Genomic DNA, 281,054 nt, shown 5'->3' with positions numbered 1-281,054 from the left:
TACTAAAACTCTCAAAGTGGTTCCCAGAAGTCGCAAATCTCTAATAGCAAATCGTGTTGTGAAGAAACTGCATTAGTAAGTCAAATATTTACAAAGTTTCTTGTACTTTATTGTAATGCATAATTCTGATACTTAAATAAATTCGTATGATTCTGATATGCCTTCAAGTGAATATTTTAACATATCTTTATAAATACGGTTTCATATAATAGGCCATTGCTTTGTCGATGTTGCAATCTTGTAGTTCATAATTGGGGAGTACATTTTGATCTAGGTGGTACAGAAAGAAGAATTTCTTTTTTGATTTTCAATACTTGCGTACCTCTGTCTTGTTGTTCACAGTAATCGAGTTCGATATTATAGCTTACGATTTTCACATGTGTCTCTTTTAACTACCGGGAGTCTTTATAAATTGAAATACCATCCGTACTCATTTTCAACAACTACATTCACACCATAAATGCTCAATAGTCACATGGCTATGGGGGAAGGTAAAATGGTCCACTTTCAGATTTAGTACTTAACTTCCATTCTAAAAGGAAGGAGGAAGGGAGTTTCTCTTCGCGGGTATAGGTTCAGGTGAAGCACGGCATGCACAAATACATGACGACAACAACATGAATTTATGTCTCACCCTACAGACTTCATGGACTGCGGCTTGCAAACAATTTTAGAATCACGTCCTTGGATAGGAGTAATGCCACAAACATTCAAATGGATTATCTAAATGCATGCGAGGAACATTTATCATCTTTCCTGTAACGAAGGCGCTTTTTTAACATTCCAGTTGACACAGACTAGATACAAACACTGGCCAAGGGAACAAAGTCAACTGTTGACATGGCGCCTGAAGCAGGTTCGAACCAATAAAATCTTTGCATCAAACGTTAATTAAAGATTGCTTATCCTAAGGCTGAGTTTACTTAATACGCACAGATTTTGTATTACTGTACAAGGTTTGACACACACTCAATTATCAGTAGTTTGCACTTCTGCCTCACAACACTGGGGACCTGGGTTCGATTCCAGCCTCGTGCGACTGCCCGGTGTGGAGTTTGCACATTCTCCCCGTGTCTGCGTGGGTTTCCTCCGGGTGCTCCGACAGTCCAAAGATGTGCAGGTTAGATGAATTGATCATGCTAAATTGCCCATAGAGTTAGGCGCATTAGTCAAGGTTAATATGGGGAATGGGTCTGGGTGGATTACTCTTCGGAGGGTCGGTATGGACTAGTTGGGCCGTAGGGCCTGTTTCCGCACTGTAGGGAATCTAATCTAATTCCTCGCCAGTCATATCACCGTGAACACAAAAGACCCGTTACATAATAAATCTGACATTATGTCCGACTTCCGACCTAACAGTTTCCTCCACGTGCTACTAATGTTTCTCCTCCCCTTTCTCGTTAGTCGTGAATAGAAATGTCCTTACAATCTGAAAGGGTACCTGTTGGTGTATGATTTTCACCCAAATACAGTCCAGTGTCTATACATAAGAAACTGCAGCTGAAAATTGGAAATCGGGTCAAACTACACATTTCTATATTAACGACGTATTCTTGAATATAAATGAACACCTGGAGGAACTCCAGCATAATGAATCATGCTTGGCACATTTGGGGAATGCAGATGTTATTGGACGCTTTGAGAAAGATGTACATTATTGAATCAACAACTTGGTAATGGTTGATCCAAATAGCATGCCGTTTCACAATGTTGCCTAAACAAACAGGTATGATTCCAATTGTTTGACTACTGAATAAGGAGGTTCTGTTTATTTTTATATAAGGCTACATTGACTGGAAAAGGGCACTGAAAAAGTAGTTAATGAGTTGAATTCCAAAGAAGTGTCATTGGACTCGAAATATTAACTCCCGTTTCTTCCCACACTGATGCTGCCAGAGCTGCAGAATTTCTCTAGCAATCTCTGTTTTTATTTCAAATCTCTAGCATTTCCACTACATTGCTTTTACATGATTTGTGGCTCACTGAAATTCTGTAAATCAAGTTTTATGAGAAGCTAGAAGTTATTTTTATACATTAAATTGTCGTACTGTTCAGATTAATCTTTGCAATAATAATATTATTATATGAAGTGCCAACAACATGAGCATTTCTTACTAAGGTAAACATTTGGATATGAAACATTCTGGGATGGAATGAGTTAGTGAAAGCTTCAATTTCCTCTTGTCGTACTGTTCAGTCTTCCTTTTACCTAGAAGAAAACCTCATAATCTGAGGCTAGTGGTTACAAAATCCATTCCAGTCACAACCTGTGATATGTTTCATAACATACGAAATTCCACAATCAGTCCTAAAGTCTGAACAGTAGATGATATTTCCACAATGACATTTTCAGGTTTTCAGATGACTAATGGATTCCACGGAGAAATTATGATCAATATATGTCGAGCATCCATACATATTCTATTTTGAGTGAAGGAGTCGAGGGGAAAGTAGAGTTTGCCATGGGAGTTTGGCTCATCCCCTTCTCCGCCCCCTCCCCGAGTGGTCGTGGCTGTAGTGACTAGGGTTGCAAAATTTATGTTTTGAAAGGTGTTGATTTTGAGGAATAGATATATTAAATGACCTATACTCCAGTTGAATTTTACTATATATTAACACAGTATTGCATAATTGTTCTGAAGATGTATTTAACTTCAAATGTTAACTGTTTACCTCTCCAGAAACGGTGCCAAACTTGCTGAATATGTCCAACATTTTTTTGTTCTTATTTCAGACTTCCGGCATCCGCTGTATTTGCTTTATCACAATATAACAATTTATGACAAAGTATACGCAGAATTATTCTCATTGTTATTACATAATGTGGCCTTGTTTTGCAAGTTTTTTGTTTATAAAGCTGTAAGAACAAAAGGAACACGTGAATTTTGCTCCGTTTTGACATTTTACAGCAATTATTGCAGAAATATGGTAACAGCACTTAGACAAAACAATTTCACCAAATAACCATGTGTTGAATATATCCTGCTTAGCCACATGATACTTCCTCAGTCAAAGAGGTTCACGATTAGCGCATATTAATTAAAAAGAGGTTGCAGGTATCGTGGCAGATCTACAACTTCATAAAAAGAAATGAAGTATATCATGCTTAATGAAAAAGTCTTCCATTAAGTTACACCTTTCACGACCTTAGGATCTCACAGTGGACCATTGAAGTAAAGTTACTATTGTAATGTGGAAAATGGAGCAAACAATTCCGCACAACTAGCTCTCAGAAACTGCAGCGTGATAATTACCAAATTATTTGTTTTTGTAATGTTGATTGAAATTGGCAATAAAATCTGGATAATACCGCCAACAAAGGAAATAGCGTTCTGTGATCTTTTATGCTGTTTTAGGGCGCGGAGGGATTTCGGTATGGGGTGGCATCCAAAACAAGCAAGTAGACCAGAGCATCACTTCCTCACTGCTTCACTGGAAGATCAGCCTTGGTGTTTGTGGAGTTGGAAATATTGTGCAAATTATGACCTTATGAGTCAGGACCAACCGAGCTACAACAGCTGACACTGTCATGACACGTACCATACAACACGGAGTATAGTATTGGAACACAATATAACACTTCAGGCGAGACTACATTGACAAAAAATTGGAGATGCTTATATGGTAATATTTTAAATTTGCTGCGCTGTGCCAATCACCTGGTATTGAAGTAAAGTCCCTCCCATAGCACTCTGACGCAGCGAGACTGTTCAAGGGTTTTTTCGGCAATTCCAGCCTCAAGCTTTGTGTGTGTGTGAGTGCATGGAGAGGCGGTGCAACATTTTCCATTAATACACATTATTAAATTATTTGCCCTCTCAATCTCTTCGTCGAGCGACCCCTGTCCTCTCCACGATCCACACAGAGTAAAAACAAAATTGTTTTTGTCCTCTTCAAGGGGTGCAATAATTTCGAAGCAGCAGATAGTTTGGTAGTGAGTGAAGAAGGAGGGAGTAGAGTTTGCCAGTGGAAGCTTGGCTCATCCCCTTCTCCGCCCCCCTCCCCGAGTGGCTGTGGCTGTGGCTGTTAGTGACCGGGGGTTTGCAAACAGCGCGCGGCTCTAAGTTTACATCCGAGACTCTGACTCTGAGCCTGAGCCTCAGTGTGTGTGTGTGTATATGTGTGTGAGAGTGAGTGTGTACTGGGGAGGGGAGAGCGCGCTGCACTGCGCATGAGTGTCACCCACGGTGACTGCTAATTGTCCGTTTTTTTTTCTTTTTATTTTTTTTAAAGAGGCCCGAGCGCTTGAAGATGGTGAGTGTTTCTGCGATGGTTCTTTTTTTTCTCTCTCTCTGTAATCGCGTTTGGGGGAGATCGAGGCCGAGGCATCTCTCGGCGGTGCCCGGGGCCGGTGTGATGGTGGCGGGCCCGCCGCCCGGTTTGCTCCAGCCCGAGCCGGCCCGGCCCGGCCCGGCGTCTGGTGCCTCCACCTCCTCACCGACACATTCCCCATTGAACAGCCATCCCCCGACCCCCAGCTCCCCGGTGAGGTTTACCAAAGGGAGGGAGGGAGAGAGAGAGAGAGAAAGGGCGGAGGGGGGAAACCTTGGATGGGGCCAACCCCGAGTGACAGGCCTCTGGCTGCGGGGGGGGGGGGGGGGGGGGGGGGGGGGCTGTTCACCCTGAGCTGGCGGGCGCCCCACAGGAAAGAGGCCGGCGCCGTCATCACGCGAGGCCCGCTGCTTCCCGGGGCCTATACCAGACGGATGTGTGTTGGGGCTTCCTTTAATTCATCACTAACCTACACCCCCGTGGTTTATTTTTAAATTGAAATGCAGACGAGTTTGTGTAGCGGTGACCGAGGGCCGGTTTCATGGGTTGCCCTTCATACTCTGTGATACCCTCTTCCCTTGCTTGGGTATAAACCCCCCTGGCTTAGGTTTTTTTGGTCATTAAACATGTTCTGTTCCCTTTTTCCCATCTCCATTCTTGTCTGAACTACGCCACTGCAGAGTGTTTCTTCAGTTTTGCTCCGTTAATGTTTATTTGACAAATAGGAATAGCAACTAATTTCCTAATGAGGCTAATATTAATGTGTCATTCATGCCAACGCTTGTAACAATTACTAGCAAATGTTAGTCTTTATTGATGCTGTTTTAGATTCAGCAGTAAGGTCGAGTTTTTTCTAACTTTACCAGAAGTTAAAATGATTGTATTAGATACATTTTTATTTATGTAGCTCTCACAAAACCAGTTTGCTGCTATTCCGTGATTCTTTTCATGTATGATTCAGCTACCAGGACTTTATCGTACTTGAGCATTGTTAATTTTTATGGCAAATTTGAGTTAGGTGAATCTCGTAGTTTGCAAAGTAAAATGTTTTTGAAAATGGCTTCATAAGTAGGTTTAAAAGTAATTAATGCACTCACTTGTGCATTGTTTCTCCAATATGGGGAAAAATGGCTACTTGAGTGAAGAGCTAAGTAGTGTAATCAAAGGTTTCAAATTCTGATGACCCTCAAGACTACACTGTCAAAAGGCACTTAACCATTTGATTTGAACTATGGCCCCAAAACAAAAAAAAAAGAAATATTGAAGAAGTCTTGAACTCTTTTTGACACATTTAAGATAGAATAAAACCATGTAATGTTCCAAGAATTTTTGCCTTTGACTTCTGCCATTTGGAACAATATCGATTCTTTACAAGGTTAGTGTGATTTAAATACTGAACATTCCTTTCCTATTCCTTTTTCTACAGTGATGGGGATGTTGATGTATATTTGCTGTAGAACTTCTAAGTAATTATGTTTCCAAATGCTGTCATTTCAGTAGTTATAGTCTGATCATCCAATCCTTGTCTTAATATCACAGTGTGTTTGGAAAATGGAATATGATGATGATTGGTGTCTTCATAACTAAATTATTACACTCCATTGTAATATACTCCAATTCACTTGATCTGCACCCCATAAGACCATAAAATATAGGAGTGGAAGTAAGGCCATTCGGCCCATCGAGTCCACTCCGCCATTTAATTATGGCTGATGGGCATTTCAACTCCACTTACCCGCATTCTCCCCGTAGCCCTTAATTCCTTGTGACGTCAAGAGTTTATCAATCCCGGCCTTGAAGACATTTAGCATCCCGGCCTCCACTGCACTCTGCGGCAATGAATTCCATAGGCCCACCACTCTCTGGCTGAAGAAATGTCTCCGCATTTCTGTTCTGAATTTACCCCCTCTAATTCTAAGGCTGTGTCCACGGGTCCTAGTCTCCTCACCTATCGGAAACAATTTCTTAGCGTCCACCCTTTCCAAGCCATGTATTATCTTGTAAGTTTCTATTAGATCTCCCCTTAATCTTCTAAACTTCAATGAATACAATCCCAGGATCCTCAGCTGTTCCTCGGATGTTGGACCTGCCATTCCAGGAATCATCCGTGTGAATCTCTGCTGGACACGCTCCAGTGCCAGTATATCCCTCCTGAGGTGTGGGGCCCAAAACTGGACACAGTACTCCAATGGGGCCTAACCAGAGCTTTATAAAGTCCCAGTAGCACATCGCTGCTTTTATATTCCAACCCTCTTGAGATAAATGACAACATTGTATTCACTTTCTTAATCACGGATTCAACCTGCATGTTTCCCTTTAGAGAATCCTCGACTAGCACTCCCAGATCCCTTTGTACTTTGGCTTTATGAATTTTGTCACTGTTTAGAGAGTAGTCCGTGCTTGTATTCTTTTTTCTAAAGTGCAAGACCTCACATTTGCTCACGTTGAATTTCATCAGCCATTACCTGGACCACTCTCCCAAACTGTCTAGGTCCTTCTGCAGTCTCCCCACTTCCTCAGTACTACCTGCCTATCCACCTAACTTCGTATCATTGGCAAACTTCGCTAGAATGTCCCCGGTCCCTTCATCCAGATCATTAATATATAACGCGAACAGCTGCGGCCCCAACACTGAACCCTGCGGGACACCACTTGTCACCGGCTGCCGTTCCGAAAAAGAACCTTTTATCCCAACTCTCTACCTTCTGTCAGACAGCCAATCCTCAATCCATGCCAGTAGCTCACCTCGAACACCATGGGCCCTCACCTTACTCAGCAGCCTCCCATATGGCACCTTATCAAAGGCCTTTTGGAAGTCTAGATAGACCACATCCTCTGGGTTTCACTGGTCTAACCTACTTGTCACCTCTTCAAAGAATTCTAACAGGTTTGTCAGGCATGACCTCCCCTTACTAAATCCATGTTGACTTGTTCTAATCCTACCCTGCTCTTCCAAGAATTTAGAAACATCATCCTTAACGATGGATTCTAGAATTTTACCAACAACAGAGGTTAGGCTAATTGGCCTATAATTTTCCATCTTTTGTCTTGATCCTTTCTTGAACAAGGGGGTTACAACAGCGATCTTCCAATCATCCGTGACTTTCCCTGACTCAAGTGACTTTTGAAAGATCTCAACCAATGCCTCCGCTATTTCCTCAGCCACCTCCCTCAGAACTCTAGAATGTAGCCCATTGGGGCCAGGCGATTTGTCAATTTTAAGACCTTTTGGCTTTTCTAGCACTATCTCTTTTGTAATGGCAACCATACTCAACTCAGCCCCCTGACTCCCTTTAATTGATGGGATATTATTCATGTCTTCCACTGTGAAGACTGACGCAAAGTACTTATTAAGTTCTCCAGCCATTTCCTTATCTCCCATCACTAGCCTTCCAGCATCAGTTTGAAGTGGCCCAATGTCTACTTTTGCCTGTTGTTTGTTTCTTATGTATTGAAAGAAACTTTTACTATCATTTCTAATATTACTGGCCAGCCTACCTTCATATTTGATCCTCTCCTTCCTTATTTCTCTCTTTGTTATCCTGTGTTTGTTTTTGTAGCCTTCCCAATCTTCTGATTTCCCATTGCTCTTGGCCACTTTATAGGATCTGTCTTTTTCTTTGATACATTTCCTGACTTCCTTTGTCAGCCATGGCTGTCTAATCCCTCCCTGGATAATCTTTCTTTTGTTGGGGATGAACCTCTGTACAGTGTCCTTAATTATACCTACAAACTCCTGCCATTTTTCCTCTACTGTCTTCCCTGCTAGGCTCTGCTTCCAGTCGATTTTCGTCAGTTCCTCTCTCATGCCCTCGTAATTACCTTTATTAATCTGTAACACCATTACATCCGATTTTGCCTTCTCTCTTTCAAACTGCAGACTGAACTCTACCATATTATGATCGCTGCTTCCTAAGGGTTCCCTTACTTTAAGATCTTTTATCAAGTCTGGTTCATTACATAGCACTAGGTTCAGAATAGCCTGCTCCCTTGTGGGCTCCATGACAAGCTGTTCCAAAAAGCCATCCTGTAAGCATTCCATGAATTCCTTTTCTTTGGATCCACTGGCTACATTATTTACCCAGTCCACCTGCATATTGAAGTCCCCCATGATCCCCGTGACCTTGCCTTTCTGACATGCCTTTTCAATTTCCCAGTACATGTTGCACCCCTGGTTCTGACCCCTGTTAGGAGGTCTGTACATAACTCCCATTATGGTTTTTTTGCCTTTGTGGTTCCTCAATTCCACCCACACAGACTCCACATCATCCGACCCCATCTGACAGATGAAATATCTGCTTCCTTCAAATGTATTATAACTTCTCATCTGGAAGAAGGGAAACAAATTCATGGGAACAGCAATCACCTCCATTATCTGCTCCCAGTTACACAATATCCATACTGGGATATATGTTGCTTCTATTTCCTGGGCCAAAAACTTAGAACTCATCTGAAAGCAGTGTCGGAGCACAGATACCATAAGGATTGCAGTGGTTCAAAAAGGAACATTTCCTTAAAGGCAATTAGAGACTGGACAATAAATGCCTGTAATCCCTATATCCTTAGAGTGAAACATAATAAAGGTTACATTGAAACTCAACAAAAATTGAGAACCTGTGTGATATGAGCATGTGTGTTAGTTTTTTTTTATTGTTTAGATCTGATAACTATGGGAAAATACTGGATTAACATTTTCACACTTGTCTTTGTACTACACACCTTTTGCATATTTCCATTTTGTTTCACTGAGCTGTTACTTTTCATTTTGTGGCAGACATTTGATCAGAATTTCCAGACATTTAAAAATGTTTGTGCTAATATGAAAAAGTCTGCTTGTTTCATCAGATCAGATTTGCTTACATTACGTTCACGATATCAGATCGTTAACATTTCAAAAATGATTGTGCTTTGATTTTGGATCATTTGGCTTTTGCTGATGAGTAGTCAGAGCTGTACAATGTAGAAAAATGGACTGTGGCCCATCAAGTCTGTGCTGGTCAAAAAAACCCACTAAACTCTTTGAATCCAATTTTTCAGCACTTAGCCCATAACCTCGTATGCCTTGGCATCACAAGTGTATATCTAAATAATTCTTATGTCCACCTATACCACCCTTATGGACAGTGTGTTTCAGGTTCCCACCACCCTCTAAGTGAAACATTTGCTCACAATCTCTCTCCATAGCTAAAAGAATCCATCCAGGCAGCATCCTGGTAAATCTCCTCTGGGCACTCATTGGTGCAATTGCGTCCCTTCTATTATGTGGATTCCAGAATTGCATACAATACTCTGTGGCCTAACCAACTTTTCATACAGTTCCAGCATAACCTCGCTGCTCTTAAACTCTGTGCCTCAGCTAATAAAGAGACAAAGAAACTGCAGATGCTGGAATCCAAGGTAGACAAGCAGGAGGCTGGAAGAACACAGCAAGCCAGGCAGCATTAGGAGGGGGAGGAGTCGACCTTTTGGGTGTAACTGTTCTTCAAGATGAGGGTGGGTGTAAGAGGAGCTGCAAATATGTGCAGCTCCCTTATACCCACCGCCAGTCTTGGAGAAGGGTTACATCCAAAACATGACTTCTCCACCTTTTGATGCTGCTCGGCCAATAAAGGCAAGAATCTTCTGTGCCTTCTTAATAATTTACGGGACTGGTGGACATGCACACTAAGGTTCTTCATTCTTGGTATTTTACAGGGTCCTGCAGTTTATCATGTATTCCCTTGCGTTGTTTCTCTTGCCCAAGTGCATCACCTCACACTTATCCAGATTGAATTTTGCCACTGATCAGCTCATTTAACCAGCCAGTTTATCTCTTCCTATAATCTAAGACACTCTCTGTCATATTTAGCAATTTTTGAATCATCCATGAACTTACTGATCAGCCCTCCTACATTCAGGTCTAAATTGTTTATATAAATCACAAACTGCAAGGCCCCAACACTGATCACTTTGGAACCCCACCAGACATGGGCTTTAGTCACAAAACCACCCTTGACCATCACCCTCTGCTTTTTGCTACTCAGCTAATTCAGGATCTAATTTGTGAAATTTCATTGGATCCCATTGGCTTTTACCCTCACTATCGGAGTTTAAGCTTAATTTTAATTGTGTATGCAAGCATCCTTGATTTATACCATATTGATTTTTTTCTAGGCAGATCCTAGGTTTTATTCTAGTCTGAGTGCATTGATCTCAGCCAAGTTGTAATTTGGGATTCTACATTTGTTTTGAGATGATGAGTTAGTAAGAGGAAAAACAACCTTTGGGTTCCTACTACTGTGTGCTCTTAGCAACCTAACCTTGAAGTCCATTTGTGGGGACTTTTCGGTAAGGATTTTGAGTCCTAGTGGTGCTGGAAAAGCGCAGCAGGTTGATGTCGATTTTCCTGCTCCTCGGATGCTGCCTGACCTGCTGTGCTTTTCCAGCAACACTCTGACCTAAACTCTGGTTTCCAGCATTTGCTGAACTCGGTAAGGATGTCTGGATTGATTTCAGCTGAGATGCTCGCAAAGATTTAGTGGTGTGCTGAATTACCTTATAGACAAGCCATCCACAGACATCTCGGACTTGTGAAACTGTACGTTGACAAGTCATTGATGTTATAAGGAGGGAAATGTGTTTCTGAAACAAGTAAATTCCATCTTTTATTCTGACAGTATTAAGTTTGACAAAAAACTGTTTCTAGTTTAGTGTATTTTTTGAATTCAGTGCTTAGGGATGTTGGTCAACCAGGGCAGATTTTGTTACTCAATTTCAATATGCATTAATGCATATATTTTCTTAATGTGCTGAATTGGAAAGAAAAGCATTAATATTTAATTCTAGGAAGTATTTTGTTGTAAGAGACTTACTTTGTAAAGCTAGATTTTGCATTCACGTGTAGAACATTTCGATGTATTTCATAAAGTTGTAATTTTCTTAATACTTTGAATGAGAAAACTGAAGGATGCTACTAATTCTGTGACCTTTTCCTATTAGGAATCCTGTTTCTTGACATAATTGTAGAGCTGCAATATTATTGTCTTCATACTGATTCAGTATATTATAGAAGAGAGTTTTTTAAAAATAGGAATCTTTTACAGATTATGGCAATTTTTCATTGTGTAGAATTTAAAACATCCACATCATTATACCTGTAATTGACAGCATTGAATATGCTGAGCAATCCGGTTAACTGTACTCAAGCTAATGAACTTATGGTGTGTAATATTTGAATGGAAAATTCTGATCTATGCTTGAGGGATTGCCTAATTTTGTTTAAATCTCAGCATGGTGATAACTACTTACTTTTGAAGATGAGTTCTAATTGATATCAAATTTTTCTTTTCCTTTATCGTGGCTGGTTATCTCAATGGTACAATGAATTAGATTTTAAAGTTGGCTTTTAATCTTTGAATTTGCTTTTTGCAAATTGCTGTCATAAAATCTTAACTAATTTTAGAAATTTTAAGTTTTAGCTTTATCTGTCTTGTATAACTCAGGTCTGAATCTTTTAAACATTGCAAGTTATTTCTATAGTTTCTTATCTCTTAGCAATGAAATACTTGATAATTAAATGTGGTGGTTTCAGATTTTGTAACATTTAAAAAAGTACATGTGAATTCTGAACCTCAACATGAGATCTAATTCATTTGCCAGATACACTACATCTTAGGTTTCAGTTCTGAAATACATGTTGTAATGTCATTGGGATGTGCCAGATCAATCCCGTCTTTGGCATTAGAGAGCTATTTTTAGTTTTTCAGAGGGAGGGCCAAACATTTGATGTCTTTGCTAACATTTTGTTACAGCATTCATTTTGGGGTAGAGACAGTAAAGCCGTCTTAAGTATACGTTTGATTTGACTGTGTATGAGTAGAATTGGGCAACTAATATGTGAGTGGAGATTTTATTTTACTTGGTCTTAGATCACCTAGGCCTTACTTTGTTCCAATACTTGCTACCTCAGAAAATTAACATATCATTAAAATATAATTTTAGTCATATCCAAAGTCAAGTATGTTTAAAAATTTGAGATATTTTATTTGAATACCAAAAGAATATTCTACAAAATAGTTATTGCAAGCTCTGAAAAATGTTACTGAACAAAGGATATGACTTTTCAGCTTCATTTTGCTGCAGATAGATTTTTCATCTGAACTTAATCTCAGATCTCTGTTTTTCTGTGTTCTGCCTTACTTTGCAAGTACTGTATACTGAGACTGTATTCAGTGGAGTCCTCTGGGTCTATTCTGCTACCTAGTAGCTCTCTTGTAGGTTCTTTTCAGCAACCCCTGAGACTTCACAATTTTTTTTGATTAGATTGGATCTGTTTCTGCTGATTTCCATTCCATTCTGGATGGTATTCCCATTTGCTCAATTGTCTTTGCTCGTTGTTTTTGCTGTTGCACTTCTAGTTGTTCACCAATTTGCTTGACCTGATGGAGCTGAATCCTTAAGCTCTTGTCTTCAATGTAGCTGCTCTGTAGATCTACTCCTTCATCCACACTGATCTGATGGCTTCTTGGCCTTTGCGATATTCTTCACTTGATGGTCTCTGGATAAATTATGGCACCATTTGTAATCTTTCTAACAGGGACTAACCTCACAAATGCTTTTAAATTTCACTTGCCCTCACTGATGTCTCTTTGGACACTTGTGGATTAAGGATCACTGCACTAACACTTAATGTTTTTGTCTCGAATGTCTTGTTCACTCATTTAACAGTTGTCTTATGGTTGAATCATATGTGGATCATCCTGGCTTTGAAAGAAAGTTAGTTCTTTCCCTTTGGTCTCGCCTTTGTAGATGTCATGTCTTGGAGTAAGACCTTCTCTTCCATTGCATGTCCTTGCTGACCTATATTGACTTATTTTCTCCTGATGACTCGTATTTAAAATGCATCCCTTAAAGAGGGCTTGTCATTCCTTACGTTCTAACTACCTCTAGGGCTATAATCCCTCTCTAAACTATTTACCTATTTAGCTTTCTCTGGCTCAGTTGAGGCTGGTCTGAACTGAAAATTTCCCCTTGTTCTTCTGTGATATGATATGATTTGAGTAGACTACTTTAGTTGACTGGTTCTTCAACTTCTAATGACCCACATTTAAACAGTGTTTTGTTTAACACTGATTCAAGCCACAAGCCTAATGAACCCAGTTCTGGAAGTGAGTTAATCAGCAGCCTTTGAACTTTTACTTTTTGCTCTTCTAGAAAATTAAATCCATAAATAGTTGTACAGTGTAGCATCCTTTTTATATATGTGGTTATATTTTAAATGCTTAGTGTTATGTGAAACAATTGACTAACACTAGACAAATGCTAAATATAATGAATGTAAGAAGTTGTTAACCATATGCAATGCATCAATTATGTAAATTATTACAATGGGTATCTGTTGTTAAAAGGCTTAAACTTTTTTTTTAAAGTTGAATTTTTTAATATTGGCTGGATCAGCTTTTTCTTGCAGTGGTGTTTGCTGTATGTTCTGGGATCTGATTGTGTGTCTTCAGCATCTCCAAGTAAACAATGCATAAACTAAAGTACTAACAACTTGTTCCTTTATCCTATGCAGAACAAGCTGAAGTCCTCACAGAAGGATAAAGTGCGTCAGTTTATGGTCTTCACACAGTCCAGTGAGAAAACTGCAGTATGTTGTTTATCGCAAAATGACTGGAAATTAGATGTTGCTACAGACAATTTTTTTCAAAATCCAGAACTTTATGTTCGTGAAAGTCTGAAAGGTTCATTGGATAGAAAGAGATTAGAACAGTTATACCATAGATATAGAGGTAAGTGAAGCCTTTGTATTTATGAAGTATAAAGATTGCTCATTGAAGTGTGGAACTTCTTTCTAAACTTCAGTCATCAGCTTTGACCTATTAACCTTTAGCGTCTTTTGACAATATTTTAGCCATTTTACAGCTATTGTAGTATTTGAGTACACTCTTAAAGGTTCAATATTTTGCCAAAGAAAGAACTAATTAAAACTAATTGTTTGAGGTACTCCCCGTGCCATGGTACAACGGACTGATCTCATTGATGTTATATCTCATAGGTAATGTGTATGTTTCACCAAAAATTTGAAAGCAAATCAATGCATGCACACTCTTAGTAACTGGTTGAAAGGGCATTGATGTTGAAGAGTGGTGACTTAGGTTTTGATCCTGTATGCAGAAGTACCAGCATACAATCATCCATCTTGTGAAAAGAGCTCCCAATCTTTGTTTTCTTAATATGTAAATAGAATAGTAACCATTGTATTTTGAAGCATAAAAAATCTTGGTGATTTGAGAGCTTTTGGGAAGGATGGGGCCAGGGCAAGAAATGGAAAAGAGATGGAAAGGAAACATCTATCTTGTTCTATAAGAGATTGTATTACCAGTGATACTGACTTGCATAAAGATAATTGACTTGTTTTTCATTAAGGCTGATGATATCTTGCTGCAAGTAGCATCAAAGGTAGACAGTGTAGGAAAAGCTATTTGGCATGCTTGCCTTCATAGGTCAGAGCATTGAGTTCAGGAGTTGGGATGTAATATTGCAGCTGAACTGGATGTTAGCAAGGCCACTTTTGGAGTACTGCATACAGTTCTAGTCGGTCTACTCCAGGAAGGGTGTTATTGAATCACAAAGGGAATGCAGCAAAGATTTGAGTTATAAGGAGAGTCTGGATACCTTGGGAGTTCTATCCTCTGTAGCATCGGAGATTGAGGGGTGAACTTAGAGGTTTATTAAATCATGAGGAGCAAAGATAATGTGAATAGCAAAGGTCTTTTTCCAGGGGAGGGGAGTTCAAAACTAGAGGGCATATGTTTAAGGTGAGAGGGGAAAGATTTAAAAGGGACCTGAGGCAACTTTTTATACACAGACCACCCTGTGTGGATGTGGAATGAACTGTCAGGCAATGTGATAGATGTAGATACAGTTACAATATTTAAGATGCATTTGGATAGGTACATGAATAGGGAATGTTTAGAAGGATATGGGCCAAATGCAAGCAAATGGGACAACTTTAATTTGGAAAACCTGGTTGGTGTGGACTAGCTGGACCAAATGATCTGTTTCTGTGCTTTATGATTCTGACTCTGACTCAACAGGTTTGATGCCTGAAAGGTGTTTCCCTGGAGTGGCGAAATGTCTAAAATTAGGAGCATTGTCTTAGTTTTAAACCAGTTAAGACTGAATGTGGGGCTTTCTTTTAAATTTTGAAATGGTGAATCTTTGGAACGCTTCACTTCAGAGAGTGGTGATGGCTTATTCATTGAGTATATTCGGGAAGGAACTGATTGATTTCTAGATAAAAGATATCCAGAGGTAAGGAGATAAAGGTGGAAGATCAGTCATTTTTTAGTGTGCAAGCTATCTATTCTGAAGCGTGGCTCACAATCCACTATATAGTACATGATTAGACTTACAGGATCGTTCATCACAAATTATTTCTATCTGCAGTTACCAATTGTTTTTTAAAATAATTTGAAAGTTTTATCTAAACTCTTTATAAGGTGGCGACCGAGTAGACTGTGGTTTATAAGTAGAACAAGACCTCTGGTCCTTACACAAAAATGGCCATTCTTCATGTGAACATGGAAAGTAAATATAGACATACTGCTCATTTCCTAGAATAGTTGATATATTGCTTTCACTATTTATCTGAATTCTAAATTTGTATTCTAGCAAGGGTAGCTACTTGATAACAATCAGTGAGAAGATGGTGGAATAGTGGTAATGTGACTGGACAATTAATCCACACCCTTAAGCTAACTAACATATTGGGGATATGGCTTCACATCCACTTATTCTGAAATATAAAGCTAGTCTTGCAATCACAATTGATAGTTGTAAAAACCCATCTGGTTCATTAATATCCTTTTGGGTAGGAGATCTGCCATCCTTACCCTAAATGTGACTCTAGACCTACAGCAATGTCGGTCGACTTGTAACTTCCAGGTGGGCATTTACAGTTTGTAAATGCTAACATAGCCAGTAACACAAACATCACATGAGTGAATAAACAACGGGTCTTGATTATTAATGGATTCTGGATTAGTGGTGCTGGAAGAGCACAGCAGTTCAGGCAGCATCCAAGAAGCAGCGAAATCGATGTTTTGGGCAAAAGCCCTTCATCTGGAATAAAGGCAGAGAGCCTGAAGCGTGGAGCGATAAGCTAGAGGAGGGTGGGGGTGGGGAGAAAGTAGCATAGAGTGGGGGAGGGGATGAAGGTGATAGGTCAGGGAGGAGAGGGTGGAGTGGAGAGGTGGAAAAGGAGATAGGCAGGTCGGACAAGTCCAGACAAGTCATGGGGACAGTGCTGAGCTGGAAGTTTGAAACTAGGGTGAGGTGGGGGAAGGGGAAATGAGGAAACTGTTGAAGTCCACATTGATGCCCTGGGGTTAAAGTGTTACGAGGCGGAAGATGAGGCGCTCTTCCTCCAGACGTCTTCAACCTCAGGGCATTAATGTGGACTTCAGAGGTTGAAGACGTCTGGAGGAAGAGCGCCTCATCTTCCGCCTCGTAACACTTTAATCCCAGGGCATCAATATGGACTTCAACAGTTTCCTCATTTCCCCTTCCCCACATAATCTAGTTCCAAACTTCCAGCTCAGCACTGTCCCCATGACTTGTCCGGACTTCTCCTACCTGCCTATCTCCTTTTCCACCTCTCTACTCCACCCTCTCCTCCCTGACCTATCACCTTCATCCCCTCTCCCACTCACCTTTTGTACTCTGTTACTTTCTCCCCACCCCCACCCTCCTTTAGCTTATCTCTCCACGCTTCAGGCTCTCTGCCTTTATTCCTGATGAAGGACTTTTGTTCGAAACATCGATTTCGCTGCTCCTTGGATGCTACCTGAACTGCTGTGCTCTTCCAGCGCCACTAATCCAGAATCTGGTTTCCAGCATCTGCAGTTTTTACCTCCTTGATTATTAATGGTCCCACGCCATTCAGTTGCGTTGTAATGTCCTCTTTGCTTATCTTGATGCGGTTGCCTGATCAATCAACCGTGGAGAATTGCAAGACCAGTATAATTGAATCTTACTGCATGGTGCATTAACTCAGTGTTCAATTGGGAATGGGAACACCTACTTTGAGGAAAAAACTGAGCTTATACAGCACTTTCAAGTTAATGAAATGTCTCCATGCTTCACAGAAGCATTATAGAACAAACTATGAAACTAAATCCCAGGAGAAATTAGGTTGGATAACCAACACCTGATCAAAGTGAAAGTATTTAAGGACTGTCTTAAAGGAGAAAGTGAGGTTGAGAAGGGGAGAGGAATAGGGTTGGTGTTCCAGAGCTAGGGATCATGTCAGTTTTCTGTCATTTTGTGGAGGATGTTTACTGTTGTTGCCATGAATCATCTTGTGACAAAGGCCAGTTTCCAGCCAACAGATCTTTGGGTGCATGGACCAGAATACCTTACAAGGTAGTGGGATCCAGAATGCAGAACTTCTTCCCTGCTACTCTGCATCTGTCATGAAGACCTTGTGACTTGAATTGTGATATAACTTGATAGATAACTTATTGTTATTGTGAATGTTTGGTCGCTCATGAGAATGTTCTATTTTGAGTTGTAAAGTTTTAAGTTGTGTTTCTTTTACTGCAAAGATGGTGACCCTGCAGTGTCCTACTATTATTAGGGCATGCTTTGTAGTCTTCCCCTCTGTCTTGGCTGAGTAGAGGTTATCCTGAAGAGGACTGCTCAGTCACATGCTGTGCCCAATTAGAATTTTGCATTTTGTTCTTTTCCCAAGTCATTTTCAGCATCTTTTGTGATTTTTCCTTTTTGAAATAACTTGCAGTGTATCTTCCACTTATTTTCTTGTGAAGGATGTTTGTTTTATTACAATCTAATCCATTGCTTCGGTTGGGAAGAAAGAGGAAGACTTTTACTGCAATATTGGACTAGCACCGAAAGCTCAGTATAATACTGGAAATGCCAAAGCACTTTATAATCTTTGAAGTACTTTTGAAATTATCTAACTGTTATACTCTTGGTATTAATTGCTTTTATCAGTAATGGACGTGCTCAAAAGTTTCCTCTGATCACTTGGATTGGAAAATTAAAAGAATTTGTCTGGCATATTAAAGCAAAAATGATTGATTTACAGATAATTGCTGAGATTCATGTTTCCTGTCACATTTCATGTAAATGCAAGGTAAATTGCATTTTAACCAGTAATTATGATAGGTTGCTTCAGTATTCCATTTATCTCTGGTTTTGATCAAAATGGCTGAGTTCACTTTAAACAAAATATCACATTTTTCAATTTCACTATTTCTCTCTGTTTTGTTTTTATCTCAACTTTTAATATTTGAGTGATGGAAATTTTTATTTTTTCAAAATGTGAACATTTGTTGGTAAAATTGTGTTTTTTTTTCTATACTTCTATTTCCCTTCCGTAATTTTTCTCCCCGTTCCTTTCACAAAGACAGTAACTAGAAATCTGGAATCCAGCAACAGGCATTAGTTGGTCCGTGGTACAAAAAACTCTGTGACACAATTAAAATTCCCTATTGTGAGAACACCAGGAACCACTGGATATTCAAAATTTATTTTGCTGGTGATTTTGAGCTTCTTTCCAATCAGAAAGTGTGAAAATAAATAAATAGGAATCTGTATCGGGAAACTGCGTTGTGCTAGTCCCACTCCCTTGTTTTTGTTTTGCTTCATTGACCTGCTATGTTTTCCTGTTCAAATATGTATTCAGTTTTCATTTTGAAAGCTACTACTGAGTCTATTTCCACCACTTTCAAGCAGTGAATTTTATGTTATAATTTGTTGTAGATATAAATTCAGTTCATCACTCCTGGTGGCTTTGCCAATTATGCCCACCTGCCTACCATTGGTAACGGATAGTTTGATTATTTATTATCAAAAATCCTCATCATTTTAAACAACTCTTAAGTTCTCCCTCCATCATATTCTGCTCCAAAGAAGAAAATATCAGCTTCACATACTGAAAACCCTAAACCATAGTTTAATTCTGGTAGATCTTCTCTGTATTCCCTTCAAGGCTTTGACTGCCTTCCTAAAGTAGTGCCCATAATTAGATGAAATGCTTTAGCTGAGAGGTGACTAGTTATTTATAAAAGGTTGAACATAACTTTCTTGCACTCTGTCTCTATTTTTAAAGTGTTTCCCAGATGCTCTTTTAATAGCTTTATATACTTAGCCTGACATCACCCGGGGTACAGTAGCATAGCAGTTATGATACTAGACTGGTAATTCAGAGGCCTGGTCTCACGATCTAGAGAAGACTTTAAATCATAATCACAACCATTGGGCAATTTAAGGTGAATGAAGAAAATCTGGAGTAAAAAGCTGACATCTGTAATGATGACCATGAAACTACTTTTTTTTTGTTATTGAAAAAGAATCAAGTACACTCAATTACTATTAAGAAAGACATTTTCCCATTCTTACCTGATTTAATTCGTATATGACTCCACAATCACATTTGAATAACTTTTAATAGATATTCCCAGTGACAGCCGGATATCTTGAATTAATTTTTAAAAATGTGTATGTAAAGCCTTGAGTCTCTATTCCCACTTTATAATTGTAACACTTGGTATATATTGCCACTGCCTATACTTCCTTCCAAGTAGCAACTATTACACATTCAAAAGTATTATAAACTCTGTCCTGTTTTCACCAATGCAATTCATCCTGAGCTCTTAAAAGAAGTAACTAACAGGGATGTGGACACATTCATGTTAATTTTGGAAATTTCCTAGATTCAGGAAAGGTTCATACAAACTGGAAAGAAGAGCAGAAGGCAGGAAATTGTGAGCCAGTCTGCTTGACATGTTCAAATGGATCATTTTAGGGTATATAGCTGCACAATTAAGATATCTCATTGTAATCGAGAAGAGGCAATATATTTTCCTGAAAGGGTAATCATGTTTAATTTATTAGGGTTCTTTAAAAGATGATATACTGTGGTTAAAGAGGATCGTGTAGACGTGCTATACTTGGATTTCTGGAAGGCATTTGATAAGATATTGTAGGTAGTAGTAGAATGGGTAGGAGTTTGGCTGGCAGAAAACAGGGTATGCATATATGAATCCTTGTCTGATTGGCAGGATGTGCCTCATCGAGTCCCACAAGGATTTGGTCTGAAGCTTCAACTTGTTCCAATTTACATCAACGGCTTGGATGATAGAAGCAAAGGCATGGTAGCTAAATTTGCAAATGACACTTCGATAAGTAGAAAAGTATATCATGTAGAAGACATGATATTGCTGGTGGTTGTAGATAAGTTAAATGAGATGACAAAAGTACTATAATGTGAGAAAACTGTAATGCTGTTCATTTTTCCTGTCAAAATGAAAAAGCAGCATATTACTTCAACTGAGAATGAACGTGGAGAGCAATTTAGGTGTGCTAGTAACAGAGTCACAAAAATCTAGGATGGAAATAAGGCACATAATCACGAAGGCTGATTGAATTCTATCCTTTATTATTAAAAACAATTTAATAAAAAAGTAAGGATGTTAATTCCGTGCTGTACATCTCTATGACTCTATAATACTTTAATTATATTATACAGGGCAAAGGTGACACCACATCTCAATTGCTGTATGCAGATTTATTCTTACTTAAGAATAGATGTAAGAACATTAGCGGCAGTTCAGAAGATGTTTGTTATATTGATAACTGGAATGAGTGGGGTGTTGTGAGGATTGTTAGATAGACTAGGCTTGTTTCTGTTGGAGTGTGGAAGTGTGAGGGGTGACTTGATTGAAATGTATAAGATCATAAATGGTCTTGACAAGGTGGAAATAGAAAGGATGTTTCATGTCAGATGTACTTTGGAAATAGAACCAGTCTGACTCAAGATTGCAATACATACAAACTCTAACCTCTCACACCTTTAATCCATTATCTGAGTTGAGATGTCACCTTTTTTTTGTAAAACCTGGGATTTACATATTAATGAATCAAAACCTGCAACCCATTCTAAAAAATGAAAGGCTTAACAGCAATCTAAGTTTGTTCAATATATTGCATCAGTGTACGAGACTACGATCTTTTGCTACAAATTCTGTGTCCTATGATCCTACTCCACTCGCCACCTGATGAAGGAGCAGCGCTCGGAGAGCTTATATTTTGAAATAAACCTGTTGGACTATAATCTGGTGTGGTGTGATTTTTAACTTTACCTTTTAAATGACACAGATCTCCTGGAAGTTCTAAATTTGACCTGTTGCAGGCTATGTTAACTCTCCAATTCTCTATTCAAAAAATGAAAGAGTTACAGGGTGCATTTTAGGGCTGAAGGACATTAGTATCCAAATAGGTTGATCTGTTGACTGTATGGTGCTTAATCATGAAGCTACTTTTTCATGTACAGTTTGTAGCTAAATAACTGTGATACCATTTTGTGGATTGAGTAAATAGTTTGCTCCTCCAAGTATAATAACATTTATTTGAGAATAAAAATACTTCTGTGGACTTTAAAAAAAATGCAAATGTTAAGTTATAATTGCATGACTGAATTTTGACATCTTGTTCTGCTACATGTAAGCTGTCGATCTGCATCAGATCTACATATTGCTGAGGTCACTTAATTATTTTTTTCTCCATGTTAAAGGAATTATTTAACAATGCTTTTGATTAAACAGTGGCATCTGAATTAAAATAACATATCCAAACGATTGTTGGGGATTTGAATTTTGAGGTACTAATTTCCAGTTTGGCCTATTTGTTACTCACTGCTCATTTCTGTTTGTTTAACTCGACACAAAGCTTGGAAACCAAACTATTATAGTAGTTGAATTGAAAATAAAATTTTGTAGAATGTAAAGTATAATTGTGTTTATCCTGAAATTTCCCTCTAAAAACTATCTAAACTGTGTATTCAATTATTATGACATGAGCAAAATTAGCCTTGAGGGCGCATCCTCTGAAGTGTCAATTTTAGTATGTGCTAATAGAAATAGGTGAGTTTAACTAGAATTCCTTTCTTATCTATATATTTTGCCATGTACCTGATGTTTGTTCTGTGTCCACCACCTTCCAGTATGGTTCTGTGTGTGCATGCTATTTGATGCATGGGAGTTAAATATGATGTGACTTTCCTGATCCATTTGTAATATTATTGCTAAACCTATCTTATATGCGCATGAGTTTAGATGAATACTCAGTAGTTTTAAAAAATCCAATAATGTTTCATTTTAATACTTCATCTGTTATGCTGTTGTGAGTTAACTGAAAATACTACCTTGATGACAAGTTTTCCCAAGCTCTTTCACCCTTGACAATTATCCACTTCTTGTAATCTGCACTGAGTTCCTATTCCTTGCATGACAAGGATGCATACCATTATTCAGAATATCATGTTCTAATTCCTTATTTTAAATGTCTTGTTCTTTTTTAATATAAACCCCTCAAATGCCCAGCTGCCAATATCTTTGAATGTCATCCATTCGCTGTTGTTTCTTTCCTTAAAAAATAACAATAAACTCACAGATTATTGTTTTGGTAAACCCAATAATCTGTTCTGCTTCTCCTTTTGAAGTATGGTTTTCATGTACAAAAACAAAAATTGCTGGAGAAACTCAGTGGGTCTGGCAGCATTTGGTTTTGATGAAAGATCAATGGAGTTGGAACATTGACTCTGCTTTCTTTCGACAGTTACTACCAGACCAGCTGAGTTTCTCCAGAAATTTCTGCTTTTGTTTCAGATTTCCAGCATTCACAATTCTTAGTTTTATTTTTGGGCTTTTATATATCTATTTATACTTTGGCCAAAAACCTAAACTTTAAAAAAAAACTTGTTTTGAAAGAAATAGTTAGAACCTGAAGCTGAGTGGGCTTTTCTTTAAGCTTGTGCAATGATTTTGCCAGGTCATTGAGAAATTAACTTCTTTTTGCAAATGTGGCCCACCGATATCAGTGAAATCCATTGCAAGTTAGTGAAAAGGAATAAACATTTGTAACAAAGTTTTTGTGATGGGGTGCACAATTGGAACATGTAACCTGTTTCTTAAAGAGGTAAACCTGAAATTACATAGTGCCTTTCATGATATTGGATGTTCCAAAGTGCTCCACAGCTAATAAAGCACTTTTGACTTGTCAGTTACAACTTTAATGTAGAAAATGTAGCAGCCAATTTTGCATGTAATTATTTTTACAGATATGGGCATCTGGCACTGTTAAGCTAATAATGAACAATTAAACTGAACTGACAGGGTGTTAGTTACATTTTCGATATTTCTGAATCCCCATTATCAGCTTTGCTCGAAGTCTGCTTTCTGGGTTACAGGTACATAGCTTGCCTTCAGCTTGCCAACAATCTTATCGTGTTGTTAGTCATCATGGTCTGTCTCTAAATTACTGTTCCCTCCAAGTTTCCATTTCGGTAATGGTTCTACCATAAAATAAAGACTTGTATTGAAAGAATAATTTGTAAAATTTTACCTGAGTTTAGATTTTGCTATTGATCATTTTAAGTGGACCAAAACGGAGAGTTTCATTTGTTTAAACTATACTATAACCTGAAGATTACGTATGTGAAGGGCGAAGGAAAGATGGTTGCCTTTGTTATGGCCTTCCAGAGTGTTTGATAGGAGTACTTTTCCCAAATGCATTTCTTAATCCAATTCTCCTCTTCAGTTGTTTAGAATAATTAAATTGTTGAGTAGATTTTAAAAGTTTTAGCCTACACTGCATTTGTACACATCTGAGGAGCCATCTGTAGGCTCACTTTTTTAACATAGTGTGGATGCTGAAAGGTTGCATCAGTTACCATGTTTTCAAAACCTGAATCTCCTGAGGGAAATGTTTGGTTGTGACATTTTTCTAGCCAAATGGTGGGCCTACGCTAGAAGTATTTAGATGACTAATTACATTCGAAAAATGTAAAAACCATTTTCAAACTAAGTAGTCTTCTCACTATGGTTTAGATCATTTTAAAAAAAAAATTGTTTGTATTAGGTTGCCTTCTTGAGATTCTAACTCGCTTGATGCAACTGCAATATGCCAACTTTTGTGAACAGAAACCGTATGTGATTAGACTATTCCTTAAAATGGTGTGTGATTAAGTTGTTCCTTAAAAGTAAAGCATTTACAGAGTATGATTAGATTGTCACATTCTGCCTGCAAGAAAGAACCCCCCCCGACATCCAATTTCTGACATGTAAGCAGAACAAAATAACCCTTTAGCATCGCATTTTCTCCTTTTATCATTCAATGATAACCAACTAATGGGGCTGAAAAAGGCGCTACCACCTTATTCATAACAATCTGACAGCCAGTATTTAAGCAAGTTATTGACACAACATACAATGATGATAGAAACAAGAATTGCTAGTCTATGCATTAGATAGAAACTGCAGGATCCTCTCAAGTGGAGGGAAAAAAAACGTGTTCACCAGTAAAGTTCTTAAATCCGCAGTCTTTAGTGATCACTCCACCCCGTCCAAGTTGAGTGGAAACGAGCCAGTGATCCAAAATCTCCTTCAGTAAAGTCCAAGTCACTCCATAGAGAAATCTGAATTCTTCGATAAGGGCAGTTAAATACTTAACAAAATTGACAAGACTTTCATCCTTGTGGAGATGCTTCAAATGGAGGTTACCAGTGCATCTGAGCGTGAAATGCTACAGTAGCAGAAGGCAGCAGGGTAGGTGGATGCAGTATGTGGAATGGCAGGGGTCACTTCTGTTGTGTATAGTGGGTAGGGAGCCCCAAGGTCTCTGGAGATGCAGGGATCAATGTCATAGGGGTCCCATGCAATGAAGTGTGCTCCCAAGGCAGGGTGCATGTTTGTGGGATTGGGTGTAGCCATCAGTTTGCTTTTGGCCATTTTCGTGTTCACCTTTGCAAATTCCAACTGGAGAGTCTGAGGATTTTCGGGATCAAATTGAATGCTGTTTAATGCATTCTTTCCTGCTTCGGTCAAATGTAACAAAACTAACTGGCTGTTTTAATGTTAGCTTGATCAGTGAACCTTCATACCCCTTAAATGGTCGAAAGCAAAGGTAGTGTTTTGATATCAAGTGGTTTAATATCCATAGGAAGGCCACTGACCAAAAGCGTATGGACCTCCTCTTCGTCGTTGTTAGCTTCATCACTATTTTTCTGCTCATAACTGGGGAGCTGATTGCATCTGTTGTGTCCCCCTACTCCAGGCAGGCAGTGCTGGTGCTGGGAGTGCAGGAAGGGTCGCCAGAATGGTGCAATATATGCTGGGGTCAGTTGTCTATCATAAGCACTGAGCAAAGTTCCTAGGAATGTGACCTGGTGTGGAGTGTGCAATGGCTAACATTTCCAGGGGACTGGGTAAGTGGAGTGGGACTTGGATCAGGTGGAGGGGCGGGTGGTGGTCCTAAGGTGTGCTTTACCTGTGAATGGAGAAACTTTAGAGATGATGTTAGCTGCTGAAAGTATCTTTGCATTTCCTCTCTCATTTCCACCTTGCGAAGGTGGGTATCAGTATGAAGACAGTCAATAATCATCGGTAACAAAGCATCAGGGTATACACGCTTGGCGAACCGAAGTGATCCAGAGGCCTTTTGACGCAGAGTGCAAACACCCACCCATCTACCATATTTGTTGTACTGGGTCAGGGTGTTCCCCCGGTAAATGCTGCACAGTGACAATGTCTGGTATGCCCGTTGTTTTTGAGGTAGATGATCGATTTAGTGCCTGCCGGTTCGTAGAGGACACAATAGAATTGCAAGCTGTTGCTGCATTTTTTTGGCAACTCGATGGTTTCTGACATTGCCATTGCTGATGTCCGTATTGTCCATTATGTAGGCAGTAGTGCTTGGGGAGGAGGATGGCTTTGAGGAGATTTTGGACATACAGTGAATTCTGAATAGGCCTCCCTGAGGAGGTCAGAAATCTGCATTGTGACCAGAGACGGTCATCAGTGTCATTATTTTGAAACATTATGGGTAGACCAGACATGTCATGAGGTACCTCCATTTTATTCCCACTTGATAGTCCAGTGTTTCAACCCTGATTCTTTACTTTGCCTCTCCTTTCTCAATTTTTCCTGTTTTTCTCTACTCATATCATAATCCTCACACTGACTCTTCAGCATCTCCCAAGACTTAGGGTTTCCCTCGTGATCGCATACTCTAATCCCTCTTTGACATGTGTTATTCTCCCAGCTGGCCTGTTTTGATTTATTTTTTATTTCCTCAGCAGTCTTTCTCCATGCGGATATTAAAGTTTTCCATTTAGTCCCCGTATTACATTTATCTATGTCCCAAGTTCCTCCCATCGGCCAAGTTTCATTTCCCAATTTTTCTACTTGCTCCTGAGATCTAGGCAATTGTGATGTAAATGTACTGGAGACCATGAGGGTTTGGCAGAATCGGAGTTGGATGATGGAATCTCGGTGCATTGAAAGTAGACTTGGGGTTACTTCTGCCTTTGCTTGGTGGATGATGGAGTGTCGGAGAATGGAAGCTATTAGTTTTTCATCCATCTTTCCACTCTGTCTTGGAAGTTTTGAAAAATTCGACTTGTAAGAACTAGGTTTTAAAAGCATGCAGCTCTCTTATTTACAACATTTGGTCTACATGTAATGTTTTCTGATTGTCTTAGCTTCAACAAATTAAGGGATTGTTTCAAGCAGAAAAGCTGTTGCTGACCGTTCTTAACTCCTAGAAATCTCAAGGTTTCAAATTGAGCACCCCTTTGTTGTTGAAGCACTTACTAAAGTTAAGAAAAGAGCAAATTAACCGTTTTGAAGAACATAAAACTGGTGATCAATGTATTATGTTGGAGATGGGAGTGACTAGTGTGATCATTGGCTCATGAGTTGTACTAGGAGTAGTCAGTTCCTGACTAGGCTAATCTTCACAATGAAGAACAGTGCCACTTGCAGTTGAAAGATGCAACTCAAAGGTTCAAAGTTGGAGTGAACTGTGCAGAGACTGAACCAAAGATGATTTTAATTTTTTTAAAATAGAGTTGTGTGACTTTTACAGGAAGTGCATGTAATGTAGAAGTATTAATATAATACATTGTGGTAATAGATCTCCGTGATGGACTCAGTAGTTTAGTCAGGCTATGTTGAATTGTATGGCAAAGGATAAATTGTGTGGTTTAGAAAATATAGGAAATAAGTGTGATAGGGTGCAGGTTATTTCCAGAAAATATCACACACTCAATGTTTTTAATGTATTGTAAATAATTCTAAAGAAAGATTTGGGTACTCTTAAACTTGCATTTGATTTTGGCAGTTATTTAGAAAAATAAAACTACCACACTTGAGAGAAAGATGTGACAGATCCCTTAGTGTATCATTATGATATTCATCAGATTTTTTGAGATTGGTGAATTTATGTGATATGGTAACTAATAAACAATACAATTAAGAATTGGGATCAACAATTAAAAATCATTATTCTTGGCATGGAGCCTTTTAGTATTCATGCTAGTTCATATTCTGAAAAGCGCAAGTTTAAACTGACATAAAAAAACACAAGACCACAAGTAAACAAACTGCAGTAGTGATCCATGTGCATTTATTCTTGCATGAAATTCCCACCAAAATCTGTTGGTTCTTATTTTAAGAAACACTAAATTACTTCTAGGCATTGTTTAGACTTTTACACAATTAATCATATTTCTTGACAAATAGTGATCAATTTCCATTTTAAGGCAGTTGGTTCAGAATTATGTATTTTCTCTGGGAATTGGCAGCAGTTGTCTGTCATGTTTGGTGGTGGGATGACATCAAAATATGGCTTTATGCCCATTGTTGAAGTGAAACCAATTCCTTATTTCAATTTTCCTTTTGTTTTATTGATATGTCTTCTCTGCTGAAAATGAGATGCTTTTTTTTTCATGGTTTGTGATCATCCATTTCTAAAACTTAATAATTTTCTTGTGGTTGCCCAACCAAAACTGCAACATATTTCAGAGTTGGCCTTAGCTTTGGTCACACATTGTTGTTGCAATTTGTGCTGTTTGTAACCCATATCAACTCTGTACTTCATTTTAACTTATTGATAGTTATCTCCTACTGACCAGATCATTTCGTTATGTGATCATTGACTTTCAGATTTGTCCCTTGAGTTACCAAGTTGGAATTCTAGAATACCGAGTACATTTTATTATCACTTGTTTCGATTTACAATGTAATATAGTGAGTTAAAAAATGTAAGACATCTTTATTTTGGCTGTTCTACATAATTTGGTACAAATTCTTTTGAAGGCAAGTGTTTCTTTTTGGATTTGGAGAAGTAATAGCAGTGGAAGATAGTAATCCTTGCATAAGCTGTTTGTATAAGTAAATTGCCTAGTCTCACTGCTTTAAAAGCTCATTCAATGATATCTGTGGAGTTTGCAATGGTTTAAATAACATTAGATTTGTCAAAGGAAGTAGAGAGGGAACTAAATAACATAAGGATACTTTTACTGATAGGATGTAAGTTTCTACCATGCCATTGTACAAGAATAGCTGTAACTGTAGATTCTAATTCTTGAATTATGCTTATCAATATTTAAAATCTTATTCAATATTTTCTAACCTGGTCTGTTGCATCCAATTATCTCTACATCGGAGAGACCAAGTGCAGACTTGGGGACCAGTTCACAGACCATCTGGGCTTTGTGCGCTCTAATCAACACCACCTTCAGGTTGCTAGCCACTTCACCTTTCCCCTCCCACTCCCTTGGTGACATGTCCATCTTGGGCCTCTTCCACTGTCAAAATGAGGCCACAAACTGAAGGAACAACACCTTTTCCGCCTTGGGACCTTACAGCCCAGTGACCTGAATATAGAATTCACTAGCTTCAAAATCTCTCCACTCCCAGCCTCATCCCATGTCTAACCCTCCCTCCCCTCCCTGCCTCCTTGACTTGACCTAACCTGTCCACCTTCTTTCTCACCTATCTGCTCCACCCTTCCCACTGACCAATCACAATAACTTCCTAACTGCATCCAAATATCACCATCCGATCTACCTTTCCCAAAGCCCTAACCCCCTCTCTCTTTATTTTTGAGCTTCCTTCTCCCTCCCCAGTACGGGTGAAAGGATCCTAACATGAAACTTTCCTGCTCCTCCAATGCTGTCTGACCTGCTGTGCTCTTCCAGCTCCACATTTTTTCAACTCTGATTTCGAGCACCTGCAGTCCTTACTCCCTTTTAAAATAGGTTTGCTTGTTTTGATTCCTTCCTGTGCTTATCCTTAGTCTTCCCATAGTCTCATCTATTTTCTCATTATTCAATTTGACTTAAATGCACCCCATTTCCTTTTCCTGAATCCTGTTTCTTTCTTCACTCTTCTTATAGTTGAGATAGACCCAAAAAGCTGTAATTGACTGCGATCCTGCAATCTCTTATTGGTTCATATATTCAGCTACAATGTTGCAAAAAGTATTAGATCAAAGTGCTTCAGGGAAAATAGCCCTTATACGGAGCTGCAAGTGACCCTTCCAAGGTCCAAGCATGCTGTCTTTAAAACTGTGTCATCTTAGGAAAATAGAATTTGGGAGCAGGAGTAAACAATTTGATCTCTTAAACTCTGCTCTACCTGTAAGAGTTTGAGTTTACATTAATTTTTAAATTATAGAGAGAGGTGAAATAGAATAGGGATGTTTTCCCTGGACCATCAGAGGCTAACGATTGACCTTATGGAGGTTTATAAAATCATGCGGGGCATGGATAGGGTAAATAGACAAGGTCTTTTCCATGGGGTGGGGAGTCCAGAACTAGAGGGCACAAGTTTAGGGTGAGAGGGGAAAGATTTAAAAGGGACCTAAGGGGCAACTTTTTAATGTGTGTATGGAATGAGCTGCGAGAGGAAATTTGGAAGCTGGTACAGTTGCACCATTTAAAAGGCATCTGGATGGGTAAATGAATAGGAAGGGTTTAGAGGGATATGGGCCACATGCTGGTAAATGGGACTAGATTAGGTTAGGTTTATCTGGTCGGCATTGACGAGTTGAACCAAAGGGTCTGTTTCCTTGCTGTGTGCATCTCTATGACTCCATAATTCTAAGACTTAAGTCATTTATGGTTATAGGTGTTTTTAATTATCCAATACAGACATGCTAAGTTGTTCACTTAATGGGGTCCTGTGGTATAATTTTATAGCTCTGTTTAAATTGGATGCAGGCCTTCTGTGCAAGAGCCCGCACTTGTTCCATGCCTTTGTCTTGCTTGGATATTTAAAGATTTTTTAAAAATATGACTGCTAATATTCTATCTCCCAGGCAAAGCATTACTTTGTGTCGATACCAACCTCAATGCAAAACTCAAAACTTTTTAATGTCAAAAATATGAATTAGTGGCCACAGGTATAGTGTTGGAATCTGTCCTGAAGCCATTACCATTTATGCAAAATCTTTAATTTGTATGCATGTGATTATGTAGAAAACAAGAGTCTTCATGGCATACCAATTAGATGGGAAAACTAAAGATCTAGTACATTGACAGATGCATAGAAGAATTCTGTACTGATCAGTATAATGTAGTGCAGGGGCATAACCCCAACAGATGGCGTTGGCAAGAAAGATTGAGAGTAAATAATTAATTGCAGTTAAACGGCTGCGAAAGGAAGAATAATCATAGAAAATGTGCAGCCCCAAGATGGCAGAAAAATTCAGAACATTTACCGGTTCATGTTGGTGGTGAGGGTTGTAATTTTTCCAGCTTTGTTTACATTGCATCCCCAAATTCTGTGAGGGTGCTGAAGAAATTCATAAATGTCTCTTTATTGGGAATTCTTTAGCATTCTTTGTTTATTTCTACCTGGACCCAAAATCAGTTCAAGCACGATGAGAAATCAGATTCTTTACACACTTTGGTGTAAATTGTGTGATTTATTTATATATAATTAATAACATTTATTTTAGGGTTTGGATTTTGAGCACATGGCATGTGGGTTTTGCTCTTGGCTTTCTCTCTGAGGGAGGTTAGTGATTAACCTGTTAGTATTTCTGGAACCATGGACTTTTGTGGAACCAGTATGAAAGAGAGAGATTTGCTGGTGTGCCAATGGGAATTTGTTTGCATTGGGAGAATTTTGTAATCTGACAAAGTAAGTAATGAAAAACATGAGTCTCCCTCCATTCTGAAAGACAGTGATTCCTAGGGAAAGTAGTTTATACCTGGATTTGATGATAATGGTTTCAAACTTCATAAAAATTTATGAGCATCCAGAAGGTGATGTTAAAAGACTTGTTTTCAGTTTAGAATCAGCAATTGACTTTTTTCTTGCTTGGGGGAGAAGCCCATGGATTGAAGTTCACAGAAGTCCAGGTGGAAGTTACAAGCAAGGAACACACTTCTCCTGGAACAAAGAGTTAGTTCAGAAAAGTGGAGTTTGAAAGTTCCAGATCAAAAGTATTTGGTGAGATCTCTGAAAGGCTTATTTCAAGCTGAGAAAGCCAAAATTGGTTGTATAAATATTCAAGGAAGAGGCTAGCAGACTTTCAAGCTCAGGAATCAAAAGCAATAATTAGGTCAAACCTATAGACATGATAGAGTCCCTGGCACTGCAACGCAGTAGTGCTAGCTACTGAGCCACCTTGCCAATTCAGGAACTAGGGAAATAAGTTTGCATTAGAACTGAAAATAATGTCTTTAAGCTTAAAAATACTTAATTGGAACAAATTTATGTTCATCCAGAAGACTCTGTTAGAACGGTCAACCACATGCTCAATGTAAGGAAATTTAAGCAATGCCTTCAAGGAAAAGGAGAGGAAATCAGTTTTAGGACATGGTTAGAGAGTTTAGGATCTGGGTAGAAGAAGGTATCATTGAATGCATTTGGAAAAAAAGTGAAGTTTTTTTTTAAGATGATGGAGATACATTATTGGACTAATCCATGACCCATCCCTTTCCGTTTGGCAGCAGGTTGAGGCTGAACCTGTCAGCACATAACCTTGGTGTCATTCATAAATTGCGCCCACATATATGTGCCATCATGTAAAATTCCCTTTTGTACTTCAGTAACATCATTGAGTTCATTCCATCTTTGTTAGTTTGCTGCTAAAACCCCATCGCTTTGTCTTTATTAACCTTGGACAGGAATTTTCCATTCCTACACTGTATGGACAGCTATCTTCTAAGAAGGCAGTACACCATAACCTTCTCAAGGACAATTGGGGATGGGCAGTAAGTAGTGGGCTAATCATTTAGGATTCCCAAGTTCCACAAATAAATAAGTATATAAATTTCACTCATGGTTGGTCTCCCATATTCTACCCCCTCTAAACATGACATTGTCTAAAACCCTGCTGCATTCCAAGTAATGTTCGCATTGAACCACTATCGAGCAATGTCTTTATTTTGAATTCCTTGTCCTTATTTTTATGTCATTCCATGGCATCACCCCTTCCTAGCTGTAATCTCCTCCAGCCTTATAACACTCATATCTATGCATTTGTTTTTGGCTTCCAGTACATACTGTTTGAACCACTGCACAATTGGTGACAATGCGTTTTGTAGCCTTGGCCCTTACCTCTCTATTTCCTTCTCTTATCTCAGACTCAATCTTTCTTGATCTCATTAAACCTACTTCTTTCCACAACCTTTTGGTTATCTAATTTAATATCTCCTCTTGTGGCTGGCTGTCCCATTTTGTTTAATCTTGATTTGATTTGATTTATTATTGTCACATGTACCTATGTACAGTAAAAAGTTTTGTTTTGCATACAGCAAGGGCAGAACATAATATACAAAAATCTTGTGCTTGAACAGAGCAAGGAATGCAAAGTTACGGCTGCAAAGAAGGCGAACAGATTTAGATTTGAGGTTTAAAAGTACAGAACAATTGTAAGTAATATGAGAATAAAATCTGCTGTAGGGAGCTTGCAAAGAGTCACCCTGTGTCAGCGCCATCTTGAATCCTACAGAGCAGTTGTGATCATTGTATTACTTTAAGGCATGATATAAATAGAACTCCTGTAAGTGCAAGTCACTTGTGTTGGCCATAGTGGCTTGAGGGTAAAAATGTTGGCTAGGATACTGGGAGACTAATTTTCTTCTTGTATGCCAGCAAAACAATTCAATTTTAAAGTTCACTTCAATCCCATGACAGGTCAACAGGTCGCTAATTTGACATCTAACTTGAAGGATGGTGTTTCAAAATTTGATGGCCATGATGTGGAGGAAGTGGTGTTAGATAGGGGTGGCCAAAGTTGAAAATCAAGCATTCAGAGCAAAGGAGCAGCATTCCGAAAACTAGTGCTTCCAAATAAATCTGTTGGACTACAACCTGGTGTCGTGTGATTTTTAACTTTCAAAATTTAAGCATCCCTGATGACACACCAATATGCCAGCCTACATTAAGTTCGAAGTGTAGCTTAAATTCTCAAACTTCAGTCTCAACTGTATATGTGTCCAGTTAACAGTTGGGCATGTTCTTGAAGCTTTAGCATATTCTGAGTTAATTTTTTTTTACTTTTCTTCACTTTTAGATCCGCAAGATGAAAACAAAATAGGGATAGACGGTATTCAACAGTTCTGCGATGATTTAGGATTGGATCCAGCCAGTATCAGTGTACTGGTTGTTGCGTGGAAATTTCGAGCAGCCACACAGTGTGAATTCTCAAAACAAGAATTCATAGATGGTATGACAGAATTAGGGTAAGTAAAATGTAGGTGTACGTGTCTGAAACTAGAAATTCATGTTTGATAAGCTTCTGATGATTTTTCACTGTGAAATTTTTTGTTCCAGTATTTTGGATTTTAGTAACTATTTCATTGTACTAGTTTTAAAGAATTAATTCTACACGTCCAAATCTTGGACTTGCTCATAATGAAGCACATCAGAAAAAAACACAAAATTGAAAGTATATAGTCAAGCGGTATTCACTCATATTGCCATCTTGTTTTAGACAGGATTTGACATTTTACTCTCGTACTGTTAGTGCAGTTGTTGAGGAAGGGCTGTAGAGTGAACGACTGGTAACATTGCTTATATCCTGTTTGGTATGGGGTTATTTCAGGCACTTGTATTAGTTCCCTGTTTTATGACCTCTGTCTTTGATTTTAGCAAGGTTTCTGTTTATTGTGAATACAGAATTCTGATTAGTACCTCTTTTTGGAAAATAGATCGGTTGTACCTGTTGTCTTTAAAATTATAATTTTGTTTTGCTAATGTGGAAAGTTTCTTGTTGATGTTAACACTTCAATTTGATGCTTTTCAAACTGTCTTTGCAATATCACTCACCAGGTACTGTAGTGATTGTCTTGAATTTTTCATTTAGAATTTTGGAATCTTTTTTAACAGACACATTTAAAAACTGTAATAAACAATACTGTTTATTTAAACACTTCTTGCCTTCAGTGTTGCTTTAAATCTTTTTAAGTAAAAGTCTTAAATAATCTCAAACAGGAGTCCATTTTTCCTTCTAATATTTCTCAACCTTGTGGTTGACCATAAATTAATATAGGTAAAAACAATGACTGCAGATGCTGGAAACCAGATTCTGGATTAGTGGTGCTGGAAGAGCAGGCAGCATCCGAGGAGCAGTAAAATCAACGTTTCGGGCAAAAGGGCTTTTGCCCGAAACGTCGATTTTACTGCTCCTCGAATGCTGCCTCAACTGCTCTGCTCTTCCAGCACCACTAATCCATAAATTAATATACTCCATCGCTTCTTTTTCATTTGTTGGGTTGGGTCAGACAGTGTTGTTTTTGGCAGGGGTTGAGGGTGCATGGGAGGTATGCATGGTAGTCGCGGGTTAGGACTGGGTTAGGTCAGGTCTGATGGAGCAGGATATGCTGCATCTGGGGGAGGGTGGTGTTGTTTGCTTGAGTGTGAGGTAAGTATGAGGTCAATTTAATCAGGAATTAGACTATGTATTCAATAGTCTATTCCAGAATTCCAGGAGTATAGAAATTGTCCAGATAAAAATTCAAAATCCTTAACAATTCCTTTGGGGTATGCGATCATTGGGGTTCTGCAGGTTCTTCATGTGCAATTCTGATCTCTGCTGGCATAACGACTGTCTGGCCAATGGAAAATATGACCCTATATCTTTGTGTGATAACTACATGCTGAAAAGAAATAAAAGCACTTGTTACAACTGACAGCAAAAAGAGGAAAGCTGATTCCTGCCTCTTCACCTAGTTGTAACACTGTTGTAATTAATTATTGTAGCCATAGCATTCTGTCAGTGGGTTATTTTTGCATTGCTGCATCCTCAGCTTCCAAGATCTATCCCTGCTGTCTCCTCTTCCCTTTTGCTATATCAGCTGAAGACATGGGGCCAACTTGCAACACACTAGTCATTATCTTTGGCTCCAGAACCAGAACTGAATATTTAAATTTATAAATCATTCCAAAGTACATCGCAGGAGCATTATACCACAAAATGTAACACCCAGCCACATCAGACATTTAATCAGTTATAGTCTTAGAGTCATAGAGATGTACAGCCCGGAAACAGACCCTTTGGTCCAACTCGTCCATGTCTAACAGATATCCAAACCTAATCTGATTCATTTGCCAGCACATAGCCTATATCCCTCCAAACCCTTCCTATTCATATACTCAGCCAAATGCCTTTTAAATGTTGCAATTGTGCCAGCCTCCATCACTTCCTTTGGCAACTCATTCTGTACACTCACCACGCTCTATCCTATGGGTCCCTTGTAAATCTTTTCCCCCTCACCCTAAACCTATATCCTCTACTTCTGGACTCCCCCACCCCAGGAAAAGACCTTGTTTATTTACCCTATCCATGCCTCCCATGACTTTATAAACCTCTATAAGGTCACTGCTCAGCCTCTGATGCTCCAGAGAAAACAGCCCCAGCCTATTCAGCCTCTCTCTGTAGCTCAAATACTCCAACCCTGGCAACAACCTTGTAAATCTTTTCTGAACCCTTTCAAGTTTCACAATGTCCAATAGGAGGGAGATCAGAATTTCAAACAATATTCCAAAAGTGGCCTAACCAATGTCCTGTACAGTTGCAACATTATCTCCCAACTCCTATACTCATTGCTCTCTCCAATAAAAGAAAGCATACTAAATGTCTCCTTTACTATCCTATCTACCTGCAACTCCAAGGTCTGTTTGTTCAGCAACACTCCCCAGACCCTTAACGTGAAGTGTATAAATCCTTCTCTGATTTGCCTTTCCAAAATGCAGCACCTCAGATGGCCAAAAATTTTGTCAAGTTAGAAATGTCTTTAGATTTGGGCAAGAAAATAAATCAAGAAACAGAGCCATGTAAGAAAGACACTATTACAATATTCGTGAGGGACTTCCATATGCAGGTGACCTTTGGAAAGTCAGGTTGTCAGCAGATCTCAAGAAAAGGAATTTGTGGAATGTCTGCGATTTGTTATTTAGAGCAGCTTGTGATGGAGTTCACTGTGGAGCAGGCAATCATGGACTTGGTAATGTGTAATGAGGCAGGTTTGATTAGGATGCTTAAGGTGGAGGAACTCCCAGGGACAGTGATCCTAATATGATAGAATTCAACCTATAGTTTGAGAGAGAGAGATGCTGGAATCAGATGTAATGGTGTTACAATTGAATAACGCTAACTACAAAGACACAAAGGAGGAATAGCCAGAGTTGACTGGAAAGTGACCCTAGCAGGGAAGATAATGGAGTAATTCGGGAGGCAGAGCAGAAATCCATCCCAAGGAAGAAGCAGCATACTAAGGGAACGATGAGGCAACGGTGACTGACAAGGGCAGTAAGGGGCAACATAAAAGCAAAAGGAAAAAGCATACAATGTGGTGAAGATTAATGGGAAGCCAGAGGATTGGGAAGCCTTTAAAAACCAGTAGAGGATAACTAAAAAAAAATGAAAAAGGGTGGAGAAGATGAAATGAGTGTAGGCTATCTAGTACTATTTAAAAAAAGAATAAGTATTTGTTTTAGCAATCTAAAAGGTAAGATAGAGGCAAGATAGAGGCAAAATAGGCATTGGAACATTGGAAAATGAGGCTGAAGTAGTAGTATTGGGGAACAAATAAATGGCGGAGGAACTGAATGGGTACTTTGCATCAGTTTTCATGGTCGAAGACACCAGCAGCAAACCAGAACTTCAAGAGAAACTGGAGAGAGGTGAGCACAGTGACCAGTTCATCCAAGGTGTTTGTTTATTTGCAGATACATTCTATTCTGTTCAAAAAACACACCACTTGCAGTCACAGTCAGTCAGTGTGGCATTTTACAAATTCCTGCCTCCAAAACAAGACCAACCTGATTTAAAACTCAGAGACAGATTCTGAAACGAGGCTTTACACCTACAATTCACTGCCTGACATGAGATGTCACTTTTTGTATCGCTGCCTGATTGAAATTGGGAAAATTAGGCAGACACTGGTGAAGCCTTTAATTATCTTGGGTCAGTGACTTGAAATAGATTCTGAATTTGCATCTTAATCAATCAAAACTTGCATCTCCTTTCTAATGGTTCTCCATCACTATTTTAGGTTTGTTCAATCCACTTAGACCAATTGTATGATCCTTTGATCTCACTGCCTAGAAACTCTGTGTAAGTGTGCCCTGTCTCACTGCATCTGACAAAGGAGTGATGTTTCAAAAGCTTGTGATTGGACTGTAACCTGATGTCATGTGATTTTTGCCTTTGTCCACTCCAGTCCAACACCAGCACCTTCACATTCTGGAGAAGAAAACACTCGAAATAGCAGGGCTCAAAATACATGAAGGTGGAAGGCATTTATCTCCTCACAGTGAAAATCATTTCTGCAAAAGGAAAAGCAGGCCTGCAGGAGTTAAGAATTATTTGGATTGGCTCCTAGAGAATGAAGTGTCTACTTACGAGACATTGCAAAATACTGATGCTATGTGGGATTTTTGAACATGTGAAGAGTTAAATGGGGGAAGTTATTTTCTGCAGTTTGTCATCTACAAAAAACCGGTTTAGTTAATATTGCTGTTGTTAAGTTTGTTACAGTAGCTGCTTTAAAACCTAAATCTTGTCATATATTCCTTTTAGTCAGTCACCTGAAGTTCAAATTTCTTTTAAAAGTTGTTGGTCTGGATGTAGGTTTGCTCGCTGAGCTGGAAGGTTCATTTCCTGACGTTTTGTCACCCTACTAGGTAATATCTTCAGTGGGCCTCGTGCAAAACACTGTACATGATTCCTACTTTCTATTTATATGTTTGGGTTTCTTTGGGTTGATGATGTCATTTCCTGTTCTTTTTGGTGAGATACCAGTGAGAGAGGGTCATGTTGCTTTGTGGCTAGTTAGTGTTTATGTATCCTGGTGCCTGTTTGTCCAATGTAGTGTTTGTTACAGTTTTTACACAGTATTTTTTTGCTATTGGACAACCAGAAAAAAAACTAGCCACCAGGATACATGAACACCAACTAAACACAAAACGACATGACCCCCTCTATCACTCGTGTCCTTACATACAGATAAGGAAGGACACCACTTCAACTGGGACAACATCCTAGGACAAGCCAAACAGAGACATGCACTAAAATTCCTAGAAGCATGGCATTCCAACCGGAACTCTATCAACAAACACATCAAGTTAGACCCCATCTACCATCCACTGAGAAAAAGAACAGGAAAAATGACATTACCACAGGAAATTACATCACCAGTCCAAAGAAACCCAAACGCATAAATAGAAAGCAGGAATAATGTGCTTCGCACGAGGCCCACTGAAGATGTTACTTAGGATGACGAAATGTCTGGAAATGAACCTTCCGGCTCAGCAAGTAAACCTACATCCGGAACCTCAACCTCAGCTACAAACCTTCTCAAAACTTGCTAAGTTGTTGGTCTCTGCAGGAATCATAAAAATCCTTTCATTAAGGAAATAACCACTCTAGTTTTCAACAGCATTGACATGTTCCTTTGTGTTTTGTCATACATCATGCAATGGGCTCTAAATTCCTCTACCCTGTATGAATTTTCATTTGTTGAGCACTTGGCCAATATCCCTTATATGCACACATTACAACGAAATCTATTTTTTTGGACTGGGCCCTTGTATGTTTTCAATGTTCTGTGATTACAGTAAGCAAAATGTTAGTAGAGGTATGCAATAAGCCATAACAGAATTGGATGAGTTGAAAATAAATATAGTCTTCCAAACTAGGCAAATTTGTGTGTCCAAATGTTCTATGACCAATAGCATTCTCCTCTTCCCATCAATCTTGAGTACTAGTTAACCTTCACAATCACTTACAATTGCCATTTGGGCATTCTGCACTTCAGTCAGCTATGCTTACTGGTTAACTACTAAAGAAAACCTTCTATTTAATTAAACTAGAGAGGGTTCAGAAAAGATTTAGCAGAATGTTGTCAGGAATGGAGGGTTTGAGATATAAAAATAGACTGGACGACTGGGACCTTTTTCACTGGAACATGGGAGGTTGAGCGGTGACCTCGCTGAGGTTTATAAAATCATAAAGGACATAGATAAGGTGATTAACAAGGGTCTTTTCCCTAGGGTGGGGGAGTTCAAAACTAGGGGCCATATTTTTAAGGTGAGAAGAGAAATGATTTAAAAAGGACAAGTGGGGCAACTTATTTTTATATAGAGTAATTCCTGTGTGGAATGAACTGTCATCAAAAATGTTGGATGTGGGTACAGTTACAAGGTTTAAAAGACATTTGCAGAAGTTCATGAATAGAAAAAATATGGAGGGATATGGACCAAAAACAAAAAGATGGGACTAGTTTAATTTGGGAACATAGTCGGCATGGAGGGTCTTTTTCCATGCTGGCTGACTATGACTCTGAAACCTAAAGAGATAAGAACTGGTGAAAGCTGAAAATATGAAGAAACCTTATTTGACCACCAGCTGTGAAGAAACAAAGTTAATGTTTCAGATTGAGCTTTCATCAGTTCAAATAAAAGACATCCACTTGGATTGTTAATTGTTTTTCTTTCCACAGTTGCTGCGTAACATTCAAGTATTTCAAGGATTGTATTTTTATTCCAGATTTCCAGCATCTGTAATATTTTGCTTATGACAAGAGATGGCCAGACACCATTTGCACTTGCTGCAATATTTGACTAGATCATGGTCGCTCAGTTCCTCTCCTGGACATTTCCACCTTTACTCTATACGTATCCCTTGATACCCTTACATAATAAAAGTAATGTTTCAGTCTTGAAATTCCTAGTCTTTGAAATTTGTACTAACCTTTGAGAAAAAAGGTGCTTTCTCATTTTTTTCAATTCAATGGTCTTGACCTTTTTTAAGCTCAAGAAGGACCATACTAAAGAGAGGACAAGGCAACCATGGCTGACAAGGAAGTCATGGACAGTATAAAAGCAAAAGTAAAAGCATAAAATGTGAAGATTAGTGGGAAGCCTTTAAAAACCAACAGAGGATAATTACAAAGGCAGTAAGAGGGTAGAAGATGAAACATGAGTGTAAGCTAGTTAGTAATATAAAATATGATTGTGAGCAGTTTTTTAGGTACATGTAAGAGAGAGGCAAGAGTGGACATTGGACTGCTAGAAAATGAGGTTGGACCAATAGTAATGGGGAGCAAAGAAATGGAGGAACTGAATAGGTACTTTGCGTCAGTCTCCATGGTGGAAGATATCGGCAGCATACCAGAACTTCATGAGAATCTGGGCGCAGGGGTAAATGCAGTGGCCATCACTAAGGAGATGCCAGGGGAGCTGAAAGTTCTGAAGTGCATACATCATCTGGATCAGATGGACTACTCCCCAGAGTTCGTAAGAAGATAATTGAGGAGACTGTAGAGGCATTGGTGGTGATCATTCAGCAATCATTGGAGTCAGGGAGAGTCCCAGAGGAGTGAAAAATGGTTAATGTAAAACGCTTGTTTAAAAAGGGAGGAAGGTAGAAGATAAGAAACTATAGGTCACTTAGCCTGACCTTGGTCATAGGTAGGATTGTAGAGTCAATTATTAAGGATGAGATTGTGGAATATTTGCAAGTGTATTCTAAAATAGAACTGAATCAGCACAGCATCATCAAGGATAGGCCATACCTGACAAATCCGTTAGAATTCCTTGAGGAAGTAACAAGCATGTTGGACAAAGGAGAGTCGAAAAAGTTGCTGGAAAAGCGCAGCAGGTCAGGTAGCATCCAAGGAGCAGGAGAATCGACGTTTCGGGCACGAGCCCTTCTTCAGGAATGAGGAAACTGTGCCAAGCAGGCTAAGATAAAAGGTAGGGAGGAGGGACTTGGGGGAAGGGAGTTGGAAATGCGATAGGTGGAAGGAGGTTAAGGTGAGGATGATAGGCTGGACTGGGGGTGGGGGCGGAGAGGTCAGGAAGAAGATTGCAGGTTCGGAAGGTGGTGCTGAGTTCGAGGGTTGGGACTGAGACAAGGTGGGGGGAGGGGAAATGAGGAAACTGGAGAAATCTGAGTTCATCCCTTGTGGTTGGAGGGTTCCTGAAGGAGAGTCAGTGACCATGATCTGTTCAGGTCTTCAGAAGGCTTTGGACAAGGTGCCACAAAGGAATCTGCTAAATATTATAACAGTCCATGGTGTAGAGGGCAAGGCAGTGGCACAGATAAAGGATTGTCTGGCAGATGGCAGAGTGTAAATAGGTCATTTTCATAATGGTAGCTGGTGACTCGTGGAGTTCTGCAGGGGTCAATGTTGGTACCACACCTATTCACATTATATGTAAACAATCCGGATGAAGAAACTGTTAAATTTGCAGATGACACAAAACTAAGTGGAGTAGCAGATGGTGTTGGAGGAGTAGGGAGGCTGCTGAAGGACTTGGACAAGCTAGGAAAGTGGGCAAAGTAGTGACAGATGGAATGCAATGTGGGAAAATGTGAGGTTATGCACTTTGGTAGGAAGAATAGAGGTATAGACTGTTCTCTAAATGGGGAAAGCCTTTGGAAATCTGAATACAAAGTGACTTAAAACAATCCTGAACTAGGGCTCCTATGATTAATGTGCATGTTCAGTTGGCAGTTAGAAAGGCAAATGGAATGTTAGCATTCATTTCAAGATGGTGGGAATAAAAGAGCAGTGATGTACTACTGAGGCTGTATGCAATTCTAGAATTAGGAATATTAAGAGCTGTTTTGGGCCCTTAATCTAAGGAAGGATGTGCTGGCATTGGAGGGGGACCATAGGAGGTTTACAAGAATGATCCTGGGGATGAAGGGCTTGTCAAATGAATGGCAGTTGAGGACTAGGGGTGTATACTTGATGGGGTTTAGAATGATGATGAGGGATCTGATTGAAACTTACAGAATACTGGATAAAATGGAGAAGATGTTTCAACTAGTCGGTGAGACTAGGACCTGAGTGCAGAGCCTTAATGAAGGGGATGACTCTTGAGAGTTGAGATGAAAAGTTTCTTCAGCAGGAGGTGGCTGATCTATGGTACCCATTCCTGCAGAAGACTCTGGAGGCCAAGTCATTGAGCGTACTTAAGACAGAGGTTCTTATCGATCAAGGGTTTCGGGTAGAAGTCAGGAGAATGGGGTTGAGAAACATGTCAGCCATGATTGAACAGTGGAGCAGTCTTAATGGCTGAATTTTGCTCATCTGTGTTACGGTCATGTCCCGTTTCCTTCAGTGATTCCACCATAAGAAATATCTCTTTCCTTTGACCCAATCAAATTCTTTAAAAAAATTAAATAGCCCAATCATTTGCCCTGAAATGTATAAACCAGGAATAGGAATGAAACCATAGAGAAGTTAGTAATTGAATTGGGCCTTATTGTGGCATCCAGAAGAGTTCCAAAGCTTGCCAGTTTTATAATCAATCTGTGTTATTTGTATCTTTTATACAAATATGTTGGCATTTTTGAATCACTGAATTTGAATCATCCTTTAAATGCGTGATTGCTAAGCTTGCAAAGCTTTTAAGCTTTAAAACAACTTGCTTAACTTGTAAATTGATGCCCTTGTTTAACCTGTTTCTCGTTGTAAAGTAATGAACCAAAAACGTTTTAAATTAGGTCTTATTGAGACCTAGTTTAAAAAGAAAACAACTTTGCAATTGGAAGGAGGGGGAGGATGAAGAAATTTTAATGATTTTATGAGAAAAAAGGATGTGAATATAAAAATATGTGGTTTGTTGACATTTCTTTGATAAAATATTTTTCTTGCTACCCAAGGTGTGACAGCATAGAAAAACTGAAAATCCTTCTGCCAAAGTTGGAACTAGAATTAAAAGACCAAGCAAAGTTTAAAGACTTTTACCAATTTACATTCAACTTCGCAAAGAATCCAGGCCAGAAGGGTTTAGGTAAGTGCAGAAAAAGATCTGTTGATTTTCAGAATGCTTCACAGCATAACTAAAAAGAACAGCATTCTGATGAATTTTATGTAGTGGAGTTGTTTCAGAGTAATGCAACCTGTAACGAATAGACTTTTCATTGAATGTGTTGAGGAAATGCATAGCAGAAGAGTACAAAAGTTTTAATGTGTCCTTGTCTTTTTGTTTGTCATAATCTTTTAAAATTGGATTTAGTGGGGGCTGTTTAATAGAGTAGAAAATGCCATTCCTGTAACTGGCTGCTCATTGTTTCACACAAATTAGAGTTGGTGTGTTAGTTCTGATTGACCCTAGATAGATTTAAGGAAAAGTAAAGTGATTTAATTTGTTGATTATGTTTACTTTTTAAAACTTTTACTGTATGTACCATTCCAATTGGAATAGTATATCAAAACGTTTTAAACTTTATTTTTGGCCCTAGTCTCTTGCTTTCGCATTTTAGGCCATCATTTTTCCAAGACATTACCAATGATTTGTTTTTTTTGTCTGTGCATAGTAAGTTTGGATAACATTGCATGTGTGTCTATCAGAAATGCGGATTGATATATATGTAGGTCCATGGAGTTACAAAAAAGGTTTTTCCCTGTCATTGTTGCACATTGATACATTTTTGTCAATACTTGGTGTATTATTTAATAAAAATTGAATTCTTAAACAGCAAATGATAAACATAAACACAGTTTATCTGAACCACTTAACTCGCCAAGTGGAGGAGGAATCAGCTTTCCAAGTGGTGCTGCAGTTGGAGACACATTCAGGATATCGCCTTCCAACAGAATGTGTGGTTATGCTGCAATCACAAAAACACTCCTGTGAACCCAGAAGTTCAATATTCCCTTCCTATTTTCCAGTCAGGAATTTCATTATCCTTAGTACCCTTCTTCCAGAAGAGATGCTTCAAAAACATGATCTTACATATATAGTTTTCTTTCCATGCTGCACGTTGTTATGCTGCATGAAGTTGTCAGCAAGTAGAGTCAAAAAGTTGACAAAAGGCTGTTTTAGAGTTAGATATCTCAGACAGGACTTAGCGGTAGCTAGCAGTTTCAATTCTTCTGACATCAAGTAATTGACTCCAGCACAAATCAACCCATCTGAACTATTTTCCCACATTCTGGAAAATCTCCACAAATATATCTGCGCCATATTTATCTCCATGTCTGCAGACAACACAGAAAATCTAAAGGAGGCTTGGGAACAAGACCTAGGCTGCCAGATAACGAGGAATAGGGAGAAGTGTGGAGGCAGACCTGCAGGACCTTCACATGCAACAGAATACAAGAGGGGCAGAACTAATTTTTCAAAGGTATAAACATAGATTAATGTTAGCAAAATGTTTAAAGGATATAATGATTGCCATTCATGGCTTTACAAAATTGCCACAAAATAATTAAAATCATTTGTGGTCTTTACACATTGAAATGCAAAGTTAATCAGACAGCACTAATAAGTTATAATGTTGGAAACACTCAGAAGATTGTTCATCTGGAAAGAAAAATAGCAAGCCAAAATTTTGCATACAGAGGTCCTGCGTCAGAACTAATTGAAATACATATGTGAATTTTCAAATGAAAACTGCTTTAGAATTGATGGTTTGTTTCTTCCACTCAAAATGCTAATTCTGTAGATTATGGATGTTACCATGTGTTGTTCTCTGGTGCATGTCTACAGATGGTTAGCTAACAAAGATTCTTGATCTTTTTGGTCTAGTTGTGATTTTGCCATGTTTAAATGCAATCGTCATGATTTCTGGCAAAATAAATATTTTTATCTCCAGGTATACTGGCTAATCTTATTGCTACAGTACAAATACGTGAAAATAAAAGTTCATAGTTTGAACAGTTTATTTTGATTATTTTACATTTAGGTCTTTGGAGGTGTGAGCCACACAGATTTAAATGAACTGGTAGCTAAGTATGAATGGAAAAATGTAACTTATTTAAGAAAACCCAAATTTAGGAAATATCACCTTAAAAAATGGTACAGGTAGAGGTAAAGTTGGTATAATCCCTGAAGACCATAGGGCTTGCTCTCATTAGAGAGGGGCAACTGGTGGTGGTTTAACTTAATAGTTACCACACCACTGGCAAGAGGAGAGGTTGAGAAGGAGAGTCCTTTAAGGTAACCACAACCGATATCCAGACGCACATATAATGATGATTTTCATTCCTAAAGCAGTATGCTTTGTATTGTGGGATCAGAAAGAGAAAAATAAGATGATTGTATCCAAATTCCAGACCTCATTACAGCCTTGGTCTAAACATGGCCAAAAGAGCTGAATTTCAGAGGTGAGGTGAGAGTAACAGCTCTTTTCATCAAGGCTGCATTCGACTGAGTGTGGTATCAAGGAGCCCTAGCAAAACTAGAATTGGTGGGTATCAGGGCAAACTTTCCACTGGTTGGAATCAGAGTTGACACATTGGAAGATTGTCGTGATTGTTGGAGGTCAGTTATCTCAGCTCCAGGACATCTCTACAGGAGTTTCTCAGGGTAGTGTCCTCCGTCTAATCATCATAAGATTCTTCGTCAGTGACCTTCGCTCCATCATAAGACCTCCATCAAAGATAAGATCGCCGATGATTGTGCAATGTTCAGCACCATTTGTAACTGCCAGATACTGAAGCAGTCCATGCTCAAATGCAACAAGATCTGGACAATATCCAGGCTTAGGCTGACAAATGGCAAGTAATATTTGGGCCACACAAATGCCAGGCTATGAATATTTCCAAAAAAGAGACAATTTAACCACTGCCCCTTGACATTCAACAGTGTTACTATCACTGAATCCCCCACTATCAACACCCTGGGGGGTTGTCATTGACCAGAAACTCAACTGGACTCACCACATAAACAGTGGCTACAAAAGCAGATCAAAAGCTAGGAATACTGTGGCGAGCAACTTGCCTGCTGACTCCTCAAAGTCTTTGCACCATTTACAAGGCACAAGTCAGGAGTGTGATGGAATCCTCCCGACTTGCCTGGGTGAGTGTAGCCCCAACAACACTCAAGGAAAATACAGCTCCTTGATTGGCACTACATCCACAAGCATCCACTCCTTCCACCACTGACACTCAATAGCAGCACTCTGTACCATCTATAAGATGCACTTCAGAAATTCACCCAAGATCCTCAGACAACACATGGCAAATCCACGACCATTTCCATCTAGAAGGACAAAGGCAGCAGTTACATGGGAACACTACCCTCTTCAAGTTCCCCTCCAAGTCACTCGCCATCCTGACTTGGAAATACATCAATGCTCCTTCACTGTCGCTGGGTCAAAAATCTTGGAATTCCCTCCTTAATGGCATTGAGGGTCAGTGGACCACAGCAGTTCAAGAAGGCAGCTCACTACCAGTGTCTCAAGGGCAACTAGGGTTGGGCAATAAATGACACCCACATCCCACAATGTAAATAAATAATAAAAAGTTTTTTTTTCCTCAAAAGTCAAGCAGGATGTGGAGTATGGATTTGTTGACCTACTCATGGAAGAAGTTAAAAATCACACAACACCAGGTTATAGTCCAATAGGTTTATTTGGAAGTACTAACTTTCAGAGCACTGCTCCTTCATCAGGTGGGGCAGGATCATAAGATACAGAATTTATAGCAAAAGATCACAGTGTCATGTGAACAAACCTAGATTGCTGTTAAGTTTTTCATCTTTTGGAATGGGGTTGTAGGTTTTGATACTGATGGAAGGTTTACTTGACGAGGCCTTCGTAAATCTGTCTTAATCTTTGTGAATCTCTCACTTTATCTTTCTACATTTGAACCTTACCTTTTCTTGCTGAAATTTATTTTGCCTGTAAAATTAACTTGATAGTGAATGGAAATGCCAATATTTTATACAGCTTGCGTTTTTAAAATCTATTTCATGCCTCTAATGCACCTAGCAATATGATAATTTTCTGAAAGTTTCTATCTCACCTCCGTAATGTGGTCAAGCCCTTTTGAGTGAAATACGAATGCATTTTTATTGCAGTGGTTTACAAAGATGCTTATATGTTATGGCCCTTTTTATTCATGCAAATTTACATGTAAATTTGAAAAAGTGGAAGTGAAAAGCCTTATGCTATCTTTATATACTTCAAAGCATTCCATTTAACTTGGTTGGCATTTTGTGCAAGATAAAAAGGACTTTTGAATGTTGGTTGTTTCACTCTACTATTCTGTTAAGCTGGTTCTAAAATATGATGTCATGTTCAAGGTTTTGCAATCAGGTCAATTAATGGCAGCTGGCAAAATCGTAAAGAAGAGTTAAAGTTCACCCATAATTTAAGACCAAATTTAATGACCTGTTCAATGAAAAATAAATATAATTGGCTATTTAATTTCTGGTCAACAAAATACAGCTCTTGGCATCTGTGCTGAAGTGCAAAATAAACTGCAAATTGGTGCTCAGGTAGCCTGTGAATGGCTGTCATCTGATATCTCCTGAGTTCCGAAGGAGAATCCTATTGGACTTGAACATTAACTCTGGTGCCAGACCTGAGTTTCTCCAATATTTTCTGGTTTTTCTATATGAAATATCCAATTTGGCACAGTATTGTAATAGTGGCAGCTGTAGCTAGATTCTACACTAAATATTGTACCTAAGCTGAGAAAGCTGTTTGGTGCAAAAGTTAGAAATCTGTATTAAAATGCGATTTTACCACAAAATTGATGTCAATAGCACCAGGGATGTGCTTCAATCATTGTTGATGCTTCCAAGTGAAACCCACTTCGATGTTGAGGAGAAGTTGCCTACAAATGAAAATTAAAATGTGTACTGAATTCAAAATCTCCATTTCCTAATATTAGAAACATGTTGCTTCTATGACTCATGTGTTCATTTGTGAAAAAGCCATTCTTGTTTGATTTTAAGAGGACAGATCAGTTGATACTTGGCTAATTTGCCCTTGCTCATGTATGCTTGCTGTAGCTGGCATGTTGTGTATAATCAAAGTTTTAGAAGCTAAAATTTAGATTATACTGAATTGTCCTCTATCTTTATTGTGAAGGGTATTTGAAGCTGGTAAATATAGCAGCATTTCCCTTTTATGGCATAGCAATTAACTGAGCTATTAATTCAGGTGCAGTTCAGCTGTTAACACATAGTTCAGTCAACTATTTTATGAGAATAGGAATATATTTGGCTATTGGGGTTTGAACATTTACAGTAATTTTATAAACTACCTACTGATGTATTTATAGCAAACTTAATCTCTAGACATTTCCTATTGATCAGGTGCTGACAAAGGGGTTTTAAATTATTTAATAATATTACATAATTTTTTTTCTTTGGTTAAGCATTTGTTGCAGCAACCATGCAAAATAGAGGAAAATATGTGTAAAGTTAATGCTTAGAATTATTTGATATATACAGCACTATTCTTGATGCATGATGTAGGCATTTTTCTTGAAGATGTACAAAATGTTTTATTTTGCAGATTTAGAAATGGCAATTGCATACTGGAATTTAGTACTTGCTGGGCGATTCAAATTCTTAGATATATGGAATAAGTTTTTATTGGTGAGTATAAATTTGAACGTTTCCAATTAATCTAATTTTTTCCTTGTTTCAAAATTAAGTGTTTACATTGGGTATTCTGTAAAGAAATTATTTTTGTTTAATGCAGGCATCAGGTTATAATCAGGACTTTGTGTTACAGATCATTTGGCTCATTGCACCTTTGGATAGCTCTTCTAGAGCCAGCAATTATTTCCAGTTCAATTCTTTTTAGTTTTTTGCTTCAGATATTTATCCACTTTGTTTTAATAAATTCTGCTTCGCCATGATTTCTGATTACCTATTCTCTTTCCTTAAAAAAAAAACTTGTATATATTTCTCATAGCCCTCCCTTTCATTTGGGCATGCTCTTCTGTTTATTTCCTTCAGCTGTAACCAGTGCAAACAATTTTTCTCAGCAAAATGTCTCAGTTTTAAAAGCCACTTTATTTAGAGGCTTAATCATCTTTATTGTAAGAGACATAACTTAGAGAGTCAGAGGTATTCAGCACGGAAACAAACCCTTCGGTCCAACTTGTCCATGCCGACCAGATATCCCAACCTAATCTAGTCCCATTTGACAGCAGTTGGCCCATATCCCTTTAAACCATTCCTATTCATTTTATCCATCCAGATGCTTTCTAAGTGTTGTAATTGTACCAGCCTCCACCACTTCCTCTGGCAACTCATTCCATACATGCACCACCCTCTGTGTGAAAAAGTTGCCCTTAGGTCCCTTTAAAATGTTTCCCCCTCACCCTAATCCTATGCCTTCTAGACTACCCCACCCCAGAATCCACATCCTATCCATGCCCTTCATGATCTTATAAGCCTCTGTAAGGTTCACCACTCAGCCTCCAATGCTCCAGGGAAAACAGCCCCAGCTTTTTCAGTCTTTCCCTATAGCTCCAATCCTGGCAATATCCTTGTAAATCTTTTCTGAACCCTTTCAAGTTTCACAAAATCCTTCTGATAGGGAGGCGACCAGAATTTACATGCAATATTCCAAAAGTGCATTAACCAATATCCAGCAGCAACGTGACCTCCCAACTCCTATACCCAATGCTCTGACAAATAAAGAAAAACATACCAAACGCCTTTTCCACTATCCTATCTACCTGTGACTCCACTTTCAAGGAACTATGAACCTGCACTCCAAGGTCTGTCTGTTCACGCAGCGCATGGTGTGTGTATGGAATGAGTTGCCAGAGGAAGTGGTGGAGCCTGGTACAATTCCAACATTTAAAAGGCATCTGGATGGGTATATGAATAGGAACAGTTTAGATGGATATGGGCTAGGTGCTGGCAAATGAGATTAGATTAAGATATCATATTGGCATAGACAATTTGGACCAAACAGTCTCTTTCCACACTGTACATCTCTAGGACTGTGTGATCCCAAGCTAAATGGTGAAAAATTTGCAAGTCTGAAGAGACTTGAGGATCCAGGTGCAAAGCTTGATGAAATACGATTAACCGAGACAGAAAATGGTTTTCTAAAAGCTGATGGAATATACAAACATACAAGTTAGGAGCAGATGAATGCCCTTTTGCCCATTGAGCCTGCCTCCAAATATTCCACCAGTGCCATGAATAACTGAAGCATAACCTCCCACTTTTGCATTCAAAGCTCATTGCAATATACTATAACATTGTTGACAATTAGCTTTCTTAGTTACTGACTATTCCTGCATACTATGGTTTTGCAAATTTACCAGCAAGGATTGGTGTGTGTATGGACTGAGCTGCCAGAGGAAGTGAAGGACGTTGGTACAATTACAACATTTAAAAGGCATCTTCCTATATGAATAGGAAGGTTTTAGAAGGATATGGGCCAAGTGCTGGCAAATGGGACGAGATTAGGTTAGGATATCTGGTCAGCATGAACAAGTTGGACTGAAGGGTCTGTTTCCATGCTGTACATCTCTACAACTCTATGACTCATCCAGAGTTGAGAGTGTGGTGCTGGAAAACACAGGTCAGGCAGCATCTGAGGAGCAGGAGAATCGACGTTTCAGACTTAAGCCTTTCAGGAGCTTATGCCCGAAACATCGATTCTCCTGCTCCTCAGATGCTGCCTGACCTGCTGTGCTTTTGACTCTGATCTCCAGCATCTGCAGTCCTTTTTCCTCTGTGACCCGTCCAGTTCTCTCTCCATCTCAAACTGTTGAGTCTCTTACCATGTAGGTAATATGCTTCTCTATTCTGCCAGAATCAAAACTTTAATCTTCAATACTTCAGTTGACAAGTTTTTGCCCACTGTCAACCTATCTGGATCACTTAGATCAACTTTTCAGTCGAGTGAATTTTATGATTTCCTCTTCTATCAAGATCATTGTTTTTCCTCATTACAACGTACTTTTCTTGTATCCTTGTGTAATCAGCAAATTTAATAATCATATCATTAGTCTCTTCAGCTGTGTCACTTATTTAAATTACAAACTATTATGGCAGCAGCATTTATCTTTGTGACATACCACCTTTGCCAACTTCAAAAAGCCGATTGCTGCCTACTGATTCCTCTTCGCTTTTCAATCTTCAATCCATGCCAAAATGTTACCTCCTTTATTTTTTGCAATAACCTTTGTGGAATCTTATGCAATACTTTCAGGAAATCTAAGTTCAGTACATCCACTGATTCTCCTTTTAACCACAGCACTCAGTAAATTGGTTAAACATGATTTCCTTCCACAAGAACATGTTGACTGTGCCAGGTCACTTTGAACTTTTCAAAGTACCTTGGTATAGTGTCTCATAACTGCTTCTAGCATTTCCCCACGCCGGATTTGAGCTAACTGGCCAGTAATTTTCTGTTTTCCATTTTGTATAATACATTTAATATCTTACAATCTAATGGAACCTTCTAGGGAAGTCTGGAAGATTTTGGCCTTTGTCCCAAGAGGTCTGAATATTAGGTGGTAGAAGTGAGCTAGCAGCTATACAAAATTCTAGTTAGGTCACAACTTGAGTATTGAGGATAGTCCTGAGCACTACAATTTAGGAAGGACATACTGACTTTTGTGGGAGTGAACTGTAGATTTATCAGCATTACACCTTGACTTCCAATACAGAAGAGGTTACACAATTTAGAATTGTATTTCCTGAAATTTAGAACGTTATAGGACAGTTTGCTCAAAACTTTTCAAGGTAGTCAAAGGAAGAGACAGGTTAGATTGAATCCCCAGCAGCAGAAATTGTTTGTAGGGCAACGGCCGTAGTGTTTTTAAAAAAAAAATTAAATCCAGACCTGTCAGGACAGAAATTTGGAAATATTTCTAAACACATAGGAAGGTAGGTATTTGGTAGATAGTTCTGCAAACCCTGATGGATAACAGGTCAGAAAATCCTTGTTAACCAAGAGTATCGAGGGATATAGGGCAAAGGCAAATTTTTGGAGTAAACTTGTGTGTAAGTCATGGTTTCGTTCATCGGTAGACTTTTCTTCCCATAAGTATGCTAACTATAATGGAACCCAATATCAGTATTTTAGCACTTTATGCTCTATGCTCAGGCTAACCGAGAAAATCATAAAACTCGCCCAACTGAAAAGTCTGGAAAACTTCAAACAAGACAAGAATTAGACTTTGGTTTTCTGGTTGAGACTGACAACGAACAAAGAACAAAAAGGAGTACAGCACAGGAACAGCCCTTGAATCCTCCAAGCCTGTACCGATTATCGTGCTCTAGCTAAACTAAAAAACCGTCTGTCCTTATTCAATCTGTATTCCTCTATTCCCTCCCTAGTCACATAACCATCCAGATGAATCTTAAGTGTTGCCAATATGCCTGCTTCCACCACATCATCTGGCAGTGCATTCTAGGCTCCTACCACACTCTGTGTGAAAACCTTGCCTCGCATATCTCCATTAAACTTTCTCCCTCCCACCTTGTAATTAAACTTCAACCCTGCGAAAAGACCTCTGACCATCCATTCTATCTATGCCTCTCCTAATTTTGTAGACCTCTATTGGGTTTCCTCCCAGCTGCCGTCTTTTCAGTGAAAACAATCCTAGTCTTTTTAAACTTGCCCTTGAGATCCTGGTGAAGCTTCTCTGCGCACACGGTCCAAAGCTTCCACATCCTTTTGGTAGTGTGCCGACCAAAGCTGCACATAATACTCCAAATGCAGCCTAACAAGGGTTTTATAAAGCTGCATCATAGTTTGCCAACTCTTGTAATCCATGTCCAAGCTGATCAAGGCAAGTGTGCCATATACCTTAATCACCTTGGCCACCTGCATTACCACTTCTGGGAACTGTAGACCTGTACGCCCAGATCTGTCTATATGTTAATATTCCCAGGATTCTGTCACATACAGCAAACTTCAAACCTAAATTTGATCCTTCAAATGCATCACGTCATATTTGTCTGGATTAAACTCCACCTGCGTTTTCTGTGCCCACATCGATATCCTGTTGTATCCTTTCACAATCACCAGCACTATCAGTAATTCCACCAATCTTCGTGTCATCTGCAAACTTACTAAACAGGCCATCCACAATTTCCTCCAGATCATTTATATATACTACAAGCAACAGACTGATTCCTGTGGGACGCCATTAGTTACTGATCTCCATTCTGAAAAACACCTTTCCGCCGCAAGCCAGTTTTGTAGCCATCTAGCCAGCCCATCCTGCATCCCATGTGATTTTAGTTTTTGTACCAATCAGCCATGTGGGACTTGGCAGATTGACATTCTAGCAATGTCGCTTAGGACCTGCCTTATATCAAAGTGCAATAAGTTGCTGGCTGGCAGAGAAAGGAAATTTATTAATAGTCAATGTTATTGTTGCAGAAATATAATCCTTTCTGAAGTATAGATGAGAGCTGCAGAGAATCCCCTTTGTAGCAAACTCCGGAGGAGCTGCCTGGAAGATGGAAAGTTCTGCTGGGCAGTTCTCCATTTCTGGAATCCTCTGGAAGTATAATTGGAACATTTAGCGGATTCCACTGCAGTTAATTAAAATAGTTATTCAGGCGAAGTTAGATTATTGAATGCATAGTCTAACTCCTGAGTAGCTATACAACTAATCCCTCCAAGTTAACTCTCATGCTAAACTACACTCCCCCAACATCCCCTAGAATCTAACCTCACAGCCCCTTATGTACTTAACCTGTCACAGGAGCTGTCATTGTGACTGACTGTAATTTTCAGAATAAGACATTGGACTGCTGTGAGAGTATATTTTGCACCGAATAACCTATCCAAATGGAAGTATGACTCTGGCTTTCTGAAGGAGCCCTGAGCGGAATCTTCCGTCAACAATAAGTTCTTTCATTTGGTGAGAAAAGGAGTTGTGGAGTGGCAATCTCTCATCGCCACTCTTCAGAAAATCTGGCCACTTGTTGTGTTTTGCTTTAGGTCAGGTGTATACTAAGAATATTGATTGGGAGTAAGTAGATTGAAAAACAAATCTCATCTTTTGTTATTAATTGAACTTCTTTGACTTCCAAAAGTCAACGTTTATAAAACATTTGATATCCCGACAAATTCTGCCTAAGACGTTATATTCACTTAATTTTACTGAGAAAGTAGTCATGCATTTTCAATGGATGTAGGGTAAATACAGCTGACCTCCTTGATCTTGTTTGGACTTTTAGTTTTACTTCAGGTCAGTGTTAGATTACAACAGGATGTGAGTATGAGAGTAATTTCAGAAACAGGTTTTAGGTTCTGTGCAGTAAAGCTTACTTCATTGTTTCACAGTACATTCATGTTGCAATTTATAATTGTGATTTCTTAAGTTGCATATTTGCCTTTAGGAACATCATAAAAGATCAATACCTAAAGACACCTGGAATCTTTTATTAGACTTCAGCTGTATGATTGCTGATGACATGTCCAATTATGATGAAGAAGGTATGTTATCTAAAGTAACTGTCCAAAGATTACTCTGAAGTTGCTTTAGCTTCCATAATTATTATTCAGTTGCTAAACTGTTTTAATTACTTTGGAATCAGTCTTTGAGATTTTTGCTTAATGATTTAGCAGTGAGAGTTACTTTAGAGGTAAATCTGCACTTTACCAAACGTCATTTTGAGTTCTATGACTTTAGATATCAAAATGAGACAGTTAAAATGGGGCAAATAGACTGGTGAATACATCAGAAAAATGTAGGTGACAGGAAATCAATTTGATGTTCAATAATTTCATTGGTAAAAAAGGCATATCAGTTACTGTAGGCACATTAAAAATTACTGTTACATTAAGTGGGGTATTGCTCATCGCATCTGGATTGAGTTGGAATGGGTTAACCATGACACTACATCTCAGTCTAAGGTAACCTGAATTTCGACTTGCTGGGGATGAATCAAAAAAACTAAAGCACTGGAACTGTCCTGAATTGCCCTCAAAATCAACACTCACTCAAAAATATTACATTTATGCAAGAGTAGAGAACTTTAGAGTTTTAATTTGTATTTAACCTTTGCAGTATTTGATCTGGAAGTGCTTTTTGTTGAGGATTGGTTAAAGTTCAGTTTTTCAGTTTTATACTCCTCTTCTGAATAATATTAAATAATAAAGAAAGAATGTCCGGAATTAAATTTTTAAAAAAAGTTTACCTGTGCAACTTTGATGTTTTTTAGGAGCATGGCCAGTGCTTATTGATGACTTTGTGGAATTTGCACGACCGCAAATCACTGGGACAAAAAGTACAACAGTGTAGCATTTGGGAAGCTTTGTCGCAAAATGTACATGGTGTGTACAGAATGAAAAATACAGCAAATAATGCACAGTCATTTCACAATTAGTTAATAAAATTCAGATCAATGGATTGAAGTGAAGATCAATCCTTTTATTCTATCCAGAGGGTTGTTAACACCAAAAAGGACTTTTCTTCAATCATATCGTATTCATTTAATGGTGGTTTGGGCTTCTGTCTTAGTCAGGACCTCTTTATGTAATTTCATCAACACTGAATGCGAGTTCCGTCTGTATATTCTTTGGAATCCTGTTTGGAGGACTTTTCTGAAAGGATAATTTTATAGTGCTTTTTGACATCAAGCACTTTGCTGCCTTCAGTTAGGAGCTGAACAGCATTCTTGGACTCCGGAAATCTGTGTTTGAAATGGAAACCTCGATTTGATCAAAGTACTTTTTAAATTATGTAAACAGGCAGTTAGACCATCACAGAATCTTACTTTAGCTAATATTTCAGCTGTTTCTTGTTCTATGGCAGATTACTTGACATTAAGTCTTACTTTCCTATGAAGACTGGATCATACCATGCCTATGCACGAAATTCAGTCCCGCTCCATAATGAAAGTGGCGATAGAATGGTGAAATTCTACAATTGAGATCTGTGGTATTTACTGTTTGTTTTTCTTTTTGACAAGAATAAAGTTTCCCCACCCAATCACCATCTGATATTAAAATATTACTAAACATATTTAGGTCTGGTATAATATAAGAGGCACCTTGTCACCATTCTGATCCTGGATTTTGCATCTTAGCCTTGGATATTTGCAATATGCAGCACCTTGGAAGGTATTTCAGGTTTCCTTTCTAACTGCAGTATGCTGTAGCTAAGAGTACTGAATTAGGTTTTATGCTGTTGACTCAGTAACTGAAATTCATTCACTTGTTCAACTTGACCACACAACATAAAACAGACTTTCCTTTTTGTTAATCTATCCAAGAAAATTTATGGTAAGTGGACTAGAAATACCTCTGTCTTTTCATTGGGGTTTATAGTCATTCATTTTGTTGAGTTTAAAATAGTCTGTCCGCTAAAGAAAGTACTAAAGGCAAATATTTTACACCTGTTTTGATCTTGCACCCTGGCTGATAATTCATTTATGTGCAAAATTGAATGCTTAAGTTGACTTGGCAACCATCGCTGACATTGGGGTTGGGAAAAAGAGTTGAACATTTGTATTTGTGAGAGATAAATTTTCACACTTCTGTGCTCAGCAGTTTTACCTGTAGTTTCCCTAATAACTTTCTCACAGGTTGCCATGTCTATTGATCATTTCCTCTATATATATCAATACGTTTGTAGAGGATAATGAAGTTTCAAAAACTAATTTCTCAGGTCAGTGTTCCATTGAGTTTTAAGATGAGCCTTTTTTAACATAGAGACAGGAGTTTAAAATATGCAGAAAATCATTTAAGTAGTTTTCAAATCATATTCTTGCTGTAAATGCCTCCCATGTTGGTCTAATGATGCATTTTTCAGGTACAGCTGGAAGTGACTGTAGTCATCAGGATGTTTGGTTTTTTTATTACATATCCTTGATCTGGATTTCATACTCTGGTCTTCAGTAAAAACAGCCTGTATGTTATGCCCTGTGCTAATTTCAAATGCATTTTAAAATTGTTTAATAAACTTTAATTTATAGGTGTTTTGATGTTACACTGCCATCGAATGCAGTTGACTTTCAATCAGTTTTCACTTACCTATGTTTTGAATGCTGAAACTGTTACATGGTTCCTTTCATTTATTTGTGATATACAGCCGATGCAGAGGCATGTCAATTAGGTTCCACAGTTTGTTACATACTCCAGTAATATTTTGTTTTCAACCATTTTATTAATTCAAGTGAAACTTGTTAATCAATATTAATGAAGCGAATACACCTAAAGAGTAAAACAAGCCTGCTCATCTTGCTTAGAATACTGGAATTCAAAATGCAGACCTTATTTGAGCAGAATTCTGTTTTTGTCAAAAGTTAATGGCCTGGTAATTTGAGCTTTGCCACAGTTTTGAAACTGAAGAGTTTCTGATATACTTTAATTCAATATTATTGGATAATTTAAAATGTTTTAATTATGTTCTGGTTTCTAATTCCACTATGTCATAAAAAATTAAAGACATTTATCAAGTCGTACAACATGGAAACAGACCCTTTGGTCCAAATCGTCCATGCCAGCCGTTCAAATGATCATAGAAGGCTAAACCCGTTGTAGAAAATCTGCTTCCTAATTTTAATTTGGGAATTATACTTGTTTGTTTTTTTTTGAAGATGCATGGTACATTTTAAAGTGCAGTTCTACTGTTTTTATTTTGGTGACACTAAGTTGCAGACTTGAGTCAACCCTAATTAAAATAAGTAAATGGAAAATACAGCTTTGTGCAGATTTTCTCTAAATTGCATTTTATACTGTGCAAACATGATGTACTTGAGTACTGTATGAACTATGGAGTCAGCTAGGACTCCACTATCATTTGCACATGAGATTAGAAGATTCCTAAGAAGGCTTAGCTGTTAAAATAAGGTTACATGAACATTATAAACAAAAAAATTTAAAGCTAACGTTAAACAATGATTTTTGGATATGGCTTGAATTTAGGTACTTCTGATGCCAATATAGACTTTTAAATCAAGATATGAAAGATAAATCTATTTAAAATGGTAGATTGATTTGTTGCTCACCACTGCAATCTCTTTGCCTGCTTCTGTAGAAATTGAGTTTACTAATGCAGTAAATAATTTTATATAAAATATGCAAGAACTCAATGCACAAGTCTTTTTATGGACTGAGCAGAGCTGGAAATGGACCTCACCAGGTCTGTTAATGTCTGCACATTATTTTTGTTGTGTCCTTTTATATTGGTCTTGAAGCTTCTTTCCTTTGTTTTTATAAAATCACAGTTGCAGTGAAAAATTTCTCCTTCACCAAGCCATTTATTAAGCAAGATTCTAATGCAAATACTTTTCAGTTGGACATGCAAACCTTAAATGGATGTGAACGTTTTTGTGTCTAAGCGCGCACAGCTGGAATTTCATCACGATGAAATCTTCACCCCTCTTGAGTAATCAAATGTGTATGAAGGAGAAATATCACAGTTTTTTTAGTTTGTGTTAACTTGAAAATACATCAACATGCACAGAGAGGAGCAAGCAAGATGGCGAATTGTTGGTGAGTAACTAATTGTGCAGTTTTGAGCAGGATTTAAGTTCCACCTTCAAAATGAGGCTGCTGTCTTATTCCGTGCTTTCCATAGGAATGGCCTGAACATTACCTTGCTATATCTTTGGATTATTCTCCAGCTTTCAAACATGATGGAAAATCTTTGTTAACTGAATGTTCTCACTTGTCCCTTGTGGGAGAATTCTCTGTTTTCTTGACTGGTGGGAATGTGTTTCAAATGAGAAAGGTACTTATCCATATGTTTGTGCATGCCAGGCCTGTTTGTTGTAGAAAATGCACTTACTCTTTTTTGGTGTGTTTTAAGAAAAACATCAGAATATTTGATTTTGATCCTTGGAAATATTTATAGACTTAAAAGAATTAAATGCAGCACTATCAATTTTTTTTTGAATTGTTGATGGTCTTGGGAAATTTGATATCCAGTTAGTCGTCTTTGTATTTCTATTTGGTTTACCCATCATTTAGTTCTTCCATGTCACAGCAATTTCTAACTAGGGATAGACAAAGACCTACTTTCAAAGCTTTTTATCAATTTTTAAGCTTACCATTAGTTTGTTAAGTCAGCCTAACAGCTTTTCTCATGAAGAAACTGCTTGTATTTAGGACCCAAACTCAACATACCTGCTACAGTTATACATTGGAGCTTGCATCTTGTAATTTAGTCATGTTGTGTTCCCAAAATGCTCATTAATTGGAAATGTTTTCATGAAAGTTAGTAGTGTTTCTGTATTCATGAACAATGCTGGTGTAACTAACTATTGCACTGAGCTACTCATAGCGATTTCAGATTGCACCAAAACTGTTCACTGACAGATTTTGTACCAGACACAAACTTTTATTGGCCCCTTCAGAAGCTTGAACCTTCTTGTTTTCTACTGCAGTGTTATAAACTTCGTCTGCACATTTTTTCTGTACATTTAAACAAAAATATGATTGCAGTTATGGCATGATGCACATTTTAATATCAAAGCTGACTTAAGTAACACAACTACCATAGTTATTTAAGGTGCTTACTCACTTGAAGGGATGAGTGGTTTCTTTAAAATTGCCATTGGATTAAGGAATGCTAATCATAAAAAATGGGAAAGTGGGGCATTTAGAATGGTAAATTATCCTGTGTTTTAAAAAACAGAAACGTGTAACTCCCTTTTAAAATTTCCTTAATGAATGCTCAAACTTTCTTTAAACACTACATGAAAAGCAGAGATCTTGTTTTCAAGGGCAATATAGACACTTATCTGTTGACCCATTACAGAATCATCTGCAATTTTTATGTAGTGTGCCAAAACAATGGTCTGTCTTCACTTGTCATAGAATAAACCAACATGTTTCAGTGTATTTTTGTCCTGTTTGGCCACATCCTTGAATATGACTTGAAAAGGGTACTTCTGTTCCTTTGGTGGTATTTTAAGGATAATGGAGAATTGAGCATTTGTTCGAATTGAACAATTGTTAACTGTGAAGTCTTCATCCTCTGGTCTGGGACAGGGAAACAGTATTGTAATTCAGGCCTAATATAGTGCTTTGTACGTATTGCAATTCTGTACACTTGTAGGTAGTACATTTTAGAGTATTGAAAGCTTATTTAGAAAGAGCTTGTTTAAATGGATGTCTTGTAAATTATGTAAAATTTTTATCTCATTATGGGCAAATGTATTGTAAATTGACACAATGAAAATCTACAGGGTCCACTGAGAAATGCCAATAAAAGGGTTGTAAAAATATCAATTTATAAGAATCTCATTGCCTGTTTGCTAAGCATTGAACAAATCAAGAAACATGTTCTGAAATTGAGGTGTAATAAATCCTGTGGATCAAAAGTCGGACGCTCGTGTTAAATGTCCAAAATAAATGTGTGGGTGACTGCCTTTTTTCAAGAATGCAAGTGTTGATTTTACTCTTTTTCCTAATCACTTCCTCAATTCATTATGTGCAGGTTTTCTTAATCTTGGATATGTTTTTTAAAAATAAAAATTAGGTAGAAGTTCCTTTCCAAAACTTGCAGGAATATGAAGAGAATTAAACTCAATCCTGCTTCTGATTTAAAAAGAACAAATCTCATGAACAGATCTCATTGCAGCCCTTAACATTTCAACAAATTTGTTTTAATCTTGAACACTGCCCTTAATAACTTTCTTTAGTAACTCGTTCCAGCTTGCTCATTTACCCTCAAGGGAAAGTGTTTCAGTTGACTGACCCTGTTGCCTGAATATTTGAATTTCTAATTTACAATTCATCATACTAACATATAAATTGCTCACTATAGGACATTTACCTGAAACAGTTTGGTTTATTTCTCTGTAACCTTAAAGTCCAGTTAAATCACCTTAATCAAAGAAAGCAAACTCCATAGCAACTTTTCACCAAAGTGAGTTTTCTTTTTGCTTACAATATCTCAAAGACAGTAAATTGCTGACCAGGCCACATAAGGGTATCTAACTAAAACTTAAGACAGTGGCATTGTATTTTACTTCTTTCGCTGATTAAATACTATACTTAATTTGTTTTATCTAGCTGTAGCCCACAGATGTCTTTTGTAGTACTATATGAAACACTAATGTTTAGCTCCTAGTCGTATAATTTTCCATGTACCACCATTGTCTACTATTCACTGGAATGTTATTTTAATACCAAACAAAAACTTTCATTTAATGTAGTCAATTTTTAATAATCTGAATTACCTTTCATTTCCACCTCCCAGTATTTCCTTTGCTATAATGGAATGTCACAGATATTTCCTACTTCAAAAACAAACACTGCCTCCTTTTGTCTTGATCCTATGGCTGCAATAATTGATAATAGGCACACATTTTGCTAGCTTTGTGAATGAGTCAAGTTTCTAGTCAGTCATTTTCATTATCATGTAAAAGCTTTCTCAATGAGTGTAAATAAATATTTTTCATTGCATTAAAATAATTGATTTTATTAATAAATATGAAGATGGGCTTATCTGAAATATTTTCAAAAGAATAGTCTATTTCTCCACTTTTAGATAATCTGCTTTTAAATAATTGAAATTGATCTGGAAAGGATGTACATGTTTCATTGGTGTGTACTAGTCAATTCTTAAATATTTGACTTTAAAAGTAAACTTACCCAATTTGAGGAGTCCAATTTGGCATCAACTGGCTTGCTTTTTTGTTTGACATTAAAGCCAGTTTTGTGGACAGGGCTAATATTTAAACCAGATTAAGATGGCAGAAACCTAACGTGCTCAAGATATAAAATTTGTTGATCATTTTCCAAAATATCACTGCTGTCCATTGCCATGTTGCAATATAACACCTCAGGAATATAACTGGGAAGCTTGTTGATCAGCTTCCCAATGTACATTTACGTTTTCATTGTTTGGAAGATGATTAGTGTCCTTTGCAGCGTCTGGCCAATACCAAGATGTAGATGAGCCAAAAATGCAGCTTGATCTGAGCAAAACCAAAGATTCATTTCTTGTCCATGCCCCAAAAATGTTACAGAAGTCAATGTCAAGATGATTAACTTTCCCATCTCATATTAATTACTGTTTGATTTTGAACAACATTTTCTCTGCTGTGTTCATTCCATTTGCACACCTTCTTTTCATTTATACAAAATTCCCAGCCTCAGCCTTTTATTGCTACCAGCCCTGCTCGAATTCTAACTGAGTTTTCAAATGCTGTTCTCCCCCTCCCTCCACAAATGATTTTCTGAATGTCAAGAGCCCACATGCACACATTTCTCATGTCTTATAATTGACTTGTAACCTCATCCTCATTTTCAGATCTCACTATGCCTTTAATTTAGTGATCTCTTTCAGACACTGCCCTCTGATACAATTCCCCATACTAAATACTTTTCTCCCAAACTTTACTTACCTACCCTTCAGAACTCCTTTCTGATAAATCCTTAACCTTGAAATACTGCTCCCTCTCAAAAAAACTTTAATGGTCATTCCGGTGGGTTAGCTTTGTGGCTAGGTTTTGAACATGCCACAAAGTTGCATTCCTACAACAGTCTGGCCCATGAGTACCTTATTTTAACCATATAATTTCTTGCCTAAAGCTTGACTCTGTTTGAGTATTTGATACATGCTGACAACCCTCAGCACTGCAATCTTAAAAGTACCATGCCCCTTCACATGGCACAATTTGTAATAAATTCACACCAAATCAAAAAAGTGTTGGGACAGGATCAAGACAGGTTCAATTAAGTAGCTTGTACAGAACCTAAAACAAAAGTAGATGTCATAATCTCGCAGCCTGCTTGACATCTAATAGAGTCATGGTTGCTTTTCTGCTTCTATTCACTTTCCAACCAACTCTGCATAATCCAGGATTTCTTTTAAAAGAGACCAAAAGTATGTCTTAACTAACTTTTAAATATAAAGCACCCATATAAACTTCGTGGCTGGACACTTTCAAAGATTTACAACCCTCTAGTAAAATTATCCTATGAGGTTGTCTACACTACCCAATAGTCTTCACAATCATATATATTTTGCCAATATCACATCTATTTTCGAAACTGGAAGTGAAGGTTCAATTTACTCAGCTTTGGCCAATACATTCCTCCCAGAAACACATTTATGAACATTTACAATATCTTCTCCAAAATAAGTTGACAACCACCTGATGAAGGAGCAGAGTTCTGAAAGCTAGTGCTTCTAATTAAACCTGTTGTACTATAACCTGGTGTTGTGTGATTTTTAACTGTACACCCTAGTCCAACACTGGCATCTCCAAATCATATTCTATCATGTACTCTAACCACCTTGCAATAAAGGCCAAAAGCTATTTGCCTTCCTGATTATTTATTGTATCTGATCTGTTTTCTTCTTGGAAATAGTAAGAACTGCAGTTGCTGGAAGTCAGAGTTGATAAAAAGTGGAGCAGGTCAGGCAGCATCTGAGGATCAAGAAAGTCGATGTTTCAGGTTGGGATCCTTCATCAGATAACTGATCTTCTCTCTCCCTTTATTGAATAGAGCTGTTATATTTTCTAACTTCTAGTCCACATGAATCATTTCACAATCAGGGAAACTTTGGAAAATTATATACTGTACGTCCAATTTCTCTACAGCCATTTCTTTCATAATCCTAGAACACGATGCTGAAGATTTGTCAACTGTAAGCTCTTGAGCTTCTCCAATACTTTTTCTTTTAGCAACAGGAATAGGCCATTTGGCTCTCGTCTGTTCCACCATTCAATGATCTAATGCTGATCTGTGCCCAAACTTCATATACCTACCTTTGGCCCATATCTCTCAATTGTTTTGTTATTGAATTTTGAGAAGATTTGTAGCTCCGGTGGAGGTTCTGGATGTAGGTTTGCTCGCTGAGCTGGAAGGTTCGTTTTCAAACATTTCGTCACCATCCGGGTTTAGCACTGGTGGCATGGCCCGCTGTCTACTCATGTATTTAGGTTCCTTAGGTTGGTGATGTCATTTCCTGTTCTTTTTCTCAGGGGGTGGTAAATGGTAATTGATTTAATATTAACTGCTGTTTGTGGGAGAACATTCCAAACTTTTACCATATTTTGTACGTAGACGAGTGTCCTAACATTTCAGCCTGACCTGCTTTGCTTTACCAGCACCCCACTTTGACTCACCCTTAACCTTCTAAATTCTAGAGAAAATAGGCATAATTTGTATAATCTATCCTTAGACTTAACCCCTGAAGTCCAGGTATAACTTTTATAAAACTTGCATTGTACTTCCCCTAAGGCCAGGATATCCTTCATCAGCTATGGTACCCAGATCAACTCTCAGTACTCCAAGTGAGGTCGAACCCGGGTTTTGCAATAACTGCAGCATAATTTTCCTGTCCTTATACTCCAGTCCTCTAGATATAAATGCCAGCATTTCCATTAGACCTCTTGACTATTTTCTGCATCTATTAGTGGCATTTTAAAGATCTATGCGGTTGAAATCTCTTTGGACGTCCACTGTTCTTAAACTCCTACCATCTGTGTTGATCTGAAAGTGCCCTGGTCCGACTTTTTTTTGGGTCCAAAACAGATAACCTTACACTTGCTTACATTGAAACCAATCTGCCAATTTTACCAATTCACCTAGATATGAATAATCCTTTGAAATTTTAAGCTATCACCTACGTAGTCTATATGCTGCCCAACTTTGTCATCAGCAAATTCGGATGTAGGACTATGACATTATCTAAGTCATTGTTGATGTGAATAACTGAGGCCCTAACACAGATCTGTGGTACATCACTGGTCACATCCTGCCAATTTGAATCCATCATCCCTACTGTCCATCACTTGACACTCAAGGAATTTCCTAGCCTTGTGAGTAATTTGCCCTTAATTCCATGGGATTCTACCTTGGTGAGAGTCCCTTATATGGAACTTTATATGGATTCCCAGAAGGTATCTGCATGGTGGCACAGTGGTTAGCACTGCTGCCTCATCGCACCAGAGACCAGGGTTCAATTCCCACCTCAGGTAACTGGCTGTATGGAGTTTGCACATTCTCCCCGTGTCTGTGTGGGTTTCCTCCCACAGTCCAAAAATGTGCAGGTTAGGTGAATTAGCTATGCTAAATGGCCCATAGAGTTAACTGAAGGGGTAAATCTAGAGGAATGGGTCTGGGTTGGTTGCTTTTTGGAGAGTGGGTGTGGACTTGTTAGGCCAAAGGGTCTGTTTCCACACTAAGTAATCTAATCCAATAAACAACAACCAGTGCATTCCCCTGTCACCTTTGTCACCTTTCTTAAAAAAAAAATTAGTTTTTCAGGTATGGCCTGTTATGAATCCATGCAGACCTTTCCTGATTAATTGCTATTATTACTAAGACTCTCTGCAAATATTAATTGCTTCAAGTCATTCCCTTAGTAGCCTTTGGGTTTATTCTAAAAGGGATGATTTATATTATCAGAAATAATTTGAAGATCAATAATTGTTTCACATCATTTTGCTTACTCCCTATTAATATTTCTTCTGTCTGTATGGGACTAATTTTTCTATTTCAGCTACTCTCCCTTTTTTATAACATTGGAACTTTTTTTAAGCTGTTTTTGATAGAGCAAATGAGCCAAAAAAACTTCTGTTTTGATCCCCTTTGCTGTTTTTTAAAATTTGTCCAGTCCTAATCTAATTGCTATTTTATGCAATTTAATTCCAATGGATGTATAGGCTTCTTAATCTTTTAAATGTATTTCTGTTGAACATTGAAACATTTCTTTAAATGTCTCCCATGGCTTATTTACCCTCCTGCCTTTTAAGTCTATTTAAATTTAGCCAGGTTCCTCCATAAATATGTAATTGGCTTTAAGTTTATAATTCTTATCTAGGACTAGAGAATATTTCAATTAAACATGACAGAATTGTTATTTTATGATCACAGGATCTTTTGTGACAAGGTCACTAATTAATCTTGCTGTTGCTCAATAAGTACAAGTTGTTCGACTATAACATGCATTTTGTTAACACTGATTTACTGGAACATGATTGATGAATTGCAGACACTTTCTAAAGTGCAAACTTTTAAAATGTGCATTGGCTGTAATGTGATTAGATCACCAAGACTAAGCACTGATTCTAAATCACTATTTTTCTATAAGGCAGGGTTGCACAAGGACATGACCATTGTGTTAAAGAACTATCTATAATCAAAAATAGCTCAGCTGCAAGTTGATACAGCAATGTACTATTCCCCAAATCATAAAGTACTCTGCAATCTCATCTTCTGGACTAGATTTGCTTTTGAAATTTTTCAGTCTATGTATGAAAATGAAATCTTCATCTTACCCCATGTTTGTCCATTTAAAAATGCTACATATATTTATTGTTTAGTACACTGTGTTGAAGGGGTGTTGTGGGGAGGGGAGAGTTTATCAACTCTGAACTTTATGACCCTTGATATTCTTAACCTCTTCCTGAATCTACTTCCTAAGGCTCTATCATAAAATCATTAATCTCTATTGCACATTATCCTACTCATCTTATTGTTTTGATTTTTTAAGATTTCTAAATTTTCCCCTCACCTGATCCACCAAACTCTCCCACTGCCCAAACCTTGCTTTTTAAGTTTAAAGTCATATCCACAGCCTGAAGTTGTTATTCACCAGGGTACTGATATTAGCCTAGTTTATATGAAGTCCACCTGTAGATCAGAGTGGAGCTGGAAAAAGAACAGCAGGTCAAACAATAGGAGAAGGGGAGTCCCCTTCTCCTATTGTTTGACCTGCTGTTCATCAGGACTCATCCCATTACTACTAAGGAATGAGCTCACTGCATCAAAATGCCTTCCCACATTACTATTCAAACTTTACATTTAATTCCCTAATCTACTGGGTTTATGCTAATTTGCACATTGTTCTGCATACAAGCAAGAGAATATAATCTTTTGTAGTTCTGCATACTATTGTAAACTTCAGAAATTCTCTCAGCAGAACATCTATCCAGTTCCCATCGCAACACTAGACAAGCAGCCCAATCTTCAGAACTTCTGGTTGGCACTGGAGAAAGTATTGTGCAGCTGCCTATCTTGATCATATTCCCTTCCATTTTTCTCACTTGAATAGCTTCCAGTGCCATCTTCAGTTTGTCCACCCATACTGCAACCTCATTTTCATTCACCTGAGTAACAATTAGCTTAAATCTAAATAAAAATTGTTTTTGATTTACAGCATCTGCAGTCCTTTCAAAGTTGCTGGAAAATCTCAGAAGGACTGGCAGCATCTGTGAAGAGAAATCAGAGGTAACATTATTGCAGACATAGGTACTGCAGATGCTGGAGTTTAGAATCAAGATTAGAATGGTACTGGAAAAGCAGAGCTGATCAGGCAGCTTCTGAGGAGCAGGAAAATAGATTTGAAGACATTAAAATCACATATTTTAATAATCAGTGTTAGATAACCACATATATCTCCAAGACTTATGGGAATGGAAGAAATGATAGAAGTAGGAGGGACAGAGAAATAAAGTAGCATCTCTGCCATTTTGCTGCTGAGGAGATTGTGAACAACTTATCAGTGAACACAGTACTAAACAGGGTGCTGAAAACTTGGGAATTTGGTGCAAGTAGAACCATTCCAGTAAGTAGTTCTCATGCTGTGATTGAGCAAAGTTCTAAATATTGAACTCAATCAGCAAACGAAATGGCAAATTATACAACTTGCCTGTAAGTAGCAAGACTAATCAGTTGAAAGTAGTTGCCTGAATAAGTGTTAGTTATTGTAGCAAGAAACTGACTTACCACTCTCACCAAGTTAAATTGTTTTCTCTAGAAGTTGACAGTGTTTGCTATCACAAGAATGTACATGGCAAGAAGTGGTCAGAATTCAACATTCTGACCATGTTCTGGCAATAATACTGAAGATTGCTCCAGAACTTGCCACCCCTAGCCAAGCTGTTCTAGTACGGTTACAATACTGGTGTCTACCCGAATGTGGAAAGTTGTCCTGGATATCCTTACACAAAGAAGCAAGACAAATCCAACTCGGCCAATTACCACCCCAACCTTGGTTTAAACAGTGGACAGAAGAGCTGAATGCTCATGAGGTGAAAATGACAGCCCTGGACATCAAGGATGCATTCTACTGATTGTGGCATTAAGGAGCACTAATAAACTTGGAAATCAATAGGTATTGGGGCCAAACTCGGCTGGGTTAGTCAGTCACCCAAGCTCCAGGACACATCTGCAGGAGGTCTTCAGGATAGTGTCCCAGGCCCAACCATCTTCAGCTGCTTCATCAATGCATGACCTTTCCTCTATCATAAAAGTCAGAAATGGGGACTTCTGCTGATGATGGTGCTGAACATTGCACAATCTGCAACTCCACAGATATCTGTTCAAATGCAACAAGATCTGGAAAATATCCAGGCTTGGGTTGACATTTGTTAAGTGCTGCTTGTGCCACACAAATTCAGAGTAATGACCACTTTCAATTAAAGGCAATCTAACCACCACCACCCCTTGATGTTGTTACCATTGACCAGAAGCTCAATTGGACTTGCCATATAAGCAATAGTTACAGAAGAACATCAGAGGCTATGAGTACTGCAGCGAATAACTCCTCACTCTCCAAAGCCTGCCCACTATCTGCCAGACTTCTGCAAAACGCAAGTCAGGAATGCGATAGAATACTCCCCACTTGCCTGGTGAGGGTAACTCAAAGAACACTTGACATCATTCAGGACAAAGCAGCCCACTTGGTTGGCACCACATCCACTCCCCTCCACCACCGATGTAGTAGTACACCCTGCTGCTACTTTGCAAAGATGCACTGTAGAAATGCATCAAAGATTTTTAAACAATACCTTCTAAATTCACAACCACTTCCATCTAGAAGAAGGGCAGTAGATACATGAGAACACCACCACCTTTAAGTTCTCCCTCTAAGTCACTCACCATCCTGACTTGGAAATATATTGCCGTTCCTTTGTTGTCACTGGGTCAAATTCTGGAATTCCTTCCCTAATGGCATTGTGGTCAACTTATAGCAGATGGACTGCAGCGGTTCAAGGCGGCAGCTCACCTTTGCCACTTCAAGAGCAACTAGGGTGGGCAATAAATGCCAGCTAGCAATGCCCACATTCCATGAATGAATATAAAAAGAAACTATATTTCAACAGCTAAATTTTCAGCAGTTGAGCAGAGAAAGAACATGGTTTGAGAACAGCAAAGACTGAAAGGCCAACCTTGGTTCCTAATATTTGAAGGTATGCCTGGGTGAAAATCTAAATTGGAAATACCATCCACAACTCTCAAGGAATATTTTGCATCATCTGTGGTGTAAATAGGCAACTTCTAATTTTTAAGCAGAGGCAAGATCTGCTTGTACTTGCCCAGTAAACAGCAGCAAGAGACTATTTTGAAATGGAACAGATTTAAAAGGCATGCCAGAACCACCACAACAGAATTTAAAGCCTTACTGAAACCTGTAATACTGCACTTTTGCAATAGAGCTTAGTCAAACTGGCAAACAAGGAACTTGCTCCAACATTGCCAAAGTAGAGTCCAGCAAAATTGACAGCAACATAATTTAAAATAGTATTAAACTTATAGAATAGCAGATTGCAAGCAGTATTGAAATGCTAGAATTAAGACAGCTTTTTAATAAGAATTCAAAAGCTGATTGGACATTTGGTAAAGGGATGGCTGGAAAATGGGAAGCCTTCAGAAATGAGATAACAGGAATATACTGTCTCTGGATTCTCGTTAAGGTGAAAGGAGAGGCTGGTAGATGTAGGGAATGCTGGATGATTCGAGAAATTGAGGGTTTGGTTAAGAAAAATAAAGAAGCACATGTCAGGTGTAGACAGGATAGATAGATTGAGTGAATCCTCAGGAGTATAAAGGAGGGGAGATTCAAGATGGCGGCAGTCTGAATAGTCTGCTGAGTTGGGCTCTGTGCCATATGCTAGGAAAGGTGGTCTCCCTATCACCCCCCCCCCCCCCCCCCCACCATTAGTCAGGCTGAGGAAAGTCTTGTAGTTTAAAATAAATTGAATACCTAGAGCCCCTTTACATCAGAATTTAGAAGATCTGGAGCTGATATGAAGACATCAAAAGGGAAAAGGAGCTAGAGGAGTACAGCAGGCAGGGCACTCCCCTACTATGTCGGGTACACCACCTGTGGCGGCACTCTTGAGCTCAATGGAGCAGATGCAGTTACTAATGGAGTTTACAAAACTCCGCGAAAAGATTGAGGGAGCACTGGAACCAATCACTGCCATGCTGGCAAAGCATGAGCAGGAAATCCGGACCTTGGATCAGCACGTAGAAGCTGTGGTACAGAGGACTGTGACCTTGGAAGCAGAGAGCTCCAAGGGGTGGGTCCGAATCTTGGAAGGTCAGTTTCAGCCCTGCAGGAACAAGTAGACGACCCAAAAAATCAAGTTCAGAGAAAAAAAAAATCTACTGATCTTGGGCTTACCTGAGCGTGAAGGTGGTAAAACATCACTGACTTCGAGGGATGGCTTCCGGAGTTGGTAGGTGTGGAGATCGAGTCAGGGCGGGTGAGTGTGGAGTGGGCCTTCTGGATCGCAATGCGCAGGCCGGGCGCAGCATCCCCGCCTGGTCCTACTGACTCTCCAGCATTATAAGGAAAAGCACGTTATAATAGAAACAGACAGAAGACTGGGAAAAGATTCACAGGCTTTGGATTATAACCGCTCAAATAATATTTTTCCATGACTTTTCTGGGGATATAATTAAGAAAAAGAAGGCCTTTGGTGTAAAGAAAAATGAGAGATTTAAACATTCATACTGAGGTACCCAGGCAGTGCTACGTTTCAGTTCGGTGGAGTTGAAGTGCCCAGCAGCCATGATTGAATGGCGGAGTGGACTCGATGGGCTGAATGGCCTTACTTCCACTCCTATGTCTTATGGTCTTATAGTTATGGGGGAACTGTCTACAACTTAGACTCGGCAGAAAAAGTAAAAGAATTTTCGGATTTGCTGAAATGATAGACTTTGGCTAAGAAGGAAAAAAGAAAAGAGACGTATGGATAATGGCATAATATAACTTTTTATCTCTATCTTCTTTCTCTTTACTCTTTTCCCTTTTGGGGTTTTGGGCTTTATAGGCTTGATTTTGCTCAAGTGTAAAATCCAGTATGTTTTATATTAAATCTGTTTTGAGGTTATTAGTTATGCTATTGCTCTGTTTTGCTGGGTGAGGGGTGGTTACTCCTTTGATGTGAAGATGTGGGGCTGAGATGAGGATGACTGGGGGGAGGGGTGGACATCCATTGTTAAGTGGTGGGAGTGTAAATAATAATATTTTTAGCAAGTTTTGAGAAGATTGTCATTTGTAAATGTAAATGTAATGTCATTTACAAAATACCGTGCAAGAACTGTAACAAACGTTACATTGGACAAACAGGTAGAAAACTAGCCACCAGGATACATGAACATCAACTAGCCACAAAACAACATGACCCTCTATCACTAGTATCCTTACATACAGATAAGGAAGGGCACCACTTCGACTGGGACAACACATCCACCTTAGGAGAAGCCAAACAGAGACACGCACGAGAATTCCTAGAAGCATGGCATTCCAACCGGAACACTCAACAAACACATTGACCTGGACTCCATTTACCGCTCCCTGAGAAAAAGATCAGGAAATGACATCACCAACCCAAAGAAACCCAAACATATAAACAGAAAGCAGCAATCATCAGCAGTGCTTCGGCTGGAGGCTCACTGAAGATGTTACCTAGTATGGTGATGAAACTGCTGAAAATGAACCTTCCAGCTCAATGGGCAAACCTACATCCAGAATAATGTATTTTTTCTTCCTTGGGTTTGGGGCATGACCTTAACTGGAAAGTGCTAGGATGGTTATGAGATTGGGAGTGAATGCCCCCAGGGAGTTGGGGGAAGATCTCGGAAATTTGTGTTAATTTGTTTAAGTTATGGGTAGAGATCTTTTTAGTTTTGGTAGTTCTGGTATGTTTGTAGGAATAGTCTTCAGATTTGATAAAGTCTGTTTTTTCTCCACTCATCGCATATTGTTGAGCTTCTCCTTCGCGGGGGACTGCGAGCTGTAGTGTGCAGTCATGTTCAAATGGTGCACTTGGAACATAAAGGAGACACTCCCCCATTAGAAAGAAAAATGTGCTTTCAAATCTTGAGGAAAGGGTTGCTATTACACTGTAGCAAGAGACACATTTGACTGATTGGGAACACCTGAAGTTACAGCAGGGGGGATACGATAGGGTAGTCTTTTCCTCCTTTAACTCCAAAAGCAGAGGGGTGGCCATATTGCTATGAAAGAATCTCAGATGACAGATTAAATCAAGGGTGAGTATAGACAGTTCATCATTCTCAAAGCACTAATACATGGAGAAGAGTTTGGCATCCTGAATGTTTACTGTCCCCTGGTGCACCCTCTCAAATTTCTAGTTGGAGCAATTTCTAAATTAATGGCTCTTGGAGTGTGCTGTACTATTATAGGAGACTTTAATTATCTCATGGACCCTGGGGTAGACAGGATGCCAAGGAGTTCAGGGTTTTTTGGGATATCAATCGGGATACGGCCAGCAATCCATTAGTGCTCTGGGAGACCACTAAAGCATTCTTAAGGGGTATGATCGTTTCATATTCGGCAACAGAGAGGAGAGCAGCAGCATATGCTTGAGGCCCCGTTGAAGGCAGCAAAATTGGCATATTAAACCAGACCATCTGTGGCCAAATTGCAATGGGTCACAACTCTCTAGGCTGCTCTGGACTCGCTCACATGAGGTGAAGAGAGGGGTCTCCTTTGCAAAGCAAAGGCTGTTTGAATATGGGGATAAACCAGTAAGATACTTGGCTTACCTGACTAGGAAGAAAAGTGCTCCAAAGTCCATTGTGTTTATCAGGGAGAGAACTGGCAATGTCCCTCGTGAACTGAGGAAGATCAATGCCAGATTCCAGGAGTTTTATACAGAATTATACCAATCGGAGGGATGTGGGGATGGAAACGTGGGGATGGAAATGTGAGAATGAAATCCTTTTTGGGAAACATGGATCTCCCTGTTATAAATGCAGATCAGGTCTCCCTTTTAAATGTACCTCTAACAGTACAGGAGGTGGTAAGGCACTCGGTCCAGACTGATTCCAGAGTGAATTTTACAAGGTGTTCATACACATGTTGGCTGATCCACTGCTGGGGATGTGTAATCACTCATATAACCAGGATTGTCTTTTCTTAGGGAGGCTAATATCTCCCTTATCTTAAAGAAAAGGAAAGACCCTGAGGCTTGCACATCATATAGACCCATCTTATTGTTGAATGTGTATGTTAAAATTTTATTGAAGGTGCTGCCCATTATTATAAAGGAGGACCAGACAGGTTTTATCAAGGCCTGCAGCTTCTCCAATAATATTAGACGGGTGTGGAATATAGTGCAAATAAGTCAACAGAGCGCGATTCCGAGCTGGTGGTCTCCCTGGCTGCAGAAAAGGCTTTTGATTGGGTGGAATGGCGGTGTCTCTTTTGCTGTTCTCGATCGTTTTGGGAAGGGCCTTCCCCAAGTGGGTGGCGGTGTTATTCAAATAACTAAGGCATCAGTTATTACAAATGGGGATAACTCGAGCAATTTTGATTTGGAGAGGGGTAGCCGACAGGGATATCCCTTGTTGCTGCTACCATTCACCTTGCTACTTGAAACACTGGTAGAGGCTATCCAAAACAACTCAAATAATGGCACCGGACATGGGAGTTGAGGAACACAAAATCACATTCCATGTGGACGACGTACTATTGTGGATGTTGCTTAGATACAGTCATAGAGATGAACAGCATGGAAACGAACCAGTTAGTCTAATTCGTCCATGCCAACCAGATATCCCAACCCAATCTAGACCCACCTGCCAGCACCCGGCCCATGTCCCTCCAAACGCTTCCTATTCATATACCCATCCAAATGCCTTTTAAATGTTGCAATTGTACGAGCCGCTAGCCCTTCCTCTGGCAGCTCATTCCATACACATACCACTCGCTGCGTGAAAAAGTTGCCCCTGAGGTCTCTTTTAAATCTTGCCCCTCGCACCCTAAACCTATGCCCTCTAGTTCTGGACTTCCCCCACCCCAGGGAAGAGACTTTGTCTATTTATCCTATCCATGTCCCTAATGATTTAGAGATGCAGTGTTGGACTGGACTGCACAAAGTTAAAAATCTCACAACCAGCTTATAGACCAACAGGTTTATTTGGAAGCATTAGCTTTCAGAGTGCTACTCCTTCATCAGGTGGTTGTGGAGTATAAGATCTGAAGACACAAGTTATAGCACAATTTTATAATATGATATACCATTTCTAATTACCATTTATAACGGCTGCAGAAAGGAAGTTTGAGGGGGATCTGCCTCTGGAGGTAGTATGGGCTGAAGTCAGAAATAGGAAAGGTGCAGTCACCTTGTTGGGTGTTTACTATAGGCCCCCCAATAGCAGCAGAGATGTGGAGAAACAGATTGGGAAACAGATTTTGGAAAGGTGCAGAAGCCACAGGGTCATAGTCATGGGCGACTTCAACTTCCCAAATATTGATTGGAAGCTCTTTAGATCAAGTAGATTGGATGGGGCGGTGTTTGTACAGTGTGTCCAGGAAGCTTTTCTAACGCAGTATGTAGATTGTCCAACCAGAGGGGAGGCCATATTGGATTTGGTACTCGGTAATGAACCGGGACAAGTGGTGGGCTTGTTAGTGGGTGAACATTTTGGTGATGGCGACCACAATTCTGTGACTTTCACCTTGGTTATGGAGAGAGATAGGTGCGCACAACAAGGTAGATTTTACAATTGGGGGAAGGGAAATTACGATGCTGTAAGACAGGATTTGAGGAGCATACATTGGGAGCATAGGCTGTCAGGGAAGGATGTGGTGGAAATGTGGAACTTTTTCAAAGAGCAGATACGACTTGTCCATGATATGTACGTACCTATCAGGCAGGAAAGAAATGGTCGTGTGAGGGAGCCTTGGTTGACTAGGGAGGTTGAATGTCTAGTAAAGAGGAAGAAGGAGGCTTACATAAGGTTGAGGAAACAGGGTTCAGACAGAGCAGTGGAGGGATACAGGATAGCCAGAAGGGACCTGAAGAAAGGGATTAGGAGAGCTAAGAGAGGGCATGAAAAATCCTTGGCGGATAGGATCAAGGATAACCCCAAGGCATTTTATGTGTATGTGAGAAACCTGAGAATGACGAGAACGAGGGTAGGTCCGATCAAGGACAGTAGTGGGAGACTGTGTATTGAGTCGGAAGAGATAGGAGAGGTCTTGAACAAGTACTTCTCTTCAGTATTTACGAATGAGAGGGACTGTATTGTTGAAGAGGAGAGTGTGAAACGGACTGTTAAGCTAGAAGAGATACCTGTTAGGAAGGAAGATGTGTTGGACATTTTGAACAACTTGAGGATAGACAAGTCCCCCGGGCCTGACGGGATATATCCTAGGATTATGTGGGAAGCAAGAGAGGAAATTGCAGTACCGTTGGCAATGATCTTCTCGTCTTCACTGGCAACGGGGGTGGTACCAGGGGACTGGAGAGTAGCGAATGTTGTGCCCCTGTTCAAAAAAGGGAATAGGGATAACCCCGGGAATTACAGGCCAGTTAGTCTTACTTCTGTGGTAGGCAAAGTAATGGAAAGGGTACTGAGGGATAGGATTTACGAGTATCTGGAAAGACACTGCTTGATTAGGGACAGCCAGCACGGATTTGTGAAGGGTAGGTCTTGCCTTACAAGTCTTATTGAATTCTTTGAGGAGGTGACCAAGCATGTGGATGAGGGTAGAGCAGTGGATGTAGTGTACATGGATTTTAGTAAGGCATTTGATAAGGTTCCCCATGGTAGGCTTATGCGGAAAGTCAGGAGGCATGGGATAGAGGGAAATTTGGCTAATTGGATAGAAAACTGGCTAACCGGTCGAAGGCAGAGAGTGGTGGTAGATGGTAAATATTCAGCCTGGAGCCCAGTTACAAGTGGAGTTCTGTAGGGATCAGTTCTGGGTCCTCTGCTGTTTGTAATTTTTATTAATGACTTAGATGAGGGAGTCGAAGGATGGGTCAGTAAATTTGCAGATGATACGAAGATAGGTGGAGTTGTGGAGAGTGAGGAGGGCTGTTGTCGGCTGCAGAGGGACTTAGATATGATGCAGAGCTGGGCTGAGGAGTGGCAGATGGAGTTCAACCCTGCCAAGTGTGAGGTTGTCCATTTTGGAAGAACAAATAAGAATGCGGAATACAGGGTTAATGGTAGGGTTCTTAGTCAGGTGGAGGAACAGAGGGATCTTGGGGTCTATGTACATAGATCTTTGATGGTTGCCACTCAGGTGGATAGAGTTTGTAAGAAGGCCTATGGAGTATTATCGTTCATTAGCAGAGGGATTAAATTCAAGAGTCGTGAAGTGATGTTGCAGCTGTACAGGACGTTGGTTAGGCCACAGTTGGAGTACTGTGTGCAGTGTTCTGGTCGCCTCACTTTAGGAAAGATGTGGAAACTTTGGAGAGGGTGCAGAGAAGATTTACCAGGATGTTGCCTGGAATGGAGAGTAGGTCGTACGAGGATAGGTTGAGAGTTCTTGGCCTTTTCTCGTTGGAACGGCGAAGGATGAGGGGTGACTTGATAGAGGTTTATAAGATGATCAGAGGAATAGATAGAGTAGACAGTCAGAAACTTTTTCCCCGGGTACAACAGAGTGTTACAAGGGGACATAAATTTAAGGTGAAGGGTGGAAGGTATAGGGGAGATGTCAGGGGTGGGTTCTTTACCCAGAGAGTGGTGGGGGCATGGAATGCACTGCCCGTGGGAGTGGTAGAGTCAGAATCATTGGCGACCTTTAAGCGGCATTTGGATAGGTACATGGATGGGTGCTTAATCTAGGTTAGAAGTTCGGCACAACATCGTGGGCCGAAGGGCCTGTTCTGTGCTGTATTGTTCTATGTTCTATGTTCTATGACTGAAATTAATATATTATGTAAAAACCTGGATTGTTTGTTCAGTCTCATCTTTTAGAATGAACATGTTGGTTTCAGTTCTTCCATATGTAAATCACAGAACATTTAAAGTAACATTCGCAAATGAACTTTAACAATTGGTGTCACGTCAGCCCAGATAATGCATTTAAGGTGTGAGCTATCCGGTGTGAGACTGTCTGTGCCATAATGGTTAGACTGATTCTAATGTAGAAAATAGATATACAGAATCTTCCATGGATTCATGCAGTTTTTGAGCAAAGTAAAATCTAATTCCACAGGCACAAATTCACCCCACAAATGAGAGCGAGTGAAAAAAAAGCGCGCGAAAAAAAGAGGGAGCGCGAAAAAAAGGGGTCTGTATATAGTGCAATGGGGTCACCTGTAGTGTGACATGAATCCAGGGTCCCAGTTGAGGCCATCCCCCTGGGTACCAAACTTGGCCATCAGCCTCTGCTCGGCCACTCTTTGTTGTTGCCTGTCCCGAAGTCCGCCTTGGAGGATGGTTACTCGAAGATCTGAGGTCGAATGTCCTGGACCGCTGAAGTGTTCTCTGAATGAAAGGGAAAATTTCTGTCTGTTGATTGTTGTGCGGTGTCCATTCATTGCCATAGCCTCTGCTTGGTCTTGCCAACATACCATGCCTGCAGCATATAAGATAGACAATGTTGGCTGAGTCATTGACTATCTGTAACAAACATGGTGGTATCCACGTTGACACTCTGACAAGTCTTGCAATGCCTACTGAGACAGGGTTGTATGGTGCTGTCCTGAAAACCAGGCAGTTTTCTACACCAATGATCTGTTTGAGGTTAGGTGGTTGTTTAAAGGCAAGCAGTGGAAGTGTGGAGAAGTTCTTGGCGAGGTGCTCATCCTCATTGATAATGTGTTGCTGGCTGCCAAGAACGTGGCATAGCCTTTTGGCTCCTGGGAAGTACTGGACAACGAAGGGTACCCTGTCGGTTACGGCTCATGTCTGTCTCCTGAGGAGGTCATTACGGTTCCTCGCTGTGACACGTCAGAACTGGCAGTCGATGAGTTGAGCATCATACCCAGTTCTTATGAGGGCATCCTTGTGTACTTCTAAGTGCGTGTCATGTTCCTCCTCATCAGAACAGATACTGTGTAAGCATAGTGCTTGTCCATAGGGGATGGCTGTTCTTATGTGTTTCGGGTAGAAGCTGGAGAAGTGCCCCTCATGATTTTATAAACCTCTATAAGGTCACCCCTCAGCATCTGATACTCCAGGGAAAACAGCCCCAACCTCTCCCTATAGCTCAAATCCTCCGGCCCTGGCAACATCCTTGCAAATCTTTTCTGAACCTTTTCATGTTTCACAACATCCTTCTGATAGGAAGACGACCAGAATTGCATGCAATATTCCAAAAGTTGCCTAACCAATGTCCTGTACAGCCGCAACATGACCTCCAACTCCCGTACTCAATACTCTGACCAATAAAGGAAAGCATACAAAATGCCTTGTTCACTATCCTATCTACCTGCGACTCCACTTTCAAGAAGTTATGAAACCTGCACTCCAAGGTCTCTTCGTTCAGCAACACTTCACTGTCTACTGAACGGATATAGTGATTTATTAGCGAACTTCTATAACATGGTTTTCTGCCTCACAGCGCCAGAGACCCGGGTTCAATTCCCGCCTCAGACGACTGACTGTGTGGAGTTTGCACGTTCTCCCCGTGTCTGCGTGGGTTTCCTCCGGGTGCTCCGGTTTCCTCCCACAGTCCAAAAGATGTGCAGGTCAGGTGAATTGGCCATGCTAAATTGGCCGTAGTGTTAGGTAAGGGGTAGATATAGATGTAGGGGTATGGGTGGGTTACGCTTTGGCGGGGCGGTGTGGACTTGTTGGGCCGAAGGGCCTGTTTCCACACTGTAATGTAATGTAATCTAATCTAATCTCATCAGTTTTCCATGGCATGAGGTTGCAGAAGAACACAACTGTTGCATTATAGCAGAATGACCTGTATTTGCCTTCCATAATGGACATTTGTAAAATTAAATATTCCCTGGATATTATGAGACACTGCTTGACTTAAAGAGTTCTTCTGCAGAACAGAATTCAGGAGATTAAAGGTCTGTCTATTACGAACAATATCCTCCAAAGACAGTATGTAAGGCATAACGATGCTTCAGCAGAGAAATTACTCTGATTGCTATCAAGCCCAAGCAAAAGACCTGCCATTCCTCAAAGTCTGATGAGTGTGCATTCTGGGAAGAGTGTGATCTGTTCATATTATAATTGAAATTAGAAACGTGTAGTTGGGGATGGGGTGTAGAAGAGATGGGATGGTGGCAAATATAATATGGTTTAGGCTGACTGGGGAGAAAGCTTGCAGGGAGTTGCTTACAAGATAAATATTCTGAAGGAGTTCATGTTATATTGAACTCTAATGTTTTGTTGTTTGAGGTGGACTCAGCAGAATTCTGCTATCAGTACTTGAAGGGAGCAGATGTGCTCTGTAAAGTTCTCCAGAGTCCAATGTAAACTGTATATACGGATTGATCCCAGAGATGAAGGGTTTGATGTATGAAGAGAGATTGAAGAGTTTAGACCGATACTCTCTTGCATTTAGAAGAATGAGGGGAGATCAAATTGAGGTATTCTAGATGATAAAAAGGTATGGATTAAAAAGACATGGAGTGGATACTTCCTTTTGTGGTGCATTCTAGGATGAGAGGTAGCAAATTTAAAACAGAGTTGAGGAGAAACTATTTCTTCCAAAGGGCTGTGAATCTATGCAAGCACCACCCCAAAGTGCAGTGGATGCAGGGACAGTGAGTACATTTGAGGTGTTAGACAGATTTTTAATTGGTAATGGGTTGAAGGGATATGGGGAGAAGGCAGGAAAATGGGGGTGAGGAGCATATCAGTCATGATCGAATGATGCAGCAGATTCAATGGGCTGAATGGCCTAATTCTGCTCCTATACTTTATGAACTTGTTGATATTGTACAATAAGCTACCTTAATTACCCAAGACAAGTACCTCTACTGTTGAGATTCATTGGTGTATCCTCTACCACTAATAGGTTGACAGGACTAGAGCATAGAGAAAAGGAGTTGGCAGTGATCTACCCAAACCAAAATACATGCTGATAGCAGCAGTGGCATCTGAAAACACAACAGTGCCAAATCAAGGAGTTGTTTTGTCCAGGATGTGTCAAGCTTTGAGTAATGTTGGAGCAGCACACTGCCAGGCAAATGATATACAGCAAACTTTGTTTTAATTGCCATCTTATGAACCCGCACTCGATAAACTGGCAAAAATTAAATACCTCAAATACCAATGTTTATTGTCTTATTCTCTTCAATTATAGTTTTAATTTATATACTTCAATGTAAACATATTTGTTACTTAATTGAATGCCTATATGAAATATCAAATAGATTCAGCTGAATCAATTTTTTTCTCAAATATCACAGTCTACTGTGATATCCAGTAGTCAGTTGAGGGTGCATGTGAGAAGACTCCCTGCCAGTCACAGAGTTATAGAAATGTACAGCATGGAAACAGATCCTTCGGTCCAACCTGTCCATGGCGACCAGATATCCCAACCCAATCTAGTCCCACCTGTCAGCACCCGGCCCATCTCTCTCCAAACTCTTCCTATTTATATACCCATCCAAATGACTTTTAAATAGTGCAATTGTACCAGCCTCCACCACATCCTCTGGCAGCTCATTCCATACACATACCACCCTCTGCATGAAAAAGTTGCACCTTAGGTCTCTTTTATATCTTTCTCCTCTCATCCTAAACCTATGCCCTCTAGTTGTGGACTCCCCAATCCCAAGGAAAAGTCTTTGCCTATTTATCCTATCCATGATTCTCATAATTTTGTAAACCTCTATAAGGTGACTCCTCAGCCTCCGACGCTCCAGGGAAAACAGCCCCAGCTTGTTCAATCTCTCCCCATAGCTCAGATCCTCCAACCCTGGCAACATCCTTGTAAATCTTTTCTGAACCCTTTCAAGTTTCACAACATCTTTCTGATAGGAAGGAGACCAGAATTATAGTTATAGAATTATAGAATTATAGACCAGAATACTAACTGTACCTCTTCTGTTCGCATCCAAATCATTTATGTAAATGACAAAAAGTAGAGGACCTAGCACTGATCCTTGTGGCACCCCACTGGTCACAGGCCTCCAGTCTGAAAAATAACCCCCCACCACAACCCTGTCTTCTACCTTTGAGCCAGTTCTGTATCTAAATGGCTAGTTCTCCCTGTATCCAGTGAGATCGAACCTTGCTAATCAATCTCCCATGGGGAACCATGTCGAACGCCTTACTGAAGTCAATGTAGATCACACCTACTGCTCAGCCCTCACCAATCCGCTTTGTTACTTCTTCAAAAAACTCAATCCAGTTTGTGAGACATTATTTCCCATGCACAAAACCATGTTGACTATCCCGAATCAGTCTTTGCCTTTCCAAATACATGGACATCCTGTCCCTCAGGATTGCCTCCAACAACTTGCCCACCACCGTCAGGCTCACTGGTCTATAGTTCTTTGGCTTGTCCTTACTACCCTTCTTAAACAGTGGCACCACGTTAGCCAAACTCCAGTCTTCCAGCACCTCACCTGTGACTATCGATGATACAAATATCTCAGCAAGAGGCCCAACAATCACTTCTCTAGCTTCCCAGAGTTCTAGGGTACACCTGATCAGGTCTTGGGGATTTATCCACCTTTATGCGTTTCAAGACATCCAGCACTTCCTCCTCTGTAAGCTGAACATTTTGCAAGGTGTCACCATCTATTGCCCTACAGTCTATATCTTCCATATCCTTTTCCACAGTAAATACTGATGCAAAATATTCATTTAGTACCTCCCACATTTTCTGCGGCTCCACACAAAGGCAGTCTTGCTGATCTTTGAGGGGCCCTATTCTCTCTCTAGTTACCCTTTTGCCGTTAATGTATTTGTAAAAACCCTTTGGATTCTCCTTTTCTATTTGCCAACACTATCTAATGTCCCCTTTTTGCCCTCCTGATTTCCCTCTTAAGTATACTTCTACTGCCTTTATACTGTAAGGATTCACTCGATCTATCCTGTCTATACCTTACATATGCTTCCTTCTTTTTCTTAACCAAACCCTCAATTTCTTTAGTCATCCAGCATTCCCTTATACCTACCAGCCTTTCCTTTCACGCTGACAGGAATACACTTTCTCTGGATTCTCATTATCTCATTTCTGAAGGCTTCCCATTTTCCAGCCATCCCTTTACCTGCAAACATCTGCCCCCAATCAGCTTTTGAACGTTCTTGCCTAATACCATCAAAATTGGTCTTTCTCCAATTTAGAACTTCAACTTTTAGATCTGGTCTATCCTTTTCCATCACTATTTTAAATCTAATAGAATTATGGTCACTGGCCCCAAAGTGCTCCCCACTGACACCTCAGTCACCTGCCCTGCCTTATTTCCCAAGAGTAGGTCAAGTTTTGCACCTTCTCTAGTGTATGGTATATCCACACACTGAATCAGAAACATTTCTTGTACATTCCTCTCCATCTAAACCCTTAACACTATGGCAGTCCCAGTCTATGTTTGGAAAGTTAAAATCCCTTACCATAATCACCCTATTATTCTTACAAATAGCGAAGATCTCCTGACAAGTTTGTTTCTCAATTTCCCTCTGACTATTATGGGTCTATAATACAATCCCAATAAGGTGATCATCCCTTTCTTATTTCTCAGCTCCACCCAAATAACTTCCCTGGATGTATTTCCAGGAATATCCTCCCTCAGCACAGCTGTAATGCTATCTCTTATCAAAGACACCACTCCCCCTCCTCTGTTGCCTCCCTTTCTATCCTTCCTGTAGCATTTGTATCTGGAACATTAAGCTGCCAGTCCTGTCCATCCCTTGAGCCAAGTTTCTATAATTGCCATGATATCCCAGTCCCATGTTCCTAACTATGCCCTGAGTTCATCTGCCTTCCGTTAGGCCCCTTGCATCGAAATAAATACACTTTAATTAATTAGTCCTACCTTGTCTCTGCCTGCCCTGACTGTTTGACTTGCTTCTGCTCTCAACTGCACCAGTCTCAGATTGATCTCTTTCCTCACTATATCCTTGGGTCACCAACCCCCCACCTTACTATTTTAAAGCTTCCTGAGCAGCTCTAGCAAATTTCCCTGCCAGTATATTCATTCCCTTCAAATTTAGGTGCAATCCGTCCTTCTTGTACAGGTCACTTCTACACCAAAAGAGATTCCAATGATCCAAAAATGTGAATCCTTCTCCCATACACTAGCTCCTCAGTTATGCATTCATCTGCTCTATTGTCGTTTTCCTGCCCTCACTAGTTTGCAGCACCAGGAATAATCCAGATATTACTACTCTGGAGGACCTCCTTTTTAAATTCCTGCCTAATCTGTAATTTCCCTTCAGATTCTCAACCTTTCCTATTCCTTTGTCGTTGGTTGCAATGTGTACAATGACCTCTTGCCGGCCCTTCTCTCCCTTGAGAACATCCTGCACCCTCTCAGAGAACATCCTTGATTCTGGCACCAAGGAAGCGACACACCATTCTGACTTTTTGTTGCTGGTCACAGAAACGTCTGTCTGTACCTCTGACTAGAGAATCCCCTAACACAATTGATCTCTTGGAACCGACATACCCCTCGTTGGATTAGAGCCAGTCTCAACACCAGAAATCTGGCTGTTCATGCTCTGTGCCCCTGAGAATCCATCACCCCTTACATTTTCCAAAATAGCATACTTGCTTGAAAAGGGTACAGCCACAGAAGACACTGCACTCTTGGAGTTAACTCATCTGTGTGACTGTATCTGAGACGTTCCCCCCTTCCTATAACTGCCATCCATCACTTACTGTTGAAAATTCCTCATTGCTTCTAACTGTCTCTCCAACCGATCCATTCGGACTGATAAGATTCGCAACCAACAGCATTTATTGCAGATATAATCTGCAGTAACTCAAACTCTCTCATCTTACAAGAAGCAAATATCACTCTACTAAAGGGCATTTTTGTTCCTTCACAATCTACAGACGCAGAAAATAACACCGTCATATTCCTCTACAAAACACTGCCCCAGGTTAAATTAATAGCTACGGCTTATATTTTAAGTTTAATCAAGAGACATATCTCCAAAAACATATCAAGAAAAAACCCACTCTACTCACTACTGCAGACTTTCTGTAGGCCACACTTAAAACAACAATTCACGTATCTGATTCTGTGCTGTGAACTTCACCCAACAGTTCCTCCAAGATCAGTTATGAATTGCATGGTTTGTTAATTTTCCCAGACGCACTCCGATGTCCAGTGATACATGAATTTAAATAGCAAAAGGTAGTAACTGTGCAGGTACACTGTGGTGTCAGTTTCTTTTTCTCTCTCTCCTGCACTTCCTTTGTCTGTTCTTCTCCCTTTTAAAACTGTTGTTTTGACTTTTTTCCCCCCAAAGTTCCAAAACAATGCAACAGCATATGAAACAGTAATTGCTGCTCCTTGAATTCGAGGAAACCACCTCCAGCACCTAAAATACCTCAAAAAAAGAGCAACTGGTGCAGCCAGAAATCTTTCCCGTCCTCCATCTTTTATTTAATGCAAAGCTGCATTATTTAAGTGATTTATGCTGTAATTAAAATATAGCAGTGATGGGTATACCCCATGTATTATGTTTCTATTGCTTAGTATTTTTACATTGATTATGTCGACCTCTTGATTACCTGGAATATTTGATCAACTGGCACACTCCTGATCTCATAGATGCCAGATAATAAAATGTTTACTACATATATCAGCTTATAAGGCATTCTGAAACAACTAACTATAAGTTACATTCCATTGTGCACCAAACAAGATTTTTTTAAAATCAATTCAAAACACAAGGGCACTAGATGGTAGGAGACTGCTTATTTTGCATAGAGCTGTGTACGTATTTAACTATATGCATGACAGGTTATGCTTAGTCACAATCCTGAAGCGAAGGTTTGTGTAACATTTACTCACCATTAGCAAGACTCCTATTTGGCATAAAATAATTTTAATAAAAGGCTACGTGCATATAAAAATGTAAGAGTTTATTAGGAGGAACAGCAAACAGTTCGCATTACCTTTTTGAAAAGAATGACAAAGTTTCACTTTTCTTCTTCCTTGGTTCAACGTTCTTAGATCAGCAATTCATGAGCTGTCCCGATTATCTAATGTAGGTATGATGAGCTGAATTGTGGAAGATATGCAGTATAAGACACGTCTGATCAGCTGACAAAACATTGCCAGTGAAAGATTGGGGAGCTTTAAAATTGGATCCCCATTATCAGTAGAATAAGTTCAACCACTAGATGGCAACAAGTGGAAGAATACAGTACCTGTACTTGCTGTAATAGTGAATACAAAAAGAACTTAAAGCTATATAAACAAGCCTTTACATTTAGAATACAGATTCTCTACCACACAATCTTAAAACAGAGCCTCTAGATTCTTTTTAAAACCAAGTTAAATAATTGTTTGAAAAAAAAGAGAAATATTAAAAGATGTCAGCAGTCACCAGGGGCTTAACCATTACAACGAAACCACAAAAATACTATTTTTTTAAATTAATTTTTGCAAAATGACTGGTCATGGATGATTTTCTTTGAAATGTATGTCACTTCCTATATGTTCTCCATGTTAAATGTTAATCCAGTAGCTGTGCACATTCTCCATGGTGCAAGTAGATTCCCGTTCCATAGTGCCTCACCAATATTAGTCAATTATTTTACCAGTACAGCCATTGCCCTTTACTGCCCTACAACATATCATCTGGCCCAGAAGAGTTGTTAGCCTTCAGTCCTTCAACTGATCAAGTACATGCTCCTCACTGAAAGGATTTCAAATAAAGCTCCATATATTTTGTTGTACTGTACTCACCCTTGTCTGTCCTTTATTTGTAACGAAAGACTAGATTAAATCAAAAGAACTTTATTCTATTTACTAACAGCTATAATTTTGGGTAAGTTTTCTTTGTAGTCCTGAAGTTGTGCGTGACTGTAACAGATGGGATTACATGAATACAAAACACAAAATTTTAACTTTAATTTTTCCCTTTGTTTATTAGTGAATATGAATATAATTTTTTTATTGGAAAAGTGATACCAGAGTGGTTTAGGAATGAGAAAAACCAACAGAGGAACAATTTCAATAAAAACATAATGCAAACACAGAATGATAACTGGTGTCAGAGATCGAAAATTTTCAGTTTTTTATTGCTAATGTAAAACATATCAAAAGCATTTGCATCAATGTACCTTTCAGACTAAAGTATCACTGGACACAAACAAGGCTTTGGGGATCCTCACAGCTTAAGCATCTGCCTCATTATTTGCTACATGAAAAGAAAGTTACCAGCTGTCAAGCCAAATTGAACCACTCCCATTCCATCACTGAAAGGGACTATAGAAACATGCTGAAACAGGTCAAGATCACATCACACATATACTGGATCAGATTTATAAAGTTGCTCAAGCTTGGAAATGTTACATTCTAATAAATAATTTCTTTCCCTTCTCAAACCAAATTTACAAGGCACATTTTGTTCAGATTCAATCCAAATTAAATCTCAACTCACATTAAAAAACCTTTTTGTAAATATTTCAAAATTTGCAAGACAATTATTAAATTCAAAGTTTAACTTTAAGAGAGATCCATGCAAAGTCAGCAACTGTTACAAATCTAACACCTTTAAAGTGGATCTGCAACTTTTTCTTTTTCTGCATTGGGTAGGTGTCCATGATTTTGAACTGAAATATGAATAAATGAGTTTATTGTATTTATAAAAGATGTGTTTTGCCCGATGATAGAACTTTGGACTTCCTATTCCACTAGCTAATGGAGTACAATTGCCACCACCAAATAGTTACCTTACAAATCTCCTAATATTACCTTAATTAGGAGTGTGGCTGTAAGTGAAATTTCAAAAGCTTACGTAAAGGCAGGGTTGACTGTGCCATGTCCTTGCACTCAAATACCGCAACCAATCATTAACAGCTAGTGAGATTTTTCTCCTTTTATACTTGCCTCCTGTATTCACAGATCTTCCCATTGAAAACTGTGTCAAACTGAATGTAATATACATTCCTGACCAATTGTACCTTATACCCTTCTAATTTATAATTTGAACCATTTTGACTGGAAAATCTGTTACTATAGACATATGAAGAAAATAAAATCATGGCTTTGGAGATTGGCTAGTTGAAAAATAAAAAAAAATTGTGCTGGGTAATTTTTTTTTAAAACACTGCACCGATAATTGGTTAGATAATAGTGCCTGTATATTTGGGGACAGTACATAAAAACCTTATTAATATTCAGCCACACTTCTAAAAGACCAATTTCAAGAAACCAATTTCAAGAAAACATGCAAGAAATTCATAAATAGGAAGTTCAGAAATTATTTTCCACTAGCCAATGGGATAAACATTGAACCTTTGCGGAGGAACTCTTTCAATTCAATGAATGAAAGGAAATTTAAAAATAATCTCATTTTGACATTTACCCCTTCTTTGAAAATAAAATCCACATTATAGCATTTTGCTGCTCTGTGTGTACTATTTAACTGCTGTTAAATAATCAGTATATGGGAAAGGTTGACATAATTCAGATCAGTAATACTGAATATATTCTGCAAAATTTGGATATAGATGGGAAGCAAATTACTATCAGTGCAACTTCCACTTTTGACCAGTTGTTGCACTTACTAGTTATTTGCCAGCATTAATTTGTTGACAATACAGTATTTTCCTTTGCAGATATCTCAGAAACCAACATCTATAACCAATTTTAGTGGATATCAGATGCAAGTATTATTATCCAGATTACTAGATTTTTCAGGTTGAAAGAAGATGTATAGATCAGTCTCAAAAGGTATGCGCCAGTATGATGTCCAGCAATAGTCTTAACCCTTACTTCATAACCCAACTTACGCAATTTGTTAAAATAAATCAGAATTTAGTCTTGGAATCCTGATAAGCACCTGGCATTTCCAAATCTGCTAAATAGTTGGCAGGTGCTGGAAGTTCAAGTAAATTGTAAAAATATTATTCCTGGTTTGTCACTTCTGCATTCACAAAGCTAATTTTCAATTCAGTTTAATTTACAGAAAATTTACAGGATAACAAACTCAAATTCAAAGATCCTGTGTAACCAATTTTGGAAACACCACAAAACCAGTTTCTGATCAAGATAGATTCTGTACACTAAATACAAGAAATTGATCAACATTTTCATTTCAAAAAAGCAGACATTTTAAAAGGTGTTAACTTGGAGTATCCCTTGTTACACTAGCTTGCAATGCATTTCCATCAAGTTCAGACTGCTTCTACCCACCTGTTCACTGTGTTAGCCATCCAGCCACAGGAGCAATTAGAATGATAAGGATATTATCACTTGAGTTTTACAAGAACAAATCGCATGCCACTTTTGGACAGAACAGCTACTTCAAAATATCAAAAAAAACTGGACTTGGCCATAGTGCAGATTCAGCCCTGAAATGTACCAAAGGGATGTTTCCACCATTCCAATCCCTAACCTTTCCTATCCAAAAAACAAAAATTAGAAAAATATAGCTCCAGAAATAGGACATCTTGTAAAAAGAGGAAAATGAGGTTACAACTATTTACAAATAAATACAAATTTAATTGTCACTTTCTGCCCCTTTTTCTTATACAATTTACTATCATCTTTGGGCTGCAATTAGATATACATGCAAAAATAAAACAGATGGTCACAGACAGACCTTGATAAATATTTTCATCCATCCCCATGACTCAGAATTAAATTGGGAATTGAAACAGGAACAGAAGACAAAGACACAATAACTATCATGTCTACACTCAACTGTTAAACCACTGAAGCATTTGAGGAACCATCCATTGATGAGAGTGTTAAGATGCTTCTGTCATTAGTGTAGCAAGGATCAAGGTCGCTCCAACATCTAAAGAAAAAAATTGACAATTTGGTATGTACACTGTAATGTGGAAATTATGCAAATATAAAAAAAAAAGTTAAGAATTTAACCAGTCAATATTACAATTTTTACGCCAGACACTAATGAACCAAAAGCATTTAAATTAGCCAAAAGACAGAAATTAACAATTTTAGCATGAACTTTCTTGATAAAATACAAATTGCACTTTTGAATTAAAACTTAGGAAATTCCTATTAGCTCATAAAATTTTAAGACAGTGTTGATATGCTACCTCTGACTGGTTAACCAATTTATTCTAATTCTTTGAAAAGGAAAACAATTCTCACAAAATTAATTGATTACAAATATAATACTAGATTAAAAAAAATCACAGGAGGTATTCACTTTGAAGAGGGTTGAAACTTTCTTCAAAATGTTTCAATTTCTATATAAATGTTTTTAAAACTCAAAGTATTAATAAAGTCTCAAAGTACGCAAAACATGAACATAACCTGTGTAACTCAATTTGTTATTCAGACTTTTAAATCGATAACTTAACTGAATGAATTGTGTAGGCTAACCTGTTTTAAAATGGAGAAATCTCAACGAAGGCCCATAGGTCAGAACACCAAAGTTGAAAAGAGGAAAGAACAGGAGATAAGACAAGTCAGGTGATGCTAAAGTAAAGATTTAAAACTTGCAGATGCCAAAGAAAGCCAAATCAACGGAGGTCTTCTGAAGTTGCGAGGTACAGAGAAAGAGTGAATAATATTACAGAATGTTGGGACAACTCAATTTCAATATGGAAAGGAACTATTTAGAATGCTTGGGAAGAACGAGAGAGAGAAATATAGAAAAACCACACAGTGTAAGAAATAATACCATAAACCATCATTGAGAAAATACTGTTTGGTCCAACAAGTCCACATATTCCAAACAAAAAACTCACACACTAATTGTTAGCTGACAACTTCAATTTACAGAATTAGTTTTATGCATAAAAGTTTCAACCTCCAAAAGAAAGAAACAACTCCATCATATTCATCCTCTGGTCTATTCAGTCCTAGACTGATGCGTTCCATCACCCCCAACAAGACAGGGGCAAAAATATCTAAGTTATTCTGGGCTCAGTTGTAGCACGCTTCAGTCAGATGTTCGTGGATGCAAGCTTAACATTAGTGACTTGAACCCATAAATAGTGTCAGTGCACTATTGAAGAACTTTGTCATCGCATTGTCTGAAATGCCTTTATAAAACAGTGAATCCTGCCTGCCATTCAGATGGGTGCAAAAAATTCCTTGATTTTTGAAAAGGAGAAGGGAATTTACTCAAAGTTATCTTATTACGATTTGTGCAATTTTGCTGAATGGGAATTGGTGTCTCAGAATAACTTCAATGGCTAGGAACACAGCTTACTGATGTAAAAAGATTTGTGAAAAAGCAAGGCCTTTGCTTCTTTATTTGATCATTTCTATTTGTACACCAATAGCTCTATTTCTAAAAGCAGCTATGAGAATTCATTTAGAGCAACAAAAATTAAAAATACTTTACATTTTTAAAAGAATATGGAATATTCACTGGTCCCTCCACTGAAAACGATCAAATTACGATCATAAAATTAACAAAAAAGTTAAAAGAACCAATGTTTTCCTTTTGCTGTGTATTTTCAGTCTCCAAACATTTTAATGGGACAAACCACAGCTAATTTACAAAATGGAAAATTGATTCCAGAAAAAGTTAAAAACATTGACTACTGACTGCTTTAAAAAGTAATTCCCGTCAAAAATCTAATGCTTCACATCAGTAAACTTGCATTAGAAACACAATCTGCTTACTTTGCAAACCAATGCGCTTAGAATTATCCTTTAAGCACAAACATGACTTAGCAAAGAAAATGATAAAAGAAATTAGGATGAACATTTGAATAGAATGGATGCTTTAAAAAAAATCAATTAATGAAATGATAAGATTTGAATCTCAACTTGTGATATTAAAGATAGTGATACTGCACACAATTACAGTACCAGCACACCCTTCCAAGATTTAAGCTCTTTCATTTGCTCAAGTTAACCAGCAAGAATATCTGGCTGCTTTAGAAAAGTTGGTGAAGCATAGCAAGATATTCTTTTTCATACAATGACAGGACAAATAAATTGCCAACGTAGATTTAGCTCACTAACTCATTTATATTAAAATTTTCCGCCAAAGCTCATTCAATGCTGGCCATTTTATAAAAGGTAAACGTGCTTAGATTGTGCTCTATCATATCACTTTGTTGGATAACCATATGCAAAGTAATTGAGCCTTTGTTAAGCATATAGGTGCTTTGTAAACAGCAACTCAAAATAAAAATGAACTAGTACAAAAGGCACCACACAAGTTCTCCACAGAAATTTACAACTAAGATAAAACTGAAAATATTTCAAAATTAGGAGATATAGACTTGGAAGTTATTAGTTGGAAACAATTATTAATTAACAGAGGAAAGCAACCTCAACATAAACCTGAAGATCCACATAACCATAACAGTTTGAAAGCTCCCATTTGGAAAAAAATCTGATCATTTAGACAAACTAAAGAATGACAGGAAACTCTCACTTACACTCAACACAAACAGCAGACAATATAAAATATTTTGATAACTAATAATTTCAGTTAACTTTGTCTTAACGCTGAAATTAATCGTGCTCGCCAGTCCTGTTGCAAATTTAAGTGTTTCTCCCAACATTTTAAAATATTTTAGAAACAGGAACAGTCTTTAGTTTTATCAAGGCACACCTACAGCTGTTCTATACATCAACAGTAGCAGGGCCCTCATGTTCAAGTTTGTAAGGGAAATGCTTGCAGCACAATCTACTTAGAGAAATTCCACACCTGTTAACTCGCAAGGGTTTGCACCTTCCCATTATTTGATCTAGTATTCTTCTAAGAGGTGAACATACTGTTTCTCCTCTTGAGTAACAGCAGATCGATTCCATACAGGTGATGCCAGAATTGGGTTCCATGAGCTACAGGACAGAAGTAATAAAATTATTTGCAAGAAACATGGTGTTCAATGACATACACTTACAGTCATTACTTACAAATATAATGAATAATTAAGGTATTATTTTGCTATATATATTTACTTTGGACTCTTGTGTATTTAGGTTTGTGAATTATCATTTAACTTTTTATTATGTTTAAGTTGCAATTAAATAAATGAACCAGCAGTTGAGACCTTTTTGGAATAGACTCTCAAAATCTAATTTGTAATGACAATTCAACCGCTGTTGATTACTTCAAGTCCTGAGCTGGACTTTATGATAAGACATCTCATCATGGACTGGAAGAATGAAAAACAAAAGGGTTGGTGATATAGAACCACCAACAAGCATCTCACTCTATAAATGAGTACTTCAAATGGAGACTCATTAACAAAGGACTTTGTTCAGAATGACTCTGTGTGTGTGAAGGAAAGTATCTTGAAGGAAGAAGAAATCTGATACAACGAGAAGACAACCATTTGAATTAAACAATAACACATGAAACTTATGCTCTCTATAATATTTACAAATGCACATATTTGTATTGAACAATTCACAATGCATTATGCTCAAGTCAGATACGGTTCAAAAACCATTTAACCAGAAACATTAACCAAAATAAGTGTAGCTCTCAATCATGAGATATAATAACAAGTACATTGCTAAGTCTGATGATAACTTGAAGTACATGCCAGATAAGTTACTAACATCTTATAAACAAACATCTAATCGTTCAAATTTGGGTTGCTCCTTTACCAAGAAATCCACACTGGCTGTTAATTGGGGAGGAGAGGAAATTAACTAAGTCCAAAGGTGAGGAGTATAGATGATTCCAGAAGTGGAGACATTTACAACAAAATTCTATCAAAAAGAAATATAATACCACTCTTAACACAAACCCACATTCTATAGGTGCCAACAAAATGCAATTAAACCATCGAACTCTGGCATTCCCCATATATCATATGCAATTAGATCATTCTTATACTTTGCAGAAAGCAACTGAGAACATTGTCCCAGTAAGAAATTTGAATCCCACACAATCAAAAATATACCTTCACACATTTGGAGCCCATTGCAAAAGCAGAAGTAAAGATAGACTCAAAGAGAGATTACAAGGAAGGAAAAGGCACAAGGTAACTTATGTAGAAAATCTGTTAGTTTTGAAGCATTATACTGCAAGCAAACTGATATACTTTCATTAACTCAACTTCACACAGAAATCAAAATTAACACAGAAACCGCTGCAGTATCCAAGGGATTGGGGTTTGGAGCTTGGAAGACCAATGCTCTTTTTTTCAGGAGGACATCATTTAATTATACTTTTGAGCCCCAGTCTGTTAATGAAATGAAGTGTTTAAAAAGATAATATAATATAATTATTGATATTCAGAGGGATTTAAAAGTGTCCTGCTATACAAATCACAGAGTTAACTTGAACGTAGAGCAAGGAATTAGGAATGCAAATGAGATGTTAGTCTTTCTTGGAAGTGCAAGAGTAAGGAAGTCTTGCTCAAAGTATTATTGGGCTGAGGGGAGACATCAGCTGGATTATTGCTGTGTGTTTTGTTCTCAGCTAAAGCAGGATATACATACTTAGGTGAGATACAACAAAGGCTTAACAGATTGATTCCACAAATTAAGAGAATGTCCTGGGAAGAAATAGAGTACAATAGGTAAACACCCTCTGGAGTTGCAAGAAAGAAATGTTCTCAGTGAAAAGCATAATGCTCAGAGAGCTTGACACGGTTGCAGCTGAGGGGGTTTCTCCTGGGCATAAGCATTTTTGGAATTCTTCATGCCAGAGACTGTTTCCTCAGTTAGGTAAAAACAAGGACTGCAGATGCTGGAAACCAGATTCTAGTTTAGAGTGGTGCTGGAAAAGCACAGCAGTTCAGACAGCATCCGAGGAGCAGGAAAAATCGATGTTTCAGGCAAAAGCCCTTCATCAGAAATATTAGAATGAGTTAGAATGAGTTACTTAGTGGCTCCAAACCACTAGGAAGATAGCCACGTTTTTTAAAAAATCTCCAGTTAATGATTTCTCTAACGATCACGCCCAAAAGAGAAAAAAAATTGCTTAGCTTTTAAAAAAAGTCATGAACACAAAGCTAAATTCCTGTTTGTTTCAACTAACAAACATTTCATTTCAACAGAAAAACATATAACTCATGCAATTTCCTGAGACAACTGCAACAATTATATGCCAAGATATGACATTTGCCCAATCATCTGTGATTCCAATGGAAACAAATCAATATTGAAAAAAATTCTTCTATGAAGCACTCCATGAACTTTTGCTGCACTGGTACCGCTTCTCAATTAGATATTTACCATTTTGTCATTATTGATTTGGGAGCCTTGAAGGTGAGGGTTAATAAGGTACTTGATCTTGGAACATCAGATGCCAGTTAAGCTTTCTCTCTCACATTGAGTACTTCCTGAAAGTAGACACTGGAATTGTATGACACTACTTCATTGGATGTTCCATGTCTAACATGGAACAGAATTTGGAACACTTGTTCTAAATCAAAAAGCAAACTTCACACACAAAGGATTCAACACATCAACTGTATTAGATCCTAGTGATCATGCTAAGGAATGAAAGAATCCTTTGAGTTAATATTCATAAAATCAAAACTGCTACCCTTATTTGGTCCAGCCTACGTGTGACTCCAGACCCACAGCATTGTGGTTGACTCTGGGCAATTAGGGATGGGCAATAAATGTTGGCCGAACCAATATCACCCATATCCCATGAATACAATTTTTAAAAATGACTTATCAGGTACTGAATCAGTCCATGCCCAAATAGCAAGATATGGGCAACATTCAGACATTTAAAAAACAATCAAATCATGGGATTGTGGACATTGGTGGCTGACTAAGATTTATTGAATTCCCTGAGTTGCTATTAAACTGTGGCTTACTAGGCCATTTCAGAAGAGAGTTGAGAGTCAACTAAATAGGGTCTGGAGTCACATGTGGGCCAGACCATTGAGGATAGTAGATTTCCTTCTCTGAAGGACAGAGCCAGATGGGTTTTTCTGGCAACCAACAATGGCTTCATGATCATTAGCAGATTCTAATTCTACCACCTATATTCAAATTCTACCATCTGGCATAGTAGAATTCATACCCAGGTCCCTGGAACATTAGCTAGGTTTCTGGATTAAACTTGGACTATACCACCAGGCCACTGCCTCCTCTTCACAGTCCACAAGCAGTAGGCAATGATCATTTCTTTGATTCAATTGCATTATCATTGTTGAACCTCCCAAGTGCCAGCATCTAGAGGGTGAAGGGCTTATTGACCAGAAATTGAACTGGTCAGCCATATGAATGCCGTGGTCACAAAGGCAGGTCAAAAGTTGTGAATTTCGACGAATGTAACACGTCTTCCGACTACCCAAAGCATGCCCACAGCTTACAAAGGCACATATCAGGAATGGTCTTCACACACATGAACAGGATGTAATGATGCACAACTCAACAAGCAGTTGTTGGTTGGCACTCCATCCACCACCATTTTCACAGCCTGAATCATGAACACAATGCCAACAATGAGCACTGAAGCAACTGGTCAAGCCTCATTCAATAGCTGTGTCCAGATCCCCATGATCTGTTAGGAAATGCAACAGATACATGGGAACATCATCTGCAAGCTCCATTCCATGCTATAGATCATTCTGACTTTGAACTATATCACCATTCTTTTACCATCACTGAAGCAAAGTCCTGGAACTCCTTTCGTGAGAGCACTTTGGGTGCACTAACAATGCATGGATTGCAGTGGTTCAAGAAGACAGCTCACTATCACCTTTTTTGAAAGTTGTAAGGGGTGAGTAGTGAATGGTGATCAAATCAGTGATCCCAACATCTCATAGAAGACAAAACAAACTCCGACAGGAGGAAGACCAAATATTGAGCTGCACTCTCACTTGCATTTTCAACAATTGCTATGTTTGTCTCAGATTTAAAATACAAGCTTTCAAAAAAAAGTGTGATTTCTTTATGTCCACCTCTAAACGTTCAGTCACCTGACCTAGTGTTGCTATTTGGTTCCATTTAAATTGCGTCAGATCAGCATTTGGGGCATTTTGTAACATTAAATAAGCTACACAGATGTTGTTGCTATTGTTTCATTCAATTAGATCACAGTGAAGGAAGACATTCAGGTGGGTATAAAAAAACACATTGTATCAGAAAGCTCATTAAAAGACTATGCAACTTTTGCAAACATTTTCAGCAGTTTCTGGTCGTTGCAAGATCAAACATTCAACCAGCGTCAGTATCGTATCAATTTTCTACTTGTTCATTTAGACTCTGTCTCTGTTCAAAATATCTTTTAGTATTTACACCTCTGAAATGAACTGAAGGAATTAAAATAGTCTAATAGCTGTAATAACAAACCTACAGAGCAACTCATTGCGTCAATGTAAAATTTGCCTCATCATAATTCTGACTGACCCAGTTAAAGATAGAATGCATACAGATTTTAGTTGCTTTTTCACAAACATCAAGTCGACAGCTGTGAAGAGGTTGACAAAATCGTGGCAATATTGGGCCAGATTCTATATAAAAAATAGCAGGCTAAATTACTCACTTTTATTAATGTATAAATTGGCTAATGATCTCCAGCAATTTGTATTTGCATAATGAGTAAATGAAGAAGTTGCTATTGGAAGTGCTTTTCTATTAGAGTTGCCCACTGAAACGCCTAGATCAGCATGAAGTCATTACACTTACCTGAGCATAAGCACTAAACCAATATAATTAGCGTGGTGCATCCCAGGAAATGCCCTTTAAATGGTGTGGAATTCTTTAATTGAGTTAGACCTTTTTCCCTATTGGTGCATGGCATTGAAATTGGTCAATGAAAATTTATTCATGTTTATTAGCCTTCAAAATTACAACTGCTCATAAGCCTTAGAAATGACAGGACAATCAGCTTGGGTTGGTGCTTTGGTTGAAAGTGTCTTCAGGGAATGTTTTAGCTTCTTAATTGATATGCAGTCTTTGTTCTGAAAACGTACACAGATTTTGTTATTTTAGTTCTGAGCTTTGAACATTAAAGGTCACCATTGGAATTTAGCTGGATCTATAAGTAATTGAATGATAACAGTTTTGGGCAGTGCCAAGGATGGAACAATTTGCAGGTGAGAACACTGGGGAAGAGTGACCAATTGCCTAATTCACAGAATCCCTAGAGTGTGGAATCAACCATTTGGCCCACTGAGTCCACAGCAACCCGCCAAAAGAGCATCCCACCTGGACCCCCTTCCCCCGATTCCATCCTTGTAACTCTGAATTTCCCATGGCTAATCCACCTAACCTGCATATCTTTAGACTGTGGGAGGAAACTGCAGCACCAGGAGCAAACCCATGCAGACATTCTATGCTATTCTATGCTGAGATTTAGATTAACAATGGAGACCAACAAGTAGCCTAAAGTAGAACTTAAAAATGACATTATCAGAAGGATCTACTCTGGTAAAACAGAAATTAGGTTGACAGGAAAAGCTGTAACATAACCAATCGTTAAGAGAACAATGGGGGGGGGCATGTTGAAAGATCAATAAAACAAAGTAAAATAGGTTATGATGCACATTAATGTATTCAAGTGTGAACTGTACCAAAAACAGTGAGGGGGTTGGTGGGGGGGGGGGGGGGGGGGTGGAAGAAAGATTGAGAAGTAAAATTATATGGTAAACAGAAAAAAAAGTTATCAATTACAACTAAAGAGAATTGAAAATCATCTACCAGTATAGAACACCATAGAAACGTTATGGCACAAACAAAGGTAAAGAGGATAAAGGAGGTGTGGCGCAGGGCAAGGATGTAATGTTTAATGAGTACTCTGTAGCAGTGTTAACCAAGAGGATTCTGACAATACATTGGTAAAAAATGCAGATAGTACAGCCAAAGCACACAAACCCACTAACACTCTCAAACACAAACTTAAAAGACCCATTACAACCCATGAACAAAACCAACGTCATCTATAAAATTCCATGCAAGGACTGCCACAAACACTACGTAGGACAAACGGGAAGAAAATTAGCCACCAGGATACACGAACACCAGCTAGCCACAAAAAGACACGACCCTCTCTCCCTCGTAGCCCTGCACACGGAAAAAAAAACCCACCATTTCGACTGGGACAACACTTCTATCCTGGGACAGGCTAAACAAAAACATGCCAGAGAATTCCTAGAGGCTGGGCGCTCTAACCACAACGTCATAAACAAACACATAGATCCAGATGCCATCTAACAACTCCTCAGAAAACGAACAGGAAATGACATCACCACAAACCCCAGGAACCCCATCCAGGAGAAAGATATAAATAGAAAGCAGAAGACAACAGCTTCGCTTCACTTGGAGGTCGCCACTGAAGATGTTACCTATCCAGATAGGATATCAAACCTACAGCTCAGTGAGCAAACCTACACCCTAAAGCTAATAAGTGAAAATTGATAAGATTAGATTACTTACAGTGTGGAAACAGGCCCTTCGGCCCAACAAGTCCACACCGCCCCGCCGAAGCGCAACCCACCCATACCCCTACATCTACCCCTTACCTAACACTACGGGCAATTTAGCATGGCCAATTCACCTGACCTGCACATCTTTGGACTGTGGGAGGAAACCGGAGCACCCGGAGGAAACCCACGCAGACACGGGGAGAACGTGCAAACTCCACAGTCAGTCGCCTGAGGCGGGAATTGAACCCAGATAAAGGAGATGATGAAAAAGTTTAATATGTTTGGAGAGCGACAAATGTGAAAACCTTAGTCAAGAAAGGATAGAAGAACATTCCTAGTAACTACAGGGCAGTCTGGTTGGTGGTGGATTAGGTTTTACAGATAATACAAATCAGAGGAATTAAATCAACAGGTACTTGAAGCTTGAGTTCTTTGGGATAGCGATCATGGATATGGAAATGGGAGATAGGGCTTAATTAAAGTAATTTAACTTTTCAATGACAGGAGAAGATTGATGAAGAGCATGCAATGGTTGTTGAACCAGGGGTTTTAAGAGAAGACTTGACAATGCTAACTAACAAAATTAATGCTCGTGGAATGGTAGGATCAGTGTCAGCTTGGATAAAAGTGGCCCTAGTGACAGAAAATAACATGCTAATATAATTTTTTTTTGACTGCAGTATCGTCAACTATGGCTTCCATTAAGGGTGTATGATATTGGAACACAGCAAACTTCAGAAGTTATTGGTAATACCAAAATTGGAAGTGTGGCTGACTGAACAATATACCAATCACCTGCAATACACACACTGACTGAATAGGCAGATATGTAATAAATTTAAGAGAGAAGTATAAGGTGAAACATTTTAGTGAAAATTGGGCAATAGAAGCAATTAGTACAAGTGTAGGAAAGTGATGTCAAACCTGTATAAAACCCTGAGTAAGCCATAATCAGAATATTGCACAAAATGTGATCACCATACCTTATGAAGGATATATAGGTAGTTAACAAGTTGAAAAAGGGATTTACTAGAACAGTTCCAGGGATAATAGATTTTTGGACAAAGTCTAGTTGGAGAAGCTGAAGTTCTCTTTCAAAGAGAGACAGAATGGGGATTTAGTGGAGGTTTACAAGATTTTGATAAAGGTACACAAAAAAAATGATCCCCATTAGTTGATGATATTAGAGGACAGAGGCTGAAGGTTTTGGATAAGAAATTCCAAGAGGATATGAGGAAGAACTTTATAGAATAAAGAAAAATGCAGCATCTGGTTATGACTTGAAACAGGAAACAAAACTTGGGCAGAGATTTTGGTCTGAAATTGGCAAGCTCAGTGTTGAGTACACAAGGTTTAATGTGCCAAATTGAAAGACAAATCCTCGAGCTGACATTAAGCTTTACTGAAACCCTGCCGTAGGCTGACGGCAGAGAGAGGGGAAGGTCAAGAATTAAAATGGCAATGATTGGTTATTTGGGGTCATGCTTGCAGGATGAATGAAGGTGTTCTGCAAAGTGGTCGCACAATCTGCACTTAGTCTACTCAATATTTTTCAGGTCATATTATCACTTTTGCTGGGTTGATTACTCATCTTGAAGCATCTTTGAGACAGCAGTTAGGAGTCAATTGGATTGTTAGAAGCTGGGAGGTACAAGTGGGCCAGAGCAAGTAAGATGGTTGATTTCCTTCTTTACATGTCAATAATTAACTGTATGAGTTTTTACAATGATCAGTTTTAATAACAGTAGTTTTGAAACTAGATTTTAAATTCTGGACCATTAATTGAATTTAAATTCCACCAGCTGTGATTGAGTGGTTTGAACTTGTATTTCCAATTCATTAAATTCAGCTTGGCCTCTGGCTTACTACTTCAGTGACATCATCACTGTCACTGTCTTGCCAAATAATGTATGCAAAACTGAGAGCAGCATTCAGAAATCACTCATTCGCTTGAGTTTAAGAGGGTGGGGAAAAATTGAACCTGCTGCACTTAAGGAAAGATGCTACAGGAAAAGGGATTGTGTGATTGAGGAGTAGTCCATGGAAGGAACAATCCTTACAAAATGCTGAGTGTAGAAAGGAGGGGAAAGATGCTTTTGGTGTAGGTGTTACATTGGAAGTGTTGGAAAATTATCCTGGGAAGCAAGGAAAGGGGTGAGAACAGAAATGCAGAAAATGGAATGGACACAGTCCTGAGCTCTGTCACCAATGCAAGAACTGTTGGTTGTGTTAAAACGAAGCATTGACAGCATAGATGTACCCCACAAAATAAAAAGGCAGGCATAGCTAGGACTAATGGCAGTATCCAGAGCAACACCATTTATTTGGAAGAAAGGAGTTTAAAAAGAGTTTGATAAAACGTGAGAATTAGTTCAAGTGATGTATGAAGCTGGTGGGTGATTAGTTGGACTTTCTCTTATCAAAGTCATGCATCTGCTGAGGTTGTGGGGTGGATGGAGAGAAGTCATCAGTAGAATTGTAGAACTGTGTCCCCATGGTAAAAAGCATACTGTTCCAGGATATAGCAGCAGAATGGAAGATGGACGAAATAGGGAAGGAATTGTCTGAGAGTTTTTTAAAAAAATGTATAAGTTAGGAAGCAATCAGTTTAATGGGGAAGCAGCAGACTGAAATGACTTACCCACCAGGAGAGTCATGCAGCACAGAAACAGTACTTTCAGTCCAACTCATCCACGTGCACCAAGTCTCCCAAACTAAAGCAGTCCCACATCCCTCTAAATCTTTGCTAGTCATTTATCTATCCAAACATCTTTTAAATGTTGTAATTCTATCTGCAACTACCACTTCCTCTGACAGTTCATTCACATATGAATCATCCACAGAAAAAGTTGCTCCTCAAGTCTCTTCAATCTTTTAACTCTCTCCTTAAAAATATACCCCCTAGTTTTGAACTCCCCCACTCTAGGGAAAAGACCTTTGCTATTCACTTTATCTATGCCCCTCAGATTTTATAAAACTCAATAAAGTTCATCTCTCAACCACCTACATTCCAGTGAAAAAAACCCCAGCCTATCCTCATAACTGAAACCCTCCTGTCCTGGCAACATCGTGGTAAATCTTTTCTGAATCCTCTCCAATTTTATATCATCCGTCTTAAAGCAGGGCAGTCGGAACTGTACACAATATTCCAAAAGTGGCCTCACTAACATACGGTCCAACTTCAACATAATGTACCAATTCCTATACTTAATGGTCTGAGCAATGAAGGCAAGCGTGCTAAACTCCTTCTTAACCACGCTGTCTACTTGTGACTACTTTCAAGGAACTATGTACCTGAACTCCTCGGTTTCTGTTTGACAACACTATCTAGTGTCCTACCATTAGCTGCATAAGACCTGCCTTGGTTTGTTTTATTAAAATGCAATACCTTGCATTTATCCACATTAAATTCCATATGCCACACCTCAGTCCATTGGCCCAATTGATCAAGATCCCTTTGTAATCTTAGATAACCATCTTCACTGTCGACTATACTAACTATTTTAGTGTTATCCACAAACTTACAAACATGCCTCTTAAATTTACATCCAAACCCAGATCATGGATTATGGGAGGGATGGAAAGTGGACTATTTAGTATTCAAGGATGATGATGTTAAAGGTCATGGAAGAGCATCTCCAGGGAACAACAATCCTGAAAACATGGTTTGATCAATTCTCCCTTTAAGTTATGCGTGTGTGCATGATGCTGCCACTCTGAGGGTCCACATACATTGATTAGCATGCCAACACTGTTTGCAATGACCTCTGATTCTGGACACTCATTCCTCGGAGGTCCACCCAGAAAAAAATAAGATTAGCATGAATGCTAGCCTTGATGTCATTAAGTGGGTCACGTGATCAAAACGGAGGAAAGAGGAAGCTTTGGAAAAGGCTTTTTAGCCACAGAGGAAGAAAATCAACATATCACACCAACCTTGTCAGAAGGCAAAATGATGATCTGAGAAAATGGACCACAGCGAAGTCAGAGGGAGACAGATGAGAATGATGAGACAGGTGCAGAAATTGAAATACTGACACGGTGAGCAGTTCTCAAAAGATGAAACAAGAGTAGATGGTGGGATCCAGGTGGAGGTAGAATACTGAAGTCCAAAAGAAGGCTCCATTGTGCAGGGTTGTGTAGTCCAGAAGAAGAATTGGGTATTTGCAAGAAAGCAAAAGAAGAGTTCAGCCTCATGTCAAACTTGAAATTCATTGAAGTGATCATTTAGAGTCAGAGGGATAAGGCTACCAGATATCATGGACACAAAGTAAGTCATAGGGAAGTGAAAAGGAAAAAGATCTGGAGAGGCATCGATAGTCAAGAGCTGTTGGAGCTTGTGATGTTTCACATCAAAATTATAAAGTTATGTGTTAAGCATCAAATGAAACAAAAGTATGAAATGATAATGCAAAGTACAGCAGCCTTCAGAGAGTGAGAGTTGGAACTAAAGAGATTAGACTAGATTCCCTACAGTGTGGGAGCAGGCTCTTCAGCCCAACCAGTCCACACCGACCCTCCAAAGAGTACCGACCCAGACCCATTTCCCTCTGACTAATGTCCATAATACTATAGGCAATTTAGCATGGCCAATTCACCGGACCTGCACATCTTTGGGCTGTGGGAGGAAACCAGAGTACCCGGAGGAAACCCATGCAGGCACAGGGAGAATGTGCAAACTCCACGCGGACAGTTGCCCGAGGCTGGAATAGAACCTGGGACCCTGAGGTAACAGTGCTAACCACTAAGCCACCATGCCACCCTGATTCTGAATATAGATAAAGAAAAAGCAGAAATTGCTGGCAAAGCTCAGCAGGTTTGGCAGTATTTATGAAGAGTTTCAAGCCCAGTGACTCCTCTTCAGATCCAATAGCTGCTATAAAAAGGTGATATTTATTTACTGATGGGGTTTTGGGGGAAAAGGAGTGAACTGATAGGACCAAGAGAGAGAAGGGAAAAAAAGACAGGCAAAGGAATAGTAAGCTGAAGAACAAAACCTAGATTGGTCATAATAGGTGTAGTTGAAAATGGTTGGCTGTGCTGAAAACAACCCATTTAATGACAGGACCAGGGATTGTAAGGGTAGGCAGCAGACATGGAAGATGTTGCTTATGCTCTAAAATTGTTGAATTCAATATTGATTCCAGAAACATGCAAGGTCCCCAAGCAGAAGATAAGGTGTTATTCTTTCAGCAAGCCTTGTTAGAGCACTGTACCAGGTCTAAGACAGAAATGCTGGCATAGCAACACTGTGGTGCATTGAGTTTGCAGGCAACTGGAAGCAGTGATTTACCTGCACTTCACTCGATCTCCCTACAGTAGTCGCTGCTTGCAGTGTGGTCTCCTCTACTCTGGGGAGACAAAATGCATACTGGCTGGCTGCTTTGTGAAGCACAAATGTCTATCACAGAAATCCAGAAGACAGAGAAACTGGGAGAATGTGATGGAGCCCATACATTAGGTAGGGTGTGAGGGTGTATAGTCCAGGTAACAAAGTTGTTGGATTTGCAACAGATATCGATGGCCAGCCTGTTCCCAGAAACAGAAACAGATGTCAAGGAAGGGATGAGTCAAAGATCAAGGATCAATCAGGTAAAGATGAGGGAAAGATGAAAATTGGAGACAACATTGATAAATTTTTCCAATTCCAGGAGACAGAGAGAGATGCAGCACCAATAATGTCACTGATGCACAAGACAGAGTTGGGGAGAGATACCGTATGAGGACTAGGAGGAATGTTCCACGTATCCCACAAAGAGACAGGCATAACTGGAGCACACGAAAATACTCCTAGCACCATTTTTGATCTGAAGAAAAAGTGAAGGAGAGGATTTAAAGGAGAAATTGTTCAAAGTGTGGACAATCGTGGCAAGGTCACAGGATGATGGCACTGAATGGGAGCAGAGAATCTTAAGACAAACCTGGAGGATGGACATGTGGAATGATTGCACACGTCCATGGTGATGAGGTGGCAGCTAGTGCCCGCAAACTGGAAATTTTTAAACTGATGCAAAGCATTCAAAGAATTGGGGATGCAGGTGGTAAGAAATTGGACAACAGGAAGGGGGGGGAGGGGGGGGGGGGAAATCGATTCAAGGTTAGAACAAGTTAGTTCTATGGAGCAGAAACAAGTGGTTTGCCTGCACAGTACAGTTGGTGGATTTTGGGAAAAAAAGGTAAAAATGGACTATTGAGGATTGAAGGAGGGTCACTGGACTCCAAACATTAACTTTCCTCTGTACAGATGCTGTCAGACCTGCAGAGTTTCTCCAGCAATTTGTATTTTGGGCAGATGGAACAGTGGGGTTTCAGATCTCCAATATCTGTAGTTCTTTTGAGCCTGTACATTGTGTGGGTAGTCTGTATGTATTTATAGAAATGTTGGGATTTTGTACCTGACCTGGGAGTAAAATGCATTTGTGGCACAAGCTGAATCAAAGAGGTACATTTGTACAAAGAAATTAAATATTGATACCCCTGCAGCTGGAATGAAGTTCCATATGAAACATTAGAATCTTATTTACATATGAAGGCAAAATACGGTTAGATTTTCTTTCAGAAGTTAGTTTGCAGTTTTGTGAATATTTTGCTGTAAATATAAAATTGTACCATTGGGTTTAATTAAGAAAACAGAATGCCAATGATAGATAATTTAGCCCTAATTTTGAAAATAAGCTATTCAGATTTGGTTACTCTATTTAAGAGAAAGGGGTGATTAGGTTCCCTAAATATGGGTGAACTACTGATGTTATCTCAGTAAAAAGAGGCAACATTAAAGAAGCTTAACATCTTTGAAAGTGGTAAATTACAGATGATATGTATCTCAAACGGTCAAGAGGTACAAGGGAGGAAGTAACAGAGGCATGGACCATTATTTTTAGAGAAATAATTAGAGGTTAGTTTAGCCTAACTTCAGTGGGCAAATTATTGGAAAAATTTTGACTGGTAATACAAAAATTGGTTGTGTAGCTAATTGAGAGGTTGGAGGCTGCAGATTGCCTTCAATTATCAGGATAGCAGGGAAGTGGAAAATGGAATACAATTTGGAGAAATTCATTGTCACACATTTGGCCTTACAAACTAGGCAAGGGAGTAAACAGTATAAATGATACAACTCCGAAGTACAGAAAGAGGACTTGAAAAGTAGTGGGAAAGGTAGACAGTTACTCACCTATCACCAACACCATGTGCTCAGCAGTGATCTGTGCAGCAATAAATCGATCAGGTACAAATTGAACCGGCATGCTTTACAGCATTTTCCTGCTAGGGGTATGCCCATTTTCGAAAGCGGTGCAAATATTCCCAGAAATATTCTAATAAGAGTGTGTTTTTTTTAAGGTTCTTTTTAACCCCTTAAGTACAGTTGAGGTACAGCTGTTCAAGTATTGCAATTCTTGGATTTGGATCGGTTTATGATTGTCATTTCCTCATCTACTTTTCTGACATTTTAGTCAGAGAAAACACAATTGTTGATTAAAGTGGCAAACTGGAACGTGTGTAATTTATAATATGTTGGAGTGTGGACCATGTAGACTTGATATAGACCGTTCATTCAAAATTACAGATTATCTTAGAGCAATTATATATTTATTTCAGCCAGTGGTGATTTAATTCCCTATTTAAAATATGTCTTCCTTGAAATTTTCCCATAGAATTTATATATTATGAAACGATGACCAGTAGTTGGCCAGATTCTTTCAAAACCCAGATACTCCAATTTATACTGAAACTGGTCATGACTGCCTTAAATAGGAGGTATCAAAATTCACATTTAAATATATTTTTAAAAAATTGCAAGTGACAATCATGATAAAGCTAACCACGCCAATGTAACAGAGGAAGAAACCAAAGACCTTTGTTGGATGCCGGGCAAATTTCTCGTGTTCAAACTGTGACTATTTGATTTTATTTTCATGCATCACATGCATTGTGAAAAGTTGGTTTACCACAAAAAGCACAAATCTAAAATGCTATCGCATTTAAGGTTAATAAAACAAAGTTAGTCAAGAATTCTATGGATGAGTTAAACACAGGATCAAATACATTTCAATATAGAATTTAACAGGCATTTGATATAATATTTCAATTCAATAAAGAGCATGCACCCTGTTCCAAGCAAGTCAACAATATGTTCCAACATTCACCTAAATAAATTGCAACAAACTTCTAGTCCACTTGAAGCAAGACAATGCACAAAACACAAATGCCTTGACACCATTAGGAATAGAAATTCTACCTACAGTTAAGAACTTTCCTGCTAGCTGGAAAAATGAACTAGCGGTCACCCACTTTTCTTCCCTCTGTTCCTGCTTTCAGCAGAAGCATATACTGAGCTGATTTTACTTTGGTCCTCTTCCTTCTAAAGGATAGAAAAGCCATGAGTCTCAGGACTAAAGATATCCCGGACATGGCACAGTGCAGAATGCTATCTTAGCACATGAATCTAATGCTACAGCGTGTGGAATTGTACTGATGAACTCATTGCTTCTGTATGAGGATATAAAACCGATATAGACAAGTTGCAAGTTAATTTGTTTTTATATATTGGCCAGGTCAACATTTATTGCCTGTGCCCAAATGTCCTCAAGAATGTGGTGGTGAACTGTTTCTTTGGCTATCAAGGGGCCATCTCAGAAGGCAAATGGTATTGTTGGCCATCTTGGAGTGATAAGTGCCAGAGCAGATAAGGACAGATTCCACACCTTCGGGACAATCATGAAGAGATTTTTTTTTTTAAAAAGTACAGAAGTTACATTGTCACATTTATCAACATTAGAAATTTACTGCAGACTCTTTTTTGAATTAATGGCATTTAAATCCCCCAGCTGCAGTGATGGGAATGGAGTTCAAATCTACAGATCATTAGTTCAAGCTTCTGGTTTAGAACCGAAGTATACCACAGTCTGATTCTAACCAACTTTAAATTGTTTGATGAAGACGATACAATTCAACTGGATGTTATGTTGAGAAAATAATTTACAATCAATTTAACTTGATGAATCAAAAATGCACTTCGCTTCAATTAATTCCTGAAAAAGTAGGGAAATATTTTGCTGCTCAGTGCAATTAATATCCATAACTAAACCAAACGTACATGAGGAAATAATACTCTTTAGAAGTTTCTCCAGCTGTGGATAGAAGTAGTTACTTTGTGGTTCTAAATCATGAGCAGAAAGACACTAAATTATGTGCACTAATCTCAGGTGAGGCAACTGTGAGAATGGGCTTTTTTTTGGTCACTGGATAGGAAGTGAATTCAACAGAAAAATTATGCAGCATATGCAAGTTATGTGTTATAGGTGAGAACGAATTATTGAGTTGGCTGTATTGACCTTCAGAGCTAATTGTCTGCAGCTCTTGGTTATTCAGTGTTGGGTTCTAGCCAAAGTATTACTAGTGTAGTCCAAAGAACAGAACTTCAGTATCAGTCTTTTTAATGAGGAGATATAAAAAAGTGGGGGTAAAAACCTACTATTAAGAAATCTCTCACATTCTGTACTACATGCAACTAAAGCACAGTTTAATTCACAGTAGACAAGTTCACTATATTAACTGTCAGAAAATTGTTTATGAATTTAATAGCAAGTTAGCATCGTAATATCAGTTTGAGAGAATTAAATGATTCCTGCATTATCCTAAAATCTGACCAACCATAACTAAATATCACAGCTATGTTTATATAAAGACAGTATACAAATATTCATACAGCTATAACCAAAGTCATTGTATTGTAAGCTGAACCACAAGACTTCTCAACTGTACTGTCAGCACAGATGGGAAACTTCTGAACATATCTAAAACAACAGAATCAACCATAATTCAAAAAAAAAATCATGATTGTAAAAAAGGACAGCTAGCATTACATCCTATTCCCATATTTATACATTTTTCTCCACTTATGCATATTGTGACATAAAAAAATCAAATCAATTTCCACATACTTCCAATTTGCTTTCACAAAACAAAAGGCAAATAACAGAGCAGCTATTATTGACTATTACTACTAATTGAGCAGCTAGGATTACATATTTAAAAAATACTAAATGGATATGTTAAATATCTTGCCTCTGAAGACCGAGTAACACAAACTAGGAAGAATTCAAAGGTTTGCTCCTCAGTTGGTCTCAGCAGGATTAGGTACATTAACTGGACAATGTTCCAGTACATCAACACCTGCATCTGACCATTAGGAATGGAAAATTTAGGTGATTGAGTGAACTCAGCTTAATCTGCCACTAACCTGAAGTGAAAAAGGTCAAAAGCACTGATTGTCTGAATACAGGTGTTTGCTTAGCCAGACTCAAAAGAATAGTTGACGCCTATCAAGCAGTCAATTAAAGGCAAGCATTTTATTTATTCAATCCTGGGATGCCTCTCTCTGGCTACACCAGCATTTAACTGCCCCAGATAAGGTGACACCCAATGGATTTCTCTCACTGCCCTCATCCCTCTGAGATAGAGGTCTCAGGTTTGTTCAAGATGCCTTTAGTTGCTACAGTGCATGTTGTAGATTGCACATACTGCTGCCACTGTGTGTCAGTAGAAGAAGCGGTAAATGTTTAAGGTGGAAGATGGGATGCCAAATTTCTAGTGTTGTTGGAGTTACACTCAGAGGCAGGTGAAGAATATTCTATTGTAGCCTGGATTTTTACTCAACATTGGCAAACACCTTCAGGAAGTCAGAGGGTGAGTTACTCACCAAATTCCTAGCCTTTGAACTGCACTTGTAGCCATAGTACTTATGACTTGTCCAGTTCATTAACTGTTCAATGGTAATCCACAGGACGTTGACAGTGTAGCATTCAGTGATGTTATTACCATGGCACGTAAGAGGTGCCTGGCAGAAATCTCTCTTATTGCAGATAGTTAATCCCTGTTGTACAAATGTTACTTTAAGATAGTTGTACGCTGAAGGACATTAGAGAAGGGGAAAGACGAAGCCTCAAAAGATTTCTACCATAGGTTGACTTGATCCAGGCTAGGATATAGGCAGCAGAGCTTTGCATGAGCTCAAACATTGAGGGGGGAACGGCAGCCTGGTCAAGGAACATAGGCATAGCTGCGAGTGGAGGTGACAAAAGCGAGAAATGAAGGCTTGAGCATCATTGTAGGCTTGAGTGATATTACAGAGATGGAATTAGATTTTTTTTTTAAACTGAAGGAGTGAAAATAGTGCTGCAAGTTCAGGTGAGCTGAGCAGGGCTCCAAAGTTCTAAACAGTTTGGCTCAGATCGAGACAATGGCCAGGAAAGGAATTGTGACATCAGTGACCAGTTTCACTTTGGAAATGAAATCTAAGGGGCAAATTTTTCATGCAGAGGGTGGTAACGTGGGGCAGCACGGTGGCTTAGTGGTTAGCGCTGCTGCCTCACAGCAACAGCATCCTGGGTTCGATTCCAGCCTCGGGTGTCTGTCTGTGTGGAGTTTGCACATTCTCCCAGTGTTAGCGTGGGTTTCCTCCCACAGCCCAAAGATGTGCAGGTCAGGTGAATTAAAAACGCTAAATTGCCCATAGTGCTTGGTATATTAGTCAGAGGGAAATGGGTCTGGGTTGGTTACTCTTCAGAGGATCGGTGTGGACTGGTTGGGCCGAAGGGCCTTTTTCCACACTGTAGGGAATCTAATGTGTATGGAATGAGCTCTCTGAAAATGCTTTTGGATATAAAGTTACTGCAATATTCATGTTTATTTACTTAAATAAAGTTATTTCCAAATGCATCATTTAGCTTTCCTCCAATTGGAAATTATTCCCTGTGCTCGGGATGATGTGGAACTCTATCAGCAAGTCCCTTTATACAAACACATTTTTTACCAATATGGCACTAACAATGATACTGGACATATTATCAGAATGGTGTTTTCTGTATTAAAGCACACTGTATAGTTAATTTGAACTTTCACATATCCTTTGAAGTTAATATGATAGCTCTTCTAGATCGTGATTGTTGCATCTTGGTGCAACCCAGTATTATCACACTTTAGAAACAGTGATTAAAAAGTTTTTACGATGTAACAGCGTTACAGCCAACACATGCTTTAAAAGTCCACGCTTTAGAAACAGTGTCCCAAATTCATCAATTGTGTTAAAGTGAATTGGTGTTAACAAAATGTGTTATAGTTGAATGACTGAAACAAAGCATTTATTTGATAATGTGTGTACAAAGTTTTCTTATTATTTAAATTACCTAAAACTCCTCTTTTGCATTGCTTCATCTACTCATTCATCTCTGTTGGGGCAGCTCACGGCTAGAGGTGGCACAAAGTGACTGCCCATGGAGTTGGCATAAAAATGACAGAAGATGTTTAGTAGCAGCAACAGATTGTTTAGTGAGATCAAGAGTTAAGACAATGATAGCTTTGCAAGTAAGATGAACCCAAAGAAACAAGGTCTAGTGGAACAAAAAAAATCTTAAAGTAAAATACAAGGATTTTTGTACAAACCTACAGCTGCAGATTTTTGTAACTGACATTGTGATAGGATGATGCCTGGCAACAGACAGCCCAAAATTCGTAGTTTAGCAAGAATAAAAGAAAGTTATGATCATACATTAATAAACACTCTTCAGGTAACAGAGTATTGAGAAATTAAGAAATCAAATCTACACCTAATTAAGAAATTTGGCTGAATTCCTTTAAAGGGAGTGCATCCACCGCACTTTGAGGTAGCAAATTTCACAGATTCATACCCGTTTGGTAGAAATAGTTTCTCTTCAACTGTTTTAAATTTGCTATCCAAGACTATAACCTAGTTTCCTAGAATGCCTCACAAGAGGAAGCAGCTGTACCAGGTCTATTTTATCCATCCCTTTTCTCATCTTGAATACTTCAATTTGAATACTCTCATTCTTTTAAATTCCAGAATATAGCCTAAACTGTTCAGTCTCTCTTTATACAACAAACTTCTTGGAGCAGAAGAGTTCCCTCATCAATACCCAGGATCAACTAAGAGCAGCCACCTACCCAGGAAGTGTGGGAGATGCGCATGGACTTCAAGTGAGACTGGGGTTTCAAGAGCCCCTCCCCAGCATGTTTCTGGCAGACATCCAAGCCATTGAGAACAAAATAGATGAACATAAAGCCACACTCACCTTCAAGGGAATTGAGAGACTGTAGTATGCTCTGCTTTACAGAGACAAGGCTCATTCCTGCTACCACTTGACTGTGCCTTACCATGAGGTTTTCTCAGTTTAACGAATGGCGTACTTGGGAAAGGTAGGGGATGGTGGGATCTAATCCCACTCAATACCCTGATGCTAAGATATAGCAACCTTGGTGAGTTACTGTTCCCCGGACCCAAAATATCTTACAGTATCCTAAGACCTGCCAACCATAGTCACCTCCACTATCCTGACAGTGATCTACATCCTACCCCACATGCACGTGAGGTGTAAATTACAAACAAAAAGTCTTGAGACAGAACACTCAGAGGCCTTGCTCCCCAAAGCCAGTTACTTCACTCAGGCCAACTTCAAGATTGTGCTCCCAAAATACCATCAACACGTCTCCTATACTACTAGGAGGTCCAAACATCCTTGACCATTGTATACAACCAAAGATGCCTATCACTATCACTCTGCCCACATTTTCAAAAATGATAACGAACTGTGCTCGTCCTCCTGGCTTACAAGCAAAAATTGAAGTGTGAGGGCCCAGGACAGAAATCAGTGCAGTATTAGCTTCAGGGAAATGGTAGAGCTTCTACAGGACTGATTAAGAGACGGTGGACTGGTCCATATTCAAGAACTCAGTGGCCAACCTAAATGAATATGCTACTACCATCACAGATTTCATTATTAAGTGCGCAGGGAATGCATGCCAAAGAATTTAAATCAAATATTCCCCAACTAGAAACCATGGATTAAATCGCAAGATCCACTCCCTACCAAAGCTCAGGTTGGAGGCATACAAGTCAGGCAACTCTGACCTATACAAGAAATATAGGTTCAATCTTCATAAGGACAGATGTCAAGAAGCAATGCAAACTAAGATAGAGATCCCGACAACCACATGGATACCCATCGTTTGTAGCAAGGCTTACACAACATATACTAAAAAGTGAAGTTGAACAGAATCATGGGCAATAGTATATTTCTATCCAACGAGCACAATGCATTTTACGCTTGTTTTGATAGATATAGTGAAACATATATCTATCCCAATAGCCTCACATGCACCTGTACCCACAATCACTGCTGCAGCCATTAGCCTTCTTGAGTGAGCGCGACTGGACTGGAGGGAGTCCCTGGCCATGCACTCAGGTTCTGTGCAAACCAGCTGGGATGGAGAGGTGGAGGTATTTGCAGATGTCTTCAACGTCTCGTTACTCTTATCTTAAGTCCCCACTTGCTTCAAGACTGCCACCATCATCCTGGTGCTAAAACAAAATCATACAGTGTGCCTCAATGACTATTGCCCAGTGACTATGACCTCCATAGTTCGGAAGTGCTTCAAGAGGTTACTCATGGCTCATGTCAAATTCACCACTACAAAATTGCCTTGATCTTTTACAAATTGCCTTCTGGTGCAACAACTCCAGAACAGATGCCATCTCCCTGGCCCTACATTCCTCCCCAGAACATCTGGATAACAAGGATATCTACATCACGCTTCTACTTATTGACTGCAGTGCTGCCTTCAACACTAATTCCAAATAAACTCATCTCTAAACTCAGAGACTTAATTCTCCGCTCCCCACTCTGCAACTGGATCCTTGGCTTTTTGACCCATAGACTTGCAATAAGAATAGGCAACACCACCTCCTCCACCATAATCCTCAACACCGGTGTCCACAAGACTGTGTAACTAGCCCCATACTCTACTTATAGATTTATAACTGTGGCCAAATGCCACTGCAACTCCGTTTACAAGTTTGGTGATGACATCACCAGTCAGTCAACCAGTCAAACAACGACAAGACAAAATATAGGAAAGAGACAGAGTGCTGAGAGGCATGGTGCAAAGACAACAATCTCTCCCATCAACTACCACAAAATAAAGGAGTGGTCACTGACTTCACGAAGGACTGTGGAGGGCACACCCCTATCAACATCAATGGTGCTGAGGTGGAGATGGGCGAGAGTATCAGGTTCCTTGAAGTGGTGAACAATCAGTCCTGGCCCACCCACATTTAGGTGATCGTCAAGAAAGCACAACATCTCTACTTCCTCAGGAGGCATGTCCACAAGGACTCTCACCAATTTTTATAGATGCACCACATATTTGGATACACTGCAATGTAGCAAAGCTACAGATCTTCCCAAGACTGCAAGAAACTACAGAGTTGTGAACATAGTCCAGTCCATCACACAAATCAGCCTTCCATCCATTATTCAGTCTATACTTCCCACTGCCTTGGGAAAGCAACCAATATAATCAAAGACCCTTCCCACCCCAGTTATACACCCTTCTATTGGACAGAAGATATTAAAATTTAAATATATGTACGAACAGATGCAAGAACAGGTTCTCACCTGCTGTTTTCAGACTTTTGAATGGACCTCTCAAATGTTAATTCTGATTTCTCTCTGTACCTTAAACAGTACATTTTGTATTCTGTTCTGCTATCCTGATGCACTTTATGGTATACTCTGCCTATACAGTACGCAAAACAGCATTTTGCACTGTATCTTGGTACATGTGACAACAATAAATCGGGGATTTGAATTAATGTAGAAATATTTAACACAGGGACAGTAAATTTCATCTTAAAAGCAAACTCTTGTTTAAAAACACCTTACAGACAGTATATGAATAGAAGGAGTCACAGTTGCAACCGCAAGGTAGAGGGGCAGTATACATCTAACCTTCCAAAGTCAGGTTGGACAGATGCTGTTCACAACTGGTCAGCTAAAGAATTCCACAATTAGGTGTAACCATTTAATAGTTTAAAAATGTGGTGCTGGAAAAACACAGCAGGCCAGGCAGCATCCGAGGAGCAGGACAAATCGACTTTTCGGGCATAAGCCTTTCTTCAGGAATGAAGCGGGTGTGCCAAGCGGGCTGAGATAAAAGGTGGGGGGAGGGGCGCTGGGAATACGATAGGTGGAAGGTGGTGAGGGTGATAGGCCAGAGAGGGGGTGGGGGTGGAGGGGTCGGGAATATGATTGCAGGTCAAGAGGGGGGTTGGGACTGAGATAAGGTGGGGGGAGGGGAAATGAGAAAGCTGGAGAAATCTACATTCATCCCGTGTAGTTGGAGGGTTCCGAGGCGGAAGATGAGGCGCTCTTCCTTCAGGCGTTGTGTGATCAGGGTCTGGTGATGGAGGAGGCAAAGGACCTCCATGACTTTTGTAGAGTGGGAAAGGGAGTTAAAGTGTTCAGCCACGGGGCGGCTGGATTGGTTGGTTGGGTATCCCAGAGGTGTTCCCTGAAACGTCCCGCAAGTTGGCGGCCCAATTGGGGAGATAGACCACCTACTTGCGGAACTTTTCAGGGAATACCTCTAGAATTCCAACACCAACCGCCCCGTGGCTGAACAACTCCCCCTCCCACTCCGCCAAGAACATACAGGTCCTTGGCCTCCTCCATCGCCAGACCCTGACCACACGATGCCTGGAGGAAGAGCGCCTCATCTTCCACCTAGGAACCCTCCAACCACACAGGGTGAATGTAGATTTCTCCATCTTCCACATTTTTCCTCCCCCCCACCTTATTTCAGTCCCAACCTCCAGATGCAGCACCGCCCTCTTGATCTGCAATCTTCTTCCCGACCTCTCCACCCCCACATCCTCTCCAGCCTATCACTCTCGCCTCCTTCCACCTATCGTATTCCCAGCGCCCCTCCCCCAAATTTCCCCCCCCCACCTTTTATCTCAGCCCGCTTGGCACACCAGCCTCATTCCTGAAGGGCTTATGCCCAAAACGTCGATTCTCCTGCTCCTCTGGTGCTGCCTGGCCTGCTGTGTTTTTCCAGCACATTTTTCAACTCTGGTCTCCAGCATCTGCAGTCCTCACTTTCTCCTAGTAACCATTTAACATCATATATAACTAACCTTATATGAGAACTGGCATTATGAATTTTATAACAATTAGTATCTTTTTGAGATTAGGATAGTACGAAATATAAGATGAGAAACAGAATTTGATAAAGATAGCAATGAATACAATGAACAACAGAATTTGAACAATCCTTATCGATAGGCAAGTCTGACAAATGCATAAAAAAAGTATAACCACAGGCATTGGAATGTAAATTAATTGGGTATGTTGTAAGATCCAAAGGCCTGATAATAACAATGCCTGGTAAACACCATGAGATTATGGAGCCTAGGGTTGTCCACAGAAATGCGTATTCTTCATCATGTGTTTACTGGAATGGATCGATAGATTGGGGAAAACATGGCTAACAATTACATAAATGTTATATAAAATTATTGTAATGCAAAAATGTATAAAAATGCTGTCCTTGACTGAGGGGGTCAGAGTTTTCAGTGGTCACTGTCCCAGGAACCTCTCCCATGCTGCATGGTAAAAGAGCTCTGAATAAAGATAGATTGCGCTGCTAAACACAGAACACAAGATTCCTCTGACTATCGCCCCAACAAAATCTCCTATTTGCTTAAATTACCTTCTTTTTCACTTCTACCCTCTGCTTTTTACAGCACTTCATTCTCCTGGTTTTAAGAATGGGGGAAAGAAATATTAAAATGTTCAGTAAGTTCTTAAAAGTGGAAGGTTCATTTTTTAAACTTGGATAGGACCATTACTACGGTTTTAAAGTGGAAAAACTGAACAAAGGTCAACACAGACAAAAATAAACGAAGAAAATTAGAGCACTTGCTCTGGATCTGGTCTGCTCAATTCTTTAAAGCACAACTTGATTAGCGCTTTTTCATATTTGGTATATCCAAGAACTTAAGCACACAAATAGGTGCGAGCATGAGCCATTCAATTCTTTGAGATCACTCTACTATTCCATGAAATCATAGCTGGTCTTCTATTTCATTTACACCTTCTTCCACTATCCTTATATCGTTCAATGCCCTTAGTGTCTAAAAATCTGACTTCAATATTGGAGCATCAACAGCGCTCTCTTTGTGAATTACAAAAGCTCACAACACGGAATGAAGGAATTTCTCCTCACTTCAGTCCTGGATAGTTGAATACTGAGACTCTTACTTCAATTCTAGATTTCCCAGCCAGGGGATACGTCCTTTCAGCACTATCTTGTAATGGTTCTCAAAAGATTTTATAATTTTAATGAACTCTTTCCACTTGTTCAAACTAGAAAAATAGATTTAGTCAAACTTCTCAAAAAAGTATCAGTATTATTGTGACAAGAATCATATCCTCATACTCAAATCAGTTTGAATCCTGTTGAGCGTCTTGCATAACTCCCATCCTTCGGAAAGTAGTACAATTCCAAAGGTATCACCAGTTTTCAGTTCAACCTGAAACTGAAAAACCATAAACTAGCAATGGCTAGAAGCCTAAGCAGCAGATAACAGGAAATGTAGGATTGAGGATGAGTGCAATGAGAATCTACAGAAATATAAAATTACCACAAACAGGATAAGTTTCTTCACGTCATGATTAAATCTAGAAGTCAAAGGAGATAGTTTATACTACCAATTTGTGATCAAAATGACGTGTTTCGTTGGATAACATGGAGAAAGAATTCTGATAAATTACAAGAATCAACGTGTTGCAAATTTCTTAAAATCAATATGGCTTGGTTGAGTTTGTTTCCCTCATCCCCAGGGTTGATTAGAATATTTCATGTAGAAACAGAATAAATTCCTTCCTTATATGCTTAAAATTATGTAAATATCAAATGCATCAGCATACATTAGTTGTAGTCTGAATTTAAAAGCACATGTACAATTTCCATTTAAAGTCATCTGAACTTTCCTGTGTCAACAGAATGTACTAGTAGTAAATTGATCTAATAGTTTAAAAAGTATGAAAACCATGACAAAAAAGTCTCTCCAGATTTAGTTTTAAAAATAAAAACTCTACAGATGAACATACAAAATAAGACCACTTTTCTATAAAACAACATTATCGCATACTCCAAGACATAACTACAAGGCACTCAATGACAAGACAAAAATTTACACTGATTTTCAAAACAGCTCAAGCACTTTCATAAATTCTGCAAGCTATTTCAAAGAATAGCCACATTCAGGTATGAATAGAAATATTCAATAGATCCATGCAATGCAAACAAAGATTTTTAAACATTTTAAGCATACAGATTTAGTATAATACATGCTAAGCAGAGGAGCACATTGCATTAAGGTTTCCAATCATTTTATTATTAGAATATGAATGGAACCCTTGTGACTTTGAAAAAATTTAAAACACAATAGAAGATAATACCATTAAAACATTAGATAATATCAGAGAGTAGAAGTATATGCCCCTCCAAAACATAAATCTGCATACACACAAACATCCTATTTCTTTACCAATTCTACCATATGCAAACCTCATAATTGGAAACAGTCACCTCAAATAGCTAAATGGATCTCCAAGTCCCTCTCAAATCATATTTCAAAGTTATATCATGTTAGTTCACTATAAAAAGTATGCCAATTAAAAGAAAATATGCTCAGAATCCCATCCCTTATTGGATGCAATCACAAGTACACAACTGATTATTTTCTAGATTTCCCATTTCTAAGCCATACAGGAAACATTACTTACAACTTGAACATAAATTTCATTTTCAACAATGATTTAAGTACAGTTGCTACAGCACAGTGCTTAGCACATGCCACATTCTCAGTTGTATCAATGTGTAAACATTACTCAGTCTGAGAATTTTTGAAAAATCTTGAACAATATCCGGAGGGGATTCACCCTTGGGTGCTGAGGGACAGAAGAATGGAAAATACAGAGGCTTTGACAACATTCTCTAATCCTCCTTAGGTACAGGTTAGTGTCAGAAGACTGCAGAATTGCAAATATTTTACTCCTGTTCAAAAAAAAAGGGGATAAATCCAGCAATTACAGATTGGACAAGTTGAAGGTGGTGTGATCATTTTGAATATGGATAACGAAAATGATGTGGTTCTGTTCGCCAAGCTGGGAATTTGTCTTGCATTCGGCATTCATGCAGGAACTGGAGTTGTTCGTATGTGGCGCTTTGGCAGTTGGCAAAGGATTCCCATTTCCTGGCTTGTCTTAGCGTCTCTCGCCCGTAGGTGTTCAAAGTTTGAGAGAAGATTTGTAGCTCGGATGCTCATTGTTGTGGTTCTGTTCGCCGAGCTGGGAATTTGTCTTGCAAGGCAAATTCCCAGCTCGGAGAACAGAACCACAACAACGAGCACCCGAGCTACAAATCTTCTCACAAACTTTGAACAACGAAAATGAGTTTGGAGAAAATACTACATAGTAGACCCATTAGCAAATTTGAAACTCATGGGATTAAAAGGACAGCACTAATATGAATTTTGTTAAGGGCAGAAAGCAGAGAACAGATGATTAACATTTGCTTTTACAGCGGTCTCTCCTTGGTCAGTTTTGGAACTACTGTTATAGTGGGGAAAAAAAGGGAGAGCACCTGGTCTCAAATTTCAGGAAGATGTTATCAGATTTGTGAAATAATCAGACGAACTTTAGCACAGATGTGCAAAGTGATTCCTTTTGATAGGAAATAATGAGTGGAGACAATATAATCTAGAAGGTTTAATTATATATGCAAAAAATCTTTAAATGTGACAAAACTAATAGATCAAGCTGTTAAAATATGATCCTTGACTTTATTTTAAAAAAGAGACCAAATACAAAAAGTTATACAAAACATTAATAAAATACAGATGAGGCTTCAACTGGAATTGCGTCACCATTTCTGGGTATCACACTTTGGAATGAAAATCAAAGGAATGTACTAGATTGTTACGCAATATCTGCAGAGAGGAAAACAGACACTGTTTTGATGAGGGGTAATTATTTTTCTACCAACACAGATGCTACTTGAGTTGCAGAGTATTCCCAAAATTTTGTGTTTTTAATTTTCCATTTTCCAGCATCTGGCTTTTGTTTTTACAAGAATGGCAATATACACAAGTAACCTCATTTCTGAAGATTTGAAAAATTCTTCTCCTTAGACCAAGGAAAATAAAGAGAGATTTGATGGAGATGGTAAAAGAGGCTGAAGGGCTTCATTGAGTAAATGTGGAAGAAGGGTCATTACTATCATTCTAAAAGATTAGGATAAGTATTTGAAAAATAAATGTTGGCAGGGCTCTGAGAAAAAGAGACAGGAATGGAACTGATTGTTTCTTTCAAAGAGTCAGCAAAGATACAGTGGGCTAAGTAGTTTCATTCTATGACAAAATTCTACAATGCTTGCCTAACAACAGTTCTGAGCAGTAAGAGGATGGAATATGAACAAGTCTGTTCAATTTTACTGGTTAAAAATTGAAAGAAACTCTCGCTCAAAACTACTTATTTAAAAACAATCTGGGACTGTTAATCTGTGAAGACATAGATTCTCTGATAGAATCATAAATCATTCCCTAGTTAGTCATTCAAACTGCATTCAGTTGTAATACTTTTTCAAAAACTACATGTATTAAAGTTAAGAAATCTACCAATTGCAATATACATTACAAAATTAAAAAGTGCAATAATTTGGATTTCAATCAATCAAATCAATTTTCAATGCATCAATATCACTTTTGGTTTTTAAAAGTGCTTTAATTATAACAAAAGTGTTAAGTGGTTATTCAAACTAGTTTTATTCTTCATATATTAATTCATGCTGATGTTGCTACTTAATAGGAAAGCAGTAAAGCCCTAAAGCAGGTGCTTGCTAAGCGGTAATCCTGCATGCAGGCAGTTGTTTCTTCATCCCATCCCAACATTCATGCCATCATGTCCTTGCCTAAGCACTGCTTATAGTCCAATCACATCTGCCATGCAAATAACTGAGCATCTGCTCCTTCCACTCTACCTAATCTTTCTCAGTTGGTTCCTGGCCCTGGCCAGTGGCTGAAGCGCAATCTGGTCATCCTCTAAAGCAACTCTGTTGATGTACATCTATAAAGGAACAGAAAAGTGAAGGAACACGTAATATATAAGTGACAAAACTCAACAATTTTAGTAGCTTTTCCAAGATGACCATAAAAACAAGTCATCTCAGATCAAGGTAGTATTTTAATGCAAGTTTTTATTCTTTAAAGAGGATAAACATTATTTTAAAATATTATTGGGGTTATGAATAGGGCTCTTCTAATATCATTGTCAAATTTAATGTGCAATATGACACGACAGTCTCATACAGCCTCAAACACTTCTAGGTTTGATTCCTGATATATGCTTCTCTCAGCTGGGCACTGATGGGTTATACGGCACAAACAGTCCCTTTGGCCCACCATGTCTATGCCGACCAATAAACAACTTACATTAAGTCGATGCTGACTGTGTTTTTTTTCCAGGTAGATTGCACTGACTAAATTGCTAAGTCAGTTTGATGCTTAGGCAAGGTGCAAGAGGGCTGTCACTGCTTTTGCAGCAAGATTGAAAACGAACCACTGCTTCAGATGAGGAGGAAAGAAACACTCCACTCAACAGGTTCATAATGGTTTGAGATTGAAAAATATTACTATGTCTGGCATTTGAAAAGTGTTGATACAAAGGGTGGAATTGTATGCTCTGAGAGCTAGTGAGAACTACATTTGTTTTATTTTTGCTCATGGGATATGGGTGTCACTGCCTATGCCAACAATTATTGTCTATCCATAGTTTTCATAGCATATTCTCTATGTTCTTGAGTGGCTATAGCTTGGTGGTGTAGGGATACCAACAGTGCTGCTAGGAAGGAATTCCAAAATACGATCCAAAAGTGAAGCAACAGCAACATTGCTCTGAATCAGGATGGTATATGGATAGGGAGTAACTAATTAGCTAGGTTAATGGCATATTGATCTCCAACACATCCACCAGAATTAGGTACCGTATGGAAAGATCCACGGCCAAACTACCTCACCCACTCCACTTGAGACCCTTTTAAGATCAATGACCACTCAAGAGTCTCGTCATACCACTTTTAGGATAATCCAGCTTGGGAATGGTGGGGGGGTGGGGGTGGATTGGTCTGGTGGTTGTGGTAAAGACAAGCAGCGCTCTTAGAAGTAATGCATGATGTTCACCTGCTTGCATGCATGCGAGAGGGTGTGTGCGGGTGTGTGCGTGTGCGTGCACGTGCGGTGGGGTCTTTCAAGAGCAATGTGTGCCTGATTGAGGGCATGGACAGTGTGCTTGTTGACAGCATCCCACCCCAGTCTTGATTTCAACTTACCCTCCCCAATACACACTACCTACCTTGCTCATACTGGCCTCCTTCATGGTACTGGGTAAGTGCAGGAGCTATTGGCCAGGTAAGATTCCCCTACCCAGGGTCTAATTCCAAAGACTAGTTCTACTTGATAAACGGTGGTGAGTTTCTTCAATTCCTGCAGCCTGGCAATCAAACCAAACTACAGATAGTTTCCTTAACCTGATTAATCACTGCCACAAAGCTCAATACCATTGTAATCCTTGTTAAATTTAACATATAATGATACCTGACGATTGATGATGCAGTATCAGCAATTCTACAAATGAGAGTTGACTATATTTTTAAACTCACCATGGAAGGCTACTCCAAACTAAAATTCACTATCTAATTTTAAGCAGATGATTTTTTTTTAAATCAATGCTCAACTTGTAATCTCTTACCAAATGCGTTAAGTGACATATTTACAGAACAATGCTCCTCTTCACAAAAAGTGAGCTCAAATTGAAGTAATTTTGGAAATGATACAAAACCAACCTAGATGCAATGAAAAAAGTGCATTGTGGAGAAGCCATTGTAAAGTAAAACAACTTGAAATATTATAATTTAGAAAAAAATAGTTACACTAAGTATATTGAAAATAACATTGTAATTAAATTTAGCTCAAAAGCAAAAAATACAACTGGCCTTTCATTTTACTACTTTCAGCACCACTGATTGGCAAATTTTCACAATTTAGATTAGATTCCCTACAGTCCACACCGACCCTCCGAACAGTAACCCAGGCAGACCCTCCAAAAAGTAACCCACACAGACCCACTTCCCTTCGGACTAATGCACCTAACACTATGGGCAATTTAGCATGGCCAATTCACCTCACCTGACCTGACTGTGGGAGGAAACTGGAGTACCTGGAGGAAACCCACACAGATGTGAGGCTGGAATTGAACCTGGGATCCTGATGCTGTGAGGCAGCAGTGCTAACCACTGAGCCACCATGCCACTCCATCATTCAACCAAATAAAGTTAGCTGATCCATCTTACACTGGCAAATATGATTACTTGTTCACATCCTGTGATAAAACAAAGATGTTCTGAAAAGCTTCCATTTCATATAATGTATCACAAGAGGCAGCCATTTTGGCTTTTTGCTGTTCTCTGGCAGAGCCATTTATCTGTTCTGAAATGTGAGATGTTGCAGCTGAAAACAGCAATAACCAGCAGCAACCTACGCTGGGGCTACATTTGAATCCTTTCAAACAGGCTTCCACTACTGCTAAAGTACTAATCTAGTGTTCAACAAATGTCACAAATGGCTGCGACATTACGTGGCTGTGAAAAGTTTTCACTCTTCAGACTATCTGCTGACCATACCAGTTTTCTCCAGTACTTTTCCATTGTCATGGCACAGACAATGCTTGAGTGGTTTCACCCAAGCAGAGATAATGTTCAGAGATAAAAATAGAAATTGCTGGAGAAGCTCAGCAGGTCTGGCAGCATCTGTGGAGAGAAATCAGAGTTAACGTTTCGGGTTGAATAACCCTTCCTCAGAACCTTCAATCGACCTGAAACGTTAACTCTGATTCTGCTAGACTTGCTGGGCTTTTCCAGCAATTTTTATTTTTGTCTGATTTACAACATCTGCAATTCAGTTTTCATTATATTTAGAGATTCACTTGGAATGTCTTTCTGATCCTACATTGATATCTTTGGTGTAAGTGACCTTTTCCAGTTTCTCACGAACATGCTTGGTGAAACCATCAGAAAACAGATAGCTTTCATCATGGTTTATCGAGACAGACAAGAACAGCGTCAAATTTAAGTGAAAGGTTTGAGGTTTAAAAATAATTTCATAGAATCGCTACAAGTGGTAACAGGCCCTTCAGCCCAACAAGTTCACACCAATCCTCTGAAGAGTAACCCATCCGGACCCATTCCCCTACTGTGTTATCCTACTTTTAACCCCTGACTAATGCACCTAACCTACACATCCCTGAACACTACGGGCAATTTCCCACAGCCAATTCACCTGAGCTACACATCTTTGGATTGTAGGAGGAAACCAGAACACCCGGAGGAAACCCGCGCAGACACTGGGAGAATGTGCAAACTCCACACAGTTGCTGAGGCTGGAATTGCACTGAGCCAACACGCCGTCACCACGCAGTCCCATCCGCAATCTTGTCCTCTCCAACAGAGACTGCTGCCTCCCTCCCACATTATGACTTTAACGATAAAAAAGCTTATTGAGAGTAGATGAGAATGTGAAATTTGGAACAAACAAATCAGCCACAACCTTATGAATGGTAGAGCACACTTGAAGGATCAAATGACCTATTTCTATTCTTAATTCATACAATCACCTCAGCAGCATCCATTACTGAGCTTGTGATACCTCTGGCACTTGGTTGGCAGCTCCAGTTGAATAGGATTTCCTCCCCAGTGAGGGGAGGAAGTCCCTCAATTAGGCTCGAGTTTCAAACAGGTTTCAAACTAATAGCTCCATTAGGTTAGTTAAGTGCAATTAATCTTCAACAAACTATGCTTTCATTTATAGTCCATACTTCTCCAAATATTAGTTAATTGGATAAATTAGATTGGGAGTGGCTATTTGAGGTTAAATCCACATCTGACATGTGGGAACTTTTTAAAAAGGCCAGTTGATCAGAGTTCAGGACCAGTATGTCCCTATGAGGATGAAAGATTAGGATAGCAAGATCCAGGAATCTTGGATGACAAGAGATGTTGAAAGTTTAGTCAAAAAAAAAGCATGTACAGTTTAGGAAACTGAAATCAAGTTGTCCATCAGCAATATAAAGGGAGCAGAAAAGAATGTGTTTTATGATTCTCCTCTAACTTAAACAATAAACTTGGAGGGCTAGAACAGGTCATGAAGTGTTCTTGGTAAGGAGGATTAAGGAGAATCCCAAGGCATTTTGCGCACACATTAGGAACAAGAGTGTAACTAGGGAAAGGGTAGGTCTACTCAAGAACAAAGGAGGAATTTGGGTGTGGAGCCACTAGGAGGAAAGTGGATGAGGTCCTTGATGAGTACTTTGTATCTGTATTCACCAAGCCAAAAGACTTGGTTGATGGTAAGATTAGGGAGAGTTACAAGATGATTAGGGGTTTAGATAGGGTTGACAGTGAGAACCTTTTTCCGTGTATGGAGTCAGCTGTTACTAGGGAATACAGCTTTAAATTAAGGGGAGGTTGGTATAGGACAGATGTTAGGGGTAGATTCTTTACTCAGCGGGTTGAGAGTTCATGGAATGCCCTGCCAGTAGCAGTGGTGGACTCTCCCTCTTTATGGTCATTCAAGCGGGCATTGGATAAGCACATGGAGGTTATTGGGCTAGTGTAGGTTAGGTAGGCTTCGGTCGGCGTAACATCGAGGGCCGAAGGGCCTGTACTGCGCTGTATTTTTCTATGTTCTATGTGGATATTTTGGGGCATGCCAATATTAAGGAGGTGGTGTTGAATGTCTTGTAAAATGTAAGGTATATAAGTTCCCATGGCTTGATGGGATTTGAGGATACTGAAAAAAAGAGAGGCAAGGGAGAAGATTGTTGGGGCCTTGACAGAGATCTTCGTATTCACTTTAGATACAGGCAAGGTTCCAGAAGACTTGAGAATAGCTAATATACTGTTCCTTTGTTTAAGAAAGGCAAAAGGGATAATTCAGGAAAGTATAGGCCAATGATCCTTCCAACAGCAGTAGAAAAACTATTGGAGAAGATTTGGAGGGACAAGATTTACTCACATTTGGAAAAGAACTGATTTAGTGAGGTTGTCAACATGGCTTTATGCAAAGTAGACCTTTTCTCATTAGCTCAATTGAGTTTAAGGAAGTGACCATGATTGATGTGGATGGCGCAGTGTATGTTGTTTGTATGGACGGTAAATGAAGCGTTTGACAGGGTCCTTAATGGTAAGCTGGTCCAGACAATTAAGTGGCATGGGATCCATTGTAAGTTGGTAAGTTGTATCCAAAATTGACTTAGATAGTTTTTCAAACTGGACACCGAATGGTGACCTGATAGAAGTATATAAAATTATGAGGCGCATGGAGAGGGTGAAAAGTCTGAGTCTTTTTCCCCAGGTGATGTCAATACTGGCGGGCATAGGTTTAAGGTGAGAGAATAAAGTTTAAAGGAGATGTGCAAGGGAAGGTTTTTTTTTAAAAAACACAGAAGATGGCAGGTACCTGCAACACATTATCGGGGAAGTGGTAGAAGCAGATGTATTAACAAATTTTAAGAGGCATTTGAACAAACTCATGAACGAGCAGGGAATAAAGGACACGGGCCATGTGCTAGTAGATGGGATTAGTTTACAATGTCAGGATGGTCAACACAGACATAGTAGGCCAAAGGGCCTTTTCCTGTGCTGTACTTAGTACATTTCTATAATCTTAGCCCGGGTCATTTTCTTTGATGAGTTCCCGTCACCTTTTTTTAAAATTTGTCCATAGGATGTGACCATCAGCGGTACAGCAGGTATTTGATATCTATCTCTAATTTCCCTTGATTTGAGTGGCTTGCAAGGCAATTTCAGAGAGAGGGGTGAAGAATTATTCATATTGCTATGGCTCTGCAGTTACACATAGGTTAGTAGGAGCAAGAGTGACATTTCCTTTCCTAAGGACATTTGTGAACCACATGATTTGTTTTTTTAAAAAAAATTGTTAAGATTCATGGTCACCAATGTTAGTTTTTGGTTCTCTATCATTAGCCCAGACTTCTGGATTACCAGCCGAGTGAGAGCCATAATGTCACTGTTCAACAACATACACCCAAAATGGCCTGAAATTCCAAAATACATTGCCTTTTCTAAACCAAGTGTCTCATCAGCCATCTTCCAACTACTCAACATTGAAGTATGACTGGATAACAGCGATGAAAACCATAGTAATTTCCACCCTTACTTTCCTAAGTAGGATATATTCTACCCAAACTGCATCATACTTTTCACTTTGACATCTGTTAATCTTTGGTTCTCAAACATTTTTGGTTTCATACTTCTATTTACAAACTATGTGTGTATACCTACAGGCAGTTTCTTTTTGGTTTCCCAAGTAAATGTATGTGCAAAATATTTTACTTCGCACTAACGTGATAGGTGAGCTTTTTTACTGGAGTATAAGTGCTTGAAATTCAGAGAAACATGCCAGTGAAATACCCACCACTCCCAAGAATTATTTAATCAGGAACTCCTCTTCCCAACATCCCAGTCACTCATTCAACAGCCCCTCTTCCCAAAACCCTCTCATGGAGCAGCATTCTACAAGTCTTAGTGTCTTCGAAGCTAATGATAACCACTGATCTATTGTAACAAACACAATGTCTGAGTATCTGAATAATTTACCTGCACAGATCAAAGTGAAATGTTGCGAAAAAATGCACTGATTGGTATACCAATAATATCTTTCAATATCTACATCTTTGTTCACTATCTAGCGATAATGATTGTTTTCATAATTTACACACAGGGGAACACCCACAAATTTGAAGTTCCTAACTAGTGTGGAATACAATCTAATATCCATAGTAAACATTCGGGAATACGTACCCTGGTACTATAGAAGATAACGATATACAGAATTTTAGCACGCAGTGACATACAACTAAACACACCCCATACAAGATGGTACTGACAGTTGTTAAGGAAATAAAATTCATTATATTCAAACGAATCACATTAACCAGTAACAAAACCAGTTGAAAAGAACTTCCATTAACGTGGTATCTTTCACATCCTGTCCATGCCTCAAAAGTTCAATAGAGCTAGTAATTATTCTTGAAACAAACACAAACTAAGTTCTCAGCAAGTCTGGTAAAATCTGAAGAGAGGGAAATAGTTAACAGTTCAGATTGGTGATTCTTTCTCAGAACTTTTGAAGTACGATCAAATCAGGTCACTGACTAAGTGTTAACACTCTCCAATACAAAGTGAAAAGGAGTATATCAAGGTTAGCATTATAGTGCTGGATCAAGAGCGATTAAGAATATATTGAAATCTAAATTGCTGTTGATGATAAAGCAAAAGTTAATGGTTCAGAATTTTAAAGCAGCTGAGTAAATCATGCACAGTAAATACTAGGGCCTGTTATAAATAGATATCAAATGTTTAAAATGATAATCCAATTTTAGAATGACTTTGCATGAAGGTGGCAGTCTTAAGGACGGTAGAATTGTAGCTGAGAAATTTAATATGTGTCCATACTTACTAACAGAAGTAGAAGCAGTGAGAATGCATACAATCATTCTGGAGAATGATGGGAAATGGCTCTTAGGTAAAAGAAAAATAGACTGGAGTCCAAAATGGATAGGTTATTGTGCCGCAAAGACATGCAAGGCAGAGAAGATATAACAAGCACTCGCTCCAGATTTTCATTCCCCAAGATATGCAAGCAGTGACATGAAATTGGAAGGAGGACATTATACAGGGCAACCCCCATATCAGCAGAATCATTTTCTGTAGTTCCAGTTACCTGCATACCGAATATATTATAGGGAACGTTCCGGAACCAGGGACCGGGAGGTTGCTGGGAAGGGAAATTTCCCATTGAAGTGAATGGGTTCGCTCCTATCCGGGGTTTCGGGTTTCCATGGTAGGTCGTGGAACATATCCCCCGCGGGTATGGGGAGGCGGGGGTGGTACTACTGTATAATCTTTGAACACAATAAATCATATAACTACAAGAGGACAGCATATATGGAGTACTTCTGTGACAAAAAAACATCCACAGACATTCCATTGAAACACAGTGGATAAAAATGTACACCACACCAAAGGGGATATTAGGAGGGGATACTAAAATTAATTAAAAGATAGTTTTTATGAATGTTTTTAAAGGAAGAGAGATGAGGGGTTTCAGTAAAGAATTCTGGAACTAAAAGGTATAAACAGGTGAAAACACAAGGGTTGTAAGTGATGTAACAGTTGAATATCTGAGACTACAAGACCAGTTAGTATGATCACTGGGCAAAACCTAAAAACTATGATTTAAAATGAAGTTAATATTTCAAAATGCATATCACTGACAGCCAGTAAGGACATGTTAAAGGCCAGAATATACTTTTTGAAATGACTGACTACACAGTTGAAAGAGACACAAAAAGATATATGGACATTTTTAGAACTTGTTCAATAATGATATAAAACATCAGATTCAACAAAAGAACAACAACGATTAACGGATATTGCTTGGTGAAACAAGTTTGACTAGGCAATTTTTAAAAATAAAGATAAAACATTCAACTCAGCCACAAGATACAAGAACATAAGAACGAGGAGCAGGAGTAGGGCATCCATCCTGCTCTTCCAGCACCACTAATCCAGTATTTGGTTTTCAGCATCTGCAGTCATTGTTTTTACCTTGTTGATTTTAACCCCACTGCGAATCCTCTTGCAAGGATGCCTGCCTTGAAGAAGTTTTCCTCCTCTCTCTACAAGAATCTCAGGGAGTCCCTCTCCCACTGCAACTCCCAGGTCATTTCCTCTGCTCTGAAGCTCTTCAACCATGTTGTGAAACAAACTCGGCCGACCTGCCTATCTTCTTTTCCACCTATCCACTCCACCCTCTCCTCCTTGACCTATCACCTTCATCTCCTCCCCCACTCACCCATAGTACTCTATGCTACTCTCTTCCCACCCCCACCCTCCTCTAGCTTATCTCTCCATGCTTCAGGCTCACTGCCTTTATTCCTGATGAAGGGCTTTTGCCCGAAATGTTGATTTCGCTGCTTGTTGGATGCTGCCTGAACTGCTGTGCTCTTCCAGCACCACTAATCCAGTATTTGGTTTTCAGCATCTGCAGTCATTGGTTTTTACCTTATCCATCCTTTTGAGCCTGCTCCGCCATTCAATAAGATCATGGCTGATCTTTTCGTGGACTCAGATCCACTTCCCTGCACTCTCACCATATCTCCTTAATTGTTTTTAAAAAAAATCCACCTTAGCTTTAAAAACATTGACTGAAGTAGTGTCAACTACTTCACTGAGCAAGGAATTCCATAGATTTACAACCCTCTGAGTGAAGAAGTTCCTTCTCAATTCAGTCCAAAATCTGCTCCTTCTAATCTTGAGGCTATTCCCTCTTGTCCTAGCTTCACCTGCCAGTGCAAAAATCCTCCTTACTTCTATCTTATCTATTCCCTCGTAATTTTATGTTTCTATAAGAACCCCCTCATTCTACTAAATTCCAATGAATTTAGTAGAATCTACTCCGTCTCTCCACATAAACCAATCCCCTCAACTCCACAATTCACCTAGTGACCCTCCTCTGTACCCCCTCCAGTGCCAGTACATCCTTTTTCAAGTAAGGAGACCAAAGTTGCACCCAATACTCCAGCTGTGGCCTCACCCGCACCTTGTACAGCTGCTTTTAAACTTAGTCCCTTTAGCAATGAAGAACAAAATTCCTAATTACTTGTTGTACCAACCTTCTGTGGTTCATGCACCAGGACACCCAGATCCATCTGCATAGTAGCATGCTGCAACTTTTTACTACTCAAGTAATAATCCTTTTACTGTTACTCCGACCAAAATGTATGACTTCACATTTAATATTACAATCTGCCAGACCTTTGCCCACTCAATGTATCTATGTTCCTCTGCAAGGTTTCACAGTCCTCTACACTTTGCTATGCCACTCATCTTAGTGTCATCTGTAAATGTTGACACCCTACAGGTGGTCCCCAACTCCAAATCATCTATATAAATTGTAAATAATTGCGATCCCAACACCAATCCCTGAGGCACTCCACTAGCCACTGATCGCCAGCCAGAATAGCAGTCATTTATCCCGACTCTGCTTCCTGTTAGTCAACCATGCTGATACTTTACCCCCAATGACATGCATCCTTATCTTAAGCAGCAGCCTCTTGCATGGCACCCTGTCGAAGGTCTTTTGGAAATCTAGGTACACCACATCCACTAGGGTCCCCGTGGTCTACTTTGCTCATAATGTCTTCACAGAATTCCGAAAGATTTGTCGAGAATGACCTGCCCTTTAATTTGCACAATATCAGAATTTATTAAAGATACAAAAGCAGCAGGACTGGTAAACAAAGTGATAATGAGAGACTTGAGGAGAACAGATGGGTCAGTCTGATACTGAGAATATTTCCACTGGAATTTACAGGGCTAAAAAAAAAACCAAAAAACTTTTTTGCTGCCTCAGTTTTGAGCTCTCAAATTTACCTAAATATACTCACCCTCTAAATGCTCTCCTCGCCAAATTAATCTCTTAAAATCTACAACTTGATTATTTGTCTTAATATCAGTGCAAAACCTAGTCTGTTAACACTCCTGCAAAATGCTTTTTCATTGAATTTAACTTATTCAGTCAACTCACGAAGGTCTTCATTCAAGGGTCTTTTTTATTTATACACTATTTAAAAGTTCAAGGGCTTTTTAATGGTATCAGTAAACCTTTCGATTTGATGATAATAAAATTGCAGGGGGTTGGATAGTCCCACAGTTAGGTGACATATCACATTAAGGCTAAGTAACAGGTGGAACACGTTCATTCGAGTGAGATATTGGACAGCCACTGACAAAACAAAGCCATTGTTTATACAAACATAAAAAATAGAAAGAGGCTATTTAGCTTTTGAGTCTGCTCTGCCATTCAAAATCATGGCTACTTTGCTCGTGTTTATAACTACACATTCTCATCTATTCCACCAAATCTTTGGTTACCTTCTAAAGAAAAATCCATCTAACACTGCCCTTGAAGTATTCAGTGACCCTGCATTCAAATACAAGAGTTCCCATGTACCATGCATATTGAAGGAACATATAAATTTATGCACAACTGAAAACCAAGTATGCAATTGAAGAGTAAATAAAAATGACATTACCAGCTTGAAGATCTGAAGTTTAGCAAAAGCTCTACCAGCTAAAATTCCCCTAGATGGATCAGTTTGACAACACTCGAGTAATTGTATAAACACTCTAAAAGCATCCCCTATTCATAAAATAAATAGGACAATTATAGTTGTACAGTTCTCAGATAATCTATCTTCCACTCTATTACAGATCTGCGCTCATCTTCATAAGTGCTCAAAATTTCTTAACTAGACTCTATTCTGCTAATTGGTAACTGACCTGAAATATCAACTGATTTTCTCTCAAATGCTGACAGACTGCATAGTTGTTTCAGCATTTCCGGTTTTTGTTTACACTACATAAATTCATTGATTATTACTTCTGAAGGTCCTTTATGTAAGACTATATACTTGAAGTACTTAAATCCACCTGTAAAACAAAGTACAAATGTCCATTTCTTTAGGGCCTTCAAAATTGTTCAAGCAAAAACAACAGTATGTGCTAAATACCTTCTTCATGAAATTTCTTGTATATTCTGCTAATCAACTATTTATAATGTGAAATATAACACATATGGATAAGTTGTTGTTTGATGTGAGGATTTATTCATCTGTGCTGAACAAAACAATGACTTGTGATTACAAAAAAAAAGGGCTGTGAGACTAATATTTTAAAGTGCACAATATAAGATTTAAATATATATTTAGATAAAAGCTTTCATTAAACAGAGTTACCTTTCTTATTTAAAAATAAAACGAAACAAAACCAGCTTATTGCCATTTGTAGTTACATATGGATAACTGAGCGAATGCAGCTAATAATTCTTCTATTGCTAGAGGACTGTCCGGGAGGTTTGCATCCTCCTTTACAGAGCGGCACAATCGTGATCTAGTTGAAAAAGTAATGTAAAGTAGATAAAGGAAAATACAGTTGCACATTTGTACAAAATAAAGAAAATTCTTTATAAAAATTACTAATATACGCTAACTAAGCTAATAATTTACACATTTGTCTCTAATCTAATATAATCACCTTTACTTCCTCTCCATATTGCACCATTTCCAAACAGGAAGACCAAGACTTTACTGATGACTAAGTAGTCCCCGAGATTTGTACACCCAGAAAGGGATTGTACTTCCTTCTACTTAGCTCTGCACCATTTTCAACATTCCTATCAAGATGTAGAAGTTGGTACATTAAGAATTATTTACAAGAATCAATGTTCTGTGTCTCCCTTTTCGCCTTTTAATTTAGAAAGCCTTACTATAAGATTCCTCTACCTGTTCAGATGCTAGTCAGAATCATTTCTAAATATGGTAGACATCCCACACAATGACTGGACTTAACTTTTTTTTTGGTATTTATTCTTACACATCAACAATCTTCTCTCAGTGCTCAGTTTGGGTTCAACGAGGAATAATCAGCTTGGGACCTTATTACAGCTTTGCTGCAAATATAGGAAACAGAGAGCTGAATTCCAGAGGTGAGAGGAGAGAGAATTTTGCTCGATGACTTTGATCTCCCTATTCATCAAAGATACCTTCATATTTAAGATCCAAGACAAAACAAAAATCTTAGCTCTCATCTTTGATATGAACGTACATTTGACAAAGTGAGATAGAAGTCCTTTCGCAAAATGAAGTCATTGGGAATCAGGGAAAAACACTCCAGTAGCTGAAATCATACCTAGCAGGACAATGACTGAGATTATTGGAGGTCAATCATGTTAGCCCCAGGACATCACTGCAGGGTTTTCTAAAAGTAGATTCCAAAGGAACAGAAGAAAGCCATTTAAGGTGAGCCTTTTCAACATTCAGTTAGATAATTCTTCATCATCTACTTCAATATCGCTTTCCAACACCAACTCCGTATTCCTTAACTTCATTCGTTTGAAGAAATCTATCAACTTCTTTCTGAAAATGCTCAAAGACTGAGCTTTCACAGCCCTCTAGGGTACGTCATTCCAATGAGCCATCACACTCTAAATGAAGTGATTCATCCTCATCTTAGTCTTAATGTCCTACTCCTATCTCTTATTCTGAGATGATGTTCCCTGGTTCTAGTTTCAGTCATTAGGGAAACGATCTAGCTACATCCATCCTGTAGGAATTACGTACGTTTCAAGATATCGCCTGTAACTCTTCAAAGTGCTGGAGAATACAGGTCCATTTTCCTCAATCTTTGCTGAAAACAACCCCACCATGTCAGGGATTAGTCTTGTGAACTTCTGTTGCACTCCCTTATGGAATTGCATTGTTCTTTAGATAAAGAGACCAAAATAAAGAGATAAAGAGTTTGTTAACCATATCCCCCTTGCATAAATTCATGTTAACTCTACCAAAGTTAATAGTGCTTTTCTAGATGTCCGGTTATCTATAACAGATTCTAACATCTTCCCTAATATCAAACTAAAAGTCTGTATGATTTGGAGATGCCGGTGTTGGACTGGGGTGGACAAAGTTAAAAATCACACAACACCAGGTTATAGTCCAACAGGTTTAATTGGAAGCACACTAGCTTTCGGAGCGACGCTCCTTCATCAGGTGATAGTGGAGGGCTCGAAAAGTCTGTAGTTCTTCACTCTGTCCTCCCTTCCCTTCCCTTCTTAAATGGTGGAGTTATATTTGCTACTTTGCAATCTGTATGAACCTTTCCAGAATTTTGCAAGTTAATCACCAATGCACCTCCATAGCCATCGTCTTCAACACATACGATCCAGTAGATTTATCAAAATTCAATCTGGTAAAGTTTTCAAGCACTACTTCTTTACTAATATCTTTTAGGTCCTCAGTTTCACAAATACTGTGGCCACTTAGTACTTCTGGGAACTTTTCTGTATCTTGTTCTATGAAGCCAGGTGAAAAGTAATTACGTTGTTTAAATGTTCCTTATCTCCACTTTAAATTATGCTGTCCCCACCTGTAGTAGACTCACATTTGACCCTTTACTTTTCCACATATTTAAAGAAACTTTTAGATTCTACAGTTGTATTTCTCATTAGCCTGCATTCATATCCTCGTTTTCCCTTTGCTGGGTTCTAAATTGCTCTCAATCTTCAGGTTTACCACTTCTTCCTGCCATTACAAGGCAACTTTTATTGTCTTCCATTAGCTACAATGACTCATCTTTTCCTTTAGGTGTTTGCATCTTCAAGGAACATGCTTTTTAACTTACACATCGTCTGTAATGAATGTAAAACTGTCATAGCCCATCAAACCAAATGGCTGGGCTCTCATTAGAGAGGTTTAACCCGAAGGTCACCATGCCTCAGGTAAGGGGAAAGGTTGAAAAGTAGATCACTTCATGTTAACCTATGTTGGTGCAAGGATTGAACATCACTTATCAAACCAGCCATTCAGGCAACTGAGCTAACCAACCTTGTAGACCATGCAGTATTTCTTTAAATACTAACCATAGTCTCTCATTGTCAAATTTTGATGCATGATCCAAATCCACTACAGTGGAACTGCCCCTCATACTTTCATAACATCCTTTGTTCATTTTTAAGACACTAATTTCAAAATGAATGATACTGCATTTAAACAATGCAAATTTCTATCGTATTAAAATCACTATTTCCCAAAGGTTCCCTTTTCAGCAAGGTTGTTAGTGAGCCCTTTCTCAACACACGATCTTTAACCTAAAACAGCCCTAGCCGATTTTTCAACCTATTTCAGAATCTTAGTGCATAAATACTCCAGGATTTCATTCATAAGAGTCTAATTACTGATTTGGCTTAACCAGTCTATGTAAATTTACACTGTCCATTGTTGTTACCCAATTTGTATGCACTTTCAATTTCCTGATTTATATCCTGCTCTATATCCTGCTCTAGACTACCATTATAATGTGGTGGCTGAAAACAATGTTTAGTGTCCTTTGCTATTTTTAAGCTCCATTCTAACTGATTTTACATTTAAATTCTTAGGTTGGTGCTCCTCTCAATGTTATTGATCTTGAGCCTTATTAAGAACACTATCTCACCTTAGTTTTTGCCTATTCCCCCCAAAATGCCAAATATTCTGGGATATTCAATTCCCAATATTGGTCACCTTGTAGCCACACCTCTAATGATAACTATACCATACCTATTCATTCCAATTTCTGCTTTCAAATAATCAATCTAGAGTACCTTTAATTCTGTCATTTTAACATTATTCCCCATTCTGATGCAAAATTCTATTTGTTGGTCCTTGAGGTATTGAGACTGGCTCTAATGCAACGAGGGGTACGTCGGCTTCCAAGACATCAATTGTGTTAGGTGATTCTCTAGTCTGAGATACAGACAAATGTTTCTGTGGCCAGCAGCAAAAAATCAGAATGGTGTGTTGCTTCCCTGGTGCCAGGATCAAGGATGTCTCAGAGAGGGTGCAGAGTGTTCTCAAGGGGGAGAAGGGCCAGCAGGAGGTCATTGTACACATTGAAACCAATGACATAGGAAGGGAAAAGATTGAGATTCTGAAGGGAGATTACAGAGAGTTAGGCAGGAATTTAAAAAGGAGGTCCTCAAGAGTAGTAATATCTGGGTTACTCCTGGTGCTACGAGCTAGTGAGGGCAGGAATAGGACGATAGAGCAGATGAATGCATGGCTGAGGAGCTGTTGTATAGGAGAAGGAGTCACATTTTTGGATCATTGGAATCTCTGTTGGGGTAGAAGTGACCTGTACAAGGAGGACGGATTACACCTAAATTGGAAGGGGACTAATATACTGGCAGGGAGATTTGCTAGAACTGCTCGGGAGGTTTTAAACTAGTAAGGTGGGGGGTTGGGACCCAGGGAGATAGTGAGGAAAGAGATCAATCTGAGACTGGTACAGTTGAGAACAGAAGTGAGTCAAACAGTCAGGGCAGGCAGAGACAAGGTAGGACTAATTAATTAAACTGCATTTATTTCAATGCAAGGGGCTCGACAGGGAAAGCAGATGAACTCAGGGCATGGTTAGGAACATGGGACTAGGATATCATAGCAATTACAGAAACATGGCTCAGGGACAGGCAGGACTGGCAACTTAATGTTCCAGGATTCAAATGCTACAGGAAGGATAGAAAGGGAGGCGAGAGAGGAGGGGTAACAGTGTTTTTGATAAGAGCTAGCATTACAGCTGTACTGAGGGAGGATATTCCTAGAATACATCCAGGGAAGTTATTTGGGTGGAACTAGGAAATAAAAAAAAAAGAGATGATCAACTTACTGGGATTGTATTACAGACCCAGTAATAGTCAGAGGGAAATTGAGAAACAAACTTGTAAGGAGATCTTCATTATCTCTAAGAATAATAGGGTGATTATGGTAGGGAATTTTAACTTTCCAAACATAGACGGGGACTACCATAGTGTTAGGGGTTTAGATGGAGAGGAATTTGTCAAGTGCGTACAGAGACAATTTTCTGATTCAGTATGTGGATGTACCTACAAGAGAAGGTGCAAAACTTGACCTACTCTTAGGAAATAAGGCAGGGCAGGTGACTGAGAGGTCAGTGGGAGAGCACTTTGGGGCCAGCGATCATAATTCTATTAGATTTAAAATAGTGATGGAAAAGGATAGACCAGATCTAAAAGTTGAAGTTCTAAATTGGAGAAAGGCCAATTTTGACGGTATTAGGCAAGAACTTTCAAAAGCTGACTGGGGGCAGACGTTTGCAGGTAAAAGGACGGCTAGAAAGCGGGAAGTCTTCAGAAATGAGATAATGAGAATCCAGAGAAAGTATATTCCTGTCAACGTGAAAGAAAAGGCTGGTAGGTATACGGAATACGGGATGACTAAAGAAATTGAGGGTTAAGAAAAAGAAGGAAGCATATGTAAGGTATAGACAGGCTAGATCGAGTGAATCCTTAGAAGCGTATAAAGGCTGTAGGAGTATACTTAAGAGGGAAATCAGGAGGGCAAAAAGGGTACAGGAGATAACTTTGGCAAATAGAAAAGAAGAATCCAAAGGGATTTTACAAATATATTAAGGGCAAAGGGGTAACTGGGGAGAGAATAGGGCCCCTCAAAGGTCAACAAGGCGGCCTTTATGTGGAGCCGCAGAAAATGGGGGGAGATACTAGATGGGTATTTTGCATCAGTATTTACTGTGGAAGATGATATAGAAGAACGTAGGGAAGTAGATGGTAACACCTTGAAAAATGTCCATATTACACAGAGGAGGAAATGCTGGATGTCTTGAAACGCATAAAGGTGGATAAATCCCCAGGACCTGATCAGGTGTACCCTAGAACTCAGTGGGAAGCTAGGGAATTGATTGCTGGGTCGCTTGTTCAGATATTTGTATCAATAGTCACAGGTGAGGTATCAGAAGACAAGCCAGGGAACTATAGACCAGTGAGCCTGACATCAGTGGTGGGCAAGTTGCTGGAGGGATTCCAGAGGGACAGGATGGACATGTATTTGGAAAGGCAAGGACTGATTAGGGCTAGTCAACATGGATTTGTGCGTGGGAAATGATGTCTCACAAACTTGATGGGGTTGTTTGAAGTAGTAACAAAGGATTGATGAGGGTAGAGTGGTAGATGTGATCTATACGGACTTCAGTAAGGCGTTCCACAAGGTTCCCCATGGGAGACTGGTTAGTAAAGTTAGATCTCACGGAATACAGGGAGAACTAGCCATTTGGATACAGAACTGGCTCAAAAGGTAGAAGACAGAGGGTGGTGGTGGAGGATGGTTTTTCAGACTGGAGGCCTGTGACCAGTGGAATGCCACAAGGATCGGTGCTGGGTCCTCTACTTTTTGTCATTTTCATAAATGATTTGGATGCAAGCATATGAGGTACAGTTAGTAAGTTTGCAGATGACACCAAAATTGGAGGTGTAGTGGACAGCGAAGAAGGTTACCTCAGATTATAACAGGATCTTGATCAGATGGGCCAATGGGCTGAGAAGTGGCAGATGGAGTTTAATTCAAATAAATGTGAGGTGCTGCATTTTGGGACAGCAAATCTTAGCGGGACTTATATACTTGATGGTAAGGTCTTAGGGAGTGTTGCTGAACAAAGACCTTGGAGTGCAGGTTCATAGCTCCTTGAAAGTGGAGTCGCAGGTGGATAGGATAGTGAAGGCAGTGTTTGGTATACTTTCTTTTATTGGTCAGAGTATTGAGCACAGGAGTTGGGAGGTCATGTTGCGGCTGTACAGGACAGTGGTTAGGCCACTGTTGGAATATTACGTGCAATTCTGGTCTCCTTCCTATCTGAATTATGTCGTGAAACTTGAAAGGGTTCAGAAAAAAATTACAAGAATGTTGCCAGGGTTGGAAGATTTGAGCTATAGGGAGAGGTTGAACAGGCTGGGGCTATTTTCCCTGGAGCGCCGAAGGCTGAGGGGTGACCTTAGAGGTTTACAAAATTATGAGAGACAGATAGGGTAAATAGATAAAGTCTTTTCCCTGGGGTTGGGGAGTCCAGAACAGAGGGCATAGGTTTAGGGTGAGAGGGGAAAGGTATGAGAGAGACCTAAGGGGCAACTTTTTCACACAGAGGGTAAGTGCATGGAATGAGCTGCCAGAGGAAATGATGGAGGCTAGTACAATTGCAGCATTTAAAAGGCATTTGGATGGGTATATGAATAGGAAGAATTTGGAGGGATATGGGCCGGGTGTTGGCAGGTGGGATTAGATTGGGTTGGGATACCTGGTTGGACCGAAGGGTCTGTTTCCATGCTGTACATCTCTATGACACTGTCATTTCTTTGCTTACTTTTTACATTACTGCTTTTCTGGATTATTTTGTCAGTTTTGCTTTCATCCAACCTGAGCTCTTTCTTCATAACCACTCCTGAACATAACTGGCAAATCCCACTGTCAGAATGGTAGTCTGGTCATGCCAACATACAACTCGTTCACCTTTGTGATGTAAAATCATTGTGGAAGCTGCATTTCCAAAGCTGAAGCACATTGCTTGTTAGTTACTTTTGCAAAGAGGTTTCTTTTAAAATAAGGCAAGGATAGAGAGTTCTTCCAGGACAATTACTATATTCAGCATTTGCGATAAAGTAGGTGACTGCAGACTCCTGTGGTATTAGTAGGGAGATGTTTATATTGCAGGTTTACGACAGGTGGGGTAAATATACAAGGCTATAAAGCTTTGTTTGCAGTTCACAAATCTAAGGTCAAACAAGTTTTTTACCATTTAATTTAGAAGACACCAAGATTGAGTTTAGAAGCAAGTTTAATTTCACGACTAGTAGGAGGTTAGGGACTAAGTCACATCAGCAGAAAGTTTTAGTTCATAAAACATCCAAATTAGTAGAGTCCAGTTAGAAATCTGCAGGTAATTATAATCATGAAAGCATTCAGATTTATCAGTTTCATGCTGACTGACTTGGAACAAGCTCATTAAATAGTTTCTTTGCTGTGAACAATGGAAACTAAGGAGTCGGTGAAGTAGAACCTCAAGGATGGAGATAGAGTCAAGTCCAGAGAAACGATATGCCTAACAGATGGTGTATGCAAACAGGTTGGCACTTTGCTGTGTGTTTTGAGACATTTCTAAGCAATTTCTATATTTAGATAGTTTGCTTTGTTGTTTTATTTTTGTCTAATAAACTCCTGTTCATTTTTAAATACAATCTGCGGCCTCAAGTGATTAAGCCTCTGGTGACTAATCACCCTGTTAACAAAATACACAAAAAACGCAGATTTATCAAGCAAGGTCTCATTCAGAGATCTGACTTGTCCAGAAGCACCATCAGCTGGGATCATAGCATTTTGTACAACTCCTACCTACCTCAGAACTGATCCCAACGTCTAAACAACCCTTAGTTGTACACCAGTACTCCAGCCACATGTGAAAATCACTCACTCATTCGCTTTTTCCTATGCTCAGCAGCATGCCAACTGAGACTAATCTGAGATTACTACATTTCCATTCTCCTTCCTAACTCTCTGAAATTTGCTTTCAGGATCTCACTTCTCCTTGCCACCCGAAGTTACTGCTGTCAGTGTGAACCATGCACCTGCTTGTTCAATCTCAAAATGTCCCTGCAGAATGTCTTCCAGACACTCATGATATCCTTGACCCCTAAACCAAAGAGGCAACCTATCAGCTTGAAGTCACATCTGTGACCGTAGAAATGCCAAACTATTCCCCTAATTAATGAATCCCATAATCATTACTGCACTTTTATTTTTCTTCCTTCACCCTGTATAGCTGAATTATCCAATGTATCACCAAGCTTAATATTAGGATGTATTGGCTCAGACTTACCAATTTCCAGATAGTTATTTCTATAGTATAGATTGGAGTTTTACATTGGGACACTGCAGAATCCCTGATATAGCAGAATCTAAGGGAATAGCCTGGTAAATGAAGAAAGAAAATGGGCAATTCCCCTACTCCTGGAATCCTCCAATTAAATAGAGAATTCAGAGAGTTCCCTTGTAGTTATGCTAACAGTTACACACAAAAAACTAGGTTTTTCATTGTCCTAAGTTAACCCCAGGGCAACCATTAAACTAATCACTCCGCATACCATTAGTACCCCAAGTATATCTCTCCCAGACCTCTTCCAGAACCTTAGCTGACACACCTTGGGCAGCACGGTGGCACAGTGGTCAGCACTGCTGCCTCACAGCGCCAGGGACCCGGATTCAATTCCCGACTCAGGCGACTGACTGTGTGGAGTTTGCACGTTCTCCCAGTGTCTGCGTGGGTTTCCTCCGGGTGTTCAGATTTCCTCCCACAGTCCAAAGATGTGCAGGTCAAGTGAATTGGCCATGCTAAATTGCCCGAAGTGTTAGGTAAAGGGGTAAATGTAGGGGAATGGGTGGGTTGCGCTTCGGCGGGTCGGTGTGGACTTGTTGGGCTGAAGGGCCTGTTTCCACACTAAGTAATCTAAGCTAATCTAACCTAACCTAACCTAATGGCTGACACCAACCATACCATTGGATACACCCCTCTTCCCCGAGACCTGTTACTCTGTCTCTGCCCTTGAGACCTTGTATCCCCCACCCCTGTTCTTGAGACCCAGGGTGGCACGGTCGCTCAGTGGTTAGTACTGCTGCCTCACAGCGCCAGGGACCCAGGTTCAATTCCAGCCTTGGGTGACTGTGTGGAGATTGCACAGTGTCGGCATGGGCTTCCTCTGGGTGCTCCGGTTTCCTCCCACAGTCCAAAGGTGGGCAGGTCAGGTGAATTGGCCATGCTAAATTTCCATAGTGTTAGGTGCATTAGTCAAAGGGAAATGGGTCTGAGTAGGTTACTCTTCGGAGGGTCAGTGTGGACTTGTTGGGCCGAAGGACCTGTTTCCACACTGTGGACAATCTAATCTAAATTCCACACCCAGATGTTCGACCAAAAAAAGGAAAAACCTCATCCCCAGGGAAACTGACACTAACCTCTTTCCTTTGGGACCACATTTCCACCCTATGCTGGAACAGCCACATCTGTCCACCCCCTGCTGTTGGAACCCAACATACCTTTCTCAAGAGATCCAAAACACCCCAGAACCCAATAAACCACCCTTCTCAAAAGGGCACTGGATCAAAGACCCCTCTCTCCTCTCCCCCAGGATCTCTACTAGACCCAGCATCACCAACTACCCTAAATACTCAGTCACTTAACAGGCACCATTTCCACCTTAAGCCTCGTCACCCTACCCAACTGGGATCTTATCCTCACAGTTACCTTATTCACTCATCCTTTCACAGGAACCATCAATGTGGTTGGACATTTAAATCACAGGATACAGCAAAGTGTGCTGTAAAAAAGGGAGTGCAGTTTATCTTGCTACAACTGTCCTGTAGCACAAGGATACAGTTGCATTTATAGGACAAAGGGAGGAAAGGTGCCAAGTGTTGGGATAAACCCTGAAGAAATTTCTTAAAGCAAAGCATATCACAGAATCACAGAAGTGTTAAGGTGCAGAGGGAAGCTATTCAGTCCACTGTGTCTGCACCAGCTCCTCAAAATGAACATCACTACTTGTCGTTAATTTCCTACTTTTTTTCTGAACATGCTTTATCTCTATACAAATAATCATCCTTTCAAATGCTCAACTGAACCTACCGCCACCATTCAGGCGATGCATTCCATATCCCAATATCTGCTGTGAGAGCTTTTTTTTTCTTAAATCACCCTTGCGTATTTTTGCAAATCACCTTAAATCTATTCTGTCTCGCTCTTGTTTCTTTTAGAAGCAGGAACAGTTTCTTCTGATCTACTCTCTCCAACTACTGATGATTTTGAAAACCTCAATCAGATCACCTATTAATCTTCTCTCCAGGAAGAACTCTTAGGAATGGGCACCAGACCTGAAACATTAAATTGATTTCTTTCCACAGATACTGCCGGACCTGCTGAGCTTTTCCAGCAATTTGTTTTTATAGCCTAAATATCATATCTTGTGTGTGAAGGAGCAAATGGATATTTGCAAACCTTTGCCAATGGCATCAAAATTTGATACGGCAGTTATCAAAAGATGCATGGCTTTGAAAACAGACAGTAAATACAAAAAAAGTCAATCATGCTCAAGTTTTATAATTTGCTAGTTAGGCCTCAACAGGTATATTGTATACAATTCAGAACAGCATACTTCAGAAAGGATGCCTATATCTTGGAAAGGGTATTTTGGCATTTGACTAAAAAGACATGAAGGATAAGAAACTTCAGTTATGGCAGGAGATTAGGGAAATTGGATTGTAATTCATTGAGCAGAAAAGTTTTAAGTGGAGACTTAATAGAGATTAAGGGGTTTGGAAGAAAGCAGCAACAGTTTCCTCTGGTACGAGAGTTGTTAACCAGATGTAATAGATTCAAAACAGGTGACAAAGGAAGAAATAAGGAAAAATGTTTGAGATGCAGAATAAATCTGATAACAGATCATAGAAGATTCCACTGGAGTGTTCAAAAAACACAATGAGACTTGTATTTAATTCATTCTAGTTAATTTTAATGAATTAATTAGGGATAAAGATAATCTGTCATACTAAACTGAACATTCCTTTAAAGAGTTAATAGTGGCAGGAGAGGATGAATTTTTTGGCTGTATGATTCTTTGATTTCACGTTAGTTGCAATTCGCCTCTGTCACAAAGTTATGAAAATGGGGCTTTATCTAATATACAGAAAAAGTACAAGAGCATATAAGGAGGGACATCAGATCAGAAACAGGCCATTTCATCTTTGAGCCTTTTCTGGCATGTCACAGATCTGGCTGACCTGTGATCCAACTCCATACATTTGCCTTTCCCTCACTTCCTTAAATACATTTGGTTAACAGATTATTCTCAGATCTACAATAAAGACTTGACCTAGCACCAACTGCCACTTGTAAAAGACATTTCTGAATTTCAACAACCCTTTGAAATTAGAACGGTTTCTTAACTTCATCCCCCACGAGGCCCTGGTCAGACAATTGAGATTATGCAGATGGATATTTGATTTTTGGAAATTTGCTCTGGAGTAAAGAAAAACAAAAAGCAAATGTCGTGAACTCTATCATTGGGCAGTTAACAAGAGCAGACTTTTAAGAAGCTAATACAAAGCAGTAGTTGGCCATTCAGCCCGTCAAACCACCTCCATATTCAAACAGATAATGGCTCCCACTACACAATTCTTCCCATATACTTTGATGTCATTAGCATCCAGAACTCTATTGATTTCTATCTTGAACATACCCAATGACTGAACTTCCACAGTTCACAGATGAAGAATTCTGAAGATACACCATTTAAGAAAAGAAATTCCTTCTCAGTTGTAAACATATTTGTCTTTCTTTCTTAAATAAAATTGGAGGGCAAACAAGCAAACATCAAAATGCATAGTAAAAGCTTCTTGGAATAAATAAAAAGGAAGACAGAGGCCCCAAGTGAACATAGGGAATGCAGCAAGGGAGCTAGGAACTGGCAGAGAAGTTTAATACATTATATCAATCTTCACAGTAGAAGACACTCGGAGCATTTCAAAAATATTAATTCAAGTGGGAAAGGGGGGGGGCGGTTGGGGACAGGGCAGAAAAGTGGAAATAACTACAATAGCTACCAATCAAGAAGTGTTGCTAGGGAAATTAATAAAGCTAAGGATGCAATAGAGATTTGCAATTTAGAAATACTTAATATCAGAAGACAGAGTCAATACAGATTCATGAAGGCAAAATCATACCTGACAAATTTATCCAAATTTTTTACGACGACAACAAGCAGGATAGACAAAAGGAAACCAAATGTAATGTATTCGGATTTCCAAAAAGCGTTCAATAACGTACCAAACAAAAGGCAACTTAATGAGATGAGTCCACGTTTAGGGTAGCATACTAGCATGGATAGATAACTAGCTAAACAAGACAAGACAGAGCTGGGATAAAAGGGGGTATTTTCATGATGGTAACCTGTAACTGGTAAAGTGCCACAGTGATCAGGACTGGAGCCACAATATTTGCAGTAGAGATTAATTACTTGAATGAAGAAAATAAAGAAACTATTGCCAAGTTCACAAATGACACAAACATAGATGTGAAGAATCACAATGAATCACAGGATCCCCACAGTGGGGAAACAGGCCATTTGGCCCAACAAGTCTACACTGACCCTTTGAAGAGTATTCCACCCAGACCCATTCCCCTACCCTATTATTCTATATTTCTCCTGACTAATGCATCTAACCTACACATCCCTGGACACGAAGGGCAATTTAGCATGGCCAATTCACCTAAACTGCACATCTTTGGACTGTGGCAGGAAACCAGAGCACCCAGAGGAAATCCACACAGGGAGAATGTGCAAATTCCACACACATAGCTGCCAGAGGCTGGAATTGAACCTGGGTCCTGGTGCTGAGAGGCAGTAGTGCTAACCACTGAGCCACCATGTCAAAATTAAAAGTCTGGAAGATATATAGATACATAGGCGAGTGGGCTAAACCTTAGCAGATGGAATAGACCGAATGGCCCCATGCCGTATGATCACTGGGTCAGTAAATACCATGCAACCATCAAATCCAAGGTCCCCACTTAGGTTGAACTTTAGCACAAAGAGCAGAATTTTATGAATATGGATTCAACAGGAGGTTGTTTTTATTCCCTATTCAACCAAGTGAACATCAAATGAAAATTCCTCAATGCACACTTCAGCCAATTTCATGTGATTTTCTTTGGCCTTAGGATGTGGATGTTGTTGGCGAGGTCACAATTTATCACCAAAACTTAATGCCTCGAAAAGGCAGTGATCAGCTGCCTTCTTTAACCACCACTGCTCCTGCAGGATAGTTGTACATACAGTTTAAAAAAAGAGTTCCAGGATTCTGACCAAGCGACAGTGAAGGAATGGCGAGATAGTTCCAAGTCAGGTGGTATTTGGCTTGGAGGAGAACTTGTTTCCATCCATCTGCTACCCTCTGCATCAGTAAAGACAAGCATGCCCTGGCTAGTGATGGTATTTCAGTTAAGGGAGTTTTGTCTTTTATTGTATGGACTCTATTGATCTATTGTTGGAGCTACCCTGATCCAGGCAAGTGGAGAATATTCCATCACACGCTTGACACCTAGCTTGTTAATTGCGAGCTGGATGTCAAGGGTAGATTAGATTCTCTCATTGGAAAATTGTTGCCTGGCACTAACATTGTCACTTTGCAGCCCAAGATCTGTTGTCCAAGGGTTAACTGTGTAGATTTTGCGCAATCTTTTCTGCACGTTTTAGGTTTTTGCTAAAATGCGCAGTAAAGGAAAGATGTGTCAACTTGAAACCTGTTGTTTGAAACTTGTGAATATGGAGCACGATTTGTTTGCAACTGATACATTGAAATGAAAAAGCAAAATTTCACTTGAGCAGCAATCTGGTATTTTTTGTATGTTAAAAAACGTTCTATGAGAAAAGCATACCATATTTTTGCTGTAAATAAAATTATGCTGTTTAATATGCTACCTATCATGTAAATATTACATCATAATATCCTTTTAGATGCACACATCCTAAAACCTATGAACTACTAATCAAGGTCTGCTTCAGTTCTGTATTTGAGAGTCAAGTAGGATGATGCGGACTCAGTATATTGAAACATGAATCAGACAATCAACTTATCATGGTACGGTAAACATTTTGATTTTAAAGATGCTTGTGCTCTTATTCTTGATAATTGTTACATACATAAAAAGAATAGACCAGTCTGTTATCTAACAAAGATTCTCAATTTTTCCACTGTGCTGGCATATTTATAATTTCTTTTTAAAATGCCTAACCAATAAATATTCACATTTCATTTCACTTTCCATTTTGATGGTGGCTCACCACTACTTCCTGTATTTTATTTAAACCTACGCACAAATCAACAAGTTACAACTTTTGAACTAGCTATACAAATTATCTCCTGCATATTGTAATACAAGTAACTGAGAAAGAGAGTTACGCATGTGGTGAAAGATAAATCCACTGACAACTTTTATCTAACATTGCGTAAATTGTATTGTACTTTTAGACAGCAGTAAAGAATATACAGTCCATCATCATTGTACAGTAGCCAACTAATAGGAACTACAAGCTTATACTATCTTGCATCTAAAAAAGTTCATGGAAAAAGGTAATGAACTAAAATATCAAAAATCAAATCCAGTTGGATTATGTTTCCAAAAACACCCATAAAAATGTACACTTCAAAAATAAATCTCAATACATTTAAATATGCGCTTCTCGACTCAATCCTTACCTGTGATCTTTGTGCCAAAGTAGGTCGTGCATGTCTCCAGAATACTTTCCTTAGGACATCGGGGAACAAGCAAGCAACTACGATAACAATTATGCCAAGCCAGGCTGAACCACTGGACAACATGTGTACAAAGACACAGTACATGTCTTGTGATTGCAAAAATGGCCTGAAAAGGAAGAGATTGGAGATTAAACATATGGTAAGCACATATCGCACCTCCACATTCAGGTGAAGCTCCCCCTTACTCCCAGCTAATTACTTCAAAAAAAAGTAGTATCTCACACTACAACAAATTCCAAATATCTCAACTAAAGTAAAAGTTCACACAATGGAGGTGTTTGCAAAACACATTCAAAACTTTAATATGCATCTACAAAGTGTATTGATAACAGTTTCATTTTAACAGGACAATCCAATCCAAACTGTTTAAGTAAAGGACTCATTATTTTAACATAATTCACTTTTCATTAAGAATGTACATGTCCTAACACATTCTTTAATCTGACTACTGCGAGTACGTACAATTTCAATCATTCCGAACACACAAGTATATGGAATTAGAGAACAAAATTGATTTTCAAATGGGCATTCATTATACCAATGAGATATTGTGGGCCCATAACAAAGACGGTAAAAATATCACCTACAATGAACAGGAAAAGAAAGTACCTTAAATCTGCATACGTTACGACTTTCAAAATCAAAATAATTATGCACATGAATAAACTAGATAATTGTACATAGTATATTGTACTTATACAGCTTAAGTACAGTGTCACACTTAAAATGAGATTAATATACTCAAAACAAATGAAAGGAAATAACATTTGAACTTCTCTTTGAACTTCAAATTATAGAAAACAATGAGAGACAATCATTCCTTGATATTTAATGGAATTACCATTTAAATGGTATATGCATCAAGCAGCTTGCCTGATTGGCATCACATCCACAAACATTTACTCCTTCCATAATTTACACATAGTAGCATCAATGTGTACTAACTACAAGATGTACTGCAGAAATTCACTGAGACTATTTTGACAGCAACTTCCAAATCTACGACGTGGAGGTTCCAGTGTTAGACTGTGATGGACAAAGTCAGAAGTCTCACGACACCAGGTTATAGTCAACAGGTTTATTTGAAATCACAAGCTTGCAGAGTGCTGCTCCTTCATCAGGTGGACTATAATCTGGTGCCGTGTGACTTCTGACTATGACCACAGTCGTTGAGGAGGACAAGGGCAGCATGGGAACACCATATCAGTGATCCTTCTTTAGATGATTTTGGGTCCAGAAGGGTTAACTCTGCTTCGTCTCCACCAGTCCCACTGAGATTTCCCAACAATTCCTATTTTTGTTTCTGGTTTCCAGCATCCACAGTTCTTTGGTTCTTGCTTTCTCAGATTAAAAATGTCTTGCACAAGGCAGCCATCTTGACAAAATCAAACCCAACTGCCCAATCCTCGCACTAACACAAGTCTTGCAGCTCGAGGTGATGGGACAGGATTGAGCCATCTGGCAACCTCTCACTTTAGACTGGCACATACATAGAGGGGGTTGACTTAAAAGAACAACAGAAGATCACTTCAGTAGCTTTCTTCATGACTGAGTAGTGCTCTTAAGGATCCATTCTGCTCACCTTGCATGGGGGAAGGAGTTAGATAGCATGCCCTAAACTTAGTCTGTTCTGTCACCAGTCTGGCTGGAAAACCACAACCAGTGGACTCAGCTACCTGTGATCTGAAAACTGAAAACTCAAATCTCAGAGCAGAAACCATTCCATGAAAAACAATTGTCTTGAATGATGAACTACCCTGTTTCCCATGAACGCGGGCATTTCAGAGCAATCGCTGCCCTGCAGGAGACTCTAAGAACAGGTGAAGAACAGCTTGGGAAGGTAGTGGTTAGCTCTCCTACTGGAGTGGAAAACCCTAGCATCAAACCAGGATGCGTGGACTTGGATTTGCCATCAAGAACAAACTCATCAGCTGACTGAGCTCCATGCTAGCATCAACGATTGCCTCATTACTCAAATTACAATTGCCAAGAACAAGTAGGGAATGGTCAGGAGTTACTATCCTTCAACACTTGGTGACATAAACAAGTCCAAAAGAGGCTTATACTCCATCCTAGATGCCATAATTACCTAAAGAAAGATAACATTATCCTTCTTGGTGTTTTCAACACCAACTAATGCGCTGAAGAAATCGGCTACAAGACCAGGAAACACCAAGAATGGTTTGATGAAAATGGCTACATCATCTAAGACCTCATCCAAGGGGTGGAAAGATCTCCGTGCCTGATAAAACTACATCACCAGTGAGGCAAACTGAAGAACCCATCAAACAGCAAAAGGCAACTCAAAGTAGTAATAGAGAAATCACTAACCATTGGTAGACTGAGAAAACTGAACAGCTGTAACTCTGTCAACAAGCACAACATTTGGGGTTTTTTTTAGTGTCACCAGGTCAATAAATGGACCTAGCACCTTGTCTTCAAGTTGTTGCAGAGTAAGGACAGAACTCTTGACAGACAGAAAAACATCAGCCTGTTCAAGTAACTCTTAAACAGTGATACACTTGTACAGGATACATTTGAGGAAATCCCCCAACTCTCCAAAGATGATTCTGGACTCCCACCTAGTGTAGCACAAGTTGAAGATGTAATTCGACACATGAAGAATGGAAAAAGCCACAAGAATAGGCGGGATTCCACTGAACATTTTCAAATTTGGAGAAGCTCAACTTATTCATCTCTATTGACAATCCTTGCTCTATCAAGAGCTCAATTCTCTCAACTAGACTGCTTCTCTCCCATCTATTGCTCATGCACTGAGTCTATGAACAGTAAACACAGGACGAACAGCCCATGGTTAGACGATCAGCTCTTCACCGATTCTACTTATGACATGACTTTACTCCAGCTGGTTGTTCCAAGCGTTTGCGAGTCTTTCGGGGACACATTTGCCCACTGTTCCAGTGCATTTTGAAATCTGCACTTGGGTTGCGATGACTGGAATTAATTTCCCAGAAAATCAATATAAGCAACACAAGGGAAAGACTTGCTTCCCTTAACTGGGCTGATTACTGACCAAACCATTGGACACGAAGTAACAATTTAACTCACTGTGCTATTCTTCATTTACAGATTGCTTCATATTCACAATCTTTCTTCATTTTCAAAATTCTACTTCAGCTTTATTTTACACCATCGTACTTGAATGTTAAACAATTTGGCTCTAAAACCAAGTCTATATTTATTTTTTGTGACTATTGTATTCAGCCATTTAAAAAGAGATGAATGGTCAGCCAAAAAAAAGATAGGTTATTAGTTTTAAGTGTGAGGTATATTTTATACTGAGCAGGAGTATGAAGGGATATGAGCCAAAGGCAACTGTACAGAATTACACCATTGATCAACCGCAATCTCACTGAACAGCAGAACAGGCTTAAATGGGCTGAACAGCCGAGTCCTGTTCCTAGGTTCTTAATATGTTAAATGTTTACATTCAATTTATCAAATTGTCTAGTTGCACTTTTCATAATGGAACAGAGATAACCAAATATTCTGTCAGTTAGTACAAATCACTTACCAAATTATTGCTCCATAAAGCAAAGAAAATCCAAAGTAAAAAATTATTGAACCCCACATAACAAAGTGATTTATCCAGGTCCAGTAGTGTGTCTCGATTCCAAGCTGATTGCGTTTTGAAAATAGAGATGGGGTGGAGGTGAAAATAGAGAGAGATTTAATTTTTTTTATAAAGGATTACAAGGAAAACAGCATGCCAGGCATGAAATAAAATGGTTTAAAACAAATTCTAATTAAATATTTACTTCATTGTCTTGGGCTTTAAATTTTATGTAAGTAACTTCAAATGAAATAAAGTCATTTTCAACATTACGAACCAGTCAAGTGAACAATTAATAATGGAAAACATTCATTCTTTAATAGTTTAATTATGAGGTTTTCACTTTGCATGTAGAGGTGATTACAGGAGCTTGAAGAAATTGTTTTACTATTTACTGCTACTTGTAATGCCACTATACAAAAGGCAAACTGTTAACAATGCCAACATAACTAAATTAAAACAATTTACCCACAAATGACCATATTTTATGTTTAAAAATGTACAACTACATTTTGTGTTAAAGATTCTCTAGTGCATACTGATCAAAGAGTTTTAAAAGAGTTACTGAGCAGGTGATTCAGTGAGGACGTATGCGTTATATACCAAACATTTAATGAGAGCCTGAGATAAAACGTTGGGGGATCTATAGTCCCAATCTAATGTCCTCGGGACAGGCTGCTGACTGCGAAATAAATTCAATAAAAATCTGGAATTTTAAAAAAAACCTAATTTAGTCGTGACCATGTAACCATGATTGAATGTTGTAAAAACCCATCTGGTTTAATAATTCCCTTTAGGGAAGAAAATCCCATCCTTATCTAATCTAGCCTACATGTGACTCCAGATTCCCAGCAAAGTGATTGACTTTTAAATGTCCTCAGAAGTAGTTCTAGAAAGCCAAGCAGTTCCAAGGGGGATTAAGAATGGGTAATAAATGCTAACTGAGTGAATTAAAAAAAGGCAGGCTTTTCACCGATAGCTGGTGACCTCAAAATGTACCCATTTCAATGCCAGGGCCATAAGTCTAAAGGATAATTATACTTTAGATCAAAGGTGGACAAGTTCTTGGGGCACATGAATTAGAACAGAGTGGAAAAGGAGGGGGGGGGGGAAAAGGTCTTCCTAATTTCCTGTTCCCATGAGCTAACAAGAGAGAAAACTTTCATTTATACATTACTGATCTAGAGGAAGGAGGGCATTGTTGCTACATTTGCAGAAGACAAAGATAGGTGGAGGGATAGATATTGTTGAGGAGGCTGCCGAAGGATTTGGTCAGGCTAGGAAACTGGGCAAAGTTGTGGCAGATAGAATACAATTTCAGAAAATGTGAGGTTACGCACTTTCGTAGGAAAAAGAGGCATAAACTATTTCCCAAACTTGGGAAGACTTCATAAATCTGAGGCACAAAGGGAGTCAGAGTTGAGGTTTCTCCAAGTTAACACGCAGGATCAGTCAGCAATTAGCATTCATTTCAAAATGGTGAGAACAAAAGAGCAGCAATGTACTGCTAAGGCTGTAGAAGGATCTGGTCAGACCACATTTGGAACACTCAGCAACTTTAGACACCGTATCGAAGGATGTGTTGCCATTGGAAGGAGCCCAGAAGACTTTACAGAATTATCCCACAGATGAAGGACTTGCCACAGGAGGAGCAGGTGAGGACTCTGAAGACTGTACTTGGAGTTTAGAAGGATGTTTGGGGTAGGGTGTGTTGGATTGGGGGGGGGGGGGGCGGGGGGAAATCGGATTGAAACTTATAGAATATGGAGGCACCTGGATACAGCGGATATAGAAATTATGTTTCCAGTAGTAGGAGAGACTAGGACCTGCGGGACACAGCTTAGTGAAGGGATGACCCTTCAGAACAGAGAGGAGGAGGAATCACTTCAGCCAGAGGGTGGTGAAACAATGGAACTTATTGGTCACAGAATGCTCTGGATCTCAAGTCATTGAGGTACTGAATACAGAAATAGGTTTTTGCTTAATAAAAGGGATCAAGGGTTACAGGGAGAAGGCAGAAGAATGGGATTGAGAAATAGATCAGCCATGGTCTAATGCTGGAGCAGACCCATTAGGCCAAATGGCCGAATTCTGCTCCTATTATCTTAGGGTCTTAAATAATATGTACAAGGAAAGATGTTGTTGAATAGGAACAAAGTTTAATAACTTTCAGAACCAAATATTTGCAAATTCAGTAGAATAAACCATGAAAATTAAAATGAGCTTAGATTGCTGCTGTATATTTTAGTTTGTGGTATACTGCTCAGGAACCAGTTTATAATTGTACTTTGAAATCTACATTCAGCTAGTCTCTGGTGAGAATAATTTGAGATTTCAAGCTCCAGCTTTTTTTTTAAAAGAAGAGAAAATAGTTACCGAAGAAATAAAAGTGCATTTAATTTTAGTGCAAACAATCTGTTTTGATTTGCTCAATTTTTAATTGCTCTTTGATGTATATTGACCATGATTGTTATTGGATTCAGTATGTTAAAAGTATCAAAATTTGTAAATTCCATTAAGCAAATAGCAATTAACTACCACAAGACTCAAGGGTATGCTTACTCAACTTTTTAAAGCTTGTGGCTTTAAAAAGGACACCATTGCACATTAACAGTGTAATAGTAGAATATGGTATAATCATCTCATTTTATATAAAGCAATATATCACTTGACATTGAATAAAATGAATAATTCAAAAAGGATGATATATGCATACAGAAACAGAATAAGTAGGCCATACTTTATGCTGTTTTTATGCCATTTGTTAGAATGTGGAACACAACCTTAAGAAGCAATTGCAAAAAACTTTGTGCTTTTAAATAGAAACCAGATGAGATTATCAATGAAAAAGGGAACAGAACAATATGGTGATAGGCTGAAATAGGGTAGATGCATAAAAAGGAGTCATGTATGGAGCAAAAGACCACAGACTAATTAGGCTGAATGGCATGTTCATGTGCTGCGAATCCCAAATAACACTTTTGCTCGAATTAGCTTTTACTCAGTGATACCTATTTTTCACATAATGCAGAGCTAACAAAAAGGTAGCCTTTAAAATCTAATAATTCTTAATCTTATGATGCCCCTTATCAGTACTGATTTGTGCTACATGTCACGAAATGGAATCAGCACAGGTAAATGTACATTAGCACAAATACACTTCAATAAACTTCCCTTTATTGTTTAAGCCCTCAGCTTTAATAGCACATACTTACCTTTAAAGTAACCGTAATAAACATCACTGTAAAAACCAGAAAGCCAAATGTCCAGTTTCCAGACATCTAAATGTAAGAAGAAACAAGTTAAAACACAAGTCCTGATTTTCTACAACCCTCACAAAGAATGCATATGAATGACTAAGAAAGTGGAGTAATTGATGAAGTATTACCTTTGCTAGAAAGCAAGAAATCTCTCCTCTGTAAATTTCAATAATTATAATATTAAACAGATGGGATAGCAATCCAAATAGCCTAATCTACTAATTTGTTTTAAGTAAACTAAAATTACTTTGTAGATAATGATTAAAAATTCTCATCAATTGAAGACCAGTAACTTGTTGAACTCTGATGCCTGCATGGAGATCAGCTTGAGTAAACAGCATAATTATACAACCATGTTTACATTGCTCTCAGGAAAAGCAGAACTTATGAGAGTTTGAATATATACACAATATTCTGCTCAGTTCTGTCACAGGGCCAATAAAATGTTTCACATCACAGACAAATGGGCAGCTAAACTTTTTCAAGCACTTGAACCTTAAAAGGAAGGCCACTTAGTGTTTCATAAACCTCAAAGCTTAAAAGGTAATGCTCGCTGTGATCACAATTAAATGCAAATATTTAGCCAAGCTGTGCTTTTAAAAATGCTGCGTGTCACTTCCAATTAGTGATCATAGATGTGAATCGAATTTTCCTGAGCGTAAATTGGTCAAACCGTCTGTGGTGTGGGTGGTTTATTAATCAATTCTTTAACTTGCTGTGTTTGAAAAGCAGATGCCAGTTCTTACGATTTTGTTAATATACATGCATAATAACATCCAAATATTCTAGCTTTATAACTTGGCTCAAAATCTTGTGTCAAACATATTGCTAAGCCTCCCTCAACAATACCTTCCAAACCCATAGTCACATTTTCCAGAAGGACAAGGGTAGTAGATACATAGGGACAGTATCTGTAAGCTTCGCCTCTAAGCCATACACCATCCTGACTTGGAATTGTATTATTGTTTCGTCAAGTCACTTGGTCAAAACTCTGGAATAATGTCGATAACTGTACAATGGGTATTTCTACACCAACTGACTGCAGTTCAAAAAGTTAATTCAAATTGGCTATGAGGGATGGTTAATTAAAAATGATGGTAATGTTACTGATGCTTGTGTCCTACGAAAGAATTTTAAAAAGAACTAATGTGGGTCTATAACTGCCCCCTAACCTCATCCAGCTGCGTCAAAGGGAACATCACTAAGTGTAAATTCATCAAGTCACATTGTATTTTTACTCAGGATCTAAAGTGCTGCTCATTGTTAGAGTTAATATTGCTGAGCCCCTACTATACTAGAATCCTATGATTTCAAAGCGTGCATTTATTTTGAGATGGAGCACAACTGAAAAGGGAAACAAAATTGATCCTCTTAGATGTTAATGAAACAAAGACTGAAACTTAGGTTGGAAACCAAGCCTTCTTTGGGTAGTCTGAACTTGGTTGAAAGTACAAAAAGGACACTAATTAATTCAAGCTCAGAGGAAATTGATGCACCTGGTGACAAAACAAGTAAGCAGAAGATGACAGGATACTGAACTGGAAGATAAGCAAACACAATCGCTGCAGTTATTTCTGCTACATCAAGAGAGTATTGGTGGATCTAAGGTATCCAGAATGAGTTAAGGAGTTTATGCAAACATGTCGCATTTTGGGTGAAGCCCATGTTACAGGAATTCAGACTGGCTGTCAGCTGAGGATCAGGCTAGTTCCTGGAAGCAACTTAAGGAAAACATGACTGGATATTTGAAAAGCTTAATGCAATCAAACTTTCAAAATTGTTTTGTAAAAGAAAAATCATGTTTGACAATTTGACCATTCTTTGAGGATAATGACAAGCAGAGTTGTTTAACAGAACTAGTAAAGATGGTGTCTGGATTTTCAGAAAGCATTTGATTATGTGTCACATAAAAAGGTTATTGCACATGATAGCAGTGCATGATATCTTAGTATGGATTGATGACTGGTTATACATGACGGAGTTATATTAATGGGTCTTTTCAGGTTGGAAACATAACTAGTTGAGAGTCACAAGGATCAATTACTTACTATCTACTTTAATGACCTGGATAAGAGGGTAGAATGCAATGAAACTAAATTTGCAAATTATACAAAAGTAGTTGGAAGGGCATTTTTTTTTTAACGTGAGTCAAAAGAAATCTGCACGGGGATACAGATAGGGTGCGTCAATGGGCAGAATGCTGGCAGATGGGGTTTATTATTGGAAAATGTGAGGTCACTTGGGTAGGAAGAATTAAAAGGCAGAATATTATTTAAATGGAGATAGACTTCAAAGAAAGTGCAGCACAGAGGTCTAGGTGTTTTGTGCATGAAACACAAAAAGTCAGCTGAGAGGTGCAGCATGTCATTAAAAAGCTAGTGGAATTTTGACCTTCATTGCTGGGAGGTTAGAGTTTAAAATTAGGGAAGCCTTGTTACAACTGTACAGGTAGTGAGGCTGCACCTGGAATACTGTGCAAAGTTTTCATCCCGGTAAAATAGGATTTAAGTTTTTTTTAAAGAATGATGCACTAGCATTAGAGGCAGTACAAAAAGAGATGTACTGGGATGAAAAGGTCGACTTATCAAGAACAGCTAAATAGGTTAGCTCTTTGTTCATTATCTAGAAGCATGCGGGGTGATCCTGTTGAAATATACAACATCCTGCAGGATGTTGAGATGTTTCCATTTGTAGACAAATCTCGATCTAGGGATCATCTTTGTTGAATAAAAACCAAAAGAACTATTCTTTCAGTGAGTACTCTCCATCATTTGTTGGGAGAAGGTTCCTCAGGTGACATTGAATGATTACAGGAGGTCTGGGAGAAAGTGTTAGGAGTGGAGATCACTGGGAACTTGGGAGGACATTTGAGAGAGTGCGAGGACGATTTCAATATGTAATAGGACCCATGCTATGCAGTTAATGATTTGCCACAGAGCTCACCTGGCCCCAGATCGTTTGCAAAATTTAAGCAGGGTGTATCTTCAATGTGCTCCAGATGCAAGATAAATACAGGTACCCTCATTCATTGTTTGTGGTCCTGCCACAGGCTTCATACATGCTGGAGCGTTGTGGCAGCAGTAAGAGAGAAGATCTTGGGTACCGAACTCAAGGTGAGCCTGGTTTCACTTCTCCTGGGTTTGTTGAATTTATCTCCCTCAGATGTACATGGGAGAAAGCTTTTTAACATCCTCACTTTTTGTACGAGGAAGAACATTCTGATGTGCTGGATGTCTGAGAAACCCCCCCCCCCCCCCCAGTCTGTCAATGTGGCACAAATTAATTGTGGAAATTTTCATTTGGACTTTCTTACAAATAGGGGTGCACCAGAAAACAGAATTTTTATAAGACATGGCAGCTCTTTTTGAATTATTTGGAAGCAGATCTGTTCGCCATTTTCATCAGGGCTTTTGCCTAGCCATGGTGGTTTGGTTTAATAAGTTTAATGCCCTGAGGTGAAGAATTTCGAGCAAATATGGGTTTAATAGTTGATGCGTTCGAAAGTAGAGAGCTGAGGTTTGTTACGCTGAGCAACGTTATTTATTTATTATTGAGTGTGGTTGGCAGTTCTTTCGTAGAATAGTATAGTAGTTGGTTTATTGTTTTTGTTATAATATTATATTTTATATTGTTGTAATTTTATAATTTTGTAAAGAAACTTTTTTCAATAGAAATATCTAAAAAAAGGAGGATGCTGTAGGTCAGACAAAAATAGATATTTCTTGGAAAGCTCAGCTGGTCTGGCAGCATCTGTGGAGAGAAACCAGAGTTAATGCTTTGCGTCAAGTGACTCTTCCTCAGAACAGTTCTAAAGGAGGAAGAATCACTCAACCCAAAGCGTTAACTCTGATTTCTCTCCACAGATGCTGCCAGAGGTGCTGAGCTTTTCCAGCAATTTCTATTTTTGTCTTAGCATCTTTACTGAGTAAAGGGACACTTGTAAAATGGCAATGCAAAGGAATTTCTCTCTTCCCCCACATCTCCTCTTCATCCTAAAAGGGTGGTGAATGCCTGGAATTCTCTGAGACTTGTGGAGGTTATATCATTGAAGTATTTAAAAAGAGAAGATATAAAGATTGTTGAAATACTGGGGAGGGAAGAGTTATTATTAGTTGGCATGAGAGAGGATTGGAGGTCTGGGTAGATAAGCAATAGTCTTGTTAAATGTTGGGGCAAGATTGAGGGGCTGAATCGTTTGCTGCTGATTATTTATTTTGTCATGACTGAATTTAGGTTACTGCATCATCCTAACTATGTCTGCTGAGAAAGCAAATTTAGCACAGTTCTTTTATCTCCTTAACTTGAATGGCCTAATACACATTTTAAACTTATATTGTCACAAAATGGTGACCAGTCGACCACAGATTTCCATTTGAGACAGGTCTTCAACTTGCAACAAATGACATAGAACCTCACCCATCGTCACTCTTATTAAAAGAGCTAATAAACAACATTCTATTATTTAATTTGGAATTTATGAGTAATATAGTTTTCATACTTGGACATAACCTTGCAGGTGCCAAATTAGGTATCATGCAAGTAAACAATTGAATTCCCATGACTATACTCAAACGGCACTGAAATATTAAGTTCTACTTCATGAATATGAAGCAATAATATACATGCTGAAAGTAGTTCTGTATTTCAAAATGATAAAACTTTCTACATTTTGTCAGAACCTTGCTCATTGGTCTCCCTCAAAATACAGCCCTCCCAAATACATATGATAAACAGCAACCAGCTTTGAGAACAAGCATGACTACCAATTTCCTGGCAGCAATGACAATCCTCTTTGAAAAGATAACTTCAAAACAGTCTGGCTTTCTCAGTATTCCAGAATTATCTATTATTTCTCGATCAGTACTAATTGAAAATAAGGTTTTTAAATTAAGAACTACAATTTACCTACTAGAAAATACTAGTTGTAAATCACACTTTTGCTATATTGAACTACATTTATACATTACTAACAGATCAAAACATACATGTTTGCATGCAAGTAGGCATTTATTTCACATGACTACACTCGTTTTGAATTTCAAAATGGTCCGATAATTTAAGAAAATAATGGATAATCTCAGCACATTCTAAACTACAATAGGCCACACAGACTATTTTAGCATGAATAAGCTTCTACAGATTCCAGAGTGTTATAACCGGCTTTATCCTTAAATATATATTATTTATTAAAGTATTAATAAAGACTACACTTTCTATCATGTGTGCAACAGATTGATGCAACTTTTTTCAAATCCATTCATTCATATATTGGAAATATTTCCAAGATATCAAAGATCTAGTTTAGAAGGAAAGTAATTGCAGTACTGAATGTTTGTAATTTTTTGAAAACTAAACCCTCTTGTATCCAAATGAATTGAGAAATATGGAGAATGTATAGCCTTTATCACCTTTTGCCCCACCCCATAAATGATACAAGATCCAAAACAGTCAACTCTTACCAGTTGCCTGTTAGATTTCAAAATCTGAAGTCATGCATGCGATGGAAGAGAGGAAAGGAAAAGAAAACAGTAGAAAAACCAAAATTTCAAGCATTTAGAAAAACCTATCAATTGTACAGCCAAAGTAACAATTACAACACTTCATCTATCCCATGTAGCACCTTCTAGAAAGAGAGAAAAAAAAATGATTGGTTAGGGCCTCATCACATTTTCAGATATTCCAAAGTGTGTTATAGCTGATGAATTATTGGTTCAAATTCTCCAAATATAGTACCTGATGCTGTTAATTTGAACAGTATAGCATTTCAATTAAACTCGACAACTTTATTCATTTTCAGAACCAAAACAACCTTTAGTTATTTTCTGCGAAGTTAAAGGTAAAAAGTTACTATAGTCTCAGAGTACCATAGGACTGCTCTCTCGGAAAGAGAGGACTGGTGGTAAGTTTAACCTGAGGATCACCTCACCTCAAGCGAGGTGCAAAGTTGAAAAGGCTGAACATTCATTATATGCTCAGCAGGAGTGGAAATTGAACCCATGCCACTGGTGTCATTCTGCATCACAAATGAGCCTTCCTGCCAACTGAGCGAACTGATCCTCATTATTTCTGGCATTATATTGATGTCGAACCCATTTAAATGTTAAGTTAATACATTTCAAACAACTTATATATGACATGGTATACTTCATCTGAATGCTATAAAGGTAACAGGATTTCAGTTATTTATGCTATTAAGGATGTAAGCGGTGATGGAAGCTCTAAAAAGATGCTCAGTTCCCAACTTATCATATCTTAAAGTCAAATAAACTTTAAAATAGAAGCTATAATTGAACAAAAAAAAAAGGCTTCAAAGAATTTTAGTTTTAACAAGAAGCCCTACCTGACCATTGCCCATCATGGATGCATCATCTCCTCTCAGAAGATAAGAACCAAAGAAAAATATAAAGGCATGACAAAATCCTAGCAGTGTCCAATACAGAAATCTTTTGAGGGACAAGACCTCATTTCTGCTAATCTCTCTGTAAAAACACAAAATATCACAGGTTTTACAAAATATCAATAATGATTTTAATTATTTGTCTGCCTAAATATGACATTTTGCTGAGACCTGAAGCATATTTTAAACTTATTCACAACTTGAAATTCAGATTAATACGAGTATTTCACCTGAAATTCACCACTCTAGTTTCCAGGTTGAAATGGTTATTTACTTTTGTCTGAATGCAGTTCATTGCCTCAATTCAAATCAGGAACCAATCTCTTCCATTCAGCATGTGGAAAAGATGTAAAGAAAACAATATTTAAATTCAACCTACTTGTACAATGATGGCTTGTTCTGAAGTATGTGGGGCTGCACATCTTGTTCAAACAAACTATACATGAGGATGGGTAAGGAAGTGAAGCAAATGTTGTACAACGTCAGGTAAGCACCATCATATAATGTCTGTAAGAGAGGTAAATTAATGCAGTGCTCTCTAGCTATGAATTCATGTACATATATTATATACATTCTTGCTATCCAGAACAAAGACAAGACTTGTGGAAAAATCTATTACACTTGAATGCTAAGGAGGTTCAACTTTAAATGAGGAAAGCACTGTCTTCAAGATGACTTGTGGGAGATTGCTTCAGATGCATAAAAACCTGACATTTCAGGATCCTAATATTTCAGAAATGAAGAACAATGTAGATATATTACATAAACATAAAAATGCCTTTCATACCTTTGACACATCCCAAAGCACTTCACATTCTATGAATTGGTTATTAAGTGAGCAGTTTAATGAAGCACACAGTCAACTATGTTAAAGGTGTTTATATAAACAAGTATGTTGTTTGTGTAATATACCTAATGTAATCCTCATCTATGATCAATGCTGTGTGAAAAACAGCAACAGAAGTTTGAAGAGTAATCTCAAAGCAGATAATAGACTTAAATGGTCTAACTGCTATCCTGAAAGAGGCAGACATGGAGTCTGGAATTCCTATTATTATCATTGAAAATTCCTCAGATTCTAGAAGGATCCAAGCAGGTAGAAAAATTGAAAACGTAACCCTTCTATTCAGAAAAGGAGGGAGGTAGAAAGGAGGTTCTAGACAAGTTAGCCTCATACTTATAATAGGAAATGTGCATTATTATGACCATAACAGAATATATTTTTAAAATGTGACCAAGCAGAACCAACATAGCATTGCAAAAGGGAAATCATTTTTACCTAGAATTTTTTAAAATCAAAGTAACATTCATGGTGTGTAGAGGAGAACTGGTGAATGTGGTGTACTTGAATTTTAAAAAAGACACTTAATAAGGTACCACAAACATTGCCACACAAGATAAAGCACATGGTGTAGAGGTCAACATAACATCAATAAATTACTGGTTGGTTAACAGGAAGCAGGGTATAGGGAAAAAGTGTCTTTTTTTGATTGGCATGCTATTACTATTGGAGAACAATGAACATAATTGCTAGGTCCACAACTATTATAAACTACATCAGTTTTTTGGAGGGGAGAATAAAGATGTGGTAGTTAGATTTGCTGAATGCTCAAGATAGGAAGGAAGTCGTCAAGAGGAGGTAGTGTATCGGCAAACATATAGTGTATCAGCAAAAATCTAGCAGATCAAATAAAATGTGGAAAGTGCGTGCTCATTTTAGCAGGAAGAATACAAAAGCAGTATGTAGAAAGAAGGTGCAGAACTTGGGGGCAAAAAGGAATTTGGATGGTCAGGTACATGAATCAGAGTTAGTATATAGGAATAGTAAGCGAGCAAATGAATAAAGTCATCTATATTCCATTCTCCTTACAATAAAGTTGCGAAGTTTTATTGCAACTGTACAAAACCTTTGCTGAGACACATCTGAAGTGCTGCTTACAATTTTGATTTACTTATTAGAACATGATGATAAAATTGGGTTAGAAACAGCTCAGAGAAGGTTCACAACTTATCTTTGGGATGAAGGACTTATCTTATGAAAACCTATGTTAGCAGATTAGGCCTATATCAAAGAAGAGAGGTAATCCTATTGAAACCCAAGATTGTGAGGGGACTGGATAAACTGGAAGCGGTTTCCTCTTGTGGAAGACACTAAAATTTAGGGTACATGGCTTAAGAGTAAGAGGTCTCCTTCCTTTAAAAAAAGTACATTAGAGATGAGACGAAATATTTTGTCTTAATGTCCTTAGATGGTGGACTTTTCTTCCTTCAAAGGTAGTGGAGGCGGAGTCTTTAAACCTATTCAAGGTAGAGATAGATAGATTTTTGATAGGTAATGGAGGCAAAGGTTACATACTACAGACAAGAAAGTAGAGCTGAGGCAAGCCACGACCAACCAGATCAGCCATGATCTTCTGGAATGGCTGGGCACGTTCATAAAGGGCCAAATTGTCTACTCCAGCTCAAAGTCCTTTGCTCCGATAAACCAAAGTGCAGCCATCTGGTTGCGCTGTGGTCAATTGTTAAGTAAAATGTTTTCAGATATTTAAATTGTCAATTCAATTAGCAAGTGACAATTTCAGAGCCTCAACAAGTCTTGCACAAACTGCATATAGTATCTTTCAAGCTGCCATGAAAAAAATAAGCCACATATCAGGAATTACTAATTCTAAGGTACTTTCTTGAATTCTCTCTGGCATCTATGCAAAAACATATAGCCACACACGGATAAAATTTGTAACCATGTGTTATGTCATCCTACTGTTAAGAAATTGAAGTTCATTTCAAAAACTCGCTAGGATGAAAGCGCTAACAAATGAAGTTGAAGTCCAGAATGCCCTGCCACAATAAATAAATTTTACACTTTGAATAACCAGCCTCTTCTTTCAGAAGCTTGAAAACCCATTAAATGACAACTTGAAAAAGTAGAACACAAGCAGAAAAAGTTTTGTCTGAAAATCATTAATTCATAAAAGGTAATGTTTACCTGCTGTGAAAACAAACAGAAGAACTGATACAAAAACTGAGGCGTAATAAAGCAGACATTCTGGGAAAAAAGGAACATAGGTTTGGTTAGTCTTGGTTTTAACATAGTACCAGACACCTTTCAAAAAGAATACACATAATGTAGGCATATGTGAAACATTTCAAAATTCACACATCTAGATTTTGAATATGTTCAGCACCTGCAGTTAGATAAACTTTCTGCATAAGTTTTTTTTATTTGGTCTCTTTTTGACACTATTGAGCAGTACTTTGCACATATCAGCAGAAAAAGCACTGAAATTCAAACTATGCTGAAACAATGTCCACAGAGCCCTATGTCAATGAAGGGAGAGAAAGTTATGCGTCACATTCCTGATTGCAACTACTTATGAATGCATTCTCTTCCAAACAGCTTATCTGCATTCACAAAGCAAGCATTTGGACACAGCTGAATATTCACTTTAGCTTCAGAGTCAGAAGTTTGAGAGCTCAAAATCCACACCTAACAAAATCAAAGAGCAATAGTCCAGTGAGGAACCACTGCATTGTGGGTTGAAAAGTTAAACTGAAACCCAGCCAATTCTCTCAGCTGACTAAGAGATCATGTGATACTGTTTTGAACAGAAGTGGCAGTTCTTTCCAACGTCCTGGCTAAATGCCAACCAACATTACAGAAATCAAATGTATAGGTATTATTATAATATTGCTAGTTGTAAAAATCTTGCTCTGTACAAATTGGCTGCTGCATTTTCTACATTACAGTAGTGGTAGTTTGTGTCTTGTAAAACAAGCATTAAGTATTAGCTGGAGCGGCTCAGGAGCCACACAGTCTCTGCCAGATTTGCTGCAGTGGACCATTCACTGGCCTTTCAGCCAGTTGAGCTTCTCATTTCTGCCCGTTCTTCCAAAACCCTCCCAAAATGTCAGTTTCTGTCAGTCACAGCTGTCAGGAATATTCCTGCTGCAATGTCAATGTCCATATCTTCTGAATCCAGTACAATAGTGACTAAACTTCAAAAGTATCTAACTGACTAAGAAGTGCTCTTGTAGTTATAGAATGGTCTTTAGGGAGTGTAAGCTTTACATATGAAACTGCACACAGAGCATCAGAAGTCAGGAGAAAGGTACAAGGAAAGGAAAGAAAATGTAGAGAAAAACTACTTTGTTAAATAACAGGTAAATGTTAAAAATGTAAACAAAATCATCCATAATATTCTTTTAAAATTCACCCAGATAACATACCTTATAAAAAAAGTACTGTACAAGATGTGATATTCTAACATAATACAAGTGGCCGTGGACAAATAGTAACTTAGCAAGGAATTTGAATCTTGCTATTGCATAGTCACTATTTCTCACTGCTTGCCTTCCTTCTTTGCCCATAATACCTGTGGAAAGAAAATATTAAGACTGCATAATTTTTAAGTTAAAATTCTGAAACCTTTAAATGGATTACACCAACTTAAAATATGCAATGTATATAGTTTTAAAATAAGATCTGTGTAAAATTGTAAAATATAAAACTTTAAATGCAACAACGCAAGATCCCAAGGCACTTCATAATGAATACAGATCACACCCACAGTATACACAGAGAAATATTAAAATAAAGTCTTATATGCTAAGAGCTGGATTTTGTGTAGGCTTTGCAGTGGCAGAGCCATATAGGGGCTTATAGTCTGTCATTAGTGAAAGAGTCAGTGAGTGGATAAGTGTTACAATACAATCCTGAATGATTTTAATGTTGTACTCTATGTCTCAACTTGAAAATCAGTGAACACTCAATTCATCTTCAATTAGAGCTGTATGGATCAGTTCAACTGTCTATTACAGATCCTAGTTCACAATACATGTAAATATCTTGTGCACACAAAATAATGATACAATGTAATTTTAGATAGGGGTTTATTAATTAGCAAGTTCATAGGAATTATTGGAGAATCTCACAATGCATCTTTCTGACTTTGTTTCTGTTTGATTGACAGGAAGCTCAAATCTTGCTTATTACACAGCACAGCCCCACTTAATGGCTTAATTATCAAATAATGATATAGTATTGCACAATTATATAAAAGAGAAAAATCAAATGTTAGGCACCTTAAAATAGTTTTTATCAAATATACATATAGGAAAAAAACAGAGACAATTTTGTGACAAATATACTTTATACACAAGAACATTCCAATTAATTTAATCGACAAGTGTCTGGATACTATGCGATGCATCATAACTCACTTTTAGCCAATATCCTTAGAACTGTTGACCCCATTACAACCCTGCTCATTCATGTGATCACAGTTGAATATACAAACAGGCAAATTTGCTTTACATACAGTACCTATGCCAATATTTGCTTCCATTATCATGCTGACATCATTTGCACCATCACCAATTGCTAAGGTAATAGGTTTGGCTGGCGATGTCTTTAAAAGCCTGACTACCTGTAAGTATATAAAACCAATAACAGAGTTTAAGTCATAAAACTCAAGATGCAAAACATAGTACATACACAGAACTACACAGACATGTAAGCAAAAGTTTCAAACAATTTTTAAAACCTTATGTTAGATGCGTTATCTGCTTAAAGTTTGCAGAGTGGATGTTGGAACACATGAGAAAAAACATAGTCAGTCAGTCAGTGTGGCTACAAACTGAGTGTGATAGTTATTTGTATGCAACACTAGAGAGAAAAGCCTCCGACTTGCCCCTATGGGCAAATGCAAGACGAAGTGAGTTGTAGATGTTGCATTTAAGATGGTTGATGTGTCATAGTCTAAAACAGGAGGTCATAATGATTCTGTTCCACACAATGTGGCTGACCTGCACAGCATATTGCTTATGTTATGATAAACCTATCCAAAGGAAGAGAGATTTTGCATGCTGAAACTGACTTCTGTAAAAAACATTTCCAAAGACAAATTAGATAACTGAACAGACTTGTGCCAAAACTTGCTATGCAAAACAGTCAGTTATGGGGAGGATACTTTCAGGAGCTAATTATTCAACTGGAGTCAGACACAGCCTCTTTATGGTGAAATTACAAAAAAATGTTACTTTGTAAGCACCATCAACAAAATCAGACATTTAAAAAAAGCACAACGTAACAGTTGTCTGCACTTCATCAGGTTTTTTTGATATTTTCTATCACCTCAACATGTGCATTGCCTTTAGTCTGATGAGGATTGATCGCCTGTTGGGTACAACTACTTGAGTGACATGGCAATCACTTCAAGGTAAAATCATCCTCAGCCCTAACTCAACCAACATCATTCATTATGGGATAGAATCATCAGCTCGTCCACTCCCCAGTCTTTCCCTGAATGTTCAAGTTTGAGGAAAAACTTATCCAATTCTCTTGTGAAAACCACAACTGAATCTGCTTTCTCCACCCACTCCAGTAGTGCTCTCCAGATCCTAATCATTTTCTACATTTTCCATCCCTCCAATTGTTTCGAGCTCTTTTGCGAACTACGTTAAACTGGTGTCTTTTCATTCTCTGGACATTTGCTAATGGGAAAAAAATTTACTGTATCTACTCTACTGGGACCCCTCCTGACTTTGAGCACTTTTATCAAGCAGCCCCCCCCCACCCCGGTCATTTCCAAAAAATTCCCAGCTTTTCCAACCTAAAACATGTAGCTGAAGTTTCTCACACCTGGAAACAAGCTTGCAAATTTTTTCTGCATCTCTCTAAAGCTGTCACAGCTTGCCTGAAGAATAAATATATTGCACCGAGGAAGAACCAGTATTTTACATTTGTGTTTGCTTTTGTCTTGGATGCCTCTATTTATACAGCCTCAAGTTACTTCATGAACTCTTTAGTAAAAGTTATTCACTGGCCTTGCAAAGCCACTTGCGATCACAGCAAACAAAAAATTCAATGGGATATTGTTCAAAAGCACACCATATCTCCATTTTGACTTTCTCAAGAAAAATCCCTCCCTAAATTATGAAATGTCTGTGAGGAAGGGATTGCATTACATATGTGCCTGACTAAACTTGTAATCACTAACCCTCGAATGACAGACAAAGTTCTAACAGTGGTCTCCAATCAGATACAAGCTGTATTTCTTTTCACTAAACTGTGAAAACAGAGGAATTGTTACTCAAGAACTGGAATAAAACATCAACTTCCTGGTCTGCTCTTTTAAACAGAACAATAATCAGATTATACAGCCCCTCATGGAGCACTGGAACAAAACCAAAAAGTTAATGGAGACATATGAAAAAAATACATTTACTCAACAACATTGGGTTAGTTTCATGGCCTGATCTGATAGGAAATGCGTTTGCTGCCACATTGAACCATGAAAGAACTGAACTTTAAGCACTGGTATTTTCAGACAGAATAAATTAGTTTCTATTTCAATAAAAATATACTTGAGGAAAAGAGCAACCAAGAACTTATGGCACCTGTTATCATACTACAACACAACTTAACGTCAAAGTAACGCAAACAAATTGCCTGAGTAGATTTGTTTCTTATACTCCAACCTCGAGCATTTAACTTACTTTTGCTTTTTGCAGAGGTGCCATTCGGCAACATAACACAGCACTGCAGTTTTTGCAGATTTCTATGAAGAGTTCTTCATGCCCCCTGAGCGCAAGTGAAAGGCTGGTTCCATCGACAACCAAGCCATGCTGAATCACATGATCATGTTTTATCCTATAATTATAATATACTTGTTAAAATATTTCAGAATCTAAGTATTGCCTGTGCTAACATATTTCACAAAGGTATGTAAGGTTTAACTGAAAAGTAGAATTTTATTTTCTGCATAAAAGGTTACTTTAAAAATTAGAGATCCACATGAATGGATTGATTACATATCTCCTATACACTTGCATAAAAAAAATGGCATTGATGACCTAGTGGGCCTCGCTTAAGGGGGTAAATTCAGAACAGAAATGCGGAGACATTTCTTCAGCCAGAGTGTGGTGGGCCTGTGGAATTCATTGCCGCAGAGTGTAGTGGAGGCCGGGAAACTAAATGTCTTCAAGGCAGAGATTGATAAATTCTTGATGTCACAAGGAATTAAGGGCTACGGGGAGAATGCGGATAAGTAGAGTTGAAATGCCCACCAGCCATGATTGTATGGCAGAGTGGACTCGATGGGCCGAATGGCCTTACTTCCACTCCTATGTCTTATGATCTTATTAAGCCAACTTACCCCATTACATGTTGGCAAGATCTACTTCTTTAAACATTGTGCAAGAAAACTAAAAAGAGTTTTATAAACTGGGATTTGCATTTTTTATAAATCAGTTTAATATTACAATAATCAGCATTGAGTGTGCAGTCATTGGATTGCTGGCATCAAACATATCATTCTTATTTTCTTTTATTATTCTTAGTGGCAGTTGGTTAGCTCAGTTGGCTAGACCAATGGTTTAAATTGCACTGATTCCAACAATGTTAGTTCAATTCCTTCACCAGCTGAGGTTATAAGTCCTACCTTCTCAATCTCTCCACTAACCTGCACAAATATTTTTCAAGAAAACACCTTCACTGCAAGCAAAACTCCTACTCTTCTCCCATCCTGGGTAATCTCTCTGGTACTGCAAACTGGCTGGACCACATCAAGCAATGACAAGCCTTAGGCTGGTCTGCCAAAACAAACATGTACTACCCAGAAAAAAAAGGGGAGGGGGTGAAAGGAGTCTATATAGACTATGTTCATGGCCAATCCTTTAACTTCTATTCACCATTAACTATTTTATTAGAAGCAAATGCTCACCTCCTGTTGGCTTTTTCACTTACAGCAATCAAGTGAAAAGACAACTTCCTTGTCGCCAAAGACCAGTCATTTACCTACACAGAATTCTTTGGCGAATTTCTACTGAAATCTGAACATTTAGGAGCTAAATTAGCAATCTAAACCGAGACCTGGCAAACTGACATACGGTAAATAAAGTCAATGAGTTAACAATTGGTAAAAGGAATGGGTTTCAGTTGGGTAGAAAGGCATTATTCCGGTCGGGTAGGTTTCACTTGAAACATACTGGCACCACTGTCCACGCAAACTGAACAAGCTGTCGAGAGGGCTTTAAACCAAATAGAGGAAAGGGGGTTGAGAAAGGGGCTATTTAGACTTACAAAGCAAAAGGATATAGCAGCATTGCAGAACAGCTATTTAGGTAATGATACCCAGAGCATAATAGGAAGAGACTATGTACAAAGATAGAAAAAGCAGCAAATGGTGGAGGCAAGAAATTGTAAAAAAAAAAGCAAAATTAATGGCTCTTTATTTGAATTCAAGTAGTAGTCAGAACAAAATTAGTTTATTAATAGCACAGAAAGGTTAATATGTCTAGATTTGGATCCTTCATAAGAACAATATCACGGACTCAAAACATTAACATGATTCCTCTCTCTGCAAATGCTATCATCCCTGTTGATTTTTTTCCTGCACCTTCTGTTCATATTGCCAACAAAAATATGTTGCGGATTCAAGCAGCAATTATGCTATTTTGGATGCAATAACGAGCAATGATTCAGATTTTGCAAATGATCTCAGAGTAAAAGATCCCCAAGGAAACAGCAACTATCACTTACTAAAAAATTAGTATTGAGTTTGACAGTGAAAATCTTGGGATGGAAACAATTGTGCTAAATATAAATGAAAATATTTAGAAAAGGAATGAGGACAGAATTGGAGTGTTCTGGCAAAGATGGTTAACAAACAATGACAAGTTTTAGAAAAGTAGTTTGTAACTCACAAAAACACATCACAGTATGGAAGGAAGAATTTAACACTATGATAAACTGACCTTGTTTAATCAAGGAACTAAGGCTAGTATCAAATTGAAAGAAAAGAAAATGTGGCAAAGATTAGTAGTAAACCATTGAAAGTCTTCTAAATTCTAAACACAAAAAAAAAGTGCGGTGATTGAAATGATGTCAGCCAGGTGGACCTCAGAATATGCATTCTCCGATTGGGGCTGTTAATCTGATCCAATCAAGGAGCCCTGGTTGACAGACAAGAATAGGAGTTCAGACATCCTGTTCACGGAGAGTATGGCTCCAGGGGAGCTGGATCAGTGTCAAGGAGTGGATACTGGCCTTTGTGTAGTTATTTTAAAAAGATGGTCAAGGATGACAATGACACAAAGGTTGGTTGAGTTGTGCATAATGTGGAGGGCTCTTGGAGGTTGCAGCGGGACACTAACAGGATACAGAGCTGGGTTAAGTGGCAGATGGTGTTCAACTTGGAAAAGTGCGAAATGATTCATTTTGGAAGGTCTAATTTGGATACAGAATACAGGCTGTGTGGAGGAACAGAGGGATCATAGGATCATACCCATTGATCCCTCAAAGTTGCCACGCAGGTTGATGGGGTGGGTTAAGGCGTTTGGTGTGTTGGCTTTTATTAGCAGGGGGATTGAGTTTAAGAGCCGCAAGGTTATGCTGCAGCTCCATAAAGCCCTGGTTAGACCATACTTGGAATATTATGTTTGGTTCTGTTGCCTCATGAGAGGAAGGATGTGGAAGCTTTAAGAGAGGGTACAGAGGAGATTTACCAGGTCTGGATTGGAGGGCATGTCTTATGAAGAAAAGGGAGAGAGCACTAGGGCTTTTCTCATTGGAGTGAAGAAAGATGAGAGGTGACTTGATAGAGGTGTACAAGATGATGAGAGACAGAGTGGATAGCTAGAGACTTTTTCACAGGACGGAAATGGCTATCACAAGGGGGCATAATTTTGAGGTGATTGGAGGAAGATTTAGAGAAGATGTCAGAGGTAGGCGTAGAATGCACTGCCAGTGGTGGTAGAACAGTCAGATAAGTGAGGGACATTTAAGCAACTCTCGGATAGGCACACAGATGTTAGTAAAATGTAGGGTATGTAGGTTAGTTTGATCTTAGAGTAGGATAAAAGGTCGGGATAACATAGAGGGCAACAGTACTATGCTGTGCTGTTCTATGATAAACTAAAGAGGGAGAAAACAAACTGAGGGCAAATCAGCACATAATAAAAATGGACATAAAACAAACAGAGGCCCCTTAGAGAATGAGGGTGGGCTAATAATGGGAATGCAGGAAATAGCAGAGGAGTTGACTACTTTGCATTAGTCTTCACTGTAAAAGACACTTGTAACATTCCAAAAGCACTAAATAGTCAAGAGTTGGTATGCGCGCACAAGTGTGGGAGAGTTCATGTAGCGAAGGGAAGAAGAAAATAAATACAATAACTATCATTGGAGAAAAAAAGTACTCAGGAAATTAACAAGGCGACAGGCCAACACATTGCCTGGACCTGATGGGTTACATCCTAGAATATTAGAAAGAAAGTAGCTGCAAAGATAAAGGATGCACTGGTAGTCATCTTCCAACAATCTTTAGATTCTGGAAAGATCCCAGAGGATTGGAAAACTGCAAATGCAACACTTAAAAAAGAGTGAGCCAAACAAGTTAATACTAGGCCAATTTGCTAGACATTTACTAATGAAATATGCTAGAGGCTATCACAAAGTAGGTCATCGCAGATCATTTTGAAATATATAATACAAATCAAGCAGAGTCAGCATGACTTCATGAAGGGAAAATGTGCCTCACTAATTTATTAAAACGCTTTGGAGGTGCTACCAAGCAGGATAAAAGGGAAACAGTACAATCAATATTTGGATTTCCAAAAGGTACTGTACATAAAGCTGCTTAAGATAAGAAGCCATGCTGTGAAGGGTAGTGTATTTGCATGAATAGAGGAATGGCTAATCAATACAATTGGGATAATGATGTATTTGCAAGATAGCAACCGATAAGTAGAAGGGTGCTACATCAGAGCTGGGAATAATTTATTTACAATGTATATTAATGACCTGGATGAGTGAAATTTGCAGATGATACAAACACACAGTCTTATTATAAGAGGGACACAGATTGAGTGATTAGGTAAGACAACTTTACAAGTAAAATACAGTCTGGGACAACGTGAAATTAAATGAACTTTACAGCAAGAACAGGGAAGCTAAGTATTATTTAAATGGAGAAAAATGTGTAGAAAGCTGCAGCACAGAAGGCTTGAGATTCTTGCACATGAATCACAAAAAGCAAACATGCAAGCTCAGTAATAGGGAAGGCAAATGAAATTTTAGCCTTTATTTCGATGGGAACAGAATATAAAAATAGTGAAGTCTTACTAAAATTACACAAGGCTTATTTCTGCTGTTACATCCTAGGGGCTTATTTGATACTTCAGAAAGATTTTCTATGTTAGAGGTGCCACATAAATGCAAGTTGTTACTCATGGACAGTTGTAACTGTTGCTGAAACTTAATGTTTATTATTTTAAATTGATTAAAATATTTTGCTGGAAACAATTCACTACAGAATAATATAAAGTACAAGTATTATGTAGAATAGGTTAAAGAGAACAAAGAATGTGATAATCTTCTATCAAGCTCCACTGCTTACTAGACCTCACCTAGAATACTGTGAACAGTTTAGGTCACTTTACCCAAGGGAAGATATTTGCTAGGTTATTCCTGGGCATGGAGGGATTTTCTTACTTGGAGAGACTGAGTGGGTTGAGCCTGTATTCATTGAACTTTAGAAGAATGAGGAGTGACCTTATTAAAGCATAAAAGATTCTTAGGAGGTTTGGTAGGGTAGATATGTTGAGATTGTTTCCTCTTGAGAGAACTCTCGAACAGGAGGGCATAATCTCAGTTTGAGCTCACCCATTTAAGACGGAGGTGAGAATTTTCATCTCAGAGCAGTGAATCTGTGGAATTCTTACCACACGGGGCTATGGAGTTTGTGCACTAAGTATATTCAAAGTACAGATAGGTAAATCTTTAATCTGTCAGGCAATGAGGAAATGACAGCATTGTTGACCGGAGAAAAATCAAATGAGCCATGATCTCATTTAATTGGGGAACAGACTGATGGCCTACTTCTGTTCCTGCATTTTATGGTCTTGCCTTGCTGCACTGGAGAGGTTTTCTACATTAAAAGGTCTTTCACAAATGCAAATGGTTATTGATGGATGGAGATATATTTCAAACGTGAACAGTCCACATTTACAGTCAAGTTAAATGTAACTATTTCTGAAACTTTATATTTACAATTTCAAATTTTTGAATGAATGGTTTTTACTGGTAACAATTCACTGCAGAATGATAAAATGCAGATTATGTGGAACAAGTTAATGAGAACAGAATGTGATTACCTTGTATCAAGCCTTTGAAGCTGTGCTGCACATTCAGTGTCAGATTTCTGATTGGTAAGCTCCAAAATATTCATTGCCCTGTGAAAATGTCCACTTGATAAACTCACACTAATTGCAGTTTCCAGTTTATCTCCCGTAAGAACCCAGACTTTGATTCCTGCCAATTTAAGAGCTTCTATTGTCTCTGGAACTTTGTCCTGTAATCTAAATCAAGAACCAAAGCAGTCAAAATACTTCTAGCAAACAACATAAACATACATAATTTCAATGTCTGATGGCTTTTCAGTAACACTGGCAAAGTATGCAACTAAGTGGACAACATCTCAGATATAGGCTCAGCTCTGACACTCCATGGTTGCCACAAGGCCACAAATACACACCTTGAACCTATAGGAGTTAAAAATTGCTATCTGTCAGAAGAACCAACAAGCCAGTTCTATTAGAATTACATTTAGAATGAGTCCTTATTTTTAGAAGTGCAGGGAAAGTGGGACCATTTCGAAATAGGCAAGGAAAACAAAGTTACATTCAAATTAATGTTGCTGGGTGTGTGACACTAATACAATTAACATGCTATTTTAAAAAAATATTAATTATTTTCATTTTGAGTGACTCTCATCAGGTTTTTTTTAAAAACACAGAAAGGTAACATTGTATGGAATTCCAAATAAACTAGCCAACTTGACATTGAAGACAAGGTGCTGAAATAACATCTTGACTGACTACTCAGAGTAATTTGTATTTACTTATATTACTTCTCCCAAAGGGTTGTGAATCTGTGGAATCCACTACCCCAGATTGTGGTGGATCGTGGGGCACTGAGTATATTTAATTTTCAATTAGTAATGGGTTAAAAGGTTATGAGGAGCAGGCAGGAAAGCAGAGTTGAGGCCAAGATGATATCAGTCATGATTTTATCAAATGGCAGGGCAGGTTCAAGGGGCTGAATTGCCAACGACTACTCCTTGTTCTTATATAGAGTCATAGAGTCAGATGTACAGCATGGAAACAGACCCTTCAGTCCAACCCGTCCGTGCCGACCTGATATCCCAACCCAATCTAGTCCCACCTGCCAGCACCCAGCCCATATCCATCCAAATGCCTCTTAAAATGTTGCAATTATACCAGCCTCCACCACATCCTAGATCCTTTGAACTTACACAAGGTACCTAGTTCGTAAGGGAAAGTAAATGTGAAGCACTATGTTCAGATATGCCAGGAAAGTTGGACAAAGATATGAAAACCATAACTAATTCTGACATAAACTACTGGATGGCTAAAAACTACTTTCAATCATTAAACACATCATATTCTACTTTTGATAAATTCAGAACAATCACAAGGAAGAGTGAAGCCAATTAGCAACCTAAAGTGGTCTAAGATATACCAGTATAGCATTCAAGGTTTTGATGAAAAATACTCAAACTTTTTACAAGTTCATTGCTGTATTCTTAGACCAAAAAGATTAAATTGTATTGAGGAGAATTATATAGGACTATATAGTTATATGGGAAGCTGCCTATTCCTCAAAAATGAGAACAAGAACAGCAAAATGGGATCTTTGATTGCACTATGTGAAAGGATGGGGAAAGGCTCTCTCACTTGAACAGCATAATACTCTTAACAGCAATTCCTGATTGCACATGAAGACAATTAGTTTTAAAGATATGGAGAACTCACGTTGGAAACTGATAGTTTACAAACAAGCCACTCATTTCTCTTGCAGTTTTGTAATGATTTCTTTCCTGAAAACTAGATCTCCTGAAGTGTTCCTTACCTTCACATTTGCACTTTTGCACATGCAGCATGATTAATGTTAACCTTCAAACATCAACTTCAATTCCAAAAATAACTTAATTATTCTACAATTTTGTAAATAATTGAATCCAGTTATCTGAATGAGTATAAGCAAAACTGCATTCATTCCCAGGATAGGAAGAAATACACCAAGACAACAACAATGATTATAAATTCTTAACTTTCACTGACAACAAATCATTGGATTGATGAAAACATTAATTGATTTACGCTTCCAGCGCATTGCAGAGGTTAGTGACATCAGTTTAAAGAAAGAACCCAGAATTTCATTATGAATTATACATGAAAAGAGATGACTATCTTCAAAACACGTAAAAAATAAATTCCACAAATTAATGTAGACAAAATGATTGTCATTTTGAAAATATCTGCAGCATTAGAACTTAATCCACAGAATTCGTCAGAATAAATACTTCATTAGATAATTCATATTAGATTTACATAATGTATTACTTTATGGCAAAGTAGAAGAAATTATAGATATTTAATTGAAGTAAACAAAGAAAATCATCAACATACTTGTCTTCCACACCAGAAACTCCCAGCAGATGCAAGTCTCTCTCAATAAGATTGAAAACATTGGCTATTTCTTCTTCTCGATGCTGTAGAGATGTCCTGGCTGCAAGAAGCTGTGATGCCAGTTCCTCATACTCCTTTTTGGTTAAATATTTGCATGCCATACAAAGTGTTCGCAGTCCTTTCTAGAAAATACACATACACTTGGAGATTTATATAGCCGTGCTTATGTTCAAAGAGTCTTCAAAAGCTTCAGCCAATGAGTTTCTTAACTTTAGCATCCAACTAGAACAGAGTGTTCCACAAAGAGCAATAGGGTGGATTTTACAGGCAAGAACAAAACAGCATTTCTTGCCATTGTTTATAAAATTATGAGGGGCGTGGATAGGGTAAATAGGCAAAGTCTTTTCCCTGGGATCAGGGAATCCAGAACGAGGGGACATAGGTTTAGGGTGAGGGGGGAAAATATAAAAGGGACCGAAGGGGCAACCTTTTCACAGAGGGTGCTACGGGTATGGAATGAGCTGCTAGAGGATGTGGTGGAGGTTGGTACAATTGCACTATTTAAGAGGCATTGGGATGGGTATATGAATAGGAAGGGTTTGGAGGGATATGGGCTGGGTGCTAGCAGGTGGGACTAGATTGGGTTGGGATATCTGGTCAGCATGGACGGGTTGGATCGAAGGGTCTGTTTCCATGCTGCACAGCTCTATGACTCCAAGACTTAAAAACAGTCTGATAAAAATCCCTGATGCAGGCGTCCCATTTGCTCATGGTATAGGGCATATTTAAATCTGGTGTCAAGTTGAGAGAATTTCTTTGCATGCAGCACTGTCAGTCAATCACATTAAAACTATCTATACATAACAAAACAGGACGTTATAAGCACTTAATCCTTAACATATAAATTTTGACAGTGAAAGAGATGATTGTGGTTGCAATAAAATGGAAAATAAAAATACAAAAGTCTATTTTAAATGAAGTGAAAGCACAAAGATCAAAAGATTAAAGAGGTGCAGTGAGGATATGTAGCAATATTTATGCAGTTAGTATACGATTATAAACCCAGCTGCACCACATTCAATATGATGCAACTTTTCTCAGTGTTTTTATAGCAAGACAAAGACTTAAGACCAATAATTCTCAGTTTAAGATTCCCCTTTGATTGTACTGTAGGGTAGCTCAACAGTACATCTTTGGATAAATGTAGAATCACTGACAGCAACTTTTGAATTGCTGCTTTATTCTGTGCATATTCAAACTTCAGAATATGATCTCCTCTACGTCGACAAGAGGGAACACTGACCAGGTGACCGCTTCACGAAACACCGCTCCTCGGTCAGTGAGGACAGGACATCACCTTGCTGCAGTATTAATAATTCTGCCTTAAGCCTACTGAAGTGTTCCAGCAAAAAAAAAATGCAAACTGGAGGGATGTCACCTCATTTTCTGTTTTGGTACTTTATAACCTTCAGGATTCAACACTGGGGAACAACAACTTCAAAGCTGTATGTGTCCTCTATTACTATTAACATTCTCATTCATCTTTTGTTCTGGACACCCTCACTATCTACTTCACTCACTCCTTCTTTTGTCAATAGCATAAAAGAAAACATATTTCCAGCCTCGTTGTTCAGAAGAAGAGTCATATAGGACTTGAAATGTTAATTCCGCTGGATCTGCTGAGTATGGTCAGATTTCTGTTTTTATTTCAGATCACTAGCATCTGCAATCATTTGCTTTTATTCCAGAAACTGATTAGAGTTTAATTCTTAGCAAGTTTAGCAGCATCTGTGGACAGAAAAGAGTTAAGGTTTTGGGTCTAGTGACCCTTCTTAAGAACACTTGAGTTTTTCCAGCAATTTCTGTTTTAGTTTCTGATTTCCAGTATCCAAACATTTTGGTTATTTCTTAGTTCAATTCTGCTACACATTATACATTCTGCTTCCAGGTTTTCTGACTAATGCTGGAATGTAACATGATATTGAAGACCCACACTCTACCAAAGGAAGGTCTGCCATTTTAAGGGACTTACAAAAGGTCAGTATGGAGGCAGCAGGTGGAAGGATGGATGGTGGAATTTCGTCTTGTAAATTTGTGACTCTTCCCCAGAGCCCATGATTTGTTAAGGATCAAAAATCGTGCTCTCTCTTGAGAGAGCACTAAGAGGCCAGTCAAAAACAAGTGTATATGGCTGGACATCACAGCGTACAAGTGTGTGGCCTCTTGCAACTGGAAAAAGTGCTGCAATGCAATAAAAGATTTAGTAACTTAATAAAAGGAGGAACGGTGAGTGACAACACTTGGACTTTAAACCCTAACTCTCCTCCTCCAGCATTTTCTTACACAATACCCCTCGGTCTAACACATCTCACAGCTCTACCCATTCACCTTTCTCCTCCACACACAAAACTGTCAGATAGAATAGAATTATTTTTCCATAACTAAATTGTGATTTGATTAAGTGAAGAACACAACTATATTTTAGTTACCATTAGTTGTAAAACATGTTCTTTAAAGAACAAAGTCATACACCCACATCAAAAGGTTTACGGCTTTATGATTTAGTCTCAGGCTAACAAATGTGAAAATGCTTCAAGGTAAAAGGCTTTTACTCAAGGACACAGCTATGTTTATAGATAGCTTAATTTTGTAACTTAGATGTATGCAATAGGCTTTACATATTGACACATTCTTAATTGTATGATTGTTTTGATTTTAATCTATTTTGGCCATCGGCAATTATTGTGAAATTATAGATGGTTCCTTTAGCTAAAGGATACTGATAGATTTTGGAGAACATTCGTATCTCATTTGGGACCTTTAGGATGCCAGTTAATCACTGAGGTAATACATCAGAATCAAAGCATAATTTGTGCCAAGGGTGCCATATTAGTAAAGATATATTAAGTTGGTAAGCTGACAGACAAGGGTAGAAAGTAACGTAGCTAAATTGACCACTATTTTTAAAGGAACCGATTAAGAATTGGATATGTACTGTTTAGCCAATTTGAGATGATTCATGTGCTATTCATTTGTTGACAAACCAATTAGGTTCAGGCGTAGTGGCTAGCAAAGGTTAACAAGTGGCACTTCATGGTTTGGTGCACAAGATGATAAAAGACAAGGAGTACTTTTATCAACAGACAGAACAAGAGACCTGTGTCCAGTCACCCAGTTCGCAATCTGGTGTCCCAGAATGGACTAATCCTGTAAACCACTGCACTTGTTTTGTACTTAAGATAAACTTAAATCCTGTAAAGTTTGTGAAGATTATTTGTACTTTGAATGGGTTTTGTAACTAACTGCATCCAGTAAATTAAGATTTGCTCTCTTAACTTCATCTACAATTGCAATTGACTTTGGTCTCTCAAAGTTAAAAGTAAACCCCAAAATCCTATTTCATTCCCATCCTTCTTTCTGACCCACCACATATGCTCTCAATCCATTCTTGCCAAGGATTCCATTTCTCACATTCATAATTCTGTTTGCGCTTATTCCGGAAGACAATGGATAACTCTATGTGGACTCTCAGAGCCAACAGCTGGCTACAGCCACTATCACATTAACTGCTGCTGGGAAATGGGTGCTGGACTGACATCAATAACAGGGCAGAATCCATGGAAAGACTATGGTCTCCCATTTAGCTGGTCACATTAATGTACCCCACTTTGCACACAACTGACAACTTAGTCATTACTAATTGAAAAAGTCATGATAGAATTTAAACCTATTCCCAATATTAGGATTGAACATCTGGTCTTTCACATGTCCTTCCAATGCCTTGGACAAGACAAGAGTCATTCCCAGGTGAGGCTGAGCACTGTGTGGATGCACTGCTATATGACTCACACACACCATCCACCAAAGTACATATGTTTAAACCTTCATGCAGTCAAGGTAACTAGGTTGTCACGCAGTGAAGTTTATATAACAGGTAAGCAGGTGCTGGTGACAGGGATAGCCCCTGTCATTATACTCAGACCACTCCAAAGCAAAGCAATGCACAGTTGACAACAGTTGCTATGGTTCAGAGACCGAGGAAGAGAGCCCATGGAGCAATGAGATGAAATGCATGCTGTTTGGGTCAGTATTCCCAAAGGCTGTGCATACGCTTGGAGAAAGAACAGAAAGAATCCATCTCTAGCATGAAATACATCATCCCTCAGGCACCTGTGCCATCTCCATCTGCATGGAGCATCTGAGTGTATGCTGGACCAGATCAGTGCCCTCGACCATTCTGCTCAAAACGGATGAAAACCTTGCCTTGGTGGTTCAATGTCTAGCTGAAATGTTGCCAAAAATACTCTACACTTTCTGCTTAACAGGGGAGTTGTCAAAATGGAAGAATAGGGCAAATGGATGTGAAGACTTCTCCCTTCCCATTCCTTACCCTCCCTTCTCCACAATGAGCCTCACATGCTGTCTCTTTCCCAAAGGGAGCTAGGTTAGTTTGTGGCAGAGCCAAATGGTCTACTCTTGATTCCAAATGATTCCACCTTACCTTTTCTGTTGTTTCACTACGCTTAAACATGATCCATTGCAAGCCATAGCAAACTCACAACCATAACAAGACTCTGTATGGAATGCACAAAAGGACATCCCCAAATCAGTTGAGGCACTCAAATCACATTTTCAGTAATCCAAAAACTTATCAATTCGCCTTCCCATCAAGAGACTCCTCTCTTCTGTCTCCTCCACATTAGCAGCAGGGTCCTCATAACTGTCACCAACCAGGTCTTCAGAGAAGCTATCCATATCTGACAGCTTGAAGTGCAATCTCTTTTGATAACTATAGCCATTGCAGAATTAAGGAATTACAGCAGCTCCCTGGATACCTGATGTTCAAATCCATGATTATCTTCTGGTCACATAAAAGCTGAGCATTAAGCAAATGGAATTTCTTCCAATGTTGAACACTCCAGGTTTATAAGAGTGTACATTAAGTCTCTGATTCCCTGTACCTGTTGAATCAAGGTATTCCAAGAGTCTGACTGTCAATCAGCCTCAGATTGCCAATCGGAGGCTGGCAAACTTGCAATTAGGCTGATCATGTTTGTCTTAGTTGACCACTCATACTGGCAGTTAAAAGGTTGCCCCTCTGAAGACTTAAAATCTCATGCAATCAAAAACCAAGTCAGTACCAGCCAGGCTACTTCCGGTACAGTTTTCAAATGTTAGTTCAGTATAGAAAATGAAAAAGATTTTCTATACTGTTACACCAGCCATCTGAAGAAATAACGTTATCAATTAACATATCAGCAGTTCAATGATCTTTTGTACAGCAGGGTATGAGTTCCTTTATACTATTTAGTCTGTGTTTAGCCATATGAAGTAAGAGATCATTGGTACTACCGCCAGCAATTTAAAGAAACATCATAACCTGTCTGCTTTGGAGGCTGCTGGAAATGGTTCGGTTTCAGATGCACGCATGTGTGGAAATCTCAGACTCCATTTCAGCTTTAGGAATCAGAGTAGCATCTTAACATGGTGTTGCACAACGCACTTCATCCCACATTATTCTACAAAAAGGGTGCACCACTTACCATTGCCAGTTCATCCACATGCACACTAGTTGTACGTATTTCCCCGGTTTTGGCTAATGGGAGAATTGATGATTCTGCACCTTTAGTGAACAGTATCTTCTTTCCTGAACAATCAGGTGTAACAAATTCTCAATTAAACAAAATTTATTTGGATGTAATTTGTTGAACATGTTTAGTTCCTCATTCAGTGGGATGTTCTACACATGTAAATTGGTTCAAAAGAACTTACTGCCCACAAAATAACCTTAAACATAACATTATACATGATAGTTAGCAAGTTTTGAGAAGATTTGTAGCTGAGGTTGAGGTTCTGTATGCAAGTTTGCTCGCTGAGCTGGAAAGTTCATTTTCAGTATGGTGACGAACATCAGAAAATGAACTTTCCAGCTCAGCGAACAAACTTACACAAAAATTATTATTTCTTTATCTATGTAAGTGGATTATCAGACCTAAATTTATAATCCTCTCATTTGTAATGTTGTCCATCATTTCTAAGCTAACCAGAAAAAAGTTGTTTACCACTGGGAAATCATTCAGTTTGAGAATGCCAAGTTATTTTTTACTCTAAGAATGAAAAGGAAGGTAAGAAAGTACTTTCAGACTTAAGACTGGGAAACAAACTTTACTGGAGAGTAGTAGGTTTTGTGGGCGGCACGGTGGCAAGCACTGCTGCCTCACAGTGCCAGAGACCCGGGTTCAATTCCCGCCTCAGGCGACTGACTGTGTGGAGTTTGCACGTTCTGCGTGGGTTTCCTCCGGGTGCTCCGGTTTCCTCCCACAGTCCAAAGATGTGCTAAATTGCCCGTAGTGTTAGGTAGGGGTATGGGTGGGTTGCGCTTCGGCGGGGCGGTGTGGACTTGTTGGGCCGAAGGGCCTGTTTCCACACTAAGTAATCTAATCTAATCTAACGTAAACTGGTTGTCTAGTTTTTGCAGTGTAGCTCCAAAGAAAAATAAATATGGTATGTACACTTTTCAAGCAGTGAGACTTTGGTTAATATTGAATTTGATGAAGTAGGGAGGATGCGCTTGCAACCATCCCCCCCTTTTTTTAAAAAAACTTTCTCTACAGTCCAGTTTTGCTGCTACTTATCAAAATTCCTGTGGCTACACCAAAGTGTAAGATATTCTACTTGTCAATGCTGACTTTGCCAATTGTGTTTAATTTCTCAATGGCTCAGTTATCACATCTGTCTGTGAGTTGGATTTACCAAGTCAACATGGATTTACCAAAAGGGAGAACATGTTTGACAACTTGTTGAGGATGGTTAATCATAGCATAAAGATGAGCTGGAGGATGTAGTGTATTTAGATTTTTAGAAGGCATTTGGTAAAAGTCTAATAAAGAGGTCACTAAATGAAATTACAGCACATAGCATCGGGGAAATATACTAGCAATGATTGAGAATTAGTTACTAAACAGAAAGTAGAGATACGAATAAATACTATTCTTAGGGTGGCATGCGAGTGTCAATGCCAGGTCCACAAGTGTTTACAATCTATATAAACAATTTGGATGTAGGGTCCATTTAAAATGCCCAAATTTGCTACTGATACTAAACTGTGTGGGAATTCAAGTTGTGAGGAATTTGTAAAGAGAGTACAAGGTGGCTTCAAGAGAACTGGGACATGCTTAGTAAATGAGTTAGAACATGGTAAATAAATTAGAATGTGAGTAAGTGTTAGGTTATTATTCACTTTGGTATTGAAAAAGAGTGGAATATTTCTTAAATATTAATAGATTGGGAAGTATGGGCATCCTAAAAGATATTCTTCAGTGAATCACTAAATTCTACCATGTAGGTGCAGAAAACAATTAGAAAGGGGACTTAAGTATAAAGATGAATAGATATTGCTGCAATTGTACATAATTATGGTGAGTGTGTACAATTTTGGCCTCCTTATCTATGGGATATACTTGATATTGAGGAAATGAGGGGGCAATTAACCAGATTAATCCCTAAGATAGTAATGTTGTTTTATGTTGAGAGATTAAGGAAACTCCTTATTCTCTTGAGTTTCAAAGAATGAGATGAACTTATCAAAATTTATGACATTTTTAAGAAGGATGCGACAGAATGGTCATTGGTAGAGTGATTCCCTGCTGGCGACTCTAGAACCAGAGAACAGAGAACATCTCAGGATAAGGGGCAGGCCATTTAAAACAGAAGAAGAGGAATTTCTTCAAAGAGGAATGAATCTTCGGAATTTTCTACCCCAGAGGGCTGTGGATACTCAATCATTAAACAGACTGTGTCATTAAGGGCAATAAACTGTGTAGGAAAATGGAATTGAGGAGATGGTTAGCTATGATTTAAAACAACAGGGCAGGCCTGACGGTCTGAATGGCCTACTCATGTTGCTACCAAAAATGCTCTTCAATTCAATATGTGGCTCCTGTCAGCTAATATTGTAAGAGTTGGGCAATTAATTGGCAAGCCCAGCTACAATCATATTTTCACTGTTATACCTGGACAGTTTATCAATAATACTGGATGGAAACATCTATTTGTGCACTAATAATGGAAGATATTTTTAATGTTCAATGTTTCCCCTTACATGCACACATTCATTTTATATTTATCAAGATTCATTTTGTTATTTAAACTCATGTGCAGTCAGAATGTATTTATGAACGTACCTTCTGGTGTTTCGACAATTACACTCATTCGCCTGCGATTTGCATCAAACTCTAAAATATCTAGAAGCTTATATCTGTAGGAATGAAAGGAAAATAACATTATATCCATCTTCAGGAATTTTTAAACCAATTGCTAAACACCATTACAAATGAATTTGAGATGTGTATTTTTCAGTATCAGCACTGTTTCATGTCAAGAATGTGGCATAATCTTCTGTAAATTTACTGCATTACAGTAGTTGTCCAAATAATATGGAGCTGTAGCAGGATCAAGGTAAGGAGCAAAAACTAAGAGAATTTGTGAGCAACTTCATATCACATTTGATACTCAAACAGCACAATAATGATGCAAAGTGAAACTGCTCAGCACCAACACTATAGTTGCACCAGAAAAGTGCACTTTAATGTATTATGAAACTGTGGCAGACAGACAAAATTGAAATTAAAGCTTCATCTTTTAACACAGTTTAGAACAGCAACAGGTTCTCTCCAGTTTAATTCTTTTCATACGGAGAAAGACAACCTCACACAACAGAGATAAAAGTGCGACAATTGGCCTGAAGTTTCTTAAGCAGAGAAGAGCAAAATAAGTGGAGGTCCAGCATTAGTTGCCATCCAGTACTACTTGAGAAAGTCTGACTGCACGTAAATGTTCAATGAATACATCATAGGGAACAGCAATCATCCCTTCCAAAACACTCTTCATACTCTCTAGCCAGGCTGACACACAAAGTAGCTAGTTGAACTAGATACTCAAGAACAGGTAACATCACTGGAACTGTAATTTAAGACATGGCAGCATATTCAAGAAACATGGGATGAAAAGAAAAGCATGTAACAAGAAAAGCTCGTCCCCCTCCGCAATTTAAGAACTCATATCAAAGCCTTGCACAGTTTTGTTACCTTTGTTCCTTTCCAAACTCGTTAAGTAATATATTTTTCTCACTTGATCCTGCAAACGTGATCCCAATCCTACAGGAATGAAAAAAAATAATCTTCAAAGCTTTGTCAGGTCTGTGAAAAGCATTATTATTGACTAATAAAAAGAGCTAGACAAACTTAATTGCTCAACTGATGGCCCAATATTCTAAATGTCTGATACACACTATCAATTATCAGTTCACAAATGTCTAGCTGCTTGGATGGGCAAAAACTAAATGAAACAGATTCAAGTATTTAAAGATTCCTCAAATCATAATTAGATGATATGAAATTTAATTTTTCTATTAATACAAAAATTCCACAGTCCATCACACACCCATGGCAAAACTGTTTCAACTTGCACATGAGACATTTAATGCTTCCAAGTGCTTGACATCATTGACTGTGGTATTCAACATTGGCACCAATACTGGGGTGATACCACCAGCACATGCATAATAATAATTTTTTTAAATGAGTCACTGTTGTCAAGTAAGGAAGATGCATGTAAGGTCAAGGGAAGAGAAACATCTGAGGAACTTTAACTTGGCTGAAGTATTTCTCGATGGAAAGCAATAGGTTTACTCCCATTAAATAAGCTTCTGCAGTTAAAGAAAATTGGCTATGTCCATGCAACTGTATTGTAACCAGAGTTACCATTTTCTGCAGGCTGGAAAAGATTAAAGCAAAACAAACCAATTAACTAATTAAAAATATCATGGCAGCAAAGGTTGTTTGCTTCATTAAGTAACATTTTAGAATGAAGGATGGCTTTAAAACCAGTTTTCCATTTCACTACCTAATCAACTAAAATGAATGACATTTAACACCCCAAACAACAGTAACATCCTTCAAGCTAATATCCAGGAATGTCATAGAACATTTGACACTGAGGCATAAAAAGACACATTGCGTCTTTCCTTATGACAGTGGTAGTGTCCCGACCTCTGAACTTAGGGTCAAATCACACCAGCTCCACACATGTAATTAACATGTTTGAACAGGTCGATTGAAAATATCTGAGGATATATTAGGCCAGATGACCAAAAGCTTAGTAAAATAGGCAGATTGAAGGTTTGTCTTAAAGGAGGACAATAGAACGAGGAGTAGGGCACTTAGAACAGTCCAGCAGGCTTGAGCCTATCTAGATCATGGCTGATTACCCACCTCAATGCTATTTTGCCATACTTTCTCTATTTTGCTTGATATCATTAGCATCTAGAAATCTATTGATCACAGTCTTGAACATGCTCAATAATTGACATTCCTGGGATAGAAAATTCCAAAGATTCATTTCCCTAAATGGCTTACCTCTTACTGACTATTTCCCTTGGTTCTTGCCTCCCCCTCCAAGCAAGGGGGACATCCTTTCTACCTGCCTGACAACTTGTAAGAATTTGTAAACTACAAATGAGATTATTTCTCAGTCTTTTAAGATCAAGAGAATACAGGCCCAACCTCTAGTCATAGGACAGTCCTGCCGCTCCAGCATTCGGTCTGGTAACCCTTGCTCTATGGCAAATATATCTTCCCTTTAGTAAGATGACCAACACTACACAGGACTCCAGGTATAGTCTCATCAAGGTTCAATACAACTGCTGCATAACAACTTCAGTCCTGCACTCAAATGTTCTTGGGATAAAAGACCAACATACAATTTTCTTTCCTGATTATGTATTGCATCTGCACATTAGCTTTTACTATCTAATAAACAAGGACACTCATGACCTTTGGACATCAATATTTCCTAATATTGCAATGAAATACTCTGTACCTCTGTTCCTCCTACAATCTGATACTTATCCACATCTACAGGGGTTGGAGGTCATGAGATGTACGGAGGGAATTAAAGAGCTGTGTTTAGATTACTGAATAAGTAACACTGCTGAGATCTAAACAGAGCTGTGAGCTGGAGGAAATCTTACAGCTAGGAGTGAGTTGAGTCCACAGAGGGATACAAATTTATAAAATTATGATTGGCAGGTGTCTTTTCTCTAGGGTGAGGGTTTTAAGATTAGGGGGTGTATTTTTACGGTGAGACAAGTGGGCGGCACGGTGGCACAGTGGTTAGCACTGCTGCCTCGCAGCGCCGGAGACCCGGGTTCAATTCCCGCCTCAGGCGACTGACTGTGTGGAGTTTGCACGCTCTCCCCGTGTCTGCGTGGGTTTCCTCCGGGTGCTCCGGTTTCCTCCCACAGTCCAAAGATGTGCAGGTCAGGTGAATTGGCCATGCTAAATTGCCCGTAGTGTTAGGTAAGGGGTAGATATAGATGTAGGGGTATGAGTGGGTTACACTTCGGCGGGGCGGTGTGGACTTGTTGGGCCGAAGGGCCTGTTTCCACACTAAGTAATCTAATCTAACCTAATTTTAAAAAAGACATGAAGTGCAATTTTCAAAAAAAAAGTGGTTTGTGTATGGAATGAACTTCCAGAGGAAGCAGTGGATGCAGGTACAGTTATAACATTTAAAAGACATTTAGATAAGTTAAAGCAGTAGGAATGTTTGGAGGAACATGTGCCAAGCACTGGCAGGTAGACTAGTTTAATTTAGTATTATGGTTAGCATGTGCTATATGACTCCAAGACTGAGAATTTTAAAATTAAGCTGTAGTTTGACTAGCAATCAATGTAGTTCTATGAATACAGTGGAGGCAAGTGAGTGGAGTTTTGAATGACAAGAATGACTTTGGAATGTGGGAGGTTAGTCAGGAATGCATCAAAATTATTAAGCAAAGTTAAAGTGAATGGACATGGGCTTCAACTGCAGATGTGCTGAGGGAGGGGTGAAGTTGGACATCATTACGAAGGTGGGAATAGGTGGTCTTCAGAGTGATGGTGCAGATGAGATTAGAAGTGAAAGGTTATGAATAGCCTGGATTACTCTCAACCAGCTGCTGCTGTGGATCGATAGTGTCAGTAGTAAGGGAATGGAAGTTGTGGCAGTGTTCAAAGAAATAACTTCAGTCCTCACAATATTTAACTGGAGGGAACTTCTATGCATCAAGTACTGGATGTCAGAAAAGGAGTCTGACTATTTAGAGACTGAGGCTACAGCAGGCTTGGTTCCAATTATTATGGTCAGATTCAAGGCAGCTGCAAGAATTGTATTTTTAACCTAATATTTGGGAATTTGCTTTATGCAGTTTCTTATTTGCATAAAACAGGTTTTGCAGTATCAAAGCTTAATTCACAATATGGAGTGGTTAATACTGCTCATGCAACAAAAGGGAGGGTCTTGTCTAGGACAGGCAGCCCAAAAAAAGTATGATGGCACTTGGTCCAAAAATGGAGCGAGGGCAAATGATCCAAAACAAAATGAGCATACGATGAGCAAGTAAATAATACATTGTTGCATTTACCAGATGACTTTGGTAATCTCAGGTAGTCCCAAAGCATTTTATAGCTAATGAACTGATGCACTAAAATGTCACCTAAGATTGTGTACAAATTTTTGGAACAGAGCTTGATCTCTCAGCCTTCAATTCAGAACCTGCTAATGGGTGTTGACATATTTGACAGTGGTTCGGCTCTTCGCAATAAACAGTTCTGATTATTTCCAGACATTTTACTCACACATGCAAAACCAACACCATAGGCATATATGCAAGATTTAAACAAACTATTTCACTTAATGTACACTTCACTAGCAATATGAGCACTTAACATATAGTGTGTAGCAACAGAGTTTTCTAAATGTACGTTACAAACACATTACAGCATTACAATAGTGGCACAGTTATCACACACAGACTACTATGCTGACATTAGATCCACAAATAAGGACCATAAAAAAACATTATTTCAGAAATCAGATTTAACAAAAGTTACATTATAGCTACTGAACTTAATAGTTTGTTGTAGAAAAATATCCTTACTTTCTCGCAGCTTCTACTAAAGCCTTCTCATCTGGTGAAGCAGCATAGTATTGCACAGAGGATGAATCAACTACAGAATTCAAATTTGATCTCCGTGTCTCTTCCTGGTCATTAATGTGCACTGTGTGACAAAGGGATATTGCCTTCAAGAACATCTTTTCCTCATCTGTCTAGGAATTGAAGCATGAATGGTCAGAACACTATCATATTCAATCAAACAAATACTTTTTTAAAACAAATATGACACGAAGAGGAAGATGTCTGATGTGACTGTCATATGTTTGATGCACGGTGGCACAGTGGTTAGCACTGCTGCCTCACAGCGCCAGAGACCCGGGTTCAATTCCCGCCTCAGGGGACTGACTGTGTGGAGTTTGCACGTTCTCCCCGTGTCTGCGTGGGTTTCCTCCGGGTGCTCCGGTTTCCTCCCACAGTCCAAAGATGTGCAAGTCAGGTGAATTGGCCATGCTAAATTGCCCGTAGTGTGAGGTAAGGGGTAAATGTAGGGGTATGGGTGGGTTGCGCTTCGGCGGGTCGGTGTGAACTTGTTGGGCCGAAGGGCCTGTTTCCACACTAAGTAATCTAATCTAATCTAAAAAAAAAGAGGACTTCATTGAAAGAACATTACTGAAGTAGGAAGGAGAGTCAGGCCTATAATCAATATTAGATGAAGGAGGGAATGAAGAGTCGTCAAGTGGATCCGAAAGGTTAACTCTGCTTTCTCTCTCGAGATGCTGCCAGATCTGTGGAGATTTTCCAGCAATTTCGGTTTTTGTTCCAGATGAACTGTTGTGTTCAAGATTGTGCATATTCCAGCCAAATCAGTGACATTGATCTTGGGGGAGCTGCAGTCAAGAGTCGTCAAAAATCTTCGGAACAGATAATCAGTTATCAAAGAGATAGCACTTGTTCCCAGTCCTCAACCAGCAATACTTTCAACAAGGCTAACTGTTGCCTCAGTGATGACAGCATCAAACACAGGTTTGACTGACTATCAACAGCAACTGTCCAATCTTACAGGAAGAATGAGACCTTGGGCAAGATATTTGTGGAAGTTTGCATTGATGATCTTTACACTAGCAGGAAATCAATGAAAAAAAAGGTCAAAGTCTAAATGTTCCAAGATACCAATCAGTGTTTAAGTGAAATTAGTATTAGCGGACATGGTTATCATACCAATTTATGATGTATACGAGAACCATGGAAATCTATATGGACGGAATTACATCAGCTGTTTAACAAAGGCAACACTACAGTAAAACCTTCATTATAATACATGTTTGGGAGCGTTTCAGTCCAATTATTTGTTGTAAACTTGAGACACAGGATGAGGACTGGATGAATATTCAGTCTGTCCACTTAAGAGATAAAGGTTCAATCTAGTCAACTCAGTACAATGATATCCTGCTGGCTATGTAATGAGCAAAACAATCCACAACTCAATTTTGTGCAAGTTAGAAGTAGGCCCTATTCTAAATTGACAACATAATTTCACCAGGTCATGGTGTGTAATAACACTAAAAAGATTGGCTAATTCAGTCTGAAATGGGACAACTCACTTTTAAAACTGTGCCCATTAATTATACTTTTCTCCCAAGGGAAATCATCCTTTTAACACCCACCCTATTAATTCTCCTCGATTTTAAATATTTCAATAACACCACCCTTCATTTTACTAAATTCCAGGGAATACAGACTCAATTTGCTCAGATTTTTATCACATCCCAGAGACTAAACCTAGATTAAAATGTATTCACCTCCAAAGCAAATACTTTTTTTTTTCTTAAAATGTTCAGACAGAAATGGTCTCACCAAAACATTATACAAATGTAGAAGTACTGCTTTATTCCTCAACTCCGAACCTCTTGCAACAAACAGCAAGCTGCACACCTTCCTTTGCTTGCTGCACCTGCATGCTAACTTCCTGCTTATCTTGCTCGAGCACATCCAAGATTCTTTGCACATCAATACTTTCAAGTTTCACACCTTTAAAAATGTATTTTGCTTTTCTTTTCATAACCAAATTAAGTAACTGCACACATCTGCACATAATAAAAACACCTAGCATCTCACTTGTGTTAATTGGTTTGCTGAAGTTTGTCTTTCCACTGGTTTTGCATCATCGGTAAACACATTACACTTCACTCAGTTCTTTAATATAGATTATAAATAGCTCAAGGCCTAGCACTGACCTTTGTGGTAATTTACAATTTAAAAATGCCCCACTTATGCCCCTCTCTACTTCCTAGCTATTTATGAAACTACCCCTGCCAATATATTATCCATGATCAAAGTTTATGAGAAGATTTGTAGCTCGGGTGCTCGTTGTTGTGGTTCTGTTTGCCGAGCTGGGAATTTGTGTTGCAGACGTTTCGTCCCCTGTCTAGGTGACATCCTCAGTGCTTGGGAGCCTCCTGTGATGCTTCCTCCGGCATTTATAGTGGTTTGAATCTTCCGCTTCCGGTTTTCAGTTCCAGCTGTCCGTTGCAGTGGTTGGTATATTGGGTCCAGGTCGATGTGCTTCTTGATTGAATCTGTGGATGAGTGCCATGCCTCTAGGAATTCCCTGGCTGTTCTGTTTGGCTTGTCCTATAATAGTAGTGCTGCCCCAGTCGAATTCATGTTGCTTGTCATCTGCATGTGTGGCTACCAAGGATAGCTGGTTGTGTCGTTTCATGGCTAGTTGGTAGGAAGTAGCTGGGCGTTGCAGAGTTGGGTGGTTGGATCTGGGATAAGGTGGGGGAGGGAAGAGGAGGAAACTGGTGAAATCAACATTGATCCCATGTTTTTGGAGGTGGAAGATGATGCGTTCTTCCTCCAGGTGGCAGGTGGCTGAACGTTTCAGTGAATCTTGATGTGGTTTCCTCTACACTGGGGTGACAGGACGCCAACTTGCGGAATGTTTCAGAGAACTTCTCTGGGGCACACACACTAAACAACCCCACCACTCTGTGGCCGAACACTTCAACTCCCCCTCCCATTCTGCCAAGAACATGCAAGTCCTGGGCCTCCTCCACCTCAATTCTAGCCACCTGATGCTTGGAGGAAGAATGCCTCATCTTCCACCTTGGGACCCTCCAATCACATGGGATCAATGTTGATTTCAGCAGTTTCCTCATCTGCTCTTCTCCACAATCACCCCCCCCCCCACCCACACCAATCATATTACCCCAGATCCAACTCAGCACTGCCGTACCTATCCATCTTCCTTCCCGCCTATCCGATCCACCCTCCACTGCAACCCATCACCATCACTCCTCACCTCTATCTACCTATTGTACTCCCACTTATCTTTCCCTCAGCCCCAGCCCCCTCAGACTGCCCCCATGTTCCTGATGAAAAGCTGATGCTCGAAATGTCAACTCTCCTGCTCCTTGGATGCTGCCTGGCCGGCTGCGTTTTTCCAGCACCACACGTTTTGACTGCAGCAACTGCAGTCCTCACTTTCTCCATATCTGGCAACATCTTGATAAATCTCTTCTGAACCTTCTCCAGCTCAACTCTAATCATTCCTATAACTGGACGACCAGAACTGGACGCAGTATTCCAGAAGAGGCCTCATCCCTCTACTTTCTGATTTACAGGTATTTCCACAATGTTAATTGTAATAGAAATAATTTTTTGAATATTATATATATTGTTGAACTGTTAGTTTTGTTGTAAATCTATATGCATTCTGGTATAGAGTCATTTTACCTTTTTTCAACCTCTGGCCTTATCTATTGGCACACTCTTTGTACATCCTATCCTTTCCTGCAGTTTGATTATTCTTATTGTTATCTTGTTCTGTTGTCTTCAGTTTATCACATGTTCCCTCATTTGATTCCCTCACCCTCATTAGTTTAAAGCTCTTAGTATTGTTCTCGTTACATAACTTTCCAGAACACTGGTTTCAGCACAATTCAGGTGAAGGTCATCCAAATAGAACAGCTTCCACTTTCTCCAGCATTGGCGCGAGTGTTCCATGAATCAAAGGAGGCGATGGCCTTGTGGTATTGTTGCTGGATTGCTAATCTGGAGACCCATGTAATGACCCTGGAACCTGGGCTCAAATCCTGCTATGGTGGCATTTGAATTCAATAAAAAAAAATCTGGAATCAAGAGTCTAATGATGACCATGAATCCATTGCTGATCACTGGAAAAACCCATATGGTTCCCTTGTACTATGAACGAAGTTAAAAGAAAATCAAAACCCATTTCTCCACAGCACTTTTTGAACCATGCATTCAACTCCATGATCTCTGGTATTTATATAAATAGGAATCTCAAATAGCTCTTAAGAATATTCCAGAATTTATACATTAGCATTAAAGTAATGTTACAAGAATGGAAGGCAAATACAAAAGAAACTTACAAAAGTGTATTTTTCCCCGTCAGTCACTCCTTCACGGACCAAATTGCCATTGATGTATTTGTACTTAATACCATTAATAGAGCATTCCCTGAACTTCATTTCATTTTCAGTCAGCGTTCCAGTTTTGTCCGTAAACACGTACTCCACCTAATAATAGAGTATATAAATTGAAGGGTCACTGAACTCAAAATGTTGATTGTTTTCTCTCCATAGATGCTGCCAGATCCGAATTTCTCCAACAATTCCTGTTTATGTTTGATAAAAATTGTATCTGATTTAACATGTGCACAGTTTAAATCCTAAAAATTTCCAATGTACATATGCCTTGCAAGTGTGTTATTTCAAGTATAAAACTCAGACAAGACTTATCAAAATGGGCCAAGCAGCTATTTTCCTTCTGACAAAGAAATTTAAGAAACATTGGCTGATATACACAGACATTACTGTAGCACAGGGAAAGATTAGCTTGTTTTATTAATTTTTTTTTATTATCAACATCAATTCGATGGTAGTTTCAATTGTATTTTAAACTGACCTACAAATTCCATTGACTTAACTTTTTATTATTTCCATAACAGTCTCAGTGGTGAGATTCGTAGAATTTGATAGACCAGTGTTTTTGATGTCATTTTTTAGACTTTTAAAGTTAAGCATTTTGCCATCAGGATGTCAATTTACAGATCACTGGATCGACTGCTGTAAAATGGCAACTGGGATCCATTAATACATATTTTGGGAACTTATCGATGTTGGACAGCATCGAGAGTAGCAAGTTTCAGTAGTTGCTCAAGCTTGAAATGCAGTAGGGCTCAAAGAGCTGCTCATTCATAAGTCAAGATTTCTTCAAAAATAGATTCCAGGATGTGGTCACACAAAACTATAGAAGTTGCAGAAAGGTAAGGGAACTGGCTATCAACAGCAGATCATGACGAATATAGTTATAGACTTCAGAACCGTGAATGGGCAGAACATGACAGATAGAATTAAATACAGAGAAAAGTGAAGTAACACAAATGGGAAGAGAGTGCACAATATTTCCACGTATGGAGTTAGCTATTATGAGGGGGCATAGCTTTAAATTAAGGGGTGGTAGGTATAGGACAGATGTTAGGGGTAGATTCTTTACTCAGCGGGTCGTGAGTTCATTGAATGCCCTGCCAGTAGCAGTGGTGGACTCTCCCTCTTTATGGGCATTGGATAGGCATATGGAGGATAGTGGGCTAGTGTAGGTTAGGTGGGCTTGGATCGACGCAACATCGAGGGCCAAAGGGCTTGTACTGCGCTGTATTTTTCTATGTTCCATGTTCTAAAAGGCACAATCGTGTAAGTGTAGAACAATAGAGACCTCTGTGCCCGGAGAAATTATTGGAAAGGTAGTAGCAGATGTTAATAACGTGTTTAAAAAAGAGAGACATGGGTTACAGGATTGATAAACAGAAACAGAATATAAAAAGATCAAGCTGCAACTTTAAAGATGTTTAAAAGGGTATGTCTCAGCTATGGTAGAAAACTACTGAAGTGTGACACTCAAAAGTACACACGAGGTTTATCAGGATGCTATTGGGGATAAAGATTTTCAGCATGAGGAGGCAATTCAAAAGATTAGGAAGTATTCTATTTGGAACAAAACATTAAAAAGGTAACCAATCAAGATTTTTTTTACAATACTAAGTAGTTTTGGAGTAAAGATGGAAAAATAATCCCTTTGGCGAACGAGTCAATAACAAAGATTTTACATTCAAAATCATGGATGGGAGTTGACGAGAATCTTTTTCTATCCAATTATCAGGATCTGGATAGCTCTATTTGAAAGAGGTTGTGGAAGATAATACAATAAACTTAAACAAGGACTTTTACAGGTATATGAAGATGTAGAAAACTTAGCCTATAATTTACAGCTTGTAGTCAAAACATCAAGCTGTAGGACTAGGCTGTTTTAAAGAGACAACATTGTGTTTGAAACTAGCTTTATACTCTATGTGAGATTAGCTTGAAATAGGTAAATTGAAAGTAGTGGACGCTCAAGTTGTTTTAAAAATGAGAAATTGCTTAAAGTTTCATTTCCATGGAAACTCTCAGATAGATCATTATTTTGTGATTATGTTGAACAGAGCCATGTAGTTAGACCAATAAATAAAGCAATAACAGTAGTATAAAGCTATGTTTAGATTAACTCAATTGAACAACTTAAATGTCGCTCAAAGATTTTGTTAAAAGTTCAAAAATAGCCACCCCACAGATAGACATGAATTTCCACACCCTGCTTAAGGAAGGTTTGAAGGTCTGCTCTCTCAGTACAATGAAAGGTACTGGCATTACAATCAGGTAGGAAGGATCATTACTTACAGTGCAGGAGCATTTGTCACTGAAATCAAAAACAAAAAAAAAAAGAGTAGGAGCAGGCTTTGGGAAAATGTCAAGCAAATAAACACAGTCTCAGTGAGAAATTAACGAGCCCAATGACTCAACACAGGACTGTATTTACAGGAAGATATACTCTGACATCTGGGTGCGATGCTGCATTTCAGCTACTTGCAGAATATAAATCAATGCAAAAAGGTTGGCTATACACTGAATTATGCTGCCCACTGTTGAATGCCAGTGGAATGTGGTGATTTAAAGATTAACAACTGTCAGAGGGGTAAAATAACAGAAGCAAAGACATGCCAGGGAAATGAACAATTAAAAATTGCATTTTACCATGTTGTTAGTTGCAGCAAAGGCACTAGGAATTCAGAGGAGGTGGAACAAAAGAACTAGGGAACAAAAAAAACCACTGAAAGAACTGCTGACTATAAATGCTTCCAACTTCTACACCAAGAAAATGCTTTTAAAATTTAAGATTATGCAGATGATGTTAAGTTAAAGCATTTATTACAGTGGCAGAAAAGACATTTGATGTGGACTTCCCTATGGAGGTAGTATGGGCTGAGGTCACAAAAAGGAGAGATCACCTTGTTGGGACTTTTCTATAGGCCTCCAAACGTTCCAAAGATGTAGAGGAAAGGATTGCAAAGATGATGCTGCATAGGAGTGAAAGTAACAGGGTAGTTGTTTTGGGGGCCTTCAACTTGCCTAATATTGACTGGAAACACTATAGTTAGAGTACCTTAGATGGGTCAGTTTTTGTCCAATGTGTGCAGGAGGGTTTCTTAACAGTATGTAGACAAGCCAAGAGACAAGGTCACATTGAATTTGATACTGGTAACGAACCAGGCCAGGTGTTAGATTTGGAGATAGGTGAGCACTTTGATAGCGACCACAATTCTGTTAAGTTTACTTTAGCAATGGAAATGGATAAGTATAAACTGCAGGGTAAGAATTATACCTGGGGAAAAGACAATTATGATGCGATTAGGCAATATTTAGATGCATAGGATGTGAAAAGAAATTGCAGGGGATAGGAACAATTGAAACGTAGAGCTTGTTCAAGTAACAGTTACATACTTATCAAGGATATGCAGTCACAGTCAGGCAGGCAGGAAGAGGCCGAGCGAGGGAACCGCGGTTTACTAAAGAAGTTGAATCTCTTGTCAGGACGAAGGAGGCGGCTTATGTAAAGATGAGATGTGTAGGCTCAGTTAGGGTGCTTGAGTGTTACAAGTTAGCCAGGAAGGGACATTAGTCATCTTTGGCAGGTAGGATCAAGGAAAACCTTAAAGCTTTCTAAAGCTATGTCAGGAATAAAAGAATGACTAGAGTAATATTAGGGCCTGTCAAGGTCAGTAGTGGGAAGTTGTGCATGGAGTCCGAAGAGATAGGAGAGGTGCTAAATGAATATTTTTAGTCAATAATCACAGAGGAAAAAGAAAATGCTGTTGAGGAGAATATGGAGACACAGGCTACTAGACTAGACACGATTGGAGGTTCACTAGGAGATGTTAGCAATTTCTGGAACGTGCGAAAATAGATAAATCCCCTGGGCTAGATGGGATTTATCAGAGGAGTCTCTGGGAAGCTAGGGAGGAGATTGCAGAGCTTTTAGCTTTGATCTTTATGTCGTCATTAGTCTCCTGGCGCTATTTCTGTAGCCAGAGGATAGCAAATGTTCCCTTGTTCAAGAAGGGGAGTAGAGACTACCCTGGTAATTATAGACCAGTGAGCCTTATTTCGGTTGTGGGTAAAGTGTTGGAAAGGACTATAAGAGATAGGATTTATAATCATCTAGAAAGGAATAATTTGATTAGGTATTGTCAATACGGTTTTGGGGAGGGTAGGGGTCGTGCCTCACAAACCTTGTTGAGTTCTTTGAGAAGGTAACCAAACTGGTGGATGAGGATAAAGCAGTTAATGTAGTGTATATAAAACTTTCAGAAAGCATTTGATAAGGTTTTCCACGGTAGGCATGGGACTGAAGGTGATTTATCGGTTTGGATCAGAAATTGGTTAGCTGGAAGATGACGGAGGGTGGTGGTTGATGGGAAATGTTCATCCCAGAGTTCAGTTACTAGTGGTGTCCCGCAAGGATGTGTTTTGGGTCTACAGTTTTTTGTCATTTTTATTAATGATCCAGATGAGAATATAGGAGGATTGCTTGGTAAATTTGCGGTTGGTAAATTTGTGGAGTCACTAAAGTCAGGGGAGGTGTGGTCAGTGCGGAAGGATGTTGCAAGTTACAGAGGGAATAGATAAGCTGCAGAGCTAGGCTGAGAGATGGGAAATGGAGTTTAATGCAGAAAAGTATAAGGTGATTCACTTTGGAAGGAGTAACAGGAATACAGAGTATTTGGCTAATAAGATTCTTGATAGTGTGGATGAGCAAAGAGATCTCTGTGTCCACGTGCATAGATCCCTGAAAGTTGCCAACCAGGTTGATAGGGTTGTTAAGGCGGCATACTGAGTGCGAGCTTTTATTGGTAGAGGGACTGAGTTTCAGAGCCAGGAGGTCATGTTGCAGGTGCACAAAACTCTGGTTCAAAACTTCTGGTCACCACATTACAGGAAGGACATGGAAGCATTGGAAAGGATACAGAGGAGGTTTACCAGAATGTTGCCTGGCATGGAGGTAAAGTCTTGTTAGGAAAGGCTGAGGGAGTTGAGGGAGTTGAGGCTGTTTTCATTAGAGAGAAGATGGTTAAGAGGTGACTTACAGACATATAAGATGATCGAGAAGATTAGATAGAGTGGACAGTGAGAACCTTTTTCCTTGGATGGTGATGGCTAGTACGAGGGGATGTAGCTTTAAATGGAGCAGTGATAGATATAGGATAGATGTAAGAGGTAGGTTCTTTACTCAGTAGTAAGGGTGGAATGCCCTACCTGCAATAGTAGTAGACCCACCTACTTTAAAGGCATTTAAATGGTCATTGGATAAATATATGGAAGTTAATGGAATAGCGTAGGTTAGATGGACTTTGGATCGGTTTCACAGGTTGGCACAACATCAAGGGCCAAAGGGCCTGTGTAATACTGTATTGTTCTATGCTTAAATATTACAAGCAATAAGCTTAGAAGAAAACTATGTCATAGGGAAAACAACTAAAGGAAAATAAAATGTTTGCTGACACCAATGATCTAAATAACCTGGCATGCTTACTGTCAATTGCTGCCAAATAGATGTACACATGTATAACATCAAGCAGACTTTTAAAAATAAAATAAATAGCCCAAGTTTAAACTTTACTTTTCTTACACAATCTATCCTTTTTCATTTTTAGGCACTTTAGGTATTTCTCACTATGTTAAATATGTTTATGAGAGGGGTCACTGGATGCTCCTGGATGTCTCAAGCACTGCCAAAAGGAAGTTGTAAAGCCCAACAGCAAGACTTAAAATTGCTGAGATAAAGAAATGTACCACATTCTGTTTCAAAGGAAAGACAACTGGATTTTATTGTCAGTATTTACATATGTTAAAAACTTCCTCTAAATGCAAGTCTGTTCATAGCTACACATTTCCATCCTCCTTTCTCTAGGGCCAAAAGCCATTAACACTACACTACAGTACAGACTACACAGTGTTATTTATTTTCTCCCCATACTCTCATTTTTATGGTGGGAAACTGGAATTTTTTTATACTTGCGAATTAGTTGAAACTGTGGGTTCCTTGTTTGCAGGAATGGGAATGCAACAGATCTTTGGTACTCAGGGTACTGATTCTGCGTGACTGGTTTTGAATTCATAGTTACTTGGAATTATGCATATGAACATCATTTCACAACCAGTCTGCTTATTTTAAGATCATGCAACCAGAATATAAAACTAAATTTTGTTTCATGTTCATGAACACTGTGTGAAGAATTCAAATATCATTGATGGTCACAACATATTTGGAGGTATGAAGGATTCTTCAATAACATGCAACAAGTTAATTCTTCAACTGACAAAATATATACACAATCCAGAGGTGGGAAAATCACTTAAAAATACTAATCAATAACCTAACACTGACATGATTAATAGGAGGTTGAAAGTGAGAGAGGGTGGCATTAGTGGCTAGCACTGCTGCCTCACAGCACCAGGGACCAGAGTTCGATTCCATCCTTGGGCAACTATCAGTGAGGAGTTTGTACATTCTCCTAGTGTCTACGTGAGTTTCGTCCCACAATCCAAATGTGCAGGTTAGGTGAATTGGCCATGCTAAATGTTCAGGGGTGTGTAGGTTATGTGCAGTAGTCAGGGGTAAATGTAGAGTATGAGAGGAGGAGAATTGGTCTGGTGGGTTACTTTTCAGAGGGGACTTGTTAGGCTGAAGGGCCTGTTTCCACACCAGGGATTCGATGAATTCCAACATCATATCTATGTAGGGATTCTATGAATTCTATTGAATGAAAATAGCTCTCCTTCAAGGTAGTGAATCACATTAACATGAAGAGCCAAATGGCCTCCTCCAGTGCGCAAAATTTCAATTATTACTCTGTTGCAAACAGTTTAGATACTGCTATCAGTTTCATCAGGCTTTGACTGCTCAAAAGATAGTTTATGGACTATGCAAATCAATTCTCACCTGCCCAAGTTCTTCATTAAGGTCAGAGGTGTTAACCTGTGCACGCTGACCTGTTGCATCATGGTACAAGTCAAGATCCCACACAATGAAAAAAGATCCCAAGAACTTCTGCATCTCAACGGTAACATAGAGTGAAATTGGAATGATGTAATTGTATAGCACCAAGAAAGCCAAGAAATCAGATATACCAGTCAGAATCTGTAAACAAAACAATAATTGTATCATTAAAATGAAGCAATATTATGATAGCTATATGAACATGATATTGAAAATGTACACATTATTCACCACATACATATTAAACAAAATGTTTATCACTAGCTGAAAGAAAATTTCACTTGCCAAACAATGGAAGGGGGAGCATGAGCAAGGAACAAACAGGTAAAATGCGAGTGTGGACAAGAGTGCGTGCGCATGTTTTCACTACTGTTTTTTTTTTAAGAAGTAGTATCCAAAGCCTTGCACAATTCTAAGGAAGGAGAAAAATAGACTCAATAATATTTGTTATTGGTGGAAGCTTTTTCTAATCCTTAGTATTGATCATTTATAAATTGCACTTTAAAAATGGGAACCATCGCAGCATGGCTACATTCAATGCATACATGCACAATTAGTTGAGCACTGCATGTTGAAAATAACATTGTCCACACATACAAATAGTTACAAAAGTTTAATAGAGCCTAAATCAGATTATAATCTATCCATACTCACTCTACTGCTATTTTTCTCCTGTGTCGTTCTTTCATTGTATGAAGGTTCATACCACCAAGCATATTTCAAGATGGTACTAATAACTGCTTCAATCACAAGAATTTCTAGGAAGACTATCAAAAAAGTGTTCATAGACCTAAACAGAATGACAAAATATCACAAGAATGACTTAATGCATTTTCTTTCACTTCCCATGGTTCACATCATCTCAATTCTGCATGCATCCTATTCTAGATCAACCTGTTTCATACATGCTCTAGCAAACCTCTGGAGCAGGAAAGATTTAAATCCTGGTCTCCTGGCTCAGAAGTTGGTACATGGCAAGTGCACTAGAAAAGCTCTATACAGGTATGTAATAAAATGCATAGTCATAGAGATGTACAGCATGGAAACAGACCCTTTGGTCCAACCTGTCCATGGCGACCAGATATCCCAACCCAATCTAGTCTCACCTGCTAGCACCCGGCCCATATCCCTCCAAACCCTTCCTATTCATATACCCTTCCATATGCTCCATAAATGTTGCAATTGTACCAGCCTCCACCACTTCCTCTGGCAGCTCATTCCATACACATACCATCCTGTGTGAAAAGGTTGCCCCTTAGGTCACTTTTATATCTTTCCCCTCTCACCCTAAATCTATGCCCTCTAGTTCTGGACTCCCCGACCCCAGGGAAAAGACTTTGCCTATTTACCCTATCCATGTCCCTCATAATTTTGTAAACCTCTATAAGGCCATCCCATAGCCTCCGACGTTCCAGGGAAAACAGCCCCAGCACGTTCAGCCTCTCCCTATAGCTCAAATCCTCCAACCCTGGCAACATCCTTGTAAATCTTTTTTGAACCCTTTCAAGTTTCACAATATCTTTCCGATAGGAAAGAGACCAGAACTGCATGCAATATTCCAACACTGGCCGAACCAATGTCTGGTAATATTCACGTTCTTAAAATCTTTATCGCATTATATATTTTCTGTTTTCACACAAAAAAAGTGGCGTGAAAATGGCCAACACAGTAAGATTAGGGCTGATTATCTAGCTTAATTCCACCACCTCACTCTATACTTATTCCATTTGGACTTTTGGTCATTGTATTTTTAATTACACATCTTATATTGATACTTTTGCCCAGAGCAGTAGTAATTTCAAAAATATAATCTGAGTATATGCAATAAACCTAGTTACTTAGGATACAATACAGAGTCCACAATACTGAGGAATTTTTTTTCCTCAATTTCAAAGTCTGTTCAAAACCAGGGAAAATTTTCAGAAACTTCACTGGGAAAATGCATACGGTTTTTCACAAAAATAGCAGAAAAATGCAGGTATATACACTCAATTACATACAGTTGTTCAACATTCAACACAATTTAGTGATCATAAGAAAGCAGACTGAAAAGGTGGTGACAGGACATGGAAGATTCGAAAGGGCAGCAATAGAGTTAAATCACTGGTAAACTTTGTTGCCCATTCCTAGTCACTCTTGAACAGAGTAGTTTTCTGAACTATTTCAATCGGGCAGTTGAGCACCAACCACATTGCTGTGGGTTTAGGACCAGACTTAAAGATAATTTGGGGCTTGGTTAGCTCAGCTGGTTGGACAGTTAGTTTGCGATGCAGATCGACACCAACAGCGGGGGTTCAATTTCCACACCAGCTGAGGTTTCCACGAAGATTCCTTCTTCTCAAACTCTCCCTTCACTTGAGGCATGGTTGCCTTCCGATTAAACCACCAACAATCAGCTCTCTCTAATGAGAGAGCAGCCATATGGTCCTCTGGTACTATAGTCACTTTAAAAATAAGGACATTAGCGAACCAGATCAATTTTACAAGAATGGTCTAATGGTGGCCATTTAACCAATTTTTATTCTAAATTTCATTGAAGTCAAATTTCACCAGCTGCAAAGGTGGGGATGTGCACCTGTGCTGTCAGAACATGACACTGGGCCTCTGGATTACCAGACTAGTGAAATTTGCACTATGTCACCTTCTCCCCTTATCTGCATATAATGCTAACTCAAATTTTAGAAATTAAAAAAAACGTAACTTGGATTCCATCTGAGTATTTGACCAACACTCTTGACAGTCATTCAAGACAAATATGAGAAGTTTAGTGTCAGTGGTATTTTAACTCCTAAATCTGTCGGAGAATAAGAATTATTACAGAACTGGAAGCAAGTGGGTAACAATGAGAACATGCAGTGCACTTTCAAACATTATTTTTTAAAGTTCATTTGTGAATGCAAACAAGTCTCGTAACTTTCATCAGTTGAGGGTAAATTGATCTCCGATCTCATTACTTGAAGGGAGTGGGACTCAAGGTGTGGGTGGAGATGAGAGGCAGTAGAGTTAGGAACATTAAAGATGTTTTAGAAAATAAAATATGGCAGTAGGTAGTTGGAGTGTGGAGAGATGAGTTCACTTTCTTAGATGCTTACAAGAAGCTTTGTTCTTGTATACTTATTTACTAAAAGTGTAATAACATTGAATTCCATGCTCCACACCTGCTTTCCGATTCTGGTTAATGGCTGGTCAAAACTGCAGAAGCCTTGGATGATTATGCTTTGCAAAACTGTTCTCATTATAGATATAGCCGCTATTAGAATGTTCTGTTTCAAGTCTTAGTTCATAATGAATTGTTCTCAAAAGCCAACTCATACTTGGTATTAATTTGCTGAAAATGTGTTGCTGGAAAAGCGCAGGAGGTCAGGCAGCATCCAAGGAGCAGGAGAATCGATGTTTCGGGCATCAACCCTTCTTCAGGATGCCCGAAATGTCGATTCTCCTGTTCCTTGGATGCTGCCTGATCTGCTGCGCTTTTCCAGCAACACATTTTCAGTTCTGATCTCCAGCATCTGCAGTCCTCACTTTCTCCTTGGTATTAATTTGGTTAGTTTTACTCAGATGTGTAGGACAATTAATTAAATTTAAGTCAATGATAAGTTAAACATGCTCTATTTCAAAATCTGATCAATCGGAGTGAAGTTGAATGTTTTCTTCTGATAAAACCACTGTACAAGTACTTGATGTTGACTGTATGAAAAATGCAATTACTGTAGTTCCTAGATTGGTTCAGTTGGCGTAGTGATGAACATGATTGTCACCTGCCACTTTCTAAATTCAGTTTCCTTAATGAAAGGAAAATCCACAGCATTTTCTCCTCTGGAAATTTCACAGCAAGTAAATTAAAAGAAAACTTACTTTTCCACAGAAGAGCGTTTCTGTGATTTGCTCTTATAATTCAAAGCAATCTTAGCATCCATTCCAGTGTAGACAGCCACACCTGAAAATTAATGTGCGTTATTTACGTTGAAGAAATAATAAGCTGTTAGTTAATTCAAAATACTTTAGTTCATCACTAGTATGAAACTACTTGCATCACAAACTTGTATGTAGTTTTTCATATAACAACCTGCATTTATCATTTGCAAAATTCAAAATGGCAATGGAAAAACAAAGAAACCAAAATAGATTATCAAACAATACAAAATCCAAAACCTTGAACTATATTCTTTGAAACAAGACTAAATAGAGTAATCCCTTGTGTCACAGGAATTTACCATCAGTTTTGTGGTGGCAAATATCTATTTGCATTAATGATATCTGGCACAAGGTGTTACCTGACGTGTGTTTAAAAAGAAAAATCAGTGTACAAAAATAAATTATTTTATCCTTAATGAATTATTGAGGGACCGACTGTATAAAATAACACACACCAGTGGGCTACTTTCATCAGATGAATTCCCTCTTCCTGTTGACACTTCTATGAAAGGTAGGTTATGAGCCAAAACTTGAGTTTGCACGCCCTTTGTGTCTCTGGGGGTTTCTTCCGGATGCTCCGGTTTTCTCCCACAGTCCAAACATGAGCAGATTAGGTGGATTGACCATGGTAATCTGTCCCTCAATGTCCAGGAATGCGCAGGCTGAGTGGGCTAGCTATGGTAAATGTGGCATTATAGGGTTAAAGGTGGGGGCCTGGGTTTAGGTGGGATGCCCTTTGGAATATCAGTGCAGACATGAAGGGACGAATGGCATATTTCTGCACAGCAGGAATTCAATTACTCCATTTATTGGCCATAAATGCTGCAAGCTAGGTTTTGGTCAAGTAGTATTTCTGACAAAGACAAATCATCAAAATATCACAGTTCATTGAAATTTTCATCCTGTTTGCAGAACTAGCAGTTTAACCGTATCCACTTGGAAGAGCTTCAACCTTTTTCTAATACTGAGCGAAAAAAAATTACTATCTCAAATCTCAGAGACCAGTTTGCTGTACTGTGAAATGAGACCATTGATTAAGATTGACACATAAATGCACACTAATTGACTAAAACAGACAAACACTTTCTTGATGTAGGATGAAAAATGTAGCCAATTCTCTGGGAAAGGAGGGTTAGGTTTCCATGCAAGTGGGAAACTAGCTAAGAATGGAAGATGCAACAATTATCCATTGCTGCACTGATGATGGAGAGAAGGGAAAACTAAAGTTTAAGCTGCCAGAGACCAGCAGACCCAGAGATAGGACTGAATCCTGAATTGGGTTGAGAATTAAAAGTGTGCTGAAACTTTCGGACTTGTGAAAGCAACTGGGCAGAACATATCCCACATTTTTCTAGGGTACACTCGATCAGGTCGCAGGGATTTCTCTCCCTTTATACTTTAAGACCTTCAATACCTCCTCTGCTGTAACATGGACTATTTACAAGTGATCAATACCTATTTCCCAGAGTTCCCTAGCTTCCATGCCTTTCTCCAGTACAAATACTGAAGTGAAGTTTTCATTTAGCATCTCACCCATCTTGTGTATTTCCAAGCATAGATTACCTTGTTTATCTTTAAGGAGCTCTAATACTCTCTCTAGTTGCTCTTTTGCCCTTAATATACTTGCAGAATCTCTTTGAATTATCCTTAATCTTAACTGCTAAGGCTATCTCAGTTCCCTTGTCTCCTTACTTCCCTCTTAAGAATTCCCTTAATCCCTTTATACTCAAGATGCACTTGATACGGTGGTGTATACCAGACATATTCCTCCTCCTTCCTCTTGAAGGAAGCCTCAATAGCCCTAATCATGCATTGTTCCCTCCATTTACCAGCCTTACCCTTCACTCTTACAGGAACATACTGCCTCTGAACACTCACTTTTGAAAGCCTCCCACTCGCCAGCCACCCCTTTCCCTGCGAAGTCAGTACCAATCAACTTTTAAAAGTTGGCCTTACTCCAATTTAAAACTTTACCAAGACCTATTCTTTTCCATAACTATTTTAAAATTAATAGAATTATGATTAGATTCGCTACAGTGTGGAATGATCACTGATCCCAAAATGCTCCCCTAAGATGGAGGACAGGAAAATTTCTGGTTGTAAGAGCTGCTCCTTATTTTTTGAGGTATTTTAGTTGCTGGAGGTGATTTCCTCGAATTGCAGGAGCAGCAATTACTGTTTCATATGCTATTGCATTGGTCCAAAGTTCCAAAACAAAAAAAAAGTCAAAACAACAGCAATTTTAAAAGGGAGAAGAACAGACAAAGGAAGCACATGGTGAGGGCGAGGGCAGAGAGAGGGGGCGAGGGCAGAGAGAGGGGGCGAGGGCAGAGAGAGGGGGCGAGGGCAGAGAGAGGGGGCGAGGGCAGAGAGAGGGGCGAGGGCAGAGAGAGGGGGCGAGGGCAGAGAGAGGGGGCGAGGGCAGAGAGAGGGGGCGAGGGCAGAGAGAGGGGGCGAGGGCAGAGAGAGGGGGCGAGGGCAGAGAGAGGGGGCGAGGGCAGAGAGAGGGGGCGAGGGCAGAGAGAGGGGGCGAGGGCAGAGAGAGGGGGCGAGGGCAGAGAGAGGGGGCGAGGGCAGAGAGAGGGGGCGAGGGCAGAGAGAGGGGGCGAGGGCAGAGAGAGGGGGCGAGGGCAGAGAGAGGGGGCGAGGGCAGAGAGAGGGGGCGAGGGCAGAGAGAGGGGGCGAGGGCAGAGAGAGGGGGCGAGGGCAGAGAGAGGGGGCGAGGGCAGAGAGAGGGGGCGAGGGCAGAGAGAGGGGGCGAGGGCAGAGAGAGGGGGCGAGGGCAGAGAGAGGGGGCGAGGGCAGAGAGAGGGGGCGAGGGCAGAGAGAGGGGGCGAGGGCAGAGAGAGGGGGCGAGGGCAGAGAGAGGGGGCGAGGGCAGAGAGAGGGGGCGAGGGCAGAGAGAGGGGGCGAGGGCAGAGAGAGGGGGCGAGGGCAGAGAGAGGGGGCGAGGGCAGAGAGAGGGGGCGAGGGCAGAGAGAGGGGGCGAGGGCAGAGAGAGGGGGCGAGGGCAGAGAGAGGGGGCGAGGGCAGAGAGAGGGGGCGAGGGCAGAGAGAGGGGGCGAGGGCAGAGAGAGGGGGCGAGGGCAGAGAGAGGGGGCGAGGGCAGAGAGAGGGGGCGAGGGCAGAGAGAGGGGGCGAGGGCAGAGAGAGGGGGCGAGGGCAGAGAGAGGGGGCGAGGGCAGAGAGAGGGGGCGAGGGCAGAGAGAGGGGGCGAGGGCAGAGAGAGGGGGCGAGGGCAGAGAGAGGGGGCGAGGGCAGAGAGAGGGGGCGAGGGCAGAGAGAGGGGGCGAGGGCAGAGAGAGAGGGGCGAGGGCAGAGAGAGAGGGCGAGGGCAGAGAGAGAGGGCGAGGGCAGAGAGAGAGGGCGAGGGCAGAGAGAGAGGGCGAGGGCAGAGAGAGAGGGCGAGGGCAGAGAGAGAGGGCGAGGGCAGAGAGAGAGGGCGAGGGCAGAGAGAGAGGGCGAGGGCAGAGAGAGAGGGCGAGGGCAGAGAGAGAGGGCGAGGGCAGAGAGAGAGGGCGAGGGCAGAGAGAGAGGGCGAGGGCAGAGAGAGAGGGCGAGGGCAGAGAGAGAGGGCGAGGGCAGAGAGAGAGGGCGAGGGCAGAGAGAGAGGGCGAGGGCAGAGAGAGAGGGCGAGGGCAGAGAGAGAGGGCGAGGGCAGAGAGAGAGGGCGAGGGCAGAGAGAGAGGGCGAGGGCAGAGAGAGAGGGCGAGGGCAGAGAGAGAGGGCGAGGGCAGAGAGAGAGGGCGAGGGCAGAGAGAGAGGGCGAGGGCAGAGAGAGAGGGCGAGGGCAGAGAGAGAGGGCGAGGGCAGAGAGAGAGGGCGAGGGCAGAGAGAGAGGGCGAGAGACAGAGAGAGAGGGCGAGAGACAGAGAGAGAGGGCGAGAGACAGAGAGAGAGGGCGAGAGACAGAGAGAGAGGGCGAGAGACAGAGAGGGCGGACAGACATGCACAGTTACTGCCTTTGAATTCATGTGTCGTTGGACATTGGAGTGTATCTGGGAAAATTAAACTGAATTTCACAACTAATCTTGGAGGAACCAGTTTGGGTGAAGTTCACAACACAGAATCAGATAAGTTAATTGTTGTTTTAAGTCTATCCAAGAGAAAGGCTGTATTAGTGAGCACAGTGGGTTCTTTCTTGATTGTGTGTTTTTGGAGAGAAGTCTCTTGATGAAACTTAAAAATATAAGCTACAGGTATTAATTTAACTGGTGCAGTATTTTGCAGCAAAATGGGTCTATAGATTGTGAAGGAGCAAAAAATGGCCATTGCAGTGATATGTATGTCTTGTCAGATGTGGGAGTTTAAAGGTTACTGCGGATTATATCTGCCATAAATGCTGTTGGATGCGAATCTTATCAGATCGAGTGGATCGGTTGGAGAGACAGATAGAAGCAATGAGGAATTTGCAACAACATGTGATGGATGGCAGTTATAGGAAGGGGGGAAAAGTCTCAGATACAGTCATATAGATGGGTTAACTCCAGGAAAGGTAAGAGAGGTAGGCACCTAGGGCAGTCTTTTGTGGATATACCCATTTCAAACAAGTATGCTGATTTGGAAAATGTAGGGGCTGATGGATTCTCAGGGGAATGTAGCATGAACAGCCAAGTTTCTGGTATTTAGACTGGCTCTAATGCAATGAGGGGTACGTCGGCTTCCAAGAAATCAATTGTGTTAGGAGATTCTGTAGTCCGAGGTACAGACACATGTTTCCGTGGCCAGCAGAGAAAAAACAGAATGGTGTGTTGTTTCCCTGGTGCCAGGATCAAGGATGTCTCAGAGGGTGCAGAAAGTTCTCAGGGGGAAAAGGGCCAGCAAGAGGTCATTTGTCCACATCGGAACCAATGATTTAGGAAGGGAAAAAGTTGAGATTCTGAAGGGAGATTACAGAGAGTTAGGCAGAAATTTAAAAAGGAAGTCTTCAAGGGAAGTAATATCTGCATTACTCCCAGTACTATGAGCTCGTGAGGGCAGGAATAGGAGAATAGAGCAGATGAATGCATGGCTGAGGAGCTGGTGTATGGGAGAAGGATTCACATTTTTGGATCATTGGAATCTCTTTTGGTGTAGAAATGACCTGTACAAGAAGGACGGATTGCACCTAAATTGGAAGGGGATTAATATGCTGGCAGGGAGATTTGCTAGAACTTCTTGAGAGAATTTAAACTAGTAAGGTGGGGGGGTGGGACCCAGGGAGATAGTGAGGAAAGAGATCAATCTGAGGCTGGTGCAGTTGAGAACAGAAAAGTGAGTCAAACAGTCAGGGACAAGGTAGGACTAATAAATTAAAACTGCATTTATTTCAATGCAAGGGGTCTAACAGGGAAGGCAGATGAACTCAGGGCATGGTTAGGAACATTGGACTGGGATATCATAGCAATTACAGAAACATGGCTCAGGGATGGGCAGGACTGGCAGCTTAATGTTCCAGGATACAAATGCTACAGGAAGGATAGAAAGGGAGGCAAGAGAGGAGGGGGAGTGGCGTTTTGATAAGGGATAGCATTACAGCTGTGCTGAGGGAGGATATTCCTGGAAATACATCCATTGAAGTTATTTGGGTGGAACTGAGAAATAAGAAAGGGATGATTACCTTATTGGGATTGTATTATAGACCCCATAATAGCCAGAGGGAAATTGAGAAACAAACTTGTAAGGAGATCTCCGCTATCTGTAAGGATAATAGGGTAGTTATGGTAGTGGATTTTAACTTTCCAAACATCGACTGGGACTGCCATAGTGTTAAAGGTTTAGATGGAAAAGAATTTCTTTACTGTGTACAAGACAATTTTCTGATGCAGTATGTGGATGTACCTACTAGAGAAGGTACAAAACTTGACCTACTCTTGGGAAATAAGGCAGGGCAGGTGACTGAGGTGCCAGTGGGGGAGCACTTTGGGGCCAGCGACAATATATTAGTTTTAAAATATTGATGGAAAAGGATAGACCAGATCTAAAAGTTGAAGTTCTAAATTGGAGAGGGGCCAATTTTGATGGTATTAGGCAAGAACTTTTGAAAGCTGATTGGAGGCAGATGTTTGCAGGTAAAGGGACAGCTGGAAAATGGGAAGCTTTCAGAAATGAGATAACAAGTATCCAGAGAAAGTATATTCCTGTCAGGGTGAAAGGAAAGGCTGGCAGGTATAGGGAATGCTGGATGACTAAGGAAATGGAGGGTATGGTTGAGAAAAAGAAGGAAGCATATGTCAGGTATAGACAGGGTAGATCAAGTGAATCCTTAGAAGAGTATAAAGACAATAGGTGTATATTTAAGGGGGAAATCAGGAGGGCAAAAAGGGGACATGAGATGGCTTTGGCAAACAGAGTTAAGGAGAATCCAAAGGGTTTTTACAAATATATTAAGGACAAAAGGGTAACTAGGGAGAGAATAAGGCCCTTCAAGGATCAGCAAGGCGGCCTTGGTGTGGAGCCACAAAAAATGGGGAGATACTAAATGAATATTTTGCATCAGTATTTACTGTGGAAAAGGATATGGAAGATATAGACTGTAGGGAAATAGATGGTGACATCTTGCAAAATGTCCAGATGACAGATGAGGAAGTGCTGGATGTCTTGAAACTCTGTGGGAATGAGAAGTGATTGCTGTGCCTCTTGTTGAGATATATGTATCAACAGTCATAGGTGAGGTGCCAGAAGACTGGAGGTTGGCAAGCGTGGTGCCACTGTTTAAGGAGGGCGGTAAGGACACGCCAGGGAAGTACAGACCAGTGAGCCTGACCTCAGTGCTGGGCAAGTTGTTGGAGCGAATCCTGAGGGACAGGATGTATTTGGAAAGGCAGGGACTAATTCGGGATAGTCACCATGGCTTTGTGCATGGGAAATCATGTCTCACAAACTGGATTGAGTTTTTTGAAGTAGTAAGAAAGAAGATTGATGAGGGCAGAGCAGTAGATGTGATCTATATGGACTTCAGCAAGGCGTTCGACAAGGTACCCCATGGGAGACTGATTAGCAAGGTTAGATCTAACGGAATACAAAGAGAACTAGCCATTTGGATACAGAACTGGCTCAAAAGGTAGAAGACAGAGGATGGTGGCGGAGGGTTGTTTTTCCGACTAGAGGCCTGTGACCAGTGGAGTGCCACAAGGATCGGTGCTGGGTCCTCTACCTCTGGGTCATTTACATAAATGATTTAGATGCGAGCATAAGAGGTACAGTTAGTAAGTTTGCAGATGACACCAAAATTGGAGGTATAGTGGACAGCGAAGATGGTTACTTCCGATTACAACAGGATCTGGACCAGATGGGCCAATGGGCTGAGAAGGGACAGATGGAGTTTAATTCAGATAAATGTGAGGTGCTGTATTTTGGGAAAGCAAATCTTAGCAGGTCTTATACACTTAATGGTAAGGTCCTAGGGAGTGTTGCTGAACAAAGACCTTGGAGTGCAGGTTCATAACTCCTTGAAAGCAGAGTAGCAGGTAGATAGGATAGTGAAGAAGGCGTTTGGTATTGTTTCCTTTATTGGTCAGAGTATTGAGTACAGGAGTTGGGAGGTTCTGTTGCAACTGTACAGGACATTGGTTAGGCCACTGTTGGAATATCGCGTGCAATTCTGGTCTCCTGAAACATGAAAGGGTTCAGAAAAGATTTACAAGGATGTTGCCAGGGTTGGAGGATTTGAGCTCTAGGGAGAGGCCAAACAGGCTGGGGCTGTTTTCCCTGGAACGTCGGAGGCTGAGGGGTGACCTTATAGAGGTTTACAAAATTATGAGGGGCATGGATCGGATAAATAGACAAAGTCTTTTCCCTGGGGTCCGGGAGTCCAGAACTAGATGGCATAGGTTTAGGGCGAGTGGGGAAAGATATTAAAAAAAAGAGACCCAAGGGGCAACATTTTCACGCAGAGGGTGGTATGTGTATGGAATGAGCTGCTGGAGGAAGTGGTGGAGGCTGGTACAATTGCAACATTTAAGATGCATTTGGATGGGTATATGAATAGGAAGGGTTTGGAGGGTTATGGGCCAGGTGCTGGCGGGTGGGACGAGATTGGGTTGGGATATCTGGTCAGCACGGACAGATTGGACTGAAAGGTCTGTTTCCATGCAGTACATCTCTAGGACTCTATGACTAACACTTTAGTCACTTGCCCTGCCTTATTTTCCAAGAGAAGGTTCGAGGGTTATGAATCGTTGGAATTCAAAACAGGTGTTGTAGAAGCTCAATTGTTGTGTGTTTTTAGAGTGTGACAGATTTCTAAATAACAATGTAAAGGATATGGGAATCCATGTGGGGAAAAAAGGCATTGAAATAAATGATCAGCTATGATCATATGAACTAGTCATGCAGGCTGAGATAGCTGAACAACCTACTCCAGTCTTTATGACCATTAACTAAACGTTTCCCTTCAATTGGATGGTATAAGTGAAAGGCACACAACTCCACAATGGGAGAACATAAAACCAAAAGAAACAAAACTGCATAATGCAGAACACCAAGGAAAAATGCATCTTGATAAAACCCTTCTCACAGAAATGATCTTAAAATGTTGTACATGAAAATTTACTTGATTAAATTGCTCAGCTGAATTTAAGTAAAATGGTGTGCAAAGTACAAGGAGAATAGTCACAAGAGCAGACAGTAATCTTCAGTTAAATATATAAGAACTTAAAATTAAAAATGTTAATTAGAAGTTAACTAAAATATGAACATGCTTGCAAATTTCTTTTACTGAAAATTTCATGACAACAGTAGTCAAAAGAAATTTTATTTAGTTGAGCAGAAACAATCTTTGTACCGTAAACTTCATTGGTATTTTTCAAACTTGCTCCTCGAAGTAGAAGATTTTCTGGTCCCAGAGGTCTGAAAACAGAAAACATCAGGTTACATTTCAGCAACACTTCTATAAACCTACAGTCTGTCAACAAGGCTACAATTTCAATATTTTTTACTTTTTAAAAAATTAAACATTGGAAGTTTTAGTTCGAAAGCAAGCAATTTCTGGTATCCTAATGGAAACAGTTGCAAAAGACAACCCGATTCTCTCATTGCAAATACATCTGGTTTTTACCAGAAAGCACAACTAACATCAAAGCCAAATTTCCATGCTCTGAAGTTGAAACATTGTAGTCTGGCTCGGATATTTTGCAATAGTTGGGCAAATTTCTTGCAGTTCAGGAACAGCTTCACTAACAGTATTGTGGGCCTACCTACAAATGGAATGCAATTGCTCAAGAAGGCAGATCACCACCCTCTCCATGCCAACAGGGATGGGCAATAAATGCTCGTACAGCAGGTGACACCCACATCCCATGAATTAATACAAAAGAGAAAACCTTACGCTGGTCTATGACAAGATAACCACACTCAAAAATGCAGTTAGTCTATGTGCTATTGAAAGGCAAAAAAGAACAATCTCTGCGAGCAGCATAAATAACTTTTTTTCCTTTATTTACCCTTCTGCTCATTTTGTATCCATATTGCAACTGCCCCTTTATTCAAAGAGCTACAGCTTTTTTCAAACTCATTGTGTGGCACTGAATCAAATTTCTTCTGAGAAACGTTATTCCCTAGTAAAACTTTGAACTCACTCTCACTGCAGTCAATCCTTTAGCTTTGGTTCTCATTTCCACTACCCATAACCCCATACCTTTAAATTCAAATGCGATACATTTTAGCAAAAGCGTCACTTTCCCCTATTTCTGTAATATCCTTAAAATTTACGTGTGACCTAAACTCAAGTTTTCCAATTTCTGGATTCCTGTACTTCCTTCCCCAATCCTTTGCCCCATCATTGATCAGCATGCCTCAGTCATCCGTGAATATTCTTGAATTGTTTTAAGCTCTCTGCATTTCAACCAATTTGCTCATCACCCTCTCTGGCTCAGCACCCTTTATTTGGACCACAGAAAGCCATAGTGTCTGGTCTTTGAAAGTGCAATTCAACTAGTTCCACTTCCCAGCTCTTTTCTCAACACACTTCCCCCAAAAGAAAAGGATCAGGAGCAACCTGATAGAACTTTACAAAATTACAAGAGAAATTGATAGAATGATAGTAAAGAGTATTTTTTCCCAAGGCACAAAAGTCAATTACCAGGGGACGTAGGTATAAGCTAAAAAAGGGCTAAGTTTAAACGTAGAAGCTTTTGTTTCATAGAGGGTGTCAAGTGCCTGTAATGCACACCAGAAGTGGTGGTGGCGAATGTAGATACAATAGCAATGTTTAAGAGTCATCTTTATAGACATATGAGTAGGCAGGAAAGAGAGGAATACAGACTGTGTAAAGGCAAAAAGTTTTTTTTAAAAAGTTTAAAAAGGCATCACGTGTTGGTTCAGTGTTGGTGGGCCGTAGGCCCTCTGGGACCTCTTCTGTGACAAGGCCCCAAAGATTTCCTCACCTTCTTCCCATAGCATTCTGGGATAGATCCCATCAGGTCAGAAGACTTGCCTGCCTTAACACTTTTTTAGAAACACCCAACACCACCATCTTTTTATATTCACCTGTCCCGCAATAATCAACAATACTCCCACCCCCCACCCCGAGCTGTCCTTCTCTTTTGTGAATACCACTGTAAATTATTCATTAAAGATCTCACCCACTTCCTCCAGATCCAGCTGGAAGTTCTCTATGTCCTTGAGTGGATTTATTCTTTCCCTAGCTACTCTCTTGCTCCTTACATCTGTATATGATATCTTGGGGTTTTCCTTAATCTTGTTTGCCAAAAGACATTCAATGGCCCCCCCTTTGGCCCATCTAACTTAGTTTGAGTGCTTTCATGCTACCTTTGCATTCTTTGAGGGCTCTGTCTATCTTCAGTTTCCTAAATCTTATGTATGCCTCCTTTTGCATTTTAAGTAGGCTCTGAATTTCTTTTATCATCCAAGATTCCCAAATCTTGCCATCCTCAACCTTCATTTCACAAGAATATACTGGTCCTTAAACCTAATCAACTACCCTTTAAAAAGATTCCCACATGCCAAATGGGGATTTAGTCTCAAACAACTTCCCCTAGTTCCTCCATAATACTGTGGTAACTAGACTTCCTCCAATTTAAGGAATACTTTTATCCTTATTCATAAGTAACTTACAACTTATAGAATTACGGTCGCTGTTCCCGAAATAAGCTGCTTATTCTTAAGTTTTGTACATATATAAACAGAAAATGGTCACAAATTAAGACCGCATGTTAATCCTGGCAAACTATTTCATAACTGGTTCTCAAATATTGTGAATAATTTAGATAAATATTTTAGCTATGGCCAGGCATGCTTATGATTTTATAGCAAAGCAGGTAGTATATATTTTCATACCTCACTATATTGTTTGGATTTTGTTGGATCCTAATTTGCCCAACAAATCTGTAAAGAAACAAACAGTCATGAAATATTGAAGCAGAGCAAATACAAAGAAAACAAAGCTTAGATTGCTACAGAATTGGTTCACATAGATTATGTTGTACAATCATTTTATTTCACCTCACCTATACAGGTCCGGTTCTGGCTGATGGCAGGTTATGACAGCCCTCAGAGTGTGTAGTTGAGAAACAGTCCGCAATTTGGCTATTTCAGGAACTGCATGATGTGTCTAAGAGAGATCACAAAGATCAAAATAAAAATGTGAAGTGCACTATTGAATAAACTGCATAAGAATCCACACGTCTACAATCTTTTTCACAATTTCCCATTGAATGACATTTTAAAATATTCATTTATTCAATCATCGCATTTAACATGCCATCTGCAGAAGTTAACATTTTTGAGAATGAAGGGATGATTACTGATAAGAAACACTGTTCAACCATTTTAATTCACCTATCTAGAGATCAGAGTGTTGCCTGCTTCAGAAGACAGTTTTTCCTCAAAGGAAGGCTCAGCTTCCAGTTATTTTGATTTTAATTGGGTAATATTTCCTAACCATTACACATATATTCCGACAGAAAGCCAAGTAAATCTTCAGGTATATTCCCAGATGTTAAGTAAATACAGAATACAAAATTAACTAAGCACCGAAATACACATGAAAGAAACAAAACATTTAATGTTTCTTGTCTCATGCAGGATTACCAATTTGTAGGTGAAACGCTTTAGGTTTTAAAAGGTTTTCCAGTCTTAGTTGAGACTGGTAATAATCAAAGCAAGGTGAATAAATAGGAACGTACCTAGGAAACTGAGTTTTGGTGCACATTTTATTTATCCAGCTCCCAGCAGTGTGAAAAACTATCGCATTAAGGGAATCGGACGCAAGTTGTTGGAGTCATGGGTGGTAATGTTAAAGGCCATGTTATTATGAAATTGTATGAATCAAAGACAATACTTCTTACTATCATTTCAGCACCTGAAGAATAATTCACCTACCACACTCACCAAAAACATTGCACAATATTGAGAAGTTACATCTCCTGTCTCATCACTGGGACAATTTCCTTCCTTTAAAGAGGAGTCCAGGTAGACAGGGTGGTGAAGGCAGTGTTTGGTACGCTTGCCTTTATTTGATCAGTGCATCGAGTGTAGGAGTTGGAAGGTCATGTTGTGGTTGTACAGGACATTGGTTAGGTCACTTTCAGACTACTGCTTTCAATTCTGGTTTCCCCGCTATAGAAAAGATGCGGTGAAACTTAAAAGGATGTTGCCAGAGTTGAAGGGTTTCAGCTGTAAGGGAGTGGATGAACAGGCTGGGACTATTTTCCCTGGATCGGAGGCTGAGGGGCAATGGATAGGGTAAGGAAGTCCAAAATTTTTTCCCAGGGTAAGGAAGTCCAAAACTAGAGGGCAAACACTTGAGACCTAAAGGACAACCTTTTTAAACAGAGGATAGTGTGTGTATGGTATGAGCTGCCAGAGGTGGTGATGGAGGCTGCTACAATTACAACATTAAAAAGTTATCTGGATGGATATACGAATAGGAAGGGTTCAAGAGGGATATTGGCCAGATGAGTCTAGAGTTATTTAGGATATCTGGTTGGCATGAACACGTTGGACTGAAGGTGTTGTATATCTCTGTGACACTAACTTATTAATGCTATTTCTCCTCCAAGTCAAATATTTGACCATTTTATGCACTCTCTCTCTAATGACTGGGTCACTAATATTTAAACCCTTACTTCCCATGTAAGTTATCACAAATTTTCAACAGCTACTTCCATTACTGAGTTCCCACGTTCTTGAAACTCACTCCTGAACAAGTGATAATGAATTGATATCCAAATGCTGTACGAGAATAATATCAGTTAACTCCAGCTACCAACATGTCCCCCACATCTAACAACAAAACATCCATTTCCACACAAATGACATTTGCCACTGCTTTCATTCACCATAAAAACAGTAATAGCTGTTGTTGCATCAATAACAATGTAAACTGCCATTGCTAGCCTGAAGAGTCCTCAGCCCCATTTTAGTGGTCCCACTGTTTCTGCAAGTCAACACTAATCCATTAATCATCTTTAAATCCCTCAATAAAAAAGATCAACCAGCCTCCACCACATTTAATTGTCAAACTCGGAGCCACAAGAACCAATGCAACATCAGCTATTTCCGATCTATATTATCGAATTAGACTAAGACTCAAAAGGCAGGTATTCAAGTTTGCTGACAACAGAAACTGGATCAGAACAAAAATTGAGGACACAACCCTGCAACAGTAGTAGACTCACTGACATCAAGGGCATTTAAATGGGCATTGGGTATACATGTGGATAATAATGGAACAGTGTAAGTTAGATGGACATTGGATTAACTTCACAAGTTGGTGCAACATCAAGGGCCGAAGGACCTGTACTGCACTGTAACATTCCATGTTCAAAAGCCAGGTTACTTCAGGTTAATGTGTGGCAAAAAAGTGGAAGATAAAATAGGAACAGTTGTGGGGTTATTCACTTCAGTTGTTCGAATAGAAAAGCAAAATAATTTTCAAAAAGGCATGAAGCTTCCAAACCATGTTCAGAAAGACTTGTGCTCATACGAGGGATGTGTACAGCAAGCAATTAATAAGTGAAACAGGACATGGCCTTTTTCCAACCACACTAGGAAATTAAAGCCAGTAAACTTTATTATGATTGCACAAGGTTTTGCTGATAACGCATCTAGAATACAGTGTGCATTTTTGATTTCCATATCTAAGGAAGGATATACTTGCCTAGGGGACATTACACCAAACATTCATGAGATTGCATACTGGAACAGAAGCACAAGTTAATTCCACATTTCATTGAAATTTAAAAAATCATAGGTGATCCCAACGTATGATGAGTGCTCTTTTTGTTATGTCAATTTGGTTTTGTAGAAGCCAGCAGAGGGAACAGGGTGTGAAGGAACAGCTATATTTGACTGCTTTGAAGCATGTTCAATAATGGCTGAGAAGGAGAGTTTGGCTTGTTGCAAGGTTTTCAACAGGCCACCCAAAATACTTCAGTTAATGAACACACTCTTTAGTTAGCTGAACGGAGGCAGTTAGAAGAGAGGTTTGCGACCTTCGACTGCTAGAAAGTACTTCAAGCAAAGAAGTTCCACGCTATAAAAGGTGCCCATTCGGATTTGGGAGAAGTACAGGGAGTAATGAGGCATAGGTAGCTGTAGTCTTAGGAAAAGCCTTGGGAGCTTGAGCTAGGCAGGAAGGAGGTTTCATTTAATAGCACAAACTGTCATCACCTCTAAGCACTGTTACCATTAAAGACGTATGTTGATGCAATCATGCAGAGTTTATGGCCAGCAAAGGAATGATTATAAGTAATGTGTAAAGATTTGACAGAGCTGATCCACCGACAGAGTTCACAAGGTCAACTGTGAGAAAGGCGAGAGGATAGGATGGAGATTAGATTAGATTACTTACAATGTGGAAACAGGCCCTTCGACCCAACAAGTCCACACCGCCCCACTGAAGTGCAACCCACCCATACCCCTACATTTACCCCTTACGTAACACTACGGGCAATTTAGCATGGCCAGTTCACCTGACCTGCACATCTTTGGACTGTGGGAGGAAACCGGAGCACCCGGAGGAAACCCACGCAGACACTGGGAGAACGTGCAAACTCCACACAGTCAGTCGCCTGAGGCGGGAATTGAACCCAGGTCTCTGGCGCTGAGGCAACAGTGCTAACCACTGTGCCAGCATGCCGCCCACGGAGATGAGCTTCCAGCAAGGACAACTAGATCGTTGGGTGCAGCTAGTAGGATTGGTATCCACAAAGAGCCACCACTAATTGCCTTCATAAGGCCAAAAGGAGAAGGTTGAAGAGAGGCAGAGTGAAGCTGTGGATTTGTAGAAGGATATTAAAAGCCTAAAACAACAGCAAGAGCAGGAAGGCCGGAGGAGTCCTGAAAGGTTGAAGTAGGTAAATGAAGGACAGCGTGGAGGTGAAAGGAAACATGACAATAGTACAGCAATCTAGGAGGTGGTAAGAAAAGTAGTTAAACAGGACAAAATGGAAGGATAAAGATGGCCTTTGGTCTGGAGGAGAAGCCAAAACGTGCACAGATGCTTGTGTGGCATAGGCCTAGTTACATAAAAATTAGAAGGCACAAATGCCTGATAAGAAATACAAACTAAACAGCAGCTAATAGGAATATATCTAAAGTCAGAGATCCCAAGATAACAATGACCAAGGTAGAGTGGAGTCAGCTCAGTGTATCAAAAACCTATGGTATGAATGTCATCCAGTAGAAATTAGAGGTGCAACTATCTAATACGAACACAGATCCAAGAGCAGTTCAGAGAGCATAACAGGGTAAAATTATAGCAGCAAAGTTGGAAGACATAAAATTAAGCAGAGGTTTATTCTTCAGCCAGGTGAGTAATTCTCTGGCCAGCAATAGATTAAAGCTGAAAAACTAGTACAACCAGTTGCCAAACAGGTTCAGTGGAAAACAATCTTCTAGCCACAGGTATGGTGAGGTAAGGACAGGAAAATAATGAAAAATTTAAAAAGAAAACCAGCATATCAAAGACAGTACATATGTCTTACAATACAACCAATGCAGTCAAGAGCAGAATTGTCTTTTTGATGATAAGTGCATGAATTTGAAACCAAAGATAGAAAAGATCTGGATCTAGCTTTTTCCATATATTTTTTTCTAGTTCAAGGATCAAATAAAAAGCTGCGCATTATAGGCAGAAACAAAACGATAGTTTGTGGTACAGTATGGACAACATGTCCTCAATATCTAGAGAAATCCAGGAATTTGAAGCTAGGTACAAGAGAAAAGCCGTGTCCCTGTCTTCTCCAGATCTTTACCAGAGACCAAATAAAAGTAATACACTATGGATTCTGGAGATCAGATTTGAAAACAAAGAGCCAGAGAAACTCTAAGCCAAAAAATAAAGAACTGCAGATGCTGGAAATCAAAAACAAACTGGAAAATCTCAGCAAGTCTGGCAGCATCTGAGGAGAGAGAAACAAAGTTAACATTCTGAGTCTGTTCGGTTTCTTGCGACATTAATGCTTTCAGATCTGCTAAGTTTCTCCAGAATTTTGTTTTACTTTACTAGAGCTCACAACGTAAGACCAGAAAATGGGATTTGAAATTACAGACAGTGGCTGTTTAAAGAAAGTTTACTTGATGCTTGGACTAAAATGGATCCACTATTAGAATTGGAGGAATTTAGGAGAATATTTTGGCTCGTAGGAAAAAATAGACAACAGATGGCCATGAATCTATCTAGATAATGAGGAACTCTCTAGAGTGCCAAGTGCCCATAAGCCATCTTGAATCTCTGTACACCAATCCAGCAAGATCTTCTTCTTTAACTTCTGGAATCTAGCAATAAGTTTGACACCATCTAAAGACAAAGTAGGTCATGGCATCATTTCCACAAACATCTCGTCCTTCTACAGCCGATACAGAGTGACACCATTAGAGGATGCACCACAAAGTGGCAGCTCACCACTACATTCATGAGGTCAATTAAGATGGGCAATTACTGCTGACCCAGCTAGAAGAGACCACATTCCCCCCAGATGATTAAAATAGAGTTGATATCCAAGTTGGTAGAGGGGTGCCAAAACATGAGCTCACAGTAATATATTTCGGCTAACTTTCCAGACTAGTTATTTACATTTCTAAATACAGCCTGCCCCACAAAATCAGATCTAGTAGATATGGTGGTCAATCTTCCCTACTGACTCTGAAGTTCATGAGATCTCACTGCTTCAGGATAGAAAGGCAAAACAAATTTCATGTTAACGATGCTTCCAATGCCCCCTCAACTAAGAAATCACTAGGCTTTCATATTCAGCACTGTGAAATAGGCTTGGAGGGAAGTAAGGTTTGATTGAGCGATATCAAAGTTACCAAAGTTGGCCAATTCTTGCCAGCATTAACTAAGCTGGACAAATTCTGAACAATAAAGTTGTGACGGGGTATGTATCAGCTGCTGAGAGAGGTGAAACAAGAAAATAATTTCCTTATTCTCACTTGGCTTGCGCTAGCAAGACAGTCAAAGCACATGCTTTCCTACACCTATTGAAAAATGTTCAGCACAAACTGACTAGATACTACATATCTCACCCAAACACTTTCTGAATTAGATTGTAACAAGGTAGACAACAAAGATGTTCTGAAAATTATGCTACATACAATTCTTAAAATGATGATATATGGAAAACCTTGACTGAGTGTACAGACATTGAGGCCATAACATGGAAACACACCATTCAGCCTAGTGGATCCATGTCAATATTTACTTTGTAGGTAGCCATTTATTTTTTTAAAAAGTTAGCAAAGACATTTCACATCACTTAGAACAGATTGTATGTACATAAATGGAAAAGTATTCTAAAACTGATTACATCTAGCTCATTGAAAATGATGCAGACAAAACCTACACATTTTCCCCATGAACTCATCTTAACTATAACATGCAAGATAAATCTAATATTTACTGAAATAATAGAAGTCATAAGTCCAAAAAATATTATAAAACATGTAACAAGTATTTGGCTTGCAAAAAACAAAGCCATATACATTGCGTGCACTGAAGTAAAGGCAACTTAAGAGTAACATTTCTATTCTACAAGAATCAAACAAGTTTTACTGTTACAAAACAGACATAATGTCATCTTAAATCCGTTAATAAAAGAATATTGCTGTTTATTTATTTTAAAAGCACACTAAAACCACCACTTTCACAGGCAGTGAAGAAACAATTTGTTACAGAAGAAAAATAGTGACCTTCAGATTTGTTTCTCCATCCAAACTTGCAGTTGTGACATAACATGTTCCATCCTCTCGATCAGTCGAAAGCAGCACTAAATCTGTGGGAAACGTTTGATCTTTTTCTATTCTGACAATGTCACCAACCTACAAATAGAAATAAAAGGTTAAATTTTTTCAAAGAAAACATAACTTAAAATGTTACTGCTTCATAGTATTAATAAGTGCATAACTTTAGGATTTCACAGGCAGTGGGCAACACAATATTTGCTGCCCATCAACTACTTAACTTGAGATAATGGCTGCGCTTCCTAGTGACTTAAACATTCGCTCAGGAGATGTGGGCATTGAGTTTACCTGACAACAGACTCTTTGGAATGCTACAGTCATGTTATGGATGGAATTCCAGGATTTTTACACAATGAAGGAACGACAATATAGTTTCAACTCAAAACTGTTGGGGAGGGGGCGCGGCTTAGACACAACTTGCAGGTTCCCACCCATCTGTTGCCCTTATCCTTTTAAGTGGTGGAGGGTACATTGGAGAGTTAGGCAGACTAAAGTGCCTTTAAACAGATGGCATACATTGCTGCCGCGTGGGGAGAGAGCGAGCGTGGGGAGAGAGTGTGGAGAGCTGAGGATGGTGGCTGGGGTGGCAAACAAGATGCTTTATCCAGAATGGTGTAAAGCTTCAACTGTTGATGGCATGTGCAAAGATCCATCACACGTATTTTATAAGTATCTAATTACTTGGTGATAAATACTGCTTCAGTACCTTCACATTCACTCTCTGCACCACAGTATAGGGATGTGCATTATAAATGTCATTATTTTCTGTATTTTTGTTTGTGGACTAAAATGGAATAAAAAAGGTCTGTATCAAAACCAAGACTGTGGATGGAACTTCAGCACTTTTTAAAAGAAATTACTGCATCATATTGTGCAGTGTTTACACTGTTGCTTTGTCGAGGCAGTGCTGGCAGTTGAGTGGGGAAGAAGAATGTTTGAAGTTAGCACTCATGAGGGTGCACTTCCAGTGAGAGATTTAACCACAAAATGTAGTTGATTGGCTGGTCCAATCGCGACCATTTGAGGATGCAAAGTTATCAGCCTGGCGACAACTCTTCAATTGATTCCTCAGCAGGTCAACGGTCGGTGGGTGTGAATGATTCATGAAGCAGTCTTTGGAACACTGGAAGGGTAGATGGTACACCTCTCCCTCTCTGAAGCAAGCCCATTATTTTCTCTCACCAGTTTTTTTTTTAAACTAAGAGACAAGAAAAACTGCAGATGCTGGAATCTAAGATAAACAAGCAGGAGGCTGGAAGAACAGAGCAAGCCAGGCAGCATCGGGGTGGAGAAATCAACATTTCATGTGTAAATATCTTCAGGGCTGGGGTGGGTATAAGGGGAGCTGCAGAAGGGAGGGGGGAAATTGTCTGAATCTCCCCTTGCACCGACCCCCAGCCCTAAAGGTGGTTTACACCCAATGCATTGATTTTTCCACTCACTGATGCAGCTTGGCTTGCTGTGTTCTTCCAGCCTTCTGCTTGTTTAACTGGATTCCAACAGACAGGTCAAGCAAGGACTTGCACGTTTGTTTACATCCTTAACCTTGTGGCCTACCTGGGAGTTGAGGACGCTTGAGAATCAGTGCATTTCCCCCCCAAGTATAACCTTCTCCAAGATACAATGCAGACTTTTCCAAATCTATAATTCAAATCCACCCAGTGACAAAGAAATTGCAATCACCATTTTTCCAGCTGTTAAAAGTCCTGGAACTGTACCCATTAACATCACTGTGGGTGGATCAGAGATTGTAGCATGTTCAACCTTATTAGTGTGCTGGAGTACTGCACTATTCCCAGAGACACCACAGAAATTAGGATTCTAAAAAGCACACAGAATTCCCCAACGTACTGGATTTTCAGACCCAGGTTGACAGAAAGCACGGATCAGGTGTTTGTGTCAAACAAAAATTATTATTAATTTCAAGTAAATAGACTCTGGCTACAGATAAACAACAATGAGCTGTTGGCATAAAACTTTAATCATCTTATAAACTCCCCTTTTACACTCAGAGGAAGTAAATAGGTTTAATAGACAGAGGAAAATGTGGATTAGTGGTGTCTATCTTAGGATCTGTTAAGATGGTTGTTGTGTCCCAAACATTGTTTCTTAATCCTCCTTCTCCAGATGCTTTCACTAGGTTGCAGGAGAGAGAGTGGCTGGTTAACAAAATTCTGACTTATTAATTAAATGTCATAGCTTACAACAACTGAAAGAATAATAAACTGGCTTGCTTCAGAGAATAAAGTGAGCTCCCAAGGTGAAGGTTCGAAGGCTGATCACTATCTTGATCACAGTCCCTAGCTGTTCAGCTACTTGAGAATTAATCAAATAATCACTGGCAGACAGAAGGCCTTTGTCATCCATAACTGGTTACAAATCCACAGACTAATCAGCTACTTATGGCTTGCTACATCTCCATTTGTGAACAGCCCTTGGCTCCAGCTTGTCTGCAAACTATATTTCAAGTATGGCTTAAATAAACAGCTGGATAAGTGGTGCTTACAATGAGTGTCAAGCTACTTACTTTTAAAAACTACACAATAATCCTTCATTTTTTAAGAAGGTTCTTTTCCAGTTTAGGTTCACAATTTTAAAAATAGAAAAACATAAAAGACACTGTCTTTGAGCGATTCAAGATGATTTCTTAGTTAGGGGACCAGACAAGTATTTCTGTAAATCACCATTGGTAATCCAACATGATTTCCTGGTGCTAGGGTGCAGATTGGGTACAGAATATCCTGTATCTACAAAAGGACTGAACCAAAAATTATGGTATTCATAGTACTTAAAATGAGGGAAGGCATTGAAATCCAAATGGTAAGTTTTCAGGAGATAGGGGAAAACTTAAAAAGTAAAACTTCAAATGGTAACCTGAATTACTCCTTTTGCCATTTGCTAGAGACAGAGTATAAACAAAAACACAAGACAAATTAATGAGGTAGCTTGAGGCATGGTACCGGATTAAGGACTTGACATTCTTTGGGTACTAGTAACTATTTAGAAAGGGCAGCTTGCACATCAACAAGACAAGGTCCAATCTCTTGGAAAGGTTCATTAGTGTAAGGGGGAAAAGGAGTTTAAACTAAATTGACTAGAGGATGGGTAGTACCATATAGAAGTAGAACAGACAAACCAGGTGCATAAAGGAATAGAAATGTTATATAATACAAGAAAAGAAAGAAGCATTTTAAGAAAGGCTACAAGAAACAAAAACAGGCTTAGAATGCATGTTACCAAAACGTTTAGGCAATAAAGGTTGGCAAGCCAGAAACACAAATAGTTTGAGAAGATGATATATACTACCAATAATGTAAACCTGGAACAAAGGAAGTAGGATGGCAATGTCGATTAGAAATGACATCATAGTATTGGAACAAGACAGGATGCCGTTGAGAGAACAAAGTCATAATCCATTTGGTTCAATCTATAATGCAAAAAAATTGTCATGTCACTGAAAGCCTTCAAATGGAAAGAAAGAGGAGTAAATTTGCAAAGGTAAGCAGAGAAGTGCAAGAAAAATAGAAGTGTGGTATTGTGGGTGTTTAATCTGAATATCAATTAGAATAATACTACACTAAAGGGCAGCATGGGGTGGAATTTCTAAAATATATTTAGGACAACCTCCTGGCCAGTATGTGCTCAGTTCAATCAGGGAGGAGGCAATGCTAGATCTGGCGTTGTAGAATAAAGTGGGCCAAGTTGACAAAATGTCAAGGGGAACATCTGGATAACAGTGATTGATATACCAAAGTCTAGATTAGTAATGGAGAAGGGAAAGGGACAACCCAAAAATCACAAACCTGAATTGGAAGGAGGTTAACATCAATAGGATAAGAGGGGACCTCATCAAGGTGAAATGCAATTAAAATCATCAGGAATTATGGAAACAGAATAATGGAAGAACTTAAAATAAATCAAGAAAACATTATAGAACTCAATCTCAAATACTAAGAAAAGCTCTTCTTTTTTTTAAAAAAAAGCCTTTTTTGTCCTTGCTGAAATACACCTAAATCTCTGCTTGAAACATTCCCTTTAAACTTAAAGCCACAACACATGAGCAAAGCATTATTATCCTACCATGACAGGGTTACAGGCTTAAGTTAGCAACAATTGCTTTTATTTTATCAATAATTTATTCACAAAAAGTCATCACTGTCAACACACCTTGTTTTCTGGAAAGTTTACAGCTAAAAAGGTTGCATAGTTGTCTCCAACAGTCAATGTCTTGAATAAATTCACTTTCAGATACCCCCTTTAAGATGTGATAACACAAATTCAAATCCTTCTGAAATAAAACTGCTAGTATTAAAATGATCTAACAGAATGTTTACTGCAATAGAATGCAAATAATCATTTGATAGTAGAGAAAACGTGAGTACTGCTGTAAAGAAAAAAGAGATTTTGTTGAAACTTTTTATCTTGCACTCATTGGTGCAATTTGCAAAAATACAAATTTAAGGAAAAACCAAGATTCTACTGACCACAAGCAAGGTGCTGACTTTATCTAAGCAACTTTTATTTGCATGACATTAGATATAATTTGGCTATTGAACTACACTTGCCAGATAATCCCAAATGTACAAGAATTACAAACATTTACACACGATCTCATTCCAGAGTATAATTTTAAATATCAGAAATATGGTCACTTCCTGGATTTCTGAATGGCTGCTTTATGTTGTGTTGTATGGTCTCTTCTTACTTGTATATAAATTTTGACTTGCGGACTGACTGAGGAACAGAACCAGTTTGCAACCCAGGGATAGCTTATCAGTTGGGCTCTCAGGAATAGCTCAGTGGCACACTAGCACGTAGCATGGATGCTACACATATTAATACACAGACCTTTGTTCTTTTCAGTTAAAAAGTACATTCACATTTCTTGTGTCAGTTTCGACTCAAAATATATTGACAACTATTCACTAGTTCATTTCTCAGTGCAATGCTCTGACCAACCAACCCGGTCTGATTTAAATCAAATTTAAACAAAGCTTAACAGTTCACTGCAAACCATTATCAATGGGTGTACTCGCCATGGCAATACTTTAGCAATGAGAATGCTCACTTAATATAAACACTTGTTTTACCTTAAATTGGCATTCTTGTGAATTGTCTCGAGGAGTGCAAGATAAAATACTAAGTTTTTTTTAAAGGAATTAATAAAATAGGCTACAGCTTCACTTGTATAGTAGCACCTGATCCACTGCAGCTCTAAGCCAGAGACTAAGTTAATTTGCAAAACATTCATTACTTCAGAGTTACAACACAGAACATACCCTCCTGCTTAATTTAAACCACCAACGCAGAAAATTATCCTGTGCAGTAATCTGTGAAAATTCGAGACCAGGAACTACTTAAAAATTCATAATATTATTTCTTAAAACATATCAATAACTATTTACAACTCCTTCCTCTGACCTATTATTTTCCCTTCTATTATACTAGTCTGATAAAACCTCGTGATTAAGAGTTACCAAAACTTCAAGTTTTCAAAACCAGCCAGATGTCAAATCTTCTCTTTCTTGGTCTTTTCTTCTTCTTAGGGATTTCTATTTCATAGGTCACTGATCAAGGTATCTTTAAGAGAGCTATTTTCTGGGCAGTTTCTATAGGATGGTGGCTTGGCAGTTCTCCATCCAACTGTTCAACTTTCCCTAATCTTATACCCCCAAAGCATCAGATTGTCTCATTGGCTTTTAAGACTGTTAATATACTAACTTCAAACTTGATTGGAATTTGGTATTTTTTGGGGTATAATTTAAACTGATTGGCTTAATTCGAATTGTTTTTTGTCTCCAGGCAACCATCTACACTAACTGCAGGACATGTTACATTATATCTTGTTGAGAACACTTGGTGCTGTCAAGTAGTTCTGCTAGCTTTTAACTTTCTTAAAAAGGTACAGTACACCCACATCTTCATAACATCAGGGACTTCATGGTTTCCCTGGTTGAGTGTTCTATTGTTGAAAGGTTTAAAATTGCTCATTCTCCTTTGCAACAACACTCTATTTGCACCTATTCCCTCCCACAAACCCTCCCCCACTTCCAGCTCCACTGACATACCCCCATACCACATTTATTCGAACCTTGCTCTCCACCAGTACTCAGCTTCTCTATGTTTCTCTAGTGCAAAAGCTACTGCTGTCCCACGTCTACAATGCAAAATCAGTAACAAATGCCAGAGAGAATCAGAGTCTGATTGGAAGAACAGCTGTTCAGATATTTGGTTAGTTCTATATAAAAGGTCAAGTTCTCAGTTCAGTCACCCTCATGATTAAAATTTCCAAGGCTTTTGGAGACTAATTTGCATATACGTTGAGTACAGGGGAAACCTCAATTATCCAAACTTGATGGGCGGGCACTATTTCATTCGGATAATCGATTAGTTGGTTAATTGATCAAATGCCTTTCCTCTGGGGCTTGGAGCTTTTAAAGTCTGCTCCCCGTCCAGTAGACTGCAGCAGCACACAGCGCTCGAGCCCCACCTCCAATTACGTTCAACACCGCCCCTGGCCCCCGGCACCCGTGCAACACTGCCCCCAACACCCTCCAACCACAACCCCGCCCCCCCCCACTCCCATGCAACACTGCCCCTAACCAAGTCCAAACACTGTCTCTGCCCCCAATTCAGTGCTACCCCCCTCCAAACCCCACCCAACACTCCCCCCTGCTGAGAACACAGGCCCAATGCTAAATTCTACCAGAAGCTACATGCAGCACCACCTTGTTTTCCTTCCGTAGCTCTAAAACGGGTTTGCGATCTGTTACTCTGACGAATTCCCACCCATAAAGGCACTGGTGGAACTTCCTCACATTAAAGGTGGCCCCCGAACCTTCCTTCTCTGTCTGGGCATATTTGCACTCCGCATCAGCCAAAGTCCGGGAAACATAGGCTATTGGGCATTCCTCTCTATTGGGCCGCTAACGATCCAACACTACACCAATAGCGTACAGGAAGGCATCGCATGTCAGCACTGTCTCACTTTGGATTGTGGTGGGCCAAACCTTTACAGGACGATAGCTACTTTTCCACTTCCCTAAAGGCTTCTTCTTGGCTACATAACCATTTCCAAGGCTGATCCTTTTTTAATAGCAGGGTGCCAAGATGGAGGCCAGGTTACGTATGAATTTGGTAATAATTCACTAACCAAGAGGAGATCAAAGCTGCAGTACAGATGTTGGAGCCGGGGCTCCTTTGATAGCCACTTTCTCTTCCAATGGGTATAACCTGGTTTTGTCAACTCTAACCCAAGCAGGTCACTTGGGTGTCTGGAACATACAGTTTTCCCTTCTAGGGCACACAGCCACCTGAGAGAAACATTAAGCACTATGTCCAAGTTCTCCATGTGCTTTTTCTTGGTCTTCACTGTTATTAATACATCATCCAAATAAATGGTAACCTGGCGTGGCCCTTCTAAAACATTCTCCATGGTCCGCTGGAAAAGGGCACAGGCGGATGATAGCCAAATGGCAGCCGTGTACTTTGATATAAACTCTTATGGGTATTGATTGCAGGATACTTCTGGAGCTTCTCATCCGGTCTCAGTTGCAGATAGGCATGGCCAATTTCCACCTTCATAAAGGATAGACTCCCCTGAAAACTTTGAGTGTAAGTCCTCTATGCAAGGGAGCAAGTATTTATCCAACTGTGAGAAGCAGTTTACAGTTTGCTTAAAGTCCCCACAAAGGTGAACCAAGCCATCAGGCTTCACCAGCAGTACAACCGGTGCTAACCATTCTGCAAACTGTACTGGTTTGATTATTCCTTCGCTCTCCAGCCTCCTGATTTCTGCCTCTATTTTTGCCCACAAGACACAAGGTGGGCCTTGCAAAAATCTTGTAATTGTTTCCTGGTCAACAAGTAAAATGGTTTTGGCCCCCTTAATAGTCCGAAGCCCTTCCTGAAACACTCTTGGGTATTTCACTAGGAGTTCACTGAGGCAGCCATTTTCTAATCAAAAAACGTTCAGCCAATCTAAGCCAAACTTTCTCAACCAATTCTACTCCATAAGCTTGGCCTTTTACTACCATCAGGGGTAACTGCACCAACTGCTTCTCATAGGAGACTGGAATCAGAGTCGCACCCTTAATCTACAATGGTTCCCCAATTTATGTTCTCAGGCTGGCTGAAGTCTTGTACAAACTTAAGGGTTGAGTTCTGTGCGAATCTTGTTAAAGACAGATTCTGCAACCATAGAAACAGCTGTGCCTGTACCGACTTCCATGGGAACTGGGTGACAATTTAAACATACATTCAGTTCAGATTTGAATGTCACTAACCAATTTAATTGTTCCAACCCACATGCAGGGGAACTTTCCAAGGTGTGCACTGTCCTTGGTACCTGCCTACGAGTTTTCTTACTCTAGTCAGCCCTTGTCGGACTCCTTTGTTGTTTCAAGTCTGCATACCAGCAGCAATTACAATGGCTTGCTGACCCAGATCCTGAAGAACAATTTAGCCACTTGGCCAAGGCTCAGCTTTGTTGTGGAATTATGCTATGGGCTGGCCGAGAGTTCCTCTGCTCAGGATATGCCCTGTGTTTGGCTACATTCAAGTTGCGTTCCCCAAGCTCAATGGAAGTGGATACTATCACCTGTCTAATTAAGATGTCCTGTAGCTTCTACTTGCCACATTTTCTAATAACAAAGCCAGAGTAATGATTGTTTGAAATCCAGTTGGGCTTCAGTCAGTGGGTGCTTCTGCATGGTTACATCATTAATTCCGCATATCAAACAGCTTCTCAGCACCTCATTCAGGGTTAACCCAAAATCACATGCCCCTGAGGTTGAGACAACTGGCATCAAAAATCCTGATATGGATTCCGCCGGTTCTATAACAGCCAAATAAAACTGATAGCATCTCAGAATTAGAAGAGATTTGGGTTCATAATATGCCTTAATGAATTCAGTCAACATTTGGAAGGTTTGTGTCTGGTGCTTTGGAGAAAGTTAAACGTGTTACAAAAATTAAAAATGCTGAGGGTCCACAAGCAGTCAGATGGATTACTCGTTGCTTTTTATTTGCTCCAATGTAATTTGCCCAGTAAAACATTATGTTCTTTCCACGTACTGGGCCCTGTCCTCAAGTCCTAAAGGCATGACAGAAATGCTTATCCCAACTGCAAAACGACTGTTGCAAGCAAATGTTCTTCAGACACGTCATGTTTTCTCCCATCACCACCGAAATAACTGCAGAGGCCACACCCTGTCACTCTTTATTTACTTGTGCACAGTTTATTGGCTGTGGCTAGCCATCTCAGAGTCAGATCCCTGAACTGGGAGAAGCTAGGTCTCCTGTTTGTATATTTTGTTCTTTTTTTAAGTTGACTCACAAAAGCTCAGTCCAAACACAAAAAGGTAAATGCAGACACTAAAATCCAGAGTGCAAAAGCTAAGCCCTGCCATAGAACCAGCATAGTCCTTTCTCAAAAGAAAGGAAAAACAATAACTCTCAGGCTGCAACCAGCCAGTTAAACAACTGTTCCCTAGCAAGAACTGAAATACAGCAGTTACATACCAACTGTGTGGTCAGCCAGCTCAAAGATCAGTCAGTTCAGGAATCAGTTACTAAAACGCTCTTCCTTGCCTTCCAGTCACCTCCAGGGCAACCCGCCTTGACACCATCCCGAGGTGACAGTGCTGAGGATGACCTACCTGCCTTTCGGCTCTCAGTCTGCCCCTACATATCATCTGTCCTTTGCCCACTCAGACCACCATCCAGCCCATGGACTGCCTGACACACCTTAAAGGAGGTGGGCGTGCTGCCGTAAGATGACGGCACACAGGGCAGCCCATGAGCCTTCTGGATCTTGACCCGCCCCTACGACCTTCTGGATCTCGGCCTACCCCTACGCACCTTCCAGCCACCTATACGACAGCCCATCCTGATTATGCCTTCTTGGAATGGCAGCTCTCGGGACAGCCTACCTGCCTTCTGGCTCTCGAGTGACAGCTTTCAGGATGACCCATGAGCCTCCCAACTCACAGTAAGGCCCGCCAGACCCAGGGACACACGAGACAGTGCAAATGGTAAACTCGACAAGCAGGACAGAGTCCAGTACGCAGAGTCCATTTCCAGGGACACAGTTTACTCCAGTACTCAGCCCATTCACACAGACAGAGTCCACTCCCGTATGCAGATCCCACTGCCAAAAAGAGGGCACAACCGAAAACAAAGTCCACTCATGAAGGCAGCAAATGCACCACCCAACAGCGCACACATACACACGTGTAGAGTCTCCAGAGAGGCGCGGACCATCCAGAGGACATGGCCCACTCACGGGAACACAGTTAGCTCCAGAAGGCAGGAAATGCTCACTTCCAGGCCTACCCACAGGGGGCCAGGCCATCTGAAAAGGTGCATTACCTCACAGGGGCTCAGTGCAAACACCTAAAAAAGAACAAAAACCAGAGTTTAAGGACTAAGCCTTGCCACCAAAAACAGCATAGTCCTTCTCTCAAAGTAAGAAGAAAAAAAAGAGTAACACAGACTGTAATCAACCAGTGAAACAGCAGTTCCCTAATGAGAACTGAAATACACATGAAACACATTGACTGGGTAAAACAGCCAATTTAGAAATCAGTACTTAATAAAAAAAAGGAATACCAGTTAACAAGCTGGCTACGTAGATCAGCTAGTATAGGAATCAAGTTCCCCTTCAAACAAAAACACAAAGCAACAGTACATATTGGCTGTGTGGCCAGCCAGCTCAGTCAGTGCTCAGCTTAGGAGGTTCCAATTTCCTGGTTATATTTTTTTGGGCATTGTACACTGGCTGTGACCAGCCAGCTCAGCTGCTCGATCTCCTGTTTGCATTTGTTAGCGAGGACTTTCCTGATTGGGGTTATTAACCAGGGCCTGGGCCAATCAAGAATCTTGTAGTCAAGAAGAACCAGCTGGTCCCAATCACTACATTTTCTTAATTACCATATACTATGACACTATATCCTTTTGCATTACAAAGCTCTACCATATTTCACTAAGTAAATATATTTCGTTTTTGTTCTTCCTGCCAAGATGCTTAATTTCACACTCCCACATCATGCTCTACCTCCCATATCTTGCTCATGCAATCTATATCACTTTGTAGCCTCCTTATGTCCTCTTAATAAAAGACTTTGCTATTGATCAACTTTAGAAACCACACCCTCACTCACTATCAGTCATTTACATAAATTTTAATGTAAAAACCCTGCACTAATCCATTTATCACATTTTTCCACCATCAAATGATCCATTTATGACTTTCATTCAGATAAACAGTCTTCTATCAATGTTAATATGTTACCACCTCCATAATTTTTTTTTGCTTTTCTGCAATAAGCTTATCATAGGTTTCCTTCTACATTATCCACAACACATTTTACTTACTCAAAGAATTCCAATACGTTGGTTAAACTTGAGTTCCATTTCACAAAGCCATGTCGACTCTGCCAGATTACCTTAATCTTTTCCAAGTGCCTGCTATAGCATCTGTAATAATAGCTTGCAACATTGCCCATTACAGATGTTACGCTAATTGATGTATGGCTTCCTGATGTTTTCTCTTTTTTGAATTAAAAAAAAAAGAGTTATATTTGCTATTTTTGAATCTAATTAAAATCTGTCCAAAATCTAGGGAACTTTGGGAAACTTAAAATCAATACATTTTCTGTCTCACTAGTCATTTTAAAACCCCAAGTATGAAGTCCATCAGGACCCAGGAGAACCCATAGCTCCAAACATTTCCTCAGCATCACTTCTCTAATGATTCTAGTTTTTCTTTGAGTTCCTCTCTCCCTTTCATTTCCTGATTTCCAGCTATTTCTGGGATATTACTTGAGTCGTCTATAGTTAAGATATAAAATACCTGCTTGTCTGCTATCACCATATTTTCCATTATTAATACCCCAAACTTATTTTCATTCACAAGCGGTGAGAACAAACAGCAGTCAAGCAGCAGGGTTGGGCTGAGTGAAGGTCAGCCACGAAAAAAGACAAATACTGATATAGCTCTGTGCTCCAGGGACTGATGCGCATGAATTTTAATTGTTAAATCTACCAGATTCAGTGTCACACTGGTCTGTTTGTTTCCGGTCATGGGGAATCTAACACTTCCTTCCTTACAGGCTGGAGCTGCAGCAAGTCCAACTTAATCAATTATCAAGGATGCACACAATTGTTATAGTTAAGTGTCTAACACTTGGCAGGACTGTTGTGTGGTCACCAGTTGCACTGCTTAGACAGAATTGTTCAAGCAAAAGCAATAAACAGATTCCTGGAGAAGTCTGAGAAAATTGAGTAGAGCCAGCATAAGTCTGTAGATGGCAACTGCACATGATTAATCTATTGGAGTTTTTTGACGAAGTCACCAAGATAGGTGTTGAAGAAATGCAATGGACGCTGTCCACATGAATTTTTAAAAATATTCGATGAGATACCACAATACTTCTGCTTAATAAAATAGGAGCGCCAGTATAGATATTTACTAATCAACTTGTCCAAAGTTATTACACACCTCTGGAGCAGGTGGGACTTGAAACAACACCTGGCCATCGTGGCACAAGAGCCCCTTACAGGAGGGGTACTGTAAGTTTTTATTAAAAACCAGACCATAGACTGAAAATAAATGGACAATAAATGGTTGATTTTCATAGTGGAGGATGGCAGACAGCAAGTGTTGCCAGAGAGGAATCCATGCAATCATTGTTTTGAGTGAATGTGTTTTGGATAGTGGAATTCAGAGTAGACACGTAAAGTTAGCATTTCAAGTCAAGACCTTTTATCAGGTTTGGATAAAGGTCAACAATCTCAAAAATTAAATTTTTTTTTCCCCCAAGATGTTGCCCTGACTTGCTATGCATCTCCAGCATATCCTGCTTATTATTTCAGATGTCCAATAAATGGATTTTATACTGTTTTCTCATTGGCAATACAAAGTGATGATACATGTTCATTCAATGGCACACAGCACCAGATGGAATTTAACAGAGACCTTATGGCACACTTCATATAGACAGAGGGACCATGGGTTCAAGAGCACAGAGCCTCTGAAGTAGCAGGGGACATCAAGTGTGTGGTCAGCAATGCTTATGGGATGGTGTGTTTCATAGTTAGGAGGCAATGGAGTACAAAAGTAGGGAGGTGAAGCTGAAACTGCACAAAGCTCTAGTTAGGCCACAGTTATGAAGACACAAAAGTCCTTGAGAAGGTACAAAGATGATACACCAGAATAGTTTCAGGAATGGGTATTTTCAGCTATAAAAAAAAAGTTAGGCTGAAGCAGCTATGGTTGTTCTCCTTACAGTAAAGGAAATTCATGGAAGATTTAATAGGAGATATAAACATTACAGGAGCATGGTGGCTCAGTGGTTAGCACTGCTGCCTCACAGTACCAGGTACCCAGGTTCGATTCTAGCCTCTGGCGACTGCCCTTGTGGAGTTTGCACATTCTCCCCATGTTTGCGTGGCTTTCCTCCGGGTGCTTCGGTTTCCTCCACATTCAAAAGACGTGCAGGTTAGGTGAATTGGCCAAGCTAAACTGCCCATAGTGCTCAGGATGTGTAGGTTAGATGCATAGTCAGGGATAAATATAGGCTGGGGGAATGGATCTGGATGGATTGCTCTTCGGAGGGTCAGTGTGGACTTGTTGGGGAGAAGGGCTTGTTTCTATATTGTTGGGATTCTATGTTTAGACAAAAAGAGAAAACCATTTCCCATTAGTTGGCAATAAAAGGACTTGGAGCCACAGATTACAGGCACTACATTTAGGGAAGGCAACTATAAACAAACAGTCTTAAATGAACAAGTCCACTGATAACTGCAAAATCACCCATAGCTCCAAAAGATATTGAAGCACCATTGTCCAAAAGTAGCAAGACTTGGAAAACACTTGCTAAGTAGCAAGTAACATTTGTATCTCACAAATGCTAGGTAATGAGGATCATTACAAACATCTCCCCATTACATTCAAATTTTTTAAAAATTCATGGTCACTTGAGCAATAAAAACTTGCAGGGCTATGATAATACAGCAGTAAAAGCAGAATTACTGTATTATTCCAGAAGGCTACCATGGACTTCTGTTCTGTCATGTTTCTATGGCTGGTCACCATTGTCACACATTAACAATTAGGAGTGGGCAATAAATGTTGGTCTTGTCAGTGAACACTCCCATCCCAAAAACACAAAAATTTCAAGACAGTACAAAAACTGCAGAAAAAAAAGACTTACTCTTATGTTTTGTGATCTTGTTTGGACGAGGCCACCACTTCGAATCACATACACTGGAGTGTTGTTAACTTCATTATCTGCTTTATGTCGTAACCAATCTTCATAACCCTAAGCACAAACAAAAATTTCACTAATTATGTAATTAAGAATTCAGACTTGCTGAAATGTCAAATTGAGACCATTTTAGAAGAGAGAAAAGTAGGGACATATGGCAAAGATCCAACTGATGTTGCATCTGTATAGTTTACCTTTAGCTATTTACTAACAGTTTTGAAATTACTTGGCAATTTTGAAATTAATTACTTCAGAAAATTATAAAGATGCATGCTGGTTTAAGTGTTTGCAGTATTCAATTTTCACAATTAATGGAGAAAGTTCTCTTGATTCCACGTCCAAGTGCCATTGATAGATAAAGAGCAAACCACTCTGAGGTTCCTAACTACTACAGCAGTCAACTCTACTTACAATTAGCTTTATTCCTCTCTTTAGATCATGAGGAAAGGGAGGGAAGTATTCAGACATCCATGTAACTTTGTAGCTCCATGTATAACCATAGTCCACATTTCTCACCAGCACTTCTGATTCCAGCTCCTGGAGAAATGTGGAGAATACCTGGGATCCAACTGTTCCCTCATAGGTGAGGATAAACAGAGATAGTCAAACTCACCCCCTTTTTGCAGCAATAGATGCCATGTGTTATATTTAAATGTTCCAAGGCTGCATACGTACCATTATTCATTATACCATGGCTGACATTTTTGTTTAGGGCAAATATCCCCCAATGCACCCACCCTCCAATTAGTGATCACCTTTCCCTCACCCAGCCCAAACATGATCAGCCTCACCTCAGCACCCAATGGTGATCACCAGTCCCTTCACACAGCCTTGACATCAAACATTGGCCCCTGTGCGCTTCGGACAGTGATTACCCCACCCGTGATGATTCTTTTCCCTGACAGCGATATCCTCCCAAGAGATCATCTGATCACACCCTCCTCTACATATTTTGCCTCCCTCTCCCACAAAAATACAATCTAGCATGACCAATCCAAATCCCCAGCAAAACCACCTCTTCTGATGCCAGACAGAAGTGAGGGCTCTGGAAGGAGAGTAAGGAGAATGGATGCATAACTGGATAAGTCCCATCTGTGATCCAGTGTTATGGGACTGCCAAGCTGTGTTTCTGCACATGCATGGTAGCAATTGCATTGGAAACGTCAGCCACAGATATTTACAGAAGTGGCAAGTGCTTGGTTAAGTACTTAATAATCTGAGTCCATGGATCATTTTCAACTTCAGATTCTGATTTCAAGTTATGAAAATATAACACAAAGTTAGGACTTAAAGCAAAATGGAAAGGAATGTAACACGTTGAAGGAAGAGACAACAGAAATTGCAGGGGCACTGACCATAATCTTTCAGTCTTCAGTAGCAACACTGAATAATTGAAAAGAGCGTGGTCATTGAATGCGTTTCAGGCTTGAGAAAGTCTAGTAATGGAGTTTCCGGAGGTCAACATTGGGATCTTTGCTTTTCCTGATAAAGATCTCGGTCATTGATATGTATGTGTGGGGAACAATTTCAAAGTTTGTGGATAATGCAAAACTTAGAAGCATTGAAGACTGTGAGCATGAATGTAGAACTCCAAATAATGTAAACAAGTTGATGGAATGAGCAGATAGGTGGCAAATCTCAATGTAAGGCAGTGAGAGATGATGGAATTTGATAGAGGGTACAAAACTTAAATAGTTTTTGAGCAGAGAGACCTGGAAATACCTGTGCATAGATAATTGAAGGTAGCAGGTCAGGTGGAGAGTGCAGTTAATAAAGCAGTGTCTAGGCTACATTAAGCAACTCACTGGAGAGGCTCCACAAATGCCCCCATCCTCAACGATGGAAGCACCCAGCATGAGTGCAAAAGATAAAGCTGAAGCATTCACAGTAATCTCCAGTCCAAAGTGCCATCCAGTGGTCCCCAAAATCACAGATGTTCGGCTTCAGTCAATTCGATTCACTCCACGTGATATCAATAAACGGTCAGAGGCACTGGATGCTTCAAAGGTCCTGACAACGTTCCAACAACAGGATTGAGGAGTTGTGCTCCAGAACTTGCTGTACCCCTAGCCAAACTATTTCAACACTGGACATTTACCTGGCAATGTGGCAAATTGCCCGGGATTATTTTGTACAAAAAAAAAAGCTGGACAAATCCAACCCGGTCAATTACCACCCCATCAGTCTGTTCTTGATCATCATTAAAGGATTGGAAGGTATCAGTGATATCAAGGCACATCCATCTGCTTAGCAACAATTTGCTCAGTGACACTAGATTGGTTTCTGCCAGGGCCAATCAACTCCTGACCTCATACATGCTTGGTTCAAACATGGGCAAAAGATCGAATTCCAGGGGTTAGGTGAGAGTGACAGCCCTTGACATCAAAGTTTCATTTGACCAAGTGGAACATAAAGGACCCCTAGCAAACTGGAATTAAGAGCAAACTCTCTGCAGGTTGGAGTCATATCTGGCGCAAAGGAAGAGTCATGGTTGTTGGAAGTCAATCATGTCAGCTTTAGGATCTCTCTGTAAGAGTTCCTCAGGGTTGTATCCTAGGTCCAACCATCTTCGGCTGCTTCATTAATGACCTTTCCTGCACCATAAAGTCAGAAGTGGACAGTTCACCAATAATTGCACAATACTCAGCACCATTTGCAAACTGATTCAGTATCAAGACAGCCATGTTCAAATGTAACAAGATCTAGACAATGTCCAGCAGGGCTTGGGCTGACAGGGAGCAAGAAACAAGTTACCATTGATCAGAAACTCACTGGGCTCACTATATAAAGAGACTTCAAGGGCAAGTCAGAAGCTAAGAATATTTAGGAGAGTAGTCATGTCCTGATTGCCCAAAGCCTATACATCATTTACAAGGCACAAGCCAGTCTGTGATCGAATATTCCCCAATAGCCTGGATGAATATAGCTCCAACAAGACAAAAACAACTTGATACAATCCAGGACAAAAGAGCCGGTTTGATTGGCTCCACATTCACAAGAATCCACTCCCTTCAACATAAATGCTCAGTACACACTGCTGTTACTATTTACAAGATACACTGCAGGAACTCAAAGCTCCTTAGACAGCATCTTCCAAACCCTTGACTACTTCTATCTTGAAAAACAAGGGCAGCAGATATATGGGAATACCACCACTTGTAAGTCCCCCTCCAAGCCACTCATCATCTTGACTTAGAAATACATCACCTTCCTTCACCGGCCTGGGTCAAAATCCTGGAATGCCCATAAGGACATTGTGGATCTATCTACAACATTGAATTGCAGTGGTTCAAATAAACAGCTCAACACCTCCTCCAGGACAATTCAGGACAGATAATAAATGCTGGCCAGCCAATGATGTCCATATCCCACGAGTAAATCCAAATAAATAAAGCAAAGTGTACACTAGCATGGAGGTTATGCTGAACCTAAATGAAACACTTATTGGACCTCAGCTGGTGGATTGTGCACAATTCTTTGCACCACACTAGCGGAGAAATGTAGACACATTGGAAAGTGTAGCAGAAACTTATAAGAATGTTTCCAAGAATATAAACTTCAGTTATGAGAATAGTTTGAAGGTAAAACTTAGGAGATTTGCCAGAGACTTTTGAACCGAGGGCTAAGGATAGATAGTAGCAAACTGTTACTCCTCAAAAAAAGGTTCAAATCTGTGCACTCCCTTTCTTAAAGTGATATGTATACATAGCAAATATGAGGAGAGAAAAATACTTTTTCACACAAGAAATGACTGAAGTCTGGATTGCGTTGTGTAGAGATTGGTAGAGGCAAGTTCAATTGAAGCATTCAAGAGTTCATTTGATAATTATTTGAACAGAAAAAACATGCAAAGGTATGGGATGGAGCAAGGCAGAAGAATGGAATTAAGTCATATTGCTCACTGGACAGCTAGTGCAAACAATGTTAAATGTCCTCTTTCTGCACTCCAACAATTCTGTGATTCAGAAACAACTGTTCAAGAAGCAAAGATATCTTTGCTCAATAATAGTACCCTTAAAAGAGTGAAATAATTTGAGTTTCTTTTCCAACCTTGATTGGTATTCCAGAGTTGTCACAGTTAGACTTCCCTCCAAAGTGACAGACTTATGACAAGGATAAATGGACTAAAATTAAACCCAGTTTCTCAAATATCTTAATAACAATTTCTCTGCAGTGCGAGTAACATATCTATCTACCTTTTTAGTCAGTTTCACTTACCAAAATAAAAGTTTAAAATTAAAAAATGCACTGATTTTGTGACTAATATGATTTAAGTTAGCTTTCTTTCTTACCTGTTTGATGGCAGTTACTGTAATTACAAAAAACAATGGCAGTCCACTGGTGTATGGGCTGGTAGGAGTATCTATCATCAGCTGTAACAGATGAAAATAACTAATATGAAGACAACATAAATTATTGATGTGAATGCATCAAAGTGCATGTTTCCAAACTTTCAAAGATTTCGCACCAAGAAGAACTGACTTGCAATAATCTGAGATCACGCTGTTGGCAATAAAATTCTGACAATACAGCATATACTGGACTATAATTGGATCAAATGCATATTACTCCTCTGGAAGTAATGTGGTGAATGGTTGATCTTAAACCTGTTATTTGACATTGTTACTCCAACACAGCTTTCCTTTCCTCTCCCTTCTAAAATCACAGAACAGCTCTTTCATTTCCCAATAGCAACTGCCGCGACATTTCTACCTTAATTTTTTTAATATATTACAATTAACAGCAAAATCAAGGGATCACACTAAGGGTACAGGGTAGGCTGCTTAGTAATGATAAGGAAAATTTCTTCAGTGGGACAGTAGCAGGGCTGTGGAATTCTCTGTTACAGAAAGTGGTTCAGGACAAATGATTAGGATATATTTGTTAAGACTAAACGGACCAAAGGGTATCTAGTGAAAATGAGCACAGGATACGGAGTTGGATGATCAGCTATGATCATATTGATTGCAGAGCAGGCTTGAAGGGCTTAGTGGCCCCTATTTTCCTAACCCCAACAGTAATTGCAGCTATGCAGAAATCACCTTAAAGTGGATGTATGGATAAACTTGAAAATCTGAGAGATGACTTTTCCTTCCTGAAGGAATGGCCAGGTTAGGTAGCATCTTAAAATTTAAAATCTTGGAACAGAAACCAGTCTAAGATCTTCTGAAGTGAACATTGCACATCAGATAAAATATCCAATAAATTACTTTTTTTTTTAAAAACAAAGCAGAGCTTGGCAATCTGTTTCAAAAACATGCATTCTCGTTTCAGACCATAAATTTACTATACGTGGAAATTACCTTTCATATTCTGTGTTAAGCTTGAAACCTCAAATATTTTTCTTCTAAAAACCTCAAACTATGAAATTTCAATGCTTTTGTTTTAAAATTACTAAATACAATAGTATATAGAAATAACCATCATGGCAATTTCCACAACTGCCAAAATCATCAGAAGATGGAGGCTTATAGCAAATATGCAAGGTCAAGATAACATATTTGCTGTTTGTATTCTTGGAGGCAGAAGCTCACTCTCCAAAAAAAGACAGTTTAAAAATTTTGGCCTAAGCACGTATGACAAAGAAATAGTTTGTAAAGTAAACTGAATATATTCAGCGCCATCATTAGGTTTCAAATTTATAGGCTAAATGTCCTCTTTATTATACTATTGTCAGCACTCAAATGTTTGCTAACACTTTATTGGACTTAATTTATCTACAAAGGGAAATGCATTTTCTAGGTGGATAACTGATCAATCACAAACCACATGATCACAGTCATCAAGAGTAGCACATAAATTGACCACTGGGTCCCAAGCCTGAATCCAAGGTAATAACTGAATGTTTGGAGAGGGGATGACATTTAATAGCTATGGGTGAAATCAATTCAGAATCAAGTATTTGTTACCTAATAAAAGGCTTCAACTGGTCGAAAGTTGTTATCACTGTGAACAAGCCACATAGTTACACTTACTTGCACTAGAAAAATTACGAGAAAGTAAAAGTTAGCTATTCTTCGGAATTGTTCAAATAAATTCTTTGGGATAAAATTCCATACTGTGTACTGTAAGAGAAAAAGAATGTCATTTATACTTATTACTTAGAAACGAAAATTGCACTAATAAATGGTTTCAAATGCAAAAAATAATTTATTTTGTCAAATTAGAGGCCAACAGAGTCTTTGCTTATTGGGAACAATAATCAATTTTAATGTGACTCAAAACAAATACAAATCTAACTGCTTTACTAAGTGAGAGATCCCATCTGGGAAGCATCAGAAATAGGAGGTGTAGTAAGTCAATGAGATCATGGCTGTTGTTCTAAACTCCACTTTTCTACACTATTCCCATAACTGTTGTATACCTTCAGTGTTTATCAAATGTCTGTTGTGAAGAACTGAATATTCACAACTCTTCAATGCAGGGAATTATAAAGATTTACAAGACTTGAGTGAAGAAGTTTCTCTTCATAATTCTAGATGATTGATCCAATGTTGAGATTGTAACCCCTCATTATGATTAAATAAACCATCTTTCATTCTACTAAACTTCAGAGAATGCAGCTTACTCAATCTCTCTTCACATAACTATTCCTTCATTCCAAGAATCAGTCTGGTGAATATTTGCTGAACTCCTCTTAAGGCTTGTATGCCCATTCTTAGGTATAGAAACCAAAACTGCACACAGTATTCCACATGTAGCCTTATAAAAAGTTGGAAGATTCATACACTCCAATCCATTTTGAAAAAAATGTAAACATAATTTGCCTTATTAGTTGTTTCCTTTATTTCGCAAACCATGTGCAAGGACACCCACTCCTTGTGAACGCAAATACTTAAGTGATTTCGACCATTCAAAAGCATTTTAAAAAATTTTTCCTAACATGGGTGGTTATGGTAGGGGATTTTAACTTTCAACACTATGGCAGTCCCAGTCTGTGTGAAGGGTTTAGATGGAGAGGAATTTGTTAAGTGCGTAGAAGAAAATTTTATGATTCAGTATGCGGATATACCTAGTAGAGAAGGTGCAAAACTTGACCTACTCTTGGGAAATAAGGCAGGGAAGGTGACTGAGGTGTCAGTGGGGGAGCACTTAGGGACCAGCGACCATAATTCTATTAGATTTTAAAATAGCGATGGAAAAAGATAGGCCAGATCTAAAAGTTGAAGTTCTAAATTGGAGAAAGGCCAATTTTGACGGTATTAGGCAAGAACTTTCAAAAGCTGATTGGGGGCGGATGTTCGCAGGTAACGGGACGGCTGGAAAATGGGAAGCCTTCAGAAATAAGATAATGAGAATCCAGAGAAAGTATATTCCTGTCAGGGTGAAAGGAAAGGCGGGTAGGTATAGGGAATACTGGAAGACTAAAGAAGTTGAGGGTTTGGTTAAGAAAAAGGAAGGTATAGACAGGCTAAATCGAGTGAATCCTTAGAGTATAAAGGCAGTTGGATTATACTTAAGTGGGAAATCAGGAGGACAAAAAGGATAGCTTTGGCAAATAGAATTAAGAAGAATCCAAAGGGATTTTACAAATACATTAAGGTCAAAAGGGTAACTAGGGAGAGAATAGGGCCCCTCAAGGATCAGCAAGGCGGCCTTGGTGTGGAGCCACAGAAAATGGAGGCGATACTAAATGAGTATTTTGCATCAGTATTTACTGTGGAAAAGAACATGGAAGATATAGATAATGTGGGGAAATAGATGGTGACACCTTGCAAAATATCAATATTACAGAGAAGGTGCTGAATGTCTTGAAACATATAACAGTGGATAAATCCCCAGGACCTGATCAGGTGTACCCTAGAACTCTGTGGGAAGCTGGAGAAGTGATTGCTGGGCCTCTTGTTGAGATATTTGTATCATCGATAGCCATAGGTGAAGTGCTGGAAGATGAGATTGGCTAACATGGTGCCACTGTTTAAGAAGGGTGGTAAGGACAAGCCAGAGAACTATAGACAAGTGAGCCTGATGTCGGTGGTGAGCAAGTTGTTAGACGGAAACCTGATGGACGGGATGCAATATTGTGTGCAATTCTGGTCTCCTTCCTATCGGAAAGATGTTGTGAAACTTGAAAGGGTTCAGAAAAGATTTATAAGGATGTTGCAAGGGTTGGAGGATTTAAGTTACAGGGAGAGGCTGAACAAGCTGGGGCTGTTTTCCCTGGAATGTCAGAGGCTGAGGGGTGACCTTGTAGAGGTTTACAAAATTATGAGGGACTTGGATAGGGTAAGTAGACAAAGTCTTTCCCCTGGGGTCAGGGAGTCCAGAACTAGAGGGCATAGGTTTAGGGTGAGAGGGAAATGATATAAAAGAGACTTAAGGGGCAACTATTTCACGCAGAGGGTGGTACCTGTATGGATGAGCTGACAGGGAAGTGGTGGAGGCTGTTACAATTCCAACATTTAAAAGGCATTTGGATGGGTATATGAATAGGAAGGGTTTGGAGGGATATGGACTGGGTGCTGGCAGGTGGGACTAGATTGGGTTGGGATATCGGGTCAGCATGAAAAGGTTGGACTAAAAGGTCTGGTTTTATCCTGTACATCTCTATGACTCTAAAAGGAAACACTATACTTCACCATTGTTTTCCATCTACCAAAGTCCTTGCTCACTCTCAAACCGGTGTTTAACTCCAAGTGTTTGTATCTCCCTCATTGCTAACTTTTCAACAGAACGTCAAAAACTTGATGTTACACTCTCATCCCTCATTGAAATAATAAACAACATTATAAATAAAGCCAAACATTGATCTTTGTTGTATCCCACTAGCCTGTCATTGAAAGATTCTTGTTTATTCTTCTTCACATCATTAACTAATTCTCAATCCACACTAACATTTACCTCCAAGCCTCAATTTGAATTTAAGGTATTAACCTCTTGGGTGACACCCATCAAACGTTTTGTGAAAACCCAAATACAATATACCCAATGTCTCCATATAAATTCTAGTAGTTGCACCCTCAAAATATTTAAAGAAATTTATTTTTTTAAATCCATGTTGACTCTGGTTAAGTAGATTCGACATTTCCAAGTCAATCCTTCATAATAGATTTTAGTACTATGCGTAACTTGCGAAATGTAACTAATGCGGTACCAGAGGGCTCAGTCTCAGGCCCCAACTACTTATAATCAATATTAATGACTTGGATGACGAGGTAAAAAGTACAATAGCCAAATTTGCAAATGACACTAAAATAGGTGGGAAAGCAAGTGGCAATAAAGAAATAAGAAATTTGCAGGTTAGGTGAATGAACCAAAAAACTTTGGAGATGAAGTTTAATGCTAATAAGTGAGAATTTATCCATTTTGATTGGGGAATAGAAAGGCAACTTATCTAAGTGGAGAGAAACCTCAGAAAGCTTCAGTACAGAGGGATGTAGATGCCCTCGTGCATGAATCACAAAACTAAGCAGCAGGTAATAAGGAAGGCAAGTGGATGTTTGGTCTTTATTGCAATTTTGAAATCTGCATCCTTTTTATCTTAGTCCTCCATGGCCTCGCAATCACTGCTCACATATCTGCTCCCACCTATAATGTTTCTCTAACATTTTATGCTGGTTTATTGCATATCCCTGATTATTTTTTATTGCTCATTAGTGATTGCGTGCCTTTGATTGCCTAGGGCTGGATTCTCTTTCTAAACGTTTCTTTGTCCAAGATGCTCTTTAAACTTTGACCATACATTTTGAACCTCAGACTTTACTAATCTGGTAATTAAGCTTGGAAATTGTCTTAGGATGTTTTACTACACTTAAACAATTAAAAATTTACAGCATTCTTTTATTACATTTTACATTAAAAAGAGCAGATGTGAACCAAGATGATCATATTAGTTAAATTTCTCATTGTGATAGTGATCCTTGTAATCAGTGCTAATAAGTATTAGAAAAAGTAGGCATTGTAGACCCTTCGTACCTTTGATGATATCATCCTATTATCTGGAAACTTCTGATGAACAAAATTCTCATACTGGGGGAAATGATTGGAAACATAAATTGTTCTTGTGGGACTTTGGTGTGGTGGGTCAAATCCCTGCAAAAGAAAAAAAATTGTTATAAGGTATATTTCATAATAAAAAAGAACTATTCAAAATACCACAATCAAAATTTAAATACCACTAAATTTCTAGTTTTAGTAATTAAACAGTACTCAAATCTTTCTGAACTTTGTCAATGTGATCACAACTTAAAACTAGAGGAAAGTCATTCCTGATAAAGGGTGGGAATCTGAGCAATACACATATTTGATAACAGTTGAAAGAACTGAAAGCATACTTTTGTTAAAAGCTGAAGTAAAAGAACAGATTCATCCAGGTATTTGCAAGGTATAGAATGAAAGAATAGGTAAAGTGGCTCTATTGGAAAGGGTGCATTTAAATGGGAAAATCCAGAACCAGGAAAGAGTTGGTCACATTTGAGCTCAAGTGCGAGACTGAGAAGGTCCAAGGGCAGACGAAAGCCAAAGTTGGCCATTCTGTAGAAAAAAAATGCTAAGGATATTTGGGCTTCATTGGTTGGCTACCATGTATTGCCCATCCCCCCAATTGACCTGGAGAAGGTGGTGGTGAGCTGCTTTCTCAAACTGCTGCAATTTTCTTTCATGTAGGTACATCCACATTCCTAGTAGTTCAAGGATTTTGACCTAGTAACATCGAAGGAATGGTGATATACTTCCCAGTGACAGGCTTGGCAAGAAACTTGCAGATGATGCTTTTCCCATGTATCTGCCACCCTTTCTAGATGACAATAATCATGTTTTTGGAAGGTGCTGTCCAAGAGGCTTTGGAGAGTTTCTGCACATTCAATTTCTATATGTTGCACATGGTTGCTTCCATTTATTAGTGGTGGAGGGAGTGAAATTTACATTCTCTGCACCATTCAAGAGGGCTGTGTCCTAGATATTATCCAGCTTCAGTAATCCAGATAAGTGAAGAACATTCCATTGCACTCTTGACTTTTGCATTGCAGATTGTGGACAAACTTTTAGGAAGGTGCTTTTTTTCTGGGGGGTAGTGGGAGGAGAGGCAATTGAGAATAGTAACCCCCACAATGTTGACCTGTTGCTAATGGGACTATTGCAACGGTAATGGCTTCAAGTGTCATGGGGTAATGGTTAAATTCTCTCTGGATGTTTTAGAGACCTGGCTGTATTTCTGGCCATGGATTGGTCCACTATCTTATGAGCCATTCATACAATTGGCAGCAGACATTCCCACTTCTGATCTTATGAACGAATGGAAGGTCATTCTCAAAGCAGCTGAACATGGCTGAGCTTAGGACACTACCGTGAAGAACTTTTGCAGTAATGCCTTGTAGCAGAGGCAGCTGGCTTCAAACAATCGCAACCAACTTCCGTTGTTCATTGGACAAACCAACTCAAGTCAGAGATGTACAGCATAGAAACAGACCCTTCGGTCCAACCAGTCCATGCCAACCAGATATCCTAACCCAATCTAGTCCCACCTGCCAGCACCCACCCTATATCCCTCCAAACCCTTCCTATTCATATACCCATCCAAATGCCTCTTAAAATGCTGCAATTGTACAGCCTCCACCACTTCCTCTGGCAGCTCATTCCATACATGTACCACCCTCTGCATGAAAAGGTTGCACCTTAGGTCTCTTTTATATCTTTCCCCTCTCACCCAAATCCAATGCCCTCTAGTTCTGGACTCCCTGACCCCAGGGAAAAGACTTTGTCTAGTTACCCTATCCATGCCCATTATAATTTTGTAAACCTCTATAAGGTCACCCCCCAGGCTCCAACGCTCCAGGGAAAACAGCCTAATAAGTGAGACAATATAAGCCAGCAAGCAGTAGTCCCGATCAGTTGGAATTATGGAAGGGTGACCATCAATAAATGTGCCAGTAAGGATGGAATTGCATCATCAATTAACAGAGCAAGATCGGCCATCCCCGTCCAGAGATCAAACTTGACTCTGGACCTTCTGGTTCAGAGGTAGGACTACTAATGCACTGCAAAATGGTGCCTTTTACAAAGCATCCATAACAAAGCAAGTCATTAGAGTTAACAGAATAATTAACTGGTCACCATTTATTTTAGGGAAAGAAGAGACCATAACAGGAGGTCTAACTTATATGCCCTTCCGACTCCATTTAGATTTAGCCCTTCCCCATAACTCTCCCTTAACTTTGGTGGCCTGAGTTCCCCTACCAGGCGTTGCATGTAATTTGATTAATTGGAAACAGGCAGAATTGGGTACTGTAGCTTCTAGACTTAAGAGTCAAGATTAGAGTGGTGCTGGAAAAGCACAGATCAGGCAGCATCTGAGAAGCAGATACATCGACATTTCGGGCAAAAGCCCTTCATCAGGAATGATGATTCCTAATGAAGGGCTTTTGCCGAAAACGCTGATTTTCCTGCTCCGCAAATGCTGCCTGACTTGCTATGCTTTTCGAGCACCACTAATTGGAAACAGGGTTGATTATTGGTGGCTCGAGAAAGAATCAACTGGATACAGAAGATATATTCCAATCAACATGTTCAGAGATGCTATGGCACACCTCTGGAGTAGTTGAACTTGAACTCTGATCTCCTAGGACAGAGGTAGAGACACTTCTGTAACATACTATAAGTAATCTAATCTAATAAATGTTATAATTATTGCAAAGGTATAAAGAGGGAACAAGTGGGACTGGCGTGTAGCAGGAACTCCAAGACTGAGCAGTTGTGGTTTATGCTTCATTAATTAGATTGGATCCAAATTAACAGGAGTAAGACTACACAAAACAAGTAGTGAAAAGGCATAATAAAAAAAACAACTCAGCAGCATCTGTGGCATTAAACAGGTAACGTTTCAGTTTATGGTCTTTCACCAGAACCAAAGGAACCAACCAAGTTTAAAGTGTCTCTTGAATGAAGAAAAGAAACAAAGTTGAAACGGGTAACATTCTAATTCATTGTAAGTTCAACACAAGTTAGCTTTAATGTTTATGTTTCAAATGAAAATTTGAAAATACAGTATACATTTAAATTTACAACAAACGACAGTATTATAAAAAATCATGAATGGTAAACAATGATGACACACGAAGAGCAGCATGCAGGATGATACTTTTAGAACTTAGGGGAAAACCAAGTTTACTGGATTTTGCAGATACAAAGGACAATGGGAAATGTGACTAAGATGTTCCAGAATTTGGCAAGTTTTAGACCCAATTATGCAAGGGACTGCTAAAAAAGAAAAAAAGTGCCAGATCATTCTCTTGGTTGTAGTAGTTGGACAAATATTATAGTAAATAAAACACTGGAGTATTTAGAATAAAAGTTGAATGAATTTTTAAAAAGTTACATGAATTTGGTCAGGCTATAAATTATGCAATTTAATTAGTGAAACTTTATACTAATTTTTGTTTTTGATTAAAGTTAGTAAAAGTTAGCATAAAATTAGTATATGTTGAATTGAAAGCTTATTAATTCAAAGCAAATATTTACAACAGACAAATATACTTAATCATGATTACATCTAGGCCGAAGCTACCAAGTCATCTGGCCTCCCTTTAGGAAAGTTGTTGTTAAAGTTGAAAAGTGCAGAAAAGATTACAAAGGATGTTGCCAGAGTTGAAAGGTCTGAGCTATACGGAGAGGCTGAATAGACTGGGGCTATTTTCCCTGGAGCATCGGAGGCTAAGGGGTTTATAAAATCATGAGGGGCATTGATAAGGTGAATAGCCAAGGTCGTCTTCCCCAGTATAGAGGAGTCCAAAACTAGAGGGCATAGGCCACTAGGTGGGAGGGGAAAAGATATAAAAGAAACTTAAGAGGCAACTTTTTCACGCAGTTGCCTTGGTGGATGAATGGAATGAGCCTCTAAAGGAAGTGATGGAGTCTGCTACAATTATAACAATTAAAAGGCATCTGAATGTTTCCGTGAACAGAAAGGGTTTTGAGGGATATGGCCAAATGCTGGCAAATGGGATTAGATTAATATCAGATATCTGACTGGCATGGACAACTTAGACCAAAGGGTCTGTTTCCATGATGAATAACTTTTAGACTATGTGAATGATGCAATTCTCAGGAAACTTCTTGTATTTTAATTTGTCGTGATGGGGAACTAAATATGAATATTTGGTGGTGGGGTACATGTTTTGCCCAGATATTACTCCATATTATTTCATAAATTAAAAATACTTATGAATTGAAAAGAGAAAAGTACAATTCTCATTCCTGCTAATATCTTTATAACTTAACTGCTGCCACTATGCACCATGAACAGGTTCCAAAGGATCCCTGAAAACTGACAACCAAATGAGTTCTCCATATTTTATCTTTATTGATCTGCATCTTCATTAAGTGAATGATCAAAAACGTGACAAATGGAGTATAATGTGGGAAAATGTAAAAGTTGCTCACTAAGCTAGGAAGAAAAGTAAAGCAAATTATTTCAAAAGAGAATTCAGAGGTACACAGGGATCTTTGTGTTCTAGTGCATGAGTCACAAAAGGTTTCCTGCACTGGCTCACGTTACCATGAAGGGCTCTCCCTTCTCAACCTCTCCCCTTACCTAAAGTTAAACCATCACCGACTGATGCTCTATAATACGACATTGGTGAAACACTGACTTGAACACAAGTGGAGCAACAGAAAATAAGACATGGACCTCTGCAGTGAGACCACCAGTTGAGTGACATCACGAATCAAGAATAAAGCTTATTAGTGGGTATGACTGGTAAATATTTCAAGACTTAAAGTATTCAGTTTGTGCTTAGGTCTCCAGTGTTTTTTCTCCCCCCTTTTCATTTTCTTGCTTAAGTATAACATTGATACTTTTTAAATTTAATGAAATGAAATATCAGTGTGAAAAACACTGATTCTAGAGTCACTAAATTATATAAGCGAAAACAAATACAATAGTGGTAGCAGGATGGTTGATGTTCTACTGCTGCACACCAATGTGGTCCAGAGTGAATGCATTTGTAGTGAGTATTTGAGGAACTTTGATTCGAAACTACAAACATTGTGACAACTGGAAAGGTGAAGGTTATCTGGATAATTTGCTTCCAAGGGCAGGCACATGCATCAAACGAGGTAATTAGAAATTGATTTGTAATCAGGAACAGGAGGGTGTGACTGCAGTTGAGGCAGGTACAAGAATGCAGGAGCCTGCAATTGCCTAAATGTTAAGAGCTTCTGGTAAGCTATGCAGTCAAGAATGGAAACAGCAAGTACTGAACTGAACTGAATAGCTCCTTGACTCAGACAGCCATTCAAGTCAAGGGATGGAATAGGACTATAAATATGGTAGAATTAGGTTCTCTGTAGTCATGAGCAGCAGTCCCAAAGGTTAAGCTGCATGTCAGGATTAAGCAGATCCCCTCAGGGTCCTGTTGTCATCATCCATGTTGATATCAATGACATTGATAGGATTAGAACAGATGTTCTACTGAAAGACTTTATAGTAAGGAGCTAAATTAAAAAGCAGGACCTTCACGCAATAATATTGGAATTATTACTGATTCACGAGTAAACTGCCATACAGTAAATAAAATCTAGGGCTTAAACATGTGGCTCAGAGATTGGTATAAGGTGAAATGGGTTTCAGTTCGTGAAGCACTGGCACCCGTATTGGGGCAGAAGTGAGCGGCTCTAATGGGATGGACTTCATTTGAACTGTGCTGGGATCAGCGTACTGGCAAATCAAAAAACTAGGGCTTTAAACAAACTTTTTTTTGGCAGGTGTGGTGGAGAGAAGAGTTCAGAGGAAATATAGACTTACAAAGCAAGGTGGATGTAGTAGTAATACAGGACAGCTATTTAGATAATGATACCCAGAGTGGGGCAGGAATGGACAGACTTCAAACATAGAAAATCAGAAGTAATTAGCGTCAAATGGGGAAAAAAACTACTAAAAATCAAAATTAATGGCTCTTGACTGTGCAATAACTGGGTTCTAAACAGAATAAATGCATTATGATACAAATATAGGTAAATGACTATGATGTTACAGTAATTAAAGATACATGACTACACAGTTCAAAGCTGGGTATTAAGTATTCAGGGAAATGATAGGCAGGAAGGAAAAGGTGGCGGGTGAGAGATATTATGTGAAGAGATCTTGTGTTTTAGGTTACCTTTATTAATTCACACTCACATTCGCTATATTTTACTGCATTTTCATATCCTTTCAGCCCTTGCTACAAGCAGTATTTACCTCTGAATAAGTGTAGCATACATAACAATACCATCCCGATCAAGTCTCCCTGAAATATTTTAACATTAAATCAGCCCTTACCAACCATATCCTGGACCGGAATAGATTCCCCAATTAGTAATGATTTGGAGACGCCGGTGTTGGACTGGACCGTACAAAATTAAAAACCACAACACCAGGTTATAGGCCAACAGGTTTATTTGGAAGCACTAGCTTTCTGAGTGCTGCTCCTTCATCAGGTGATTGTGAAGATGATGATTATAAGACACAGAATGTATAGAGAAAGTTTACAGTGTGATGTAACTGAAATTATACATCGAAAATTATACATAGTCATTCTAAAAGATGAGAGACTTAATAAACAATCTCAGTTACATCACACGTAAACTTTCTCTATAAATTCCATGCCTTACAATCTTATTCTCCACAATCACCTGAAGGTGCAGTGCTCAGAAAGTGAGTGCTTCCAAATAATCCTGTTGGACTATAACCAGGTATTGAGATTTTTTAACCCAATCAGTAACTACCTTTTAAATACCTTTTAACAGCACCATTATCCCTTTAAAGGAACTAACTGACAAAACAGTGCTTACATTCATTCATGCAATTTCATGGATGAAACTCATACTGGCAAATAGCAAATAAATCTCACAACCCAGCTGCAGTATTCAGTTTAATATCCTTTATTCTTTTATTAAATACAGGTACTACGTTTAACTTATTTAGTCATGATTTGGAGATACCGGTGTTGGATTGGGGTGCAAAAAGTTAAAAATCACAACACCAGGTTATAGTCCAACAGGTTTAATTGGAAGCAGAGCTGAAAATGTGTTGCTGGAAAAGCGCAGCAGGTCAGGCAGCATCCAAGGAACAGGAGAATCGACTTTTCGGGCATAAGCCCTTCTTCAGGAAGGAGGAAAGTGTGTCCAGCAGGCTAAGATAAAAGATAGGGAGGAGGGACTTGGGGGAGGGGCGTTGGAAATGTGATAGGTGGAAGGAGGACAAGGTGACAATGATAGGCCGGAGGTCAGGAAGAAGATTGCAGGTTAGGAAGGCGGTGCTGAGTTCGAGGGATTTGACTGAGACAAGGTGGGGGGGGGGGGGGGGGGGAGAAAATGAGGAAACTGGAGAAATCTGAGTTCATCCCTTGTGGTTGGAGGGTCCCTAGGCAGAAGATGAGGCGCTCTTCCTCCAACTGTCGTGTTGCTGTGGTCTGGCGATGGAGGAGTCCAAGGGCCTGCATGTCCTTGGAGGAGTGGGAGGGGGAGTTGAAGTGTTGAACTACAGGGTGATTGGGTTGGTTGGTCCGGGTGTCCACCTAATGAAGGACCGACGTTCCGAAAGCTAGTGTGCTTCCAATTAAACCTGTTGGACTATAACCTGTTGTGTGATTTTTAACTTATTTAGAGCATATAGGCCTAGTATTTTTACTAACAATGACTAAAAGACAAAAAAGGACTAACATCTAATTATGCAAGCAGATAGACACTCTTAATCCCATTAGAAGTAGCAGCCAGCATTCAGCACGTTTAACCCATCTCCTGTCTCCCAGGACAGAAGCTCTTCAAACCTTTGTGTACTATTGATTTTTAAAAAAGTAACAGTTGTAATGAAATATTAATATATAGAAGTAGTGTATAAAGGGGCATTGTAAGAACTGTATTTCAGGATTCTATTGCTGCCTCAAACTTGTGCTGCGATTGCTGAATAAAAGAGGCTAATTTTGCCACTCACCAATTCCAGTCGTTATTTCAACATGATCCCACATGGGTCAGCATTATTAATATAGGATGGAATAAGTACTATAGCAAGTAGTTTAGTTTTGAAAAATTGGTCAGCATGGATGAGCTAGGGGTCTGTTTCTGTGCTTAATGACTCTTGAGTTACATTTTACTTAAGAAAAATTTCTTTAAGTCCACTTTTGGAATATCGCATGCAATTCAGGTCTCCTTCCTATCGGAAAGATGTTGTGAAACATGAAAGGGTTCAGAAAAGATTTACAAGGATGTTGCCAGGGTTGGAGGATTTGAGCTATAGGGAGAGGCTGAATAGGCTGGGGCTATTTTCCCTGAAGCGGAGGTTGAGGGGTGACCTTATAGAGGTTTATAAAAATCATGAGGGGCATGGATAGGATAAATAGACAAAGTCTTTTCCCTGGGCTGGGGGAAGTCCAGAACTAAGGGGCAACTTTTTCAAGCAAAGGGTGGTACGTATATGGAATGAGCTGCCAGAGGAAATGGTGGAAACTAGTAAAGTTGCAACATTTAAAAGTCATCTGGATGGGTATATGAATAGGAAGGGTTTAGAGGGATATGGGCCGGGTGCTGGCAGGTGGGACTAGATTAGGTTGGGATATCTGGTCAGCATGGGCAAGTTGGACCGAAGGGTCTGTTTCCGTGCTGTATATCTCTATGACTCTAAGTTATCAGAAGATGCAGTATCCACATGGGTGGAAGAAAGAATTAGTAAGGGGAAGATAGCACTGGTAGGAGTAGTCTACAGCCTAATGGTAGTACAATGCGCTGAAGAAGCCAAACACAAACAAAGTGAAAGTCATCGACAGTCCAAGTCATTGGGTACCTATTCCACTGAGAACCAAAAGTGGAGAGTTGCTCAAAAAGGCCAAGAGACAGTGAACGCTCCTGAAGACAGTGGTACAAGTGCTCTCAACATCATCTGCAACTCTCGAACTGTTACCATCTCAGCACACCAACTCACTGTTGAGGTTGAAAAACCCATTCAATAGCTGAGAAACAATTAGACTTCTGATGCAGATGGAATCCATTCTTAAGTCCTAAAATAAAGATACTCATGATAAATGAACAACTTCATTGCCCTTGCCTGGAAGGGAGACAGCACACTGGGAGATCTCAGATGCCATAACTGAGATGATCCTTAAGAAAGGAGATGGGTCTGACTGTGCAAATTAGAGGGATTTCCATACTACCTGCCGTGGGTACAATCATGGGGCTCTTCCTTGACCACTTCTTCCCAGTGACTGAACAGCTCATCCCAGAGCTTCAATACAGTTGCTACCTATCAAGAGGTACACTGAAAATCAAGAAAGGTGCAGATAACTGCACTAGCATTTGTAAATGGTCTTCTTCAATTTCACAAAGGCCTTTGACTGAGTTACCTGGGAATGACTGCAGAATAACCTCCGCAAATTCAGCTGTCCAAAAAATTTATCACTATTCACCAGCTACTTTAGAACGACATTAAAGATCTTTAATGTTGTCAGAATATACAGATATGTTTAACAAAGCATTTGAGATCTTGGGCTTCATAAACAATAGCATTCAGTTCAAAAGGACAGAGGTTTTACTGAACCATTATAAAGTTCAGGTTAAGCCACAATTAGAGTACTGTACTCAGTTTTGGGCCCCATAAGGATGGAGGGCCCTGAGTGTACATAGAGGAGATTAAAAAGAATGATTCCAGGAAAGAGACAATTTATCTACAAAGTTAGGTTGGAGAAGTTTGGGTTTTTCCTCCTTGCAGCAAATACGATAGAGAGAGGTCTGATAAATGTATAGGTTTAGATAACGAAACAAAAAAAAAGTCTGTTCATTAGTTAATGGGGCAAGGACTATGGGATACAGAAGTTCTTTTTACACAATGTAATGGTCATGAAATTTGCTTCCCATATGTTGGGAGCAGCAAGAAAGTGAACCCTTCCTATTCATACTCATCCAGATACCTTTTAAATGGTGTAACTGTGCCAGCCTCCACCTCTTCCTCTAGCAGCTCATTTTATACATGCAATACCCTCTTCATGAAAAAGTTGCCTCTTAGGTCCTTTTCAAATCTTTCCCCTCTCACCTTAAACCTATACTGGCTAGTTTTGGACTCCCCTACCATGGGAAAAGACCTTGGCTTATCTGCGTCCATCATGATTTTATAAACCTCCAAGGTATCCCTTCAGCCTCCCACACCCCAGGGAAAATGACCCCAGCTTATTCAGCCTGTCCCTATAGCTGAAACTCTCCAAATTCAGCAACATCTTTATAAATCTTCTTGGAACCCTTTTAAGTTTCAGAACATTAAAAATCACACATTACCAAATTATAGTCCAACAGGTTTATTTGGAAGCACAAGGTTTTGGAGCACTGCTCCATCAGATGGTTCAGGGAGACCAGACTTGAACACAGTATTCCAAAAGTGGTCTCAATGTCCATACAGCTGCAACATGTCATCTCAACTCCTATACTGACCAATAAAGGCAAGTGCACTAAACATTTTCACCACACTGTCTACTTGTGACTCCACTTTCAAGGAACTATGCACCCATACTCCAAGGCCTCTTTGCTTGGCAACACTACTCAGGACCCTACCGTTAAGGGAGTCCTGCCCTGATTTGCCTTACCAAATGCAAAACCTGACATTTATCAAAATTAAAATCCATCTGCCATCCTCAGCCCACCTGATCAAGGTACTGTTGTACTCATAACCTCCTGCACTGTACACTACACCACCTATTTTGGGGTCACCTGCATACTTACTAATCATTCCTCATAATTCACATCCAAATCATTTATATAAATGACAAAAAGCAATGGACCCAGCACCGATCCTTTCAGCACACCACTGGTTACAGGCCTCCAATCCAAAAACAACCTTCCACCCACCTTCTGCCTCCGACTGTCAAGCCAATCTTGTATCTTGCCCTAGATTGTGTGATCTAACCAATCTACCATACAGAACGTTGTCTATCTGGACTTGAGCAAGGCATTTGACAACATTTACAATTCTGCCTTCATCAACCTTTTGTCACTTCTTCAAAAATTTTAATCAACTTAATGGGACACTATTTTCCATACAGTCAATGCCTTTCTAAATACATGTAAATCCTGTCCTTCAGGATCCTCTCCAACAACCTATCCAGAGATGTTGAATCTTGTCACGAAACCTTTGAAAGTATATAAATTTAGCTCCTGTATTTTGCATATTTAATCGTATATCGAGGCAAATAGACTACCCAATCTTGATCTAAGTTTAGCCTTGGGCTATTGTTAAACTGATAACATTTCTTGCTCAACACTGATGTCAAACTCCACAAGCACAGAGATAACATCCTGTTATATTTAACTACTACATCATTTGATCTTTTCATTGCTTTCTCAGCTCCCTTCCCTCTCCCCCGGTCCTGATGAAAGGTTCTGGCCTGAAACATCTCTTCCCTGCTCTTATGATGCTGTACCACCTGCTGTACTTTTTCCAGCTCCACACTTTACCGACCCCTCTTTTCATTGCTTGTCATGTGGTTTGTCCGATTCTCTAAAGCCTTGTTCTTGGTTCACAACTTAGCATCATTCACTATAAACGGTCAATCCAAAATTCTCTCCATAATGAAGAAGAGGACCCCCCCATAACATCACTCCTTTCCATCCTCGCTTGTGCAACAGTCTGCTACCTGATGAAAGAACAGCGCTCTGAAAGCTTGGACTTCCAAATAAACCTGTTGGACTATAATCTGGTGTGAGATTTTTTAACGTGTCTGCCCCAGTCCAACATCAACACCTCCACCTCATTAAAACAGATTGACCATTTGTCACTTTAAAAGTGTGAGCTACACAAAGTTGACTGCTCAATTCCTAAGCCACACAAAGGTTCCACTCAGTCATCAGACTCCTGCATGCTGACTTATAATCAGCCTATCTACCAACGCACTGAGTTTAAGAACAGCATCTGTACACTCAAATCCCCTTTTAGTTCAGTAGATTACGCCATCCCTTTACAATCTTCCTGATCACTTCCTTCATGCCACCATGATCGACTGCATCTTCAGCAATTAACACTCTTCAGCACAAATTCCTTCTCTAAATTTTTATGCCGTTTTGACTCATTTTGTAAACGGCTTCTTTAACCAAGCTCGTAATCATGCATCCTAATATGTCCTCCTTTATTGCTGTGCACTTGTGTTGATTTCAAGGATAGTGGAATCAAGGGTTACGGAGATAAGGCAGGAACAGGATACTGATTAAGGATGAGCAGCCATGATCATATTGAATGGTGGTGCAGGCTTGAAGGGCAGAATGGCCTACTCCTGCACCTATTGTCTATTATGATATTGTGGAGCTCCTTGGTAGGCGCAAAAGGAGTTCAATTTTCCTGCAAGTATTACTAAATATTGTGTGTTGTACTAACAATACATTTCTGAAAGACTAAAGTTAACAGTATACTATCACAGAAAATATCAAACTTAGTGGTGCTAGGATTTTAACTTAGGTCATGGAGTCGAGCCCCACTCCAGCCAAATGAACACATAATTAAAGATGTTGCTTTGGTGGTATAGTGAAGCCATATTACATGATCAGTAGTACTGATTTTTGAACTGTTGTTAAATGCAAGATTCTACCAGCCTATCAAAATGGTGTAACTTCACTTTTCTTTGAAGAGCTACCCTGAATAATCCATAGTTCAGATAATTGTATAAATAAGTGATCATTTTCAATTCTGGAAAAATTGTTATACTGAACTCAATGTTAATTATTTCTCTCTACACAGGTGCTGCCAGACCGGAGTTTTGCCAGCATTTTGTTTGTTTCAGGTTTCCAGCATCCACAGTATAATTGTTTTATTCATCATTTAACACATTAAACAAGAATGACATCTGGGTTAAAACAGATAAATTATGAGCACAGCTATGACTGTATTTCTTTAAACTTGGGGAATTTATGGATGATCAGAAATGTTTAAGATGTTTAAAAGTTTAATGAGGACAAAAGAATAAACTGTGCCTTTGGTAAGAATGCAGACAGAAAAGCAAGATCTTAAAATAAACATTTAGGGATGATGTCAGGAAGCACAAAGGATAGTTGTAGTGTATAATTCCCCTTAAAACAAACTGTTGAGTTTGGTCAATTAATAATTTTAAAACTTAGGTGAAAATGGTAATGACATGAAACAAAGTTAGGCAAATAAAAACAAAGTAAATATAAAAACAGTCGTGATCTAATGGAATAGTTGAATCTAATCGCCGGGCCGAATGGCTTATGCTGTTTAGTTCATCATGTGTTTTGTATATTGACATGCCTTTAAAAAAAAATTGGTTGGGAAGTTTATTTTGGACTTCATGAAAAGATGCAAGATCCTCCTACTTGTAAAGTTACAACTGACATTTCGATTAAAGTTTATCCTTGAGTGAATCACTTAAGATTACGTGCACGATCATTACACCTCTGCTGGGCGCGGTTTTGGTATATTTCAGGTCCGAATTGAAATGACAGCAGCTATGTACTGCTAAGTGACAAACCACAAAAAGGATTACAACAGCTTACCAACTGATATTCAAGACACCAAAAAAAAAATTCTGAAATGTAACCAATAGCTCCGAGAAAGGCTCCTTTTCCCCACTAGTTTTTTTTAAAATCTCAGTTTCGGACCAAGGAACTAGTGCTGACAGTTAAGCTGCAAGAGTGGAAGCCTTCATCAAGTCCCTGAAACTTCAGACTTCGGATATGTTTCCTTCCCTAGTTATAAAGCGTTTTTTTTGGTAAAAACAAAATCCATCACCAAGAATTCAAAACCAGAACAGCAAAATCTAACATGAAGCCATTCCAGTCCCAGCCGCCAGCTGACAAGCAGCTTGTTTTACCAACTCTCGGGCCCACGACCCAGCTACACACACACACACACACACACAGCGTCCGCAGATAAACCCTCCACAAGCGGCTCACCAGCTGCTGCCGTATCCAGCGGATCATGGCGCTCCGGTAAGGCTGCCACCTCGACCAAAGTGCAGCTCTCTCTCTTTCTCTCTGGTCCACCCCGCTCGGTCCCCGGGACCCGGCGAGGATTTAACGCCGGGCTCAGTTCCCGGGAGTCAGTCGGTAGTAGCTCGGTCCCGGGCCTCGGTCCCCGGGAGTCAGTCGGTAGTGCCTCGGTCCCCGGGAGTCAGTCGGTAGTAGCCCGGTCCCGGGCCTCGGTCCCCGGGAGTCAGTCGGTAGTAGCTCGGTCCCCGGGTGTCAGTCGGTAGTAGCTCGGTCCCGGGCCGGCATCATCCACATCATTAGCTCACACGGTACCGGAAGTAACATCGCCAAGATGTTATCTCACTTCCGCCTAGGGTTTTCTTTTTGTGGGCGGGGGAGGGGTGATCTTTGTCATGGAAACGGATACCTAACAAACCTTACATTTACATAAGCGCCTTCGAGACCTTTGAAAACAATTTCCCCAAGGTGAGACAAAGGGGTCAGATAACCAAAAGCTAGGTCCAAGAGGTAGGTTTTAAGGAGTATCTTAAAGATGGCATAGAGTTAAGTAAAAGAGAGACAAATTACTGCAAATAGTCATAGAGATGTACAGCATGGAAACAGACCATTCGATCCAACTGATCCATACCTACCAGATATCCTAACCCAATCTAGTCCGACTTGCCACCACTTGGCCCATATCCCTCTAAACCTTTCCTATTCATATACCCATCCGGATCCTTTTTAAATGTTGTAATTGTATCAGCCTCCACCACTTCCTCTAGCACCTCATTCCATCCTCTGTGTGAAAATGTTGCCCTTGAGATCCCTTTTAAATTTTGCCCTGTCACCCTAAACCGATGCCCTCTAGTTCTGGACTCTCCAACTCCAGGGAAAAGACTTTGTCTATTTACCCTATGCATGCCCCTCATGAATTTATAAACCTCTATAAGGCCACCTCTCAGCCTATGACGCTCCAGGGAAAACAGCCCCAGCCTATTCAGCCTCTCCATATAGCTCAAATTCTCCAACACAGACAACATCCTTGTAAATCTTTTCTGAACCCTTTCAAGTTTCATAACATCCTTACGATAGGAGGGATTACCAGAATTACACAGTTTCCAAAAGTGGCCTAACCAATGTCCTGTACAGCCACAACATGACCTTTCAAGTCCTATACTCAATGCTCTGACCAATAAAGGAAAGTGTACTAAACACCTTCTTCATTATTCTAACTACCTACGACTCCACTTTCAAGGAATTATGAACCTGCACTTTGTTCAGTGAAACTTCCCAATACCTTACCATTCAGTGTATAAGCCCTGCTCTGATTTGCCTTTCTAAAATGCAGCACCTCACATTTATCTAAATTAAACTCCATCTGCCACTCCAATTTTGGTGTCATCTGCAAACTTTGTAACTATACCTCCTATGTTTACATCCAAATAATTAAATGATGAAAAGCAGTAAACCCTGCTGGAATCTGTCTTGAAAACAACAAATCATACTGGGTCAGACAGCATCCATGGAGATACAGCAAGTTAATGCTTTGATTCTAAATGACTCTTCAGAACTGAAGTGAAGTGTGGAGAGCATTTATGCTGTCATTCAGCAGGGGGAGGGTGATAATCGGTGTATGGAGCTGGTGGAGAAAAGATGTTGGAAGTTTACATTAAGCAATCAGAATGTGAGAATAGCAGAGCAATGGTGTGTCTCCTGCCAGACCTGAAAGGACAGTAATTGGGATGGAGGAGGGGAGAACATGATAGCAGGCTGAGTTGATAAAATGTGGCACTGGAAAAAGCACAGCAGGTCTGGATACCATCTAAGGAACAAGATGTTTTGGCCTTAACCCTTCATCAGGTTCTGGAGATACTGCCTGACCTGCTGTGTGTTTTGCAGCGCCACATTTTATCGACTCTGACTTCTCTAGCATCTGAAGTCATCACTATCTCCATGACAACAAGCTAAAGACAGGAAGGAAATGGTTCACAATTTAAAGGTGTTGAACTCAATATTAAGTCCAGAATGCTGTAAAGTGCCTACTTTGAAGATGAGATGTTATTGCTCTAGTTTGTGCTGTGTTTCACTGGAACATGGCAGCATGCTGAGGACAGACATGAGGGCATAATGGCAGGACACTGTGTCACATTCCATTCATTTAATGTAAACTACTAATATCTTTTGTCCACAAGCACCCTGCACCCACTACTTCCACCAACACCCCTAGGACTATAGAATAAATGCAGTCCCTCCACACTTCACTTCAACTCTGATGAAGTCATCTAGATTCTAAACGTTAGCTTGCTCTCTCTCCATGGATGCTGCCTGATCCACTGTGATCTCCAGCATTTGTTTTTTTAAGTAAAAGAGGATCTAATTTTATCAGGTTTTTGTTGCATATATGAATACAGACAAAGGTCACAAGAGGCCACCCTTACATACCACCTCCTTAGTGATAAAATTGCGATGGGTGGAATCTTGTGGGGCCACCCAGAACTTTGAAAAGGGCAGCTGATGGAACTTAATTGTCCACGAGACAAAAGTTTAATTTTCTGATGGCAACTTAAAGTTTTGTAATTCAATTCCCAGAACCTTCCAAACAGTTAGTTTTCCACACCTTCAGAGTTAAGAATCTGTTTTGCATCATTAGCATGTAATAAATATTCATAACATTCCAGCCCAATGGAATTATGTCACCAGCATAATTTTGATAGCCAAAAAGGGAATTGCGTTCACAAAGCCAACTAATGAGGCAAAGTAGCCTTCTCCTTCCAAGCTCTGGTTAGGATAAGCTCTTCACTGACTTGCCTCCTTCATTAACAACCTGTTTAATTGTACAAATGCTTACAGTGTTAAGGGATAAAGCCTTCATAAGAAGTCTTTGTGATATGTAGTCTGCCTTCCTGAAGTTAAAAGCTTATGTTGCAAGATGAGAAGGTTGACCAGGCCCATGAGGGTGCACCAGCAAGGCAGCCACACTTATTGATTCCAGCAAACATGATTGGGAGAAACAAGTGGGGATCACCTTAGATTGGAGATTAATCTAAAGGGAGATCAATTTAACAGAAAAAGAGGAGTTATAAAGGTAGGAAATGGAATTTAAAGGCAAAAGTGAGGACTGCAGATGCTGGAGATCAGAGTCTAGATTAGAGTGATGCTGGAAAAGCACAGCAGGTCAGGCTGCATCCAAGGAGCAGGAATATCAACGTTTTGGATAAAAGCCCTTCATTAGGAATGAAGGCAGGGAGCCTTCAGAGTGGTGAGACAAATAGGAAGGGGGGGGGGGGGGTGGGGCTGGGGAAAAGGTAGCCAAAAGTACAATAAGTGGATGGAGATAGGGTTGAAGGTGATAGGTCAGAGACGAAGGTGGAGTGGATAGGTGGGAAGGAAGATGGGCAGGTAAGACAGGTCATGAGGATGGTGCTGAGCTGGAAGGTTGGAACTGGGGCAAGGTGGGGGGAGGAGAAATGAGGAAACTGGTGAAGTCCACATTGATGCCCTGGGGCTGAAGTGTTCTGAGGGGGAAGATGAGGTGTTCTTCCTTCAGACATCGGGTGGTGAGAGAGTGGTGGAGGATGCCCGGATACTCTGCCGAGGACATGCAGGTCCTCTTGGCTACCTTCTCCCCAGCCCTACCCTCCTCCCATTTATCTCTCCACCCAGAGGCTCTCTGAGAGGGTGATCCACAGAAATATCCAGGGTGATAGCGAAAAGACTGATAAAGAACAGAGGGAATGTTAGAGAAAGATCATAGATCACAGAATCCAAAAGCATGGAAGTAGGTGATTCAGCCCATCGAGTCCACATTGACCCTTTGGTCTCCTGAGCATCCCTCTCAGATCCATCTCCTACCCTATCCGTGTAACCCTGCGATTCCCTCGACTAATCCACCTAACCTACATAGCCATGAACACTATGGGGCAATTTAGCATGGCCAATCTACCCAACCTGCACATCTTTGGACTGGAGAGGAAAAGGCTACGCACAGTTATGAGGGGGTATGTATTCCAGAAGGAGAGGTTAGAGTGTGAATGATGCGAAGGAAAGTGTTTACAACTACCATTTTTCTTTGAATCGGTTTTCAAAATAAGGTGCTTCACAGAAAATGCGCAATGCAAATGGGAGGTTCCCCAGATCTGTTTGCATGTTCCTGTAGCAGAGCAAAATACACCCAAGTAAGGCACTCTAAACAGTAAGTGAAAAATACCATTGCACCTTCAACCATATCTCATAATTCATTAACCTTTGACAAGGAGGGCACGAAAAAAATCACCAGCAGTGCTGATGCTGCTGGAAGGGGTCATTGCTAATTCAACAAGCAGGAAAGTTCACTGGCCTGTGCATTTTAAAGTTAAATACATTTTAAGATTGTAGGGCTGCATTGCAGAGGACAATGAAGGGCAACAAGAGTCAGATTGTGCTTATCGTCACATTCATGGAAAACAATATTAAGATAAAAGGCAGAAATATCTTGCACATGGCACCATTAGGATGAGGAACACTCAGTCGTGAGGTATGCAGCTCAACAGGTAGTTGCAGGCTTTTAACAAACACATAAGCAGCCTGGTAAGGTTATACTGGTTATAAGGTTATACCAAAGGTTATACTGACACATGTCAACAGCTTAAATAGAAAGAAAACTCCTACTCCCAACAATTACCTAAAAAAGCTAGGGATTGTGGGGAGGTTCAAGCCTCACCTCAAGTATATTTGTCTTTGTGGAGTACACTCTAATAGTGACAGGTTCACTCAATAATTTGGAGGATCTTGTTGTGGTGCAGTGGTAGTTTTCCTACTTGGGTCCAGAAGACCAAAGTTAAGGCCCCACTTGTCTTAGATATATGCCATAACATTTCCAACAGGTTGATTAAAAATATCTACATCTCATTCCTGATATTTCTTCACAGATCATTATTTCCACACCACATATTTGATCAATTTAACACAGCAGCTGTAATAGCACTGTTGAGAAAGAGGGGGAGGAGGAGAATCGAAATTACAGAACTAGAGACAAGAAGCTCAGGGGGCTGTAGCTTTGAATGCAGTGTCGTATCTTCTAGTTGGGAGCCCACAGTGCATTTGAAACGTAACCAATATGCTTTACAGGAAAGCAATACAGTTTAGCTGGTTCACCATGGGCTCAGAAATTGGAGCTGCCTGAGCTATTGAATTTGTAGATGTCACTGGGTTCCCTTAGGTCCAGGGGGTCATTGACTGAACACATGGCACTTAGAGCTCTGTAGCATCATCTGGCCAGATTCCTGAACAGAAAAGATTTCACTCCATCAATGTCTAGCTCATTTGTGACCACAGGTAGCATTTCCTGCAGGTGTGTGCCTGTTGTGCAAGGTGCTGTCACAACACTTACATTCTACATAACTCACAGTTTCCTGAAAATCACTACCCCATCTCTGCACCTTCTCTGGAACTGGCCTGTATGTGGCAAAGGACGCCCTCATGTGGTTAATGATCTCCATGTGAAACATTCAAACTGATGCCAAACATTGTTACAGTGAAGGAAGTCCATCTACGAAGGCATCATTGAACAGACGATTGATTGCTTTTGTAAAAGATGCGTTTCCATTGACTAGACCGCTCAGCAGGAGGATTCCGTTACTCACCAGTGTTCTTAAGAAGCTTTGTTAATGTTTCAGGATCTATGTTTCAAGGATTAGGGAAATAGTTTGTATAGAACGCTGAAGAGATATTTGAACTGTACCTTTCTCAAAAGGGGTCACTATAAGGATGTTAGAACATTATTCTTTAAAAATAATGTTGGCTTGGCTTAAGCTTAATTTCTAGAAATCACATTCCTGGATTTATGGCTGAAGTATTAAGGCAAGAGCTTTATTAAGAAGATGTTTCTCCACAGGTAGCAAGGTCAGACTAATATTTCCTGCCACGATGACTGATGATGTCATGTTGTCACATGATCAGACTCAAAGTGACAGTACACCATACTTTTGCAGGAGAGGTGTTATCACTGGTCTATTAATCGAGAGACCTAGATCATGTCCTGGGAACTCTGGTTTGAATCCTGCCACAGCAGAAGGTGGAATTTGAATTTGATTTAAAAATCAGGAATTTAGAGTTAAATGATGAATTGTTTGTTGGGTGGATAAAAAAACCCACATCTGGTTCACCAATGTCCTTTAGGGAAAACTACCATCCTTACCTGGTCTGACTAACATGCAATGTAGGGAAGGACAATAAATGCTGGCCGAACCAGTGATGCCCTCTAAGTAGATTTATAAAAATTATACAAATTTGCAACATCCCTCCAACTTTACATCAGAGGTTCCTGCAATGAAAATATTTACAAATAAATATACAACAATCAGTAGGAATGACACTCCAGAGAACATCGATTCCTGTGTGGCTGTCGGCATACCTCAGATGTCTGTTAGTTTTTCTCATTGGCTTTAACCTCTGGTGTTTTAGGTGTACTGGGTACATCAGCTGTTGTGTCTTTTCATGAGATGATTGTTCAGATGTTCGCACAATGTCATGATATTCTCCACAAGATACCACTTTCGTCAGATGCACCAGTGTCCTCGGGTATGTCCAGATCTCTATTTAACTGAGTTCTTTGTGAATCTTCAATTAATGATATCTCTGGTGCATTTATTCTGATTGCCAAGATTGAACTACATATCTTCTCTCTGCTACATTGTCTCATTTGTCTGTATGGTGTATGATATCGGTCCAAACCTTGATGATGGTCAGTACCCATTTCTCACCAGTGTAATTCCTCGCCAACACTTTTTGATCTATTGGTAAATGTGACTTTTTGGTCTTGTTCTCTTGTTCTCTGTTTTTCTTGTCAACAATGTCTCTTGTTATGCATGGGGGCGGGATGCGGTAGGAATCAGGGAGATAGTGAGGGTAGAGATCAATCTGAGACTGGTACCGTTGAGAACAGAAATGAGTCAAACAGTCAGGGCAGGCAGGAACAAAGCAGAGAGCAATGTAGGACTGATAAAATAAACTGCATTTATTTCAGTGCAAGGGGCCTGACAAGGAAGGCAGATGATCTCAGGGCATAGTTAGGAACATGGGACTGGGATATCATACAAATTACCGAAATGACTCAGGGATGGACAGGACTGGCAGCTTAATGTTCCAGAATACAAATGATACAGGGAGAATAGAAAGGGAGGCAAGAGACGGGGGGAGGGGGGGTGGTGGGGATGGCATTTTTGATAAGGGATAGCATTATAGCTGTACTGAGGGAGGATATTCCCAGAAATTCATCCAGGGAAGTTATTTCGGTGGAACTGAGAAATAAGAAAGGGATGATCACCTTATTGGGAAATTGAGAAACAAACTTGTAAGGAGATCTCAGTTATCTGTAAGAATACTAGGGTGGTTATGGTAGGGGATTTTAACTTTCCAAACATAGACTGGGGCTGCCATATGTTAAGGTTTTAGTTGGAGAGGAATTTGTTAATTGTGTATAAGAAAATTATCTGATTCAGTATGTGGATGTACCTACTAGAGAAGGTGCAAAACTTGATCTACTCTTGGGAAATAAGGCAGGGCAGTTGACTAAGGTGAAATGGGGGAGCACTTTGGGGCCAGCAACCATAACTCTATTAGATTTACAATAGTGATGGGAAAGGATAGATCTGATTTTAAAGTTGAAATTCTAAATTGGAGAAAGGCCAATTTTGACGGTATTAGGCAAAAACTTTCAAAAGCTGATTGGGGGCAGTTGTTCACAGGACAGCTGGAAAATGGGAAGCCTTCAGAAATGAGATAATGAGAGTCCAGTGAAAGGAAAGGCTGATAGGTACAGTATAGGGAATGCTGGTTGACTAAAGAAATTGGGGGTTTGGTTAAGAAAAAGAAGGAAACATATGTCGGGTATAGACAGGATAGATCGAGTGAATCCTTAGAAGAGTATAAAGGCAGTTGGAGTATCGTTAAGAGGGAAATCAGGAGGGCAAAAAGGGGACATGAGATAGCTTTGGCAAATAGAATTAAGGAGAATCCAAAGGGTTTTTACAAATATATTAAGGACAAAAGGGTAACTAGAGAGAGAATAGGGCCACTCAAAGATCAGCAAGGCGGCCTTTGTGTGGACCCGTTGAAAATGGGGGAGATACTGAACGAGTATTTTGCATCAGTATTTACGTGGAAAAGGATATGGAAGATATAGAATGTAAGGAAATAGATGGTGACACCTTGCAAAATGTCGATATTACAGAGGAGGAAGTGCTGGATGTCTTGAAATGCATAAAGGTGGATAAATCCCCAGCACCTGATGAAGTGTACCCTAGAACTTTGTGGTAAGCTAGAGAAGTGATTGCTGGACCTCTTGCTGAGATATTTGTATCATCGAGTCACGGATGAGGTGCTGGAAGACTGGAGGTTGGCTAACGTGATGCCACTGTTTAAGAAAGGTAGTAAAGACAAGCCAGGGAACTATAGATCAGTGAGCCTGACACCAGTGGTGGGCATGTTGTTGGAGCGAATCCTGAGGGACAGGATATACATGTATTTGTAAAGGCAAGGACTGATTCGAGATAGTCAACTTGGCTTTGCACATGGGAAATCATGTCTCACAAACTTGATTGAGTTTTTTGCACAAGTAACAAAGGTTTGATGAGGGCAGAGCAATAAATGTGATCTATATGGACTTCAGTAAGCGTTTGACAAGGTTCCCCATGGGAAACTGGTTAGCAAGGTTAGATCTCACAGAATACAGGGAGAACTAGCCATTTAGATACAGAAATGGCTCAAAGGTAGAAGACAGAAGGTGGTGGTGGAGGTTGTTTTTCAGACAGGGGGCCTGTGCCCAGTGGTGTGCCATAAGGATTGGTGCTGGGTCCACTACTTTTCCTCATTTATATAAATGATTTGGATGTGAACATAAGAGGTATAGTTAGTAAGTTTGCAGATGACACCAAAATTGGAGGTATAGTGGACAGCGAAGAAGGTTACCTCAGATTACAACAGGATCTTGATCAGATGGGCCAATGGGCTGAGAGGTGGCAGATGGAGTTTAATTCAGATAAATGCGAGGTGCTGCATTTTGGGAAAGCAAATCTTAGTCGGACTTATCCACTTAATGGTAAGGTCCAAGAGAGTGTTGCTGAACAAAGAGACCTTGGAATGCAGGTTCATAGCTCCTTGAAAGTGGAATTGCAGGTAGATAGGATACTGAAGGCGTTTGATATGCTTTCCTTTATCGGTCAGAGTATTGAGTAGAGGAGTTGGGAGGTCATGTTGCAGCTATACAGGATACTGGTTAGACCACTGTTGGAATATTGCGTGCAATTCTGGTCTCCTTCCTATCGGAAAGATGTTGTGAAACTTGAAAGGGTTCAGAAAAGATTTACAAGAATGTTGCCAGGGTTGGAGGATTTGAGCTATAGGGAGAGGCTGAACAGGCTGGGGCTGTTTTCCCTGGAGCATCGGAGGCTGAGGGGTGACCTAATTGAGGTTTACAAAGTTATGAGGGGCATGGATAGGATAAATAGACAAAATCTTTCCCCTGGGGTCGGGGAGTCCAGAACTAGAGAGCATAGGTTTAGGGTGAGAGGGGAAAGATATAAAAGAGACCTAAGGGGCAACCTTTTCATGCAGAGGGTGGTACGTGTATGGAATAAGCTGCTAGAGGAAGTGGTGGAGGCTGGTACAATTGCAACATTTAAAAGGCATTTGGATGGGTATATGAATAGGAAGGGTTTGGAGGGATCTGGGCTGGGTGCTGGCAGGTGGAACTAGATTGGATTGGGACATCTGGTCAGCATGGACAGGTTGGACCGAAGGGTTTGTTTTCCGTGCTGTATGTTTCTACGACTCTATGATTCTATAACAATTTTCTGTTAAGATGTCATGTTACCAATGTCAGCTTCAGGCCATTTACAATGTATGTCAACTACTATGAAAAATATTTGCCATTCAAAAGATCTGGCCTAGTCAATATGGATTCTTAGCCATGTCCATTCTGGCTAATCCCAGTTGTGTAAATGTGCTACTGAAGGCAGGTTACAAACTCTTGGACAAGTTGCACATATTCCTGCCTTCTCAATTTCGGACTCAAGTCCTGGCCGTCGAAAATAGCTTCTAGCTATCTCCTTTATTTTGACAATTCCATAGTGACCTTCGTGACAGTATTTGATTGAACACATTTCCTTCGCAGTGATGGAATATATAACTCTCATTCCCCATTGGAGATATTCTGCTTGTGAGGATAGTTATAACTTCTGTGAGACATATAGCATCAGTCTGGTGTTGTTTCTGTGATCCTCCAACAAAGTACATGTCCATCACTTTTGATAGTAGCAAATCATTTCTAGTGTGCCATTATCAGAGTATGCTCTACTTTTTCAAAGTAGAAAATGTCTACATAACGACTCTGTAGTCAGTACATTTGGCAAAGGTAGGCTAGACAGCCCATCAGCATCCTATGCAAGTTGAATTGTCAATACTCAATTGTACAAGTGGGAGCTGATAGCTTCAACAACCACCTCTGTATACGGCTCACTGCTGGAGAAGATATCCCTTTGAGGCTTAAATATTGTCGTCATTGGTCTGTGGTCTGTTAGTGCGGTACATTCCTGGCCAGACAGGAATTATCTAATGACAGAAATGATTCTGAGAGCTTCTTTCTCTCTCTATGCATTGTTCATTTCTGTTTTGTTTAATGATCTTGATGCAAAGGCTATTGGCTTCTCTTCAGCGTTGGGTAATATGTAAGAAACAACTGCTCCCACTCCATGGTGATGCATTGCATGATAGTTACAACAGTAATTTTGGATCAAAAAGAATCAGGACTTCTGGCTTTAACAAAGTCTTTTTGGCTTGAGTAAAAGCCTTTTCACATTGATTTTCCTACTTCAAATTTTTGACTTGGCATGATAAATTTTGTAATATCATGAGAATGCTTGACAGATAGTAATTTAGTAAGCCCAAAAATTATTGTTGTTGGTTTATATCTTCAGTTATGAGTTTTACTTTTGAAAGTGATTTGTGTGGTTGCTTAGGATCATAGAGATAGCTGAAATATTCGATGTACGATTTTTTAAAAATCACATTTGTATTTCCTCACTCTTAGGCATTAGTCTTTAAGTCTCTGCAGAATAGCTTCTAAATTGTGGAGATGTTCTTTATCATTTCTTCCTTAGATTCAAACACTATCTAGTTAACACTGGATTCCTTCTAGTCTCCATACTTGAGCTTAGCTGTTGAAATTCATTTGCTTTTGGTTCCATTGAGATGCTATTTCCAGTGTTTTCTTTGAATCTAAGTTCCTTCCTGTGAGTAAACTCTTTTGGATTTCTTCACATCTTAAAAACATACACCACTCTGTCTCTGATAGCATCATTTAATTTATCTCAGAATTCATTTGTGGAACCTGAGCCTTTTAGCAATTACCAATGGTTTGGTGAAAAATCGTTCTGTAAGATGCCTACAATTTCGCCATGAACTTTGGAATGCAGCTTGTGATTTCAAATAATGTGGTGTCTTCTGACCTGGTACTTAAAGTTGACAAGGACTGGGACTGGATGAAATGCACCCTTAGGATATCAAAGGAAGAGGGAGTGGAAATTGTGGGTGCACTGGCCAGAATCTTTCAGTCTTCCCTCATCTTGGGGAAGGTGTTACAGGATTCAAGAATCACAAACATCACACTCTTTTTTTAAAGGAAGTTTATTAGGATAAGCCCAGCAATTACAAACTAGTCAGCTTAAGTTCAGTGGTGGGGAAGCTTTTAGAAACAATTATTTCGAATAGAATTAGTAATCACATGGAAGAAGGTGGGTTGATTAAGAAAAGCCAACATGGATTTCTAAAAGAGAAATTATGTTTAACTAACTTACAGTTTTGAGTAGATAACAGAAAAGATTGATGGTGTTGATATGGCGTATGTGCACTTACAAAAGGCATTCAACAGATTTTTGAACAAAGTTATAACTCTCATTGAATAAAAGGGGCAGGAGCAGCATAAAGACAAAAATGTCTGAGGAAGGAGGGTATAATGGTTATTAGATTTTTTAGGCTGAAGAAGTGTTTTTTGGAGTTTCCCAAGGGAGTCAGTTTGGGACCCTTGCTTTTCCAGGAATAAATTAACAACATATGTCTCAGTGTGTGAGCAACAATTTCAAGATTTACAGATGATTTGGAACTTGGAAGCATTATAAACTGAGGAGGATAGTATAGAACTTCAAAAGATGGTGGAGTGGGCAGAAATTTGTTCGAAGAGGTTCAATGCAGAGAAATGTGAGGTGATACATTTTAAAAGAAGAACATGGACAGATAATACAACACAACGGGTGCAATTCTAAATGGGGTGCAGGAGTAGAAGGACCTAGATGTGTATGTGGACAGATCATTTTAGGTAGCGGGTAAGTGGAAAGAGCAACAGTGTCCTGAACTTTATACTAGTTACTTGAGATGGCCTCTTGTTGCCATCCCTCAGAAACAGTACATCCATTCTTGACCAGACAGCCTGCAGGAGAACATCCAGGGATGAATTGCTAAAGAATGGGGCTGAGTTTTGAAAGGTGTCTGACATCTCCAGGGTGGGTGAGGTTGAAGAGTAGGGATTGATGTTCTTATGTTGCAGATTGTAAAGTGCTCTCTGTATGCTCTTGAACTATTGTGCCTGGAAAGCAGACCCCAGGCCCTGGTGTGCCCTGGTGCAGCCTGCATGCCTGTCCATAAAATTTAGCACTTTACTCGCACATAAGTATGTAATGAGCTGAGAAAATCTGACTACCCCTGAGCAGAAGTCTCTCCCATATTTATGCTCACCTTCACACAGTCTCAAAAAAGAATTCTACCTGGTATATTTTATTTTTTCACTGTTATAATACATAATTTTTCTTTCTTCACATGAGATTTAATCACTGGGTCCCTACTCCAATGGGGATATCTCCCTTCCTGACCAAACTTTCAGTGGAGAGACTGTTGATTCACCTTTGACTAGGACTGAGGAGAAATTTATTGCAAACATTGAATTTGACTTTGACCTACCCTCAAATTCAGAGCTGTCTGTTTGAATTGAACCTGTCATGACTTGTATTGGACTAAGTATTTGCATCTAACTCCTATCCAAACAATTTGATTCATCAGACTCTGTATTCAATCAAAGGACCTGGCATAAGGCAGTAGAGCACTAAAAGCCACTCCTTGCCTTCAATTCCCCCTCTTCTGCAACACACAAACCCTATCCATCCAGCTTTCGCTTACCTGTGGCCTAGTTCCTTCCACTGCCAGTGACCTCAATCACTAAGAAGGTCCAATGGAAGCCAGTTGAGTGTCTGAGACGAACTGATAAGTGTAAGCCAGCAGTTCTCTGACAAAATCCTGGCCATGGTTAGAATCAATTCTATTTCCGACATTGCTTTCTTTAAATGTTGCTATTTAGTTACAAATTATAACAAAGGGAAGGGCAGAATTAACGATGTGAAAATGATTAACTTATCCGATTATCCGATTATCTCTGATCCAATTATCCCCCCATCCTCTAACCACACTTCATAGGAAGACTGCATCTGGTTCTTGTTTTTTTGTGCAATGTCTTGAAAAATCAATTAGAATTGTGGATTTTTTTGCTGGTTTACTCATATAACTTATACCAAACAAAATAATGACATTGTTGTGACAACAAAGTTTCTGAGATCCAAAAGCAGTTTCCAAAATATCAAATTTCTCATCCATTCTGACTGCTGTTTGTATATTCTACAGAAGGCTATTACTGGGTATTAAACAGACTGAAATGAAAATGAACAGCTTAATCTTAAAATATTATGGTTTGGGAGTGATTCTAAGCTTGCTAAAAAGAACTTTCCTGTTTGAATGACATTTTAAGTGACTACATCAAATAAATTATAAATTATATTTCTTCCTGTTCTGGATTTTTAAACTTGCTCCAGTAGGTCACACCCTATGTTGGGAAATTGTCATATGGGAATTACAAGGAAATTGGAGGAGTTGCAGTTCTGCGGATGGAATAGGTATTAGTTTCAGGGAGCAAGCAGAAAAACAGCAAAATATTAAAGATTCTACAAGGAATACTAATAAAATAATCAACTGCTGAACACCATGGACCATGGCAAGAAATCCATTGATATTAAAAAGTCCCATTTTCCAAACAAATCTTCGACAATGAGATAAGATTTTCTCCAGTGAGTGATAAGAGACCTAATTGCATGAAATATTCAGTGTCATCTTCACGACCACCTAACCTCGGGACTTCTATCTTGGATTCTAGGCATCAATAACTCAGATAAATAAAAACAAAAAAAACCCAGAGAAACTCAGCAGGTCTGGTAGCATTGGTGAAGACAGAAACAGTGTCAATGTTTTGAGTACAATGGGACCTCTTTAAAACAACATCTCAGGGCACACACCCTGGGCAGCAACCATGTCCAAGAACCTAGGCATCCAATTCATGTTAGCCTGACTGAACTGTCACCTCTAAGCCATGTGCGGGCATGCCTTCTACACTACAGTGGGAACCAGCACCTCTCATTGCAATGATGTCAGGATACCTTGTGCATGCAGACAAGCATCCAACTTGTGGAATGGACTAGTCCGCATTTTACGGCTCACTGTCTTAGTGCTCTCTTGCTTTGTGCCTATTTCAGTACTCATAACATCCTTACCTTGCCTTGCATTGCCTTGCCTTTTAGCATTTTTCTCCTCAGCCAGAGCTTTAAGATTCATAAAACTTCTGTCTTGCCATGCTGTTTAGTAGATACAAAGCCAAGAGGCAATTTGTGATTTTCAGGAGTCATCAACAAGGGAATGAACATGTTGCTGCTTGGTTGTGTGCTACATCAATTTCACAGTATGTGCCTGTTGCATGTGCATCAAACATGCCACATGTCCATTAATCAAGTGGCTTTGTGTAGTATCTTAAAGTCCAAAGGGAATATCTTCAAGTCAAGTCAAGGGAGATACTCTTCAGTCAGGGGTCCAACTTCAGAAATTTAGGAGTGGTCTCTGATATCAACCTAAGAGCTTGGGCACATGTTAAATAACTGCTCAAGACTGACATTGTCTAGGGATCCATACCTGTACAATCCAGGGAGTGGGCTATGGTCAGGCCTGTGGTGCAAGGAGTCACAAGAAGACAGTTGGGGACCTATACAGATATTAGTCAGGAATCTTTTGGGGCTGTCTAAGTTGTTAAACAAAGTGTAGCATGGTCAGTTCTGAGGGTCCATACAGTAAAAGTCTTGGGGGTCTTCACAGGGGCCAATGCTGTGGAAAGGAAGCTGGGGAACATAATTACAGGGATTGAAGGTAGTATGCTGGATGCAGAGGGGATTACAATTGAGAAGTGAGGTAAACAGATACATAAGAGAGACAATAATGCATGGAAAGGAAAGGAATCATATGTGAGTCAACAATTAACAGCACCATGGCTTCCACGAGGGCTCAGTGCACCATATTTCTGGCATGTTTACTCAATGTACCTGGGGCTGAGGGTTAAAATGGTGAGATGAGGAATTAGATAGACAGTTTAGGTAGGGATTTGGGGGAATTCAAAGTGCATAGAATTGACTGGAAGAGCTACCAAGAATGGAATATGTGGATTTCGGCATTCATTTTGCATCATGCTGTAAATGACAAGTGTGCAATAGAATTGAAAATGGCTGTGCCAACAACTGGAATACCTTAGAACAGTAATGCTGCTCATACTGTAGGAAACAGAAGAGAGAGTGCATCACAAACAAAGCATAGAAGTTGTAGCATGTTAGGAATAAATTCACAGTGGGGGTAATCGAACAGTAGCATAAAAATAGACAATGCTTTTTAATTGGTTGCTCAGACATGGATGTTTCTGCATCTGCACAGTATTAGCCAATGAGGACCAAGATCCTCTCCTCATAGAGGGTGATGAATCATAGGGGAATGGTACATTGGTAATGAGGCAAAAACCATTCTAAGGAAGGTATCTGGACCTGAAAGACTAACTCTGATTTCACTTCATAGATGCTGCCAGATCTACTGAACTTTACCAGCAACCTCTGATTTTGTTTCTGATTTACAGCATCAGCAGTTCTTTCGATTTTTATTTGATAATGAGGCAAGATTGCAATGGTAGCAAGGTAGGCATTTCAAAGAGAAACAGTCCATGAACTCAACAGGAATGACGTTTAACTGATTTCCATTAAGACTCAACCAAGTACGTTTCCATTGTAATAAGACTGGACATAGTGAGGTTGATTGCTTCAGGGTGCACCAGGAAAGGAAACGGCTATTAAATCTGGAACAGTAGTGTGTTCCCTCAGAACTGATAAGAAAGCGAGAGGTAGTTCCTGAAAGTCAAGACAGTTCTTCCTTAAAATGTGATGAACAGAATCAGACAACTGGAGGTTCTGAATATTTTATTTCAATGTGTGAAGTATTTCTTTATTTTTGTAATGAAAGTGGCAGCTAATAAAACTAATGAGATATACTGGAGCAAGTTGCTTTTGCTGACCAATCATCCAAGTTTGCCTTCCAGAGGAGCTAACGAAAAAAAGAATGATGGTATACACAGAGGTTACATACAGGTCTCATTACAAACAGATGGATTAAATAGTGACTTCGTAAGTGGATATGGTTGTGTTGTTGCAACAAACCCAACAGAATGAATTGGTTTTTTATCTAGGGAAATTATTTTGCTGGTTCAAAAGTATTTGCCTCTTGATGGTGTTGGAAGAATCAGAGGAGAGGTAAAAAGAAACTGAAGTTCGACAAGATGAGCATCCTGTTTTATTTGCTGGCTATATTGTGACTGGATTTCAGATCTGTAGAATTGGACAGAAAGAGGAGGAGTCTATGATAAATGGTGATGCCATGGATGTTCAGTTATCTGACTCTCTTCTAAAACTTGAGTAAAGGATGAAACTAATGAGAAAGAGGCTAACATGTTTAATTCATCTTCGTCAACAGGAATGCAAAAGACAGATACTAAATTGAGAGAACGGAATTGAGTCAGAACCAATACCTAATTGTTATTATTCTAGAGACAAAAAGTTAATGAGGTAATGGCGATCACTTCAAACACCAGCTGAAGAGGAGCTGGCAATGGTTATCAGGTAGTAGCTCCATCAGATATTGTACTAAGATTTTGTGACCGGCTCAGAAAATTACACTGGCATGTCATTTCGGTACAACAAACTTTGCTTTAACCGGCACTTCACATCAACTGGCACTCTTGATAAACTGTCAAAATTATATACCTCAAATACTGCGATGCCCCAATATTTTTACTGTAAATAAAGTATAACAGTGATGTGTTTTAGCCCCGTATTAAGTTTCTATTACTAACTCTGTTTTTACATTGATTTTAGGAGATGTGTTGATGTTTTTACATAGGTTTTTTTTAAGGGATGTTGATATATTGAAGCTTCGCTTGGTTAAGGTTTACACGGTTATACAAACCTCTTGATTATCTGGAATTTTTGATCAACTGGCACACTCCTCATCCCATAGGTCCTGATTTGCAAAACATTTTTTATTGGTCAGTGTCATGTAAAGATGTGGCAACATTTTGACAGGCATGGCATTCTTATCAAGTATGGGGAAAACCCTAAACATCATTTAAACCTGCGTACTTAATTCCAATATGTGTTTTGAAGTACTATTTAGCAGAGTTTTAATACATTGTGTCAGACCCCTATTTACAACCAGGGACGGGAGTCAATACCTTTTAATAATTGTAGATATGTTGATGAGATTCCCGAGGCAGTGCAATTAGGGAAAATGAAGCCAAAAGTGGTAGTAAAGAAGTTAGTTCAATATTTCACAAGATATCCAACAATCAGATCAAGGTTCAGATTTTATATCACAAATTTTTCGCAATGATAAATTATTTGGAAATAAGATGTGTTGGAGAAAAATCTTTTGTTAACACAGACCTTGAGTGTTAACACATTTATTTCATGACATATCACGGGGAGAGAGAGGGAGATGAACACGAATGAATGGTCCCGAATCACTCCAGAGGGTTACAGAGTTTCACGGGTCTTTATAGTTTTACAATTAGCTGACCATTAACTATAGGATAATAGGCAGTCATGGGGCAACATGTGTAACTTTAGCCCTGGTCATGTAGCGTCTTGTTTTGCAAAGGTTAGTAGCTGATAAGCAGAAGTTAGTAATGTGGTTAGACAATAGTCTTATACAGAGCAAAGGATTTATTTATCGCTATGCAGGCACAGCTGCAAGGCCAAGCAGTTACAGAAATTTCGTAAACAATTCAGCTAAAAATAGTTTCTTCAGGACAGACAATGAATATCTGACAAAATTGCTTCCACAAAATCAATTGCATCTTTAACTTATCACCACACTCTAGAGGAGCATTAGTATGATATAAAGTATGTGATTAACATATATATTTATTATAGTTTATTGTGGAATTTGGAGTTTTGAATTTGAAATAGTGGCATATGGGTTTTTTGAGTTTCTGAAAGAGGTTAATGACTAACTTGGAAGTATCTCTGTCTTTTAAAACACAGTGTGAAAGAAAGACTTCCAAGAGAGTAGTGAATTTGTTTCCATTGGGAAAGTTTATGAGTGAACAAAGTAAACAATATTAATCCTTTCAGTAGAAGATTCTGGAGTTTCGTTTGGAAGGTGGGATTTATGAGGATCACCAACTGATTGACAAAGCTTTTTTTTAGTTGAAGTTTGAGCAGTTCATTAGGACACTTAGCAGAAACTGGATATGTAAAGCAGTTGCTTCTGAGAAAGGGAGAAGCTAGTTTAGAATTGTTAAAACTGTTAACTTTAGTATAAGGAATTTAGTAGAAGTGCAGACCAGAAGCATTTTGTTAAAGCCACGAAGAGCTTAATTGAAACTGAAAAAGATTAAAGTCAGCTGAATGAAGGTTCTTGGAAGAGGCTGTCAGATTCTAAAGACTGAGAATTGAAACCATAGTTAAATTAAGCCCTCTTGGGGTGAGAGAAAAGGGAATTGTCTTCATGTGAGTAAAGTAAAGTAATTAATGAGATTATATTTTATCATGTATTCTGAAATCTTTAAATGTATATGGAATACTTAGAAAAATATTTATGTTTTATATATATGAATAGTTTGCTTTATTCTATTTTATCTTCATATATTTTGTGTAATAAATTTCAATTCTGTTGTTAAAAACAGATCTACAGTATTGTATGGTTATGTTTCAGTGAGAGACCACCTTCATTAAAACCAAAAGAAAAAGCACAATATGATCTATTAAGCCAGATTTCAGTTGGGGATCTGACTTGTCCAGTACTATCATCAGCTGGGATCATAACAATTGGAAAGGTGGTATCAAACTTTCTCAGGGTTTATTGTCAGAGATCTCCTAATAATTGAGATGAAACAATTTCCATTTATGGATTTCCTTAATTTATCCACAGGATTCAATCTTTTTGATATATGGGCCCAAGGTGAGAGAATTTGTAAATTGACTTAATTAAAAGTTAATAAATTAAAACTCAGAAACTATTCTTCTGGTCTTTGCATCATGTATCTGAGCAAAACTAACCAAAAGCATATGACTTGGCCAAAGAGTATTTGAAGAACGCTGAGTAAGCATTGAAAACTAGAGCAAATAAAATGGGCAAAGCTGAGAATTTTAGTGGAGACATGGGCCTGAATTGTCCAATTTGAAGTTAAAGTGTTTTGTCCAGTGATATTCATGGTGCCCGATTCGCCATGGTTTGGAGCAAACTTTGACATGACATCTTGCTTTTGCTTTATAAATTACCATCCAAGCTTTGTATCACCTTCCAGTGGAATCGTGTTTCAAAAACGCTCATTACTACTAGGACTATCTGGTGTTCATGCCACTCGTGACATATTTAAAGCCCATTTGCATGGCACTTCAGGTGCTGTAAATCAGGAACTATCCTTCATAATGTGTGCATCATTGTTATCATTGAAGCCATCCGTAAAGTCATAGAATATTATTTGTTGCAATGAGATAGAGGGAGGTATTGAATATGCTGGAAATGGATATAAGAACAGTTAGTGGTGATGTTGGAGCAGAACTGGTGAGCATCACCAGTAAAGTAGTTGGAAGTGCAAAGTGCAGGAAGGGTTAGTAGAGCCATTGAGTGGACACGATGCGTGCAATAATGAGAGTTGTATTCCATGAGGCTTGGTAAAAAGAGGGCACATGGCAGGATTAGATTGATTGATGGCTCCACGAGCGTGAGGTAACAGGGAGAAGATGACGATACTTAACCTTGTAAAGCACAAAAGATCGCTGACCTTCTTCCTGCCGTGCTGGACATTCTTTTTTACCTGGGACACAGCGATGACCCAGTCCACTATGTGGATCCAGGCCCAGGAAGCAAAGCTTTCTACCTGATTCACAGACAGGGAACTACCTGTGCTGGTGGATAGGGTGTGGGA

At 39.4% G+C, this 281,054-nt stretch overlaps 2 protein-coding genes across 7 annotated transcripts; one reads left to right on the top strand and one right to left on the bottom strand.

The window, feature by feature from the left end:
• The first annotated feature begins 4,094 nt into the window (after nt 1–4,094).
• Nucleotides 4,095–60,665, top strand: dcun1d1 (DCN1, defective in cullin neddylation 1, domain containing 1 (S. cerevisiae)). Of its 4 annotated transcripts, none has more exons than XM_072572451.1 (7): nt 4,095–4,254; nt 13,826–14,042; nt 33,652–33,820; nt 43,258–43,388; nt 48,850–48,932; nt 54,672–54,768; nt 55,497–60,665. In XM_072572451.1, exons 1-7 carry the CDS (start codon nt 4,252–4,254, stop codon nt 55,574–55,576), a joined length of 780 nt encoding a protein of 259 aa, XP_072428552.1. In that variant the 5' UTR covers nt 4,095–4,251; the 3' UTR covers nt 55,577–60,665. The 4 variants fall into 4 exon arrangements, 3 of the variants coding, with proteins under 3 accessions (XP_072428552.1, XP_072428550.1, XP_072428551.1); XR_011960885.1 differs by lacking the exons at nt 4,095–4,254; nt 55,497–60,665 and adding exons at nt 4,350–4,485; nt 44,585–44,724 and having other exon boundaries at nt 54,672–54,694; XM_072572449.1 differs by lacking the exon at nt 4,095–4,254 and adding an exon at nt 4,362–4,485.
• Nucleotides 60,666–86,400: 25,735 nt separating this feature from the next.
• On the bottom strand, nt 86,401–261,029 carry atp11b (ATPase phospholipid transporting 11B). 3 transcript variants are annotated; one of them, XR_011960884.1, is made up of 32 exons: nt 260,678–261,029; nt 246,740–246,856; nt 242,800–242,889; nt 241,117–241,197; nt 236,771–236,878; nt 222,504–222,632; nt 215,816–215,919; nt 215,646–215,693; nt 213,133–213,197; nt 204,309–204,390; nt 201,108–201,243; nt 200,397–200,594; nt 193,451–193,597; nt 189,096–189,265; nt 185,203–185,271; nt 184,300–184,373; nt 181,660–181,763; nt 176,117–176,298; nt 173,780–173,983; nt 168,122–168,275; nt 165,948–166,050; nt 164,852–164,997; nt 163,611–163,670; nt 161,004–161,131; nt 160,568–160,706; nt 159,687–159,710; nt 154,356–154,383; nt 154,183–154,248; nt 150,929–151,032; nt 147,334–147,499; nt 92,002–92,135; nt 86,401–89,154 (listed from the first exon to the last, which is right to left on the bottom strand). XR_011960884.1 is itself a non-coding variant. In XM_072572445.1 (31 exons), exons 1-31 carry the CDS (start codon nt 260,702–260,704, stop codon nt 89,061–89,063), a joined length of 3,453 nt encoding a protein of 1,150 aa, XP_072428546.1. In that variant the 5' UTR covers nt 260,705–261,029; the 3' UTR covers nt 86,401–89,060. The 3 variants fall into 3 exon arrangements, 2 of the variants coding, with proteins under 2 accessions (XP_072428546.1, XP_072428547.1); XM_072572445.1 differs by lacking the exon at nt 154,356–154,383; XM_072572446.1 differs by lacking the exons at nt 154,356–154,383; nt 159,687–159,710.
• Between the last annotated feature and the right edge of the window lie 20,025 nt (nt 261,030–281,054).

Source organism: Chiloscyllium punctatum, chromosome 6, assembly GCF_047496795.1.
Source record: "Chiloscyllium punctatum isolate Juve2018m chromosome 6, sChiPun1.3, whole genome shotgun sequence".
NCBI lineage: Eukaryota > Metazoa > Chordata > Chondrichthyes > Orectolobiformes > Hemiscylliidae > Chiloscyllium > Chiloscyllium punctatum.
This window is presented reverse-complemented; position numbering and strand designations above follow the sequence as displayed.

What these genes read in the sequence shown, in the direction of transcription:
- atp11b (XM_072572445.1), bottom strand. Translation starts at nt 260,704, where the DNA reads ATGATCCGCTGGATACGGCAGCAGCTG. An exon ending in ATGGAGAAACAAATCTGAAG is followed by an intron (nt 215,920 to 222,503) that starts GTCACTATTTTT and finishes GATCTCTCTTAG; the next exon opens with ACACATCATGCAGTTCCTGA. An exon ending in TTAGTAGAAGCTGCGAGAAA is followed by an intron (nt 185,272 to 189,095) that starts GTAAGGATATTT and finishes TCATTCCTGTAG; the next exon opens with GATTGGGATCACGTTTGCAG.
- dcun1d1 (XM_072572450.1), top strand. Translation starts at nt 13,820, where the DNA reads ATGCAGAACAAGCTGAAGTCCTCACAGAAGGATAAAGTGCGTCAGTTT. An exon ending in GATGGTATGACAGAATTAGG is followed by an intron (nt 33,821 to 43,257) that starts GTAAGTAAAATG and finishes TTGCTACCCAAG; the next exon opens with GTGTGACAGCATAGAAAAAC. An exon ending in GTCCAATTATGATGAAGAAG is followed by an intron (nt 54,769 to 55,496) that starts GTATGTTATCTA and finishes GATGTTTTTTAG; the next exon opens with GAGCATGGCCAGTGCTTATT.